This window comes from Macaca mulatta, chromosome 7, assembly GCF_049350105.2.
Source record: "Macaca mulatta isolate MMU2019108-1 chromosome 7, T2T-MMU8v2.0, whole genome shotgun sequence".
Classification (NCBI taxonomy): Eukaryota; Metazoa; Chordata; class Mammalia; order Primates; family Cercopithecidae; genus Macaca; species Macaca mulatta.
Window position 1 is genome coordinate 129,212,930 of NC_133412.1, and position 288,358 is coordinate 129,501,287.

Below are 288,358 nucleotides of genomic sequence, written 5' to 3' on the forward strand. Positions count from 1 at the left end.
AAGATGTCTGCAATAACTGAAAGGTGATAAGAATACATCTGTCATTTCTACGGATGACAAAGTCAAAGGTACTGCTAATACCACTGTGGTCTGTTGCCTACTCTCATAAGGGAAATGCTGAATTTTAGTTAGAGGTTAATGAAAAGAAAAATGCAATTTTTTTCCCACCCAAGATCACGGACCCTAAACTCTTTAATGTAAGAATCCCTATATTATCTTGCCTGCTGGACCTCTCACCCTGATGTCCTACAGGCAACTCCAATTTAAACAAGTGGAATGGACCCATCATCTCATCTACTCCTCCACTCCCGATCTCCGTGGATGCTCCACCTAAGCCCACAGCCTGGGTTGGCTCTGAGGCTGCATTCTCTCTCACTCCCACAGCCACTCCCCTCCTTGGCTTCCCTCCTGTACGTCTCTTCACCCTCCACTGCTATTGCCTTGGCCTAGTCTCAACTGGCTGGACCTTGCCATGGCCTGGTCAGCCTCAGCCCCCGCCCCTCCAGTCTCTCCTCTGCATTGCTGGGGGAGGGATTGTTCCAAAACAGCAATAGTTTACAGTTTTAATATGATTCAAACCTTCTGTGACTGCAGGGCAGAGCCCAGTCTTTTTAATGCGGTATAGAAGGCCTTCTGAAATCTTGCCCCTACCGTGTTTGTGTCCCGGTCACTTGATGCCCTCACCAACACTCCAGATTCCAACCGTCAAGACCACGGCACGCTGCCTCCTTCACCCTGCTCTCCCAGTCAGTGCTGACTCATCTTGCAAGACTCCATTCAAGGGCCTCGCTTTCGCTGAACCCTTTCTTATTGATCTACATCCCCACCCCTATCTTGCATGTGTGAGAGCACACGTGCACGTATGCACACACACACACACAGACACACACAAACACACAGTTAATTGACCACTTTCTCCTTTTTTTCACCACATCCAGTAAATATAAGTATTTCCAGCAGTAGCAATTGCATGTCTTTATTTGGCTTGTTAATGTGACAATCTTTTTCTACTAGACACTAAGAGTCCTTCAAGGGCTGGTACCATGTTTTTGTTTTTGTTTATTTTCCTTTGATTCTCTAACATCTAGCACAGTATCTAACACACAGAAAGTGCTTCTTATATGTATAGGTTTTTAAAAAACAACAAACAGCCAAAGAATAAATACATTAATGAGGAGAAAGAAGTGCACCTATAATTTATTTAAATAAAGTTTCGATTGTAGCCCAGAATCATATTAAAGAGTATTGTGGAGCTAAAAACACAGCCCCTCTGCAATGTCATTTATTCTTCAACCATTCTGTTGGGCATGCTCCTCAGAGATGAAAGAACTAAGCGATGGAGGGGGTCTATATCCTGCTTTGTGTCTGAAGTTTGTTAGAGAGAATCTAGAACTCCATTCTCAGTACAGCTGCTGACTTGCTGTGGAGTATGTTCTGCGAAGTATAAGGCATTGCTGACCCCAGGAACAAATGCTTTTCTGCCAATGAGTAAGAATTCCGATTCCTATTTGAAACCAGTTCCAGGTTTGGAGAGTCAAGGAGGTCATTGAGTCAAAGTCTCATTATGTCTAATAGAACAAAATCATATTTTCAACCTTCTACTTCATCACATCTGTGTTTTCGTCTTCTGACATTCTTACTTCACTTCTAGTCTTTCTTCTTGGCTCAATATTTCCTCTTAAAGAAATATTCTTCCCACTCACCACATTAATTTGTAAGCAGCCGCTGGACAGGACTAAGTTATCCATGCAATTATCCACTGGTACGGCAGAACTTCTACGCAAATGAAACATGGTAGGAGTGGAATAATGACCGTTCTCATTTTCTAGAATTCTTGCAAATGAGGAGGAAAATTTGATATTTTTTCTTTAGTCAGTTCCATGCTCAGTATAGTATTAGGTTGGTGCAAAAGTAATTGCCATTTTTGCCACTACTTTTGATGGCAAAAACTGCAATTTCATTTGTACCAATGTAATATTATTCTGTGGGCTGACAGTGTGTGTGTGTGTTTATGATCACTATTTGGGGACTGCTATCTTCAGAAATGTTATCCTTTTGCTGTGTGCCTCTGGCCGGCAGGACTTTCCTTTGGCTGTGAACTGTATGTGAAGTAGTTGGGCAGATGCAATGGCTTCCACTAACTCTCTACAGCATTTGACTTCCTTGTTACGAAGACCCTCATTATCACTAACTTGAGAATTGCTGCCAGATACAAGACAAATGTGGTGGTGCCATAGTCATTCATCAAATGAAGGGAAAGAGTGACCTTTGCCATCTATTAGGATGAGATGGAACGCTTTGGTGTCAGCTCAGTTAGAGTGGTATATGTGCTTGAACCTATCCATTCAAACCCAGAGTCAAGGAATTGTTAGGAGTCATTTCACTGAGCTTTCTGCTCCTGCAAAGATGAATGTTTTATACAATTCAGACCCTAGTTCTAATCATTGAAAGCCTTTCATTATTGCCCGGCCTGAGAGAGACTTCTCATTCAGTGCCTTCCATTCTTTTAAGGACAGGGGACATCTTTTGCTAAATGTTGTTGGAATACATAGACATTTAGTTGCAGCTCCTCAAAGAAAAAGCATCTCTCACCAGAGCTAGCTATCTTCAGCGAGGTCTTCCCTATTTCTTTTTTTGGAAACATGAAGCATATATTTCTCTGACTAATTGGTATTTCAAAAGCAAGCTCAGAAACAAGTCAAGGACTCCAGAAAGTTTTTAATTTGTAGAAATGTTTTATTTTTGATGTAGCCAAGGCAATTTAAACACACACTTAATCAGAAGCAGGGATAGGTTGGAAAATAGATCTGAGGTCTCAAGAATTCTTGGACGAGAAGACTACAGAGGACCTAGGAATATTTTCTGGACATGGGATTGTGGGCTAAGCAAGTGAATTCAGCAAAGGAGGTCACAGGAGTGGATCCTGTCAACTCAACTTCCTGCACCTTCACCACCACGTTTACCTGCTTTGTTCCTTTCCTACCAACCACCCCATTAATCCTGAACCCCCCCCCATTGCAGGAGCTGGTTTCCTTACAGACAAAACTAGGGTCAGAGAAAGTAAGCGTGCTGACCGGGCCAGGGTGTTGGATGCTCCGAAGGAAGTAAGAAATGGTGCTGAGCCATAGGCTGAGGCTCCATGGGGCAAAGCCACTACCAGAGCCTTGTGCCAGGGAGAAAGTCAAGGAGTACCAGGTTCCAGGAGCCAGAGCCAAGCACAAAGACCTGTGCCCAGAGATGCCAGGCCAAAGAAGTAAGGGAGAGGAGATTCCAGGTCACTAGCTCCAAAGTCCATGGATGCAGCAGCTTATTCAAGGAAGGCTCAGCACTCATAGAGCATGGGCTAAGATGAAATTGGAAGCACTTACTATTTTTCAGCTGTGCGTTTCATATATCAGTCAAAGAAATTCATGAGTAGACACTAATTCCCTTCCTTGTATTAGGCATCTCTCGATCCTCTATTTCAAAGCTGAGGCCTCCCTCAGCATGCTGGATTCAATGTCCCTCTGCCTTCCCTATTACCGTGCACTAAATCTCTCTCTCTGGCTCTGTTGTCCTCAATCTTTCTCCCTTGGATCTTTCATATCATCCTATAAACTTATCCCATTTTCCCCACACCAGGAAAACCAATGATTTCCTAAATGCTGCCTTCTCCCTTAAGTGACTTAGAGAGAGAGAGAGAGAGAGAGAGAGAGGAGAGAGAGCTCTGCAATTATGAATGTATACATAGGTCATAAAATTGATTTTTCTAATCCAGAAAATTATGACAAAGGTCAAGATGAAGAGGAGTGAGGTAGTATGCAGTTGGCTTCTGGGCAATTGATAATATTCTATATCTTAACCTGAGCAGTGAGCATTCAGTATTTATTTTTTAATTTGTTAACTGAACACCTAGGTTATATGGAATTTTCTATGAGTAGGTGCCTTTTTGAAATGTAGGAAGTTTTTGAAAATTGAAAAAACAAAACAGCAACAAATCCTGTGCTGGGGGTTCTGTCTCTTCTCCCTCTGGCAACCTTCCCTCTGTATTGTCTGTTCTTTCTCAGGCAGGTTTTCTACACAGCAAGGAAGTTTGCCATGAGCACACCTCACAGTTTGCAATCAGAGTGAAAAGGGGCACCTTTTCTCTGAGATTTGTATATCAGATCTCTGGGAAGACAGTCATTGGTCTGCATGTGTTTATGCCCCCATTCAGTAGTTTGCCAGTAACCTGGCTCTCAGCAAGGAGGGAGGGACTGATTTTTAGTGTTTGCTAATTTCTGTGGTGTAAATACCTCCACCATGGCTAATTTCAAGCTATTGATGTAATGCCACTTGTGAAGTGGAAGGAGCCCATTCTAGCATGTCACTGCCACATAGCTGATCAAGTCAATGTGGCCAGGGTGATGAGACACATACTCTGTCCATCCTGGAGCAGAAAGCATTGCATAATTTGGACAAGACAACATGAAAGTTTACTCCAACAGAATTACATGCAGCAGGGAGGTGTGGCTGGCCAAAGGGAATAAAGAACTAGCACCAGAAAAAAGGAATGAATGCTGAGCAGCTGAAAAAGCACATGCCCGTTGGACTTTAACTTTTTCCTTTTCCCTTCCCTCTTCCCATTCTCTGTGTTTGGTCTGCATGATCTCATCCATCTCCACGGCATCAGTCTCATGAAGTAATGATATCCAAAATCTTCAGTCCTCTCCTGGCTTCTGAGCTCCACCTTCACATTTCACCTGTCAATTGGATATCTCCATCTGCATGGTCCCAGTAACCACAAACCATGCATATCGTTAAGTGAATTCATTCTTCCTTCCCACAAGCATGTTGCTCTGGTTCACTAAAGACTTCAGAGTCATCTCTGACTCATTTCACTCTCCCTGGCTACCATCTCTCCATGAACAGCCCAAGTCCTGTTGATTTGTGCCTCTACAATATCTGTGAGTTATATCCTTCTTCTCTCCTTTCTAGTGCTGTTGTCCTAATTTAGACCTGCACTGTCTTGCACCTTGACTTTTAGAGTGATCCCCTTCCTGCTTTCCAAGCCTCCTCCCATCCATCCAAACTTTAAACAACACAACTTTTAAAAAATACAAGTGTGAGTATGCCCTATGCCTGGGTCAATATTTTAAAGCCTCCCTGTGTCCATAGGATGAAATTCAGACCCTAACTCAGCACACCAGGCCTTTGACACCTGGCTCAATCTTCATCACCTGGTCACACCAGGCATTCTCATGCTCCTTGGCTTTTACACATGCTGTTCTTTCTGCCCAGAATTCCTTCCCCATCCATTGTTTTGACTAGACTCTTGCTCATCTTTCAAGTCCCAACATAAAATGGAATCCCCCCTCATTTCCCACCCTCAACTATAGAACTATCTAGGCTCCCACATCTTGTGATCCAAACCTTAATAATAATACTTACATTGTATTACAGTTAGCCATTTATTAATAAATGTTTTGGATGAATGGAATGAATGGATGGATGGATGGATGGATGAATAAATGAATGAATTCTGGATGACTAATGGATGGGAAAGGCAGATGGATAATACCCACCAAGCTCTGCAGTCCTGGAAGGTTTCTGTTCAGTGATCAAAACCCCTTTTCTCCCTTATAAGCAGTAAAAGTTTTATTTAAGTGTTAAAAGTAAAAATAATAATAACAGCAAATTAGGCAGAGTCTTGACAGGACCATAAGCTCATCAAACAATTAGGTGAAAGATGCTGACAGTTCAAGAAGAACACATTTCCTTTTGAAAAAGCATCTGCATTTACACCTTATGTTCAGATAAACACGTTTTCTCCATTTCATTTATAATCAAATATGTTTTAATATTAAATAATTATTTTTGAGATATACCTTCTGCTGCATCCGTCTGCTAGGAGGTACAGTGCTGCATGATGTAACAATAAAGCCTTTTTGTAGTAAAGCTGGAATCACCATGAATCCTGAGGCATTGTCAGCTTTTCGTGTGACTCAGTCTACTAAAGTGTAGGGGTATTAACTTTCATTTTCTCTCACTTTGCCAAAAGACAAATTTAGGCACAAGAAAAGGCAAGTTTGACTCAAAGGAACATAATTTGATCAGCGTGCTCCTATTTCTTACTCTAGTTTCTAGGACACGTTTGCCTTCTTAAGAAGGATTAAATAACTTCAAGTGGAAAATTAAGTAAAGAGAACTGATTACTATAGAAATAAGGATCTTGTTATTATATAAATGGTAAGACTGAAGGAGAAAAACTAAAACACAAAACCAAGGACAGACTGTGGAAGGAAAATTGAATCCAACTGCAGTGTTTTTCAAAATTTCATCTGCCAGTTTTAAATTCTACAGGATAATATGGTTTAAAATTTTCAGGTCATCCTTGGCCAGGTGCAATGGCTCACGCCTGTAATCCCAGCACTTTGGGAGGCCGAGGCAGGCAGATCATGAGGTCAGGAGATCGAGACCATCCTGGCTAACACGGTGAAACCTCGTCTCTACTAAAAATACAAAAAATGAGCTGGGTGTGGTGGTGGGTGCCTGTAGTCCCAGTTACTTGGGAGGCTGAGGCAGGAGAATAGCATGAACCTGGTAGGCGGAGCTTGTAGTGAGCCGAGATCTCACCACTGCACTCCAGCCTGGGTGACAGAGCGAGACTCTGTTTCGAAAAAAATTTCAGGTCATCCTGTGGTTATAATTTCCTTCTTCATATTCATATTAACATTTGGGTATCTTCAACATGTAAATGAAAATTATCAATAAACCTCAACTAAATTATAAGAGTAAATACTTGATCCTAGATTGAAGTTCCTTATGGCCCAATCTTTATCTACAATGATAAAGGTTTGTGGCAGGAATAGGAAATATATGGGATTTTTGCCATTTTTCTCTTTCTCCCATGCCCAAGGTTAACAACAAAGGATCATAGCAGCACTTTGAGAGGCTGAGGTGGGTGGATCACCTGAGGTCAGGAGTTCGAGACTGGTCTGGCCAACATAGTGAAACCCCATCTCTACTAAAAATACAAAAATTAGCTGGCTGTGGGGCACATGCCTGTAATCCCAGCTTCTAGGGAGGCTGAGGCAGGAGAATTGCTTGAACCCGGGAGATGGAGGTTGCAGTGAGCTGATGTCACACCACTGCACTCCAGCCTGGGTGACAGAGCAAGACACTGTCTCAAAAAACAAAAAACCAAAAAACAATCATAGCGTTTGTTATTGTGATCTGTGTGCTAGTCTTCAAATCTTCAATACATTATTGGGGGCAGTCACCAGTAATGTTATCACTGTTAGCCCACATTTCAGTCAGGGATGAGCAGGAAGCAGCTGGTAGATTCAACCTAATAATTTTAAGGGTGCTTAATTAGGGACTATTGTTAACCTTTATCACTTTTAGGCCTGAAGGGACAAGTAGTTACAAGAATCTAGAAGTAGTGGCTACATGAAGAAGGCATTTGACAGGAGCCTTTGGTGGAACGAAGCAGTCTTTGCAATCAGGAGGGAGCTGGGGAATCCATACCCAGACCTCACTCTCCTCCCTCCTCCAGTCTCCTGCCAGAGTGTTCCATTAACCAAGCCCAGTTGGTAGTGTACGGGTCAGCCTTCTGTTGCATGAAGCAGAGTGGAGAGTAGATTTGGACAGGACAGTGGAAGACATCTGATTGAGATAAGGTTGAAAATATGCTGCCATTTATAATTTCCCTCATTGTGCTGTATTTGCATGTGAGCGCAAAGACAAAACAGATGCCGATGCTAGGATGTCATTGACTTTTCGTGTCTTCATTTCCCAGTGGTTAGGCAGGAGGGAGCCTGCAGACCTCTGAGACAGATGATGAAATTCTCCAAGCTTAGCATTCTAAACCAATTGAATTGTTGGCAAAAGACTACCAGCTGATGCTTTTAGAAAGATGTGATAGACTATTTTGTTTCTAACACGTCTCAAGCAAAGCACCCAAGAAAAATTTCCTCCTCTTTTTCATCTGTCTGCAGATGGGATCCTTGTTTCTCCGGAGTCATCCGCAAGTGTTACTGATCTCCCCATCTGAAACCCCAGTCAGTGGAAGAGAGTGAGATTTCAGGGGAGTTTATTCATATCCAGTCTATATCGTTTTGATTGAAACCTGATATCTTAACTCCAAGTGTCTCGTGATCTGCCATCACCCAAATGTGTTTTTGAGGCTTCATCCCAGTGGTGTTTTCTTGTGCTGCAAATAGAAAGCTGATGCTTTCTTTCCTGTTGTGGAAAATGTTTGTATGTCAGTTTTCAGAAATAAATATTCTAAAACTGTCCATGGAACATTCTAGGGTGAATCTTAAGAGTGGAGAAGGTCTTGTTTAAGTAGGGTTTGGTTAGCATCTGGCCTGTATTTAAATGATCACATTAGGAGAGCAGCCTGTGAAATTTTAGCTTAATTAACTACAATATATACTATTAGTGCAAAGAAAAATGGGAGAAAGAGAGGAAAACTAAAATTAAAAATGTATTTACTGCATTGCTTCTTTCCCCCTTTTGGTAAAAGGGTAAGTAAAACAAGGAGGTGCAAATAGGCATTTTATATATAATCAATTACTATTTCTCATCTGGTCATTAAAAATTCATTCAATAGATACTTACAGTCAGTGTGGTCAATGTATCTTATTTTTAGTGTTTCAACAGAAAAATGAAGGGAAAGTCTTTTGGCGTATTTTCCGGTTGTATTTAAAGACATTTATCTCACTTTAAAATCAAAGACTACTTACAAAACAATAAAATCTCTCTCTCTTATGCTGTATGTTTGAAGATCTTCCAAAACTTTATAAATAATAAGCTTCCAAATATCCTTGTGAAAATTTGGTTTTATTTTCCCTGGGCCAGAGAAATTACATGTGAGAAATAAAGGTCGAAAGTTACAGAGAAAATGGGATTCTCCTGTTTGTTTCCCCTTCACCCCTGCCTTCATGCCCCCTGTTTCCCAAGCTCTCCTTGACCTTTCCTTTTGCTCTCCTCTCTCCATTCTCTGCTATGGTTCTGTCATCCCCAAGTCCTTTCATTTAGTTCATTTTTATGCTTTCCTCCTTTGATTTCTCTTTAACACCTGGGTTTCCTGGCTTTTGTGAGCTTCTCATAACTTGGGGTCAAGTATTGGAGGTGCCTGGGTTTCTGAATATTCGCCAAACCCCACTTGTCCTTCCTGTGTCCTACTTAACTCAGTTCAAATTAGTTCGGCCTACCATAAGAAAAGCAGCACACTCAGCATAGGGGTGTGGGGAGTAAAAAGTCAACTTAGATATGGCGCCTGCCCTATGGAGCTTACAGTCAAATGAAGGAACCAACAGTAATTCAAAGTAATAACAAAACACATTATAATAAGTACAAAAATATATATCAGGTTCTGGATAGTGAAAACTTCCCAAGGAAGAGCTGATTCTAACCAAGCATAGATGAGCCTGGAAGGCTTTGTGAAGGAAGAAACATTGAGGATGGGCTCCACCAGAGAAGAGGGAGCAGGGAGATCTCTAGCCAATTAGAGGAGTCATGGCCTGGCATTGGCCAGAGAGTACCAGCTCACCCCAGGGGAGAGGGAGCTGTGGAGTGAGTCATATCACTGAGCGGGAGAACACAGGGGGGAAAGGAAAAGGAAGAGGCAGAAGCTGGGAGACTGACAGATTCGAGGGAGAGAAGAGGAAAAGCTCAATGCAGGCGCTTAGAGAAAACCATGAGATTGGAGGAGAACTAAGAGTTCAGTGACAGGGAGGCTAAGGGATGAAAAAATTCCCAAAGGAAGGCATCCAAAGTGAGAGATTTCAATAGAATAATTAGGGTAGATTGCCATAAAAAGACACAAAGGTATTGAGTTTTAGCATCTCGTCCAAAAAGTTTGACACAGTGAAACTTAAGAAATGCAGCAGTGGCTTAACAGGATAGCAGGCCTTTTAAAAAATTTTAGGCATGAGGCTACATATGAGCTTGAACATGTGAGAAGAGGTTCCCATTAAAGACATGGGAGGAAGTGGCATCGTGGACACACACAGAAAGGTTATCTTGGAAAGATAAGGGACACAGCTTCCTGCCTCTGAGACTAGAGGAAGGAGGGTAGAATAAACATGAAGCAAATCTGATGCAAAGGGTAGAGGAGTTGAGGAAGTTTACCTAGGATGGCCTCCCTCTTCTCACTAAAGATTGCTAATGAAAGGAGCTAGGAGCTCTGAAAATAGAGGAGTGCCACTTTAGATCATGTGCTTGGAAAAGGTGATCTGTAAAAAGTTGTAAATGTCCACTTGGAATGCCTAAGAAGTATATTTGGGACACAGAATGAAGAGCAAGAAAACAACGCTGTCATAGAGATGGGGGGAAATGGAAGCTTGTTTTGAAAGCAAGCAATGCCAAAGACCAAAAAAAAAAAAAAAAAAAAAAAAAAAAGGCAGCTTCACATTCTAGTTGTGTGCCTAAACCTCCCTCTTTACTGAGACATATGTATACCAAAGAGAACCCCACGGAACAAGGGTGTGAGGTAGGAGTTTCTGAGTTATCTAGAGAGCTAGGCTATGGACAGGGCAGGAAATTCCTTCATAAATTACTGACATAATACTTGCCTTTTCTAAATGATCATAGAGCAAAGTACAATGAAAAGAGCACAGTGCTGGGCTCTGAGAGTCCAGCGTTCAAGTCTGGGACCCCTACTTACTATTTGGGCAAGTTACTTAATCTCTCTGAATTTGTTCTATAAAATCGAGATAATCATACCTACCTCATAGAACTGCCAGAGTTGGATGACATAAGCAATCCCCCTTCTTTTTTCCCTACCTGCCTAAACACTTTGAAAATCTCAAATTCTAAGTTGTGGAAAAGAGTGCATTTATTATATCCATCATGGTTCTATAAACATCTCTCTTAAAGATTTAAGGATGAGTTTTTAAAAGTCATGAAAGTAGAGAAAGGAATTATGAGGGATAATCTCAATGTAAATCTGGAAAAACCAGTAAGATACAGGACCTCCCTGAAGTTTCCCTGGGGTTTCCTCTGGTCTACTGTTTGCTGCGACTACCTCCAGAGCATGCTCTTCTGAATGCCTGAAAAGAGATTTGACAGGCAAGGGGGAACTTTGTGAAAGAGAAAAAAGGCAGGCACTCATAAAATCAAGATAATGGAAGGTTTATGTCTCTTCCCCTAGGAATGACAGAATCAGGTATCTGAGACTTCCTCAGAACCATCTAATCTGGGTGTCAGGAATTTGTTTCTAGAAAGACAGGCCCAGTCCTAGGATAGCAGAGCCATCTATTCTGAAGAGTATGATAAGTTAGGCACAAAACTAACAATAGCTGCACAACTCTTATTAGGTTTCCTAGTCACAAAATTCTCAACATAGACATTCCTTAGCTTCGGAAAAATATTGAAAGCAACCTCTTTGCATGAAAAGCACAGTACTTCAGCAAGAAAATGGAAGTGATGAGAGAAGAACTGTCAAGAGGTTTCTACCTTGCATCTGCCAGCCTATGTGCCACTGGCCTGGCCTCTACCTTCCCCTATCACTGTGATGACCTAGCCTTGCTCCTGCCCACGGCCAAAGTCTCCACCTGGGTGCTGGTCCCACTGTCCATCGTACCCAAGGACATTTGCTCCAGCAATTCCCTGCCGCCTCCACCCCCGACACTGCACCTTCAAGTTTTTCTCTAGAATGGCAGTCCTATCAACTTACAAACATGCTGTTATTTCTTACAAATAATTCTCGTCTTTCCCTATTTCCTCTTCCAGTTATATCCCATTTCCTCCTCTCTTTAAGAAGAAAACCCCTTGAAGGAAGCATCTGTTCTTGCAACCTCCAGTTGCTTCTCTCTTTCTGTCTCTCGTGAACCCAGTTTGGGCCCCCCACCTCTCCACTCACACTGCTCAAGGTCACCGGTGGTCAAGAACACTGCTAATTCTAATGTAATTTCTCAGACCTCCTCTTAATTGACCTATGGGCAGCATTTGGCAAAGTTGAATGCTTTCCTCCTTGAAACACTTCTCTCTCTTGCCTCCCGGGTTCTCCTGGTGTTCCCCCAACTTCACTGGCAGTGTCTTCCTCATCCCTCCAAACTCTAAATGTTGGACTTGCCCAGGGCTCATCTCTTGATACTTCGCTTTTGTAACTGCATTTACTGTCTTGGCAAACATTTCCAGTCTTACAACTTTAACACCACCTCTGTGCTGATGACTCCCAAAATTGTGTCTTCACTCTGGACCTCTCCATTAAACTCACAACCATCTACCCACTTGATTCGCCAATTGGATATCGAATTGACGTCTCAAACTTAACATGTCCAAAAACGAGTTCCTCGCATTCTTCTGGAAACTAGCTTTGCCTGCAGTCTCCAGTTGTTGGCTAACTCCATTCTTCCAGTTGTTTCAGCCCAAAGATCCTAAGGGCATCCTTGACTCTTTCCTCTCTCATACTCTCTATATATGATCTGTCAGCAAATAGTGTTGGATAATATATGTATATTATATATATATGTACACAGATATTAGATATATATCCGTCATTCCTAGGGGAAGAGACACCAGGGTCTTTGCACTTGCTGGTCCCTCTGGATTGCTCCTCTGCCAGGTATTCTTACGGCAAGATCCCTCTCTTCCTTAGTTACTCCATCTTGGTTCCTAGTTTTATATATTTTATATATATATGTATAAAAAATTAAAAAATTATATATAATGTTTATAAATTATACGTTATATAATATATAAATTATATATATATTTAAATTATAAAGTATATAAAATATATAAATATATATATATATGTCCTTCACATTCTTCACATCACCCTCTTGCTACCATTCTGGTTCATCTCTCCATCATCTCTCACTGCTGTGGCAGTCTCAGTCTTTCTGCTTCTATCCTTGCCCTCTGAGGTTTCTTCTCAACCTGGCAGCCAGGGCCATTCTGTTAAAAAAACATAAAGTTCAATCATGACACTCCTCTGCTCAAAACCTTCCAAGGATTCCCATCTCATCCAGAATAAAAGTCAAGTTCACATGATGATGCCCTCTTATCCCTTGACCCCATTTCCTACTGCTTTTCCCTCAATCATGTGTATGCAACCACACTGGCCTCTCTCCTGTTCTTCAAACAACTGAGGTGTGTGCTTCTGCCCCAGCGTCTTTGCGCTTGCTGGTCCCTCTGGATTCCTCCCTCTGCCAGGTATTCTTATGACAAGATCCCTCACTTCCTTAGTTACTCCATCTTAGTTCCTAGTTACTTCCAAGGGCTTGATTAGGCTTGGACATCACCAGATGCTAGTTGCTCTTCTTTCATCAGAGCAGCTTCCTTCACATCAGTTCTGTTCTCATGCCTTTTGTAGTCATTAGGATGTTTGCCAGCAGCTTCCAAGATTGTATCCTTCCAAGCTTGAAGACAACAGGAATTAGCAAAGCCTTTGTCCCTTCATTATTAGCAAGCATCTAGCAATTTAGAAGCACACCTCCTTTCCATCTTAGGAAAGCCTATCCTGCTTTTCTGCTTAATTTTTTCCTCTCCTTATCGTTTATTGCTACATCATTATACATTTTACTTACCTTGTTTGTTGGCTTCCTCACTAGAGCATACGTCCCACAGGGTCAAACATTTTTCTCTGCTTTGTTCACAAGTTTATTTCAGCACCTAGAACAGGACTACTCACGCAGTGTTTGTCGAAAATTTGAATAAATGGATTTTATTAACTGAATATATTTGAGTAACCAAATATATTGCCATCCAGTATTTTTTAAAGGTATTTGGGGAGAAATATGGCAGAAATCTAGTTTAAACTTATGCCAGACCTGGGAAGGATACTATGCAGTAGTAACCTTACCCATTATAATCAAGAATGAGATCTCCAAGAATAGCGTTTTCTTCATTGCAGGCCGACAGCCAGCATCCAGCCAGACGCCTCATTGCCAGTGAAGAGCCAGCTTCACCACCCTAAGAATAAGAAAACCAGTGCTCACAACTACCAAGCGAGGCATCACAGACAGGGTGGAATCACTTCTTACCGATTTACAACATCACGGTGATGGGATAATATCTCAGGGCAGTGAGGAAAGGTGCTGTGTTATGGTCTTGGTTATAGTTCTGGTTATGGAGGGGAAAATTGGCTCTGTCCAGTTTGTGACCCAGTGACATTTCAAGGGCTCAGGTACCTTACTTGAATTAGATTTAATGTTCCTTTTGTATGAGTGAAACATGTTCTCTTTGTCGTTTTTGTTTTGTTTGTTTAAAGAAGGAAGCTGTACTTCAAACACCCAGGTATAACAGATTAGTGGATAATAAATATGTGGTAGCATTTGAACTTACAAAGAAATTCAAAAAAGGGTTTTCCCCTAAAATATTAATTAAAAGACTAGTTGTGCGATGTTAGGTAAGTCTCCTGATTTTTCGGAACTGTAACGTCCTCATCTGTAATATAGTAGGGCAGGACATATGATCACTAAGGTCAATTTCTGCCCTTTTGTTCTTTTGTTGTGACACCAATTAACCCTTACAAGAATAAAATAATAATCTTTGTCTTATATATATTATGTTTGCTAATGAGGATCAAAGGAAATAATGTTTCTGAAAGCTTTTGGCAAACTAAACACTTTGCCTATGCAAAACATTTATTATCACTCTTCTCTATAACTTTGGTAAGATATGTTTACTGTCCCTAAAATATTTTTGGAAAAATATACAACTCTAATGAAGAGCAATTGTGACAATCCTAATACATAAAGTACTTGGATAACTGTCATTTAAATTTCTTAAACGCTTCAGGTGTGGCTTGATCAGCTTTAAAGAACATCACCAGAAACATTGGTCTCCTTTCTCCGGGTCAGCTTCCTCCATATCAGTTCTATTCCCATACCTTTTGTAGTCCTAAGATGTCTGCCAGCAGCTTCTAAGGCTACAGCCTTTCAAGTTTGAATACAACAAGAACTAGCAGAGCCTCTGTCCCTTCTGTATTAGCAAACATCTAGCAATTTAGATGCAAACCTCCTGCAGTGTCTGTGACCTAGAGAAATGCGATGCATTTATTGGCTGGGCATGAGCGCTATCTGAAAGCTGGGCAGATCCCCGTCCAGCCCCCCTGGATGAGGAGAGAGTAAGGAGTGGATCCCCCAACAAAAAAATTGGTCCATGAAGAGCGTCATTGCTGAAGAGGTAGGCCACATGTACACATTTCATAAGAAAAATGTGAGCATTAACTTTTGTCATAGCTGCTGGATAACCCCTCCAATTGGCAAGAAATCTGCACGTCGTTTTTACTGTGCAAACGAGCAGGCTGTTGGGAGACTTTTGTTAGTAGAAAGCTCTGAGTTTGCAGAGTGGAGCCAAATCTCCCTCAAGAGCCCATGCAGTCTGCTGTGTTGATTTTGTTCTTGCTTTCAGGTAAGGCTGGCTGGAACAGATCAGCCATGCCATTAACAGCCATGAGAAGTGCTGTATCATTCACAAGCTTTGGTACAGACAATTTCTGGGCACCACATTTTCCAGGGCACCTCAGTGAGGCATCACTCTCGCACAGTTCAGGGAGGAGAACTCAGTCTATCCTCCAAGAGCACATTAAACACAACTTTGTGGGTTTGGTGGTTAGCTGCCAACAAGAAGACTGATCTCTGAATAAATAGTTCATGACAGGAGGACTCCAGAGTTCTTGGCAGAAAGAGGTGTTTCCAATACTAATGCTCCTTATGGCCAGCAAGGCGCATATGCTAAGTGGCCCATGTTTACTGGTAGTATTTGCATAAAGGATCAGCTCTCTTATTTTACTCAATGCCAAGATTTCCCAAGATGAAGGAGATGGTGGATCCTCAGCACGAATATGGTAATGTGGCTGGTGCCACTACAAGCCCTGTAAACAGTGTAACTGTGGAGGCTGTACCATCAACGTGACAGATTTTCACATGAGATTACACTACTATGAATATGAATTTTCCTCTGTGGCATATGAGAACTGAATCTTACAATGAAAGCTCTGCTACAAGGAGATTTGGTTAAGCTGTCAGACTGTTAAATAAATGGTCTCTTACAATTTGTTTATACCTCTACTGAGCACAACGTTTCAATAAAGAAGGAGAATTGTAACTGCCTGAAGGGAGATGGGAAAGCGATTACAGAGTCTCTGTTGGTGGCTGACCTTTATCTCATTTCAGGGACTTTATTTTTCTAAGCATTGAGGAGCAAACAGTAAGAAAGTTCCTTCTAAAGATGCTGAGGAAAACCCCACATCTGTTAAAATAACTAAACTAGTCCCTGTTAGCCAAATCAGGGGCTTTCTCACGCTAATTTGTAATGGGAAATAGGAATCAAGGTCCACAGTGGCAAAACGATTTTGCCTTTTTCCTACTTTCACTGTGATGCCATTCCTACTTTCACTGTGATTTGATACGACTCTAAACTAGTCCCTCGTGTGAAGGCAAGGTTAAAGAACAGGAAAGAATGAAAACTCCTAAGGTCTGGGGTTCACATGATGTCCCTTGCAAATTATTTCCCTGCCTAAATATTTTGGGTCTTTTGGTTTTTGTGATTGCTAAATTCTGTCCCAGAGTATTTGTCACCAGAATGACTACAGAAAAATTTGGTTAACAATGAAGTGCCAAAAGCAACTGCTGCAGTTAATTCTGATGCTCCCAACAGTCAGAACCGACTGCTCTCCATAAGGGATTCATCTGTGGCCATGTCTAAACTCCTGTTTACAAAATGGTGGGAAGGGATTCGCTGAAGCATGCCAATGTAGCCTATATTTATTCATGATGGGATTGGAAAAAACACATCGAAGGCAAGTTTTTTCTCAAAAAGTTTTAGAGAGACAATTATTTCCCACTTGGCAAAGGCAGGTAGGCAAGTGTCATGGTTAAGTGTTCAGTGGACCTACTCGAGTCACCTAGCTGTGTGACCTTAGGCAAATTACTCAGTCTCTCTGGTACCTGGTTTTGTCACCTCTGACGTGAGGATAATACTAGTTTCTAATGCAGTTTTTTCTTGAGAATTAAATGAGATAATGGGCATAAAGTTCTCAGCATAGTTTCAGGCCCATTTGACGTGCTAGATAAATGTTAGCTATTATTATTATTACCTGATTTACCTTAAATATTAGCTCTTACTCCTGCTAATTGAAGACTATAAAGGCAGAAAAAAACTACAATAATGTTGGAAGATGCTTGCTTTCATGTTTGCAGAGATGAAGATCCAATATGTTCTACCTAAAATATAAGATATTAGGAATCCAAAGTTTCCGTTTCAAAAGCCAACTAGAAGTGGTAAGAGATTTTAATTTGGGAGGTAACATAAGGCTCCTTCTAGGATTACCCTAATGAACATATCGTTACTTATTTACTTTTGCTTTGAATGTGCCGTTGCAGAAAGAGTTTGGAGAAAGTGCTGGACAAGCTGGGAAGATAAAGTATAAGTATAAAAATTTTCCAACCATCACACATCACACACACACACACACAGAATCTGAAGAAGAATTGAATTTTCTGTCTGCTGAGAACAGCTACCTCTTTGTGCTACCCCTAAATTTGCTGAAATGTTTCCCTTTATGGTGGTGCATTTGAAAAGGGGATTACAAAACATGTAATTTTTGTTTTTATGAACATTACAGAGCCAGTCATATACTGGAGGCCACAGGGAAAGTCCAGGGGCCTTTGCGGCTGGAATGAAATCCTGAAGGCCCTAATTCCTGCTGAGAATCCATCAGTGCCAAAGGCCCATGGAGAAGGCGAGGAGAGAAAAAGCATAGGGCAGCTGCTGCCATCTACACGTTCATTTTGCCTGGCAGAAGGCTTGACCATTTCCTCCAAATGATATAAAGCAAGTGAAAAGCAAGTTACAAATACATGCACTTTTGAAAATTACCACATGGACACAGAAAAGAAAAAGATTCTCCTTGCTTTTATTTTAAGAGAAAGATACTCTTCACATTTCCTTTCTTTGAGAAAGATAAATAAGAAATACAAAGTAGGGAAAATAGGTGGTGAGACAAAAATTATTATTTTTTCCTTAGCCAATGACCTTTGAGAAATTGAAATTTCCTTTGAAGGAATTAAAAAGGAAAAATAAGCAAAAACTAAAGCCGCCTTCTGGCTTTCTTTGTTACCCTACCCATTGAGCACGACTGACAGGGTGGCCGCTGTAGGACGATTCACAGGCCTTCATTGTTGAGTCGTGGTCTCAGGTGGTGCATTGGAGGTCGCCAAGGCTTTGGCCTGCAAATGGACTGAGAAGGCCATTGAACAGTGTGGCGCTTGCTAATTAGTTGCAAATTTGGCCAGTTTCTGCATGTGAGGAAGCTTGAGCTGAATATGGCCCCATCTGCTCTGAAAATAATGATAACCAAATTTTAAGCAAAGGCTTTTCTTTAACAGGGAACTCCTACCTACAATAATTTTTATTTTTGTCATTGCATTTTTTTTTTTTTTTTTTTGGTTTAATGCACGAAGACTGTTTTTTCAGGATGTTGTTGTCATGGGACGGGCTAACAGGCCTCCTAAATTTAAGGAGGTATTCTTCATTTCTTTTGTTGCTTTCATTGAGCTAATTCTCCCTCAACTTCTGAACCCTGCAGAAGACATTTTAGAAAACTGGATTTAAACTTAGCTCTGCAAAGTCAAGTAGCTTCCCTTCATTCCATCTACCTCTGTTCATTTTTCACTGCTGTGCAAAGGCCATGTCTCCAAAAGGTGATTTACTGGAGGCTGACTTTTCCTGGAAAAAAAAGTCAGAAGACTCTTCCTATTCCTATAATGGTTTCTAAACTGGGAAACTCATTTCTTCTTGTTTCTATGTGTGCTTATTTATTTTTTAGTCAGGCAATAATTGCTCATTTTTTTTCCTAATTTACTCATAGTTACCTGGGGTTTAAAACCAGAAAAAAAAAAAAAAAAAAAAAAAAAAAAGGAAATAAAAAGAAAACAAGTACCAAGAAAAACACCAAAACAGAGTATGACTTTTCTCAGATCCCATGTCTGGATTCCAAAAATAAGTAAGTAAGCAAAGGTACAGAACTTTTGCATTTTTCCTCCCTCTCCTAAAGGCCTGACCAGAGAAGGGTCCCCTACCTTGTTGTTGTCACATCTCATCTTCCTGCGTTTTCTTTTTGTTTGTTTGTTTGTTTTTTTGAGATGAAGTCTTGCATTGTCACCCAGGCTGGAGTGCAGTGGTGCTATCTTGACTCACTACATCCTCCGCCTCCCGGGTTCAAGCGATTCTCTTTGCCTCAACCTCCCAAGTAGCTGGGATTACAGCACCCGCCACCACACCCAGCTAATTTTTTTGTGTTTTTAGTAGAGACGGGGCTTTCACCATGTTGGCCAGGCTGGTCTCAAGCTCCAGACCTTGTGATCCACCTGCCTCGGCTTCCCAAAGTGTTGGGATTACAGGTGTGAGCCACCTTCTTCCTGCATTTCCTAGGAGCTTGCACAAATAACCCTCATTAGCTGGATGGTCCTAATAACACCCCAAAACTAATTTTCAGCAACTTAAAAAAAATTCACTAAGAATGCAAGTCTTATACCACTTGCAGCAGATAACCATTTCTTGGTTAAGTCATTATAATCTTATTGCTATGAGAGGGACTTTGCCTGTATATCCATCCACTCTGTAGCCCAGAATAATTAAAATTCTGCAAGAACCTTTGCTGATGGGTGCACCTTTGAGTTTACAAAGACAAATGATTTTAAAATTGACTCTATAGACCACTAGTAAGGAAATTGACCATATCCAATTTTGAAAGCCCTAAGACCTAAGAGAAACTGCAAATTAGCGGAAGGTAGTATGTTTCTGGTAATGTGAAGCCAAAGCTGATATTGGTCCAGCGAAGTGTTGCAGGATTTGGTAGAGTGGGTTAATATTGTCCCAGCAGGTTAAAGGTCAACCCAGACATGAAATGTGTAGGCAGCTTTAGGCCTAGTACATTTGCAGTTTCTGAAGAACTGAAGTAGTAACAGGAGAGTGGCTGGTATGATTATACTGGTGCTCTACGAGCATGCGATACAAATTAAAAGATGTAGCTTAGGCTATTATCTTGCTTCTGTAGAAGTAGTAACGACGGTAGCAGCAATAGGAGTTAATATTTATTGAATATCTGCTGTGTTCTAGACATGAGGCTTAGCAATTAGTATTCATTACTCCACTTAGTTCTCACTGGAGCCCAAGTGGGAAACCCTTATTGTCCCCCATTGTATAATTGAAGAAACTAAAACACAGAGAGGCTAAATAACTTGCTTGGCTTAATCAGCGGTCAAGTAGTTGAGCTGAGACTTGAACCTCCATTTGATTCCAGAGGGAAATCACTTAGTCACTATCCTCCATTGCCTTTCTGCTACATTACTCTGCCACTATAGTTTATAGAATTATGTGCCTGGGCAGGGGTTGCCAGGATGGTGCCTATAGCCAAGACTTTCATCATCTGAAAGTCTTTTAAATAACATTTCTAGTTTCTTGTGAAACCTTCTCATTGTTTAACAATCAACTTAAATTCCCCCACTTGCCTTTCAAACTGTTAGCTGTCACTTTCTCTTGTGTCATTAGAAGATCAATCAATATGATCGTCTTTTTTCTCCAAAGAACATGAAAGCAAAGATAAATGTTATGGTCTCTATACCTCCTTAGTTAACATCTCCAGGCCCCAAACTCTCAAGAGAGTCCCTGCACGTTGTAATATTTGGGCACTGTCCTTGCTGAGGTAGGTTACCTTGGGTATCTAAATCCTGGACTTATACACCTAAGGTGCAAATGCTAAGGTGCAAATCACTGAGAGGTAATGTGATGTATAAGTCCTGTTTTACTGTTCTCATGTAAATCAATTTCCCCTTCAAACATTGCAACACAGCATTTGAAATTCAGCTGAAAAAAGATTTATTCAAGTGTTTTCTTAAGTGCAGGTTTTCTTAGTTGTTTTGGTGTAAAGGGAAAATGCCATTTTAAAGACTTACTTTTATGAGAACTAAAACTTTTTATGTTCTCCTGTTTTTTTTTCTCTTCCCTCTCCTCTCCTCATCCTATTTAGCCTTTCTCAATGGCTTTATTTTCACCAATACCACTTTTAAATTGAACATATGCTTTAGAGTAACAAAAGCTAAAGAGTAGTGTGTGTACTGGATTGATTTTCAATTTCTTTTCAAGAAAGGCTAAAAAAGCTTGGCTCAAAAGAAGGGCAATCAGAAATAGAGCATTTTGCGTCTTTCTTTCACAATACTCAGTGCTTGGTTTTGGTTCCTTATTTTTTTCTTCTTCGAATCTTGGTCCACATTTTGCACTACCCTCACCTGTACTATCTTGCAGACTCCGCAGTCTCGGTCTTGGCCAGTCTGCAAGTGAATTCTCTTTATGTGATATGATTTTTAAAAACAGAAGCAGTTTGTCATCTCAAACACTAGAAGAATGTGCCATGTCACTCTGCTGTAACTCCCTCTCTTCCGTCTTTCTCTCCCATTCCATTAAGTTTCAAGGGAGCAAAAGCACCCAGGAAGTTTTTGCTATAAACGAAGCTCCCTTGAGGTGGACGATAATAAAATGGAACAGATAAATGACCTCCTTTGTCTTTCCATGACTGCTTTATCAGTTTAAGGAGCCAAATGACATGGCAGGTTTGCATTTCTATCTCATGGAAGTTGGCATATTTTTTTTTTGTAGCCACATCATAGTTCATCTAAATTTGAATACATGAGACACAGGAATCCAGAGTTAGATGCTCTAACTTATTTCTATAGCAACTGGAGTACAGTGCTCTATAGAGGGGAGCCACTCAATACGTATGTGCCAACTTCAGCACCTCTCAGCCTTACAAAGATGCTGGAACGCTTGAGCAATTCCCAAGACAGGAAGCAAAAAAGTGATAGGTTGTTGCTGATAGCTTAGCTGCCTGGAGCCTCAATAAATTATTAATATGAGGGGATGAGCTGATGAGCTTCCGATTTCTATGGAAAAATGTAAGGGGGAACTCCCCCCAGTGAATCAACCAGAAAGAAAACGTTTCTGAAACATATTGAAATATATAACCAGAAGGATAATTGCTCTTGAAAATTAGAGGATGGGGAGCTGTGACCAAAATTTGATGATATCATTTAATTAAAAATATCTGTAAGCACAGATGATGATGAGAGAATTAACAGTGCTGCCAAAGTGTTTGTTCACAAATTAGAGAAGGGCTGGGACATGGTATCAGTTGAGCCCTCACAAAGGGGCATGGAAAAAGAAGTAGAAAAACTGCAAATATTTATGTTTTCCTATTTGATATTACTTCATGCAGCCTTGCCTCCTTCCCCCTCCTCTCTGAAGTCAGCAAAGTGGAAAAGCTGAGACTTTAGGGCCTCCAGCTCTGGAAACAAACTAACAGAGTAAGGGAAGTAGGAGGAATGAGAAAAAAGTTCTTTACCAGTTAAATATGCATTTGGGACCATAGGATCCTCTTTAAAAAGAAAAGCAACAGCAATAATTCCTTAGAGAAACTGGCAGAAGAGAAAGGCGGAGAAATGTTTGAGTCTTAGCCCTGTGTCAGGGGCCAGTTAGTGAACCTTTCTGAACTTCAGGCTCTCCATCGGTAAAGGTGAGATCCGGAATCTACTTCCGCCCTTCTTGGAAAGTGGCATTGAAATAATGTAGGGGAAAGTCCATTTTGGAGTCGGGGGGCTGGGATTGTGGTCATTGGGATTTCTGAGTTTATTTATGTCCTGTGGCTGCCCTGACAAATTATCACAAACTGGGTGGCTTTGAACAACAGAAATGTATTATCTCACAGTTCTAGAGGCCAGATGTCCAAAATCAAGATGTTGGTGGGGCCATGCTCTCTCCAAAGGCTCTAGGGGAGAATCCTTCCTTGCCTCTTCCAGCCTCTGGTGGCTCCAGCATTTCCTTAGCTTGTGGCTGCATCACTCCAATCCCTATCTTCTCCTGTTCTTATAAGGACACTTGTCATTTGATTTAGGGCTCACCCAACTAATCCAGAATGATCTCAAGATCCTTCACTTAATTATATCTGCAGAAACTCTTTCCCAATAAGATCACATGCACAGGTACTGAAGGCTAGAATCACATGCATAGGTACTGAAGGCTAGAATCACATGCATAGGTACTGAATGCTAGAACTTTAACACATTTTGCGAGAGGGAGGCACAACCAAACCACTGCACTGGATTTCTAAGCCTCAAGACATATGGGTCATCATAGCTTACTATGAATTAGTCTAACCTGATAACAAATTTGTACAAAGCATAGCGAGAGTGGTGCTCTGCTAACTAAAGGAGAGCTATCTTGGAGCTTATGATATTTGGAGGAGGGGAGATGAAAGTGGAGTACCCCTGGTGATACATTCAGGATCCTGAGAGAAGTTGGAACCACTGTCCTGGCACTGAAAGAGAGGTTGGAGGGGGTGAATGAAAAGTTAAAAACAAACTTCACCTTCCTTACCTTCATGTCCAGGGATCTGACAGTTGCTCCTGTCATGGCCACAGAAGGTCACTTGAGTGCCTCTTTGTCACATTTCTGCCACCTGTACCATAAGATTGATCTGTTACATAAATGTAAAACGAGAGACACTGGTCTCCCTGAAGAACAAGCGTACATTTGAATCAGGTAGCCAACCCCTGTGGCAGGTGGGACTGCATCTTCATATAATTTATATATATACTGTCAGGGGAGTTCCTCACTGCAATGAACAGAAAGCAAGGGTGTGTCTGATTCTTGAGCCTGTAGGAGGATGCTCCCTAACAGACCACCCATTCTCATGCCATAATCCTGTTAGGAACTGCGATGAACACAAAGCACTATTAAACCAGGAATGCATGATCCCATTAGGAGCCTGCCCTCTGCAGAGTTCGTCAGCAGAGCCTTAGGTGCCCTCTGGAGCTGTTTTTATTGGCTTTGACACCTCTGCCTATTTGTAACACTCCTAGAATAACTTTGAAGTCCAAAGGGCATTTTATTGATTGATTGATTGCGAGACAGGGTCTCACTCTGTCACCTGGGCTGGAGTGCAGTGGCGCAATCTTGGCTCACTGCCGCCTCAGCAGCCTGGGCTCAAGCAGATCCTGATCCTCCCACCTCAGCTTCCCGAGTAGCTGGGGTTACAGGCATGCTCCACTACGACTGGCTAATTTTTATTTTTATTTTTTGTAGAGATGGGGTTTCACCATATTGCTCAGGCTGGTCTTGAACTCCTGGCCTCAAGTGATCTGTCTGCCTTGGCCTCCCAAAATGCTGGGATTACAGGAGTGAGTCACTGCGCCTGGCCCCAGAGGTCATTTTAGAAAGTGGGGCCTGGACTCTAAAGCTCTTCCGTGTTCTAAGATCTATGCTATACATTCATTTATTCTAAAGAATAGCTAATGGGCAGTGAACATTCTAAGCACTATTCTAGTGCTGAGGAGGCATTATTTCTTTAATTCTCACAAGAATCTTGCAAGATAGGGAGATTATTGCCTCCTCCGTTAAGGTTAAGAAATGATGATTAGAGAATTTAGGTAATTTGCCCAAAGGCATATTGCTGGTAGGTAGAGAATCCAAGAATTAAATCCAGGTATCTCTAACGGCAAAGCCCATGCTATAGAAGGCCTGGAGGGTGACAGGGACAAGCTGCTTGCACAGGAGAGAGAAGTGGGGAGGGAACCTGGCAAAAAGAAGTTTTTTCTAAGGAAGAAGGGCTCAAAAACCTAAAAACTAAGACCAGGGAATTTTCAGACCATGTGACAGGGACAATCTGTCACTGCTTACCACCCTTGCCCGTGTCCTTTCAAACAAACACTGATCAGACAGACTAGATCTGCCCGCGAGAAGGTAGTGAAAGCTGACATATGGAAATGTTTCAGGTCAGCTTTTACTAGAACTTCTGGTTTGAAATCAGGATCGCTTAAAACACACACACACACACACACACACACACACACACACAAGACAGATGGTTGTTTTCAGGAAAGCTTCCCTTAAGAAATGGAATTCCGTGTTCTTAATTAACACAGAACAAACCCTATTTTGGGTGTCTTGCCTACCTAGCCACAATTTTTCCAATTTTATAAACATAAGATGGGCCTCTCCACAGTGATACTGTGAAGAGAGTGGCCCAGCTTACTAAGAGGGATTCGAATATGTACAGAAATACAAATCAGTAGAGACCCTTTTACCACTTTAATAAGCTGGTGTGAATAATTTTGAATCTGAGACCACTAGGTATTTAACATGCCCAGCAATAATGGAATATGGCTGTCTGAATACTTCTAAATGATTTCTATTTCAGAGTTGGGAAACACCAGAGAGACTTTTGTTACTCCAGTTACAAAAAAAAGAATTTCTTCTTGGGAACTCTAATTCTAGAAAAGTAATGGATAACTGTATACATGTTGGAAGAGGAGAACCATGCGAGCCTTTTTGACATATCATATATAAACACCAGTTCCAGGCCCTGGCCATCAACTCATATAAGAAAAATATAATTTAAAATGGCTACTTTTTCAAGTTATTCCCATGAATAATTATGAAGGGAGCCATATTTCTTGTTCATCAAAAAATATTTTTTTTCACATGTTAACTCCAGGAAAGTTCAAATAATGTACCTTTGTGCTTAAAAAAAAGTGTTCCAGATATTACTGCCACATAACAAACTCTCCCAAGATATAGCAACTTAAAACAACCACCATTTTAATAAGCTCATAGATTCTGTGGGTCAGGAATTTGGATAGGGCACAAAAAGGATATGTTCCTTCTGCTCTGTGACATCTGAGTTCTCAGATGGAAAGGCTCAAAAGCTGAGAGTGACTCAGTGGCTGGGGGCTGGAATTCTCATACCTGGGATAAAAAGGTGGCTTGTGGAGTAGGGCTGCTGACCAGAGCACCTCCATGTGGCCTCCCCATGTGGCTCAGCCTCCTCACATGCATGGTGGCCTCAGGACTCTAAACGAACGTGTTTGGTAGACAAGGTAGAAGCTGAATGTCATGTTGTGACTCATATAATGATTTCCACCATGCTGTATTGAACAAAGGTGTGAAAAGCCCACCCAGATTCAAGGTGAGGGGACACCACCTGTTGATGGAGAAGCAACAGGTCACACTGTAAAAGATAAATGTGAGATGGAAGTTATTGCTTCAGTTGAGATATATATATATTTTTTACCCAGGAGGCAGGTAACAACAATAGTAATAATGATAGTAACTAAATCTTACAGCGCTCACTATGTGCTGGACACTGTTCCACACCATTCACCTATATTCATTCAGTTCAGCCTCAGTGGAAATTGGGATACAAAGAAGCTAAGAAACTAGCCCAGTTACACAGCTAGAGAACAGTGAAACCAGGCTTCAAGCACAGGCAATTCAGTTCCATTTGCTGTGTGCTTTAACTCCTCCTCCATAGTGCCTCTCCAGTCCAGTGAAGAAACATAAAGTATAAGGAAACACAAACTATAAAGTGACATTTACTTCTAGGCTAGACTAGGGAAAGGGGACAGACCTTTATTGATTATCCACCACACGCCAGGTATTATGCATCACACATTACCTTTCTTAATTCTCCTAATAACCCTGTAAGGTAGGTATTATTACTGTCGTTTTACAGAAGACAGACTTGAGGCTCAGAGGTGTTAAGTAACTTGAGCAAAGAACAGAGCTGTCAAATGTTGGCCCTGAGATCTAAAGTCAGATCCATCTTACTTCAATTTACCTGCTCTTTCCCCTTTCCATAGCTGCAGTCTGCCTCCTCTTGAGGGTCTTTGTGTCAGGGTCCACTTGAATCCTAGCTCACATAATTCACTATGGAATCTTTCAAGTCTTGATAACATGGCATTTTAGGCATGTAGCTGAATAATTCAGAGCAGCTAAAATCCCTTGTTTGATTATGGAGCTTTGGTGACTAATAGTGCAACATTTGTGTTTGTCTTTGTAAATTCCTGCTGGACATGAACTGTGACTTTTATCTTAGGTAATAAGCCTGAATTCTGGAAAGACTGTTTTTTTCTCTTTCTAAGACTATGACTTACAGAATACCTGACATTTCCAAGAATTTATCCTTTGCCCTATCAGACCATTAAGTAAGCAGTAACTGCTCTGAAAAGGTCTGTGCTTTGCTTTGTCTTCAGCTATAATTTGATAGGCACTCAACCATAACATTATGATTATGAAGCACTTAGGCAGGACTGTGCATCTGCAAGATGCTGTCTAAATATTTTCTGATCTTGTGCTTCTTCCTCTAAGTCTCTAATCCCAGCTGTGCTAGGTCCTTAACTGATTCTGAGAAAGTTCCTTGATCTGTCATGGAAGAAAGAGACAATTTGATTTGGGAATCCAGAGATATTTGTACACACATTTTTATTCCATTAATGTGACTGACAGCTTCAGCTCTTGCGCCAGAGAGCTCTCTTTCAACTTGCTTCCTGGGCTGACAACTGATGTTTTAACTTGCTCATGACCTGTGGACTCAGAGGGTTATACTGCTTGCCCTTTGCTTCAGTAACAAAAATGGCACCAAATCTATCATTGCGTAAAGTCTGACACTGTGCTTTCCAAGGCTAAGACTCAGTGGACTTTCCTAGACTTTGTCCAGAGAGAAAGTTGAGGGTTTTCAGTTATTTATACTCTTATGATGCTATAATGACATTATTTGGAATCACATCTGTTCCTAATGGGATAGAATTTAAACTAATGATGGGAGATCAGGTAGAGTCACAAAGGTTTTAGATAGCTACAGAATTCACCAACACAATATTCAGGCATCAGTGCAAATAGGAAGCTAGTGAGTGAATGATATCTCTTATCGGGATACAAAAGCCATTTGGATGTGTTTATCTTAGTTTGCTTTCTAACACAAAAACTCCTTGACAAGGTGCCAAGCCCTTTTCATCTTAGTGTAGGCTCACTGCCTAGCACATGGTAAGTTTTTAGTAAATCTTTGTCGACTTGTTCAGAATTGTCTCAGAAACTTGCTTACAGGAATTTGTTTAAACTTGGAATGCATTGTCAGAGAAATTTAAGGAAGAAAGGCCTCAATTTTTTATGTGTGGCTCAAACCCTTCAATTCTCCGGCCCAGTGCTTTCCTTTTGAAATCATCCTTAGCATTCAGTGGGCTGGAGTGTATTACACAGTAGCTGTGATTTACTCATTGTCCTACTGGGGACCTTACTTATAACTTACCTAATCTCCTTGAGGGCCGCAGAGCTGCTCACGCAGTGCCTAGTACATGCAGTGGACACTTACTATAATTTGCTGAGTGACTGCAGTTACTGAACCATCCATCTTATGAGGAAAAGCTTTTCTATTAAGTTCCATCTTGGTCACAGAAGTTACTCATCAAATCCCATTCTGGATGAAACTGCTGTTCTTTGCAAATACTTAAGATATGCATGCTTTGGTGCTTGCCTTCAATTTCCTTCAGAGAGCACCAGAGTGGGTGGAGGCCATTCCTTTCTATTTTTTGAGGCATTACTAAATGCAGTATTCATCCAGATGAAAAATATGCACATAAAAACAGAATTATCTTAATCTCATTATAAGAAAAAGAAACACACTCAAGCTAGTTGAAGTAAAGAGAAATTTATTGTAACCATCTGAAAAAATCCTATGAATCTAATGATACAGCTGGGGACATGTGGGAACTTAAATTTCTTCAAGCGGATAATTCGTCTTGGTCTTTTTCACTTTACTTCTCTCTGCAGGTCAGCTCCATCTTCCCTATGGAAACAAACTTCTATAGGTCTTTTAGGGTCTGTTCCCCTGTAGCTTCAGCTACATCTAACTTTGGGATGCTATAAAACCAATCCTAATATTAATTCTATTCGATCTTATGGCGCTTAAGCCTAAAATGTCAATTTATCCAGTCTCTATGTTTCAATTTTGAAATTTCTGAAAGAGGATTTGAATGGTCCAAACTGGATCATTTGCCCACTCTCGGTCCATTTACCAAGGGCATGAGTCATATTCCTTCAGGGTCCTTAGCAGGAAAAGTCATCTAAGAAGAGAGTTTGGACAAGGGAAAATGATGGACATATCTAGAACAAGAATCTCCCAAAATTATCATGGAAATCTGACTTTGGGGGAGATACTTCTGATTAGATTACTTGTCATGAGAATATTTACAATAAAAATGATAAAAATTAGCTTCATAGACTTTGTACCTAATACTTTACTTTTTATTGCTAAAATACATCTTTATCTCCAAATCTGCTATTTCCTTTCCAAAAATTATCTTTAGAGGATAATTTTGTAAACTTTGACCTTGTAGGTTCTATGTGAGAAGCCAAACAACAAGGGTAAATGCTTTGAACATTTCTGGTTGCTTCTGGTAGTTTCATTTGTAATGACTATCTGGCCTAAATTAAAGTGAGGTGTGGGCAAGTGGAAATCAAACTCCAGGAAAAAGATTGGAAAAGCTTGGGATACTTTTGAAGTTTCTGAAGATGAAAGAGATTATAAGTAGTCTCAAACCTTTCTTTGATAATTTACTCATTTAAAATCTGCTTTCTTCAAAGGCAATACATAAACTTACTGAAGAATTAACTTTGGAAAATATGGGTAGGCTTACATCTTAAAGATTAAGATATTGATTGATTGCCTAGAAATGACTGTATTTGATTATTTAAATTTTTTTTTAAATGATCCCATTGTAATTTAATGTAACTATGTAAAATAATTACATTAAGTTAATTAATTACATTAATTACAATCAAGTTCTCAGTTCTGCCCCAAATATCCCACTTAAACTAGACATGTTTACAGTGCCTGCTAGCCCAGAGTAGCTTCTAGTGAGGCAGTCTCCACTTGAGAGAAGAGAGAGACAGAGACAGAGAGTGCACACAAGAGTGCATCATTGGCGGCCAGGCATGGTGGCTAATGCCTGTAATCCCAGCACTTTGGGAGGCCGAGGTGGGCAGATCACCTGAGGTTGGGAGTTCGAGAACAGCTTTACCAACATGGAGAAATCCTGTCTCTACTAAAAATTCAAAAGTAGCCTGGTGTGGTGGCACATGCCTGTAATCCCAGCTACTCTGGAGGCTGAGGCAGGAGGATTGCTTGAACCCAGGAGGCAGAGGTTGCAGTGAGCCAAGATTGCACATTGCACTCCAGCCTGGGCAACAAGAGAGAAACTCCATCTCAAAAAAAGTAGAAAGAAAAAGGAAAAGGAAAAAAAAAGAGTGCATCATTGACAGCCATTTTTTCTTTTCTTTTCTTTTCTTTTGAGACAGAGTTCTGCTCCTCACCCAGGCTGGAGTGCAATGGCATGATCTCTGCTCACTGCAACCTCCACCTCCTGGGTTCAAGCAATTCTCCTACTTCAGCCTCCCGAGTAGATGGGATTACAGGTGCCTGCCACCATGCCCAGCTAATTTTTGTATTTTTAGTAGAGATGGGGTTTCACCATGTTGGCCAGGCTAGTCTTGAACTCCTGACCTCAGGTTATCTGCCTGCCTCGGCCTCCCAAAGTGCTGGGATTACAGGTGTGAGCCACCGCACCCGGCCGACAGCCATTTTTTTCTACCACTTGACTCTTCCTCACCATTATAGCTGATTGAATCAGGAGAGACATCCCAGTTCAAGGCTGGCCTATAACCTCTGACTTGATGTTCAAAAAAACGTGTTGAGCCAATCAGATTCCTTCTCTCAGGAATGTGAACTTAGAAATGTCAAGAAAAGGAATTCAGAGAGCATTATTAGGAGCAGAAGAAGAACCATTCATTACAACATAGAGGAATTTAATTTCCAGTGTGCTCTGCAACTATGAGCCAATAAAGGAAGTCTAACTATAGAGCGGAGGTGGAAAGCAGGAACGTATTAGAAATCAAGCATCTGCTGATAACTGGACAGCCCATTGGCCCCTAGAGCTGCCCCAGTTTCTTTTTCTTTCTTTTTTTTTTTTGAGATGGAGTCTCGCTCTGTTGCCAGGCTGGAGTGCAGTGGTGTGATCTTGGCTCACTGCAACCTCCGCCTCCCTGGTTCAAGCAATTCTCCTGCCTCAGCCTCCGAGTAGCTGGGACTACCATGCCACCATGCCCATAAATTTTTGTATTTTTAGTGAAGACAGGGTTTCACCATGTTGGCCAGGATGGTCTCAATCTCTTGACCTTATGATCCGCCTGCCTCGACCTCCCAAAGTGCTGGGATTACAGGTGTGAGCCACTGCCCCGGCCTCTTTTCGATCCAGGTGGAGACTTACAGCAAAATCTCCCTTTTCTTGAAGTGTCACGAGTGACTCTCTGTTTCTTGTGATTCAAAAGACCTCACACCTCAACATCATCTTATCCAGAGTTCATGTAAAAAGGTTAAGGACTGCCAACTTACATTAGGCAATGGAACTTGATAATTTGATATTCAGGTTACTGACATTGATCCTTTCAATAATGAAATTTAAGCAGATTTGGAGTTAGCAGCATTGTAAAGCATTATTTGCAGGTTGGCCTGCTTTTGTGGAGCCAGAAGTTTGTATCTCTCCCTCAACCATGCTGATGTAGGCACTCTCGGCAGCTGGCTATGGACTCAGCTACAGAGGACACACCCACCAACAGACAACAGACAAACCTGTGTTGCTCAGAGGTGCCTGGACCATTCCAGTCTCGGGTCTCTTACGAACAGCTAGGGTGATGATTAGAAGGCCTTCCCAGTTACTGAACGAGCAGCATGGTTCTTTGGCAAGGCCATAAACTCTTGCTCAGTGTACAGTCAGAAGAGCCCCGAAGTTAAAGTTTTTAGTCACCCTACATAGGGTGTAGGGTCTATTATACATATAATAGAATTACTCTGTAGCTAGGCCAGAAGTGATCTGGTGGGGGAGTTGGATGTGCCAGTGAGGACACAGAATGCCTTTTCCACCGAGAGTGAGTATGCGTCTGTGTGTGTGCGTGTGTGCACACATGCACATAGTGCTGAGGCAGCAGAGCAGGGAGCAGAGATTGAGCCTTTAAACACTGGCCCCCACCCAGAGAGAAACAGCTCTCTTGTTTGCTCAGGGAGCGCACTGGGTACATCAACTGGCCTCAAGAACTTGAAGTTAGCCCGGCGCAGTGGCCCATGCCTGTAATCCCAGCAGTTTGGGAGGCCAAGGGCGGATCCCTTGAGTCCAGGAGTTTGAGACCAGCCTGAGCGACACGGCAAAATCCTATCTCTATAAAATATGCAAATATCAGCCATGCCAATAGCCGCAGTTACTTGGGAGGCTGAGGCAGGAGGACTGCTTGAGCCCACAAGGTCGAGGCTGCAGTGAGGTGAGATCGTGCCACTGTACTCCAGTGCTTGGGCAACAGAGTGAGACCCTGTCTCAAAAAACAAAACAAAACAAAAACCCAAAACACAAAAAAGGAGCTTGGAGCTTTTATTGGAGAGTTGACTAGCACAGACTGTGTGATTCCTGATTCCTGTTTATAATACCGTGCGAATAGATATCTCTGGCCCTGTGCTTTTAGTCACTTTGGGACAGGGAGGTACATCTAGTTAGCTAAATGGTCCTCCATGCTAGAAGTGTATGTGTGACAAAAACGGATGAGCATGATAGGCATATAAAAGGACATTAAGATAATATCACCAATAGGTGTAAAGTAAAATTTTAAAAAGTAAGAGGCATCATAGCATATTGTTAAAAGGTGTGGATTCTGGAACTAGACATTTTGAGTCTAAAGCCCAGCTCCTACGACTTACTAGTTGGAGAGCTCTGAACAAGGCACTTAAATTCTCTATGCTTCAATTTCTTTATCTAGGTAATGAGGATAATGGTGCTAATAGGTCCTACCTCATTCAGTTCTTGTGAGGATTACATATATTATTTGTGTAAAGTCTGTACGGTAGCGCCTGGTACATAATAAACATTCAGTCAGTGTTAATGATGCTACTATTACCTACTGAACTTCAGGAATAAGGCACAGAGAACTGAAAACCTGTTGAAGACCCTACGGTGATGAGCTGCAAAGTTAAAAGGAACACAAGTTCCTGTTTGACACTGGTTCTTTTATAGCACTCTGCAATAAAACCAAACTTTGCATTTCTCATGCCTCTGGGAAGGAAGTATAATGTTACACATACTTTATTCTCAATTACAGGTGGAAAAAACTAGAGAATAAAAAATGAAATTTACACTCAAGGTGATGTCCTCTCTGGTTTGCCTTTTTTTGGTCACTATATTGTTCTGACTCTGTTGCCATTCTCCCTCAATAGCACCCAGGAGTAGAGTCCTTTAGCAGCCCTCCCAGGCAGTGAAGACCCTTGAGAGGCTCGGCTCTAGGGTATACAACTAAACTACTCCCAGGGCCCAGCACCAGGCCTGGCACAGAGGAGACACTCACTGAAAAATTATTTTAAATGCATGAATGTCGATTTTGTTCCTGTGGTTTTGACCTCATCACCTCCCATCTCAAAATCTTCAACAAGACCTCTCTCCTTCCAATTCAAATTACTCATTCTATATTTTAATCTTCTTGGTGATCTAATCCTTCACCATTCTTTACTTTCATTAATGTGTCTGTTTTGGCTATGCTTTCCCATTTTTATCCCAAACATAGTGCTAAATATAGCTCTATAACATTTTTTGTTTACACTCCATTTTTCCCACTTTCTCTCCATTGGAATGATAGTTGTAGTAGACAGTTACAAGGTGTTTCCCAGCCCACATCCTTTCTTCTCTAAAAATTGCTCCCATAGTAGCTATGTTTGAACTCCATGCCCCTGACTGACCCTTAGCCTTAGCTGATGGGACCAGGACTGGTCACCTGGCCCAAGGTAAGCCAATCAAATTCTTTGCCCTTAGAACTGGAATTGGGATTTCAAGTAGCTAAGTACTTTTTGTTAGTCACGTGAGCTAAGGACATGTAACTGCGGAAGCCATAGGGTGGCTCCCCTCTGACAGGTTTATAATGAAACAAAGATGACTGCACAGAGAGAAGATAAAAGTGAAAACAGAGGAAGAAGGAGAAGGAGAAGGAGGAGAAGAAGAAGAAACAGAGAGAATCCATGCAGTCTCAGAAGAAAACAGAGATCAACTGCCTTAGTTCTTGGTCAGATTTTCCATTTTCTGGTTCTGTCCCTGATGAAGCCCAATTGTACTTCCTGCCCTTGTTTTCCATAAACTACCTACATAACTTTGTTACAAATTCCTCATCTTTAAGATAGGTTAAATGGGTTTCTGATACTTGCAACCAAAAATGCTTAATAAGACTATATTAAATAGGCCGGGCATGGTGGCTCATGCCTGTAATCCCAGCACTTTGGGAGGCTGAGGCAGGCAGATCACCTGAGGTCAGTTCAAGACTAGCCTGGCCAACATGGTGAACCTCCGTCTCTACTAAAAATACAAAAACTAGCCAGGCGTGGTGCTGTGCATCTGTAATCCCAGTTACCTGGGAGGCTGAGGCAGGAGAATTGCTTGAACCCGGGAGGTGGAGGTTGCAGTGAGCCGAGATCACTCCATTAAACTCCAGCCTGGGCGACGGAGTGAGACTGTCTGGAAAAAAAAAAAAAAAAAGACTCTGTTAAATAAAGGGATAGTGTAGTTTATCTTATTTAATCTATGACTGGGTTACAAACCAACCCAAAAGTATTTTGTTTTGTAGTAACAGATAACTGATACAATCATTATCCTCAAAAGCTGCTTAATAAAATCTCTAATTGTGAATGAAAAAGTATGCTTAGAACTATAGACATTTCAACTTAATATCCGTACTTTTTATTACAAAAGATGACTGCCAGAAAGATTATAAATGTTAAAATGCCTAGAGGAGTGACAGGGCAAGGGATTTAATATTTTAAGACTAAGAAAAAAAGAAAACAACTAGCTTGTAGCATCTATTGGTCTAGACATAGAAGAGGACACTTTATGTAATAAAATGTTCATTTCATAGAGGAAATAAATTTGGTTATTTTCTCTCATAAATGAATATCTCTTTAAATGTCAAGTGTTGGAGCTTCGTTAAGATTTTTGACTTTTCTGTTGTGTATTTGTGGCTTGCTTTTGGTCAGCAGATCTTTCTGGCATATTGACTTTAGCCAGTCATAACACAAGAATTGAACACAAGAGGGAAGACCTCTTTGTGTAATTGACCAGTGACCGAGCAAAGAAAAAGGTTAATAGAAACTTACATTTACCAGGCAGGTGAATGTTTTATAAATCAACAGTTTTGATTTTGTGGGTCTTAAGGTGTTTAATTCTCCCATTACTATGATTAAGCTGCAACCTTGGCTTTAATGCTTTTGAAATAAGTGAAAAATGTCATTTTATCTTATTATTTATCTTAAGGGAATAGTTACAACTTCTGCCTCTTAGCTGGTGCACATTCCTACTTTAATTGTTGACTATGGGGGTCAGTTCCATCTGGACAGAGCTGTGTGTCTACATGCCCTTGGATTTTTCATGTGAACTAGCACGTGTTAATGGAGATTAGGTGGCTCTGCTTCATGTGTTTATTTTGCAGCTAAACACACCCGATCGCTTCACATGTGCAATGATAATGGCGACATTTAAAAGATAATAAAAAGGTAAGAATAAAATGAGTGCCTTTATTGTGCCCAAGTTAAGGTCAAATGGATACTCACGGAATAGTTGAAGATGATTGAAACAGTAGATCAAAATTTTAGAGGCAGCTTCCTGACATAAGCTGATCTTAATTTAGTATTCTATCACAATCATGCTACTGTATAGTACTCTATAGTTTAGAAAGCATTCTCATTTGGATCCATTTCTTATTTCAATTCTGTGGTTCTAGTTGTCACAACTAGAACATTTCACAACTAGCAGGAAAGCTACAGATTATGTGGCCTTTACCAGCCAGATTTCCACACCCTCCCCATTGCATAGCTTTGCACTGTCCCTCATTCTGGGATCAGGATTTTACCTCCAGAGTGTGACCACTGGGAATTCTGGTTTCCTGCTGTCTTACTTGCTGCTGTGTCACTTGCTGTATCTACCACCAGGATTTCAAAATAATAGATACTAAATAAACATTTATCACATTTGCTTATTATTACAGGGCTGAACCTAAGAAGTACAGGAAGCTTTCAACACATATTTACTGATATGTTATTTAATATTTCTATATTCTCCCTCACACAATATTCTTCACGTAAATAATAATAATGTAGACATTTTAATACTATGCAGTCTTCAAGTAACCATCACATGCATTACCTCATTTGATTTTCTGAAAAACATTGTGAGGTACATAGCCAGGAAGTGTTATCTCACAGATGGGAAAACTGAGGCAGGCAAAAGGAAATTTAGTAATGTCGAACTGAGGTCTCTGACTTCTATACCAGGCCTCTCTCCACTCTATTAGAATCCCTTTCTCAGGCTTCAGGTTAACCTCTTACTTGAGTCCCTGTCTCATTATTAAACAAGTGTAGGGAGGCCCTCTTTCAGAACCATCTCACTGTTACAAGTTTGGCTCTTTGTTTGCAATAATTCTGGCTTTGGGCTAAGAGTGTAAAAATGAATCCCTTTATTAAAAAAATCATTTATTACGCAACTTTTAAAATGCATATCTTGACTTTAGCCAAGCATTTTATGGTCTCATGATATGTATGGGAGGTAAAATTGTTAGATGACTTTATTTTTTATTGTTTCAACAACTATACCCAAATTGTCAGAGAATTCCAATATCAAAGAGAAACAAATCACATTTTCCCATCATTACCCAAAAGCCCAGTATAATCTGACTCCTATCTACGTCTCCAACTTTATCTCATACGCCTTTCCTGCTCATTCAGTAAGCTCCAGTAGCATGGGTTTCTTTCTGTTCCTAACATATGCCAAGCTTATTCCCACCTGAGGACATTTGTACTTGCTGTACCTTCTGTATGGAATATCATTGTTCGTTAAGATATTGCACAGGTGACACTGTCATCATTCATTCACCTGCTCAAAGGCCTCCTTTAAGAGTCTTCCTGGTCTCTGTGTTACGTGAAAAAAGTTAGCAGAGTAGTATATATAGTGTGCTGCCATTTCTGTATATTTTCTTAAATATTATTTGCACAATCATATGCACACACAGAGGATAATGCTGGAAAAATACACAAGAAACTGGGAATGGTGCTTTCTACTAGGGAGGAGAATAGTAGGTTTAAGACATTTTTTACCCTTTGGTATTATTGTCATTGCTTACCATCTGTATGTATTACTTATTGAAATAATTAAAATCTCTTTTAACGGAATGAGAGAAAAATTCATTGCATTGTCTGAAACCTAACAAATTGGAAATAAGAAATAAATATTTAATATTTTACTTAGATTCAGTAATTTAGTTGCACAGGTTCTGATAAGGTAGACCCTTCTTAAAAGCAATTCATCTGACAAAAATCCAAGATTAGATCAACTACCAGCTCAACCATTTTTGTTTTAAAAAGTGAATGCGGGCTGGGTGTGGTGGCTCACGCCTGTAATCCTAGCACTTTGGAAGGCTGAGGTAGGCGGATCACCTGAGGTCAGGAGTTCAAGACCATCCTGGCCAACATGGGGTGAAACTCCAGCTCTACTAAAAATAGAAAAATTAGCCAGGTGTTGTGGTGTGTGCTTGTAATCCCAGCTACATAGGGAGGCTGAGGTCGGAGAATCGCTTGAATCAGGGAGGCAGAGGTTGCAGTGAGCCGAGATTGTGCCACTGCACTCCCGCCTGGATAAAAGAGCGAGACTCCATCTCAAAAAAAAAAAAAAAGAAAAGAAAAGAAAAGGAAAAAAAAGTAAATGCATCCACCGAAAAGCAGCAGAATACACCTTCTTTTCATGGATACACAGAACATTCTTCAGGATAAATCACCTGTTAGGTCACAAAATAAGTCTTAACACATTTAAGAAGATTGAAATAATACCAAGAATCTTTTTGGACCACATTGGGATGAAACTACAAGTCAATAGCAGAAGGCAAGTTGGAAAATTCAAAAATATGTGGAAATCAAACAACATGCTCTGGAACAACCAATTGGTCAAGAAAAAATAAGGAAAATTAGAAAATATTTTGAAACAAACAGAAATGAAAACATACCATACTAAAACTTGTTGGATTTAGCAAATGCAGTACTAGGCGGGAAGTTTATAGCAATACATACCTACATTAAAAAAGAAGAAGGGGCCGGGTGAGGTGGGTCATACCTGTAGACCCAGCACTTTGGGAGGATCCACCAGGTGGGTGGATCTCTTGAGCTCAGGAGTTGGAGACCAGCCTGGTCAACATGGTAAAACCCTGTCTCTATAAAAAAATTAGCTAGGTGTGGTGGCACAGGCCTGTGGTCCTAGCTACTCAGGAGGCTGAGGTGGGAGGATTGCTTGAGCCTGGGAGACGAAGTTGCAGTGAGCCAAGACTGTGCCACTGCAGTCCAGTCTGGGTAACAGAGTGAAACCCTGTCTCAAAAAAAGAAAGACCTCAAATAAGCAACCTGATTCTATACCTCAAGGAATTAGAAAAAGAAAAACAAACTAAGCCCAAACTTGGGAAGAGGAAGAAAATAATTAAGTCAGAACAGAAATAAATGAAACAGATAATAGGAAAACAACAGAAAAAAAAAATCAAAACTAAGAGTTGGTTTTTTGAAAAGAACAAATGAAAAAAGATTCAGATAAAATCAGAAATAAAAGAGCAGACATTGCAACTGGCACCACAGAAATAAAGAGGATTGTAAGGGACAACTATGAACAATTATACACCAACAAAGTGGGTAACCTAGAAGAAATAGATACATTTCTAGAAATGTAACCTACCAAGACTGAATCAAGAAGAAACAGAAAATCTGAACAGACCTGTCACTAGTAAGGAGATACAATTGGTAATCAAAAAATTCCCAGCAAAGAAAAGTCCAGGATCAGATAGCTCCAGGACACATGAATTCTTGCAAACATTTACAAAATAATTAATGGCAGTTCTTCTCAAACCCTTCCAAAAACAATTGAAGAGAAGGGAACATTCGCAAACTCACTTTGTGAGGCCAGTGTGTACCCTATGAGATAGTTTGGATATTTGTCCCAGCCCAAATCTCATGGTGAATTGTAATCCCCAATGCTGAGGGTGGGACCTGGTGGAGGTGTTTGGATCATGGGGGGCAGAGCCCTTATGGCTTGGTGCTGTCTTCCTGATAGTGAATTCTCGTGAGATCTGCTCATTTGAAAGTGTGTGGCCGGGTGCAGTGGCTCATGTCTGTAATCCTAGCACTTTGGGAGGCCGAGGCAGGTGTATCACTTGAGGTCAGGAGTACAAGAACAGCCTGGCCAACATGGTGAAACCCCATCTCTACTAAAAATATAAAAATTAGTTGGGCACAGTGGTGGGCGCCTGTAGTCCTGCTACTTGGGAGGCAGAGGCAGGAGAGTCTCTTGAACCCGGGAGGTGGAGGTTGCAGTGAGCCGAGATTGTGCCACTGCACTCCAGCTTGTGTGTGCTGCCTCCTGCTCCCCCAACTGTCTCTCTCTCTCTTTCCTTTCTTTCTTTTTTTTTTTTTTGAAACAGGGTCTCACTTAGTCACCCAAGCTGGAGTACAGTGGTGTGTGATGAAGTATGATTTATCCTTGAGATGCAAGGATGGTTCAACATATGAAAATCAGTCAATGTAATATTAACAGAACAAAGGATGAAAATCACATGATCATCTTAATAGACGCAGAACAAGCATCTGAAAAAATTCAGCACCCTTTCATAGTAAATACACTCAACAAAATAGGAATAAAAGGAAATTCTCTTAACATATTAAAGGCAGCATATGGAAAGTCCACAGCTAACATAATACTCAATGATGAAAAACTACAAGCTTTTCCTCTAATGTCAGAAACAAGGCAAGGATGCCCACTCTTGCTATTTCTATTAACATAGTACTGAAATTCTTAGCCAGAACACTTATGCAAGAAAAAGAAATAAAAGGTCTCTGTTAATAAATTAGCTCTTTTCTCAGGTAACATGATTTTATACATGGCAAACCCTAAAGACTTCAGAAAATAACTGTTACAACTAATAAATGAATTCAGTAAAGTTGCAAGACACAAAAATCCACACACAAAAATCATTTGCATTTCTCTACACTAACAACAAACAATCCAAAAAAGAAAATAGAAAATCAATCCCATTTACAATAGCATCAAAAAGGATAAAGTACTTAGGAATGAACCCAGGAGGTAAAAGACTTCTACACTAAAAACCACAAAACGTTGCTGAAGGGAATTGAAGATACATAAATAAATGGAAAAATATCCAATGTTCATGAATTGGAAGGCTTAATATTGTTAACATGTACATACTAAACAAAGCTACATATTCAATGCTTTCCCTACCAGAATCCCAATGGCAATTTTTACAGAAATAGAAAAAGTGAATCCAAAATTCATATAGAACCACAAAGAAGTTAAAACAATCTTGAGAAAGATAAACAAACCTGGAGGCCTCACACTCCCTGATTTCAAAACATATTCAAAGCTACAGTAACCAAAACAATATGGTAATGGCATAAAGACAGACATGTAGATCAATGGAACAAAATAGAGAGCCCAGAAATAAACCCATTCATGTATGGTCAACTGATCTTCCACAAGAGTGCCAAAATTACAAAATGGGGAAAGGGTAGTCTCTTCAACAAATGGTATTGGGAAAACTGAAGATCCACACAAAATTGGACCCCTATTTTATACCATATGCAGAAATAAACTCAATGAAGACTTGAACATAAAACCTAAAATATAAATCTCTGAGAAGAAAACATAGGGGGAAGTCTTCATGCACAGGTCTTGGCAATGACTCCTTGATATGACACCAAAAGCACAGTGAAAAAAAGCAAAAATAGCCAAGTGGGACTGCATAAAACTAAAAAGCTTCTGTACAACAAAGGAAACCAGCAAGAGAGGGGAAAAGCATACCAAACATAGGTATGGGATGGGAGAAAATATCTGCAAGACATATATCTGATAAGAGGTTACTACCCAAAATATATAAGAAACTCCTATAACTCAATAGCAAAACAAACAAAAACACAAATGACCCAATTAAAACATGGACAAAGGACTTAAATAGACACTTCATTAAAGAAGATATAGAAATCGCCAACAGATATAGCAAAAGATACTCAGTGTCACTAATCATCAGGAAATGAAAAACAAAATCACAATGAGATATCGTCTCATATCTATTAGGATGGCCGCTATAACAAAACAAAACAGAAAATAACAAGCATTGGCAAGCATGTGGAGAAACTGGAACCTTTGTGTATTGTGGATGGGAATGTAAAATGGTGTGGCTGCTATGGAAAACAGTATAGAGATTCCTAAAAAAATTAAAAATAGAGCTAACATATCATCCAGCAATTCTAATTCAATGTATTTATCCAAAACTATTAAAATCAGGATCTCAAAGAGATGTTGTACTCTCATGTTCATTGCAGCATTATTTACAATCTAAATGTCTATTAACAGATGACATTAACAGATTAATGGATAAGGAAAATGTATATACTTACAATGAAATATTGTTCAGTCATTAAAAGAAGAAAATCCTGTCATATGCTATCATATGGATAAATCTGGAGGCCATTATGCTATGTAAAATAAACTAGTCACGGAAGGACAAATGACTACACGATTTACATATACGAAGTATCTCAAAAAATCAAACTCATCAAAGCAGGAAGTAGAATGGTGGTTGCCAGGGGCAAGGGGAGGGAGAAATGGTGAGTTGCTGTTCAATGGGTGTAAAGATTCAGTCACGTAAGATGAAAAAGTTCTAGAGATGTGCTGTAGAACAATGTTCTTATAATTAACAAGCTGTACTGTGCACTTAATAAACTGTTAATGGGGTAGTTCTCATGTTATGTGGGGTTTTTCCCCACAATAGGAAAAAGTCAATGTATCTTACAATAGCAAATCATGACAATGCAAATAAAAAATTATCACCCATTAAATTAGTAAGGATTTTTAAATGCTGGTGGGAGTCTCCTGAGGCAGCCTCTCACATACCACTCATTACAGTATAAACTGGCAGTTACAACCTTCTGAAAAATGGTTTGGAAATATGCATGAAAGGGTCTTACAGATATTTGTACCCTTTAATATAATAATTTTACCTATAGAAATATGTCTTCATGAAGTAATAACAAATACAAACATGTTTATTATTTATAAGAGCAAAAATTAGAAACCTTGCACATATTCCATAGGAGGGGAACGGTTAATAAATGTTGATACTTATGATGAAACAAGAAAAATATTTTGAAGTTTTAGTTACAAGAGAAAACGTCTAACAAAATAACATTAAATTAAAAAGGCAGGATACACTTTAGAGAGGGTGATTATACATATGTCAAAAATTAAATATAAAAAATGAAGGAAAAACACAAAAATGATAAATGTTTTTTTTCTGGGTAATGAGATGACAGATGATTTAAGACAATTTTTAAATCTTTTTTTTATATTTCTAAAACTTTTGACAAAGAGCTTATATTACTCTCAGACAACTACAAAAAGATAGTTTAAAAATGAAATGTAATCTAAAGTTCCATGAAAAAATATACTGTATCCTGCTCAGTTTGTCCAAACATATTTTTGAAAGTGTCTACTTGCTCTTTAGTCTTTCCAAATATAAACATGTAAGGTAGAATGTAGAATGACCAAAAATTAGATGCTTCATTCTAGAAATACTGGAAGGTATTTGACTGACTTTAAGGTATGTTTAAAACAAACAAACACTTTTTCACTAAATCTTTTGATTTTAACAAAACAGGAAGATGTTCGGGGGAAAAGTCAAGAGAAAGCCTTACATTATTTATTTGTATGGTAAGCATATGGCCTCTGGTAGCCCAAGAAATAGCACGGACTCCCTCTGGGATGCTGTGGGTGGCTCATCCTCTTCAAGAGAGTGGTCTGGGGTGAGGGACATAAATGGAAAGGCAAGCAGAGAGGGCAGGGAAGGGTCTGCTTTGGCAATCAAGCCAGCCAAGCCCACCCTGGCTCTTAGTGGGTTGGCAGATGGCACAGCCAGATTGTCCCACCAGCCTGGAGCAACTCACTAAAACAATTACATTCAAGAGGGGATAAATCCATGCTACAATCAGATTCTTAGTATTAACTGAGGATGGTGGGGGTCATGTCCTAATTGGGTTAAGTTGTGAGCAAATAACTCTGATAAGAGATGCACGGAGAAAGTCACACGCTGGCTTCTTTAAGAACACAAGCCATCAACGCTCTGAGAAAATCAAGTTAACACCCCTCACCACTCTGCCATTCCCCCATCCCTACCATTTGATACCATTTGAGAAATGTTCTTTTTACCTTTACTCATGTCTGTTTCCTTGAAATCACAGAAAGCAACTGCGGGGACCTTGGGTACATAGAGTCTAGAAAAACAGACATAGTTTTGATGGGCTCATGCTGTGTTTCAAGAAAACTGAAAGTGTGAATGAGTTGCCAACAGTTAAAAATTGAGAGGTTTGGTATAATCAGGATTTGAGGCTTTTAGAAAAATTAAATCTAGCAAGAGTGAACTGTCATTGTCACATGGCAACAATCAGCTAGAGATGAGTGACAGATAAGCCCTGTAGACGGCACAGACCCTACCAATGTGCCACAGTCCTCACTCAGCCCATTTGCTCATTTGGATTTCCATGCCTGGTCCCTGTATGTATTCTTGACTGCGATCAATAGAATTGCTCTTACCAGTCAGAAGCTTTCAGGGCTCAGAGTGATTCACAGAGCTGATCTAGCCTTGAGCTGCCTAGGATAAAAAGCCTCCATTGATACAAAAACTCATTCACAGCAACACTTCCTGTCAGTCAGTCTGATAAAGACAGACCTGATTAAGTACTATAAACATTCTCAAAGACATGTTAGGAGAGTAGAAAGAGAGACATATCTCTCTGAAAGTCAGGGGTGCCATAGGCAGATAGCTAGACTGGGGGGCCTTGGAAGATTGGGATATCCTATGGGAAACTCTCAGCCTAGTGCTGGGAACTTAGTAGGAGGTCAATACATATTTCTATCTTCCTAAGAGCAGATGCGAAGCACAGCAAGGAAGAAATGCAGCTACAACAGTGTAATGCAATGCACACAGGCACAAAAGGCCAAATTGCAGGAGCAGCAATAGAGCAGGCCTAGAGAAGCTAGGGTGACAGAGGCAGGCACCATCGTAAACAGGACCGTGCAACTGCAGAATGATTCTGACATCTTTGATAGTTATACAATCTATGTGGTAAGTAGATGCACAGAGTAGATGAAGACAACATTAATCCAGCAGAAATTTGAAAGAAATTTACATCAACACTGGGGAGGAGAAATGATTTATCCTTCTAGAAGGAGTGCTGGTTAAAACTGTAACAGATTTTTTATTACATATAAAAATATAGAGAATATGTAATATATGCAGAATAATATTCATTTGAAATATAGAATTTCTATAGTTAGCTGAAATAAGTTAACTGTTTAATAAAGTTTATTTTTGGCTTACCAATGGTGTGACTTTAGTTACTTTGGAATAATTTATTTCTAAAGCCTCAATTAAAAAAAAATCAGTTCCTAACTGAAGTAAAATTACCAGAAACATCATGTCACTACCGTAATAACCTGTCAGAGAAGGTTACACAAGGGGTGCAGCACAGCGGAATGGAAGGTTACAGATGCAATTATTATTTTCTCTAGCCCTTTGCTTCGGGTCATAGCCAACCAGTCACTATACACAGGGCAGCTTTTGCAGCATTTATTTCTTTAAATATTTAACAGTGTTGAGAGGCAGTGACTGGCAATAATATGTAGAGTTTCTAGCACATTATGAGTGCTTAATAAATGTTAGAACAATAAAATCCTGTATGATGAAAAACAGCAATCAGTAAAACTATTACAGTCTACAATATTTTAAAGCTGTAGCAATGACTAGTTTAAAAAGAATAGAAAGCAAACAGTGCACTGATTAAATCATGGTCATAAAGGAACATTTACATTCACTAAAAAATCCACCCAGGTAATTTCTCCTTATATGTATTAGGGGATGGAAAGAAGGCACGGGAAAAGTGGATAAAGTATGGATTAAAAAACAACTCTTCCCCCAACCCTCTGTCACCCCCCAAAAGCCAGTTGGAGTTCTGTTGACGACACGCCGGGGTAGCTACATCCAGTACAACGGTGGGGGTGCTCCAAGCGCCTTCGAAACGTCCTCTACTCCAGCACCAACTGGCAAAACCTTCTAATTGTCTAGACGCCTTTCTGCTTGGTTTTGGAAGGGGAGGCACCCAAGTGGGTGTGTGAGACACCTCCAGATGTAAGCCGGGACACAGTGACACCGAGAGAGCGCTCTTCTACTTGGAGAGGAAGTTAATCCCATCGAACTCCAGTCAGGAAAACGTAGGCTTGGCATCCGCGGCCGCTCGCTTCCAGGATCTCCCGCGGGCCTTCGCGGCTAAAGAACCAGGCGGCGAGGGCTGAGAACCCCGCGCTCTAAGTTTGGGGAAGGAAGTGAGGAAAAAAAATAGAGCTGCTCCTTTAAGAACTTCCTTTCCCTTTTACTCTATGTTTACATAACACAGGGGCTGAGCCTCCGCCGGGCCGAGGGGGGCGGGCGGCCCCACGCGCAGGGGGAGGGGGCGCCCCGCGGGCCGGGGGCGGGCGGCTCGCTCCACGTGGGGCGGGGCGGCTCCCACCTGCCCGCGCGCCGGCCCCCACCTCCCCCGCGCGGCCCCCGCCTCTCTTGCGCCCGCTCCCTCCTCCCTCTCTCCCTCCCGCTCCCTCCTCCCTCTCTCCCTCCCGCGGGGCTTCGGCGGCGGCGCTCAGCGCAGGCAGGTCCCCCTACTGCCCGGTCCCATTTGTTGCCGGCTCTGACTCGGGGCGGCCGCGGCGCGCGGAGCTCCGGGGAGTCAGGCGGAACAGCCGCGCAGCCACGACGGAGCAGCAGCGGGACTGGCCGCCCCGCGCCCCCTTCGCCGCCGTGCCCTTCCCCGGCGCGCTCACCCCGTTCTCGGGATGGGATTGTAGCGGCGGCGCGGACTCAGCGGGGATCGCGGCGGAGGCGGCGGCGGCGTCGGCTGCCGAGCGGGGCTCCATGTTTTCCCCTGGCCAGGAGGAGCACTGCGCCCCCAATAAGGAGCCAGTGAAATACGGGGAGCTGGTGGTGCTCGGGTGAGTCCTGGGGTCCCTGGTCCCGGGCAGCGGCGCGGGCGGGGAGCGTCCGCATCCTCGAGTGGGGCAGGCGGGGTGGCTCGGCGCTCTCTGGGGACTGCCGGGGCGCTCGGGGCGGCAGGAGAGGCTCGCAGGGCCGGGACGCCCCCCATGGGCGCGCGCTCCAGGCGCTGCGGCGGGCGCCGGGCTGCGCTGTCCCCGCGGAGGAGGCGGCGGAGGAAGTGGCGGCCGGGACTCGGGCGACCCCGCGGGGGCAGCGCCGGGCACCGGGTCCGTGGCCGTATCGTGAGGGCGGGGGCAGGGGCTCCACTTCCCGCGCGCCGCGTCCGCCCGGGGAGGGCGGGCAGGAACTCGGGGTGAGGCGCCGCCGTCGCGGGCACTTCGCGGGGTCGCTTCCCGAAGCTGAGAGCCCGGCCGGCCCGGAGTCCCGTCTTCCCACCTCCCGGACGGACCGTGGTTCCCGCGCCCCCGAACTCCGAGCGCGGCGCCGTGAGCTCGGGCCGCCGCGGGCTGTGGGATCCCCGGCTGCGCTTTGGAAATTGTTCCGATGACCGCCGCGGGCCGCCGCAGCCCGAGGGCAGTGAACGGTGTGTGACCCGGGCCGGCCGGTCCTCCGCTTCTCCTTGGAATGCCCTGGTGGGGAGGGGCAGGATGCGGCTGCTCGGGGCCTGGCACTGGGGCGCGGGCCGCATCCCCCTGGTCCCCGCCTCGCCAGTGTCCTCCCGGCGGCGGGGAGCTCGCCAGCCTCGCCCGCCTCGGCTCCCTCTCTGCTGGTGAAAGCCGCATTTTGTAGATAGTAATTATGTACAATCGTTAAACGGCAGCAATTAGAGACTTCATCTACTTCCTGAGTTTCCTTGTGACATTTCTATTGTTTACCCTTAATAAGCCGGGAGAGAGGCTTCGCGGGATTATAGCTGGATATAGTGGGCAGTGAAAGGGGAGGGGGAGGGGGGAAGTGCAGGAAACTGGGGAGAAGGAACAACTTGGGTTTAGTGTTGAAGAAAGGATTATTTTTTCCTTTGGCCAAATGTGTCGCTCCTGGGAACCCGCGCTTTTGTCCTTCTGCGTTGAAAGACCTGTATTCAGAACATCCTTGGCGCTGATAGGTAGGCTTAGCACACATATGAGGAGTCATGGCTGTGGGAAGACTCAGGGAACTTTGCAAAACGTGTTTTGATACTTGAGTACCTTGAAGTAAGTGCTGACTTAAAAATAATTTAAGAGGAGTTTTTTAAGGGAAGCTTCCAGACACCGCACAACTCAAAGCTTCCCAGTCTTCCTGACTTTGTTGCTAGTGCATTAAGTGGGGGTAGTATTGGAAATCTCATTACCTATTTTGAAGCTGTTTGCAGGTAAGTGTTTTTCTCACCTGCATCTTAATTGCACTTCAAAGACAAATATCAGGGTTCACAGGAAGGCGGGAGGAATGACAGGAGAAAAACCACAGTATAGTCTGTCTTATGTAACTTCAGCCCAACCTAATTTTGTGGAGTTTGGTTTTGTGTGGCTGGCTTCAAAGTATGTTTAACACTGGGAATTTGACGTGGAAGATTAACGTATGCCAGGACATTATTTTCATTATTTCCTTTTGAGGAAATAATTGTTGAGATGTTTCAGAAAAGCAGCGAGTGGGCCTGGAGAGGTTTTGTGTTCATAGCTGGCAGTGCAGGGCATTCCGAAGCCACGGAAAGGATTGAAACCCTGGATTGTCCTAGTATCATACATGGTCTTACTGCACAGGAGCCTGTGGATATAACGTTGCAGTTGCATACGCTCTGCCCTTTGCTAATGCTTTTCCAGGAGACCAAGGTATGACATAGTTGGCCCTTAGTGGGCGAGACACTCAATCGTCATTTGTGTACCTACTCTGTGCTTGTGCTGTTTAGGCATTGCTGATGTAGTGAGAACAGGGAACTTTCATTTTAGTGTGGAGTGACAGGCATAAACAGAAAGAAACATTCAAATAGGTGAGTAATAAGTGACCATTTCAGGTGTAACCAAGTTCTAAAGAGGAGCTGATAAACTTGGAGAGTGACTGCTTAGGTGGGTATTGCTTTCTTCGACTGGAAGATCAGGGAAGTTCTCTCTCAGGAGGTGAAATGTGAATAGAGGATGCTAGTCTGGTTTTTGAATACTTGAATTGTGGTATTTTTCTTTTTTTGAGAGTAGGTTTCTGACTGTTTACCAGTGTTGAACACATTGAAGAGTGCAGGTGAAAGAGTGACTAGGTAGGTAGATTTTTAAAGAGAACCTTATTGATATTCCACCCTTAGGGTTTCAGACAGTGTACTTCATCTTAAAACAACAATAACATTCACACAGAATTACTATCTTTATGATATTATCTTTATGTCCTCTGGGACATAAATATTGGAAAACAAAATTTCAAGTAGATTTTCTGAATAATGAGATGATTCCTGAGATCTAAAAATGGCTAATATTTGATATTGATAGAAGCTTTGCTTGTCAAATTCAGTGCTGTTTTGTTTTTTAATGGTTATGTGACTGTCCTTTTTGCTCACTTTTGAATGTCCTAGTAGAACATTACTAGGAAATCCTGGAGAGCGGAATGAAGAGCTGATAGATGTCTATATCCATATACAAATACTTCTGTATCTTTTCATGTGTTACACAGTATTATTAAGAGGTTCCACATAGCTAGGATTTTAGTGAGCTCATCACTTTCTGGGCAGATTAGTGGAATTTAATTATTTCATGATTCCAGCCAGTTATTGTATCATAGCCGCGACTCTATTGTGTCCACTGCTTAACTGAAGGTAGAGAAAAATGAGTGATCTAACTAGCAGGGCTTTTTGCTATAGTTTTAAACTTACTAATGTTTTAAGGTTAGGGAAGTGGATCAGGATTTGAGAGGCAGTTTGATATAGTGGGAAGAACATGCATTTACAGGTGGGTGACCTGGATAAGCCCTGCTCTCTTGCTGACTGGCTCTGTGACTTTGGTTTAGTTCCTCCTCTTCCTCTCTGTTTCTTTATCCATTTGCAAGATATGATTGGATTAGGTCGCCTTCAAGAGCCCTTCCTGGTCTATGCTCAGTAATTCTGTTCATTGGCGCAAATGTGGAAAATATTTAGTTACATATTCTAAGTTCCCTGACAGTTGTTTTAATAGCTGAAAAGACCAATGCGGTGGTTGTTTTTTATGAAGGAGATGTGCTTAAAAACAGAACGTTTAAAAAAGTTGTAATGATATACATCTATTTGACTCACTGATGTTAGATTACCCATGAGAGCATTTAAATTGGGTAAAACTTTATGTTCCAAGTTTAAGAAAGGCAGTGATGTTTTGAAGTTTAGGTAAATAGACGGAAATAACCAGCATAAAGATGAGATGATCTCATGATAAAAATTTAGGACTGGACAGCATTAGGAGAAATACCTAATGTAGATGATGGGTTGATGGGTGCAGCAAACCACCATGGCACATATATACCTATGTAACAAACCACATTCTGCACATGTATCCCAGACTTAAAGTATAATAAAAAAAAATTAGGACTGGAAGGAAGCCTCTTGGTCATGGCATATGTTTAGCCCTTGTATTTTATTCATGAGGAAACTGAGGCTCCCAGAACGAGAGAGGTTCAAGTTCATAGTTGGTTTGTGCTGAACTGGGTGGCTGTAGTACCCCACTCTACCCTTTCCCCGCTTTAAGACAGATTCCAGCAGCGCTGCCAGTTCCTCAAAGCATCCTTTCTGGATTCAATTTGAAGCATGTGGCTCTCTTGCTGACTAATGGCCCATCGTGGTTTTTGGAAAAATATTGCTTACTCTCTTAGTTCTTCTCACCTCACAGTTGAATGGATAATGCATTTTGCAAGCCTTTTTTTTTTTCTTTTCTTTTGTTGCTTCACAAAATGTATTTTTATTGGCTCTCTCAACCAAGGGTTCTTAACCTAGGGTCCACAGATGGAGTTTGCTAAGTTCTTGAACTTAGATGGGGGAAAAATATGTCTTTATTTTCATGATATTCAAACTGCAGTTTAGCATTTTCATTCACTTATGAGTGTAGGCAACAAAAAGATTTGCTGCTAGATTTTGTTATTTAATGCATTATTACAGAAGTGCACTTATGTATTACAATTTAAGACTTTTGAGAATGAAGCATAACTGATACCAATCGTAATCCTTTGTATTTTAGTTTATATGTTTAAAAACATAGTCTGAGAAGGGCTCAGTACATGTCATCAAACTGCCAAAGGGATTCTTGGCACAAAAAGAGGGTAAGAACCTCTACAAATGAAAATATATAAATATGACTGAAAAATGAAGTATTTTGGTACAAATTGATTAGGCTCTACAGAAGGAGGTAGATACCTGCCTCATTTCCTTTGGATGATGCAGTGTTCTGTCAGATAAGACAAAGAGGATTATAGTAGCTTGTAGAGTTCATGGTCTTTTTTTTTTTTTTTTTTAAAAAGCAGATCCCAATTTCTATATGCTTTTTGTTGTTGCTGTAACCTCAACACTTTGCCTTGACTACTCCACCCTTTGGTGGCAATGAGAAACCTTCAAATATACCCTAACACTTTCCCTTTTCTTATCCTCCACTCTAATTTGGGCCCAAAGACATCAAACTTAATATCTTTTATAGACTAAAAGGTCTTTGAACTTAAAAAAAATTCATAAAACAAAATCTTTGCTGTCACTCAGCATGTGGGGTGATCTGAAGAGCTCAGACCTGTTTGTGTGGATGGAGTGTCTAATTCTGTAGGCTATTAAGGGTTATGGTGTTACTGGCTTTGAGTTGCTATATTTTCCTTTACTAACTTTAGCCTTGTTTGGAATATGTGGCTGTCTGTGTTGCTGTGTGGTTTCTGGTCTGGCATTCTCAGATTTATTTGTTTCTCTCTTTAACACACCAAGACTGAAACCTTCATTAGGGCTTTTCATTTCTGGTTGTGTTTCATCCTGCGATCAATATTTGGGGATGCTGTATATAAAGGAAAGTAAAACAGGCTTGATTCAGGTTCAGTAATTTTACCAAATATTTTATCGAAAAGATAAAATATTTATGCACAAAGGACCAAAACAAACAAAATAGCTGTTGCTATATTTGAGGGAGATGAGTATTGTCACATTGGAGCACTGGTTTTATTTCTGCTGTGCAGGGCTTGCAGTGTGGCTTTCCTGAAAGTATGTATATGGGGTTGTAGGTTGGCTTTTGAATGGAGACAACAGCAACTTGGTAGACCTCATTGGTATGGGAGAAAAATAACTGAAAAGTAATTTATAATGTCTTTTGATTTAATTAAACGTTTCTCCTGGGGTGTGCAGAAATCTGTTTTATAAAAAGAAAAGTAAAGGTTAGAATAATTCATTTATTAGTTCTTACTGAGCTTATTGTCACTTTATCTTCTGGAAAATAAAATAACAAGAGCAGAAAGTGCTTCGTATTTCTTAGCTTTGTCTAAATCAGCTGTTCTCAGCCACTGTCTCAACTACCTCATATGTGATGATCAGTCTTGAGGGTATGTGGCCAGTAATTTATGACAAGTAATAAAATGTGGATCTTTCAAATGATTCGGAGATGTCCTGTTAATAATGCCATTTTTCACCCTCTTGCATTCTGATGTGTTTTCTCAAGTGGGAGAAAAGGGGGTGGAGTTATATCAGGCAATCCAGGAATGTATTCATTCAGCAAATATTTATTGGCTGTCGACTCTTCCAGGCATGAGGAATACAGCTAGGACAAGGCAGACACATTCGTTTTCCTGGTGAACAGCTCTCTTATTTTTGTCCCAGCCTCTTTGTGGATAACCATTACTGATACATGGTTCATTGATGTATTCCCCAAATATTTGAGCATCTGCCACTTGTCAGATGCTGTGGATTGCACTAAGGGATGCGCAGGTGAACAAGACAGTCATGGTCCCTGCTGCTGCAGAGCTGACAGCCTATCTGGGAGACCAGAAGGCTGGGATGGTGGATGTGTTAGCGAGTCCCCTAGCCGTGTGCCAGGATGAGATGGGGATGACCAGGTTGGGGATAAGAGGGAAAGAGTGCTTTCTGAAGTAGATTTGGAGTGTTCTGCAACCTGGAGATGAGCACATGTGGCTACTTTGAGGAACAGACTAAACTGTGGTTTTTCTCCTGTCATTCTTCCCTTTATGGCTAGAAAAGAATGATTGAATGAAATAATGTGAGGGATGATGATGGTGGGGAGATCGTGAAGGGCTTTTAAGATATTGGAAGGGATTTGGACTTTACCCTGAGGGCACAGGACACTGTCGCAGAGTTTTCCAGTATGAGATGGGAGTGAAGAAAGCCCTCTGCTCTTTGCAGAATGGAATTGGAAGGCACAGTGGAGTTGGAAGGCACAGTGGAGTTGGAAGGAGAAACTGAGGCTGCAGCCCAACAAAGCAAAGAGAGAATGGAGTGTGAGCTAGAGGGCAGCCGTCTTGCTTCTAGTTTGTGGTTTGGGTGCCTCCTGAGACCTAGTTTTGTGTGATTGACCATTCATTCCATGACTCAATATATTGACTGAGGACCAGTACTGCTCCCAGCCCTGGGCTACACCAGCGAACAAGACAGACAGCTTCCCTTCCTGCCCGCTTGGAGCTTACCTTTTACTGGGAGAGGTGAGCAAGGAAATGAGTAGATAAAAAAGGGAACTTCAGAGACTGCTGGTAGGAAACTAAAGCAGGATAAGGAGGAAGAGAGTGATTGGGTGGGCAGGGGTGGGTGAATTGGCAGGGTAAAATGCTAGGGATAAGGTAGCAGGGGATCCTTTCGGGCAGAATAATCAGGAAAAGCTTTTCTGAGAAAATTATCCTGTGTCCTTTGAGAGTCCCCACTTCTTTCAGTTATTTACTTTTTTTTCTGTTTAAGCCACCTTGAGTGGGTTCTGCTCTTACAATCAGAAGATTCCAAGCATTCCGTTGTTAAGAGGCAAAGTATATAAGCAATTTACTGAAGGGAAAATAGAAGTGTAAACAAATATAAGGGCAGATAGTTAAGCATCCCTGGGCAAAAACGTGGTTCTGCCCTCTGTGCTGCTTGCCATGTGCCCAGAGTGGCCATTGCATTCCACTAGAGCGTATTGCTCCTTGAGGGTAGGAACCCTGGCTTCCACCCCACTTGGAGTGCTGGGCTTACCTTTCTGGTGCATGTTAGGTACTCGCTGAGCCTCTTGGAGAAATGGATTTCTGTGACACACCCTAGTTTACCACCCCACATGGAGATGTGGCCAGGGCTCAGTGAATGTTTCTGGACTTGGAAGAACAAGCACAACTGCAGTTTTGTAAACAATCCTGCCAACCTTTAGGGCCCAAGTCGCAGTTTCCCTGAGAAACTAAACATGTGCTTTACTGACATCAGATATTCTAGTTTCAACTTTTGTTTGTTTTTCTTTTTGTCAGTCACCTAGCAGTCATGTTGTCACCTGCAGAAAGTCCTGCCTTGAAGGGAAGCCGGCCATCTGTTCTGATTCCACCAGCTGCTCAGAGCTGCATTGCAGTGCGCCACAGTGGCGTTGAAAGGCTGTGGTCATTAATGCCTGTTAATGATGGCTGGAAATACTGTGGCATACAAGCCTCTTGGATGACAGACCTAATAAATATGCATCAGGGGGCATTTTCAGCAGCAGGTTTAAGGCTATTGAGAGTCATTCTTGATTGAGGTTTTCTTTCTAGCCATCCACATAATGCTTCTCACTCTCAAAACACTTAACTCTGCTTATCCCTGCTTTTCTGCTCATGCAGAATGTGTTTTTAGGATGAGAAATCATTTTTTCAAGCTTTGTACTTCCATTCTTATTAGTACTGGTTTAACAGAATTTAACCAGAGCGAGCAGTTGTGTGTTTGGCTTCTAGGCTATTGGTATAAAACGGCTGATCATGATTACCAAGTACTTCGGAGGACCTCGGTGGCCCCCTTCCTTTCCCATTTTGTGCTTCCTGCTCCATGATTATAGAACACTAATTATAATCAGAACGGGTGATGGGTGAGCAATTAGGCTTTTCTGGACTGATGATTGATTGATTGATTGTGTTGGGGAAAGGCCCTTCCTGCGGAAGGATTGTAAACACAAAGGAGTGTGCTTTCAAACCAGATCCCAGAAGATTGTGGGGACTAGATCCTTGATGGAGTACATGAGATTACATTATGGTTTGGGTACTTCCATCACATGCTCTGGATATAACTCAAAATGCAACCTGACAAGACTGATATGAAATAAATTCATTCAGTTTTTGTTGAGTTGTTTTTTGCCTCCTCGGGTTATTGATCATTCTGGTGAGCACAATTTCAGCCTTTTGGATGAGTTATTCCAAACATTAAGTACGTACGGTTTGAAAATCTTAGCTAACAAAAGCATTTTTAGAGTGACTTTATAATTTATAAGTCATCTCCCAGTCTTTTTGCATTTGTGAATCTCCAGTATTATCTCCTGAAATTTGTTGAGAGCACGGCAGTTGAAGAATAGCCTAGCTTACTGAGAACTATGCTTCTGGTAGACTGGAACATAAGCAGGTTTCACCTAGGAGAGCTAATGCATGACACAGATTTTCAAGCTTTTGAAGGTCACCTGACATGAAATAACAGAACTAAGAGATTAGAGTAGGTGAGGTAATCTATAGAAGCATCCTGCAGGTACAGGTTGGCGGAAGGACCAGAAGAATGTTAACGCTGCATTCGGGTGGTTAGAGGACAGGATGAAGAGCTCATTTATATTGGTTGTACCTGTCTGTGACTGTTGACAGTAAGAAGGTAGTGCAGTTCCTGAAGTACTTTATGTCTCCTCCACACCATGGAGAACAGTTCCGTGTTGGTGAGAAGCAAGCCAAGGCAGAAGATTGCTCTTGGCTGATGCAGTTTAGACAGCAGCCACTGCTGCCAGCCACCTGCATAGCACTCAGGGTGGGGAGAGCTGCAGGCCTAGCATCCACTGGTTACTGCCTCCAGATTGAACACTTGGCCATAGAAAGAAAATGAAAACATTCTTCTAGTAGCTAAAGTGAATGTAACTTCTGAAATTTCCCCAAATTCTGTTTGGGGAATTTTAGCATTTTTCATTTCTAATGAGAGGGAATGAAAAATGTAAAATAAAAACTTTTGCATTCAAAATTGATCAACTGAGTGTAAAAGAAATTTAAATAATTGAACTTCCAAATGATGTTAAGTTTCTAGCTTTCATAATTTTGTCATTTTTAAAGCTTAAAATTATAATAAGAATTTTGAGATGCATGCGCATATGTATATATTTTATTGCATGTGTGTTCTGTGTGAGTATATTAAAAATGAGATTCATAGATCCTTCACATGGACCCCTGAACCTTAAGTTGAAGAAAAAAAATGGGATTCCCTCTACATACTAGGAATTAAGCACTATCTCAGCATACACACTAAACACTGATCACTCAGTTTATGTTAGGTGATGCTGTTGTTGTTGCTATTTTATGAGGCTAATTTCTCTTCAGAGGACTAGGGGTGCTACATAAGGAAATGTCCCCGCAGGGGTATACAGTCTAAGGGCAAGACAGATGACTTAGCAACAAATCATTAATTAGGATGTAGAGGGGTGGTGGGCGAGAGCTGTGGGCATATGATATGCCGAATTCCATTAGGTGGTTTATATTATCCTTTCCAGGAGTTCAAATTTGTTATCTGGGCAGTGAGGCTCCAGCTTAGTGACTTGTCCGAGGCTCACTCCCTAGTTAGTGGGAATCTGGTTAGAAGGTAGGTCCTTATGGCTCTCATGCTTGATTATTTCCACCAGGGTGACGGTGAGAGGCATGTGTATTGCTGGGAGATTGGGAAAGATTTCGTGGGGCAGGTGGCCTTTAGCAGAGCCTTGAGAGGTGACCTGGGTTTTTATAGAGCAGTAGTAATAAATGCATGGCGATTATGGAACCTTGAGGGGTTTGGCTGGAGGCTGAAGTACTTGGTGAGGGAGGTGAAGTTGGCAAGTCAGGTTGGGGTATTGTCGGGGTATTGAAATACTTGGGCTAGGGTTATAATAGGTAATCTCAGAGTGGTCCCTGCCTTCATGGAGCTTATAGTCCATCAAGAAGGAAGCCCTTTTAGCAAACCTGGCAAGGTGCTGCCAAGGAGTACAGGGTTTCATGTACAGCAGGGGACAAAATTTGTGCTGGGGGGAGGGCAGATTTTTGTGGGGAGGGAGGGAATTCCATGTCAGCAGAAGTAGAAAGGGTTCGCAGGGGGAAAGCAGAGTAGGCACATCGAGAGGCTGAGGGACAGAGGCTGAGAGATATCCAGCGCCTTTGGAATTGAAGGGGTGAGAGGGCCTTTGTGATGAGAGAGACTTGAAAGGAAGGACCTGGGCCCAATAAAGTCTGTGGCCTCCGGGAGGGGAAAGCCCTGCTAATAAGGGCTTTATTCCAGACTCCAGGTAGCAGGCAGTGTCAGCCTTCTGAGTAGGTTAGTGAACTAATCCTTAAGACCCGGTCTTGCTTGAAATCTCCAAATAGGCTTGTTTTCCCTTTTGTAGTTAGTTTCCCTCCTACCTTTGTCTCACTTCCCCTGCCAAAGAACAGTTGCTCACAATGGGTGTAGCCCCCTTCTGTGCGATGGTGACAGTGAGATGGGGTGACATGATCCGTTTAGTCATTTGGGCACTCAGTGGTTTGATTTTGAAACTTGTGCTGGAACTAGTGAATGTTTTGGGGTTAAACTCCACTGGCCAAGCAGTTAGTGATCTAAGAACTCTTTCCTGTTAACCATTCAGACAACTGTCCTCCGGAGCCTTGCTTTCCCTGGAGGCCCAAGGGATGAGGTCCTGAGTGCTTTGTCCGCCAAGAAGGGAGGAGAAGGACCTATAGCCCTGTGCTCTTTCCTGCATCGGAGGAGGCAGAGTGTGCCGACCAACTGGGGAATCGCCCTCAGGAGGCAAAATGGGCTTTTTCCTCCAGGGTGTTGTGTCAAGCAGTGGTGGGCTTGTCCCTCTGCCTTGGGGTCTTGGCTGTCTCTTGCTGAGCTGTGGCAGCGATAGTGTGGAGCAGGTGGGACTGGCATTTTGCCCCCAGATGAGCCCCTCTGAGGCTCTGAGGGTGTAATTGATCCCATTGCTGGAGAAAAGAGCAGAGCAGATTTCTGGCCTTGCAGTGTTTGCTGCAGGCGGCGGCCTTGGATTGCTGAGGGGCTGCCCTGCTTGGCCTGGTCGTGTTCCCATCTTGACCTCTGCCATTTCTTCAGGTTGCTCCTTTTGAATTGAAGTGGAGGTCCCTGGCCAGAACCTGCAGTTAAAAATTATCCTTAAAGAGGAAGCATCGAGATCTGAGTCTTTTTTTCTTTTCCTGCGGAGATGAGGAAATTCTGGCTAGACTCTTGCTGCATAGTGGGTTGGTTCTTCCTGCTCCTTGGGGGAGGTGCCCAGAGGGGTGGCTCCTGAACCCTGATGGTATCTGTCCTTTATTGAGTGCTGATTCTTAGCTGGGTCCTTTGTAAAGTGCTGTTCCTTGTGTGGCCTCTTGAAGTGTTCACCAAGGGAGGTGGGTACCATCACTCACCATTTTATGCATGAAACTGAGTCATGATGCTTGAGAAGCCTGTGTGGGGCCACGTGTGACAGAGTGCTAATTCGAACCTAGGCCTTTCGGACTCCAGGTTGTTCAGTCCTGCCTTTAAGTATGTGTTCCAAAGCAGTTTTGTATGTTTTTATTTTGTTTTTTAACCAAATCCTTGCCATACTGGGTATTCTCATTAAACATAGTGTAAAACTTCACTCATTCAAAGAAGTTACCAGTAAGGTGAATTTTTTTTTCTTGGGTTTACAACTTTTATTAACTTTTTTGAGAAGTTGCCCACATACGTGCTTTGCCCATGTAAGTATTGTGCTCCTAGTATGTTTTCAGAAAATTAAATATATGTTTTTGAGGAAATAAAAATGAATCCTCATATCTGCGCTATTTGCCTGAATATATTATAATGTATATAATTATATTTCATATTGAATTGATGCATCAATGTGAATTGGATATTGGTTAAAGGCAGGAAAAGCTGCCTTTATAATCCATAATAGTAAGTTCATTTCTCTAGTTTTCAAGATGATCCATTTTCTTTCTCCTTCCAGAAAAGCTGTCTAACCTTATTAGCTATGGCATATACCCTTGAAATCTTTCTTCTTGCTTTTGTTGCTGTTGTTGGTAATTTAGGCTAGAATTCGTATTTTGTTTATAGTTTGGAAAAGGGGCTTCAAGTACTTTCCCTCTCTAATAAAGATCTGTCTTTGCCTGCGACTAACGTCACTGTTATGTTGATTTTTCCTTACTTGTCTTTTGATCTTCCTGTTAGTATTGATTAAGGGAAAAGACCATATAGCTCCTATCTCCTCACTAACAGTACTTGGTATAACTTGTTCCAGCAGTGGCACTTGGTTTAGTTAATCCAAAAAGCAGAGTCCAGCAGCAGTCCAGGAAAAGTGCCTTTTATTTGCTTATTGTGTTAGCTTAGACCAGATGCCAGCTCTAAGGCTTTGATGAGACTCAGTTGATTTAGACCCTTCTGAGAGCTGGCATAGCTTTACACTGTATAGGTTGAACCTTCCTGTGAGAGCAGTTAAGCCTTTTTGGTTACATAGGTGGTGAGGTACATATGACCCAGAGTTTCTGAAAAACATTCTGAGCAGGCAGGCATCTTGAGAGATCAGTTAGTAAAATACCAAAGGACAAATACAGCATCTTCATAAGCAGTATTAGATGTTATATGGGAAAAACTAGAGACTTGGAAGCACTGCAGGGAAGTAATTCAATCAGCAGGTTCTGCTAATGTAATAAGCGACACAAGGGTGAAACCTGAGTAGTTTACACGTACCAGAATGCCCTTCAGTTGAATTATTGTCTTATCATAGTTGCCTGCCTGTGCCCTACTGTTTTGAATATTAAAAGGTAGCACAGCTCACTTTTTCCCCAGATGAAAAAGGCCCAAATCTTCAACACCTTAGTAATTTGTTTCCTCTTTTTCCCACTCCTTACCGCCTTTAGTCAAAGCTCATGTTTTGGGTTTATTACTTGGAAATCTTGTCTGGGATAACAAAGCATACAGACTTGGTGTTGTATAAAAACCACTGCACTCCAGCCTGGCTGACACAGTGAAACCCTGTCTCAAAAAAATGAAGTAAAACTGCTCTTTAATTGTGCCGAGTTCGGGAGAGAGTTGCTTCTCTCTCTGCAGGTAGTGCGGAGGTCTGAGCAGAGGGATTTCCCGCTCACTGAATTTTCCTTTCTCCTGTGCAATTTACTAATTATAAATTATAAATTATAAATTAGTAAATTGAACTGCCAGTCTCTTGCCCAGTGTGAGAGGCTTATAAAGGGGCCCAGGCTCCTGCCACATGCCATGTGCTCCTTTATAGCAGCCCTGGAGGAGGCGATGCCATCCCATTGAACAAGTGAGGAAATGCTGATGTCCAGACACTCAGTGACTTGTGTGACTCTGCACAGTCAGTAAAGGATTTTGAAGTTCAGGAATTTGAATCCAGGTCTGAGATTCTAAAGCTCAAGTGTATTCCACTTCTCAAAGCCTATGTATACATCTTATGCTTGTATCAGGACTTTACCAAGACTGGAGGCACTGCCCAAAGGCTGTATCATTGTCCGTAATAACTTCTGATAGAGATCAGGAGGATGTAACTTAATGTTTTACATTAAGGTCCGAAGTTGTAATGATGACAGTGGAAATGCTGGAGACTTCCCCGTGGGACTCCTGTCGTGGGGTGGACAGCTGTGTAGGCGGACAGCCCTGCTGGAGCCACCCCCGCCCCGCTGCTTGATGGCTTGGCCTGCTTGTGTTCCTGTTCTGTTCTTCCCTTCCAGGCCCACGGAAAGGGTCAGAGGGTGCCTGCCCCTGTTTTTCCTGTTACCTCCATTCAGATCAAATCCAGACAATAGAGCTCAGCTCCCTCAGGAGAAGGGCTTTCTGTAGCCCTTTCAGCTCAGTTTAAGTGACTGTTTCTCTGATCTAATTGGGTCTTTTTATCTACTTGAACACTCACCATGTTGGTTACCATAAATCATGCCCTCTTCAATTTTGCTTGTGAAATTAATTCACCCCAGTTTTCGCTAGGTTAAGCCAGTTTTAAGTTATCTCTCATTGATTCCTACAACTTTTAGATGTGAACACTAACCATTAACACAAATCATTTAGCTTTCTTCACTAAAAAATTTGTAAATGGGATTTTTTTCTTAAGGCAGGCCATTTATATTTAGGTAGTATTGTATTAATTTAAAAGACTGTATACTAAATGGTATGTTAATGAAAATTTTGGAAAAATACTCATTTTTCTTTAATCCATAATGCTAATGTTATTTTCATTTTTTTACATTCACTTCTAATTATTGTCCATATACATATGTATTTTCATACACCTCATTTTGAACATAGTATATGTGCTTCTTTTTAAAGCTTTAGCCAACTGACTTTCATTTTTAGAGAATTTGATTGATGCTAAAAATCATTTAAAATAAGCCAAACATATTTTTTCTTCATCAGAGTGAGGTATATGTTAATAGGTGAATACAAGTCTGCTTTTTTTGGGCGGGTTGAGGGGGCAGCATCAGGAATTGCCATGTGATTTCTAAAGTCTCTGTATGTTTTAACAGGATATATGGGAGGAGGAGAAACAGTGTTCTGTCCTCTGAGATCTTTGGAAGATCTCTGGAAGACCCAGAATGTATGCCCAGGGCATGGCTTCTGAAAATAAGTCTGTTAGGTACTTAGAGGAAAGGACACTACATTTTACACGTCCTGCCCAGGCAAGCTTGGGATCCAATTTTCTGCCCTTGGGGCCTTTCCCCCACCCCCATTACATGTTCATATGACTTTCTTCTTTTTCTTCATCTTTTGTGCTTTGGCACATGCAACTCCCTCTGCCTGCTACAACCTGCTAAACTGATAGGATTTAGCCCAGGTGTCATTTCTAGCATGATGCCTTTCCTGAATCCTCCCCCTTTTCCCTCCAGTCAGGAGCAAGGATTTCTAGTGACCTTTCTGTGCCTTGTAAATGTCCCCTCCTTTAAGCGCCATGACAGAGCAGGGTCTGGGGCTCATTCAGCTGTCATCTGTCCCAGTACCTGGTGTACTTGGCACTACGTGGAGCGTCAGAATGGATTGGAAATATAAACATTCTCATAAGGATATCTTCTTCCTCCTTTTTTCTGTACCCTGATGTAGTTTGTAAGAATGTATTATTTACTTTAAAATAGGTACTTAGTTTATCTATATTTCGTTAGTTTCCTAAAAGCATTCTCCTGTTTGTGTCTTCCAAGGTAAGGTAGATTGTAAAATTATTCAACATGTAACTATTATAAGTACTCATTGACAATTGACTGTCTGGTTCTCAAGTGAGACGGTGATAAATTTTAAAGTTTCCTTCTAAACTTTAAGAAAGAGAAGGGGTTACAGTCATGAGTACAGAGATGTGGCCTGAAGCTGACAGTGATTTCAGCTTTTTGCCTGAAATGATCTTTCTTAGTGTGTAGTGTTAAAGTCTCCCCAGAAAAATCAACAAACCGAAACATGTTTTGACAGTAGTGATAAAGCTTTATTTTTACTCAAAATTAGTTGCTCTGGTTTCTTTTCACTCTAAAGTCACAGATAAATATTCTATTATTTTTTCTGATAGTTATCACATCTGGCTTTTGCATTTGTATGCTTGTATTTGTGTATCTCTGGATCTTTTACTTTTCAACTCCTTTCCTTTGAATCTTAGAGAACTTTGTACTTGTAATCTATATGTGATATTTGCTGTTCAGCCAATTTTGGTGTATTCTTTTTTCATATCCCTACAAAAATACTTGCTGTTTGTTGACTTTTTTTCCTCCACCCTGCTCCTATGTTGAGTGCAGCTTATTGTATTTGAAGCAAGACTGCTGGAGTGATACCATGAAAGCCAACTTCAGTTTATTTTTTTCTTCCTTTTTGTCTTTCTTTTTTAAAAAAATCATTATGAGGAACCAGTAATCTTGTCAGTAAACTATTTCTTTTTGCTAGAGAGAGTTGAGTATAGCAGGAAAATATAAGCCATCTTTTTTTCTGTTTTTCTTTTATTACACCATCCCCCAATCCAATTTCCCAACCCGCCCTCCATTCGTAGAATTCTCAAATGAATATTCAGCTCCTTTCTCCATTTCTAATCTAGTTTTTATAGGGACCATAATGGATAATGAAATTTCTAAAATTCAACTTACTGATAGGATTTGTAACACATAAAAAGGGAAATGTAATATTTTTTAAAATTACGTGTACAGTGGAGAGCAGTGTGGTGGCATAAATTATTCTGAATTAAAGTTCTGGGTCTTAGTGGTGTCTCTGCAACCCCAGAGCTGTAGTGTAAGTGTGAAAGATACACAGACACAAATCTGGTTCTGTGAGCCTGTGTGCTGCTGCGTGAGGGGCCAGCGAGTAGAAGGGTGAGGCCTGCTGCCCAGTGTGTGCACACACCTTGGGAGTAAGTCGCAGTCCAAATGATTTGTGAATTGTGGCTTTGTGAAGTGGCTTAATGAATTTGTTCATTTAGTTTTGGTTGGATTGTAATAAGAGACTGTCTTATGGTGAGTATCTGGCCAATTATATTTTGCCTTGTAGATTTTCTTTCTGGTGTGTAATGGGTACATGATCTCAATAAAAAATGATCCAGAAATTGCAGATATTTTCTCTTGATAAGTAATCCTCAAGGATGGTAGCTCAGAGATTTTGAGGGCATGTTGGTGGTTGATGAGTCAATTTATTATTGAAGATCTCTCTAAAGTGAGATTTCTTCAAGAGCTGACGTCTTTTGGCTTTCTGTTACAAATGTATCAGCTACGCGTGGTGACTATTATTAAATTGAAAACAGCTTTTATTTTTCTGATAGACTATTTTTCAAAATCTGGAACTGTTGTTTCTTCTGGACCAAAAGTAACTGGGTGAAAAAATGGATCAAGACTAAGAGAATAATATGCTGTATGTTTTGCTTGCTAAGAAAACTTAAGTGAGTGGCTGACAACCTTGGCTTTATGTAGTAAAGACCTCTGTTAACTGGAATGCTTCAGAAGAGGCATCCTTATGGACTGTGGAAGTTTTAGGTTAACTGATAATTAAGCAGAAATCTTTGTAGAGGAATTTTTTTTTTTTTAATTAGAGTTTGTGATTCTGCTTTTTCTAATATAACATATGGAATCTGCTTGCATCTTTCTTTGGTGGATGAGGCTTACCTTGTTGATCTTTCTGAACATTAGTAATCATTGCGTAACACTGTAAATTTAAAAGACGTAGAAAACTGGGACCCAGTGGAATTCTCCGAAAATCCCATTTATACATTTTATTCTTATAGATAAAATTAAAACTTAAAAACCAAGTTTAAAGGATGTTTTAAAGGACAGAAGGTATTTCTGTCATCCAGGGTTCCACGGGTTCACTTAGATTCTGCATATTTGAGTTTTTGAGTATTTTCAAGGGGGTGTGGTGGAATGTTGAGGTCCACAGTGTCTCTGGTCACACCCAGAGGTTCTGGATTTAGATAGCATGGCAACAAAATAAACATGTTTACTTGGTGCATCTGCAGTGTCTATAATTTAGAAGCATCACTGCTGTCAGATTATATTTTTAACCTTTTAAACTGGCACTTTCTTGTAATACATTGGGCTGTTGAAAATCAGATTAAATCAGGGTTTCAACTGAGGAGAATTGGGACTGGAAAGCAAAGCTGGAGATGTCATATGTGATATATCATTCTCTAGAGCTGTTTAGTTAGAGGGATGCCTTTTGTTTAAATAAGAATAAAAATAATAATTGGCTACTTCAGCCCACTGATCTTGGAAATTGTTACATCCTCTGATGTAATTTATTAGTGTAACTTACTGAGTGCTAGGGGTTTTAATTGGTGCATAAAGCACAGAATTTATATGGGACTCCTGCCAAGGGTTTCACTCTAAAGTTGAATGTGTCTTTCTTTTTCTCTTTCTTTTTCTCCTCTTTCTCCTTCCCTTCCACCATCCCTCCTCTTCCTCTCCCTTCTCCACTTCTTCTCTTTGTAATTGTGCACTCTGAGATCATTACTTTCCAGGTAGACCTTGGCAGTTTGTCTTTGGCAGTTTCTTCTAGGATACATGTGGAGAAAAACCCACCAATATGAATTAGTCTGTTTTCTCAGCTTCTTGAAAAACTACTTCACACTTCCTTGCCTTCTAGTTAGAGGTGACAGTGTTATGCCTGGCTAGTGTCTAGTCTTACGTTGACTGGACAGGTTTGCTTGGGTGTTACTGAAACAAAATGAGTTTTCACCTACCCAGTAGAAACCTGTACTGCATAAGAGGTAACAGTGTCAAGTTTATAGCTAGGAGTTAAAGATGGGATTTGTAACCTCTTTCAGAAAGTTTTATGTCTCATTATTAACACAAGCCCATAGTAACTGTTTTTTTTTTTCTTCTTAGAAGAGAAAGGCTGTTGAGTATGTGTAGTAAGATGAATTTTTCACGTGAAATTTGAGAAGTGTCTTTCTCAGTCACTGGAGTGGGTAACAGAGAAAAAATGGACCACATAGCATGTCATTGCTCTGCCTCTGGATTAAAGTGGAGGAAAAGAATGAAACCCTATACTACCTAGAGCTTAGCGGGTCATTGGAACCTGTCCCGTTGCCAGAACAGCAGACTTCTTTTTCCAGGTTCCCTAGAGGGTACTCTGACCCTGGTTCCTTATCACCTCCAGAATGTTGCTGATTTGAATGTCTTAAGTTTGATTCTTCTGCTGAAGATCAGGCTCATGCATCTAGAAAGGAGCAGTGTAGAAAAGTGCATGGTTTCCCCTTCTAGGGTATTGAGCAATATAGTTATGAAAAAGACCACTCTTTTGGTGTGTGGAGCTCTAATTTGACCATCGGTTGTTTAAAAAGCAAGGTTGTGCGATCACATTTGAGGCTGATGGATTTAAGATATTAAACTGTTCTGAGTTTATTTAAATTGCTGATGTTCTTTAGGGAGTTGAAAACATTGATCGTTGCAGAGAATTCAGAAACCTTTAAGAGTAGTGCTTGGATCATTCTCAGAACTATTAGTTGATGTCAGATATTTCAGTTTGAGGTTGGAATGAGCTCGCTCGCTCTGGGCTGCGGTTCCTTGCCTGACATCACTTCTTTACCTACGAAGTTATGGGAAGCTCCCAGTTGCACATTTCCCTTGGGCAGTCTTGTGACTGCTGCCTTTGCTGCTTCTGTATCCGTGGAGGAGGCTGCTTTGTGTGCTCAGATACTCTGCGATGTGGGTCAGCCAGGCCACATGCCTTACCTCTCCCCAGCCCGCTCTCCCTGCACCAGCTTGCCACTGATGCCTGTGTCTATTAGGTGCTCACCAGAGCGTTGCAGGGCTCAGAAAATTGCTTTCTCTAAGAACTGGCTGTTTTTGTTTAAATTAGTCATTTTCCATGAGGAGGTACAAGTAACTTCAGGAATATTCTTTGAAAATTGTACATGTGTTTGGCAAAAAGGGCCACATTTCAAAACAGATAGTGCATTTCTACATAGATTTTGACACAAAGTTCCATACATTTGGAGTTAGAGTCTGATTGTGGAATTAGAAAAGGCATTTTCCAGGATTTGAGCGTTTCCTGTCTTGGGGGTCCCCTGCAACTTTTTAATCCAAGTACAGGTGATTCTGTGGTTCTTTCTTTCAGAGACTGAAAAGTATTCGTGAATTATGTTCTGCAATATCTACCTTTTATTAGACTGTGAAATGACAGCTGCTTAACAGGAATATTATAGTTTTGACTTTAGTAACTTCATAAAATGTCCTGCTTAGTACACTTAAGAAAAAGTCAGATCTACTATCAGTAATGTGTGAATAATAATGGAATATTAAAATTTTAAAGGTTTGATCCAGCAAGCCTGTCTTAGCATTTATTCCGTTTCAGACTATAACTGACTTATGGCATAACTAAAATATATAGTGAGCACGTTGTTTTCGCATATTGTTAGTCTAGTAGTATCTGTCATTCATTCACTCAGCTTGTGTGAAGTCTCAATCGTGTGGTTATGGAAACGCTGAGTTCAGGTTGAAACAATGATTTCTCCTGTGTTGTTGGTTTGCCTGTTTTCTCAGGTGCCTTTTCACAGCCTGACTTTTACTTCTTTCCTGCGGACAAAGTTGATGAACATGTGGGAAGGCAATGGGAAAAAATGGGGGTTACGTGTGATTCAAGCTGGTCCAGCCCAACGGGACTGGAGGGATTTTCAGAATTGCAGGGACAGCTGGGTAGAGGGGGACTTACTAGATAAACCACAGAATCCTTAATTCTCTAACAATGTGCCTTGCTTCTCGCACACCCCAGATGATAGGGCATTGCCTACCCAATCACTTTCCTTGGTGTGGTGCTCGCTGGGGGTGGAGATAGAAGGGGAGGAAGGAAAGGAAGACAGATGGGCCAAGGAAGGTGGAGGAGGAGGGAGAGGATGGGGGAGGAGAGAGACCTTGTGGGCTGCTGAATACAGTGGGATTGAAAAATGGTGGGTTTTCTTTGTGCTTGGTAGTTTCATGATTTAATTGTCTTAGACTAGTTATGAAACTATGAAAATTGATTGATTTTTATATATTTGCTATGAGATTGCTTATTTTCTAAGGAAAGGACCCTGTAGTTTTTGTTGTGCTGTGACAGTTCGTTATCCAACTGACTTCTTACCCCCGATTTGTTGCTCCTTATTATTGTTTACCTTTCCTTTTCGTTCTTCTTCTTTGGGTACATTTTACATTTTGGTTCATTAAAAAAAATTTAGATTTACTTTTGTAACGTACCTGAAGGTCTTTTAAAAAAATTCTTACTGCCTTCTATGTTTTCAGCTTGTCCCCCCACCACACACACCTTTTTTTGTTTTTCTATATTGCAAACTTTATTTTTTTAAAGGTAATTTTCTAAAAATATGATTCTGCTATCCAGTGAGACTCTACTAGCACAGATGAAAGAAAAACTGACCCAGGAGAAGTCCTCAACAATAATCATGTCACACACCACTCCCAATTCGGCAGTCTTTATAGTTGGTAAAATTCAGCTCCTTTCTTTGGAAGGGGTGGTGCAAACTAGCTTCTTTACTAAAAAAAAAAGGAGGTGAGATTTTAGTATTTGAGGTTTGTCATTTGTAGGGCAGCTCATTGCTGTTCAAACTGGCTTTCATCAGAAATGAATGATTAATTTATTCTGAAAATGGACCTTTCCTCTTTCCCCCTTCTCTTTTTCCTCCCTTGTTAACGTCTGAGCACATGTCTGAATGAAATGGAAATATAGCTCTGTTGATTATAGCTAAATCATGCATCATGCCTCAAACATGTATAATTTAGAGCTGGGTGCTTCAGTTGAGTGCTCTTACATCTGAAAGGTTTGTAATTTTACAGAACTGATGCATGCTTCTCATTAATGTCGTCAGGACTTGTAAAGAATAGTTAATAACAGCCTCCTCCTCCCAAAGCACAAGCACATTCCTTCTACCCCATTGTACTTATTCATTTAAAATGAGTTAAAACCATATCAATGGTTACTTGAAATGAAAGCCATTTGAATATATTCTTGTTAGGTGCAAATTAATTTAATTCTTCAAAAGTAGTCAAAGCAACAGTAGATACAACAGAGTCTCCTTAAGTTCTATTTTGCCGTCACAGTGAGGTCTAAAAAGAAAAGGACATGAAATTTAATCAAACCTTGGAAAACAACTTCTGTTTTGAAAACAAGTTTTTGAAAGTTTCTAGGTCAAGACTACCTACATTAAAGAGTTATATGCAGATGCAATGCAGTCCTCAGGATCATATGCCTCTTTAAGAGGATGTTTGTCAACTTCTCCTGATGGAATAATGGCAGGGAAGAAGAATATTGGAGACTTAAAAGTGTTTTAGTTTTTAACTTTATCCCAAGGACTTAATAGTGTTTTCAGTTTGAAATTTTGGTTTAACCGCAAGATGGAAAAATTGACGATGCAAGAACTAGTGCACACGGGATCTAATGGGCAAGTTGGGTGGTGACTTGGTATCATGGGAGCATCACTGTTCATCCCGAGGTACAGGAGGGAAGGCCAAGAGAATGGCAAAGATGCATGAAGCTGGCGGGTTTGCTGGCCTGGGCATGGGGATGCTGACATAGCAGCTGACCATTGATTTCTGTCCTTTTTCCCTGACTACTGTATTGTTTAGTTGTGCTGTCAGCTGAGGAGAGCATTAGTTCAGGAGTATAAAAATAGTCGTTTTGTCTGGTTTGGTGAGAACCCAAAGGCTATGGCAAGGCTTGGACCATCAGGGAGGGATGGCTGTTCATAGTACTGAACAGTTTCCTGGGAAGTCTGGGATTCCCTTGCATAGATGAAAGTAAAACTTGTTTCAGTCAACTTAAGAGAAAGTTTCTGTTTGATTCATAATGAAAATGCTTAACATTTTCCAGGCATTACTCTGTTTACTGTGTGTATGGGTCCGGGAAAATTAAATGTAGGAAGAGATGTCATCAGACCAGAATCTTGTATGTGCTCTCCTGTGCCCTCAGGGCTTTTGTCAGGAAGGACGTTAGGACTGGCAAGGCAAGACTGGCTGGCACAAGAATGGCCAGTTAGGCAACTAAACATCTTTTCCTCTTTGGCCTGTTAGGTTTTTTTCTGAGGTGGAATTTGCCTCACAGTTTTTAGGAGATAATTTATTTCATAGACCATGTAGTCTGTTCTTACGTGGCTATGAAGAAATGTCCGAGACTGGGCAATTTATAAACAAAAGAGGTTCAATTGACTTACAGTTCGGGATGGTTGGGGAGGCCTCAGGAAACTAACAATCGTGGCACCTGATTGTAAGGCGCCTCTTCACGGCAGCAGGAGAGAGAGTGAGGCAAGCAGGGAAAATGCCAAATGCTTATAAAACCATCAGATCTCATGATACTACCATGAGGACAGCGTGGGGGGAACCACCCCCCTGATTCTGTTACCTCCACCTGGCCCAGCCCTTGACACGTGGGGATTATTACAGTTCAAGGTGAGATTTGGGTGGGGACACTGAGCCAAACCATATCAGACCCTATTCCTGGATTTGAATTATTAGTATTTCATGACAAGGAAAATTCCTTGTAGCGTTGTACAAAGGCCTTCATAAGCTTAAACAAATGCAAAGGGTGTTACTTGTGGCTATTCAGTACCACATCAGTGTAGTTCTGATCTTTTCCAGCTCTAGAGAGTTCTTGTATTAGCAGTCGTCTCTTAAGTTACTGTGATTTGAGTCTACCTGTCCCCCTTGGAAATAAGAGGTCACCGTGGCTCTTAGATAGCGACACTGATCTCTGCTTCACCTGTAAAATTTTGGCTTACCCTTTAAAGTTAAAACAAACTCAGGGTTTCAAGTAAATAGGCAACAAATACATTACTCATTTAGAAATCTGTTGGACGGAATCAAGACATGCCACTTCTTGAATGCTATTATCTCTAACTGGAGGCTTGCTCTTACCCACTGCACCGTCTGAGAATATAGTGGGCTTGTGAGAGGAAACTCCCACTGAGCCATTAGGCTCCCATTTACCTAGTAACTCGCCCCTGGATGCCTCACAGTCGCTAAGTTGTCAGAGTTAGGAATTTAATACTTAGAAGTGGTGGTGAGCTCCATGCGTGGGGATGACATCATGGTAGTATCTGTAACCTAGAACCTGGCAGAGGCCTAGAATATTGTGGGGGCTTAGTAGAAATGTATTAAACAAGGAATGAATGAATCAATCTTCCACACCCTGCTCTTTGCATACACATTTACACATAATTACATATATATTTGTCCTTTACAAAATTCTCAGTTTGATTTTTTTCCTTCCAGGCCAGTTCAGTTCCTTTTCATTGTAAATGAAGAGGATGAGGTTATGGCATACTTTTTTTTTTTTTTAAAGCACTAAAGATTGCTATTTATAATACTTATTTTTAATAAAAATAGGAGCACATAGCCTTCATGTTTCAAATAAAAAAGATGAAAAAAACTACTGCCCTATTTTTTTAAGTTTAAAAAATTATAGGACCAGATTTAGATCTTTTTAAACTACAGCTTTTTTTGTTTGCTTTTCATTTTGATCTTGTGTAAAAATGGTTCAACTAGTACAGAGTGTTCCCGTATATCCTTCATGCTTCTTCTAGTATCAGTTTTCATATTTATGGAAAAATTATGGAGCCTGGAAATCAACAATGGTACAATATTATTACTGAAACTACAGATCTTCTATGAATTTCACCAGTTTTTCCCCAATCCCTTTTTTTCGGTTCCACAATCCAGTCCAGTATCTCACATTGCATTGGTTGTCATGTCTCCTTATTCCCTTCTTTCTAATCTGTGACAGTTCCTCAGTCTTTCATGACCATGACTCTTTTGTTGAGCACTGGTCGGTTATTTTGTAGACTGCCTCTCAATTTGGGTTAGTCAAGGCTATCCAGTTTTGTCTAGAAGTCCATTGAAGTAATGTGTTCTTAGTGTATCACAGCTGGATACATTGTATACAAATGATGATGAAATTTGTCTTACCTTGATCACTTAGTGAAGGTGATGTCTGCTTAATTCTCCTCTGTAGTTAGTATTATTCCTTTGTAATTGATAAATATCTTGGGGGAGACACGTTGAGATGAATTTTCAGGTTTTCCCTTAGACTTTCACCCACTGATTTTAGCATCCATCACTAAATCTTGCCTGCAAGTCATTTCTGTGATGTTTGCCTAATGGTGATTTTGTATTTCCTTTATTTCTTTTATGTTTATTGGAATTCTTCCATAAGGAAGCTCTGTCCCTTCTCCTTTATTTAAATATTTATTCAGTTTTTTATATCAAAATGGAGTTTCAGATATTTATTTTGTCCTATGATTATAATCCAAAGGAGTAAATTATTACTTACTTTTTTGCTCAAACTGTTTCAGCTTTGGCCATTGTGAGTTCCAGCAGGTTGGCTCCTGTGTCCTTTTGACCTGCCCCATTGGGCACTTGCTTGATTTTTGGTAGCATATGGTGTTTTAGGTGCACCTTGTATGTTCCCTGTCTCAGCCTGCAATCAACCACTTTTTCACAGAGCCTTATTTCCTTTTATTAGCGGATGATATTTAGAAGCCAGGATCTGGGTGCTAATTGAACTCACTGCTTCTGGATTATCATTGCTTCCAGACCCTCTCAGTGGAGAGCTAGGAAGAACATGCGTGTATACTAGCCTATGCTTGTATATACATCTATATTTATTTCTGTATACATGTATTTGTGTGTGTGCATGTGTATACTCATACTGTACTACCGCTGATTCCAGTCTAACACCCTAAGAATCATTCTAGCCTTCTCTCTTCCCTTGTAACTTCTTTCATAGACAGTGAGAAACTTAGTTCTCATTACTACAGCATATTTACCTCTTTGTTCAATCCTATTGTATCATTGAGGATTCAATCAGAGAAACAGAACTAGCAAGAGATACATTAAAAAGATTTCTTGCAAAGAATTGGCTTGTGTGATTGTGGGGCTGGCTTGGTCAGTCCAAAATCCATAGAGCAGGCTGCCAGGAAAGACAGACTAGAACTCTTGGGCATGAGCCAAAGCTGCTGTCCACAGGGGGGATTCTTCAGGGAAACCAGAGTTCTGCTCCTAAGCCTTTTCATCTGATTCAATCCCCAGGCTATCTAGGAGAATCTCCTTTATGTAAATATAACTGATTATGGACTTTAAAAACATCTACAAGATATCTTCATAGCAGCATGTAGATTAGTGTTTGAATAACTAGGGACAATAATCTGGTTGAATTGACACATAAAACTGGCCATCACACCTAATATATGCATAATATAGTTACAAAATTGCTAATATGATACACACGATTATAACATTTGTGAAATTATAAAGAATTGTAAAATTTACAGACATGATGAATGTAAAATAGCACTGTTCAGAATCTCTAATTATACCTTTTATTTATAATCTTGTTGGGCCTCTTGCCCTGTAACTCCAGCCCTGTCTTGCCCTGTAACCTCAGCACTTAGTATGGGGCCTGGTACAGGAATAAAAGGAATAAGGATTTCTATCCTCATATTTCTTTATTACTGACTTTACTCTTTGCCAGTATTTCCATTACAGGAGAAGAGGGATGTGGAAGACCCAGTTTGGAAGGGGTTAGAAAAAGACCAAAAAGTGGGTGTTAGGTTAAGTCCTGGATTCTAGGTGTATTGCTATGAAGAACTTCCTGAGACTATGTTCTTTATAAAGAAAAGAGGTTTAATTGGCTAACAGTTCTGCAGGCTGTGCGGGTAGCGTGGCTGGGGAGTCCTCAGGAAACTTTCAATCATGGAGGAAGGCAAAAGGCAGGCACATCCTCACATGGCAGAGCAGGAGAGAGAGAGTGAAGGGGAAGGTGCCATATACTTTTAAACAACCACATCTCATGAGAACTCTTATCAATCATGAAACAGCGCTAGGGGGATGGTGCTAAACCATTAGAAACCACCTCCATGATCCAGTCACCTCCCACTAGGCCCCATCTCCAACACTGGGGATTACAATTCAGCATGAGATTTGGGTTGGGTCACAGCCAGATCATATCTCTAGGAAGATGTTTCATAAATGTTCTTTTTGCCTCTGGTTAATCTTGAAATAGTTCAGTGAATGACAGATCTGTTTCATTCACAGAATGCCTGCTTTGCCTCCCTTCCCCACACCTTTCCACTCCTTCTACAAGTTCTGCTTAGTTAAGTTTTATACCTTTGAGAGCAGGATAACTCCCCATGGTTTAAAGTTCCAGAATAGATTAGCTGAGGGCATTATCAGACAGTAACAGTTCACATTTTTGTTGTTTGGAGTAGCAGCAGAATGCAAACTATCATTTATTCAACCATATTTTATGAGGATTTTTCCTATGCCATGCATTTGGGCTACAGAAAGGAAAAGATATGGCCTTTGCTATGAAAGGGTATATATTCTAGTGTACTGTTTCTCTGATTTGAGTAACATATGGTTCTGTTTCAAATGGAAAAGAACTATCTGAACTCCCAATGTGGACTTACGTTACTTTTGTTATAATATTACATAAGTGTGTAAAAACCTGTAACTAGGAATAAGCACCTTATGCTTATATATTTTTTACAGCTATAAACCACAGCCAGTTTGTAATGAAATATAAAACTATAAAGCCATTGAAATCCAAACTGACCGTATTAATTTAATGTGACAGATGACACTGTTTTGCTGAAACAAAAGGACTATTTGCAATACAAAATATTGTATTGACTCATCCAGGCAGAGGTTTTTGAGTTCAGACTACCTCTCCTGTGTGGGGTGACTCAGTGTTCCCTGTTCTGTGTCGGAAATGCTGACGTCCTGGTTCTTGTGGAGTGCAGTATGATTTCATTTGGTCTTCTCTTGCCCCAAATGCATCATCTGTGTAGTAGGTCTGCCTCTTGGTTTTTTGTTAGTGACAGACAATGGAAAGGGTAACAGTTTGCCCCATCATGACTCTGAATGCAGTACAAACTGGCCCTGAGAAAGAAGATTTAAAAATAGGCTTCTTTACATATTGTGGACCCCTAAGAATAGGTCCATGAATCTCCCTTCGAGACACATTGGTTCCGTGGAGAGAGAGGTGCAAACATACTTTCACCATATGATGTGCTCATTGCTGTACTGGAAGTTCGTATAAGGTACCATCTGATGGTAGGAGAAGTTGTGAGCATTAGGTTGAAACTTGAAGAATGAGAAGGATTTTGCCAGACTGACATGTAAAGGAGGGCATTTCCAGCCGGACTAACAGCATGTACACAGTCATAGGGTCTTGGAAGAATGGGTGGTTCTGTGCTACTGGAATACAGTACAAACTTGTGAAGTTGAAAGTAGCATTCTAGCACAGTCTTTATTAGGGAATTCTTATGTTTGCATGATGAGAGATAAATTTTACTCGTGTAATAACATTATAAGATAAAGGTCTTCTTTTTTTTCTTCTTCTTTACTGAGGTGTTCTTTATATGCCACACCTTACCTACTTCAGCATAGTTCAGTGGTTTAGTAAATTTACATATTACTTTACGTATTCATCACCACAGTCCAGTTCAGAATACTTTCATCACCGTACAGTGTTCCCTCCTGCCAGTCTGTGGTTAATTCCTGTGCTCGTCTCAGCTCTAGGCAACTACTGATCTGCTCTTTGTCTCTATAATTTTGCCTTTTCTAGAAATTTTGTAACGTAGGATCACACAGGATTTAGTCTTTTGTGTCTGGTGTCTTCCACTTAACATCATGTTTTCAATAGTCATCCATGTTGTAGCATGTATAAGCACTTATTCCTTTTTATGACCAAGTGATATTCCATTGTATATCAATGGCCATGCCACATTTTGTTTATGTGTTGATAAGTTAATGTACAGTTGGATTGTCTTCAAGTTTTGGCTATTATGAATAGTGCTGTTATGGACATTTGCTTGCAACTCTTTGCGTGGATGTATGTTTTTCTTTGGTAGATACTTAGTAGTGGATTTGCTAGGTCTTGTGATGAGATGCTGTACCATCTTACTGAGTTTATTGTATTACTGGCAACAAGCCATAGTGTTGTCATTTGCATTTATGGTGAACAGCAGCACATGTACGTGGGGCAGAGGGAATGAGAAGATATGAAAATCACTGGTGGGATGGCTTCTTTCTTTGTCTCTCACTTAACATTCTGAATTCCTACACCAGCACCAAATTGCATAGAATGGCATTCTGAGGATATAACTTTCTTCTTCCTGAAGTTTAACGTTTATATTAATTCTTTTTCTCTTTATGAGCTCTGGTTTTATGTGAACTATTTGTCGATCTGTGGAATCTAGAAAAATATAGTGATCCCCAACTGGGCTAAAACAACACTGTTATAATTCTCTGTCTTGTGATGGAATTCGCTGGCCCTAGCCTTTTAGAAAGTTAGGCAAAAGCTATAAATATGTAGGAGGAAGAGCAGATATTTTGAGGTGTGTGGTTTGGGTATGTGTTAAAAAGGAAAACTAGAGTACTGTTATGTTATTACCCATGTGGCATTTTGACCACAGCCTTATTAGTCTGACAGATTGTCTTGGAATCAGATTTGGTACAAGACTTCATGGTCTGTGTAACTGAACCTGGGAACAGTTCAGTTTAGGTTTGGTGTTTTAATAGCATTAGATGAGAAATACAGATTACTGAATACCTTTGGGTCATAATATAAAGTTCAGCACCAGATCGTTGTCTTTCCCTGGTAAATCCACTTCCTTATGCTGGATTCTGTCTCTGGGCAGCTGGCACTATGAGCTGTGCAAACCGGAACCTGGAGGTCAGCCCGGATCCTTCCCTCACCCCTCATGTCATATAAATCCCTGAGCTTTTTTTACTTCCTTATGTCCAATCTGACTTCTCTTTTCTATCCCAGACTTGCCTGTAGCCTCCTTATTCCTTTTCATCTTTTCTCCATTCCAGTCCATCCTTCACAGTGCTAACCAGAGAGATCTATTAAAAATGAAAAGAGCTGTGACCCAGTTAAGATTTATGTAAAAATGTGTATGTGTATGTGTGTTGACTCTAGGATAAGGTGTAAATGTTCTGTGGTGTAAAAGGGCCTTCACAGTACGGGCCCTGCTCACATCAGCCCCCTCTGTGTCCTCATGTACAGGCTGCAACCTATTCTTGGAGCTTCTCAGGTGGTCCATGTGCTCTTGCTTCCAGGCCTTCGCAGATCCTGCTCTGGCTGTCCGGGACACCCTGTCCTCCCCAGCCCTTGTCTGCTCTGAACATATAAATTTAAGGCTCAGTGTAGGGACCTCTGCTGCCCGAAACCTTCCCACACATCTTTTCCCACCTCTCTTCCTCTCTTCTGTGTTGTTCTGCGAGCACTTTTGCAAACCTTCCTGTTGTCCTTTGTCCCCAGGGACTGTAGCAGTGTGTTCTGCTCCTCTGCTGTACTGTGCGCTCCTGGTAGCAGGGACTTTTCTTACATGTTTGTGACCCTGGCGTCTGGTCCTATGCTTGGCACAAGTGAATACTCCACAAGGCTTTTTCAGATTAAGAGGGAAGGAGGAGTGAGGGAAAATGGGGGATGGGAGCAGCAGATACTTGTGAGAAGTGAGAGGCAGCCCATGAATATCGGAGGAGGAGGTGTGTGGGTAACCATGTCTTTCAGAAAGGCTGAGACCCAAACCCATTCACTGATGGGAAAGAGCTTCATGAGAGAGGCCACCCCCTTAGCTTGTTTCGGTCATCAAAGACCTTGTGCTAAGAAAATGTAGACTGACATTTCACCCAAATTCTTTAAACTAGGGTTTAAATATTTTTGGCCTTAGTATGTATGGATCCTTCTGTGAAGGCAGATAAAACATTCTAACCAGGGTTGTAATAAAATTGAAACAAGAGTTGTTAGATGACAAAATGGGTGAACCGACTAGGTAAGTGTTAAATTACACATCCATGGTTATTGAAAAGTGAGGGCTTTGCAAACAACGTACTTTTCCCTGTTTAACTTTCTTCTTATGCATAGTTCTGCTTTATGTATTCTGGTAAGATGTTCTGCACACTGCAGCTTGTTCTTTGTCCTTTTTTATTTCTACAACTTGCCAAGTGTAATCACATGTGGAATTATGCCTTACAAAATAAGAATGCCTGCCTCAAGGAGCATGGGCGTCTAGGACGAAAATGCTATGAGAGAAGAAATGTAAGAATATGTCTTATCAGCAGGTATTTCTCCATTTGGCTCATGGTTCAGTTTGCATGGAGATTGGAGCCCACCTTTTACTTTTTTTTTCATTTTTAAAACTACATCACATTGTGAAATCTTTTTTGTTATTTTGGTAGATTAATTTTTACCTGACCTTCAGAAGTCATGTTGCCTCAGTTCATTTCCAGATTATCTCACTTTGCAGTATCTCTGAAAAAATCTTAAAATCTCTAAAATATTGTATATGTTGTGTTTTGTTTCTTGGTCTAAAAGCTCAAGTATCTTTTAGGGATTAATACAAATATTTTGTGTTTTACTTTCATTAAGGATGTTTAATGTCTTTCCTCCCATGTATATAAAACATGCATTTTCCTGCCTTCTTCCTTTTTTGGTGCTGGTCGGAGATTTAACAAGTCTTGCTTCCCTGTAACTCTCTATGCTGCTCCAGCTACCTAGTGGATGGGATTAATAGTTTTCCTAGAAATCTATGTTACAGACATTAGTAATATTGTTATTAAGAGGAAAACGTTAATAACTTTAGTTATGCTTGCTACCTTCCCTCTCAAGTGCTTGAGATGTAAGGATAAATAAGGTAAAGTGCTTTGATCTCTTCAAAAGCAAAGTAGTTTGAGGAGGAAATACTGTGGGGATTAAGTCCCTGGCAGAAAGCATGGCGTAACTGTCAAGTGTGTCTGGTGGTTAACATTAAGATGCAGTGTTAACTGCCAATATGCCAGCTTGAAGGAAACCATTTCCCCATGTATAAGCCAAAATAAAGAAATTCATTTAGATAGAGTTTAAGAATGAAGATGTATTTTAATGAATGCTATGTATGTTAATTAATCCAATGTAATCTCATAATTGATCCCATTTTCTATTACCCATATGTTTAGTTTTTTGAAAAATTATTTTAAGTGTACTCAGTAGTCACTCTAAGATAAGTGATTTTTTTGTCAGGCTAGCCTATATCTGACATACTACTCAGTACTAGAGTATTTATTAATGAGTTTTGGGAGTAGGTAATTAACATAACTAAGAATGTTTAAGTATCTGTTTATATATTTTGAGGTATTTATAGTACTTGGAAAATATCTTACAACCTTTTATTTCCAAGATTCTAAATATTTGAAGGACTGTCAGGTAGAAAAGTGGCAGACTTACTTGCATTGGTTAAGAGGGCTTGATACGGACATTGAGTAAAAACGACAGAGAAGCCAAGTTTAACATAATATACAGAAAACCTTTACTAGGGATGTGAGCTGGCCTTCTGTGGCTGTGCTCCATCCAGTTGGGACAGCTGGTCGGCCAACCCTCTGTCTCAGAGCTCGCAGAGTGGATTCTGGGCAGCACTGGAGTGGCTGGACCAGGTGATGCACAGGATTCCTTCACCCTTGACCCTGAGAAATCTGATGTAACTTTATGGATAAGAAGATTGAAGTTTAAGGAGATGAAATGGTTTTGTCTTTTGCATGTTAAGAACTATGAAAATGAAAGATTCAGGCACCCTTGCCGTCTTTGTGGCTGGAACTTAGAAATAAACAGTGAAAAATGAGATTGAAGTAGGTGCTTCTGACAGTGTTGCCTGCCTGCCCATACCCGCCCACAGCACCCCGTGTGGCCTCTTTGCAGCATCTTTGGTGACTTGGAGCAGTTGCAGGGTTTAACGCCACGTGGCCTTTGCCTGTGTCATTCTCCTGTTGCTCCCTCCCTCGTCCTCCATTTACCTCATGAATTTTTACTTCTATCCATTGCATTGTTCTGCAGTTACCACCTCTGTGAACTCACTTTTGATCCTCACTTATCTTTACCCCATGGTTACTGCTCATCCTTGCTGGCCCCAGGTACTTCAACTGTGATGCTTCCTTGCTATTTTACACAGACCTGTTCTAGAACAACATTACATACTGTGTTTCACATTTCTCAAGGGGCTGAACTTCCTCAGTGCATTGTGTGACCTTAATAATACCTCAACCGTTAGAATGTAGTTGTTCAGCTAGGACCTGAAGTCACAGTGTTTGTTCATCCCAGTTCTGCTGCTTCTTAGATCCATGATGATGAACAAATTACTTAACCAGCACCCCAGTTTCTCTTCTCTTAGATGAGGATATTAACAGGGCCTCCCCCATAAGTTTAAGATTAACTGAGTTAATATATGTAAAGTGCTTAGAACAATATCAGGTAAGCATTTAGTAAGTTATCGTTACTATCTGGACTAAAGCTGAGAAACAAGTTTTATTAAGAAACAAATTATTAGTAGTTTATTTAAGAAGACAAAGTTCTGGGCCAAAAGAAAATGAGATTAAGCTGCTCTTAACAAAGATAACCCAAAGACACCTAAGTCATATAGTTGAAATTTAGTAGATGTTTCCTCTCTCATCAAATAGCCCAAAGTTGAGTAGCCCAAGGCTGCTGTAGTCCACAGGATCGTTCAGGGACCCAGCTTCCATTCATGCCGTTACTCCCAGGTAGCTGGTCCCACTCACATAGTAGAAGCTGCCCTGTCTCCAGTCTGTGTTCCAGCATTCAGGGAGGAGAAAGGCCAGGGAATGTGGTTTCAACTTTAAGGAGAAGAGCCAAAAGTTGTACTTACGGTCACATCCCTTTGTCCCAAACAATTATGTGGCCACACCTAGCTGCAAGGGAAACTGAGGGAGTGGTTAGATTCCCACTTCTGCCACTTAAGGCTGTAAGACTTTGGGAAAGCCTTTTAACTAAACTCTCTGTATCTGCTTTCTTATCCATAAAATGGGGGGTAATACGAGTACCTACTTCATGGGGTTTTGGTGGGAATTACATCATCTTAATACACATGAAGGATTCTGGACAGGGCTTGACACAAAAGAAGCATTATATAGATGTTAGAAGTTGTAATTATTCTTTTACTAAAAGGAAGACGGGAAGATGAGTATTGAGGGACAGTTAACAGTCTGTGTATGAGAGGAAAACCAGAGACTGGAGCTCTGCAGCCTGCCTCATTATTTGAGGTTTCTGGGTGGCCACCAACTTACTATAATTATTCAAGGTCCCAGGGACTTCTCAGCTCTATCTAAGTCTGTCCTGCCCAGGTCTTGTTTAGACCTCCCTTGGGTCAGTCTGAGAAAGGTTTATTATCTTGTGTTTATGGCTTTTATCTCTTAATTTTTCATATATATTTCTTCCTTCACTATAGCTTGTCATTAATATACCAAGGAAGTAAAGAAAACATTCTGTGTATAACCATATTAGTTTATAATTAGAATGTTAATTCTTTCTTACAGTAGATAAATTTGTAAAAAGATGGCTGTAAGATGAAGTTTTCACATATTGAAATTCATTTCCAGTTGATGTCAGTTAGAAAATGTGGATTAGTGGGAACATAGGCAATATGCATTCTAATTATTTCTGACTCCTTTTTCTCCAAGACATCATCCCATGTCTTCATCTAGTGAGGTGGGCTTTGTGGTACTGTATGTCTACACACCTACCTCTGCGGTTCCAAAAGGAGCTGCTTAGAGCACTATTCCAGAAATGATTATGTGTGCCATGATAGTAGGAGAGTGGGTCAAGTATACTCGGGAAATATTGCATGTTGTTTTTTCCACCTGGAGATTCATAACTCTTTGAATCTTATTATATTAGCATTTTTTAAAAGCATGAGAAAGATGATAAAACCCTGTTTAATTTTGTTTAGATCTCTTCACAAACTCATTTGCAGATGAATTTTTTTGGCTTATTGGTTTGTTATTGGCTATAGCCATTTGGGAAAATGGGGTTTTTGTATATAATGATTTTGGCAGTATGAGAGAGCCTAATCTATCCGAGTTGCTTGTGGTTTCTGCTCTTAATTGTCATTAGTGTCAAGCTTAAAGATACAGCTTACTACCCTGTTCAGCTAGAGAGAAAGTAGCAAGAAGATGGTCACTGGTGAGAGAAAAGGGTTAGGCACTGCCTGATTCATGGTGCTGACAACTCTCTTCTTTTAGGAATTGATCCAATACAAACTTTTCAGACTGAAATGTTTTCAAAAGTGTGTCCTTAGGCCCTAGAAACCAATTTTGTATGCTAATGATAAATTACATGAGTTAAAAATTTGACTAACATTCTATATAAAAGAATTAAATATACCTATGTGAGGAATATCTGTAGTAAAAGCAGAAACTTGAGATTTAATTTAAAAAATAAAGTATAAGAATGATAGGTACATAAAGTTTTTTGTAAACAGCTTCCCCAACTGTTTTATGTATTTAAAATGGAGGTCATCACCCTGCATCCTGAAAAACCGAGTTCTTTTCTTGTGTTAGAAATAATCTGTGCATTGGTGTTTGTGAATGTAGCTGTTTAATGCTTTAGGTACATGGTGGCCTTCTACTGAGTATAAATTTAAACCCTCTTCTTATGGTAAGGGTTGATTTTGTTTCTGGCTTCTGTTTCAAATGTAAATTGAGTAATACTGTACCATTATAAATTAAAACAATGAAGACACCTTATTTAACAAAGTATACACTTTTAACAATGTTTAATTCTGGTTTAAATATGCTCAATATAGACATTTAGAAGATATAGAAAAATATAAATAATTAAATTACCCATATCTAATGGCTGTCATCCACTGTTAGTATTTTGGTGTGTTTATTTTAGTTTTTCTTATGCATATTAAAAAGTTTCAACATGTTTAAGGGTTGATGCTGGCCGGGCGCAGTGGCTCAAGCCTGTAATCCCAGCAATTTGGGAGGCCGAGGTGGGTGGATCACGAGGTCAGGAGATCGAGACCATCCTGGCTAACACGGTGAAACCTCATCTCTACTAAAAAATACAAAAACGTTAGCCGGGCGAGGTGGCGGGTGCCTGTAGTCCCAGCTACTCAGGAGGCTGAGGCAGGAGAATGGCAGGAACCCGGGAGGCGGAGCTTGCAGTGAGCCGAGATCGCACCACTGCACTCCAGCCTGGGCGACAGAGCGAGACTCCGTCTCAAAAAAAAAAAAGAGTTGATGCTATATGTACATTTGTATATTTTGGTTTACACAATTTTTTTCATTGCTATTAATTTGTAGTAAACATAATTTCATCATGTAGAATTACACAGTCTACTTGATTCATTGTTATTGAACACTGATACGGTTTGGCTCTGTGTCCCCACCCAAATCTCATCTGAAATTGTAATCTCCAGGTGTCTAGGGAGGGACCTGGTGGGAGGTGATTGTATCATGGAGTGATTTCCCCCATGCCTTTCCCATGATAGTGAGTGAGCTCTCACGAGATCTGTTGGTTTTTAAGTGGCAGTTCCCTCCATTCTCTCTCCTGCTGCCTTGTGAAGAAGGTCCTTGCTTCCCCTTTGCTTTCAGCCATGATTGTTAATTTCCTGAGGCCTCCCAGCCATGCTGAACTGAGTCAATTAAACATTTTTCCCTTATAAATTACCCAGTCTCAGGGAAGTTCTTTATAGCAGTAGGAAAATGGACTAATACAGACATTCATGTTTACATTTTTTCCCCTTATAAACAGTGACATAATTAACATCTTTGTACATAAAACTTGGCTTACATTTCAAATTTATGTCCTTAGGGTAGATCCCTCAAATTGGAATTACTAGCTCAAAGTTCATGAGTACTTTTACAAGGGTGTTGATGAATGTTGTTAAATTCCTTTGTGGAGAGATTGTATTAATTAACATTCTTACCTGTAGTCTGTTAGAGCACTGTGTCATTTGATCAGAGTTTGGTGATTTGATTGGCAAATAATGAAACCTTGCTTTAATTTGTGTTTTTTGATTAGTGATAGGAATTTTATGTTAAAAACTGTTCGTTAGCCATTGTTATGTTTTATCTGTGAATTGTCTACTCATGTTCTTTGCCAATTTTTTGATTGTGTGTCTATGAAGATGTCTGTGTTTTGCCTTTATTTGTAAAAATGTTTATTAAAGTCACGAGGCTTTTGTCATGTTATTGCCAGTGTTTTTTCTAGTTTTGTTGGTTGTGTAATTTTATAATTTTTGATATGCAGAAGTTTCAGGTTTTTACGTATTCAAGCATACCAATCTGTTGGGGTTTTTTTTTTTTGTTTTTTTTTTTTGGTTAATTTTTCATTGCTTTTATGTTAGGAACATTATTCCTGATTCAGGGATAAGATGAATAGTTAACTTTGTTTCTTCTTTTATTTTATGACTGTTCACATCGATCTTTTGAGTACTTTAGAATTTATTCTGTGGTGGAATGTAAGATACAGCTCGAAACAATTCTTTTCTTTCAAAGTAGCCTCAGTTTCCCCGGCACAATCGATTGGATAATCCAGCTTCTTTCTCATTGACTGGTGGTCCTTTCTTCATCGTACATTACTTTTAATATATCAAGGGTCTATTTCTGAAGTGTTTCTTCTGTTCTACTGGCTTTTGGTTTTTGTTCTCAAGTAATACATTTTATTTTTATTTTTATTTTATTTTATTTTTGAGACGGAGTCTTGCTCTGTCGCCCAGGCTGGAGTGCAGTGGCACGATCTCAGCTCACTGCAGCCTCCGCCTCCCAGGTTCACGCCTTTCTCCTGCCTCAGCCTCCTGAGTAGCTGGGACTACAGGCGCCGGCACCATGCGTGGCTAATTTCTTTGTATTTTTAGTAGAGACAGGGTTTCAGCGTGTTAGCCAGAATGGTCTTGATCCCCTGACCTCGTGATCTGCCCGCCTCAGCCTCCCAAAGTGCTATTACAGGCGTGAACACCCAGGTTCAAGTAATACATAGTTTTAATTATTGTACCAACAATGCTAGTTTTCTGCCTTGTTTTTCAGCAATTAGTACCCCTTATTTCCATTTCAATTTTATTGATTAGGCTAGAACTTTTATTTATAACAGTATTTAGGAAAATGGTAATAGTGGACATCGTGTTTTGTTTCTGATTTTTAATATAAGTACTTTTACTGTTTTATCTTTAATTATGTGAAGGAAATATTTTATTCTTGGTTCTTAAAAACACTAATCTGGAATAATAAAGAATTTATCAAATGTCTTCTCAGTATCTGTAGTAAGTCTGAATTTGGAAGCTGTTTATAGATTGAGTTTTTACAGGTGAATCATACTTTGTGAGTAACTTATATTGCAAATTCCAAAATGCGTCCCTAGAGAAAATGCTTCAACCCCAAGCAAAATATATTTTTTGATGCCGAAATGTTTCCTTTCCCTTAAAAGGCAGTAGGACATTTTCTTAATTACCAGTTAGAGAGAAAAACATTTTCAAGCAGAGAGAGAGAGAGTTTGAGAATGTCTTCCAGCCCTCCTGGCATTATTCCAACAAACTATTTTAGAAACATAATGTCCAAAAACTGGTAAATTCTAGAAATCCTGAGGACTGAATTGAACTAGCATTCATGGTTCTTCTGCTGATTGGCTGTGTGACCTTGAGGATGCTTCATCACTTGACATGATTGAAAATCTATACCAGCACTGTCCAGTAGAACTTTCTGCAATGTTGGAAGTATTACATGGCTCAGCTGTCCAGTATGGTAGCCACTGGCCACACTTGAGCACTTGAAGTATGGCTAGTATGGAGAACTAGATTTTAAATTTTATTTAACTTTAATTAATTCAAATTAAAATTTAAATGACTGCATATGGCTAGTGGCTACTATATTGAACAATATAGATCTATACAATGAATCAGTATACCTATAAGGTCATTTGTAGCTCTCAAACTGTGCCTCTCTAGTAAGGCTGCAAATTACCCAAGAATCTTCTTATATTTCAAGAATTTGTAAACTGGGAGATTTTGGGGAAAGCTGCTGTTGTGTTCTGATTCTTGAATTTTTGATAATGTATTCCCTGTATTCAGATTATGTACATGGCTGTTGACTGACTCCTAGCATCCATGTAAAATATAACATGCTATTTGTGATAATTGCCAAGTTAGTATATTCATGTATTTTCATGACGTATGAGGGGCTTCCCTCTTTGCAGCCAGTGGGTTAATGTGTCAAACTAAAATTAACTTCTAGGTAATATACTTTCATAGCACTGGAGAGTTGGTTGTGGCAAACATCGTTTACTACTGAGAGGCCCAAAGGCACTTTTGAGTAATTGACCTGATTCACTTACTCCTTTGCAGTTAGAAAATGCAGCTCTAGAGAGTGCTTCCATTTCTTAAAATAAGCTTGAATTTGTATACATTTTATTTCTAATATTTTCTCATCTCGTGGTTCAGCTATTAGTTATATGTAGATATTCTAGAAATAGAAGAATTTTCTTTAGAAAAGTCATATGAAGGGCATGAATCCATGTAGCATCAATATACACCATGTAAAGCTGTGAATGGCTTTATGCTTTGTAGCTCATTAAAAAGTGTTTATATTTCATATAAAATCACTTCCCCCACCAAAAAAAATCTGTCAGGGGTAATTGAACAAAGCCAAAATAATTTGTAAAAATTATCATCTTGAGAATTTGTTTTTCTGTACAATAGCAATGAAGTATCTCCTTAGTAAGTAATTTGGATGTTGTCCATTAATGTTCACAGTTGGATTTGCTCAATCTGGCATGTCTATATTTCCAGGAATTTCGAAAAATTCTCTAAACATACTCAAAAAGTTTAAAGTAAATATACATTAGTGTGATTCTTAGAAGTAGTAAGAAAGGCATGCCATGAAATGTTAAAAAAAAGGAAGAGAGATCAGAAGTAATTATTTTAGTAGTTAGGTATGATACAGAGGAGATTCCAGTGCTAGTTTCAATTTCCAGCTTTAATACCTAGTCTCAAACTTAGGGCAATAATCAGATTTCTGTGTACCATCAAGTTTCTTTATTTGAAATGTTAGATGATAGGGTCAATGTTACTGTGTTACTGTTTCCTTTATAGGTTGCCTTTGAGATTCTTATTTGAATTTAATTTTTTTTTTTTTTTTTGAGATGCAATCTCACTCTTTTGCCCAGGCTGGAGTATAGTGGTGCAATCTTGGCTCACTGCAACCTCCACCTCCCAGTTTTAAGCGATTCTCCTGCCTCAGCTGCCTTCCAAGTAGGGATTATAGATGTGCATCACCACGCCTGGCTAATTTTTGTATTTTTAGTAGAGACGGGGTTTCATGGTGTTGGCCAGGCTGGTCTCAAACGCCTGACCTCAGGTGATTCGCCTGCTTCAGCCTTCCAAAGTGCTGGGATTACAGACGTGAGCCTCCGTGCCCAGCCAAGATTCTTGTTTTAATTTAATTTCGTTTTTCAAGACAGGGTCTCACTGTGTCACCTAGGCTGGAGTGCAGTGGTGAGATCTTGGCTCACTGCAACCTTGACCTTCCAGGCTTGAGTGATCCTCTCACCTCAGCCTCCTGAGTAGCTGGTACTACAAGTGCATGCCACCACACCTGGCTAATTTTATATTTTGTTAATTTACTTTTTGTAGAGATGGGGTTTCACCATGTTGCCCAGGCTGGTCTTGAACTCCTGGGCTCAAGCTGTCCACCTGCCTTGACCTCCCAATGTGCTGGGACTACAGGTGTGAGCCACCACATCTGACCAAGATTATTTTTTAAGAGGCTTCTTACTATAGTAGAAGTTGTATATAAACAGATTTAAAAGAGTCAATGTTTTGCCAAATAATTAGTAATTTGTCCTAATTCTTTTGTATCTAAAATTGATTATTACAGATTGAGATCTTTGTGCACACACATTATTTGGCTTATTTGAGGGACCACAGATTTTAATAGACATAGTGATTTATTAGAAAGAAAAATAAGGGACACACAATTTAATATTATCAGCTGTCCTTTCTTTAATATGTATTCATTTTTAAAAAGAATCTGATTTTCTTAGGGAGACATTTGAAGTTATCCCTAATTTTAGACTTCTTTCTGAAAGAGTATTCTTTATATATAAAACGTTCAGAGGGTATGTATTTGGTGTTTTATGTGTATTTAGCTCACAGTCTTTAGATACAGAGGAAGCTGCTTAAGTTAATTTGCATTTGAAACACAGAGTGTCAGCTAATTATTGCCATATGATGCTGTGTAACAAATCATCCCAAAACTCAGTGACTTAAAACAATTGTTTGTTCTCTTGAATCTGTGGGCTGACTGAGGAGGCATTGCTTTAGGCTGTGGTGGAGTGGCTTTGCGCCTGCTGTGTGGATGTGGCCTGGGTCTTCTCCAAGTGTCTCTCAGTCTCCTTGGCACGGCAGGCTAGCTGGACATGTTCTTCCTGTGGCCATGGCAGAGATGCCAGAGTATAATACCAACTGCCAAGTACATTTCATGCCAAAGCAAGTCACATGGCCTAACCCCAAAATTATTAATTGGTAAAATATATAAAGTATGGAGTATAAAAATGGCCCTCATTCAGGAATAAGATTTAATAACAAACCTTTACCTGGTGGTTCTTGCATTATACAAATATGCACTATACTGATCTATTTGTTGCTACACTTTTTTTTTTCTTGGTGTGATATTTTCTCTTCTTTTGGGAATCAAAAATTACTGCAGGGCAATACTTTAAAAATAATTTTTACCCATAGGGTAAAAAAATTCTTTGATAATATAACTAATGTTATATTAATATATACTTAAGTGACGATATTTTGGATGGTTAGAGCCAACAGCAGCATACAAAAAACAGTCTTTAAGGATAACATAAATAGCCTTCCTGATTCCTGGTACTTTGCCCACTTTCAAGTGGTCAGTAAAAAGTACTCTGCTGTTGACCCTCCAGAATGCTCAGAAGTCAGATTCAGTACAATAAAAAATCTTGTATGATTCAATGACGGCACCTATTTGAGATGAAAAAGGAGAGGAGAAAGACTTCAAAAAGGCAAGCAGCTAAATATTAGATAATACAGTTCTTTTCATAAACAGTTTCTTTGTTTTTTTTAGGTAGACTGGATTTGCTTTGCATGTTCTTTTTGTGTGTGGCCTGGTTGGAGGAAGAAGTAGGGAAATTTGACTTTCAAGAATTAATGGGGATTGGAATAAATGCAGGAAGGAACAGTGCTTGCCCAGGGATCCATGTAAGTGTGGTACTAATGAGGCTGGGGTTGGGAGTCAGTCGAGGCCTCCCGTGAGCTAGTTAACTCTGCCCTTACCTCCCCACACCACACTGTCCCAGAACCCAAACCATGTGGTGTTATGCTTTTCTACTTTATGAGGAAGGAAACAGACTCTGAGAAGTTAAGGGACTTGTGCAAAGTCACATTTGGCGTTGGAGGTAGAGCCAGGACGCAGTCTTCCTCTTCCCTTTGCACCAGGTCTTTTATTTGGGGTGAGAGTGGGGGGCTGATGAATGATGGTGTGTGGGTATATAAATACAGGAAGAACAGGTTAAAACTTAATGAACATGGGTGTGGTACTGTGTTTCTGACACTAAAATCTTTTTTGTAGTTTGCCTTGGGAAGCATTTCGGCATGAGGAAGCTAGAAAACTTCAAGATAAGAAAAAGGTTACCTGAAAGTTAACTCCCACATTTCAATTGCTATAAAAATTTGAGGTCTTCTGTAAACGGCAACATATCAAAGCCAGTAATTAACCTAGCAATGACAACCTCCACCTTTCTTAGACTGGATGCCAGTATTTTAATTGGATGAAATGCCTTCTATATCTATACTGAATTGAAATGTTTGAAAGATTCTTGGGAATCTTTTAAAAACTGAATTTGTAACTTTGTGTTACTATCTCTGTAGCTGAGGAAACTGAGACCCATCTTAGTTATGAGTTAGGTAAGTTTCCAGCATCAGCTAGGAAAGAGCTAGAGCTGGAATCCCTCTCTCGTGATCCTTAGACCACTGCCATTATTTTCACACAAATATGGTGACTTTTATTGGGCCCCTCCTCTGTTTTAAGGTACCCTGTAGAGGTAAAGGGGAGTATGCAAAGAAATACGAAACCTCTCAACATCCAGTACAGATGTGTGAGATAATGGAAGATGAACTTATGTTGTCACATGGGTCTGGTATAGAAGACTGTTATTAAGGTTCCTTGACTGGAATCACACGTGTCAGACATGCCAGGAAATAGCCCTTCAAAGACAACAGAGCAGCATCCCAATTCAGAGCTTACTGTTCTGCTTTCATTTACTTCTTTTTTTCCTGTTGTGCTTTCTGAGTCACTTTCGTTAGTGTTTGTCAGGAGTCTTTCATCTGGTTTGTTGTTGTTGTTGTTGTTTTTGAAACAGAGTCTCGCTCTGTTGCCAGGCTGCAGTGCAGTTGCACGATCTCAGCTTACTGCAACCTCCACCTCCCGAGTAGCTGGGACGACAGGCGCGTGCCACCACAACCAGCTAAGTGTTGTATTTTTAGTAGAGACGGGGTTTCACTATGTTGGCCAGGATGGTCTCGATCTCTTGACCTCGTGATCCACCCGCCTTGGCATCCCAAAGTGCTGGGATTACAGGCGTGAGCCACTGTGCCTGGCTGAGTCTTTCATATCTGTTACCTTGACTGTCTTGTCTACCTGGCTGAGTCTGTCAAAAGACAGGGTGTCTTCTTGTTTCCTAAGCCCCTTAACATCCAGCCCTGGGACTAACATGCCCCATCCACATCACTTGATGCATTTTGAATGAATACATATATATTTTTTTCAATTATATCTTAAGCAGCTACTTGAAGCAAAGACCATTTCCAGCTAGGAATGGGGACTTGAATCTATTTTAAGGCCAAGCCAGGGAACATATTCTGAATGAACTGATGTTTACAAAGCTGCTGCAGTTTATCTCTAAAGAGAAAATATGTTATGGCACTACCATATTAGTTCTCTGGCTAGAAATCAAAGCCTACCTACTTTATAAGACTCTCCCATATGCAACATTTCTTTTTTTTTCCCCTTTTTAAAAACATTTTGGTGGGTACACAGTAGGTGTGTATATTTAGGGGTACATGAGATGTTTTGATACAGGCATGCAATGTGAAATAACCACATTATGGAGAACGGGTTATCCATCCCCTCAAGCATTTATTTTGAGTTACACACAATCCAATTACATTCTGTAAGTTATTTTAAAATGTACCACTGAGTTATTATTGACTGTAGCCACCTTACTACACTATCAAATAGTAGGTCTTATTCATTTTTCTATTTTTTTTTTTTAAATACGTGTTAACCATCCCTACCTTCCCCTCGGCCTTCCTAGCCACTGGTGACCATCTTTCTGCTCTCTGTGTCCATGAGTTTGGTTGTCTTGGTTTTTAGATCCCACAAATAAGTAAGAGCATGTGATACTTGTTTTTCTGTGCCTGGCTCATTTCACTTAACATAATGGCTTCCAGTTCCATCCACGTTGTTGCAAATAGCTGGATTTTACTTCCTTTTATGGCTGAATAGTAATCCATTGCGTATATGTACCACATTTTCTTTATCCATTCATCTGTTGATGGATACCTAAGTTGCTTCCAAATCTTAGCTCTTGTAAACAGTGCTGCAACAAACATAGGAGTGCAGATATCTCTTTGTTATACTGATTTCCTTTCTTTTTGGTATATACCTAGCAGTGAGATTGCTGAGTCATATGGTAGCTCAATTTTTAGTTTTTTGAGGAACCTCCACATTGTTCTTATAGTGGTTGTACTAATTTACATTCCCAACAGCAGTGTACAAGGGTTCCCTTTTCTCCATGTCCTTGCCAGCATTTATTATTGCCTCTCATAAAAGCCTTTTGAACTGGAATGAGATGATATCTCATTGTAGTTTTTATTTGCATATCTCTGATGATCAGTTATGTTGAGCACCTGTTTGTCATTTGTATGTCTTTCTTTGAGAAATGTCTATTTAAATCTTTAGCCCATGTTTTGATTGGATTATTATATTTTCTGTAGAGCTGTTTGAGCTCCTTATATATTCTGGTTATTAATCCCTTGTCAAATGAGTAGTTTTAAAATATTTCGTCACATTCTGTGGGTTTTCTCTTTATTGATTATATCCTTTGCTGTGCAGAAACTTTTTAACTTGGTGTGACAAATGGTTGTCCATTTTTGCTTTGGTAGCCTGTGCTTGTGGGATATTATTCAGGAAATATTTCACTAGGCCAGTGTCCCAAAGATTTTCCCAAGTGTTTGCTTGTAGTAATTTCATAGTTTGAGGTCTTAGATTTAAGTCTTTAACGCATTTTGATTTGATTTTTGTATATGGTGAGAGATAGTGATCTAGTTTCATTCTTCTGCATATGGATATCCAGTTTTCCCAGCACCATTTATTGAAGAGACTTTTTCCCATGGTATGTTCTTAGCACATTTGTCAAAAATGAGTTTATTGTAGGTGTGTGGATTTGTTTCTGGGTTCTCTATTCTGTTCCATTGGTCTATGTGTCTATTTTTATACCAGTATCATGCTGTTTTGGTTAGTGTAGCTCTGTAGTGTAAATTTAAGTCAGGTAATGTGATTCCTCCAATTTCATTCTTTTTACTTAGGACAGCTTTGGCTATTCTGGGTCTTTTGTTGCTCTGTATACTTTTTCGGATTTTTTTTTTTTCTATTTCTGTGTAGGATGTTACTGGTATTTTGATAGGGATTTCATTAAATCTGTAGATTGCTTTGGGTAGTATGGACATTTTAATAATATTTATTTTTCCAATCCATGAACATGGGATGTCTTTTCATTTTTTTGGTGTCCTCTTCAGTGTTACGTAGTTTTCATTATAGAGATCTTTCACTTCACTGGTTAATTCCTAGGTATTTAATTTTATATATGGCTATTGTAAATGGGATTAATTTTAAAATTTCTTTTTCATGTTGTTCAGTATTGGCACATAGAAATGCTACTGACTTTTGTATGTTGGTTTTGTATTCTGCAACTTTACTGAATTTGTTGATCAATTCTAATAGCTTTTTGGAGTCTTTACATCTTTCCAAATATAAGATTATATTATCTGCAAACAAGGATAATTTGACTTCTTACTTTCCGGGTTGGATGCCCTTTATATCTTATCTGATTACTCTAGCTAGGACCTCCTGTACTATGTTGTGTAATGGTGGTGACAGTGGGCATCCTTGTTGTGTTCCAGGTCTTAGAGGAAACGCTTTCAGCTTCCCCATTCAGTATGATACTAGCTGTGGGTCTGTCATATATGGCTCTTATTATGTTGAAGTATGTTCCTTCTATTGCTTTTATCACGAAGGGATGTTGAATTTTCTCAAATGCTTTTTAAGCATCAGTTGAAGTAAAAATCAAATTTATCCTTCATTGTGTTGATACAATGTATCACACTGATTGATTTGCATATGTTGAAGCATCCTTGCATCCCAGGAATAAATCCCACTTTGTCATGATGAATCACGAAGGGATGTTGAATTTTCTCAAATGCTTTTTAAGCATCAGTTGAAGTAAAAATCAAATTTATCCTTCATTGTGTTGATACAATGTATCACACTGATTGATTTGCATATGTTGAAGCATCCTTGCATCTCAGGAATAAATCCCACTTTGTCATGATGAATAATCTTTCTAATGTATTGTTGAATTAGGTTTGCTAGTATTTCATTATGGATTTTTGCATCATTATTCACCAGAGATATTGGCCTGTAGTTTTCTTTTTTTGATGTATCTTCATGTGGTTTTGGTATCAGGGTAATACTTGCCTCATAGAGTAAGTTTGGAAAGTATTCCCTCCTCTATTTTTCGGAATAATTTGAGTAGGATTGGTATTAGATCTTCTTTAAATGCTTAGTAGAATTCAGCAGTGAAGTCACCAGGTTCTGGGCTTTTCTTTACTGGGAGACTTCTTACTACAGCTTTGATCTTATTTGTTATTGGTCTGTTCAGGTTTTGGATTTCTTCCTGGTTCAATCTTTGTATGTTGTATCTAGGAATTTTTCCATTTCTTCTAGATTTTCTAACTTATTGGCATATAGTTGCTCATAGAAGCCACTAATGATCCTTTGGATTTCTGCAGTAGTATCAGTTGTAATGTCTTCTTTTTCATTTCTGGTTTTATTTATTTCAGTCTTGTCTCTTTTTTCTTAGTGTGGCTAAAGGTTTGTCAGTTTTGTTGGTATTTTTTCAAAAAACCGACTTTTTGTTTTATTGATCTTTTGTATTGTTTCTTTCATTTAAATTTCTGCTCTGATCTTTATTATTTCTTCTACTAATTTTGGGTTTGGTTTGCTCTTGCTTTTCTAGTCCTTTTAAGATACACCATTAGATTGTTCATTTGAAGTTTTTTCTCTTTTGATGTGGGCCCTTAACAGCTGTAAGCTTCCCTGTTGTACTACTTGAGCTGTATCTGATAGGTTTTGATATGTTGTGTTTCCATCATTTGTTTCAAGATACTTTTCAGTTTCTTTCTTAAGTTTTTCATTGACCCACACTGGTCATTCAGTAGCATATTGTTTAATTTACATGTATTCGTATAGTTTCCAAAATTTCTCCTGTTATTAATTTCTGGTTTTATTCCATTGTGATCAGAGAAGATGCTTGATATTTCACATTTTTTGAACGTTTTAAGACTTGTTTAACGCTTGTTTTCAAATACTCTGTCTTGAAGCTCCTATGTGACCTAACACATATGACCTTGGACAGACCATATAATGTGGTCTATCCTTGAGAAGATCCATGTGCTGAGGAAAAGAATGTGTATTCTGCGGCTCTTGGATGAAATATTTTGTAAATACCTATTAGATTCATTTTTTTTCCATAGTGTAGAGGAAGTGCAGGGTTTCTTTGCTGATCTTCTGTTTGGAAGATCTGTTCAGTGTTGAAAGTGGGGTGTGAAGTCTCCAGTTATTGTTGTATTAGGGCTTATCTCTCTATTTAAAGGGGCTGAATTGGCCCCTTCATCATTATATAGTGACTGTCTTTGTCTCTTCTTATAGTTTTTTTCTTGAAATCAATTTTGTCTGATATAAGTATAGCGACTCCTGCTCTTTTTTGGTTTCTGTTAGCTGGAATATCTTTTTCCATCTCTTTATTTTCAGTCCATATGTGTCTTTGTAGGTGTTTCTTGTAGGTCACAGATCAGTGGGTCAAATTAATGGGTCTTTACATTAAATGTAAATAGACTGAACTCTCATTATTAATAAGGGTTTCTGCCATTTTGTTATTTATTTTCTGGTTGTTACATGGTCTTCTCTTCCTTCTCTTCTTGTCTTCCTCTAGCAAAGGTAATTTTCTCTGGTGATATGACTTAGTTTCTTGCTTTTTGTGTATCCACTGTATGTTTTTTTGATTTGAGGATAACATGAGGCTTTGCAGATACTATCTTATAACCCCTTATTTTAACCCAGTAACAACTTAACACTATTTGCATAAACAAACAAAAAGAAAACTAAGAAAAATGCTGTCCCTTAACTTTGCCACCCCTCCACCTGCTTTTTAACTTTTTGTTGTTCTGTTTATATCTTATTTTACTATGTCCTGAAACATTGATATAGGTATATTTTTGATTGGTTCATCTTTCTACTTAGGATAAGAGTAGTTTACACACCATAGTTACAGTGTTATAATATTCTGTGTTTTTCTGTGTATTTACTATTAGTTGTGAGTTTTGTACCTTCAGCTGATTATCTATTGCTCATTAATATCCTTTTCTTTCTGATTGAAATACTCCATTTAGCATTTCTTGTAGGAAGGGTCTGGTATTGATGAAATTTCTCAGCTTTTGTTTGTCTGGGAAAGTCTTTCTTCTTCATGTTTGAAGGATTTTTTTTCTAAATATACTATTCTAGGGTGAAAGTTTTTTCTTCAGCACTTTAACTCTGTCATGCCACTCTCCTGGCCTCTAAGGTTTCCACTGAAAAGTCTGCTGCCAGACATATTGGAGTTCCATTGTATGTGATTTGTTCCTTTCTTTATTTTTTTTTTTGAGACGGAGTCTGTCTCTGTCATCCTGGATGGAGTGCAGTGGTGTGATCTCAGCTTTGCAAGCTCTGCCTCCCAGGTTCACACCATTCTCCTGCCTCAACCTCCTGAGTAGCTGAGACTACAGGTGCCCACCACCACGACTGGCTATTGTTTTGTGCGTGTTTTTAGTAGAGACAGGGTTTCACTATGTTAGCCAGGAGGGTCTCGATCTCCTGACCTTGTGATCTGCCCACCTAGGTCTCCCAAAGTGCTGGGATTACAGGCGTGAGCCACAGTGCCCGGCCAAGGATCCTTTCTTTGTTTTTGACCTTTGGGAGTTTAATTATTAAATACCTTGAGGTATTCTTCTTTGTGTTAAATCTGCTTAGTGTTCTATAATCTTCTTGTAGTTGGATATTGATATCTTTCTTTAGATTTGGGAAGTACTCTGTTATTATTCCTGTGTATAAATTTTCTATTCCCATCTCTCTCTCTACCTTCTCTTGACCAGTAATTCTTAGATGTGCCACTTTGAGGCTCTTTCCAAGATCTTGTAGGCATGCTTTTTTGTTCTTCATTCTTTTTTCTTTTGTCTCCTCTGATTGTATATTTTCAAATACCCTGTCTTCAGGCTAACAAATTCTTCTGCTTGATGCATATTGCTATAAAAGGACTCTCATGCATTCTTCAGTACACCAATTGCACTTTTTTTTTATTATTATACTTTAAGTTCTAGGGTACATGTGCATAACCTGCAGGTTTGTTACACATATATACTTGTGCCATGTTGGTGTGCTGCACCATTCAACTCGTCAGCACCCATCAACTCGTCATTTACATCAGGTATAACTCCCAATGCAATCCATCCCCCCTGCCCCCTCCCCGTGATAGGCCCCGGTGTGTGATGTTCCCCTTCCCGAGTCCAAGTGATCTCATTGTTCAGTTCCCACCTGTGAGTGAGAACATGCAGTGTTTGGTTTTCTGTTCTTGCAATAGTTTGCTGAGAATGATGGTTTCCAGCTGCATCCATGTCCCTACAAAGGACACAAACTCATCCTTTTTTATGGCTGCATAGTATTCCATGGTGTATATGTGCCACATTTTCTTAATCCAGTCTGTCACTGATGGACATTTGGGTTGATTCCAAGTCTTTGCTATTGTGAATAGGGCTGCAATGAACATATGTGTGCATGTGTCTTTATAGCAGCATGATTTATAATCCTTTGGGTATATACCCAGTAATGGGATGGCTGGGTCATATGGTACTTCTAGTGCTAGATCCTTGAGGAATCGCCATACTGTTTTCCATAAGGGTTGAAATAGTTTACAATCCCACCAACAGTGTAAAAGTGTTCCTATTTCTCTACATCCTCTCTAGCACCTGTTGTTTCCTGACTTTTTAATGATTGCCATTCTAACTGGTGTGAGATGGTATCTCATTGTGGTTTTGATTTGCATTTCTCTGATGGCTGGTGATGACGAACATTTTTCATGTGTCTGTTGGCTGTATGCATGTCTTCTTTTGAGAACTGTCTGTTCATATCCTTTGCCCACTTTTTGAAGGGGTTGTTTGTTTTCTTGTAAATTTGTTTGAGTTCTTTGTAGGTTCTGGATATTAGCCCTTTGTCAGATGAGTAGATTGCAAAAATTTTCTCCCATTCTGTAGGTTGCCTGTTCACTCTGATGGTAGTTTCTTTTGCTGTGCAGAAGCTCTTTAGTTGAATTAGATCCCGTTTGTCAATTTTGGCTTTTGTTGCCATTGCTTTTGGTGTTTTAGACATGAAGTCCTTGTCCATGCCAATGGCCTGAATGGTATTACCTAGGGTTTTTATGGTATTTCTTCTAGGGTTTTTATGGTATTAGGTCTAACATTTAAGTCTCTAATCCATCTTGAATTAATTTTCATATAAGGAGTAAGGAAAGATCCAGTTGCAGCTTTCTACTTATGGCTAGCTAATTTTCCTAGCACCATTTATTAAATAGGGAATCCTTTCCCCATTTCTTGTTTTTGTCAGGTTTGTCAAAGATCAGATGGCTGTAGATGTGTGGTATTATTTCCGAGGGCTCTGTTCTGTTCCATTGGTCTATATCTCTGTTTTGGTACCAGTACCATGCTGTTTTGGTTAGTGTAGCCTTGTAGTATAGTTTGAAGTCAGGTAGCGTGATGCCTCCAGCTTTGTTCTTTTGACTTAGGATTGTCTTGGCAATGTGGGGTCTTTTTTGGTTCCATATGAACTTTAAAGCAGTTTTCTCCAATTCTGTGAAGAAACTCATTGGTAGCTTGATGGGGATGGCATTGAATCTATAAATTACCTTGGGCAGTATGGCCATTTTCATGATATTGATTCTTCCTATCCATGAGCATGGTATGTTCTTCCATTTGTTTGTGTCCTCTTTTATTTCACTGAGCAGTGGTTTGTAGTTCTCCTTGAAGAAGTCCTTTACATCCCTTGTAAGTTGGATTCCTAGGTATTTTATTCTCTTTGAAGCAATTGTGAATGGAAGTTCATTCCTGATTTGGCTCTCTGTTTGTCTGTTACTGGTGTATAAGAATGCTTGTGATTTTTGCACATTAATTTTGTATCCTGAGACTTTGCTGAAGTTGCTTATCAGCCTAAGGAGATTTTGGGCTGAGATGATGGGGTTTTCTAAATATACAATCATGTCATCGGCAAACAGGGACAATTTGACTTCTTCTTTTGCTAACTGAATACCCTTGATTTCTTTCTCCTGCCTGATTGCCCTAGCCAGAACTTCCAACATTATGTTGAATAGGAGTGGTGAGAGAGGGCATCCCTGTCTTGTGCCAGTTTTCAAAGGGAATTTTTCCAGTTTTTGCCCATTCAGTATGATATTGGCTGTGGGTTTGTCATAAATAGCTCTTATTATTTTGAGGTACGTTCCATCAATACCGAATTTATTGAGCGTTTTTAGCATGAAGGGCTGTTGAATTTTGTCAAAGGCCTTTTCTGCATCTATTGAGATAATCATGTGGTTTTTGTCTTTGGTTCTGTTTATATGCTGGATTACGTTTATTGATTTGCGAATGTTGAACCAGCCTTGCATCCTAGCGATGAAGCCCACTTGATCATGGTGGATAAGCTTTTTGATGTGCTGCTGGATCCGGTTTGCCAGTATTTTATTGAGGATTTTTGCATCGATGTTCATCAGGGATATTGGTCTAAAATTCTCTTTTTTGTTGTGTCTGTGCCAGGCTTTGGTATCAGGATGATGTTGGCCTCATAAAATGAGTTAGGGAGGATTCCCTCTTTTTCTATTGATTGGAATAGTTTCAGAAGGAATGGTACCAGCTCCTCCTTGTACCTCTGGTAGAATTCAGCTGTGAATCCATCTGGTCCTGGACTTTTTTTGGTTGGTAGGCTATTAATTATTGCCTCTATTTCAGAGCCTGCTATTGGTCTATTCAGGGATTCAGCTTCTTCCTGGTTTAGTCTTGGGAGAGTGTAAGTGTCCAGGAAATTATCCATTTCTTCTAGGTTTTCTAGTTTATTTGCATAGAGGTGTTTATAGTATTCTCTGATGGTAGTTTGTATTTCTGTGGGGTCGGTGGTGATATCCTCTTTATCATTTTTTATTGCATCTATTTGATTCCTCTCTCTTTTCTTCTTTATTAGTCTTGCCAGCAGTCTATCAATTTTGTTGATCTTTTCAAAAAACCAACTCCTGAATTCATTGATATTTTGGAGGGTTTTTTGTGTGTCTATCTCCCTCAGTTCTGCTCTGATCTTAGTTATTTCTTGCCTTCTGCTAGCTTTTGAATGTGTTTGCTCTTGCTTCTCTAGTTCTTTTAGTTGTGATGTTAAGGTGTCAATTTTAGATCTTTCCTGCTTTGTCATGTGGGCATTTAGTCCTATAAATTTCCCTCTACACACTGCTTTAAATGTGTCCCAGAGATTCTGGTACGTTGTATCTTTGTTCTCTTTGGTTTCAAAGAACATCTTTATTTTTACCTTCATTCGTTATGTACCCAGTAGTCATTCAGGAGCAGGTTGTTCAGTTTCCATGTAGTTGAGCGGTTTTGATTGAGTTTCTTAGTCCTGAGTTCTAGTTTGATTGCACTGTGGTCTGAGAGACGGTTTGTTATAATTTCTGTTCTTTTGCATTTGCTGAGGAGTGCTTTACTTCCAATTATGTGGTCAATTTTGGAATAAGTGTGATGTGGTGCTGAGAAGAATGTATATTCTGTTGATTTGGGTTGGAGAGTTTTGTAGATGTCTATTAGGTCTGCTTGCTGCAGAGATGAGTTCAATTCCTGGATATCCTTGTTAACTTTCTGTCTCGTTGATCTGTCTAATGTTGACAGTGGGGTGTTGAAGTCTCCCATTATTATTGTATGGGAGTCTAAGTGTCTTTGTAAGTCTCTAAGGACTTGCTTTATGAATCTGGGTGCTCCTGTATTGGGTGCATATATATTTAGGATAGTTAGCTCTTCCTGTTGAATTGATCCCTTTACCATTATGTAATGGCCTTCTTTGTCTCTTTTGATCTTTGATGGTTTAAAGTCTGTTTTGTCAGAGACTACTATTGCACCCCCTGCTGTTTTTTTTGTTCTCCATTTGCTTGGTAGATCTTCCTCCATCCCTTTATTTTGAGCCTATGTATGTCTCTGCATGTGATATGAGTCTCCTGTATACAGCAGACTGATGGGTCTTGTGTCTTTTAATTGGAACATTTAGTCCATTTACATTTAAGGTTAATATTGTTATGTGTGAACTTGATCCTGTCATTATGATATTAACTGGTTATTTTGCTCGTTAGTTGATGCATTTTCTTCCTAGCCTTGATGGTCTTTACATTTTGGCATGTTTTTGCAATGGCTGGTACCGGTTGTTCCTTTCCATGTTTAGTGCTTCCTTCAGGGTCTCTTGTAAGGCGGGCCTGGTGGTGACAAAATCTCTAAGCATTTGCTTATCTGTAAAGGGTTTTATTTCTCCTTCACTTATGAAACTTAGTTTGGCTGGATATGAAATTCTGGGTTTAAAATTCTTTTCTTTAGGAATGTTGAATATTGGCCCCCACTCTCTTCTGGCTTGTAGAGTTTCTGCCGATCGATCTGCTGTTAGTCTGATGGGCTTCCCTTTGTGGGTAACCCGACCTTTCTCTCTGGCTGCTCTTAAGATTTTTTCCTTCATTTCAACTTTGGTGAATCTGGCAGTTATGTGTCTTGGAGTTGCTCTTCTCAAGGAGTATCTTTGTGGCATTCTCTGTATTTCCTGAATTTGAATGTTGGCCTGCCCTACTAGGTTGGGGAAGTTCTCCTGGATGATATCCTGAAGAGTGTTTTCCAACTTGGTTCCATTTTCCCCCTCACTTTCAGGCACCCCAATCAGATGTAGATTTGGTCTCTTTACATAATCCCATACTTCTTGCAGGCTTTGTTCATTTCTTTTTCTTCTTTTTTCTTTAGATTTCTCTTCTCGTTTCATTTCATTCATTTGATCCTCAATCGCTGATACTCTTTCTTCCAGTTGATCGAGTCGGTTACTGAAGCTTGTGCATTTGTCACGTATTTCTCGTGTCATGGTTTTCATCTCTGTCCGTTCGTTTATGGCCTTCTCTGCATTAATTATTCTGGTTATCTATTCTTCCAGTCTTTTTTCAAGATTTTTAGTTTCTTTGCGCTGGGTAGGTAATTCCTCCTTTAGCTCTGAGAAGTTTGATGGACTGAAGCCTTCTTCTCTCAACTCGTCAAAGTCATTCTCCGTCCAGCTTTGATCCGTTGCTGGCGATGAGCTGCATTCCTTTGGAGGGGGAGATGCGCTCTTATTTTTTGAATTTCCAGGTTTTCTGCCCTGCTTTTTCCCCATCTTTGTGGTTTTATCTGCCTCTGGTCTTTGATGATGGTGACGTACTGATGGGGTTTTCATGTGGGTGTCCTTCCTGTTTGTTAGTTTTCCTTCTGACAGTCAGGACCCTCAGCTGTAGGTCTGTTGGAGATTGCTTGAGGTCCACTCCAGACCCTGTTTGCCTGGGTGTCAGCAGCAGAGGCTGCAGAAGATAGAATACTGCTGAACAGTGAGTGTACCTGTCTGATTCTTGCTTTGGAAGCTTCCTCTCAGGGGTGTACTCCACCGTGTGAGGTGTGGGGTGTCGATCTGCCCCTAGTGGAGGATGTCTCCCAGTTAGGCTACTCGGGTCAGGGACCCACTTGAGCAGGCAGTCTGTCCGTTCTCAGATCTCAACCTCCATGTTGGGAGATCCACCGCTCTTTTCAAAGCTGTCTTAGACAGAGTTGCTTGCATCTGCAGAGGTTTCTGCTGCTTTGTTGTTGTTGTTGTTGTTTAGCTGTGCCCTGTCCCCAGAGGTGGAGTCTACAGAGACTGGCAGGCCTCCTTGAGCTGCTGTGAGCTCCACCCAGTTGGATCTTCCCAGGGCTTTGTTTACCTACTTAAGCCTCAGCAATGGCGGGCGCCCCTCCCCCAGCCTCGCTGCTGCCTTGCGGTTAGATCGCAGACTGCTGTGCTAGCAATGAGGAAGGCTCCGTGGGCGTTGGACCCTCCCGGCCAGGTGTGGGATATAATCTCCAGGTGTGGCTGTTTGCTTAAAGCGCAGTATTGGGGTGGGAGTTACCCGATTTTCCAGGTGTTGTGTGTCTCAGTTTCCCTGGCTAGGAAAGGGATTCCCTTCCCCCTTGCGCTTCCCAGGTGAGGCGATGCCTAGCCCTGCTTCAGCTCTTGCTGGTCGGGCTGCAACAGCTGACCAGCACTGATTGTCCGGCACTCCCCAGTGAGATGAACCCAGTACCTCAGTTGATAATGCAGAAATCACCGGTCTTCTGTGTCGCTCGCGCTGGTAGCTGCAGACTGGAGCTGTTCCTATTGCGGCCATCTTGCTCCGCCCCCAATTGCACTTTTTCGGCTCCAGAATTTCTGCTAGATTTTTAATTATTTCAGTCTGTTTGTTAAATTTATCTGGTAGAATTCTGAATTCCTTCTCTGTTTTATCTTGAATTTCTTTGAGTTTACTCAAAAACAGCTGTTTTGAATTCTCTGTGTGAAAGGTCACATATATTTGTTTCTCTAAGTTTGGTCCCTGGTGCCTTACTTAGTTCATTTGGTGAGGTCATGTTTTCCTGGATGGTGTTGATGCTAGTAGATGTTCTTCAGTGTCTGGGCATTCAAAAGTTAGGTACTTATTGTAGTCTTCACTTTCTGGGCTTATTTGTGGCCCTCCTTTTTGGGATGGCTTGCTGGATATTTAAAAGGACTTAGGTGTTGTGATCTAAACTATATCGGCTTTAGGGGGCACTTCAAGCCTAGTAACACTGTGGTTCTTGGAGACTCATGGAGATACTGCCTTGATAGTGTTGAACAAAATCCGGGAGAATTCTCTGGATTGTCAGGCAGAGACTCTTTTTCTCTTCCCTTACTTTCTCCCAGACATACAGAGTCTCTTTCTCTGTTGTGAGTCACCTAATGCTGGGGATGGAGTGACACAAGCACCCCTGTCGCCACCACCACTGTGACTGCACTGGGTCAGACCTGGAGCCAGCACAGCATTGGTTCTTGCCCAAGGCCTGCCGTAATTATTCCCTGCCTACTGCCTATGTTCACTCAAGGCTCTGGGGATCTGTAATCAGCAGGTGGCAAAACCAGCCAGGCTTGTGTCCTTCCCTTCTGAGCAGTGAGGTCCCCCAGGCCTTGGGTGGGTCCAAAAGTACCATCCTGAAAGTAGGGACTAGAGTCAAAAACCTTAGGAGTCTACTTGGTGTTATAGTTTATTGTGGCTGAGCTGGCCCTCGAACTAGCAGATGCAAGTCTTCCTGTTCTTGCCTTCCCTTTCCAAAGGTAGAGGAGCCTTACCCGGTAGCCACTGCCACCCTAGGCCGTGAGGAGTGCTGCCAATGTTCCCTTATGGCCTAGAGTCTCTTAAGTCAACTTGTTGTGAATGCTACCTGGCCAGGGACTCACCCTCAGGGCAGTGGGGTCCTCTCTGGTCCAGGGAAGGTCCAGAAATGCCATCCAAGAGTCAAGTCCTAGAATGTAGTACCTGGGTATCACTGCTGGTTATTCAGGGTTCGAGGGCTCTTCATTTAGCAGGTGATGAATGCTGGCAGTACTGGGTCCTTCCCTTCAAGGCAGTGGATTCCCTTCTTGCTCAGGTTGTATCTAGAAATGTCATCTGGGAGTTAGGGCCTGGAATGGGGACCTCACGACTCTGACTGGTGCCCTATCCTGCTGTGGCTCAACTGGTATCCAAGATGCAAGACAAAGTCCTCCGCACTCTACCCTCTCCTCTCTTCAGTCAGACAGAAGGAAAGGGTCTCTTTTGGAGCGGCAAGCTGTGCAGCCTGGGGTTGGGGGAGGGGTGATGCCAACACTCCCTGGGCTGTTCCAGCTGGTGTCTAAGTATGTCATGTGTCCCTCCTCTCCCTGCCATCAAGCCCACGGTCTCTGGGCCTAGCTCATCACTAGGACTCACCTAAGAGTTGCATTCCTTCTGGCCTTAACTGCCCTTCAAGTTCACATGGAGACACAGAGCACCGTATCTCTTGGTGGTGAGGTTTGCGGAGACTCAAGTTCAGACCACCGAGATAGGCAATTGGCCAGGGCTGGTTTAAATGCTCCCTCCGTGGGCGGGCATCAGCTGAGTGTGGTCTGGTTTTCCTTTTGCTCTAACAGAACAGCATTGAGTTCAGTGCCTCACCATTACTGTACTCTCCTTCCTCAGCTCCCAGAGAAGCTCTTAGCACTAGGCTTGCTGCTGCATGGGGTGTAGAAGGGATTGTGTCGGTGGTTCAGGACTGTTTCTTCTGTCTCTTCTAGAGCCTCTTTCAGTGATAATGAAGTTAAAACCAGGTATTATGAGTGCTCACCTGATTTTTGGTTCTCTTGAAGAACCTGTTTTTTTCTGTGTAGATAGTTGTTAACTTGATGTCCTTGTGAGGTGGGACAATGGGTAGAGCCTTTTATTCTGCCATCTTGCTCTCCCTCCTCCTATATGCAGCATTTCTGAAGCGTAGAGAAATAAATGTGTTGCGTTTCTGGCTTTATTGGGTCAGGGGAAGTCTATGCGTATATGATAGGTTAAATAATAAGGGGGTTGGGACTATAATTTCATAAAACCAATGTTAGGCACTTATTGGCATATGGGCAATTACTTAAACGCGGTTGGAATAGTGCATTTATACAGTGAGTTAGGGTGAGCTACCTCAAGAATGGTACCAGATTGCAGGGTTTTATCAGAGACTGTGTGCCCTGCCTTTGAGTCTGTCTGTCTCTGGTGTCACATCCTGTTCATCTGCAGTGCACTGTCTACTTCGATTATAGTAGTTGCTTGTGATTTGTTGGTGCAAGTGACAGAGCAGTTGCTTTGGAAGGAAGGCAGAGCCTTCAGCCTGTAATGGAGAGCTGACCACCTCTGGAATGTGATCCTGTGATGCCGATGTAGCCTCCACTTCTGGAGCACACATCGCTTCCCTTCCATGTGGATGTTGCTCTAAGAGTTCAGGCTAGTTAAGATAAACTGTGACGTCTCAAAAATGTGACTGGGAGCACCTGGAACCCCCACTTCTTGCTCTGGTTTCCCATAGAAAGTTGTTATTGACAAATACATTTGTAGGTGGCAGACATCTTTTTAAGACTCCATCTTTGCACTGTATGGCAAAAAATGTCTTGAATTTGAAAACTGTCAGTGTTGTCTACTGGAAAGAGTATGCAACTTGGAGTCAGACAGAACTGATGTAGCTTTAGGTTCTGCCTGACCTTTCCTAACTGTGTAAGTTTGTGTGTGATCAGCCATTCTGAGTCTTTTATCTGTCCACTAGGAGTAATAATGTCTCCTTCACAGGGTTTCTTGGCACATAGTAAGTACACAGCAAATGTTATTAATTCCCATTAATATGTGTACTCTAAACTATAAAACAGAAAAACGCTTTTTTACTTGGTAAAGTTTCTTACACAGAATTTTCATTATTCTTTGCAGCTCCCAAATACCCTTACCATAAAGACCAGCTGTTTGCTCTGCATATATGAGGAGTTAAATTTTCATCACACATTTATTAAATAAATGTTTTTAAGTCTCCAGAATAAAAAAGAAAGTTAAGCTTGAAAGGCTCTTACGGGTTCGAATTGAAATACCCCTGTTGCAGCAGCTGAAACAGGTGTGGCAGCAGTACTCAGACATTTTATTTCTGCAAACTTACTGGCTGAAAAGTGTACCAGCCCAGGGAACGTTCTGACCTTCTTTCATGGGGCAGTAACTTTTTGCCTTTGTAAGCAGGATTTCGTCTCTATGTCTGGACTCTATTCTATTATACAAAAGATGGGTGCTGTGGTTTGAATGTGCCCCCCAAAGTTCATGTGTTGGAGACTTAATCCCCAATGCAGCAGTGTTGAGAGGCAGGGCCTGTAAGAGGTGATTAGGGAATGAGGGCTCTCCCCTTATAAATGGATTAATGCTGTTATCTCAGGAGTGGGTTCCTGATAAAAGGATGAGTTCAGTTGCTTGCATTCTCTCATATACATGCCCTCTTGCCCTTCCACCGTGGGATGGAACATCTGGGGAGGCCAAGCAGGCCTCTCCAGATGCAGGCCCTCTGACCTTGGACTTCCCAGTCTTTAGAACTGTAAGAAAAGAAATCTCTGTTCTTTATAAATTACCGAGTCTCAGATATTCTGTTATAGCAGCACAAAACATACTAAGATAATGGTCCTCTCATCAGCCAGCCAACTTGTAGGTTTTCAGTGCCCACCATGTGTCCCTGGTACACTGTGCCAGGTGCCAGATATATAGAAGACCTCACTTTTTTAGAACTCACGTTCCAGATGGGCCAGATGGGGGGTAGGAATGGGCAGGGGAAGATTTGGTGATAGTTTTCAGGAGGAGGTGACAGTGCTCCACTTAAAATAGACTGGGGACCAGCTGGGCACAGTGGCTCATGCCTGTAATCCCAGCACTTTGGGAGGCTGAGGCAGGCAGATCACCTGAGGTCAGGAGTTTGAAACCAGCTTAGCCAATATGCTGAAACCCTGTCTCTACTAAAAATACCCAAAATAGCTGGGCATGGTGGTGCACACCTGTAGTCCCTGTTACTCGGGAGGCTGAGGCATGAGAATCACTTGAACTTGGGAAGTGGAGGTTGTAGTGAGCCAAGATCATGCCATTGCACTCCAGCCTGCGTGACAGGAGACTCCGTCTCAAAAAAAAAAAAAAAAAAAAAAAAAAGAAAAAGTTTGGCAGGGAGAGGATGACTGTGACTGTGGGAAGAGTTTGGGGCTTCCTGTTCCAGGAATCTATTACTGTGTAACCAACTACCCCAAACTTAGTGGCTTAAAACATGTTACTTAAGGTGCAATTCTGTGGGTCAGCAGTTTGGGCAGTTCTGCCCCATGTGGTATCAACTGAGGTTACCTGGTGGTTATCAGCTGGTCCGGAGTGTCCATGATGGCTTCACTCATGTCTGCTGCCTTAGCGGGGTGGCTGGAAGGATGGGCTCTGCTAGGACTGCTAAGCAGAGTGCCTCCGTGTGGCCTTCCCAGCACGGTGGTCCCAGGGTAGTCGGCTTTTCACACTGGCCTTTGGAAGTCTCAGAACATCACTTCCTTTGCATGTTGCTGGTAAGCAAGCCACTAGAGCCAGCCCATATTTAGGGAGAGGGGAATTAAACTCCACCTCTTAGTGGGAGAAGAAGTCCTCTTTAGTCTACCACACTGGATTCCTTGATAGGAGAGCGGCTGGGAGACTTTAAGGAGGGGAAGTTGGTTGGTGTGCTGGGTGTATGATGAATGATCAAATGTACTTTTGGATCTGGGGGCAAAGATTGAATGATAGTGGACTGAAAAGCCAGCAGGCATTGGAAGCAGAATAATGGGTGTGGGTACTTTTCAAGATTCTTGGCTTTGTGAGGAGAAAATGGAAATCAGAGTGGAGGCTCACAGTGAAGCTTAGGGTTGGAGGCATTTGCTTGTTTTTGCTTTGTTTTGAAGATGGGTGAGATCACCAATGACTCATTCTTTTCCAAATCGTGGTTGTGCATTTTCTTTCTCTTAACTGATCTCTTAACTGATTAAACACTGTTGAAATTTTTTGGTGATATAACTTTCTCCTGGTCCTGGTCCTTCTGCCTGTGACAAAGAAGGGGCTGTTTCCTTAAATAGTTGTATTTCCCAGGCTCTGTCCCAGCCTTCCTTGCGTCCTTATTCTGCACCTTTTTCTTGAGTAGCCTCATTTATTCTCATGACTTTGACTGCCGCTGCATGGTGAAGGCCCCAGGGTTATTTCTCTGGAGCTCCAGACCTAACTTCAGTTGCCTCCTCCATGCCTCCCCCGATGTCCCTGTAATTCCTGTTCCTATTTCTAACAATGCTGTCACTCTGGCCAGGCCAGAAGGCTATATGATGTTCCCATTATCCCTCACCCTGTGCATTCAAACAGGTTACCAGTTACTGTGAATTTTGTCTTTAAAACCAGGGTTCTTACGTGTGGCTGTATCACTTGGGAGCTTTGCAAAAAGGCAGACCTGGAGCTTCATCTCAGGCTTATTGAACCAGAATCTCTTGGGTTTTAGGTGTTCATATTTTTGTAAGGTTTTTTCCAGGTAATTCTGATGTTCACTTTGTATTGAAAACAACTCTAAAATTTTTCTCTAATCCTCCAGTTCATCTGCACCATCTCTGCTTTGGTTCAGGCTTTTATAGTTTCCTGTGGCTGCCATAACAGATTAGCACAAACTTGGTAACAACAACAGATGTTTATTCTCTTACAGTTCTAGAGGCCAGAAGTCTGAAATCAAAGTGTCAGCAGGACCCTGCTGCCCCTGAAGGCTCTTAAGGGGAGAATCTTTCCTTGCCTCTTCCAGCTTCTGGGGCTCCAAATGTTCCTTGGCTTGTGGTTGCATCGCCCCAGTCTCTGCCTCCATCCCATGGTCATCTCCTCTCTATCCCTTTGTATCTCTTACAAAATCACTTGCCATGGGACTTAGGACCTATCAGTAATCGAGTATGATCTCATCTTGAGATTCTGGACTTAATTACATCTGCAAACACCCTTTTTCCAAAAAGCCATATTCACAGGTGACGTGAATGTATCTTTTTTTTTCTTTTAGAGACGGAGTCTTGCTCTGTCGCCCAGGCTGGAGCACAATGGTACAATCTCAGCCCACTGCAACCCTCCTGGGTTCAAGCGATTCTCCTGTCTCAACCTGTTGAATAGCTGGAATTACAGGCACGTGCTATCATGCCCAGCTAATTTTTTGTATTTTTAGTAGAGACAAAGTTTCACCATGTTGGCCAGGCTGGTTTCGAACTCCTGACCTCAAGTGATCCACCTGCCTCGGCCTCCCAAAGTGCGGGGATTACAGGCATGAGCCACTGTGCCCAGCCTTGGATGTATCTTTTTAAGGCCACCATTCAACCCACCGCACATAGCTTCCCATGGCTGTGGTGGTGCTGCTATCTGATCATCTTGCCTCTAGTCTGGTCTGGTCTTGCCTCTAATCTCTTCCAGTTCCTCCTGCGCTGTGCCACCCTATGTGATTACTTTATATTTCCAATCATGTTCGCCATTTGCTTAAATCTTACCAGACTTTCCATTCCCCTTAGGATAAAAAGCCATAACTCTTAGGGAGTACCAGTGATAGAGTTTAGCTCTGTGTCCTCCCCCAAATCTCATCTTGAATTGTAATTCCCGTGTGTCAGAGGAGGGGCTTGGTGGGAGATGATTGGATGATGGGGTGGGGGTTGGATTTCCCCCTTGCTGTTCTCGTGATAGTGAATGAGTTCTCACAAGATCTGATGGTTTAAAACTGTGTGGCACTTTCCCCTTCTCGAGCTTTCTTTCTCTGGCTGCCATGAGAAGAGGCTGCTTGTTTCTCCTTTGGCTTCTTCCGTGATTGTAAGTTTCCTGAGGCTTCCCAGTCGAGCGTCCTGTTAAGCCTGTGGAACTGTGAGTCAATTAAACCTCTTTTCTTCACAGGTAGTTCTTTATAGCAGTGTGATAATGGACTAATAGAAGCAGGATGTTACAATCAGGCTCCTGCCTACCTTTTACCCTCCTTTCCCACTACTCTCTCCACTTGAACTTCATACTCTCCACAGTGCTGACCTATGGATTCCTCCTTGCCTTGCATGTTATATCACCCCTTCATTCTCCGTTTAGACTTCTTACCTAGATTTCTTTTTCTCTCTTTTCTTTTTGGACAGTCTTGCTCTGTCACCCAGGCTGGAGTGCAGTGGCATGGTCTTGACTCATTGCGGTCTCCACTTTCCTGGCTCAAGTGATCTTCCCACCTCAGCCGCCCGAGATAGCCGTGACTACAGGTGCATACCACCACGCCAGGCTAATTTTCATATTTTTTGTAGAGGTGGGGTTTCAACATGTTCTCCAGGCTGGTCTCGAACTCCTGGGCTCAAGCTATCTACCTGCCTTGGCCTCCCAAAGTGCTGGGATTACAGGCATGAGCCAACGTGCCTGGCCAAGATTTTGACAGTTCAAGCAGTGCTTCCACCATGAAGCCTCTCTAATGCATCCTCCCATGTGCCTTATGCTGTAAGTGCATCTTGTTACATGTATATTTATCATATTTGTTATTGTGCCTTTCTCTCCTTCTGAGCAGAGAGCTCTGTGAAGGCAGGGAAGCTGATATTCATCATTGTAGCTCTAGTATTTGGCATAAATATCGAATGAATGACCATGTAGCTTAACCTAATTAGAAACTTGTCTCAGGGTGACACTGGTTTTTCCACTGCTACTTTGATTGTTTCCAATAGGATTTTTCATCTAGATGTATTAAGTAAGTAGGCAGTCTGTAAGTAGGCTGGCTTATTATTTGCTTAACCTGCAATATCTGTGCCTCTATGCTTAGGCAATTTAAATTAAAATGTTTCTGCATGTGTTAAGGTTGACACTTCTGGTTTTTTACCTCCCTTTATATTAGATGTGGCTTTTGGGTTGTAACTAGTGGAAATCAAATTGAGTTAGCTGAAGCTAAAGGAATTTTGTCAAGAAGGGCTGGAGTACATCTGGGCCAGTAGAAACCCTTAAGGATCCTCTTTCCATTGCTTTTTGCTGCTTGTCTCTGTTCATCTGCTTCCTTCTTCACTTTGTCTGCTTTTTCAGCCATATAACACTTTGTGACATCCCCACAGCTCCTGGGTTTACATTTTTTACAGCTCTAGCCAACAACTGAGAATGGATGACTATCTCTCTGTCCCCATTTTGTATTTTCCAAAGTTAGAATGTTGTTGGCCAGGTTGGGCCAGATGTCAGCCTCTGGCCAGTCAGCCCCAGAGTGGTGGGGAAGATGTTGGCATGGCCAGTTCATTCAGACATGGTGCTGGGGTTCAACTTTTGGAGTTAAGGAATAGATTCCAGAGAAGGAAGTATAGTTGTGATCAGATGGCCAAACAAGCGTCTGCTGCACTCTTACAAGGCTAAGGCCTATTGACCTGGAGTCTATAGTTGAGGCAAGAGAGATGCAGCGCAGAGTTGTGCCAAACCCCTATCAACTCCGGTGGGGATGGCACCAGATTCAAGAGGCTGAAAGAAGAGACTCAGAGCCAGCAGATGAGACATGGGGTTTTGTTGGTGGCTTACATACAGGGGAGAGAGTCCAGTGGCGGTGGGTTGAGCAGGAGAACCACAACTGCATATAAAAAGCATGCAGTTAACCTAGCATTTTCACTTAACATGCTCCCCCTAACAACTGCCACCTGCCAGGCTTCACTTAACCAAAGCAAAGGGCCTTGATATCCTGAAGAGCCTGCGTTCCATGGGACTGGGTGGGCACTCAGATGTTCCTCATAGGTAAGGAATGACTCTCTGGGTTGGCCACTCTTGGATACTGTAGCTTGGAACTCTGAACACACATTCAGGTGCATCTACCATACAGGGTCATTCTGAATCACATCACTGCTGTCAAATGCACCTGCTATACACACAGAGCTGGGTAGAAGTGAAGGGCGTAGCAAGCCTTGCCAGATCTTGTACTAATTGTGTGTAGGCCACAGTAGTGAAAATGTTCCTTTGAGTTGTTTATAGTCCTGGCTTTAATTGGTTCACATATGCTTCCTTTAATATAGAATGTTCATGTTGATTTGAGTGACATGGAAATATATTAAAACAAAGCAGATTTGTAATGGTTGTTGACTTATGGATACTTTATAGTAGTCATCACAAATACGTTTAAGAAGATATTGTACACGATTCTGATCTTGCCTGAGAAAAACTAGAGGAATAAGACTTGAAATAAATTATCTTTTTATTCATGAGACATTTTTATATAGCTGACATTCCTTTGTGCTGGAAATGGAAACATTAAAAAGACAGTGGGAATAACTTACAGTGATAATTTAAAACCATTGTCAGACTGTAGTGATGACTTGACTGGTGAAACAAACACACAAAGCCCATTTCTTCCAACTTCTGTTCCCCAGTGGACTTCACAAGTTCCTGCTTCCCCCATCTGGCCACTCCGTTCTGGATGTAGCTGGAACGTGGAGAAGGCCCAGGAATCTGTGGGACAGGAACAAACCACCAGACCTGCTGTCTCCTAACCTTGGTGTTCTGGGGGATCCTTGGATCTGTCATATAAATCTGTGTAAATTTTAAATGTTCCTTCTTTTAGTTTTTTTTCTTGAAAAGAGCTTCCACCAAGGTGGAAGCAGAGAGTAGTTGTGTTAATGTAGCAATACGGGCCGTCAGTAAGAACATACAGGGGCCGATTAATACAGAGTTAGAAAATACAACTAAAAATTGAAATGCTAACTGTGATCCTGCATTTCTTTTAAGCACTAGTATTAGCTAAATACAGGAAACCTGCTTAAGGACATTATATGTTTTCCAGATGACTTCTAAGTTATTTGACAGTTTGTGGACTAAAACTCGTGTGTATATTTTTGCAAGCTAATTTTTGCTAACAAAAATATGTTTAATTTCTGCAAGCTGTTTTTTTGCTAATCTGTCAGCGTAGGGTTCAAACAGAAATGGGAGTGAATGTGGAGGATTCAGAACTTTTAAGAAAGCAAGTAACTAAATTCGTTGTCTTACAAATAAAGATCCTGCAGACAACATTAACGTGGTTTGAAAGTGAGAGATGAGGTTTAATTAGTATGCTATTTTCTAACTAGTTCATTTAAAAATATTCTCAAGTGTATCTCTGGGGTCTATTAGAATGGTGCTAGTTGAATTGAGCCAGCCCTAATATGGCCTCTGCAGAATACTCATTTCCTTATTTATACTCTGCCACTTTCCAAAAAGATTTGAAGAGTCTGACTTTATAAAATAGGAAACCTATAATTACTTGTACATCACTCTTAAATTAAGTTCCTAGAAGTGATTTGAATTTCATTACAGCTGAAGTCTGTGTTACAACCCTTTCTTTTTGTGGAGTGTTTAGTGGGCAATTATTTTATGACCATTCCTGTCTTTTCCCTTATTCAGTACCTCTAACTTTTGTGTTTAAAACTTGAAAAATCTGCAGATAGATGAACTCTTTCCTCCCTGTTTCTAGGTACAATGGTGCTTTACCCAATGGAGATAGAGGACGGAGGAAAAGCAGATTTGCCCTCTACAAGCGGCCCAAGGCAAATGGTGTCAAACCCAGCACAGTCCATGTGATATCCACGCCCCAGGCATCTAAGGTAGGTGGGTCTGCCAAAAGTTGGGAGGGTGCTGGCAAACAGTGACTCACAGATACTTCTTGTCTGTCACTCTCTTTCCTTTAGTCTTGTTTTCATGTAGGACAGTCTCTCAGACCATTTGAGGCTGGATAATGCTTTATTGTGAGGGGCTGGGCTGTGCATTGTAGGGTGTTTAGCAGCTTCCCTGTCCTTGACCTGCTAAATGCCAGTAGCACCCCACCCATTCTTGCTCCCCACAGTTGTTAACCACCATAAATGTCTCAAGACATTGCAGCTTGTCTCCTGGGGAGGACTGAGCAGGTAAAATCTGTCCTGTTAAGAAGCACTGCTTTAGGATACCAAAGCAGCTAGCATTTATTATTTTGGAATAGATGTAGTTGAAACATGATGTTCTTTATCCTAAAGAATTTTTGTTTTAAGTCTGGGTATAAACCTCATGATTTATTTTCCTTCTGTTAATTGAATGTAGTAGGTGGTTTTATATAATCTGTATGTACGTGGAATTGAATTTGTGTGGCTCGTAGAAAGATGAAAAGTGTACACAACCAAGTGATAAAAGAGGCCAACTATACATATTTTTCTCATAATTTTGAAGTGAATAAAATGCTAATTTAAGAAAAACTGGTTATTTGTTTTCTGATCTATAAGTCAAGGGAAAAAATCTGAGTTTTTATTCCAGTTGATTTATGTTACATAGTAGATTTATTACAGTGTTTCTTTAATTAAATTCTTTAATATATAGTCTTATTTTCTATAAAATATATTTACATGAAGCATTTCATACGGGACTGTTGGCTGTACCTGTTGATCATGAGTTTGGGCCACCTGGCATATAAATGAGAGTCTTGATTTTCGTTTTTCCTGAAAACCTACTTTTGGAAGAAAAAGGAATGGCTTCATGGAAGCACGTGTGATATTTATATGCAATGTAAACATAGATCACCTTTGTTAATGTTTTTGTTTTTAAAAAGCTCCTATTTCTGAAGCAGTGCCATTGAAAGAATTTGTTAGAAGATGCCAATTGAAATGATCTTGTATTAATGAGGGGGTGAGTAGATAAGAAAATATCAAACACCAAGGAAACAAGAAAGATTAATATTTAGTAGATAAGCCAAAGCTAGAAAAACAGAAATAAACTAAACATTTGTAGGCAGAAAGGACATTTTATAAGGAAAACAAAGGAAATCCAGCTCTACGAAGATTCTCAGGAAAGGAAGAGGTAAAATAGCAACAGAATCTTAAGAGGTCAAGGAAATAGGAGATACATTTTGTACTCCAAAAATATGTGGTGAAGAAGGATACCAAAACAGATGTTTTTAAGCATGTGATAAGTGCCAGAAATGTTCTGGTATTTAGATGTGGTCCTTATAATTTTGTCTGTTTGTTGACATTTCTTTCTTTTCCTTCCTCTTTTTAAAAATCTTGGGTTCAGATTAATACAGTGGCTGACATTTTAAAAAAATGTATAGAAATCTTGCTTTGATTACTCATGCTTCATGTTGTGATAGAATATGAAAATTTGTAGCTATTGAGAAAAAAGTATCTCTTCTTTATTCTTCAGCCATTGCCATCTCCTCCCATTTTAGCCTTTTATGTTTTACTTTTGTATCTAGATTTTACTTCAAGTTATTTAGATTATTAATCTTTTGATAATTGTCATCTAAGTCTGTGTTTAAAAATATTACCCGCAGTACTAAAAGTAAGGCAGATTGGGTTTTGGTCTTGACCCTCTATATTTTATAATCTGGGAAAAATATATTCTCAGGGCCTCAGTTTACTCATTAGAAACTGAGTAAATTGGCTTCAAGCAGGAGCTCTGTTGAATTAGAAAATATACTTTGGTTATAACAATAGCAGTTATTCTGGCTAAGATAAAACAGACGAAAGTTAGAGAAATTATTATAGGCTAGCCCTCAAAATCAGGGAAAAGTTGAGTAACCAGGTTTTGAGAGAGAGTAGAACTGGAGTGTCAACAGGAGTGCATGTGGATATTTTTTCAAGAGTGTTAGATAGTGACTTTACTCCAGCCAGCTTCTATCTCTCTTAAAGGTTTTACATTTTCAAGAGAGAGAATCTGATAGGTCTACCCTGAGTCACTGAACTATGACCAAGGGAGATGGGCAAACTAAGACCAGACATATTTATTGTGAGTAGATCAGCCACCCCATGTTGCCTTTCAGACTCTCACACTCTCATCCTGGCCAGCTGTGCCCGGCCACTGCTGCTGCTAGGTCTGCTCTGTTGGCACCTTCTACCTTGGAGCGCCAGCCAGTTGTAAACTCAGCCCTTTACTTGTTTAACCTTTTCTTCAGATACCCCTCCCACTTCCTGGTTTTAACTGAATCTGATTTTCAATGAATGTACTCTTTTATTATTTTTTCCATCTTACGTTTGTGGAACATACTTCAGTGACTCAGTGCCTACCCCCGAGTCTCTTTCTCCTTGACCCTGTAGCATCTATGGTTCGTAGTACCTTAACTCTTTCAGTTTCTTTTCCACTGTTCCCACTGATGTGGTGCCCCTTACAGCCTGTTGTCCCTTGCAAATGAGAATTATCTCCAGTTCATTCTATTTTTGGATATACTTCCTTATCTGTTATCATCAAGACATCCAGCCCATTAGCCTATCTCTGTTTGCCACAGTTATTGGCCCACTTGGCCTCTCCAGGTATGTCTTAATTCCACTCCAGATTCTCTTTCTCCGGGCTCTTTGGGTATCTGTCTTCCCATGTGTCTGACTCTGGGCCCTTACTGACGCTGCTGGACTGTTTTTTTCTTTTTGTCTTTATTGCTCACCCCATGCCCCCTAAGAATGCCAGTAAATGTCATGGTACCTGGCAGACACTGGCCTGAAATGACAGTGGTTTGTGTACCCTGACATTTTTGATGCTGCAGTATTGGTAATGAAAGTTCATCTTTGATTGGAGTTGGGAACGTGGGACCTAGAAGAGTAGGTGTGGTTATCCATTACTAGGATTTAAGTTCTTTGGCTTTTGGCTGTATTGTTTCTTCCCTTTGCCACAATCATTCCCTCTGCCCACATTCTGGGGGCAGAACAGGGATATCCCTTTGCTGGTGGTCGTGGCAGCTGGGAAACAGGACCTCTTAGTTTTCCGTGCATGTCTATATCCAGGCTAAGTCAGATGAGGATGGCAAGTGTGTGCTACTGTTGTGTAATCTCTATTTGTGTAATGTTTATTGATGTATATGTTTGTACTTAGAATAATACTCAGAGGTATTTCTCTGATTATGTAATGTGTGTGTGTGTGAGATTTGTTTTTTTTTTAATCAAAAGTCCTGTTTTACTTCTGGCCATTCTGTTGCATAGGCATAGGGCTTTTAGCAATTTATTCACCCATCCATTGATTCAACAAATATTTATTCAGCACCTTCCGTGGCCAGGCATCATGCCAGGTATTGGATATTCTGCTGCAAACAAACACATCCACATGGAGCTAAATTTCTAGTGAGTAGGCAAACGAGAAAGAATCGTAGGATACACATTTGACTGCACACTGGGGAAAGCGCTAAGAGGAAGGGGTCACAGAGTGTAGACAAGGTGTAAGGAAGGACCTCTAAAAAAGTGGTGCGAGCACTGTGAGCTGGAGAGGAGAGAGGAGTTGACCAAAAGAGCAGAGATCAGGGGTCTTGTGGGTTTGGCTGGAAAAGTTGGATTTTTATGTAAGGGGAAATATTGAAGGGTATGAAGCAGAGGGAGCGACATGATATGACTGAGAATTTAAGTCAGTTTATGTGTTCATTTACTTTTTTATGATGGGGACAACTATTTTGCTCTTACTTAACTAGTAAATAGTATGATGGTGGTGGTGGTGACGGTGTGGATACTGGTGCCTGATCGGAAATATTTTGTTAGCTGCATGTTTTAAATTTAGCAACATTACTATGGAAAACTCTTCATAATGGTTTTCCCTTCTTAGATTATGCTTTATTGAAATGTCCTTTTTTGGATATTTTTACTTTTAAAAAGTAACTGAAAATCACTTTATTCCAGCTGGCCTATTTCCAAATGGAAAATATTAGTGGTCTTTGATAGTTTAGAGAAACATGAGGGCCATTTAATGTCATTGTTACAACCAGGCTGCTCTTTAGCCTGTTTGGACTGCTGTGGCTCTACTGGTTGATAAAATATTGAAACACTTTCTTATCAGTTGATGAATAATACAACAGTAACCATGAGAAGTGGCAAAACGAATAACGATATAATTTTTGACATAAACTCATTCACCCCAGCTGATTTTGTAGGATGTGCTGGGGTCCACTTTGGAAGCGCTCGCTGTCTGTCTGCCGAACCTCTGTCTCATGGCAGTGAGTGGTGTTGATCTCCTGCACATTCATGATGGAGCTGGGGCCTCTGTGCTTTGGGAGAGTCATCGGCTTATCATCAGCCTCAGACTTTCTCATCGCTCCTGTTTTTAAATAACTGAGTTTTAAATAGGTCTTTCTTTGGTTTATTTCACTGTTACTGCATTATAACTCTTGGATTAGTCGTGTGTGGTGTTTCGTACTTAGAAGTTCAAGAATTAATTTGTTGAGTATTTTTATTTTAAATAAAGAGGCAATGAAGTTTGGGTAAATTTTCTTCTCTTAGATGTCATAAACGTGAGTATTCTGAATCTCTGAGAGAAGAAAAAAAGAAATAACAGTAATAAAACACAGCTAAGAATATCTTTAGTACTATGCAGGAATATAAACCTGAAACAAATGATTTGTAGGTCTAGAATAAAAAACAATTTGATTATTTCAACAAAAAATAATAGACATAAATCAGTTTCCAAAAATTGAAATAACAACATCCAAAAACATTTTATCTGAGAGTTTTGACAAGGCAAGGGAAAACCAGTTTATGAAGTATCAATATAATATGCTGTATAGTTTAAAATAATTTTCTGACATAAAGTATTTATTAGGACTTCAAGAATTGTTTTTATGTGAATGTAGCATGGACGTTTAGGTTTATGGTCCTAATTGTTGCAAAACATATATCTACTGAGATGTAAAAATGCATTTTGGAGAACTTATAAATCAGGACAGTAAAATTTCAGTCATTATTGACAGAGCTCCAACAATTTCACATAGAATTGTTTTAATAATTTACTTAAAATGCAATATTCAAGACTTCAAAGATAGTGTGATGGTTTTTATTGATTTCATGGAGCTGGAAGGAAGAACATCTGAAATATATTAAACTTTATTAGTCATACTCAAGAAAAATGGTTTCAATGAGAAATATTTACATGAAAACATTATGAATGTTTTACAGATGGTGCAAGTATAGTGTTAGGGAGAAAAAGTTGTCTCAGCTGAAATTCTAGAAAAACTTTTAGATGTTTTAATTTGATGCTGTCTCACTTATATTTGGTTATCTCTGGATGTTGCAGTAGGAAGATAAGCCAAGTAAACCACTTAACTTTTTTTTGGAAATTTTATATTTATCTTATATCAAGTAATAGAGAATTAAATAATGTATTTGAGACCTTGGAATTGAGGTAGCTGTTTGGACTTTTAATGGGCAACCAAAGATGGGAATATTTGTGTTACTGGACATTGTTAAAATAGCATTTGGACAATTTTTTTTAGCAGTTTAGCTCTATTACATCATATACTAAGCAATGTGAATTTTTTCCATGGTTGTAGAAAAAAGAAAAATTTTAATTATTGAAATGGACAGATTTATTTGACAAATACTAAGTGATAGAACATATAAACCAAATACAGGAAACTGTGATGGAGAAGAAGGTATTAGAGGAACAAACAAATTTGAAATGAAACAAAATGTTAATTCCAAGGGAAAAACTATTACATTGCCTGGCAAATTAAAAGGAAATACACTTATTTGGTGACAAATCTGAGGAATACAATTAAATTTTAATTACATCCTTTTAATTTATTGATTTTGAGAACTTGGCTAATTGTTGTTTTCAAAGCACCATAGATTGAAGGCAAGCAAAATTTTGTATAATTAAGCCAGAAATTAAGCAAAATGATCCAGTAAATAAGGGATTTTCATAAGGCTTGGATGGTAATAGAAATAGTGAATATAAAATCTCAGTATTATTAGGGCTGAAAAAAAGAGAATTTAACTAATATTAGTTCAGTAGAAGATAATGGAAGATTTACTATGAGCAGTATTATGTGGTGGAAAAATCTGTGTATATTAAGACTTGGTTTGCCCATTTTCCTTAATTAAATGGGGGAAATTTTTGAAAGAATTTGGTTTCTTATATCAATCACAGCTCATACATTGCTTAAATTGTGACAGACACATCAAATAAAAAAATCATACCAGTAATTTGTAACAATTAACAGATGACTTGGAAATGATTCACATGATTTGATAAACGGTTGCTGTTGTAACTTACTTCACCTGGGATACGGTTTCATAAAATGTGTAATTCATATTATTTAGAGAATAAATGGAATATTTTAAAATATTTATATACCTAATTTTTTATTAAAAGGCTGATTGTTAAATAATATCGCTCCTGACATGAATAACTTTAATAAATATATCTGTGATTAGGTGATTATCCTATTTTATGTTTTACATAGAATGAGTTTTAGATCAAGAATTGGCTGTTATGAATCCTCTATTACATTTCCATAAACTTTGATTAATCAGTACTTTTCTGTAAAATGTGACTAATCAATACTTTTATGTTTTTCTGTAGTTCTTTTGGTAGTTCTGTCGTTGCAAATAATGTAAGTACAGCAATTTGTGAGCTGTTATTTTCCTTTCTTATTTTTGGTTTAGTTTTTTACTTCTGTTACTCACAAAGCAAACGTTAGGCTGTCTTATTTGAATACATTTTCTTTCAAATCACCTAAGTAAAATGTTGAGCTTTTTGCCACTGTATTTAAGCCAGGCAGTGTTCCTTTCACTGATTTAAGATCTGAAGCAGCATACTTATCATCATTTCTTTATACAGATTTGTGTAAGAGTGTTTAAAGTAGGTTTTAAGATATAGTATGTTTAAAATTAAAATTTCAGGTATGATTTGCAATGTCCACTGTGAATACTTCAAGAAAGTAGAAGAGTTGATTCATTATATCACATTTTTGTTAGTTTCAGCAATTAATATAGTTTGACACTAACATTTTTGTTTTTCTGTAATCTTTTTTGCTAGCATATTTCATCTTGTCAGGCACCAACAACTAATTTTGTGTGTATGTATTGATATTTAACATAAATTGCTGCTTTGCTGTGTGGTCTGGGTAGAATTATTCATTGTTTCCTAGCAGAAAGGGACATTTGTCTCTTTTTTTCCTGCATGTATTATATGGTTGGCAGAATAATTTCTGTCCCCATTCTCCCAAGATGCTGATATATTAATCACTGGAACCTGTGAATATATTACCTTACATGGCAAAAGGGCTTTTGCAGGTGGAATTAAGGTCATGAGACTTAAAATAGGGAGATTATCCGGGATTATCTGGGTGGGCCTATTGTAATCACAAGGGTCTTTAATAGTGAAAGGGGAATGGAGAAGACTCATGAGGTGTGAGGGAAGAAGGAGCAAGAGAGATTTGGAGCATGAGAGGGACTCCACCTGCTGCTTCTGGATCTGAAGATGGAGAGGATACTATGAGCCAAGGAGTGCAGGTGTCTTCTAGAAGCTGAGAACAGCTCTGGCTGCTGGCCAGCAAGGAAACCAGGGCTTCAGTCCTATAATCATATGGAACTCAATCCTGCCAGGTCCCTGAATGTCCCTGAAAACAGATTCTTCCCTAGAACCTCCACAAAGAGATGCTGCCCTGTCAGCCCCTTGATTTTGGCCTTGTGAGACTCAGGCAGAGAAATCAGCTAAGCCTGCTGGACTTCTGGCAAACAGATGTGTAAGATAATAAATTAGTGTTGTTTTTAACTGCTAAGTTTTGTGATAATTTGTTATAACTGCAAGAGAAAACTTATACATACTATTTTATGGAAAATTAAATACAAAATACCTCACATTACTGAGCAGCTCTTAATCTCCTGGTGGGGGAAATGAAAGGCTGGGGAAGAGATGAAACAATTGAGAGGCAGGGAATGAGGTTTTTCGTTTCTTTTAAAATTTGTTTGGATGGAGAGCATTAGAGCAGGAAAGCTTGACTCTAGCACTCAGTAACTTAATTATCTGTGTAATTATCTGCATTACTGATATACAGTAATTATAATTTTGACTGATGCATGTATTAGTTGGAAAAATAATTTGTGTTGTCCTTAGTGCATAATTTTATTAGAGTTGCTTTTAACATGTCAGTGTGGAAGGATAGTTGTATCTGCATTTATAATTATGCGTCTACTCAAACTTATTTGAATTATGACCCTGATTCAGGCACTTGCAACCCATCTTTTCATGGAGGAAGAGAATCTTACTGCAACTTAAAAAAACAAACATGGAACATTAAAGTCGGAAGGAACTTTATTCAAACTGGCTGCTCATTTTACAATGAAGGACAAAAAGTTCGGGGAAGCTCAGTATGTTGACCTAAGTGACTAAGCCAGGTGCGCTACCCAGGACCCAAGAATATTGGTCTGTTGCTGCAGATGGCAGGTAGAAAATATTCTGAAGGATAAGACCAAAGCTGGGTTCTGCTTCTCATTTTTCCACATTTCTGTAGTGTGAATTGGGAAATTTATTCATTTGCAAACTAGAATGCTGCAACCCTAAAATAAGTGAACATGATAGTAGTTGCCAGTAAAAATGGAAGTTGCTTTGTAGACCTGCAAGGTACAAGTTTGTACTTTATGTAAGTATCAGTGTTAGGATAAGCTGTCTAAAATCAGGTGCTCTGTAGAAAGAGCCTTTTCTACAAAAGTGAAAATGATGGAGGCTTGACTTTTAAGTAGTTTGGTTGTAGGGGTAGTTATGACCACTTGTAGTAGAGAATATATCAGGATAACTTCTGTATAGCTGAAAAGAAGTCACAGACTGCAAGGGAGGGTCATTGAGGTACCATTGGCTGACTTGGAATGGTTACGGCCTGTTTTGTTACACCTTTTGCTTTTCACATTAAAGTGCATGATTGGCCTTAACTTTTCTGAAAAAGTACTTTAGCCTCTTTGAAGTCCTCCCACTGCTGACTGATTCACAGAGATACCTGTTTATAAGCTCTTTATTGATCATACCCATGTTCCAGGGAAGCATGAATGAGTGGCTTCAGGAAGCTTTGGTTTTGTTTTACTGAAGTTAAAGGTGATGGAGGGTAGCCTAGGTTTGGGAGCTCTCAGATAGGCAGCTCCGTTCTGGTTCCTGCTGTGCTCATTCTGCTGCCAGGTGAGCCCTTGCAGGACCGCCATGCCCTTCTCCTCTGTGCTTCTCAAGTGGCCACGTTTTCTCTTGCCTCTGGACCTTTGCAGGGGACGTTGTCATTGCCTAGGATGTTCTTCAGCCTGGTGTACTAGCCCTCAATATCAGTATTCTGAAAAGTTGGCCCAGCTGCATCTCCTCCTTGGACATCTCCCCTCACTCCCAGTCTCAGTGAGAAGTGTTTTTGTGAACTCCCGGAGTGCCTCTTGTAAATCCCCACAAGTGCTCTGATGCTGTGTTGAAGTTGGCTGACTTCTCATGTCTTCCTGGACGGCAGGCTCCTTGAAGGCAGATACTGTCTTTCATTTCTGTACTCCCATTGCCAAGCACACTTTGTTGAATGAGTAACCAAATAGTGTGACCTGCTTTGGGACAGCCACCGGTTCTAATGGGTCAATAACTAATGGATTGGTATTCTGCAAACCCACAGGCACATGCATAGATCGGTTTATGTATCAGGTATGTTTGGTAAATTTTGTTCAGATTAGTTCTGGAATCTTGGGATTATACTATGAATATTGATTTCTATCCTTTTTTCCATCTCTTATGACATTTCCCTGTATCATTAAATGACTGTTGAAAACTTGGTTTTTAGCCACTGAATAGTATTTCATTATGTTAATGTATTCAGTGTATTAACATTAAAATTTAACCCTTCTATTGTTGTTTCTAAATTTTTATATTATAAAAAACATCATGATAAGCAGCTTTGCATAAAAACTTGTGTGTATCTCCGGTCTTTTTTCCTTCTGATTTCAGGCATAGCATTTGTTTTTGAGAGTTTTAATATGTAATAGTTGATTATATATTGTTTAAATTATGAAAAGCAGAACTGAGTGAAAGTGTGGGCTTGCAAATGTAGATTTTTTGAATGTTTAGTTCCCCCTGTTTAATAATCTGTAGGCTCTTAGGTAAAAAATGCCCTTTCATGGCTCACCTTTCACTTTATAAAATAGGTATTTTAGGCCAGGCACGGTGGCTCATGCCTGTAATCTCAGCATATTAGAAGGCTGAGGCAGGTGGATCACCTGAGGTCAGGAGTTCGAGACCAGCCCAACCAACATGGTGGAACCCTGTCTCTACTAAAAATACAAAAATTAGCCAGGCATGGTGGCCTGTGCCTGTAGTCCCAGCTACTGGGGAGGCTGAGACAGAAGACAGCTTGATCCCGGGTGGTAGAGGATGCAGTGAGTCGAGATCGTGCCACTGCACTCCAGCCTGGGCAATGGAGCAAAACTCTGTCTCAAAGAAAATAAGACAAAAATAAAATAGGGATTTCTATCAGTCAGTTGAGGCCAGGTTATTGTACAGTAACAACTCTCAAATCTCAGTGGGTTGACAGCAACAAAGCATATTTACTCCTCAGGTTTTGTCCATCATGGGTTAACTTGGGGGCTGTGTTCCTTGTGAAAATTCAGGAACCTTTGCTAATGGAGGTTCCATCTTGATGTATACTTCAGAGATGATGTAGGACGAGGTAAGAGAGAGAACATAGCTCTTCAAGCTTCCGCCTGGAAGTGACGTGCTTTCGTTGCAGTGGCTAAAGCAAGTTTCATGGCTGTCTGCCTGAGTTCACAGGTTGGGAATATGTAATCCTTAAATCCCTGCTGGTGGTAATACAGTCTGCCTCCAGCTAGTGACTCAGGATGGGAAACACCTGGATCACATTGTATGCCTACTACATGGTAGCAGTTGATTAATGTTAGCTAATATTAGCGCTGGTTTCTCTGGGAAGTATTAATGACCTGTTATAAGAAGTTATACATAGGTGTAGGATATGATGAAACCTAACATTTGTACTTACTTATTGGTAGTTTAATTATATAAAAACTTAGCTAAAATGCATTGATAGATTAAAAATTAAAACTGCATCATCATAATTTGAATATAGATTTCCTCTATAAACTTTACAATTTAAATGTGTCCTTTTTTGTTGTTGTTTTTAAATCACAGCAATGAAGGTTTAACAATGAACAGTTTCTAAATTAGTTGAATATACTAACTTTGAAAGCCAGTGCCTTTCCTCACAGGAGAATGTACTTACCAATTACAACATTTTGATAAGGCATTCTTACGTGAAAATGCATCTGACCTAAATCAGTTTTGCATTCTCGAGTCTGCTAACATTAGTTTCATTTCCTGCGTTTTGAAAAAAGGAGTTGTGCATTTTTTTCAAATTAGAGTTGGACCTCTAAATTGAAGTTTCATATGAATAGTTAGATTTTAAAAAATCTCTTCAAGTCATTCTGTGGTACTTGATTGAAATCGTGAACATGACATACCAGTTCATCAGCAATTTTTTCCAACATTAAATTATTTTATTTATTCTAGTGTCACAAATCTAAGAATGTCATTTCTAAAAATTTCTAAAATAGTATTGATAAGTATTAAAGGTTAGGTAGAATGAATGTTAAATTCGGTTCCCTTAAAATGCAGGAGAATGAGAATTCTGATAAATAGATCTTACCCAGCATTTTTAAGAAGATTTTCTTTACACAAATCATATGTGTAGAGTTTGATGAATTTTCTTAAAGTGAACACACCTACGTCTACAGTACCCAAATCAAGTAACAGGACATTATCAATACCCTCAAAGACCGCCTTGCTCTCGGTTACTCCCCCACCCCTAAGCAGTAACAGATAATCCCTATCCTGACCAAACACCACAGATTAGTTTTGGTACTTTATACAATGGGATCTATCGTATAGACTTTTTGTTGCTGACTACTTTCATATATTATTATATTTGTAAATGAAGTAACCTTTGCTGGATATCATAATTGTTCATTGCTATGTAATATTCCATTGTGTGAATATTCATTCTGTTAGCCAGTATGCTTTAACATTTTGATAACACTAAGACCTGTTAAGTTTTTGTAAATTATTAAAAGTACTTTAAAAAGTCAGCTATCTTACTTTAGGATGTAAAGTCAAAAAATATGGAAGTCAATAAAAGCTACCAGTGGTCACATTTATAACTTGCAGCAATTTGAACTCTAGTTATTTGTTGCATGAGTGAAAATGTATCCTCACTTAGAAAATTGGTTAGTCTGCTAAAACAATAATGATTTTACAGCCTTGAATATTTGGAGGATGAACACTAATTTTATGGTAAACTTTGGATTTTATGGTGTATTGCTTTTCTTTTGCAGGGAACATACATCTTTGTTAAAGCTGGGGGCCTGCACACAAATTTCCCTCAGTTTTTCCATTTGTGAGATACGGAGGCAGCCTGATGTGGGAGATAGAAAGAATCTCATTGGAATTTTGGCTCTTCTCTTTGCGAGCCATGTGACCAGGACAAGCGCTCTGAGTGAAATAGCTTTTCAGAGTGGTTGGTGAAGATTAGACAGAATGAACAGAACATACACCTCCTGGCCAGAACAGGGGATTTAGTGAATGACCTTTTAGTTTCCTTGCAGGGAAGTTGTAAAGACATGATGGAATCATACGATATTTTGAAAGTCCCTCTGTATGTCTACATTATGTACCGAACCACCAACATAAACATAATTAGTAAATTGAGAAGACTTTAGACTCATTCCTCTTTTTAAGTGCACAGGCTGAAAGGCAGTGGTATGATCTCGGCTTACTGCAACTCTGTCTCCCAGGGTCAAGCGATTCTCTTCCCTCAGCCTCCTAAGTAGCTGGAATTACAGTCACATGCCACCACACCCAGCTACTTTTTGTATTTTCAGTTGAGACCGGGTTTTGCCATGTTGGCCAGGTTGGTCTCGAACTCCTGACCACAAGTGATCCACCTGCTTCGATCTCCCAAAGTGCTGGGATTACAATCGTGAGCCATCGAACTTGGCTTATTTTTGATTAATGAGAAGGTACTGTTGTTTTTGAAAAATGGAATAAAGTTTTTAGCACCAGTTTACTGAAATTTCTTACATTTTGTCTTTTGTTACAGTGATACCTTTCTAGTGTACATTCCCTGTTCATCATTTTCTAAACCGAGTCATGTTGAACTGGGATAAAGGAGGGAAACATGAAAAGGTTTAGGAATATTATTTCTAATTAAAGGTTGAGAGTTTCTCAACCTCAGCACCATTGGCAATTTGGGCTGGATAATCTTTGTTGTGGGACCTGTGCTGTGCCTTTTAGGATGTTTAGCAGCATCTATGGCCTCTACCCACTCTACACCAGTAGCATCTCCTGTGCCCTCATACGATTACCAAAAGATGTCTTCAGGCGTTACTGGATGTGCCCTGGAGGGCTACTGATTTAGACTCTTAAGCTCTAGTTAGTATGAGATCCGGTTAACAGTACAGGCTCTGAAGTCAACTTCCCTAGATTGAAATTCTAACTCTTCTTTGGCCAAGTGACAACCACTCTGACCCTCAGTTTTCTCATCTCTCACGTTGGGGACTATATTATTACTCAACTCATAGGTTAGAATGAATGAGTTAATACATTAAATCTTTAAGAATGGCACCTGGTGTGTTGTAAATGCTTGACAAATGTTAACCAACATTACTGTTTTTATTTGTAAGAACGTTGGGTATTATAGTACATCTTTTCCTCTTATTTTTCACTATGTCACAGAATGGAGACCTAAGGGGAAATAATAAGTGAGAAAATTTCTTAGCAAATTATTCTTCATTTTAAAAAGCTGCATTGCTGTATCCTCTGGCAGGTAGTGTGGCACAGTGAATGCATATCTGACTTTTCTGACAAGTTCTTTTTCCTTCAGTAATTCTGTGCTGCTTAGCAGAAACCATTGCTTTAAATCAGGCTTTGTGGAGATAGAGGGGGATGACTTACAAATTGACTTTCGATATGGGGTTAATCTGTCTTTGTCCTGGATTAAGAAAGGCTGGTCTCAGTCCTCTGAGCCTCTGTCTTCCCACAGTTGGAGGCACATTTCGAGACCTTCTATCCCTAGCCCAAGACAGAGGGTAGTGGGATGTCCCCAGATGGGAGTATGGGCTGAAAGAAATGCTGATTTTCTCCATTACCTCAATCAGTTGAAGCTACCTCCTCCTTGAATTTAACCCATTATCTGATTTGACAAGAATGAATTTATTTTGCTGAAACCCTGATTGTGGCCATGATTGCTAATTTCATAGAATTAAAAAAAAAAAAAAAAAAAGGCAGGGGTTGGGGGGAGGGAAGGGCGTGCAGAAGGAATAGCAGCGATTGAACAGAAGGGAAATATTGTTTCCTAAAACCTGACAATGGGAAAGGAAAAAGAGAAGAAACTGCAAGCAAATATGTAGTCATACATACCAAAATAGACTTGAAATAATTTAAATCAGCCAAATATCTCCACTAGTGATACTTGCAACTGAATTACATTGACCAGTTTATAGGTTTAAAAAATCCATATGAGTTAATCTCAAATATGTTAATGACCAGTATTTTAAAATTTTATCAAGTTTCTGATTTTTAAAACACGCTTTTGATAAGGAATTGGAATTTTTAACGTAGAAAAAGTGTTTTAAGTTAATGTGAGATTTTTTTAAAGGGAAGTTGGCCTCGTTTTTTGCCGAAGTAAAGAAGTATATAATTTGCCCTAGTTAGGATGCCATTTTCCTAGAACGTTAGGAAGATTCTGATTCCTCCTGTTCATTTTTCCCAATGTGAAAACTGAGGCCTAGAGTTACAGGACTTTTCTAGGATTGCTTAGCTAGCTTGAGCCTTGAGCTCTTGTTAATTTTTTCCTTGTTGGGGGAGTCTTAATTTGGCTTAAGAAGTTGATACGAGTCTTTTACAACTTTGTTCTTTTTTTTAAATCGAGTAATTGTTTCTGAACTTTGTGGACTTGTACGTCGTAGGAAGCACTGATAAAAACGCAGCTGAGTGTAAGATGCTTTTATTACCTGGAAGCTGGGGCCCTGACTATGAATACACAGTTTACTTCCCACTTGGCCAGCACGTTTCCCCACATGTTTCTGCCTCTCTCACTGCAGGCTCAGGTGCCCCTGTTCCTGTCCTCAGCATCCAGCCCTGCACTGCTGTTGCCCTCTCAGTCTCCACTGTCTTGCCTGTCTTTGGCTGTGGTCTCTTCACTACCTACCCTGTCCAATCTACGTGAGAAACCTGTATCATGCTTAAGGTTTTCTTTCCTTAGTACCAGGCCCCACTGCCCCAGTAAGTGCCCAGATCCTGCAGAATCTGCTTCTTCACCAGTCGTGTTCCCTAGCATGGACCTTTGCAGTGGACATTTGTGAATGGACTGATGGATGAGCCCCTGATAGTGTTCCCTTCACTGCAGGGCTTAGTGTATCCATGCCTGTTAGATGTGACACTCGAGTGCTAAATAACTTCGAAGGTAACGTGGAACCCTCTCTCCTTCACATGAAGCATGTCTGCTCAGGGGCATCATTTCACCCCATTGAAAAGCTTGAAAAATTCTCCATGGTAACTGGATAAGGCAGCCCCACGTCCAGAGAATGGCACATGAAGTCTTTCACAGAATGGCCCCCCCATACCCTTCAGGCCTCCTTCAGGCCACCAGTGCCCATTCCTCTGCCTCAAAATTCAGTCAGTGGGGAATTGTAAAAGATTAGTACATTTAGGATCTCGTCTTTTATGTAAGTGATTATAAGGACCGCGTATTGGTGCCTTGGATTCGAGAGCCAGCTGTGCAAAATTAAAATAACCTATTATTCACTGCGTGCAATGATGACCCTAATGAATGTGGGATAATTCACTTCCCATTGATGAGAATTCAGTGTAAAACTGTAAACTAGATGCTCATTAATTTAATGCTTTTCCTTGACACATGTTTTGTTTCTACAGCTGTCAGTGAAATGTTTTCAGGCATCTGTGCAGGTGGAAGGATGCATGCAAGACTGAGATAAATAAGTCTAGAGAATGAAGAGAATCTCTCTTTGGTATTCCTTATAACCATCCTTCTAAAAGGGAATCCCCACCCCCCTTCAAAAGCAAGCATGCTTCTGGAAGTCTCTCGTGGCTCAGTCTCCACCCTGTTTACTTGTCATGTTGTGTCTTTATGTCTGCTTCTCGCTGTTTTGCCATTCTCTCATTTTCTAGCAGGGACGTGGGCATGGAGAGACAAACACCGGAACTGCCAGGAGAGAGCGGAGCTTCCCCTTCCCTCCAGCAGTCCTGGGCGGTCCTACCCGCTCCCCTCACAGCTGGTTTGAGGCTGAAGCAGCTTTCCACAGCATCTGTTGACCGAGGCAGTTCTGAAGCTAGTTGGGCCTTTTAATGGCCGTAAAACAGAATTGCTGTGTGGAAGGCCTTTCAGCAATTTAGCTAAAGGCTTTAGAAGCAGTGGAGATCTTTTCACTTACGAATAGTGGCACTAATGAAACAGGTGGGGATACCTTTTCTCTAAATGCTGCCATCCTCTGTGTTCAAATACCGCAAACCCCTCATCTGGAGAAACTTTCCCACCTTGGCTGTGTTAGTCCATATTAAACCGTTTCTTGGGTTTCGGAGCGGTTCTACGGATATCTTCTGGTTGTTTAAATGTGAATCAGATGTCAAAAAGCCTAATCTGCCCAGCTGGCAGTTTGGGCCCCATTCTCAGAGGCTGCACATGTGCGCAAGCCGTGGTTGGCAGGTGTGGTGTCAGGCAGCATGCGATGGTGCTCCGGACAGGAGAGCGTGGCCTCTGCAAGTGTATTCCCAGCTGGCAGGATGTGGCTTTTATTTAACTGCAAAATGTGAGTTTATCATTACTCAGGATGGGGTGAAGGAGGGACTCTGTACAGTTAAGTGTTTACTCAACAGATGAGTAAGATAAGTACAGAAATTGTTAAAATGTTATGACTGTGATTTTAAGTACAATTTTTAGGATTGTGGAGGTTACATTGTATAAATGGAATTAATACCAAATGAATTTAAAGGCTAGAGAGAAGAGTTTCCTTAGGAGTAACTCCCCCGCTTAAAATAATGATGTCAGTTTCCTTCCAAAGCATGTTTTCATTTTGTTTTTGTTTTGAGGAGTTTTTCAGTGAAATTGTGAACCCTGAAACTAGTGTGTCTGGCATTTATTTCTGGAGAAGGCCCTTCTGAGTCTATGTTTACTAAGCAATTTGAACCACAGAAAACTTTTAGTCTCTGATATTTTGATATCTGGTGATGAGACAGTAATTACATCACTATTTCTGGGTTGGTAATCTTCGCTTTGGAAAATGTGTAATCCTCTGCTTCAGACATACTCTGTGTGGATCCATCACAGATGTGGCTGAGAGAAAAAAATCTGCAACCTCTTGCTTTTGTACATTGTTTTCTCTTGCCAAAGCTGTCTTGCCCTCTGCACTGTGATTATAATATACTGCCCGTTTGAAAAATGGCCAGGAGGATCATTTTAAAATCATAGTCTTTAAAAAATATTTTTACTTTAGGCACATTCGTCTTAATTTTTGCCAATGTGATGTGTTAAGATTGGAATCTCTTAATTTCCTGACATGTATTTACTACCTGATATTTGAATTCCTTGCCTATTTTTGAATTGCATTATTTGACTTTTTTTTTTAATTTGTAGAATCTGTTATATGTGTTGTATATATTTTCTTTATCTTTCAACTTTGTTCGTGGTGTCTCATCTTGTACTTGAGTTTTTTGACTTGGGTGTAATCAAATCTGGAATTTTCTCACTTAAGATTTATAAGTCTCTTGTTTTGCATAAGAAGTACTTATCTATCTCAAGGTTTATATAACATTTTTCAGATATTTTAAGTATTCTGTGTGTTTAGATTTTTCTTCCGTTATAATTTTTTGTTTATTTAATTAATATTGATTGAGCATCTGCTGTGTGCCAGGCCCTGGGCTCTGCACAGGATGAGTTAGAACAAACATGGTTCCTGCACAGGTTATAGGGGCAGAGGTAGGCAATAAATAAGAAATCAGATGAATAAATACATAATATTCATCGGTGCTCAGCACTGTCAAGGAAACAAACGGTGGAGAATAGTATGAGGGCCAGGGACACATATTTAAGTTTTGATGAGTTATGAAGGCTTACATAGAATTTAGCTTTGCAAACAGAGAGAGGCAGAAGTGTGACTGTCAGCATATTCTACGACTCTGAGGCAGGCTTGAGGGCTGGTTAGTGGGAAGTTGGAGCCTGGGATGAGATGAGGGTCCAGTCAAGTCTTGTTCATGGATGTTGGCTTTAATCTGGGTGCAATAGGAAGCTGTTGGGTGTTTGGGGAGAGATTTATGCATGAAGAAGGTGTTCTGGCTTTGATATGGAAGGAAAGGATGGAAGCAGAGAGACCAGTTAGGGCCTGTTGCATTGGCTTAGAACAGAGATGAAGTGGCTTAGACTAGTGTAATGGTTAATTGTATGTGTTAACTTGGCTGGGCCATCGTGCCTAGATATATGGTCAGGTGTTATTCTCAATGTTTCTGTGAAGGTGTTTTTGGATGAGATTAACATTTAAATCTCTAGACTTTGAGTAAAGCACATCAGGTGAAAGCTTGCATAGAACAAAAAGACTAACCCAATGCAAGCAAGAGGGAATTAGCAGCAGATGGCCTTCAGACTTGAACTGCAGCCTTGGTTCTTTCCGGGGTCTCCAGCCTGCATGTGCACACACACACACACACATACACACACCAGGGATTGTGACTGGTGAAGACAGACACACAGACACATACACACACACACCAGGGATCGTGACTGGTGAAGACACACACACACACACACACACACACACACACACACACACACACACATACCATTGGTCCACTTCTCTAGAGAACCCTGACGAATACAACTAGGATGGAGGGAGTAGAAGTACAGAGAAGTGAATATATCTTTGAGGAAGAAGCAACAGGACTCTCTCAGAGGAATAATTAATTGGTTGTAATGTATGGATGATGATGCCATTCAAGGCAAAAGAGAGGAGCCGGTTTAGGGAGAAACTCAAAAGAGTTTGGTTTGGGCCTTGTGTAGTCTGAGATGCCAGTGAGATACAGGGGAAGAGTTGAGTGCACAAATTGGATACATGAATCTGGAATTCAACCATGTAGAGAGGGGCAGAAGATTTAGGACTGAGCATTGGCGAATTCATCCTGTAGACAAAGGCTGAAAAGGAGTGACCAGGAAATAGGGAGGAGAACCCAGAGAGCTTGGCATCATGGAACATGAGAGGAGTGTGCCTAAGGCAGACGGGTGTAGCTGACAGCATCACATGCTGCTGAGTGGTCCAGTGAGATGTGAGTTAAAGGAAGGGACTAGATTTGACCACTTGCAGGTTGGTGGCTATGTTGGCTAAGGCAAATCTGATGGAGCAGCGGGAACAGTGTCCAGCATGGAGTGGCTGAACAGTGAGCAGGAGACGAGCAGGTGCAGAGCCCATGTGTGGCAACTCTTTGGAACAGATGTGCAGTGATGGGGAGTAGCAAAACTAGGGAGGCCTTGGGGGTCATAACTTTTTAATGATGGATGATGGGAGAGCATGCTTACATGCTGATGGAGCTGACCCAGTATGGTGGGATATTGATGACAAGGAGAGAGGGTATAAATGGTTCTTGTTTTCTATCTATTCATTGGTCAATTTTGGTACTTTTATATTTTGTTAGAAAATCTTCCGTCTACTCTGGATTTATTGACAAAGTTTACATAATAGTCACTTTATTTGAATCATTAGTGTCTGTAATTATATCACCTTGTCTGTTCTAATTTTGTATATTTTTTGTTTTTTTCCTTCTTTTCTTGCTTAAATAGCTTTTGTTTTAGTCATATTCTCAAAGAGCCAGCTTATGACTTCACTTACTTTTTCTGCTCTTATTTTCTTAAATTTCATTAATTTTAGCTCATATCTTTCCCCCCTCTTCCTACAAGAATTCTGTAAACAAAAACAATATTATTAGTGTCATGTGTGAGCCAAAAGTTTCTTGCTGCCCAAGGTCTTGCCTGTGAGAGTCATCCTGTGATGCTTCTGGGTCGTCCTTAGTGATTGTCCTGAGTGTCTCCACATGCGCCCATATTTGGACACTGAATGTTGCAGTTCTGCCTGGGCTCTAATCTCCATTTACTTCTGTTCTGTTTTTGTTTATACAAGAGACGGTCTGGCCTAGTCATTTCTCTTCTTGGTATGTTGCCGCTGAGTCACAGTTGAGTTAACCAAGAACCGTGAGAATGAAAGTGCTCAACTAATCGCAGACAGTAGATTCCCCAACGCGATGAAAAACTCTTTTTTATGTCAGGAATATTAAAATGGAAGATTACATTTGAAATAATACATTAATGAAATCTATCCAGTGCTTCATGGTTCTTCTTGTTGATTTCTTGGGGTGTGGTTAGCAATGAACTGAGGTTTATAACTAGCAAGTATGAGTGAAAACCCCCTGATAATTAAGTTTAATGGCTCCTTTGACACATCCTGATTTAAACACACACCCTACAGGTTATATAAACGGATGAGATAAAAGTTGTTTTGGTATATTAAAATCTGTAAACATGTATGATAAACCAGCCAGCCATTTCTTAAGTATTTACATACAGTTTCGCTCAGCTTACCAGGGCCCAGGGATTTAATTAAGCTGTACTGCAAGTTCTGTTTATGGTTGTACCACATACACAGGTGGTGCTCAATAAATCTTTGTTGACTTGATGTTGATTGAGTGTATCTGGGGTTTACCTTCACTGTAGAAATTACCTTACATGGATGGCAACGCTAGGTGTATTCACCTGGTAGACAGTGGGTCTGTATGAAGCTCAGGTCTTGCTGGCAGTCAGCAGTTTAAGTGATTAATGAAGAGTTCTTACAATACAGGGAGCAATAATTTAAAGCCAGAATTCAAGGCCTCAATATAACTGTTTACATTCTTTCTAATCTGTCTCATAATTCATTTTCAAATATTTGTAGTTGCTATTGTAACAGAAGGTATTTCTTCTTTCTTTTACTACTACTGCACCACCTTGCCCTAATAATAATGAGAGTTCAAATACAGAGCGCTGCTTCTGTGTCATAGAGGTAATATCTTTGGCCACCAGATACTGTGCTAAGCACTTTGCATATTTTCTTATTTTCCCTTACAAGAGTTTCATGAAGTAGGGCTTTTATCATGTCCATTTTCAGATGAGGAGTGTGAGGCACAGAGTGTTGAGTAACCTCCCCAAGGTCACACAGCTGGTGAGAAGTGGAGTGAAGACATGTCTGGGTCTGTCTAATGCCAGAGCTTCCTTTCATAACTACCACACTCTACTGCCTTCTGTTACCGTATAGGGTACCATCTAGAACTGGAAATGACGACCAAGAAGGAAGGAAATCTCACTAAAAGCTGGTAAAATAATCAATATAACCACCATTCAGCCAAAAATACATACACAGGTGTTGAAATATTGGCTTTTTGATTTCTGAAATGCTGATGGCTGTAAGTGAACAGCCTGTAGTTCAGGCAGAAGTGATTCTTTTTTAAGTAACTGAATTCCTGACTCAGGTCTCTCCTTATTAAAGTTCCTGTTAGATTGTTTTTAATATCACAGCAGGCCTTAGCAGAAGAACTGTTGGCGTTTTCATTAGTTGTCTTACATTTGCATTTCAAACAAACATTCTGATTGTTTGCCTCATAGATTTTGGCTGGTCTAATGGCCATTAGTGATCATTATTAAATGGAAGTGTCTAAAGATTTCACAAGTTTGTTTGGATTTCATAGGCCTTCTTTTTAAATCAGAAAGGCATATAGTCATCTTGAATATTAAAATACGTTTAATCGAGGTATAAAACACCAATTAAAAAAACATTAAACTTGGTCTTTAAATGTGAACCCAAGGAAGAGCCCTGGCCTATGCATGTGGAACATGCTCCCTGCAATGTGGCTCCAGATAAATGATTCACTGTCTCTGAGCTTTAGGGAGAAACCTGCAAAATCCAACTGTAGATAAGTACCGTTTCCATGCAGTTCTTCAAATTCACTATTCTGTCAAAGGATGATCCTGGATTCACTGGTGGTTTTTCCATGAGAGTGTTACTTAGGAGAAATGCAAAAGATAAAGATAAGCTAGGACCAGTGACAGATTTTTTCGCTTAAGTAGGCCTACAGGCCACCTTCCACATGATGTGAAATAGTCACTCATCCTGGAATCTTGGACAGTAGTGTACCCAGTAGTGACAAGTATCCAGGAAAGAGCTGGGGATTTAAAAAATTGTAGTAGTGGTACTCTATTTTTAAGTTCGTGTTTCTGTGTACAGAGAATTTCACATGCATTCATCCATCGTTTTTAAGGGCCTACCACATAGATGTTATTTTTGAGGAATTATTTTTCCCTGTATACCGTGGATGAATTGTATTGTCAAACTCCACCTGAAACCATTTTATTCTCATAGGCTCTCATCTAGTTAATAGCAAAATATGGTGAACTGCTAAATGTCTTTTGCTTTTAGGGGGTGGCTCAGTTGCACAATAGTTTACCAAGATACAGTTAGTAGTGCTTAACCAAGAATTCAGCAAGCTAACTATATACAATAATTCCATCCATAGTCAATTAGTTCATAATCTTTATGTACAAAAGCTGAATTCTAGTGGCTCAAATCATTTTAAAGTTAAAATAGACTTCTTAACCACAGGCTTACAATAATGTTAATAGTAACTCACTATGATTACAAAAATCTACTGAATGTTAACTATGTATTAGATACTATTCTAGCACTTAACGTGTGTTAACTTGTCTATTCTCACAACCCGATGAGGTAAATTCGATTGCCCTATTTGATAGATGAAGAAACTGAGGCACAGAGATACACGAGATAACCTGGCAGTGTCCCACAACTACTAAGTGATGTGTCAGGTCTCCAAAGCCCACATCCTTAACCAACTTAAAATTATCCATCGGGGGCCATAGAAGGTATTTGTTGTTGTTGTTAAAAAATACTTCATTGTTTTCACCAAATAACAGTGGGGTTGATTGTACCATGTTTGTAAAAATGGAAGGAAAAAGCAGATAGCATCACCCCTTTAGTAAAAAAATATTTGAGGGAATATTGTCTTAAATATCAAAATAAGCCTGCCTTTAAGAGTTGCTTTTTTTTTATTTTGGCTTCATTTTCAGTTTTTCTCTAATGGCTTTGTACCTCCTCTGTCCCACAGAAGTAAAAGCCTTCCTTGGCCCATTCTGACTCATAGTTACCTGTCACTTCTGTTCTCAGTGGAGACAGCTTTCCTGGAACCCTCCCCTCCTTCGCTACCCTTGGAGCCTGCTCTCCAGGTCTGCTCATAGCCAGCGTCCTGCTGGCTCTGTGTCTGTCTTTTTCATTAGAGGCTTTCTTGAGTGTCTGATGATACTTGGATGTCTGTTCACAGGGAGGGCCAGCTGGAGTCTGGGAATGGGGAAGGGTGGGACTCATGAAGCCTGGGCCTAGGTGTAGGATTACTGAATTGGGAGAAGGCGGGGTCTTCTGGGGATGTCTCCTGATGTTCTGTAGTGGTGGGAAGTACACAGCATATCATCTGTGAAGTCTTCTTGACAACATCTTTAACCAGAATCTGATTATTGAGAAACAGCTAGACAAGTCCAGATCATGGAGCATTTTGCAAGATACCTGTCCTGGTCTATTCAAAAAATATTTATCACGAAAAACCAAAATTAAATAAAAGTAAAAGGCAGGGAAGTTATCCTTTATTAGAGGAGATTAAAGACGTAGAACAACCAAATGCAATGTGCCATCATCCCTTGGATCCTGAATTTTTTAAAAAATTAAAATGCATTTTTTAAAGAATTTGGGAAGTTGAAGTATGGAGTAATTATTGCACAAAAATTAATTTATTGCATGTGATAGTAGTATTGTGATTACGTAGGAAATTGCTGAAAGATCTAGGGGTGACCAGCCTGGCCAACATGCTGAAACCCTGTCTCTACTAAAAATGCAAAAATTAGCCAGGCATCATGGTGGCACATGCCAGTAATCCCACCTACTTGGGAGGCTGAGGCATGAGAATTGCTTGAACCCAGGTTGCAGTGAGCCAAAATCGCACCACCACACTCCAACCTGGGTGATAGAGTGAGACTCTGTCAAAATAAATAAATAAATAAATCTAGGGGTGAGGTATCATAATGTCTGCAACTTAGTATGAATTAGTTCAGCCAATAAAGGTATGTTTTTTGCAAATGTACGTGTCTTTTTCTCTCTCCACACACATACTTGTGTGTGTGTGTGTGTGTGTGTGTGTGTGATGTATGTGTATAGATGTCCTCTATATCTGTAGACTTTTTTTCTGGAAACTGTTTGATTTATTATGGAAACATTAACTTCTCAGAGTTGGACAGTGAAGGACAAAGCAGTGATTAAAAATGCAGTGAAACAATGAAAACATGTTGTTTATGAGGCCATTTATTAGCCTGCTAATTCATTAAGCAAAGATTTATTGAGTACCTGCTAAGTCTGCCCTTACTGTGCCAGGTGCTCCTAAGCAAGATAGATCCCAGTCCTCATCTTGGTCTACTCTGCAGCCCGATACAAGTACAAGTAATTAGGGTTGTTGTTTTGGAAAGGGATTATGGCTATATATACAGGAGGTCCCACCCTACTCTAAATTGGAGTAGAGAAAATCAGTGACTTTTCAGCTGAGTCTCTCCCCCATAGAAAGATTAGGATTTAACTGTTAAAGGGTGAGTGGGTAGAAGGGGAATAGGGAAAATGACAAATGAAGGAAAAATAGCCAGTACAAAGGCCCTGCTTTAGCAAGAAAAAATAATGGCAGTTCCCTGCCTCTGGGAGGGGTAAGGAAGGGAGATCTGAGCAGTAAGCAGGGCTGAGCTTCTGGCAGGACCTGCCATCCCAAATGTCAGGCAGGCGTTAGAGGGCTTGTTCAACAGGGGCCGATTGATGGGAACGAATATTCATTTTTGAACAGTCACATTGGTGATTGCTTTGATGTTCTAGAGATGATTAAAGATCTCAAAGTTGGTGAATACTTGGAGATCAGTTAGAAGCTATTGTCCAGGCAAGGTGATGTGATTTAGACTGAATTGTTTTAGACTGAATTGGTGGCAGCAAAACTAAAGAGCAGGTGACAACTTAGAGCGATATTCACATAGTAGGTTAATTTGGATGCTTGGATCAGTCCTTAGGTTGTCTTGACGTGGCAGCTAAGAGCGGGAAAAGGCGGGGGCCACTCTGAGCTTCTGACTTGAAGAAATGGAAGGATAATGTGAATTTGGAGGAGGACCATGGTCTTTTCTTGGAGGCAGTAGAGCGGGGGAGAAGATGACTGTGGTTTGGGCTATGATGAATTTGAGGCATCTGTAAGACCTAAAGTGCTGGCATTCAGAAGGCTGTAAAATGTATGGGTCTGGAGCTCAGAAGTGGGGTTTGGGTAAGATTAGGGAGTTTTTCATAAAGATGGTGTTTGGAGAAAGAGGGAATGACTCCCCTGGAAAGGACTTTTAAACTGTTAAGAAGAGAAGAGGGCTTGGGAAAGAGGTGGGAGTCTATGAGTTAGGGTATGGAGGGTGGGAAGAGAATCTGAAAGTGCTTTAGTAATCCCAGCACTTTGAGACGCCGAGGTGGGCAAATCATGAGGTTAGGAGATCAAGACCATCCTGGCTAACATGGTGAAACCCCATCTCTACTAAAAATACAAAAAATTAGCCTCAGTCCAGTCCTAGCTAAGCTCAGATCACTCCCGCCTTCTCTAGGATCCGGCTCAATCAACTCTTCCCTGCTGAATTTTCCATCTCCCCCTCCCCATAGGCTCATGACCCCACAGGCTCACTTAAGCAAGACTCGTCTACATTAAAAAATATATACTGACTATATATTTAATATATACATTTATTAATATATACTGACTATATATTTAATATATACAAATATAATGTATATATTTAATATATACATTTAAAAAATAGAGTACTGAAGCGACACACTTCATTTACTAGAGTATTTGCAGTAGGAAGGTGACCTAATTAGAACAAATGGTAACTTCAGGAGCTTTCTCATCTTCTGATTACAAGGTGGGGCTTCAGATTACTTCCCTGTACTTCTACAGGGCGTGGTGGCACACGCCTGTAGTCCCAGCTACTCGGGTGGCTGAGGCAGGAGAACTGCTTGACCTGGGAGGCAGAGGTTGCAGTGAGCTGAGACCATGCCACTGCACCCCAGCCTGGGCGACACAATGAGACTCCTTCTCAAAAAAAAAAAAAAAAAAAAAAGAAAGTGCTTTAAAACCAGGGAGTGGGTAGCAGATTCAGGCTGTGAGAGGTCAGGAAGAGAGGACTGAGAAACCCTGCTAGCTTTGCCAGTGCAAGGGTCGTGGGGACCCTGTGGGTGCTCTTTGACTAGAACATGGAGCGCTGGAGAAGTTACAGGTCCGTGCTACCGTGAGTGGACTGTGAGGTGGGAGGCAGTGAAGATGTGGAGATGGCAAGCCAGGAACGCATGCAATTTGTGAATAGAAGTTGAAAGAGTGATACTGGTAGTGTAGTGGAGTCAAGGAAGGATTTACTCATATATATTTTTTAATGTGGACGAGTCTTGCTTAAGTGAGCCTGTGGGGTCATGAGCCTGTAGGGGAAGGGGGAGATGGAAAATTCAGCAGGGAAGAGTTGATTGAGCTGGATCCTTGAGAAGGCGGGAGTGACCTGAGCTTAGCTAGGACTGGACTGAGGAAGCATGAGATCCTCTTTTGTTGAAATGAGGTTGTGGGGGTTGTGGGGTTAAGGGGAAGCTTGGAAGCATAGATAAAGGCAGTGATTCTATAGAAAGTTAAAATGAATGTTTCAAAAGCAAAAATATTCAGTGGTTTTGAAAGTAAGTAAAATGTTTTGCTGTCAGATGGTGTTTCTGTGGAGCTGAAGCGAGAGGTCAGGAAGAGAGGACTGAGAAACCCTACTAGCTTTGCCAGTGCAAGGGTCGTGGGGACCCTGTGGGGTGCTCTTTGACTTTCAAGGGCACAGCACCGTTCCAAGGGGCTGCTGCAAGGACCTCTGATCGCTTCGAGGGCCCTTGTGCTCAGGGTTGCCTCCGTCACACACACCTGACCCTGCACTGGGTGCTGGATCTTGGAGTTAAGAAGTAATTGGGAGAAGGAGGGGAGCAATTAACTAAATACAGCTGAAATAAAAGGCTACTCTAAGTATCATGGGTATCTAAGAGGGTAATTGGAGAGTTGGATTTTTTTTTTTCCTGTGGACTAATCAGTAACCATTATTTTGATGCATGAAAAGAACTACAGATAACCTACCAAATAGCAGTTAGCTTTCAAACTGGTGCTCCCAGCAGGAAGTGTGGCAACTATTCAGAAGTTTACTGTCTTTTGCAAAGGTTGAGTACTGAAGCGACACACTTCATTTACTAGAGTATTTGCAGCAGGAAGGTGACCTAATTAGAACAAATGGTAACTTCAGAAGCTTTCTCATCTTCTGATTACAGGGTGGTGCTTCAGATTACTTCCCTGTACTTGATCAGAAGAGATGTGTTGTAACTTGTTACTAGAATTAGTCAGAAAAACACAAAAGTTATATTAGAATGTGGGTCTGTATATCACTCTTCCATTTCCCTTTCAAGAAAAGCAAATTTTAACTTATTCTTAATTGACAAAAGTATCTGTTCTATCTGTCCCAACCTTACAACATTCTCCTTCACCAAAGGGATTATACTTTGTAAACGTTTTAAGAGGTTCTTTCCAGTTTAACTTTAGTGTTTTGGTCATACCAAACGCTCCAGTAAGCTGTCATTTCAGAGTTCAGTCAATGACTCTTTTAATGTGCTGTTTCTATTTCCTGTATTCCATTAAAAGACACTTTGTTTTTCTGATGGTTCTACATTCCTAGAATACACAATCAGAGTGGTTTCCCTTCAGATGTTTTAAAATAACATAAAAATCCTGGACTTTATCAGCAGCCCGTGCAGTATTCTATGGCTTTTTTCTTTCCTCTTGATCATTTCTTTTTGTTTCCTGCTGCTGAGTGTTTTATCAGTCTAATACCAATTTTCCTCTCGGTTTATGGCTCTCATACACTGACTGTTAACCTTTGATACGGAACTCTGTCAAGTATTTTCTGAATTCCAAGATCGCTGCCACTTCTTTGATTAAACTTGTGGGTATTATCCTCAGAGGGATTTGCTGCATGTTATGTGAGAATGACTTGCCATCCCTGAAAGCATGTTGGCTATGCCTAATCAAAATGTGCTCAACAAGTTATCAAATAAGGGTTCTTAGTTTTCAGTGATTACATGGGTATTCAGTTGTAATTCTGCAGAGAAATATGGGAGAGACGGTATAAATTAATAACAAAAATTACCACCCCAGAGCAGAGTGAACATATGGCTTTAGGATTCACGAATGATGTCATTTCTCCTTGCCCTTAGACATATGCTAAGATTACTAGATTACTAGTGTTTAATAAATACTGTACTTTGCACATTGACCACAAAGCCGAGAGAGGAAAAAAAATTACTGAATAATCTCTATATAAACCTTAATGATCCTGTCATTGTCATCATATCAAAATCAGAACAGCTTCTGCTATTGACTGCTGTGTTCTAGTCACTGTGCTAAGAATTTTATATATATTATTTAATTGTTCCAACAGATACATATATTTTTATTATACTTTAAGTTCTAGGGTACATGTGCACAACATGCAGATTTGTTACATATGTATAAATGTGCCATGTTGGTGTGCTGCACCCATTAACTCATCATTTACATTAGGTATATCTCCTAATAGTATCCCCCCCACACCCCACCCTACAACAGGCCGCGGTGTTTGATGTTCCCCACCCTGTGTCCAGGTGTTCTCATTGTTCAATTCCCATCTATTAGTGAGAATAGATGTGGTGTTTTGTTTTCTGTCCTTGCGATAGTTTGCTGAGAATGATGGTTTCCAGCTTCATCCATGTCCCTACAAAGGACATGAACGCATCCTTTTTATGGCTGCACAGTATTCCATGGTGTATATGTGCCACATTTTTTTAATCCAGTCTATCATTGATGGACATTTGGGTTGGTTCCAGGTCTTTGCTATTGTGAATAGTGCCACAATAAACATATGTGTGCATGTGTCTTTATAGGAGCACCAACAGATATTTTTTGATCACCTACTATATACCAGATACTATGGTAGCTACTGGGGGTATTATACTCACTACCCACAAGGGATTTGTAATTTAATAGGAGACTCCAGGAAGAAAATTTGAAGTCCCACTAGAACATGATATTATTGGGGTATATTAGGAACAGGGGCCAACTTTCTAGCATGTTGATTTTCCTTTAGCAAATTGTATTTATATAGAAATGAGACTTACATAGTATGGATAAAGCACAATTCAGCTTTAACATCCCCTAGACCTACTCAGGGGAAACAGATAGGGAGATTGCTAGGAAAAGAGAGCTGGTAAGGGCTACAGAGCCCCTCTCTTTAGGTAGGATTCCGCATCAGCTAACGGCCAAAAGGGGTAGAAACTGTACAGACAACCGAGGCTTTTCTTGTCTGGCCAGAAGGTAAAGAGTACCTGCATCCACAGGGTTCACCAGTAGAGAGCAGGAACTCTGACCAGGACGGTACCTCATTATCTTTGGCCGTCCTAGGAACATGGCCATTATGCCTTCTCTCAGCACAGACTCTGGACCTTTATCCAAATGACAGGCAGATTGGAGGTTATCAGGTATTCAGGCTGGGACTCAGAAGACAAACATAAAACTCTAATCTTTTCCAGACATATAGGCTATGAAAGCCAGACATCTCTTGCATGTCAGACACGGCATTGGTGCCTGCATTCAAAGTACTGTGTTATCAAGGTGCATCAGCCAGCTTTATAGCGAGAGCTTTAACAGCTTAGGAGTCGTCTGGTGAGCAAAGAATGGTCATTCTTGAGTGCTTGCGGTAATGAGGGCAGGCGCTAGTGGGGAAGAAATTGTCTCAGGAGCTCCTACTAAAGTCATTGACCATAGCATGCAGGTGCTATGGAAGTGCCCAGGGTGGCAATCTAACTAGTTTCAGGTCAACAAAGAAGACTTGCCAGAAGAGGTGAAATCTAAGACCTGAAAAATAAATTTGGTTGGAGGGGTGTGAGGAGGAGATGGGAAATGACTGTTCAGACAGGCACAGCAGAATCTGCTCTAAGAACTAAAAGTATTTCTCTTTCACTGGAAGGTGTAGGAGAATGGAGGCTACTACAATACGGTTGCATTTGCCTTTTTCCTTGTGTTGACATTTACACTAATGATGCAAAAGCATTGGTGGGTAAAACTGCTGGCACTTTAGCATGAGTCAATGCAGTGGCTCCAAACCGTAGTCATTTTATTCTTCATTGCCACAAAGTATCTGCAGTGAAAACAATGCAGTCTCATTTGTAGAAGCAATAACATTATTTTTATTAAATCTCCACCCTTGAGTACTCACGAGTTTTTATTATGCATGATGAAATGGGAAGTACATAGATAGAACTTTTGTCACATACCGAAGTATGATGGTTATCTCTAAGAAAAGCACTTGTGCAGTTGTTTTACTTGCAAGCTGAACTCACCACTTTCATAGAAGACCATTTTTACCTAAAAGAATGACATATAAATATGGTTATTCAGACTTGGGTATTTGGCAACCATTTCCTATAGGGAAATTACAGAAAAATTTTGTTACCAGCATTAAAATGTAAGCTTTCAAGCAAAAATTAGGATTTTGGAAAACTTGTATCTGCTACCAAGACTTGACAGTTCCCAATACTTAATATTTTTCTGATGAAGTTGGTGGTGATGTTAATAAATGTGATTTTTTGATGAGTATAATGAAATATGTCAACATTTGGAAGACCTACATAACTCAATGAATTAATATTTCCCAGATGATCAATGCATGATGTTACAGAGTCGTACATAGTTGAAAGATTAGTTCAAAGTATAAATGACACCAACGAATTTTAATACCACAGAGTAAGAAAAGCTCATTGATGTAGTTTCAGACTCCATATTCCAATTGACCTTTAAGAAGTGACCCCCACTTGCTGAGTTTGGTGTAGTACCACAGCAGCGTCTGCTGTTTTCTGAAAAGGCTATTAAAAATTACCCCTTTTTCCAATTACATATCTACATAAAGGAAGATTTTCTTCATATACTTTCAACCAAATCGATGTATTGCAACAGACTCAGTGCAGAAGCAGATATGAGAATTGAGCCAGACATGAGAGAGATTTGTAAAAATGGAAAACAGCATCACTCTTCCAGTAAATTGTTTTCATTTTGGAAATTAGGTTTTTTCATAAAATATTTTGTAGTATGTATTGTGTTTACTGTTGTTTTTTGTAAGCGAATTAATGAATAAAAAATTTTAATTTTAATTTATATGGTAAATGCCTACAGATATATGAACAAAAAGCTTTTGGGGATTTTTCAGTAATTTTTAGACAGTGTAAAGAAGCCTTGAGACTAAAGCGTTTGAGAACCAATGATTTGAATACTTGAAACTGAAAAGCATTTAATAAGGGAATTAGATGCTTGCCAAGCCATTTGAAGGGCTGGAGGACCAATACCTGGGAAGGCCCTCACTAACTCTTTGGTTTACCACTAGTTTTCAAAGAACTGGGAAATTGCTACTGTAGCAGGGTCAGGAACTACAGGAAATCCTGGGTGATTTGTACCAGGTGAAAGGAGATAAAGAGTTGAAGTTAAACCCAGGGTTCATGATTGGATCTTGGATTGGAGGAAATGCAAATGATATAAGACATTACTGGGGAAATCAGGGAAATTTGAATGTGGGCGTGTATTAGACATTGTTATATTAATGTTAAATTTCTTTAGTGTGATAATGGTACTGTGGTTATGTAGGGTAAATTTGCCTGGTTCTTAGAAGCATACCAAAGTATTTAGGAGTGAAATGTCACATTTCAAATTGGAAAAATGAAAAAAAAAATGTATGTTGATGGGGAGAGGGGTGCGGAAGAGGAAGAAGAGGGAAAGAGATCAATCAGTGGATACTGTCTGCAATTGGAACTTGTGCTGTTAAGTATTAATAGTAATTAACAAAAGAACTGCCACAAGAGTTGAAAGTGGTTTTCTTTGGGATGAGGACTGGGAAGTCAGTATTGAAGAAGGGGCAGGTCAGTCAGTGGCTTCTGTGTTTTATTGTAAACCTTTTAGAATGATTTTTTTTAAATCAACGATGTACTTGTATTTCTTAAGTTAAAAATTTAAAAATCAGAGGGAAAATCCTGGAGACCAATTGGGAGGGCTTGATGAATTGCAGAAACAAATATCATGGAATTACCAAGTGAACAGGAGTTTATGATCCCGTTAGTTCACGTTTAAGATTTCCAGACATAAAGATGTGATGAGACCTAGAAAATGCCCTTGGGAATAGGTGAATAGATTGAAAGTCTATGTAGTTAAGGAAGTCAGAGGACCAAAAGGCTAAGGTTCCATTTGGCCACCAAATGTGCTGAAGTTTCCCACAGTCATGGCATGATTTGAAGTGCTAGGCAGGCAGTGCTTGTGGTCAGCCTTCAGTCTGCAGTCCCTGTGGTCAGTAAGTTGAGGGGGATGAGACTCAGCTATTTCTGTCTGACCTGTGGCTGAATGTCCTCAGAGTTTTCCCTTGACATAAATGAAAAGAGAATCCTTTTTTCTCTAAATAACTAAAAATAACTATTGAGTAACTTTTGCTGTTCCTTTTGGTGGTAGGTATTGCTCACATCCTTGGTCTTAAGTAAATACCAAGAGCATTTGGGTGCAGCTCACACATTCTGAGTATATTGCATATGCGAGATTTCTAAGCCATCCCAAAGCTGTTTTAGCCCACTGGTGGTTCTTTGTCTTGCTACACTGCCAACTGAGAAGCGCCCATAAGAACAGATAAAAATCTCATCTGTGGACATTTGCTCCATCACCTCTGTCGAGTGCTTTGATCCCTTGAGGCAATGCTGCCAGTGCTGAAGCAACTTTAGTCGGTTACTGTGAATGCCCCAATTGCACAGTTGCTGGTTGGCTGGCTCAGGCCACGCTGAAGGTCATTATGGGGTCACGAGATGATTGTTTTCTTCTGGCTGGTGGACAGACCTCTGAGTTGAGATGTCACAGAATTGTTGTGGCCTGTCACCTCCTGTGAAGCTGCCCTGGGTTGCCCCCTCTACTCCCCTCTCCCATCATGTACTAGCTGAGTCAGTGCTAACAGGGTACTCAGTGTGCACCTCTTACGCAGTATCTCACGTGTTGTATAGTTATGTATTTTCAGGTATGTTTTTCAACCTTGTTGGGATAGAGAATGTGAATGATGCCTGTATCTTCATCTCTAGTCATAGTGCTTGTCCTTAAGTGAAAATATGTATTTTTGGGGTAGATAGATGGGTTAATATAAATAAGATGGACGTTAGACTTACATCAAAGTTTTAGAGAAATTTCATTATAAAAGTATTAAACAAATGTGTGTTATTTTTGTATTTGTTATTTACAGCTGATAAAGTTGCCAGATGGCTGAATTCCAAGTCGCGGGTGGTGTGGAGATGCTATTTAAAAGGCTCTTTATTTATTTATTTATTTTTTGTATATCTAGGTAATTCATCCGTTCTTTTTTTAAGAGGAAAAATATGTGTGACCAAAACTCAAGATCCATACAAACACATACGTGCTGACTTTCCCCCAGGAATAGAAGTGTGATTTTGTGGACCAGTGAAATAGAAGACTCAAAGTCAAATAGCTGACTGGGACCTTCATTTAGTCAGCACATTGTATCAAGAGCCTATTATGTGCTTGGAATAGCCCTGGTGGTTAGTGTTTGGGGCAGAAAAAATTAGAGAACCAGTTGGGATAGATGTCACCAAAGAAGAGCAAGACAGTGAAAATAGCTGGGGGAAAAATGGGACAGAGACCCCATTTTCTTAGAACATTAATATGTCTCCAAAGCCAGCTTGGGGAACTGTGTCTGAAGTCTACAACACAATCCATTCTCTTATTTCATTAGGTACTGAGCATAGCTGATTTTTCACATTCTACCCTACGTTGCTTTGCTTTTCACAGATACTACTGTGCTGTGGTTTTATTTTATTATTTTGGAAAGTGTCACTATTTCCCCCTGAACTCTCCTGCCAGGGCTGACTTTCAGTCGATCACTGAGCCTTAGCCTCTACTCCTTAAGAAGCCCTGATGTCATTGCCATGTGTCTTAGGCATCCCTCTTCTCTTCCCTGCCTCCCTGGGATGGAGGGAGAGAGGATCTGTGCCAGGGAGCATGGCCTGGCCTGGCCCGGCTCCTGCAGTGGAGTTGAAGACACAGTATGAGGCTTTCTGAGGACAACTGAAGCTCCTCAATGCTGTCATCTTGTTCTTCTGGGGCATGAGGATTCTGACTTTGAGATCTTTGATCACAGTCCTGCCTGTGGCAGCTGCACTGCCAAGCTCGTGTAGCAATTGTCTGAGTCAGTCGTGCAGGGCATTAAGACTCTTCATAACTCTTCAGTCTTCTGTCAGCAGCTCCTTTCCTGCAAGTGTCCTGGAGGCTGGACCAGGACAGGGGATGTGTACCAGTGGCCAGTCTGGGCATGGACCAGAGGCTGAACACGCACCTTACCCACAGGAGAGGGGAAGCTTGAGCCATGGCTGAGACATCAAGCCAAGGCCAATGGCTAGACTCTTCAGAGTTGCAGGGATGAAAAGTCAGGCTGTAGAGTGGGGTCATGAGAAGGGTCTTAGTCCACACGTGCAGTGCATGTGCCCTTTTCAGGAGCCCTGGCTCGGAAGTGGATGGCAGGGGCCCTTTCCTAGACCTGCAGCTTGGCCGTCATTGCCCTTCAATCTTCTTATTGAAGATCTTTAAAATTATTCCTAAAACTAGAAAGTGACTGCAGGTAAACTGGAGTATCACGTTCTGAAGAATAGGAACTCTGGCACTGGGAGACACCCTTTCCCTATCACTTCTGATGGTTACCTGGATGGAAGTGGAAACTGTCAGGGTAATGATGTCTTTTCCCCTCCAACATGTGTGGATGAAGTTACAGTTTTTATTATCATGAATTACTTTTATTTCTGTTTTGCCTGTTACTTTTTGGGCCCAGGCAGAAGCTTTGCACAGTAGAGGAAAAAAGAGATCCAGAAGGGAATTAGCTGATTGGATACCCTGAAAGGAGTACACTTTAAAAGCAGAGTCTGAGTTAGCAGGTGAGAGGAGCGACTAGCTCACAGGGCAGCTTAGGGCAGTTCCTGGAGACAGAAAGAGAGAGAGGCACAAAGGCCGGATTGCTGAGAATAAGGATTAAAAGAGCAAAGCCTGAAGCAGCATATGGACTGTTGTCATTCAGCAGTTTGACAGTTTCATTGTAATGAGAAGAATGGTGGTGGTGGTGTTTTAGGATGGAGGAAGCAAAAATGTGTTTGGGGGTGAAGTTAATAAGCCAGTGGTAGGGAGGCAGGCATTGAAGTAGCAAGAGAGGGGCTCAGAGTGAGCAGTATTGGTGAGGGGTGGGAAGATGCCAGTAAAAAACTTAGGATTATTTATTTAGTTGGATTTCTCCTGAAGGATATATCAGTTTTCTGAATGACAGATATGTGCCTTGAATAGTGGTTTTATTTTGGTTTTGGGTTTTGGGTTTTTTTGAGACAGGGTCTCACTCTGTCGCCCGGGCTGGAGTGCAGTGGCGTGATCTCAGCTTGCTGCAACCTCCACCTCCCAGGTCCACCTCCCACCTCAGCCTCTCAAGTAGCTGGAACTATAGGCATGCAACACTATGCCCATCTGATTTTTTTATTTTTTGGTAGGGACAGGGTTTCACCACGTTGGCCAGACTGGTCTCGAACTCTAGACCTCAACGGATCCGCCCACCTCGGCCTCCCAACGTGCTGGGATTACAGATGTGAGCCACTGCACCTGGCCACAGTGGTTGTTTTTAAAGACTCATTTACAAGATTTGTCCTAATGTCACTACAGTATAATTCCCATCTTGGAGGGTTGAGCATCTGTAGTTGTGAGGCACAGAGGGAAGGTTGAGGGGGAAGGGGGAGAGGGGCTAGAGGCCCTGGAAGCTATGCAGTGGCCTTACAGGATGGTTTGGGATAGGAAATGATGCTACTTTTTTCCTCTGAATCCATTTTTGGATGTTGGTGGTATTCACAGTTTGGATTGATCAGGTTTAGGAAGTATTGTTTAGACTATCTGCAAATGATAATGTGTATGATCATTGCTTTGGTAGAACATCCTTAATTTTAATCTCTCTTCCTCTCCCAGCCCTTCTCCTGAGTGTGTCCAGAATTTTATCAAGTGGTTTCTTCTCGGTTCTCTTAGTAGGAAGAGGACACGGAGCCCTGTGTCTTGGAGGGAAGCCAGCTTGGAGTCAGCTGCTGCTGTGTGTCAGGGGCAGCCTTGGAGCAGGCTGGAGGGCCCGGCAATCTCTAGAGTTTGGAAGCTGGATGTTCAACTCTTTTGGGTGGAATACTGTATAGATGTTTTTCATTTGTAAGATATACATACACTGAGGGACACAGGGTAGCATTTTGAAGTTTGGTTAGTGGGGAAAGGCTGATTGGAAGGGTAGATTTGGGGAGACATTGACATGTCTTGAATGCCACACAGAGGACGTCCCTTCAGATTTCCTGGGTAACATGCTGGGATAGATAGGCTAAGACAGCTCATAGCCTCCAGGATTCCGCAGCCTCAGGAGAAATGACCAAGGAGATAAACAGTACAGTGCAGCATTGCTAGTGTTGACAGAGGAGCATTGCGGACCAGCAGGTGACTGCATGGGCTTCATACTCTCCTGAATAGCCTTTTAAATTTTAATTTAGATATTCTGGACATCTTACCAACTTTAGCTTAATAGTCACACATATAGTTGGTCAGTAAGAGGATGTATCAATAATTAATAACTGCTTTTTTTTGCTTAGCTCTAAGATGCTGGCATATGTCATTCATGAATCACACAATTGTGCTTCTCTTATCTGTGTGACAGTCTCACTTCTAATATAGATAACATCAGAATCGATTTCTATCAGCCTTATTTGAGACTCAGCAATTGAAACTCCTCTTTCCTATCTTCAGAAGTATATTTGCTCTCTAGGAAATAATTCTGTAGTGAGGGGTTTTAATGTGTCTTGGAGGCTACACCCTTTTCGTGGGCACCAGGGGATTTGGACATTTGAGGATAGACAACCCTATACTGTTGCTGTAGTGAAGCATAGCACACAGGAGAGCCCGCAGTGGGGAGCATGCTGCTGACTGCATTGTGAGGGAATAGACTTTGATGTTCTTTTCACATGATTTTGGGTTTCCTCAATAGGTAGGTAGAAGGAAATAATACTTGTCTTCTAAATTTAAGACTTAATTACAGCTTTTTAAAAACATCATTAGTTCATGAACCAAGACTCAAAAGACATGATTAAAAGCAAAATAAATCAGTTGTTGGAAATTCATTTTTGGTGTTAAACTGTAATAATATTTTAATTTAACTCTACATTTTGGTAGCCAAACACATGAGTTAAGGAGCATTTTAATTTCAAAATTAACTGAGTCTTGAGAATCAGAATCAGAGTCTTGAAGTATAGCCAAGTTTTGCAAATCAGATTTTTAATTGAACTCACTATTGTTTAATTATGCCTGTCAGGTCTCGTCATTATCACCAGCGGTGTGGAATTTAGGTACCTAAGGCTGCGAGCTTTAGTCAGTAGCTTAAAACAGTGTGGCTGCAAAGTAACGACACAACAGTGGGTTATAGAAATTATGAAGTTTTATTTTGTAGTCACATTTCAGGTTGTTATGATGCAGTGGAATATATATCACATTTATGCTAATATTATAATTTTATTTTTATGTGGGAAATACATGCCAGTACTACTCAGGAATTTGCTTAATCTGGCTTATATTTTGCAGAGATGTCATCTCTAAGCTTTCAAGGTAGCATTTAATATTGCTTTATTTTTTAGTCAGCATTATAGAAAAGTAAATACAAAAAAACTTCATGCAGTTGTTTATGTATTTGCTTTTTGTGTACCCATGGAATCATCTTTTATTTGGTTCAGATTTTACATGTGTGGGGCTTCTTGGCTAGAGAGTCAGGCAGAGGCTGTTCAAGGTCAAGGGGAAAATACATGTGTGATTGTAGTGTTATTTGTTAAGGTTCTTTTCTGTTTTCTGTTTTCTAAGCCAGTCATGAAGTTACACTGTGTTCAATCTTGTTCTCTAGGTTCATTTCCAGGTTTATTATTAAAGTATATTAAACTACTTGTTCAGCGAAGTGTGAGCTCATGTTGTGGGATACTTGAGCAGCACTGTTATTTTGTAAAATACACGTACTCATACCCAATAAGACATAGGCTGTTTTGTGCTGCAAGCACAGACACTCCTAAAGGCAGATATTTCACAGCATTTGTGTCATTTTTGTCAAATTCTGACTCTCTAATTTGCGGTGACTGAGTTTTCATACATTTGATGATAGTTTTTGAATGAACATTGCTACGTGGTTATAAACTGATGGCAATGGCATTCATTTTAACTTAATTCAGAGACAAGAAAAGAGCAAAACTCTGTAGGCAAAGGCTGTGTTCAGAGTTCCATTGCTTTCAGGATTCATGTCATCAGGGCTCAGTGTTCTGGCTCCCCTGAAAAAGCTAATTCAGTTTCTTTACTTACCCGGCAGACAGTTGGCTGTGTGCCATGAGCTGTTGACAGTTACTGCTTCTCTTGAGGCTGATTAGCATGCAATGTTACAATGTCCCTAAGAGTAATTTTGCTTACCTATATAATCCAAGAATTTAATCATTTCCAAACATGCTCTAAATTATTTAGTCCTCTGTCAGCATCTCAATTCAGTTCTAGAAGTTATTATTTTTTTAAAGCATTCACTGTGAGTGTAATAGTGTGTTAAATACATTAAGGAAAGTGTTTCCAAACAGACGGTTGTTTCTAATAATATATTTCCTTGCATTCTTTTGCTACATTATAGTTGCATCTCTCATTTGAGGATAACAACAGTTCTGTGAGGCCAAAATATTAGCTGTGTCTCCGCTTTTCATAGAGGAGGAAACGGAAACTGAGGCCAAGGTAGGGTAAGGACTTTGCCCAGATTCACGTAGCTGCCTGTGGTCTGCAGCCCAGTGCCCCTGCCCCCTCCACCTCCTGGCAGGCCGGGCACATCCTGTCTTCTGGGAGGGGAATGGGCATATAACAAGAACACAGAAGAGGATTATAGTATCTAACCAATCATCATCAGGTGGTGCAGAGACTTAACCTCATAGATGAGATTCGTATTCTGCTGTCGTAAGAGGAGGACTCCTGGCAGTGAGGGGAGGGCTGCGTCCGACTTGGCCACAGGTCCACCAGGGGTCCCCTGCCTGCCACTTTCTGAGTGACAGCCAAGGCTGGGTCATTCTTTTCACCCCCCTCACTGCATCAGGAAACTGTAGTTTTTGAGGTTTGCATTAAACAAACATTCAATACCCTTTCATTCTGCTCCGCACTAAAAGCTAGACATATATTTCATTATAGGAAAAGCAAAAACATGTGTAATAGAAAAAGACAGTTTATTTCTTATTTTCTCACCTTTGGGATTTTAAAAATTTGACAGTCATCTCTCTTCTCTCCTCTCTTGGCTCAGCGTGGTGTCACTTCTCCTTGGTAGGATTGCTTTTCCCTTCTGCCTGCTCCATACAGTGTTACACTCACCAGCTCGAGGATCTGTTTGCAAATACTGTTTAGTCAGGCTCTTGCTCAGCCAGCTAATACAGAGCTGCTACTTAGGAAGGGTCGTTCACCAGGCAAGCACTCTGCTAACTACTTTTCACATAGGACCTCCTGTAATTCCTCCAGCCACCCTATTAGTTGGATATTCTAACTATTCCTATTTTATATATGAAAAAATTGAGGCATAGTGAGGACACCTGCTCAACATCATGTAGCTAATTGTGATAAAGCTGGGGTTTGAGCCCTGTTTTGCCGGACTCCATAGCCAGTGGTCTAACAAAGAACAGACTGATTTTGTCCCTTCCTTGGCCAGATTAAGTAGTTGTGATCTATCACTGTTTTCTGGCACATCTCCCTTCAAATATCGTAAACCTTTTCTAAAAAGTAGCTAGCAGCTTTTGCACCTAGAGAATTTTTTTTTGTCTGTTCTGATGTTCAATTAAGCAAACTAGTCTAGTGTTCAACATATAAGCCAAGAATTGCACTTTCTTCTTATTTATGCCTCATGGCACTAGAGCAAAGAAGTAGTTCCAGGTGGATCTTTTGATAATAAAAATGATTGGTGTTGAGACCAACATTGTTACTTCTTTACTTGTTGCCAGTTTTTACACATTTGACAACTCTGTAGTTGACTGTGTAGTCCGTTGTATACAAGTTAATATTTTGTGCAAAATTTTAAGGTTAATTTCTTCCTGCCTACTCTTCCACCTCCCAGATGTTTTCCTTTATTTTCCCTAGGAGATGGAAATGGAAATATTCTTCCTTTTTATTGTTGTGGGTAATGCCTTAAGAAAAATCAGATCCAAGACTGTGTGCATGCATGCATGCGTGCGTGTGTGTGTGTGTGTGTGTGTGTGTGTGTGTGTGAGAGAGAGAGAGAGAGAGAGAGAGAAGGAGGATGATGGGGAATGAAGAGAGATGATTTAATTGCCAAGATGATTACAGATGAAGCTACACAAAGGAAGAGAGCTATTGGTCTGAAACTGTGTTGTGTCTGTGGAGTGCGCTCTGATTCACAGAAAATTTTGTCAGCATTAAATGTGATGGGAGTTGAGTTTTCAGAGGTGGTAAATATGGAGGGGTTGGTCATGTAATGCTGTGCACATATTAAATCAGCACACAGTGCTCTCGCGCTGCTTTTACCTGGATTTATAAAATGCCCAGTCCTTATACTTTCTTGAGCATGACCAGATCCATTTCCTGTTTTCTTTTACATTTCTTTTTCTAAGAATAAACAGTATCCTAGAAAGGGAAGGTAGCTTCAAATACAAGCCATTTTAAGTATCCTGGTCTCTTAATTCCTTTTTTATTTATTTATTTTTTGGATGACTTTAGGACAATAAAGTGTGTGTGTGTTTATTTTGGTTTTAAGGAGTAGAGAGTTTAATAGGCAAGAAGGAAGGGAGAAGACAGAAGGAGGAAGCTCCCCTATACAGACACAGAGGGAGGCGGGCTCCAAAGCTGAAAGAGGAGGTCCCCCTCTTAATTCTTAAAATATTTTTAAAATGAATGTTGATTTTCCTGAAGTTATAAACTGTTTTTAACTCTTACCAGTCCTCCTTGATTTTCATTGTTCAGGTTCCATCTTTTTATCATCCTTTCCTGTCACAGTAACTACAGATGTGTTTTACCCCTCAGCTATCATAGTCATCGCTCTCTCATCTGAGCAACCTCTGCCTCAGTCGTATAAAGACAAACAGTAGGCATCCACAAGGAAGTCAAAGAAAGGGTCTCTGAGCTGCCACACACTCATAAGAGGCCTCCTTAGTCCTACTCCCAGGACGCATTTGTTCTTGTTTATGGATGATTCTTAACTGGCTGATTATCCCATTTCTATTTCAGTAGCCAATTTAAAAGCAGAAAATTAGATGGGGAAAATTATACTTAGGTTGGTAAACTGAAAAATGACATGACATGCCTTGACTCTATTCAGTTAGAGTCATTTATGTATTTATTTTTACATGTTTGTAACTTGCCCCATTCCACAGCGGACTTGAGGCAGCTGACATCCTTATAGAAAGAGCCCCTTGTTATGTCTGTAATGGATACAGGCTCCTTAAAACAGCTCAGGATTGAAAAAACTCTTGTGCAGAACAGTTAATTGAAGTGTTCTGCTAACATTTTTTATTGCTTTATGAATGCTTGCCCTGGGAATCATATCATAAACAGTTTAGGTAAGCAATAAGTTGACAAACACTGAGAATTTTCCTGTTTTACCAAACATGTGTCTTATCTATAGGCTGCAGACATTTAGCATTACCTTGCCCCTTGCTTCTGTTCTCTTTATAAGGCTCTGGACAAGAGGCACACAACAGACGTGTCCCAGCTGCTGACTCAGTGTGACAGAGCACTGCTGCCAGTGCCCAGGTGACCGCAGCGGGCCACGCTGCGGGAATGATGGTTTAACTCTCTGTAGCTTCCAAATCATTATTTTCATTTGTGCAAAGGCACACCGCAGGGGTGTATTTTACTGTTTGACACACAGATGACAATCTGGCTGGAAGCTAGTATTTGGGGAAAAAATAAGAGAAAGGAAAATAATAGTTTTGAAACAACATAGTTATAAGGCACAGCATGTATCTATATTTTTCTTCTGAAAAAAAAATCAAAATTTTCACCCTGGAAAAATACCCAGACACCAAGCAATAGCTTCCCTGTGTTTTGGCATTTATATAACAGTTTGTATAAAAGGACAACACTGATTCCAATACTGCATGTGATTGTGCCAAAAAACCGTGAGATGAAACAATCAGTATGTTTGCACGTTTGGTTTGAAATTTTTTAAGAGTATAACAATTAAAAGCAAAAAAGGAGGGAGCAAAAGAAGAATCTGCCCTACAGTTGAAAAGCACAGGGCGGTGGCATAGATTGAAAAGGCAGGTGTCTGCATAACTGATGGATAGAGAACCCGCACCAAGATGAGGAGCAGGTAAAGGAGATGAACATGAAAATGGGGAGTAGGAAGGAAAAAATGACACAAAATTGTGCCGACTTGTTGACTAAAATTCAGAATCCTACACGGACTTCCAGAAAATATAAACAGCTGCACAATTTGAATTATATACTTCTTACATTTCTTCAGTTTTCAGAAGCACATGATTCTGTCCTTTCAGCAGTGCTGTGAAGGAGAAGAGGCACATAGCCCTCGTTTATAAGCCAGGTGACAGGCCTCATGACATTCTGTGCCATGGACAGCTGTAACAGACTGAAGACAAAGCCATGCCTCCACCTGCAAAACTGGCCATGCTTTCTAGGAAGCCAAAGTTACATTTCATAGACTGCACCAGAGGCTGTAATACCGAATTCTAAAAAGAACAAACATTTTGTGAGGCACTGAATTTAGGCCATTGGGAAGGAGAGGAAGGACCTACCTAAGAAGGATCTGTGCCCAGAAAGTGTTACTTAGTCCCTGAGACATTAATAGGAGGGGATTCAGATGAGGCAGCCAGTGGTCACTTGGAGAACGGAGGATAAGGGGGTTTGAGGCATCAGCTTGCCCTGGACCTGCAGTGTTGGCAGCAGGTTCCAAGGATTTGCCTGCCAACTGTTGAGGCTGAAAATCTAGGAATAGGCACATGGTTTTCCAATTCCCTATACTCCACCTAACACAGTGCTCAGGAATAATTATTTCATTTTATAAAACAAACTGCAGAAGACTTGTATTTGCCAGATCCCAAATTGGAAATAAGTGTCTTCTCTAAACCTCTTTTGTCTGACTGCCAAGATAACTAGACCTGTGACTATGAGAGACTAGGCCAAAACGCAAACCCACAGGGGCCCAGCATACTGTTTTAAGAGTTCTCCCTTTTTGTGTAGATGCTCAAAGGGAAATTGTACTGATGGAAACCTTCAACTCTGTCTGAAACTATTGGTGAATGGGTGATTCTGTAGAGAAGAGTTTTCTAAATAGTTGATGATTTAAATGTTCAAATTTTATTTTAACCTTTTGCATGGCTATGTCCCCCCTTGAGACTAATTGCCTGGTTCCTTTTGTATGAAAGAGGGATAACAACCCTCAGCTAGTAGAATACTGATGAGCTTAGCATATGTATCTTGATAACATGTGTATCCTGATAATGTGGGACAACCACAGGAGGAACTCCATGAAGTTTAGCTTCCTGCCTCTTACCAGCGTGGAAGAGACTACACCGCAAGAAGTCCTTGACTTGAATAACAATTATTTTGTGTTAAGGTAGATTTCCTCTATGCACAATGGCTCTAGGCTGCTATTCTGTTTTAGCTTTGTACTGTTTTCTTAAATAGTTTTTCCACCTCCTTTTCTTAGTTTTGAAAAAAAGTGTACTGATAAAAAACTTTACCAACTTCCTGTTGTATTATGTTGAAAGCTTTATCTGTGTCACCTCATTTAATCTTCATGGCAAGATGTCTTTTTCATTGGTTTGCATATGTGTGGCTTAATTAAATCATTCTGTAGCTGTGATTCTTTTTTTTCAAATTCCAGAAGTCATTTTGCTGGATGTAGATCAGAAGCGGGAACAACTTAGTTCCCTTAATTTGCCTAAGGCAGATTTTCCTTAAGTCACTATTAGAAGTGCTCGCATTGTTAGGTGAACCAAGCATTGAATGGTACTTTACAAAGGTAGGAACATTAACATCTAACACTTAGTTGAAGCTCACCAGGTGACTGTGCCAGACACTGTCTGAAACCCTTCATTTATTTCCATTAAAACAGCTCTGTTTGACTTAGAGGAACTGATATCATGCCTTAAACTGAAAAAAGTGTTTTATCAAAGGCAATATGAAAATACTTTGTTTTGATGGAAAAACTGTCTTTTTAGTTTACAGTGAAATCTTAAGAGGATAGGGAGCAGAGCCAGCCCTAGTTCATACGTATTAGAAAAGGATGCCCTCTCTGGGCAGACACTGCGCAGGCTTGGTGAATGGATGGTGCTTTTGTGCTTCTGTTTCTCTGACACTAGACTGTGAGGTGCAGGGAGCTCAGTGCAGGGTAGATTCCAGCTTCTTGTGCACTGTTGTGCATTGCACAGACTGGCCTAACTACATGGCAGCTGAAGTGTATGTTTGCATGTTGTGGGTGGGGTGGAGTGGGTCAAGGTGTTGATGCAGAAAGGGCAAAGGATGATGGAGAAGGGAACAGTTGTACAGTACAAAATGATACCTTGGCAAACGGTGAACAATCGAGAACATTATTTGATAATTGGGGAGGAGAGGAAGGGGGAAATGACTGCAGCCGACCCTTGTTCAAGGCCTGTAAGGCAGTTTGGTCCTCCCAGTGACCCCTGATGCTCGTGCCTGCATCCACCTGTACAGCCTGTGGCCAAAACCCAAAGGAATAAAGAGGGCTCTGGAAAACCCAAGCAAATTGCACTACTCTCACCACCACTGCTGCTGCCAAGGAAGTCTCTCTTTCCTTAACCGTAACTCCCTCTCTGGTCTTAATTTCTAACTTCAGAGCTTAATAGTGCTTCTTCTTATGGGGCAGAGGGAATTCTTAGGCTCCCAGTGCTCTCTGGGAGAAGGACTTAGAGACACTGTGGGATGGTGTGAAATACTTCAGAGCTTTGACATTCTCCCCCTTGACTCATATGGGGGTTCCCAGTCACTGAGTAGTCTTCAGCCCATAGGTGGTGAGACCCACCTCTTGGTCTCGGAAGAGCATCCTGGTCTCTAATCCCATGTTATCCTGTTCCCCTATGGCTTGCAGATGTGCAGAAAAAGGCCACAATTATGGATTGGGTGTAGTCATAATAGGAAAGCAAAATATGAAAGCAGATGTAGAGAGAGGAAAATCTAATTGTAAAAGAGTCTGTTTATAAGTTGCATATATATCTTGATTATTTTTCTTCTTTTCATACTGTAAAATATTTGATCCTTTATTATTATTAACTTCATTGAGGACCAAATGCAGATTTCAATACCATGTTTAGTAACTCTCTGAAGTTGCAGAAGGGCAAAATAAGTCACAGTAGGTGTTTTGTTCATTTTTCTAATTTAGACATCATTCACTCTGATTTCATAAGATTTGAATGCAGTTTGCTAAAATTCCAGGAGACTAATTTACCAGTTTGTATCATATAATACTTGTTTTCGTGTACCATCCAGCCCCCATTTTGGCAAATAGAAATATACAAGGATGGTGGAGGTCGATGTACTTTACAGTGTATTTCTGAGAGCAAATGACTTCATAGTCTACAAAATAATGGGGCAATATAAATTGATCTGATGTGAAAATATGGACGAACATGGCTTTTAAAAGGAGAAAAGAGAAGAGACTGATGAATGTGTATATATACTTTTAAAAGCTCTGGTTTAGAAATCAGAACAGGTTCAGAAATATCCAGAATAATGCCTAGATGGCTTTCAATATTCATTTGAATGGGCTGATTTTGGGTGTCCATCTTCAGTTATAGGAATACTCGCTTCCATACAATGATTTAATACTGCTTGCAGACCTCATAGAGACTTGTGATGTAGACTCAGGGAAAAGCAGATTCTGGCACTGTTTACTAAATCTGTCTTGAATATCCCACCTGGTGGTGACTGTGACCTAGTGTGGTCTGCACAGTTAATAAGTTGGAATCTTCTCACTTGGAAAGTCCATTGTGATTTGCCCTCTGGTGGCTTTTTAAAAACTCATTAATAGCTTACCCAGAAGCTTAGCTGGTAAAATTGTTGCACTTGAGAAAAGGGCCATCTGTTCAAAGTTCAGTAGGGACAGAATTCTTACAGTATAATGTAAAGTGTTATGTGTCTTTCTCTCCTTTTAGAAACTGAGCTCACAGACCAGTTCTACCCACTGCATTTTGTCAGGACTTTTTAAATTATTAGCTCACAAAAGCAAATCAGAATTTAATACATTTTTTCTATAATAGTTTGATTTCCATATGTACACATGGAAGGAAATGTTTTGCTGTATTTTTGCAGGACTTGTTGTATTTTAACAACGTAATTTTTTTTTTTACTGGACTTGTGAGACTCATAAAAATGTCAACACGTGAAGTACAGTTGAATTAAAATGCAGAATCCTGGTCCCCATACCCACTTCCTGTCTGCCTTGGCTCTCTTCTCTGTGTCCCCTCCTATTTGGTACATAATCCTGCCATAGCACCAGCCACATTGCCCTGTAATTGCTGATAGTAATTACTAAGTGGTTTCTCCCCCAGTGCTCTGCCTCATTTGAAGTTCTTGGTGTGTGCACATAACCGTATGTTCAGTGGATGTCCCATAGCCTACCGTAATGCTGGGTGCTTAGTACGCGGAGAGTGAGTAAATACATGTGCGTGTGCATATGTAATCAGTGTTTGGTAAGGATGAACAATGAGAATGGAGGTCTGACCCTGGTAAACAGGGAAAGGATGGGGCCTGTCCAGGAATTCCGAGCAGCAGCTGTATGAACTTGGGACTTCAGAGGCACGGGCTGAGGTGGGGCATCAGGCTGCTGTTAGGAGAGCAGTGTTGGAGTGAGGCAGAGGCTGACTTCTCCAGGAAGATTCCTGAGGAATCAGGAAGGTTTCTGAGAGCTCCGACTGAGTACAGCGTGTGAAGACTACCAGGAGCGATGTGACCACAAAGCTGTCAGATGTGGAGGATGAGGAGCCCATGATTAAAGGGAGCTGGGGATGAGGCTGGTACCACACCAAGTCCCTCCAGGAGCTCCCAGAGTAATGGGAGATGGGGCCCACGTTGGGCTGAATGGAGCACATTTTCAAGTGAGGTCCTGTGCTAGCTGTGGGGGTGACACAGCCTGGGCCATTCTCCTGGGGACACACCAAGAAGGCTGCAGTGAGGGAAGGGGCAGGGGCAGCGCTCACAACACCCAACAGCATCACCTTTTCAGGAGCGGTGGTGCCCACTTTGGTACTTCTCCCTCGGTTTTTCTTGTTCTAGAGGAGGCAAAAGCCACCAAAGGAGAGCCTGGAGAAAACCTATCCAGAGAAGCCTCTGACTTGGGGCAGCCCACAAACCACTTCACAGCTGCCCTTCCATAGTCTAGCACGTCACTAGCAGGGGGCCTCTTGCTCCACTAGTCCCCATTCTGGTGTTTGGGGATATGTATGTCATGTGGAAACGAAGGCACAGAGAGGTTGCAAATCTTGTGATAAATATACTGTGAAGCCTGGATTTGAACTCAGTCTGGTTTCAGAATCTGTGTTTTTAACACTAGTCTGTACTCCCTTTCCCAGTGTGGAAACCAACTGCCAGGGTCAAGGTTGCCAAAGGAAGACCCAGCATACCAAACAGGGGGGAAAAAAAAAAAAAGAGAAGTCAGGTCAAATGAGCCTGACTCACTCTCATAGTTGATTGATACCCCAGTCTCACTTTGCTTATCTGACATAGGTCTGACCCACCTGTCTCGTTAGCCCACCACCACCACCTGACCCAGTGAAGGATTTCGCTCCCAGGTTCTAGCACATGCATGGCTAACCCAGGCCCAGGCTGCTTCTCCATTCCTTCCGTTTGCTTTTCACCCCTGCCCACCTCACTGATCAGCCTCACTGGCCAGTCCACCAGTGCTGCCGTCTGCCTCTTGGAGGCGTTCCTTGCTGCCGGGCAAACCTTGCTTCCTGGATTATTTGGAGGCAGAGAGGTGCTTTGTCCTTTACTGGTAACAATTAATGACACAAAGGCAAGGTGAAAAGGTGCTGTGCTTTTTTTCTAATCCACTTGTATGGATTTCACACCAAATTTTTAAATAAATGTACAGGTAATTAAGTATCCCTCAAATTGTATTAATGGGCATATGTTTGCACAACAATTACTTTATGAATTCCTAGGTTACCTTCCCCTTCCAGACGTAGATGCATTGGCACTTGTGTTAAGATTAGTAATATTCTGTGAGCTGTTAGAAACTTCTCGAATGTGCCCTTTAATTTATTTTACTGAAAAAGAAGTTTATGCCCTGGGATGTCTCCATTACAATGAAATGGTATTTTGTTTGTTCAGGCATAAGTTTTGAAATTCTGGAGTACCTTGACTGATTATTTAGTGAACTTTATATCTTACTTCAGATAGTAGCACTTTAAAAACTCATATTTGGTGATAATCAAATTTTACAGAACATATACCTTAGTAGAAATTATTCACATTACAAAATGACTTTTTACTTTATGAAATACCACAGCATTTCTTTAAGTAGAAGGTCCCCAGGGCTCTAAAATTTGATTCCTCTATAAAAGTTTAAATGTCTGTGGCAATTTTCAGGAATGTATCTGTTATATAAAATGGAAACAAGTTATCTAATAAAATATTAGTTATATTTTATTTTAAAGATAGTTACCAATTTCTTCCTCTTCCACTTCCTCAACATTTCAGCCCAGAAGTCATTAGGTGGGCCTGGGCAAGGTAACTGTGTGGGGAGTGGGGCACTGAGCCAGGGCAGGCCAGCTGGGATGACAAGGGCATCTTCTTGGGAAGGCATTTGGGTGCAGAGCTTGAGAGGAATGAGATGGCGTGTGGGGAGTGGCAGTAGCTGCCCAACTCAGGTTGTTTGAGCCCACTTAGAGTGAAGAGAGTGCCCCCACTGGGGCTAGGCCCAGTGATGGCAGTGAATGAGTGGTTAATTACATACAGGAAAATAGATCAAATACATAAGTATATCAAGGATAACTGGAGCCAGATTTCTCACTTCAGAGAAAAGAATTACAAAAATGGAGAGGAGAAAACAAGAATGAATGCTGTGGTGGTAGTTTTGAATTAGAGTTATTGGTACAAGCTAATGGATTTCAATACATGCAGAAATAGAAATAAGTATATATGCAAATATGAATATATGTGTACATATCTATAGACTTACATGTAGTCTCTAGCTCTGTTTGCTGGCAGAGCCTGGGAGCAGCAGCACTCCAGTAGCAATAAGTATAGGGGACATCCAGATCTCAGTTTCTAGATACCATTCTCCCCTGAAAGGAACCAGGGCTCCTTGGAGAACTGACCAATTCCAGGGCCTAGGGAGGGAAAGTACAAAATAGGCCTGAACGTTGTGTTGTGCCAAAAAGTAAGAGAGTGCTCAAAAATTATAGAGGCTAACTTTTAGAAGGGCTCACAAGCCAGATTGAGGGAGTTCCACCAGCAAATCTGGAGAGTATCAGCACCGAAGTAAATTTTAAAGTTCCCCACCAAAAAAAAAAAAAAAAATGCAAATTCAAACTGAGGAGTGAATCTGTGCCACTACTAGGAGTGGAACTAAAAAGCCAAGGGTTACCCCTTTGTTGCTTCTAGGCATCGAAAATAATGTATCACTCCTAATATACATAGTACAATTTAGTAATAATTTTATCTGAATAGAAGGCCATGAGTTCAAAGAAGGCTCCTGCCCTATAAAACTTTCATTTCAGGAGATAATAGAACAATAACCATGTATAAAATACAGCACTTTTATTTCAAATGGATATTAAGCATTTCTAGTGTGTGACAGGGAAATTATTATTTGAAGTCAGTCATACTGACCTGACTCGCTGTGGTTCATCTTTCCCTTTTTCAGCATGATGCAGCCACCCATCAGGGCCACTCTGGGAACCTATATGTAGATCCATAGCTATTGGAAGGAAAAAGAAACAATTTTTAAAACCCTGGAGAATTAGACTTCTGATCTAGCCTATATATCTATAAAGGCCTACTTTTTTTTCAAGGATACCTAAGTTGAATATCTTTTATGTATGTATGTATTTATTTTTATTTTTATTTTTATTTTATTTTTTGAGGCGGAGTCTCGCTCTGTCGCCCAGGCTGTAGTGCAGTGGCGCGATCTTGGCTCACTGCAAGCTCTGACTCCCGGGTTCACACCATTCTCCTGCCTCAGTCTCCCGAGTAGCTGGGACTACAGGCACCCGCCACCATGCCTGGCTAATTTTTTTTTGTATTTTTAGTAGAGACGGGGTTTCACCATGTTAGCCAGGATGGCCTCAATCTGCTGACCTCGTGATCCACCCGCCTCGGCCTCCCAAAGTGCTGGGATTACAGGTGTGAGCCACCGCGCCCGGCCCTTTTATTTATTTTTATTTTGTTCACAGTTAATCATGTTTTTTATACTTAGGTGACGAAAATATTCAGTAACTTTATTATGGGAAAATACACGATTATAAACTTACGTTTTTAAAAAACTGGATTAAGAAATTCACCTGCTCAATTTGCATTAAGATTTAAAAAATGGCTAGGTGGGTTCCAAGATGGCCAAATAGGAACAGCTCCAGTCTACAGCTCCCAGCAGAAGGATGGGTGATTTCTGCATTTCCAACTGAGGTACCGGGTTCATCTCATTGGAGCTTGTTGGACAGTGGGTGCAGCACATGGAGTGTGAGCCGAAGCAGGGCAGGGCATCACCTCACCTGGGAAGCACAAGGGGTCAGGGAATTCCCTTTCCTAGCCAAGGAAAGCCGTCACAGACGGTACCTAGAAAATCGGGATACTCCCACCCTAATACTGCGCTTTTCCAATGGTCTTAGCAAATGGCACACCAGGAGATTATATCCCAGGAGATTATATCCCATTCCTGGCTCAGAAGTTCCCATGCCCACAGAGCCTCACTCACTGCTAGCACAGCAGTCTGAGATCAAACTGCAAGGCAGCAGCAAGGCTGGGGGAGGGGCGTCCACCATTGCTGAGGCTTGAGTAGGTAAAGAAAGCAGCTGGGAAGCTCGAACTGGGAGGAGCCCATCACAGCTCAAGGAGGCCTGCCTTTGTAGACTCCACCTCTAGGGGCAGGGCATAGCTGAACAAAAGACAGCAGAAACTTCTGCAAACTTAAATGTCCCTGTCTGACAGCTTTGAAGAGAGTAGTGGTTCTCCCAGCATGGAGTTTGAGATCTGAGAACAGACAGACTGCCTCTTCAAGTGGGTCCCTGACTCCTGAGTAGCCCAACTGGGAGACACCTACCAATAGGGGCTGACTGACACCTCATACAGTCGGGTGCCCCTCTGAGATGAAGCTTCCAGAGGAATGATCAGGCAGCAACATCTGCCATTCTGCAATAGACTCCCACACAATAATAATGGGAGACTTTAACACCCCACTGTCAACATGAGACAGATCAACGAGACAGAAAGTTAACAAGGATAACCAGGACTTTAACTCAGCTCTGCACCAAGCAGACCTAATAGACATCTACAGAACTCTCCACCCCAAATCAATAGTGTGTACATTCTTCCCAGCAGCACATCACACTTATTCCAAAATGACCACATAGTTGGAAGTAAAGCACTCCTCAGCAAATGTAAAAGAACAGAAATTATAACAAACTGTCTCAGACCACAGTGCAATCAAATTAGAACTCAGGATTAAGAAACTCACTCAGAACTGCCCAACTACCTGGAAACTGAACAACCTGCTCCTGAATGACTACTGGGTACATAACGAAATGAAGACAGAAATAAAGATGTTCTTTGAAACCAATGAGAACAAAGACACAACATACCAGAATCTCTGGGACACATTTAAAGCAGTGTGTAAAGGGACGTTTATAGCACTAAATGCCCACAAGAGAAAGCAGGAAAGATCTAAAATTGACATAACAAAAGAACTAGAGAAGCAAGAGCAAACACATCAAAAGCTAGCAGACAGCAAGAAATAACTAAGATCAGAGCAGAACTGAAGGAGATAGAGACACAAAAATCCCTTCAAAAAATCAATGAATTCAGGAGCTGGTTTTTTGAAAAGATCAACAAAATTGATAGACCACTAGCAAGACTAATAAAGAAGAAAAGAGAGAAGAATCAAATAGACAGAGTAAAGAACGATAAAGGGGATAACACCACCGATCCCACAGAAATATAAACCACTATCAGAGAATACTATAAACATTTCTACGCAAATAAAGTAGAAAATCAAGAAGAAATTGATAAATTTCTGGACACATACATCTTCTCAAGACTAAACCAGGAAGAAGTTGAATCCCTGAATAGACCAATAGCAGGCTCCAAAATTGAGACAACAATTAATGGCCGACCAACCAAAAAAAGTCCAGGACCAGAAGGATTCACAACTAGATTCTACTAGAGGTATAAGGAGGAGCTGGTACCATTCCTTCGGAAACCATTCCAATCAATAGAAAAAGAGGGATTCCTTGCTAACTCATTTTATGAGGCCAACATCATCCTGATACCAAAGGCTGGCAGAAACACACACAAAAAAGAGAATTTTAGACCAATGTCCCTGATGAACATCGATGCAAAAATCCTCAATAAAATACTGGCAAACCAAATGCAGCAGCACATCAAAAAGCTAATCCACCATGATCAAGTTGACTTCATCCCTGGGATGCAAGGCTGGTTCAACATACGTAAATCAATAAATGTAATCTATCATGTCAACAGAACCAAAGACAAAAACCACATGATTATCTCACTAGATGCAGAAAAGACCTTTGACAAAATTCAACAGCCCTTCATGCTAAAAACTCTCAATAAACTAGGTATTGATGGGTTGTATCTCAAAATAATAAGAGCTATTTATGATAAACCCACAGCCAATATCATACTGAATGGGCAAAAACTGGAAGCATTCCCTTTGAAAACTGGCACAAGACAGGGATGGCCTCTCTCACCACTCCTATTCATCATAGTGTTGGAAGTTCTGGCCAGGGCAATCAGGCAGGAGAAAGAAATAAAGGGTATTCAGTTAGGAAAAGAGGAAGTCAAATTGTGCCTGTTTGCAGATGACATGATTGTATATTTAGAAAACCCCATCATCTCAGCCCAAAATCTCTTTAAGCTGATAAGCAACTTCAGCAAAGTCTCAGGATACAAAATCAATGTGCAAAAATCACAAGCATTCATATACACCAATAGCTGACAAACAAAGTACCAAATCATGAGTGAACTCCCATTCACAATTGCTTCAAAGAGAATAAAATATCTAGGAATCCAACTTACAAGGGATGTGAAGGACCTCTTCAAGGAGAACTACAAACCACTGCTCAGTGAAATCAAAGAGGACACAAACAAATGGAAGAACCTTCCATGCTCACGGATAGGAAGAATCAATATCGTGAAAATGGCCATACTGCCCAAGGTAATTTATAGATTCAGTGCCATCCCCATCAAGCTGCCAGTGACTTTCTTCACAGAATTGGAAAAAACTACTTTATAGTTCATATGGAACCAAAAAAGAACCCACATTGCCAAGACAATCCTAAGCCAAAAGAACAAAGCTGGAGGCATGACACTGCCTGTCTTCAAACTATACTACAAGGCTACAGTAACCAAAACAGCATGGTACTGGTACCAAAACAGAGATATAGACCTATGGAACAGAGCTGAGCCCTCAGAAATGATACCACACATCTACAACCATCTGATCTTTGAAAAACCTGGTAAAAACAAGAAATGGGTAAAGTATTCCCTATTTAATAAATGGTGCTGGGAAAACTGGCTAGCCACATGTAGAAAGCTGAAACTGGATCCCTTCCTTATACCTTATACAAAAATTAATTCAAGATGGATTAAAGACTTAAATGTTAGACCTAAAACCATAAAATCCCTAGAAGAATACCTAGGTAATACCATTCAGAACATAGGCATGGGCAAGGACTTCATGACTAAAACACCAAAAGCAATGGCAACAAAAGCCACAATTGACAAATGAGATCTAATTAAACTGAAGAGCTTCTGCACAGCAAAAGAAACCACCATCAGAGTGAACACGCAACCTATAGAATGGGAGAAAATGTTTGCAATCTACCCATATGACAAAGGGCTAATATCCAGAATCTACAATGAATTTAAACAAATTTATAAGGAAATATTAACCCCATCAAAAGTAGGCGAAGGACATGAACAGACACTTCTCAAAAGAAGACATTTATGCAGCCAACAGACACATGAAAAATGCTCATCATCAATGGCCATCAGAGAAATGGAAACCACAACCTCAGTGAGATGCCATCTCACACCAGTTAGAATGACGGTCATTAAAAAGTCAGGAAACAACAGGTGCTGGAGAGGATGTGGAGAAATAGAAACACTTTTACACTTTTGATGGGACTGTAAACTAGTTCAACCATTGTGGAATATAGTGTGGCGATTCCTCAAGGATCTAGAACTAGAAATACCATTTGACCCAGCCATCCTATTACTGGGTATATACCCAAAGGATTATAAATCACGCTGTTATAAAGACACATACACGTGTATGTTTATTGCTGCACTATTCACAATAGCAAAGACTTGGAAGTCCATCAATGATAGACTGGATTAAGAAAATGTGGTACATATACACCTTGAAATACTATGCAGCCATAAAATAAGATGAGTTCGTGTCCTTTGTAGGGACATGGGTGAAGCTGGAAACCATCATTCTTAGCAAACTATCGTAAGGACAGAAAACAAAACACCGCATGTTCTCACTCATAGGTGGGAATTGAACAATGAGAACACTTGGACACAGGGTGGGGAATATTACACACTGGGGCCTGTCGTGGGGGCAGGGGGCAAGGGATAGCATTAGGAGATATACCTAATGTAAATGACGAGTTAACACCAACATGGCACATGTGTACATGTGTAACAAACCTGCATGTTCTGCACATGTACCCTAGAACTTAAAGTATTTTAAAGAAATAAAAAGATTTAAAAAGTGAAACCTGGTGAGGCCTGTGAGTGTTTTTGCGCTGATTTGTAGGAAAACTGGAAATGAAGGTGAAGAAGGCAATGGAGCATGGAGCTAGTTCAGTGTGTGCATAGCATGGGCATGGAGGGCTGGTTGCAGATGTTGGCAGGGGCTTGAATTGCCCAAACCTGATAACAGAGACTAGGAATTTTGATCTTCCCAGAAGAGCTTAGCATGGAAGCCTTTTCCTTCCTACTACTTCACTTTCTTTTCTGAGGGTGTTATGTTTGTTTCACATCTAAGAAAACTGAAATAGGGTTAGGAAGTATATCGGGAAAAAACTATCATCTCTACCTCAAAGTTTAGTATTAGCGTGGTGCAAAAGTAATTGTGTTTTTGGTAATTACTTTTAATGGCAAAAACCACAATTTCTTTTGCACCAACCTAATAGTTAATATTCCTTTACTATAACCACCTAAAAAAAATAATAAAGTTAATGTGGTGGTGAATAAAATGTTACCTGCTAGAGAAGTAAATAATACAAAGACCTAAAGAAAAAATATTATTATAGCTACAGTGTCAAAATATATCCCCCAAATATTTGGGGACTTTCACAGAAATCTTTGAAAATGTACATTGTTCTTAAAGGGAAACTGCGAAACTCAGTCTCAGAACTCTGGCTCACTCCTGTGACATCTTGAGCTTTCATCTTTTTTTCTTCACTAAGGGATGGCGTCTTTCTTTGTTGCTCAGGTCACCTTGTAGAGCCAGGACTAGAACTGCTGGCCTAACTGCCCTCGCCTCAAACTGCCAGTGCTCCTGTGGTCACCTGTATGCAGGGACTGGCCCTGCCAGAGTTGTGCAGTCCAAGCCTGGCTATCCAGGGCTGTAGTGGTACAAGCAATATGCAATACTTGTTTGTAGAACATGGTGTTTATGGCAAATCTGTATCTTTCAATTTATAGAAGAATGGAAGATGGATGTTTTCATTTCCTTATACCATTTCTAATACATAAGCCTCTATCCTGCAGAAGGGCTGTCTGCCCAGTTTTCTTGTTGCTCATCCCTGCTTGTAAACCATGGGGAAGACGGAAGGGAAGGGCATTTCTGCATACATTTAGGTGCAAAGGCATAACCTGTTTCTAGATGGTGAGGTTAGATTTCTACTGTGCTTTTTTATTCAATTTCATTATCTATGTAATTACAAGGACTCAAATTCAGAAAATAATTTAACTGTTGGTCCTTGACATTTTCTTTTGTTTCTGTTTCGGTGCTAGTGGGATTTCACCTCCCTCCCCACTATTACTTTAAAAAAATTATCACTTTAAAAATATGTCACTTAAAAAATTTTGTTTTGATTTTTTAAAGTTAACTCTTGTGAAACTAATAGAATTTTTAATTCTGTTTTTTAATTTCTAAACTGACCACTCTTAATTACTCTAGTATGTTTCAAAGTAAACATACTTGGAGTTGATTTAAAGCACATATTCAGAGGCGTATATATACTGGTACCCATATAGCATTATTCTAGCTACGGCTCTTTGTACGGAGATAAGCTGTCATGTCATGAATACCTGGAGGAGGCTTTTATTCTCGGGTTTCAACAATGCTTTATGTAATAACTTTTACAGCAGCTCTAAAGCTCTGATCTTAAGATGCTTCTGAAGGATGAATGAGATTCCAGCATATCCAGACTTCTAGCTGGCTTTGAGTTTTGTGTGTGTGATGCATGCATATGCATGCCTTCAGTCTCAGTCCTGTTTTTGATAAATTCAGTAGCTAAAGCGTTTACAGTTCTGATTCTATTCCCTGTTGTTTTTGCTGACTTTTACTCATGGTGCATTGGTTTTTGTATTTTTTTTTTTTTAACTATGAGTTCATATTTCTTGGAAGCCTATCTGGGGTAATTCTCTGAGACAGGAGTTAAGGGCAGGTTCCTCCAGAGAGGATCTGCCTTTGCTTTTCCCAGTGACTGGAGCCACCACCCTCCCCTTCCCTGGGGGGCACTGGAAAGTCAACTTTCAACTTGGGGTTTTTTGGACCTCAAGTTATTTCTGGCCACAAACTTATAGAAGGGCTGGCTTGTGATTATGAATTCTTGAAGGTGCATGGATCTCTCCCTGTTCTATTTGTACCAAGATTTGAGACAGGCAACTTTCTTTGTACTCTGGAGGTGTCAGTTTAATTGTTTCCTTCCAAATACTGAGGCTGTGGTCCTTTGGGATACCCTATTAGATACTCCATCTTGGGCAACCCCTGGACTTTTCCCCCTGCTCCTAGCACTTTCGCAAGACTGTGAAAATCAAAGGAAAAGTCTGTCCCCCTTTAGCAAATGTCCCCTCCTTGCCTCTTGAGATCCCTGCCCTCACTTAAGCTTTGACTTCTAATATTCCTTACTCACCAGCCAGGTCCTATTTATTATTGACCTGTTTTTAATGTTGTATACATCATTTTTAGTTTTCAGTATGAAAATTGGTCAGAGTGCCTACTTAGAGAAACCCCCAGAAATGGAAATCCTCAATTAATTCCTAAGAAATCGATTATTTATTTAGCCTGTCTGCTTTCCACTGCAGAGGCTAGGAAAATTCACAGAATCCATGGCAGAGAAGCATCCAGACCCTGCTTAATATTCAGTACTCACTTGTTCAGCATCCCATTGTACTCAGACAACTCTAATTTTTAGATCCTTCTTTCTTAGGCGAAACTAAATTCTCTCTTCCATTAATTTCTCCCTGTTGTTTAATATTCTGTTCTTTGAAGCAACACAGATGAATCTCCCTTTCCCACGTGGCTTCATGTATTTTGGGCCTCTTCCTTCCTCCACCACTGAGCTTCCTCTTCCCTCAATGTCTCTAGCTGCTTCTTGGGCAGCATGGTTTGAGGTAGATCTCCATCCCCAAGCATCATAATTGCTGATTATTTCCCTCTATTTGATACCTAGTTTGTACAAACCGTTCCTCAGACACTACGTGTTCATAGTTAGACATACTATTCCAGACATGACTTGACCATGTCAGAGCATATGGACTGACCAGATACTTCTTTTCATGTTGTCCGTGTCTTTCTGTGTAGCACTGTGGCACCGTTCATTACAGTTGATAGAACTAATAGTCAATCAATTCTTATTTCCCCACTCCCTACTCCTCCTACCCCCAACCCTGAGCTTTCACATATGTACTGTTTTAACTCAGATCTTATTCATCCTCGAATTATGGACAGCATGTCTTTAAAAAAAGATAAATGATGTTGCTGTTATATGATTCTTTTTTGAATGGGCATATTAAGGCCCCAATGTAATTCTATTTATCTTTGCTTAAGAATAATTTTCTTGAATAGAAAATTATCTGGAATCTGAAAATCTCCTAAGTTGTTTAGAAGCCTATCACTTTGACTTTACCTGTTGTCAGTCAGTTCTGTCTGCAGAAGTTGGTAGGTGTTCAGTTATAATTAATAATAACCAACTCTGCTGAGTTAATATGCCTCTTGCCGTTCTATTGACTTTTAAAATATTATATTTTACAGAGGAATTTCATTTACTGTCTTTAAGGGAAGAGATTAAAGTTCTTAAAATCTCATTTTACCCAACACTTGATGTCAATTGCTGTTTTATATTAACTGCATTAATTAGAATTCCTGCTGATTTCAGTCTTCTAGTACATAATACATCCAAAAAATCTATTAGGTGTATTTTAGGTTCTTGTCATAAATATTTTTAGGAGGCAGTTCTAGCAGTGGTAATAGCAGTTGAAGATGCTTAGGGTCCTTAATCCATCTCTCTAATGATTTTGCCGCTGTCGTAATAAAACCCTTATCCCTCCGTGCTCTTAGTACTTTTGCTGGGTTTCCTGACTTTTGATGGAAGGGCTCACTAGGTTGTGTAGACTTAGTGTTATTGTATTTGTGATAAGGTTTTTTCTAAATTTCAGACACTGAATTTGGAGTAAAATTAATTCATTACTAAGAGTTCATGAAACTAATTGTACAGAGACACAAAGCTTGTATCTAAAAGCCAGGTGAGTGGCAGATTCCAGGCCCGTGAACATATTTGACAGAGATGTTTAACCAGGAGGATTTGTGGGTTAAAGTTATCTTAAGGTTCACATGAAAGGATTTGTTCAGTGAACTAGAAAAACAATGCTTTTCTAGAGATAAAAGAGGTTAGAAGAGTAACAGGTAGGAAGGTAGCTGAAAACTTCCTTGATGTGATTAAACCAACTCAAGCAGTAAATTAAACATACTTTATTGTTAATGGTGAAAAATGTTTATTTCATTGGGTTTGATTAGAAGCATGAATTAACTCTAAATGTTATCACATTTTTCAGAGAGGCCTTTTTATGCTAATTATGTGTTAGTGAACTGGAGATCTTAAAGTATAAATTCATCTTTGTAAAAGGGCTAAAATAATGAAAAACATTAATTATTAAACCACAAATGATATTTATTGCCTGTCTTGCTCTTTACAGTTTCAAAAGTGCAAAACAGTTGCCTTTGTGAGCCTTAAATAGTCTAGAAAGTCTAGAAAGATGAATATGTGTTCATTCTTTGGAATGGAAAATGGGGAAATAGTCCTCAAAAAGAGGATATCTTAGAATATCTGCTTTTAAAAATTCCTGGACTTCCCAAGAGAGTATCTCCTAACTTTGACTTGCTTTCAGTTGAGTTTGATAGTCCTACCAACATATGAGAACTGACTTTTTAGAGAAAATAGGTATGTTGTAATGCACTATTTGGTTAAGCATGCTCTTCTAGACCTTTATTTTTAAACCTGCCCTTATTAGTAGTAATTATAACATATTTATAAGGTATTTTCCTGTTTCTATTCTTGTTTGATTTCCACAAGAGCTCTGAGTGGCAAATAGAGTAAGCCTCGTGTTTATCCTGTTTGTGGATATGCATACAGACTAGACTAGAGCCCAGGTCTTCTGAGTTCAGTGCCCTGTGGTCCTTCCCCAACCCCCATGCACTTGTGGAGGGACCCGACCCCTCAAAGCACCAGTGATTTGGGAAGTCCTGTAGAGAAGCAGTGAGAGCACAGAGCTCAGGGGGAGTCATGGCTGTTGTGTGACTTTCAGCAAATTCCCCGAGTCTACATTTCTTCATCCATGATCAACTCTTAGTTATGTTTATTGACAGAAATGACAAGGAAGATGGATAATATAAAGTAGACAATAAAAGAAATAATCTAACAGCAGAAAAGAGTAGGATTTGGAGATGAAGACCCAGGTTCAAACTCAGTCTCCCCTGCTGGTGAGCAAACAATGGCAACAAGTCACTGACCCCTCTGGGAACTTCCAGTCTCTTATTCATTAAGATATTTGGGCCAGATCATGAAGGCCTGATAAGCTGTGTTGCGTTTGAAATGTTGTTTCAAGGGCAGTGAGACAACACAGAAGTAGTTTCAGCAGGGATGTGTGACACGATCAGATTTGTGTTTTAGCACTGCCACTCGGGTGCAGTGTGGCGGGCAAGACTGGAGGGCAGGAGACCTGTTAGGATGGGAGGCTGTTAGGGTATCCTGGGGCGAGATGATTGGGGGCATGACAGTGGAGCAGGAGAGAAGGGGATGAACTCCAGAGATGTGTAAGAGGTAGAAATGACCAGTTGGGTAAATGATCGGATGTGGGGCTTAAGGAAAGGAGGCAACAAGGATGATGCCAGAAGTGAAAGTGTGAACTGAATTATAGACAAGGTTGTTAGTGATGTTAGCAAGAATAGTTTCACTGGAGTTATGGGGGTGAATTGCCACATTTTAGACGGTTGATGAGTGAGGGGGTAACGAAATGGAGACAGTATAGGAAGACTACTTTTTCAAGGAGTTTGACTGTGTTCATCTGTAGTGGTAAATGGATGGAGATGAGGAGCAAGAGGGGATCTTTAAGATAGGCCATGTTTGAATGCCAACCTAAGAAGCCAGTAAAGAGGAAATGGAGTAGCTGTAGAAGAGGGGACTAGGGGGTAAAGAGATGCTGATACTCAGGCTCAGGTAGAATGCTAGCTTTGGGTGGATGTGGGTCCCTACAGTGGAGTAGCTGTGGGAAGGAGCTTGAGGCTGAAGTCTGGATACATGGATTTGGATCCTGCCCCCATCTGATTAAACCCAGTTGCCTTCTCTGTAAAGTGGGTCACTAAGAACAATACGACATTATGGCCATGTCTGTTTTTCCCTATATTCCACTGCATTATCTTTATACATATTTCCTTAAAATAATGAGAAAGCAAGAACCCATGGGGATTTTTCAAAGTGAAAATCCCTGTACTGAGTAGTGAGATCTTGGCAGTCTCCCCTTGCTTGGCTCCTGGAACACTGGAAAGTGGACCAGTATCATCCCTGGGAAGTTTGAGGATTCTTCTCTGAGGAAATCAACCATATGGAGAGAAAAAGACTTGCAGATAGCAGAGTGTGAGGATTCTGCTCCCTCCAGTAAAATGATTGGGACTCCCAATAACCCACTGTTAGGCCTACAAGAAAGAACTCCTGAAAACTAAAATTTAGTAACAAAAGATTAAAGCAACTTTTAATAATAAAAAATCTCTCAGAAAGTAGAACAGTGAGGGGGGAAAAGAATATTTGGGAAATTCTGGAATCAATTCAGGAAGTCTGACACCCAACTAATATGAGTTACAAAGGTAGTAGTGGGCAGAAAGTTACAGAGAAGTAATTCATGAAATTGATGTACCTCCAGATAGAAAGGGCGCAGCAAGTACAGGCATGTTTTGCGTTTTATTCTACCTGTATTGCCAAGGCCTACCAGAGGACAGGCTGTGTCCAGTGCACTAGAGACACAGGAGTTGGGAGGAAGCAGACAAAAACCTATGCTATTGTGGAGTATATATTCTGTTGGAATTACATTAACAATTTTTTAAAATGACTCACACTGGGACACTTTATTGTGAAATTTCAGAACACCAGGGATAAAGGGTAAATAGTAAAAATATCCAGAGAGGGGAAAATGAGGTTTGATTTTAAACGATCGAGAATCAAATAGCATTGGAATTCCCAATGATAAAGCTGCACACTACTTTTGAGGGGAAATGAGTAAATGAGTTCCAGCGTATGGTTCCGTGCTTAGCCAGACAGTCAAATACAAGAGTAGAGCTAAGACATTTTAGATCCGTAAGGACTAAAATAAACTATTTAGCTGCTGTAAGGATACACTCCACTAAAATGAAGGAGTAAAATAAAGAGGAAGACAAGTGATGCAGGAAACGAGATCCAGCACAAGAAGCCGGCAAAGGGAATTCCCAGGATGGTGAGAGGCACAGAGCTTTACCATGGCCTAGCAATCAGCCGCCAGGCAGGCAGAGGCCCGTGGAAGGAATGGCTGTGTGCAAGGCAACCAGGGAACAGGAGGACCCACCGAGGAGCCACCTCATGGGTTCTGTACAGAGGATTTTATAGTTGTGTCAGAAGGTTTGGGGATGAATTAGTAATAGGAAAGTAGAAAACCAGGAGACCGTGAACAAAGTTATAATTCCAAAAGAAACAGAGTTATTAAGAAAGGAAATACGCTCATAGTGCACTACAGACTCTCCTGTGAACATTATATACCATAGTCATAGCCATGAAAACGGTGACTATCAATTGAATACAAAATTATTTTATATTAGCAGCATGGGGGAGGAGAGTCTGTGTGAGGAAGTTAAAGTCTTATCATGTAAAATAGGAGGTCAAAAGTAACATGTAATCAAAAAGAACTAAAAGTAGAACTGCCATTTGATCCAGCAACCCCATTACTGGGTATCTACCCAAAGGAAAAGAAGTCATTCTATGAAAAAAACACTTGCACATGCATGTTTAGAGCAGCACAACTTGCAATTGCAAAAATGTGGAATGAGCCTCACTGCCCATCAATCAGTGAGTGGATAAAGAAAATGTGGTATATATACACACCGTGGAATACTACTCAACCATAAGAAAGAAGAAAATAAAGACATTTGCAACAACTTGGATGGAGCTGGAGACCATTATTCTAAGTGAAGTAACTCAGGAATGGAAAACCAATTATAGTATGTTCTCAGTTATAAGTGGGAGCTAAGCTATGAGGACCCAAATGCATATGAAGAATGTAAAGCACTTTGGGGATTCAGGGGAGAAGGGAGAGAGGGGGCGAGGGATAAAAGACTACACATTGGGTACAGTATACACTGCCCAGGTGATGGGTGCACCACAATCTCAGAAATCACTACTAAAGAGCTTATCCATGTAACCAAACACCACCCGTTCCCCAAAAACTATTGAAGTTGAATAAATATATTTCTAATTTCCTTTTTATGTCTCCTTTCATCCGTGGCTTAAAGTATCTTGTTTGATTTCCAGATATTTGCGAGTTTTCTAGATGTCTGTCTGTTGATTTCTAATCTAAACGAGAACAACAGAAAAAAGAAAATAAAGGGAGTAACTTGGTAGGTCATGTAACACAGAACCAGCCTGCCAGGGGAATGTGTGATTCTCCCTTGACGTAAGATGCAGGATGGCAGCCATCACTTGGGAGTGTGTCCTTTGAGAGCCTCCAGCTGTTGACGTCTCTAAGCAGATTCCAGCTGTGAGGGGGTTGGGATGACGTTATTGCAGTGAGGCCCCTGACGGAGCTAACAGGCACTGATCTCTGCAGGCTTTCTTGTTTGAGAGGGTTTAGAGCACGGGAAGAGCCTGGCCCCAGTTTCTAGCACTTTGTGATCTTGGGCAAGTGAAGTCACAACTCAGTTTCTCTATCTATAAAGTGGGGTAATGCTGCCTCCTTCCTAAGGTTGTTGTGAAGAGTAAATCAGTTAAGGTAATTAAAATCTTTCAAATAGTGCATGGCACATAGTAAGCATACTGGGGTTTGTTATTTGTTTACTTTTGTTAACCTTTGCATTTCTGGGTCATTATTGTGTTGTTTTCTTTATCCAGTTCACAAGAATGGATCAGTACTTCAAAGTGGTTCTTTGAAGTATAAAAGGAGTGACAAAAATAAGAAAAACTACAGCTCAAAATAACATAAGCGTAAATAGTGAATGGAAACCCAGTGTCATTATAAAATGTGAATCTTAATGTCCAGGGACCAGTTAATCTGCCAGGTTGATAATTTTACTCAAGTCACAGAAAAAGAAAAATTGTAAATAGAAGGTATCATAATGACTCTGAAAATTGAATTTTACTTGGCAGGTGATTTATTTGTCCATGGTCTCCAGTGCTTTCTCTGTTATGAAACTTTGTCAAATAGTGGCATAAAACCCCCAATGCTTTTGAGTCATTTTCAGACAGAGTACAGTGGCCTCTCCAGTAAACCAGTTGAGTCTTCCCAGATCAAGTACAAAACAGTGTTTTCCAGGGTGAAATTGATGAATTTTATTACTGAGGGCCCAGAATATAGAACAAAACCTCAGAGGCATCATTCATAGTTATATTCATCATAACAAAAGTAGGTTTGCTGAGAAGTTTGCAACATCAACCTCAACACTGATGACAAACATATTCAAAAGAAAAGAGGAACAAGCTTTTGGCAAAGTCCTTGATCAAATACTGCTGTTGCGTGTGACATAATATCAGGGGTATGCAATGTGGAAGAGCAGTCGTGCGTGCTAAATATTTTGCTTTATAGCTTGTTGAATTCACTGTGTAGAATATGAATCAGTCCTTAGAATATGTCCAACACATGAGGGAGAAATGTTCAGTGACTTTCTGTAATTTTTGTCGTTGAAACCCTTTGCTTCAGGAGAGATTCTTTGAGTTGTTCATTTGGAAGTCACTGATAATGAACAAAAGGTTCCCAGACATTCTTAATGACAGGGCACCAGCTGAATAGGCAGCAAGGAAGATGCCAGTGTGCTAATGCTCGTCCTCCCTCGACTTCTTCCACCAAGAGCAGGATGAAAGCTCCGTCACTGAATGTGTATTTCCCCTGGGCTGTGTAAAGAGATTCTCAGCAAGTAAATAGCTCAGCTTTTCTCCATTGAGTTGTGCTAGCTGTTGAGGAGATCTTTTTGGACTAATATATGAAATAAAATATTTCTTCATGGTCTTGATGTGAGTAAAGACCATGTCTGTGGTATCAGTTGGCTTAGTCAGATGGCATATTGCTTAGGCTTTTCTCTTTTCAGACTGAATCTGTCTCTTCCTGGTCAATAACAGAAATAAGAAATAGAATTTTTTAAAACTGGATAATACCGCTGAGACTGGATCACTAAGATCTGTTCACTAGCACGTGTGATTTTCATCAAGAAAGCATAAATGTTGGGAATATGTAAAAACCAGAAGTAAATATAAGCAATAAATGAATGAAGAATCTATTTCCCACTTCTCTTAATTTTAAACGTTGCATCTCCCAGCCTTAAAGGATAACAGGTTTCCAATAAATTCCAAGCGAGGCCTTTGGTAAATTTTTCCATAATATCTGGGCTCATCCTTGGTGGGAATATCTGTACTCCTTTCTAGAACAAAACACTGCAACAGTTACCAACAGTCTGTACAGTACATGAGTTGTGATTTTCTAATTGGTGTAAATGAAAATCTATTAAGTAATTAGCTTAGATGTGGAACCAGAATATTACTCAAGCTAAATATGTCATTGAACCCCAGTGAAAGATTGTGCTGATATGGAATACTTAAAATTAATTTAAAAATATATTTTATCAATATTTTTCTAAAACATGTAAAACTATGTATGATAAACATGTAAAAATTATTTTATAACAAATTATTTTTCTGCATGTCTACCATGTGTCCATTAAGTGAATTCCTAGTTGGCAGAAGTTTGGAATATACTGCCGTAAGGGTTGGAGAGTTGTTATTCTGGCCTGGTGTTTATGTGACTCTATACAGGCAAATTTTCTTTCTTTGGGAACTATTTCTTCATCTATAAAAATGAGAATAGCCAGATAGTTTTACTAGTCAAAATAGCAATACTACAACTCTCTGTCCACGGATTCTACATCTGCAGATCTAGCAAACTGAGGATCACAGATATTTGGGAAAAATAACAATACAACAAAAAAAATACAAATTTTATACTGTATATCAATAAGCATAACAGCTATTTACATAGCATTGGCATTGTTTTAGATGTTATAAGAAATCTAGAGATGATTCAAAGTATATAGGAGGATGTATTAATACATGTTATATGCAAATACTATACCTATATATATAAGTGACTTGAACATCCTCAGATTTTGGTATCTGCAGGAGTCCTGGAACCAGTCCACCTGGACACTGAAAGATGACTGTAGCTACTAAACTGATAGACTTTTTGAACTGCAGAGTGCCTTTGAATGCCATAGATCGTATAAATCTTAAAGTTACAGGAGACTTCAGGAGTAATCTACTTTATCCTTCCTCTGCAAGCATGAATCTCCTCTGCAGCGCACCTGGTGCGTTCTCCATGAACTTTCTCTCATGGGGCAAACAGAGGTTGTAAAGCTTGCTGTGACTTGGCAAGAATAACAGTTCCATTACTGGGCAACTTGGTACCATTTTCAACAGCTGTAACTGTTACAAGGTTTATATATTTACACTCAAATCTAATCCCCCTTCCCTTTAACCATAACTTTTATACCTTGGTTTTGATTCTGTCCATCACAGCCAAGCAGAAAATGTCAACATTTTCACTAATGTTAGTAACCACTTAAGCTGCTAATCTTCCCCTAAGACATCACTTCCAAGGGCAAGTTGCACTAATTCTTTCAACCCTTCCTCCTGTGTTTCCTATGTCCTTCTCCTTTCTGGCCTCTCTGAGCCTCCGCATTTGAGTGCTCTTCAGGACAAGTGTGGTATTCCTGTATTGCCTGGAGTGATTTTTTGTTGTTTCTCTGTTAAAAGCAGTGTTTGCGGACGTAGGCCAACTGTGTACCAGGAAGTATGGGCTTGACGTGGTCATGCATTACTTTATTTAACCCATATTACTTTGCAAATAGTTTTGGTTATCTGTAGTACACAGGGAAACTGACACTCAAAAGTTAAGGAAATTGTTCAAGGTAATTTACCTAGGAAGTAGCAGAGCTGTGTCTCCTATCCTATTTAATTATTTCATCATACATTGACTTACATTGTGCAGTTTTTCTCATACTTATTATCTTAGCCACGTTTCCTTTTTCGAATTTAAGAAATATTACATTCTTCTGAAGAACCTTTAAACTATACAGAAATATATAAGAAAAACCTTCACCCCAATAACCATGTGGCAGTGTGATATGAGAGTACCTTTTTACATTGTTGGTCCACCGATTACTTTCTGTACCTAAATAAAATACAGACATATGAATCTGTACCTGTGTCTCTGAAAAGACTGAGTTAATAAATATAATGTACCTGTAGAATTGTGTCTGGTATACAGCAAGGGCTCAAATGTTGCTATTATATGTACAAACACATACATAATGTGTGTATGAAAATCAACATACACACACATGGAATTCTTTCAAAACCAAAACAAAAATGGTAACAGTCTGTGTGTAAAATGCTTAAATGACTTTTTTTTTTCTTTTTTTTTTTTTTTTTTGAGATGGAGTCTAGCTCTGTTACCCAGGCTGGAATGCAATGGCACGATCTCGGCTCACTGCAAGCTCCACCTCCCGTGTTCATGCCATTCTCCTGCCTCAGCCTCCCAAGTAGCTGGGACTACAGGCGCCCGCCAACGTGCCTGGCTAACTTTTTGCATTTTTAGTAGAGACGGGGTTTCACCGTGTTAGCCAGGATGGTCTCGATCTCCTGACCTCGTGATCCGCCCGCTCGGCCTCCCAAAGTGCTGGGATTACAGGCATGAGACACCGCGCCCGGCGCTTAACTACTTTTATCACCCAAGATTGATCGTGTATATTCTTCCAATCATTATTTCAGTCCACTGTAGTTTTTCTTTTTGTTGCTACAAAGTATACTCTATCCCCTTGAATTATTTAGCTGTCCCCTTACGGATGGATGTTTAGGTTGTCATCATGCTGTTAGAAACAGTGGTGCTTGGGACGGCTTGAGCATAGATCTTTATTCATGAGAGTTGTCTGAACCTACACATATAAATATACACTTATCACTTTAAAAATGCCTTATCTTGTTATATTTGGCCTGTTTTTATAATGTAGTCATTGGGTAGATTTTGACCCTGTCATCAGTGGATTCACTGTCTTTGGTATTGCTTCGTTTTAAAAATTGTGATCAACCTACTTCATTAACATCTTGAAAATCATGGATTAACATAAGACAAAATTCTGTAGTTACCACCAGAGGGCTCCTGTTATGTTGAAACTGATTTTATAGGTATAATCATTCCCCCAGGTATAAATCTACTTTGGGTATTATCTTCTAACTATATTTCTCCATTGTATGTATAGAAATGTCAAGACAGACCTTGTCAGATGCCTTCATGGAATCTTGTTAAGAAAGTAGTCTTTTAGTGAGTAATCTTTGCTACCCAGTCTGGAAGGATGACACTATATTCTATATTTGGAGAAACTTGAAATATAAACGACAGATGTCTATACTTTGGAAAACGTCTGAAAAATGTCTAAAAATGCCCACTGTTTTATCGCCAAGAGAAGGAAAAGTGTCAGTGCTATTTTGATTTCGTTAGGCTAGCTGCCACATAACTGGCTCCAGTGTTGATGCTCCATTTGGCAATTTTTTAGCAAGATCAGATTTAATATAATCAGTTAAACTATATTTTCAGAATATTTGGGTTGATTTAAACCATTAAAAGTAGTTGCCTAAATGTGAAATACAGTCCAAAAATAATTTTCAGTGTCTACCATGCTGTTATTATGCAACGAACATGTCATATGAGCCGACCAAATATGTGGCTTCTTTGAACATAGTAAATAATGAGAACATTAAGTTTCGCGCACATTTTAATTTATTCTTTAACTTTTTAAGATCAAGAACTCTGAAGTGAAAGAATACAGATCATTATTCCCATTTTTTTTTTTTAACTGAAGGAATTGAAGCACAGAGAATTAAAACAGCCCAGAAAAAGGAGCGATTCATCCTGATCAGCAGGAGAGTCAGGGAAAGCTTCACACAAGAGGTGGCTTACCATTCTGCTGAGGGTGACTATGAGAAGGATCATCCAGGCTGGCAGGGAGCCTTGGTGGAGAGGCACGGGAGAACCTGGAGGGTTGGCAAGCGGAAGGAAGGCATGCAGGGGCATGGATGGGGAGGCTGACCCACAGGGTGCTGTGAGGAGACCGAATCCTGGAGTCTTGAATTCCAGGCCCAGGAATTTGGCCTTGAATCTGCAACATGAGAAGCCGGTTGGGAGGTATAGAGAAAGGGGGTGACTCTAATCAGGCTCAGGCGCAGAGAAGACACCGAGAGGGCTGTTGCTGCTCCTTAGTATTCTGGGACTTAGCTGTTGGAAACCCCCCGGAGGTTACTGAATGCCATGAGAAGGGCAGTCCGTGTGCTGCGGCTGTGCCTACCATGCCGCTTGGAGAGGATATCACGTTTCTTCTTAGCAGGTCTCAGGGAAGCAGGGTTAATGGTCATTTCAAAAAGTAAAATGCACAGTCTTCTCTCCCAGTTTGTGCCCAGTTTTGGTGTTTGTGTTTCTGTTGGGCCTTTCCCACAATGGTTTGAGTACTTTTAACAGGTAATCCCTGTCATAGTGGTGCCATGAATTGGCCATGGGAGATAGATTATGTGATGCTCAGAAGTGTGTATTGGCTTCAAAAGATTGATATGGGTATCTTTTAGTTTCCAAAAATTCACATATGAGAATTCTAGGCTTAAGGAATTAACGTCCACTAAAATTCAAGCGGTTTTGAGCATTTACTGTGTGCCAGGCAGGCATAGGAGTGGGAGAGAAGAAAAAGTAAGGCCCCATGCCCTGGGCATTAATGGTTCCCTGCTTCAACATCCTTTACATATATCATGCATTTGCCCATCCACCCTCATCACATTGTTGGTTATTCTTATTTACATATTTGTCGCCATCAGTGCGAAAGCCTCTCCTCCCCCAGATACCTTTTCCCTCCTGTCTAAATCTTGTAGCCTCAGCATCCCGGCCAAAGACCACTTCGTCCTCCATTCAGCTCTTCCAAGGTGCAGTCAGTTTAATTCAGTGGGTATTTCTGAAACTATTAGGTGCAGAGTCCCATGTGAGTATCTAAGGGACAAGAACTGTCCTTTGTAACCCCAGTACTGAGCATGATGCTGAGGCTCCAGGTGTGTCTCATGAACAAGGAAGGGCTTGTGTTCCCCTGAGGAGGCAGTGTGAGAATACACACAAGAAGTTACAGCATTTGGGGCAGCAAGTGGCTGACAACATGTGTGGCTCATGTGTTCAGCTCTGTGGGAACTCAGAGAGGTTAGAGATTTGAGAGCGACTGACAACAGGAATGTGTCTCTCACTGCTCTGTCCCATCGATGTGTGCCCTGACTCAGTCACTGAACAGAGGATCACACGTGCCTAGCATGCTTCGTGCGAATCTCGATGTCATTGAAATATTTTTGAGGTGGGGAGAGCATTTCTGGGAGATCTGTTTGACTTCTGTGCACAGACTAGATCAGAGAAGTGTTTCACACAGGGAACAAGATCGGTGCTCTCTCACGTTCTCCAAGGGACAGAAGTCCCCTTGGCCTGTAGGTTTTGGAACGCCCTATCGTCCTTACTGAGGATGCTTCAAGCGGGGCTGTATCCTCTCCCTCTGGTAATGCCATGTTTTCTGCCCAAACTTTGGCTTCAAGCTTATTTCCAAAAGCCATCAGCACTGGCTGGACCTGTGGAGCACTGCCTGATGCACTGACAGTTCCTACTGAGAGCTTGAGCCACACTGGAAACATTTCCATTTGTTGATGGATGTGAAATTTCAGCCAGATAAGTCAATACTAGAAGATATTGGTGGTGGCTTAGATGAGGTTTTCTAGAAGCAAAGTGTATTAGCCAGGGTTCTCTAATGGGACAGAATTAATAGGATAGATGAATAGATGAAAGGGAGTTTATTAGGGGAATTGACTCACATCATCACAAGGTGAAGTCCAGCAATAGGCCATCTGCAAACTGAGGGGCAAGGAAGCCAGTCCAAGTCCCAGAACCTCAAAAGTAGGGAAGTCGACAGTGCATCCTTCAGTCTGTGGCCAAATGCCCTAGAGCCCCTGGCAAACCACTGATGTTAAGTCCAAGAGTCCAAAAGCTGAACAACTCCTAGTCTGATGTTCGAGGGCAGGAAGCATGCGGCATGGTAGAAGGACGAAGTCCACAAGACTCAACAAGTCTCCTCATTCCACTTTCTTCTACCTGCTTTATTCTAGCTGCACTGGCAGCTGATTAGATGGGCCCATCCAGATTGAGAGTGGGTCTGCCTCTCTCAGTCCACTGACTCAAATGTTAATCTCCTTTGGCAACACCCTCACAGGCACCCACCGAACAATACTTTGCGTCCTTCAGTCAAGTTCACATTCAGTATTAACCAACACACAAAGCCTGTGCAAGTGATTTACTGAAGAAGTACTATCAGGAGAAACCAGGAAAGAAGTGAGGGAAGCAAGTGAGAGCAAGGGAAGAAGCTGGGAAAAAGTGCTCTCAGCCCAAGTCTAGTGTCAACTTGACTCCCTGGGGAGCTCTGAGGCCACATAGCCACCCTACCTTGAGCAGGGGCTCAGCCTTCTTTCCTTGGTTCTGAGCTACAGGCCGCCCCTGGGGGCACCATCTCCCAGGCATTTCTGGACTGAGTGGGCCAAGGAAAGTTCTCTGGAGGAGGACTTGACTGTGAGCTATTAGTAGCCAGCACTCAGCTGCTCACAAAGGGCAGCAGGAGCGCAGCCTGGGAGGGCCATTGACAGAGGCTCCTTCAGAGACAAGTTGACATTGTTACTTCTTCTGCCTCCTTCCGTTCACAGATGCAGTTATCCTCCTAGGAAGATAGTAGCATAATATTTGTGTAGCACTTTGAATTTTTAAAACCAAGCTTATTTTCTTATTTTGTTTTATCCCTGCAACAATCCTGTAAGGCGAGGAGGGTAATTACTGAGCCTTTACAGTCAAGTGTTCTAGTACATGAAGCTTAAATGACTTAAGATCAAGCAGCCGTGGTTTCTGCCGAGTTTTCTGTTTGATCCTTGCAGCAGTTCATTATTGTTACCCTGTTGGTTGATTGTTGTGGCGCAGGGAGGTGAAGTGACACACCTGTGTCCTCATGGTTGGTATGCAGTGCGCTTGTAATTGTGAGCCCCTGTTTGATTCCACACTCTGTTTCAGTCTCATCATACCCTGCAGCCTCTGCAGTCGGTAAGCAACATCAAGTCCAAAACCCAAGTTTTTGACACAAACTACTCTCAGAAAGAGGCTGCTAAGCATAAATGTTGGGGAACATTAGATCTAAAATGTTAGCTGTGCTAATTGTTTAAAGCTAGCATAGCATAGCGTATCAGGACAAGTTGTTAACGCTTCACATCAAGAGTAGTCACTTGGGATGTTTTAGCTATTCAATTTGTACTCATCTTGGATTCTTATCTAGATTGACATGACAGCTTGAGGTGGCAAGTGTATACACCATAATTCTTAATAGTGAAGCATAAATGGATTATGATGTAGGACTTTGAGAATTGTTGTCAGGTGAGTTTGACAATAACACAGGGTAATAATGTCTCAGGCACCTAGGATACTTGGGAGAATAGGGTATTCTGCTTCAATAATTTGTTTGTCCAGGAAACACTGAGTGCTCTCTGTACCAGATATTGTGCAGTAAGGAGGTAACAATTCATAAACAAGTAAATAGTTGTCATAGTGTAGGGTAAGTGTGCTATAACAGTAGCCAGACTTGGAAAAAAAGGAGTTTAGGTCTTTAAAATTATTTTCATAGTTAATGGTGGCACACTCCTGTTTTAGAGTAAGATTTCCCAAAGCGAGGGTGTTCCTATACCTTGTTCATTAATATCACAATGTCTTTACTGGGACACCTGTTGTATGTAAACTACTGTAACCCATTCTGTTACTTGCCAAATCAAGCAGCTTTGGAAGAAGTCTTAGAAAATATAGTTGTAAAGTTACTTATATAAAATCATATTTAAACTGTAACATACTGTAAGATGAGTGTCAGTGAAACACCTTCTTTGTCTGGGGAATAACCTGTGGTTTGTTGCCTTGCGCTGGGAAAGAATTCAGAACATGGACACATGGGTGGGTTAAGCAGCAGAAAGTTTAATAGTGGAAAGGAGTGAGAAAGAAAAGAGCAGCTTCTTGCTAGAGAGAGGAGAGAGAGGGAAAGAGAGACATCTGGAAAAAAGGAGGATCAATAACAAGTTCTGAAATTGAGGCAGTAATTAATAGCCTACCAACCAAAAAAAGCCCAGGACCAGATGGATTCACAGCCAAATTCTAACAGAGGTGCAAAGAGGAGCTGGTACCATTCCTTCTGAAAGTTTTCCAAGCAATAGAAAAAGAGGGACTCCTCCCCAACTCATTTTATGAGGCCGGCATTATCCTGATACCAAAACCTGGCAGAGATACAACAAAAAAGGAAAGTTTCAGGCCAATATCGCTGGTGAACATTGATGTGAAAATCTTCAATAAAATACTGGCAAACAGAATCCAGCAGCACATCAAAAAGCTTATCCACCATGATCAAGTCGGCTTCATCCCTGGGATGCAAGGCTGGTTCAACATATGCAAATCAATAAACATAATCCATCACATAAACAGAACCAAAGACAAAAACCACATGATTATCTCAATAGATGCAGAAAAGGGCCATCGATAAAATTCAACACCCCTTCGTGCTAAAAACGCTCAATAAACTAGGTATCGATGGAACGTATCTCAAAGTAATAAGAGTTGTTTATGACAAACCCACAACCAATATCACACTGAGTGGGCCAAAGCTGGAAGCATTCCCTTTGTAAACTGGGACAAGACAAGGATGGCCTCTTTCACCAGACCTATTCAATATAGTATTGGAAGTTCTGGCCAGGGAAATCAGGCAAGATAAAGAAATAAAGGATATTCAAATAGGAAGAGAGGAAGTCAAATTGTCTCTGTTTGCAGAAGACGTGATTGTATATTTAGAAAACCCCATCGTCTCAGACCCAAATCTCCTTAAGCTGATAAGCAACTTCAGCAAAGTCTCAGGACACAAAGTCAATGTGCAAAAATCCCAGGCATTCCTATACACCAATAACAGACAAACAGAGAGTCAAATCATGAGTGAACTCCCATTCACAATTGCTACTAAGAGAATAAAATACCTAGGAATACAACTTCTAAGGGATGTGAAGGACCTCTTCAAGGAGAACTAAAAACCACTGCTCAAGGAAACAAGAGAGGACACAAACAATTGGAAAAACATTCCATGTTCATGGATAGGAAGACTCAATATCGTGAAAATGGCCATACTGCCCAAAAGATTCAGTGCTGTCCCCATCAAGCTGCCAGTGACTTTCTTCACAGAATTAGGAAAAAAAAAACTACTTTAAATTTCATATGGACCAACAAAAGAGCCTGGATAGCCAAGATAATCCTAAGCAAAAAGAACAAAGCTGGAGGCATCCCGCTACCTGACTTCAAACTATACTACAAGGCTACAATAACCAAAACAGGATGGCACTGGTACCAAAACAGATATATAGACCAATGAAACAGAACAGAAACCCCAGAAATAATGCCACACATCTACAATCATCTGATCTTTGACAAACCTGACAAAAACTAGCAATGGGGAAAGGATTTGCTATTTATTAAATGATGTTGGCCAGGCATGGTGGCTCATGCCTGTAATCCCAACACTTTAGGAGGCCAAGGCAGGCAGATCATGAGGTCAAGATATCGAGACCATCCTGGCCAACATGGCAAAACCCCATCTCTACCAAATATACAAAAATTAGCTGGGTGTGGTGGCGCGCACCTGTAGTCCCAGCTATTCACAAGACTGAGACAGGAGAATTGCTTGAACCTGGGAGGCGGAGGTTGTAGTGAGCCAAGATGCACCACTGCACTCCAGGCTGGTGACAGGCCAAGACTCCGTCTCAAAAAAAAAAAAAAAATGGTGTTGGGAAAACTGGCTAGCTATATGCAGAAAACTGAAACTGGACCCCTTCCTTACACCTTATACAAACATTAACTGAAGATGGATTAAAGACTTAAACATAAGACCTAAAACCATAAAAACCCTAGAAGAAAACCTAAGCAATATCATTCAGCACATAGGCACGGGCAAAGACTTCGTAACTAAAACACCAAAAGCAATGGCAACAAAAGCCAAAATTGGCAGATGGGATCTAATTAAACTAAAGAGTTTCTGCACAGCAAAGGAACTCCAGAATCTACAAGGAACTTAAATAAATTTACAAGAAAAAAACAACCCTATCAAAGAGTGGGCACAGGATATGAACAGACACTTGTCAAAAGAAGACATTTATGCAGCCAGCAAATGTGAAAAAATGCTCATCATCACTGGTCATTAGAGAAATGCAAATCAAAACCACAATGAGATACCATCTCACACCAGTTAGAATGGCGATCATTACAAAGTTCAGGAAACAACAGATGCTGGAGAGGATGTGGAGAAACGGGAACACTTTTACACTGTTAGTGGGAGTGTAAATTAGTTCAGTCATTGTGAAAGACAGTGTGGCGATTCCTCAAGGATCTAGAATCAGAAATACCATTTGACCCAGCAATCCCATTACTGGGTATATACCCAAAGGATTATAAATCATTCTACTATAAAGACACATGCACACATTTGTTTATTGTGGCACTGTTCACAATAGCAAAGACTTGGAGCCAACCCAAATGTCCATCAGTGATAGGCTATATAAAGAAAATGTGGCACATATACACCATGGAATACTATGTAGCCATAGAAAAGGATGAATTCATGTCTTTTGCAGGGACATGGATGAAGCTGGAAACCATCATTCTCAGCAGACTAACACAGGAACAGAAAACCAAACACCACATATTCTTACTCATAAGTGGGAGTTGAACAATGAGAACACATGGACACAGGGAGGGAAACATCACACACCAGGACCTGTCAGGGGGTGGGGGTCTAGGGGAGGTATAGCATTAGGAGAAATTCCTAATGTAGATGAGGGATTGATGGGTGCAACAAACCACCATGGTACGTGCATGCCTATGTAACAAACCTGCACGTTCTGCACATGTATCCCAGAACTTAAAGTATAATTTTTTTAAAAGTGGGGTTGGGGGAAGATGGCAGACCACAGCAGATTGCATAGGCAGGATGGAGGAGGTAGTGTTTGATTTACGTAGGGCCCACAGATTGGTGTGATCAGGTGTGTCATTTACATAATGTATGGGGAAGGCTGGCTGCCCCACCCTAATCTTATTATGCAAATGAATTATCCTTGACTGGCACCATCTTGTCTGCTCCTTACTCTACATGTGGCTGGCAGAGAAGGGAAAATGGAGCCACCACCTTGAACATGGCTAGTCCCTAGTTCCTGCTGGCATTCACCCGTGCAAGCTCCCAGCTTGCTTGTCTGTGTCTGCAGCTCAACTTTACAGGGTGCTCTTTGTTAGAAAATGATTTTGGGCTGCTTTTCATTAAAAAGAAAAGCCTTACCGAGGACTCCAATACCCTTTCTTACTATCTGTCTAAGTAATTTCATCTTAACTCCTGTATCATCAGTGCTCATGATGGAGTCAGTTTTGGTTAGGCAAGACAAAAAATACCATTTACACTCAGGAGCGGTGGCTCATGCCTGTAACCCTAGCACTTTGGGAGGCTGAGACAGGAGGATCATTTGAGCCCAGGAGTTCGAGACCAGCCTGGACAATATAGTGAGACCCATCTCTCCAAAACACAAATTTAAAAAAAAAATTAGCTGGACATGGTGGTGCACACTTGTAGTCCCAGCTACTCTACTCTGAAGGCTGAGGTGGGAGAAGGCAGAGGTGGGAGAATCTCTTGAACCTAAAAAGATTGAGGCAACAGTAAGCTCTGATGGCACCACTGCATGCTAGCCTGGGCAAAGAGTGAGACCGTGTCTCAAAAAAGGAAAAAAAAATACCATTAACTTCAAAGTGAAAATTAATTATAAATGTAAGAAGCCAGGTGTGATTCTGAAGAAAGCATATATCCGGAAAATACTTATTGAATTCTGATTAAATAAACTTTTTTTATTTTGGAATTTTTTGCCAAGATTTTTTGTGGAGATTAAGTCAGCTTTTCTTATTTAAGATAAAATGTAATAAGAAAATGCAAAACTTCAGTTTTCTTGGGAAGTAACTAATATGTAGAATACGTAAAATTCTGAGTTAACCTAGTGTAGATCCTCTTAAATAACAGAGGATTTTATTTGCAGGTAGATTTCAGACAGGTTTCCTCTCCTGTACCCTGCATGCTCTGATTAATGTAGGTTACACATTTTAAAGTGGCAGCTTTTTAGAATGTATGTAGGCTTCAGCGTGTAGGCTTCTGTATTCAAATTCATATTAGCGTATGCTACTGGAAGGTGCCGGCTGTCTAAATACGTAGGTCGGATACCCTGACTTATTGCATATTATTTGCTTTGATAAACATTAAAGTTTAGGCCGGGCGCGGTGGCTCATGCCTGTAATCCCAGCACTTTGGGAGGCTGAGGCGGGCGGATCACAAGGTCAGGAGATCGAGACCACGTTGAAACCCCGTCTCTACTAAAAATACAAAAAAAAAATTAGCCGGGCGCGGTTGTGGGCGCCTGTAGTCCCAGCTACTCGGGAGGCTGAGGCAGGAGAATGGCGTGAACCCGGGAGGCGGAGCTTGCAGTGAGCCGAGATCGCGCCACTGCACTCCAGCCTGGGCGACAGAGCGAGACTCCGTCTCAAAAAACAAAAAAAAAAAAACAAAAAAAAAAACAAACAAACATTAAAGTTTATACTGTTAATTTTTCCTTTCAATATGAATTTTAATGTTCACCTTTATTCTTAATGTTTGCCTGCTCACATATGAGGCTTTGTATTAATAGTATATAGTGGGCATCAAGGACAAGTGGGATATTATTTAATCAAAACCACCTTTATAATAATTAAGTATATTTTCTACTAAGTACCACCAAATCAGAGAAGAGTTAATCGTGTATGCATGTGCTAGGAAATGTTATAGGTATTGGAAATAAAAGCGGTGAACAACAAAGAAAATGATCCTACCCCCTCAGAGCTTACAGTGTAATATGGGCTGGCAGGAAGAAGTAAATAAGTACAATGAACAACTAGCTTCTTGTAAATGCTCTGAAGAAAATAAAATTAGAGACAACTGGATCGGGGTGTTACTTAGTATTTGATGTTATTAGAAGCATAATTTGATGGTGAATTATTTCAGTTTAAAATTTTTTAAATTATTAAAGTTATTTAAGTTTAAAAATTGTCATTGCTTCAGGTGTATCGGACTTTCTCTCTCCCTCTCTCTCTCTCTCTCTCTCTCTCTATATATATATATATATATATATATATGAAGACTTTCTCTTTATATATATATAAAAATATATATATGAATGAATATATGAAACACACACAGAGGAACAGAGAAGAGATTCTAAAATGTATGCCAAACAGAATTCCACTTCCATGCATGAAGAATTAGCTGTCACAGAATTCACTGCCTCTCCCTACTGTAAGCAACTGGACAAAATATATTAAATGATTGGTTGCAGACAACAGGCAGCTCAGGGCTGTGATCCCTGAGAGAAGGGAAATAAGCGAGGTGAGCCCCAGCTTACTGCCTAAGGCGGTTTTCACAGGCCCAAGAACAAGGAATACGAAACCAAACAGCCCTATGATCTGCGTTGAAGAGACAAATATTACAGTCTGAGGAGGTGAGACAGCTGGAATTTGTAAAGGAGACTACCAGAGATGAGGGGGCTTCATAGGAGTGTAGAACTTTGTATAGCTACAGAGGATACTCTCTGAGCCCTTGGCCAGGTACTGCTTTGCTTGTGTGCGTGGTGAAGCTCCACAGAATGGGGAAAGAACTACTGGAAAGCAATAGGCTGAACAACTTCTGTAGCTCACAGAGGGCTGAGTTTAGTTATGTTCCCACCTGCAGAGTGAAAAGACCTCAAAATACAAGGGAAATAGGATCGAGTCTGCAGAAGAGTATCACCTTAGTAATGAGGATAAATTATCCCTGGATCAAAGTCTGCTCTGGACTTGCCCAAACAAAGCTTAAAAGCAAGCCGTGGGAGATAAAACTGATCTAAAGTTAACTGCCTGCCAGAACAAGTCTAACACTCTTAACAAAATCAAGAACCACCCCCCCAAAAAAATTAATGACCAGCATCCAATCAAAAATTACCAGAAATGTATGGAAGTAGTAAAATAAGACCTATACCCAGGAGGAAAATCAATCAATAGAAACAAACCTAGAAATTACAGATGGAATTAAACACAGAAAAGAAAAGAAGGTTAAAATAACTGTTACAGATATATTCTCTATGACCTGGAATGTAAAGGGGAAACGTGCATGTTGAGAAGAGCAATGTCAGAAAAAAGGTTCAAGTGAAACTTCTGAAGGTGAAAAATGAAATGTCTGAAGTGGGGGAAAAAAACAAAAACAAAAAAACCGCTGGATTGAGGTAGCAGTACATTAGAAACTGAAGAAGAAAAGATCAGTGAACTTGAAGGTATTGCAATAGGAATTTCCAATATGGGGCAAGAGATGAAAAACTGAAAAAAATAAAGACAGCCGTAGTAAATTGTGGGTATATATCAAGTGGTCTCAAATATGTGTAAATGGTGTCCTAGAAAGATAAGTGGAGGTAAAGGTAGCAATTTTAAAAGACCAAACTTCTTCAAATATGATGAAAATGATAAAATCTAAGAACCAAGAAGCTCAGTGAGCTCTAAAAAGAAATAAAGAAAACTGTAGTAAGACACATGACAGTCAAATTGTTGAAAAGCAATAATAAATAGAAAATCTCAAAATCATCCAAAGAAAAAAGGCAATATGCACAGAGGAACAAAAAGTAAGAATGAAATAATTAAACAGAAACACTGCAAGTTGGAAGACCATGGACCAACATCTTTAAAGTACTGAAGGGGAGGGACAGAAGTAGGGGGAAACAAAGGAAGACTATCACCCTAGAATTTAGCATAAATTTCTTCAGAAGTGAAAGAGAAATAAAGACTTTATTTCAGAAAAACAAAAGCTAAAACTAGTTACCACCAGCACACCTGCACAACAAAAAATGTTAAACTTTTCCAGGCTGAAGGAAAAAACAACAGATGGAAATTTAGATTTAAATGAGGGGAAATATGGAAGACATTTCTTTTTTATTTTTGATCTCTTTAAAAGAACATTGACTTTTAAGCCAAATTAATAATAATGTATGGGGTTTATAACATACATAGAAATAAAATGATAGCAGCATCAAGGATAGGAGAGAGGAGACCATAAGATTCTTGCATTGTTTAACCCAGGAATACAAGGTTGGTTAATCATTCAAAAGTTAGTCAATGTAATTCTACAGACTAAAAAGAAAATGATATAATCATCTCCATATGCATGCACAGAAAGCACTGGATAAGTTAAACATTCATTATAAAATCTCTTGGGAAACTAGGAATAGATGAAACTTCCTGACTTGATAAAGGATGTTTTTGAAAAACTTAACAGGTAACCACACTTACTTGTTTTGTTTCACAACAGTATGATTATGCACATAGAAAAATCCTACAGTAGAAACAAAACAAGAGAAGCTATTCACACTAGTAAGTCTGTTTAGTGGACTTGTAGGATACAAGACCAATATACAAAAAAAGTTTTTCTATACTAGCAATAAGTAATAGAGAATGGAAAATTTGAAGGCAAAGCATTTAAGATATCATATGAAATACTTGTGGATAAATTTAACAAAATGCTTGCAATATTGTATACTCTATAAACTGCAAAACATTGTTGAGGTAAGGAAGACCTAAATAAAATGGAGATACAAACCATATTTATGGCTATTATTGACATACCATATTCACTTGCTATTATTTAGATACCAATTTTTCCAAAATTGGTATACATTCAGCACTATTCCAACAAAAATCCCAGATTGCCTGTTTTGTGACAAAAAATTTAAATGTATGTTTGCTGTATCATCCAGCAATCCCCTTCCAGATATTTACCCAGTAGAAATGTATGTATCTGGGGATATGCACCCCAGCTATATTTGTGAAAGCCAAAAACTGGAAATAGTATAAATATCCTTCAAATGTCCATACAATGGAATAACTACTAATAGAGAAAAAGGAACAAACTACCAAGACACATAATAACATACATAAATCACAAAAGGTTTTGGTAAAGACGCTGAGTATGTAAGACTACATATTAAGTTTGTTTGTATGGAATTCCAGAAAAGATGTAGCTCTAGTGACAGAAAGCCCATCAGTGGTTGCTGGGAAAGGCAGGCAGTTTCAGGGACTGGCTGCAGAGAGTCATGAAGGAACTGTTTGGGGTGACGGGACGGTTCTATATCTTGACTAAAGTGGCGGTTACATGACTCTTTTCATTGGCAAAACTCCTCAAATTGTGCACTTAAAACTGGTGAATGTTAGTAAATGTAAACTATACTTCGATGAAGCTGATTTTTCAAGTATGGAAAAGTTTTTCATAAAGTACGTTTGACAATTTGGTAATCCTTGTGTGAGTAAACAGTATGATGGATTCCTCAAGAAGCGAACACACTCTTTTTCTGAAGTGACAAAAGTAGAACTGTTTACTTTGCCTGGGATCAGCCCATGTGCAGGTTATGAAGTTCTGTTAACGTGACTTCCTAATGAATGAATATGGACACATCTGTGTTCAGCTTAAATAACCGGGAGAGTAAAGAGATTTGAAGCCATGTATTTTGAAGAAAATGAGAAGGAATGAGAGGTGTTTCACCAAGGGAAGGAATCACTGGAGGTGAAATGAGGTACAGTGAGGCTGTCTCTAGATATTTGAAGTACTCTAGAATGTGGAGGGATTGGGGCATTTTTTTTTTTTTTCTTAAATGTTCTGGCTACAGGGAGATAGCTGTCTACCCACCACAAAGCTTCCCGGTTATTCGAGTTTGGTAACTTTTTAGACTGGATGCCGTTGACAAAGGCAGTATGCTGTAAAGGAGATTCTAAACACTTCTGAAGAATAGGCTCGTTTTCAGCTTGTGTTAATACATGGTAACTGTGTTAATACATGGCAACTGATGCCGCAGATGACTCAGATTCAACAGCCACTCATTTCTATTGCTTGATCTCTCTGCCCCAGCTGACTGTTTTGCTTACTGCTTGTTTCTGTTCATTCGTTCATAAGTTCATTCTTACAAATTTGATTTGCACAGTGCCATTCTTTGCTGGTTCTTCTGTTACTTCTCTTAATGTTGTTGTTTTCTAATGATGGAAACGGGATTTGATGGATGACTGAACTACATCGCTTTCAACTACATCGCTTTTCAAAGTGATTTCCAATCCTATGGTCTCTTAAATTACAAACGATTACAGAATTCATATAAATCCTCTCCCCTAAAATTGGAAATTATTTTGTAAAGAAACAAAGAAAAGAGTATGCAATGCAGTATAGACTTGCCCATCCACTTAGGAAATGTCTTACCCTCTCCAAGTCAGTTTCCTTATTTTGCAAAATGGAGATAACAATATTCACCTCACGGTGATTGTGTGGATCAGATGACTGCAGTAAAACAATAAATGCAAAAATACTGTGCCTTGAAAAAGCACTAGCTACCCAGAATTTTCACTGATTTGGTTATTAAGGTGTATATGTTTATATTATAAATCTGTGTGGGTTTCTTATTTGTTAGTTGGAGTTGTATCCATGCAGGAGATTTTATACTTGTAGATGGCTAATCTGATTAAACTTCACACATAAATATATTGACTGAAGAGTGCTGACTTTCCGTCCCCCATAAATAAGACTTGTCTGCTCTGGTTATCACATAGTTTGACTCTCGAAAAGTTGCTTTGGTGGGTGATGTCTTTAGGGTTTAATCATTCAGCATAGGCTTTATCTATAAGAGGGCAACATATTATTTGTTGAATTTATTTACATTCTGTCTCTTTCCAAAAGTACTAGAGGCAGGACAAGTTTATTTTAAGCAGTGATTTACAGGCAAAATCCTAAGGCAAATCTATCCTTTCATTTATTTGTCTTGCTTTAGCTGGACAGCGAGTATAATAACCTAATGTTGACCCTGGTATTTTTAGCTGCAGTTCTAGGAGTTTTGTTCCACAGTAACACCCAAGGAATAAACATTTTATCTACTACATGGATAGACTTTTTAATCAATAATAATAGTCATATTGATTTAATAATGAATTAGATCTGAATCCCCAGTGTATTCAATATCAAGCCATTTAACTTTTCTTGTTGATTTTTTTTATTATATGCAAAAGGATCATCACAGATTTTTTTTTCATATCAGAGTATTTTCCCTCAGATGTTCCTCACAACCAATTCTTTTCACCATTAATTTCTAAAGAAATGTAAATTTTAATTTTAATATAGCTGAGACTGGAGAGGGGATGATAAAAATAATTCTTCACCATAGATAGAATGTATTCTCACAATGTGAAGTAACATTTAAAATCTGTGCCACGGCTTTCCTCTTTGGCCGATTTGTAAGGTTTTAGTCACATGCTAAAGGACTCATGGTTAGTTGACGTTAGGGCTGAGCCTCAAGCTGAGTGCCTTGTTTCTGATCTAACTCTGTGTCCCCTGGCACAGGATGTCCTAGTGCTGTTGCTGTCCCTGCATTGATTCTTGTGTTATATAATATCCCTGACTTTTTTGGATCATATTCTCAACCAAATATAGCCAGAATGTAAAAGTTTTAATATAGAATATGCTCAAGGGTAACCATTTTTGTGTATAATAACTTTTACCCATTTTTTTTAAGTGAGTCCTGTTTTATCTGGGGGGTTGTTTATAGATTTTCTACACTCTGATGTTAAATGCCTTGATTCTTTTGCTCAAGGATGTACAGAGACATGATCTTGGCTCATTGCAACCTCTGCCTCCCAGGTTCAAGCAATTCTCCTGCCTCAGCCTCCTGAGAAGCTGGGATTATGGGTGCCCACCACCATGCCTGGCTAATTTTTTTGTACTTTTAGTAGAGACAGGGTTTCACCATGTTGGCCAGGCTGGTGTTGAATTGCTGACCTCAGGTGATCCTCCCACCTTGGCCTCCCAAAGTGCTGGGATTACAGGTGTGAGCCACCACGCCCAGCCTAGTGACCCAAGATTTCTTTACCCCACATTTCTTTTAAATATTCAGCCAATTGACAAATACTGATAAACATACAAGAATGCAGGATATAGAATTTTTATGAGCCCTTATTGAAAAAATTACCAGAAGACAAATTTCAGCCAAAAAAAGAGGTGGATGGAAAGCTATCATCTAAACATTGAATTACACTCTATCTGAAGGACTAAAACAAATGAGGAAATGATTGCCACAGAATAGAATGTAAATGATATTATTCCGACAGTGTAGAAATAATAGAACTTATAAAAGGTGGGCGAGGAAGGAAAGAAAAGGAGAGAGGTTCTGTAAGCATGCTAATATCCTCAGATTTTATAGCTGGGAGACAAAAATTATCACTTAAAACAGGAAGATATACGTAAAGGTTAAAAAAGCAAACAGCAATAAACAGTTTAAAAATAATTGAAAGTGTGCACAGAAGGATGACAGAAAATGAAAATAGTCTTACTCATCATTGTTCTTATTAGAGAGTTAATGGGCACAAACATTTTTATAGTTGGATGCATAAAAGTAACTGTAGGAATAGGAATATGCCCCTTCTCAGTGATCATATAAAATACAGGTAAGGCAAAGAAAGCACAGATTACAATGCAGAAGATTTTTTTTAAAAGCAACAGAAGCTCAGAAATTGAAAACGTTTTTAAAAATACTATTTGCAAAATAGCATAAAAAATGTAAAACACAGTTGATGCTCATTATTCACAGATTCCATGTTTACAAAGTTACCTACTGACTAAAATTTACTTGTAACTCCCAAATTAATACTCAGGGTCCTTTTGCAATTATTTGTGGATGTATGCACAGTGGTAAGATATGTGAGTAGCCTCCCCAGGGCACACGTTCCCAGGTGAGGCCCAACTAGGCAAAGCTCTGCCTTCTTGCTTCACTTCTCATACTGTCAACAAGTGTTCTTTGCATGGTCTATTCAGGGCTAAGTTTTTCTCACTTTTGTGCTTTTCTTGGTGATTTCACTGTTTGAAATGTCGCCCAAGCGTGGTGTTGAAGTGTTCTCTAGTGTTCCTAGGTGCAAGAAGACTGATGTACCTTACAGAGAAAATGCATGTTAGATTATCATTGTTCAGTTAAAGTGCTCTTGACTGTGAGTTCGATGGAAATGAATTAACAATACAGTACACCAGAAAAAGAAGGAGGAGATTTGTTAATACGTACATGAAGGCCACACTGGAAAGTGCTACAGTAACATGTACAGTGTATTACGAAGCTATGGGAAAAATGGGAAAATGGCTAAATGATGGGAAAGTGACTAAATGTGGAAGTTCATGATATGACAGCCAGTTTAAAAAGCATAGTGGACAATATTGTTCTGAAACTGAAAGCCAAAGAAATTTATGGTCACATTACCCAGGGGCGGGAAAATGGTAAACCCTTCTTGGTTAGTGTTTCGTTATAAAGATTATTATGTGATTATTTGTAAGAAATATATATTAAGTGAGGTATTTTTAAACAGAAAAACAGAAAACAAGTATTTGATCATTTGACAAAAGCGTTGCAACAAGAGCCTCCTAGGAACTGAATCCTGTATTTTCCTTAGGAGCAGTGGCTCAGTATTCAGTAAATCAATGTTTGTGACTACTTGATAGAATATAACTGTGAATAATGAGAATTGACTGCACTTAGGGATAAATCTAACAAAAGATGTGGAAGACCTTTATGCAGAAACCTATAAAAACATTGCTGAGAGAAGTTGAGGACCTAAATATATGGAGAGATACGCCGTGTTCATGGATCAGAAAACTCAACAGTGATGTGAATTCTACCAAAATCTGTAAATTCAGTACAATACCAATCAAAATCCCAGCAGACTTTTTAATAGAAATTAATAAGCTGATTCTAAATTTCATTTGAAAATGTGAAAAACCTAAAATTGCCAAAACTACTTTGAAACATAAGAACAGAGTTGGAGTATTCACAGTGACTTCAAGACTTTATTTTAAAGCTACAGTAATTAAGATAGTGTGGTATTGGTGTAAAGATAGATAAATAATTCATCACAGTGGAGCCCAGAAATAGACCCATATATATGGACATGGTTTTTGACAAAGATGCGAAGGCAATTCTGTTGAAAAAGGATAGTCTTTTAAACAGACGGTGCTGTTTCATTTATACATGCAGAAATATGAATTTGATTTATAATCTTCACTGTGTACAAAACTTAGTTCATCATGGATCATAAAACTAAATATAAAACTTCTAAAAGAAAACATAGAAGAAAAATCTTCACAACTTTGAGTTAGGCAAAAATTTCTTAGATATAAAACCAAAAATGTGATTTATAAAAGAACAAATTGATAAGTAGACATCAAAGTTAAGAACTTATACCCTTTGGAATAAACTCTTCAGAGAATGCAAAGACAAGGTACACAGACTGGTAGAAAATATTTGCAAATCATTTATCTGATAAAGAATATGTATTCAGAATGTATAAACTCTCAAAACAACAATAAGAAAATCCAATTTGTGAAAATAGGCAAAAGAATTGAACAGAGACTTCCCCAAAGAAGATATATAGATGTCATATTTATATATGAAAATATTATCAGCCTCATTAATCATTAGGGAAATACAAATTAAAACCACAATGAGATATCACTACACACTCATATGGATGGCTAACATTAAAAGACTGACAATCCCAAAAGTTGGCAGGATTGGATCTAACCCAATGTTCATCAACAGACGAATGAATGAACAAATTGTGGTATATCATTAAAACTGAATACTCTGCAATAAAAAAGTAAAAAAAAAAAAAAAAGATAATGAACTGTTGATACATGCATATGCTGAAAACAAACTATAGCTTTTATAAGCACTGTGACTGTTGAAATGGTTAGCTAATATTTCTAAACATAAAGCCAAAATCCTAGAAATATTAAAGAAAGATGGAGAATTCTTCACTTAATCTAGGAGTGAGGAAAGCTTTTCTAATTATAAAGTAAAATCCAGAAATCATAAAGAAAATACTGATGAGTTTGACTATAGAAACTTTTTAAAAAATCTGCATGACAAAAAATAAACACACAACACTTTAAGTAAAGTCAAAACACAAATGAGTGGGAAGATTTGCAACTCATATCACAGACAATAGAAATCTTTTTTAGTATATAAAGACTGCCTGTGTCAATAAGAGACAAGCAACCCAAAAAATAATTAGCAAAGGATATAAACTGTTCATAGTAAATAAAAAAAGAGATAACTCTTAAACATTCTTAAAAGCCTTATTCATAATAGTAGAAATGCTAATTAAAAGCACTATGAGATGATTCTTTTCACATATCAGAAGGTAAAGATACCTGCCATTTTACACTTTACTCCCTATAGTGGTGACAGTGGGGAAAACATACTCTCATATAGTTCTGGTGAGAATGCAAGTTGGTGTAACTTCTATGAAAAGTAGTTTGACAATAACTATCAATATCAGAAGTGGACATACCGTGTACCATTTGATCGAGCAATTTTGTTTCTAGCAATTTGTCCTATAGATATATTTCCCTATATGCAAAACGAATACCTGCATATTTATTACAGTACTGCTTGAAAATATACTTTAAATAATTTAATGTCTGCTAAAAAATGCATTAAATAAGCCATGCTGCATGTATACATCAGAAAGAATGAGACAGCACTGTAACTACATTATATAGATAATTCTATAAGTTATTGTGTTAAAGAAGCAGGGAACAGAACACTGTAAGCAGTATGCTATCATTTCTGATGTGTATACTATGCTAGTGTAGGCATAGACTTTTCTCTGGAAGGATATATAAGAAACTAGTAGTAGTGGCTTTCTTAGTGATAGAAGATTGGAATTGGAAGGGAGATACTATTCACTGGTAACATTTAGTAACTTGTGTACATATTACCTTACTTAAAATATCTTTTGCTCTACAAATCAGTCAAGAACCCGAGGGACCCCATAAAATTAAGTGTTATAGAGATTATAAATGTTATAGTAATCAAAACAATTGACTAATAGTAATTATGTGTTGTGTACTGTTCTTTGGGTACTTTGCAAACATCATCTGAGTTTTTCCAGCAAAACCCTTCAAGGTAGTTGTACTTTTCGGATTAAGAAATAGATTCAGGGTATGGCCTAAGAATACACAGCTAATAAGGAGCCTTTTAAGAAGTTCAGTTTAATGATGCTTGAGGAGTAACATCCGGATATATCCAGGCTTTGAAGAAAAACATTTGTGAATGGCATTGCGTGATGGCAGATACTTCCGAGGAAGGCATTCATTATTTTACTCAAAATCGTGTATACTAAGGTTGTAATTTGCATGTTTCCAGCAGACTCAACATCTTGAAAATACCAACTGTCAAAATATATTTTGCTTTTTGAGAATAAATATTTTCATGATTCTGTATAACTAGAATGTGGCCTTATTGATCTGGTTTTATTCCATAAAGAAAATGAGCTTATTCAGCAGATGAACAAATTTTAAATTTAGGCCAAGTCTTAAAAAATTCAAGTAAAATAAGGGAAAAATTTGAATCTTCCCCTTTTTGTTTACATCTTTTCAATGGGGACTTTGGCTTCTATCGCTATAAATAATCAATAGGATGTTGTATTTTGTTTTCTTTGGAGCTTATCCTCGTAAGTTTCAATCTTTGTATTCCTCAGTACTCAAGAGTTCATTTTGACAGCTGATAAACTGGGTTACATATTAAAACAATTACATGGTAAGTCATTGGGTATCTTAGTATAAAATCGATTTATGTCAGATTCAATTTACAGCATCTGGAAGTTTGCCTGCTCATGCCAACAAACTAGGACTTGCATTTACTACTGACTCACTATAACACACAGTATATTGTGGATGCCTATATACTTTTTCTCCAGTGCTCTTTAGAAACAAGTTATGTACCTTGTTTTACCTAGTAAGTGCATTTTTTAAAGAGCAATAGGCAAATCGAATTATTGAACAAGGAATTTTGCTTTTTCAACTTAGTCATTTGCAGGATGCTTTATTTTTGCTTATGATTCGTTTTTGTTAGGTTTACTTGTTCAAAGTTTTGCTTCCCATGGCGAGTAGCTCATATATATGTCAATACTTAAATATTTAGAGAAGTAAATGTAGGATGTCACAGCAGATAGATTCATATGCATCCTTTAAAGCATTATCTGTTGACTAAATAGATGTCTTCTCACAAAATTTACCAACTCCTGTTCTTACATGAGACTGCAGTTAGATTTTCTCTCTCTCTTAGTCTTAATATGTACAATAAGAAATCTTATTATTTTAATTTTTACTATAGCACTTGGCATTTCACAAGAATGTTGCACCTTCATTTCTTCCTCTGCGGCATTTTGCTCACATCTGGAAATGTAAAATGTTCAAAAGCAAACGCAATGCTGTTTTAAAGAATGGGGTTGTTCAGGGTCACTTTCTCCATCTCTTATCAGGTAAGTGTGGCCCTCCCTAACTTTCTTCTCTAGGTGACCTTGGGTGGTCCTTACTACAGGATCAGTCCTTGAAGTGACCAGCAGTTATGACGCCTGCTGTGTGTATGTTGAGATGGGTGTGATTTCAGAGCATTGCCTCACACTGTGGTATGTGACGCTTTCAGGTCTGTACCCCTGCTGCCTCCTCTCATGCTTTGTAGGGAGTTGCTACACCGAGTCGGTGTGAGATATCGTCAGAGTCTGCATTAAAGTGTGCACTTTCTCAACTGAGACCAAAAGGCAGAACTTTGAAAGTCCTGATTGGCTTTCATTTATGGTAACTAGTGTACAGTGCATGGTTGATAATGTAAACATGTCTATATAGATATGTGACTGAATCACAGCATTCCTATGTGGGAAGGCTAGACTTTGCCCCTATTTTCCAAAAGATATGGGACGAATAAAGCAATAAAAAGAATTGATTGGGTTGGGTGCAATGGCTCACAGCCATAGCCCCAGCACTTTAGGAGGCCAAGGCAGATAGACTGCTTGAGCCCAGTAGTTCAAAACCATCCTAGCCAACATGGATAAAACCCATCTTTACAAAAAAATACGAAAAATTAGGTGGGTGTGGTGGTGTGTGCCTGTGGTCCCAGCTACTCGAGAGGCTAAGTCAGGAGAATTGCTTGCGCCTGGGAGATTGAGGCTGCAGTGAGCCATGACCATGCCACTGTATTCCAGCCACGGTGACAAAGTGAGACCCTGTCTCAAAAAAAATAAAAATAAAAATAAATAAAAATAAAAAAGTTTGCACATTAGGTTGACTTGATACGTTCTAAAACACAATGAAAAAATCCATACAAACTTGAATATGAACCTTTCACTTGTTTAGCAATTTGTCATAAACTGGGTAGATACAGGAGCTGAAATATCTCAGCTGTTAGCAATGACCTTTCTGGGGACAAGGTCAGCACTTGTACAGGTGACAAAAATGAGGCCAGAGGCCTAACTTGCCCAGAGTCCCACAGGCAGCCCGTGTTGGATTGGAGATTGAGCCCAATCTGTACTATTAGCCAAATAATACACTGCTGGAATTGAAGGCTGGTTTAAAAAGACTGGAGTTCTTACCCTCAAGGAGCTTTTCATCTGATTGGAAGTGGTAGGATTCCTGGGAACAGATGTCCACAAAGCATGTGAATGTCACCTGCCCAGCTCTCTGGCTGCAACCCTTGGTGTTCATGTTTTCCCAACTATGTTCAAGTCAGATCATCTTCTGAAACTAGTACCACCAGCCAGATCTAGCTTCTTTGTACTTGGGAGTCATCCCAAATTAGAAACAGGCTCTCCTCACACATTCTTACTCTCTCTGGTGTCTGTGCTTGCTGATAGATTGAGCGTGTCTGCCCCAGCCCTGTCCAGCACTCTGTGTGCCATAGATTCTGTGCCAGGGTTTATCGAATAGCTCAGTAAACCAATCCAGGATGGGCTCAGGAGTGGCCCAGGGCCAAGTTCAAAGCTATTGCCTCTAACAAATAGGCCTATCATTTTGATTTACTAGAAAATGATGTTGATTCTGATGAAATCCAAGTTAGCACTTTTTGACTTTCTTATCGTAGCCATGGTTCAGGCACTTGTTTGAAATGTGGTTCCTTGAAAAGATAGAATATTTTAAAGAGTGTGTTTCATGCAACATAAATTGTGAATTCCTTTAGCCACCTCCTCTCTTTAGAAATAGTACTCATACATATTTTAAACATAAATTGACAAAGATGGCAGAGACCTCATCTTCCCTGTAGCAAATTGAACCAGACTGATTGAGGATTTATTGCCTAATTATACTTGTCAGCCTGACATAAAAGTCATTAGTTCTAGAAAAATATGTTTGTCATACCAGGATTATCTCTAATTAATACAGTCAATATCTAGCATATACTTAAAGCCAAACGCTATAGTGGTTTCCAAAGTATGTGTTATGGACTGCAGGGAACTGCTGTAAATACAGGTTCATATTTGAAGAGAGAAAATGCCATGTTTTATATACATCATTTCCTCTGCTTTGAATCCAGTGAAATCAGTGCTACTGATATTGACTCCCTTTGTTAATGAATTATAAAGGTAGTAGCTGAAAGATCAGAGAGGTTATGGTTGGTGAGGATCTGAACTCGGATTCAAACCTGGTCCAGTGTGTTGTTTTTCTAGCATCAGAGTCCACTAGCCAAGTTAATCTCTGTAGTATCTACCTGTGGTTATTCCATTTTTCTAAAGTACATGTAAAGTTTGAGCTCAGCAGAATAAAACCATTGAGAGAGCTAGTTTGATATAAATGTTTTTTTCTGTCCGATGTTTAAGCATTTGCTGGATTATCAGTGGCTACTGCGTGAGGTGATGAAATTTTAGATGCAATTGGTATCATGCCTCACGGGACAATTAGTGCATGCCCATATATGTTTGATACCCTCTAGTCCTCACCTTGCTCTGCCTCTACATCGCAGTGTGCACAGTGCTCGAGATGGTAAAATCGTTCAGCAGTTATTTCCAGGCTGCTGCACGCTCACTGTAAACTCATTCATTTGCTCATAAATGTGCAGCTTTCTGCCATAAACATCAGAAGTTATTTCTGAACAACCAAGGTTTGACTCATTGGCCCCACTCAGACCTACCCCCAAACAGTTTTATTACTCTGTTTTCCCATACCAATTAAAATGTTTCTACAGCAATACACCTTGTCATAGAAAGCTTGTATTTCATAACCAGAGCCACTGTGAGAGGTCTGTGTCATTTTTCCAATTTCATTCGGTCCTTTCTGTAGTAGTCGTTTTGTGTAGTTACTTATTTAGATTTTATGATGGACTGAAATATTAAATTACAAACTAGATTTAACAGTTAAAGTGGCTGAAAATAAACTTGTCTAAAACACACATCATCGGCAGGGGAGCCGATACTTAGGCTATGATGTCGTATTAAATAGTGCCATGTTGTGGCCATTATTCAGAAGGCTGTTGAGAACACAAGCTTACATTATGCTTCTTAGTAGAACCCCAAAGACAAAGAGGTCACTAGCTGTCCCAATAGAGCGTTCAGGACGTTTCCTAGCCCTGCCCCCATCAGGCAAACTGTTAGAGAACCTCTGACTTCTTCACAGAGAGCAGATCGCGTGAGCACAGGCAGTGAGGAGATGCGTGCTCAGCCCAGAGCACATCCAGCCCCAGAGACTCTTTCTTCCTAGGTGTTTTGCGGGGACCTGAAAGGCAGGAACAGTGAGCAGCCTTAGAGAAGAGCACCACGTTCAGATATGTGGTGCAGAGCTCTTCAGAACAGCTTGGTATCTAGAAAAGGTTGCTTCAGTATATAAGCCACACCAGGTCTCTGGCCCTCTACTTTTGAGAGGCAAAAACAACCCTAATTATATCTACACACAAAGAAGAATATGCAGGGTGTGCTCATATCAAAAACATTCATTTGATTTAGCCAGACTATTGTGTGGCCCAGGAACAATAATTGCAGTTCTATAATAGTCAACTTCCAGGATGTCTAGACAAGAGGGATATTAAACTCCTGAGTCATTTGGTACTAAGAAAGACTTCATAATAAAAAAATTAGGTGTCCTTTGAAGAAAAAGAATTTCATTGTATTTGAAGTGCAGATGCAAGCATGCTCATGTATGTGCACACATGCATACACACACACATGCACACTGTATTCCCTTAAATGATGCAGACTCTAATAAGGCATACTTTTTTGGTATACGTCATACATGTAGTTTGAAAAGTGGATTCATAGTTTCTAACATACGTGGTGATTTTCTTCTTCTGCCTTCCTAGTGTCCCTTCTATTCTTGCTCTAAATGTATTAAGGACTACAAAAGTCTCCATGTGACACACTTGGTGGCCTTTGTCTTCTCTGGCAATACTTTAATGATTCACAGATACTTTTTATAGTCTATAATCATTTTAAATATTAATACAAAATTTTCTTCACATCTCAGTCTTCTAATCGGAGATTATAACAATAAAAATGCATATGTGCTTTAAACACAAACAACCTCTTAACATACATTCAGGAGGACATAACACTTCCATTAGAAACATAGACCCTGCTCTGTGTGGAGTCGCTGCTGCCTGCCATGGTAGACATATCTATCCCATGCTCTTGGGTGCAGGTAAGACGTATGCACAGATAACCATAGTGTCTTGGGTGATGAGTCACATAAGTGCTCTGGTACCAGTAGGCCTTGTAAGCTGATCGTTTCAGTTATCTTTTGTTGTGTAGAAAACTACCACAGAATTTAGTGACTTCACAAAAACCATTCTGTTTTATTCATTATTTTGTGGGTTAGGAATCTGGGAAGGGCACTGCTGAGTAGTCAGTCTCTGGTCCACATCTGGGGCAACTGGAGCTGGAGGATCCACTCTCACGGAGGCTTCTCCACGCACCTGTCTGCATCTTGGTGCTCCCAGGCCTCCCTCTCCCCATGTGGCATTGCATTCTCCAGGCCCTCTCCCTGTTGCTTTGGCTTCTTGGAGCCTAGTGGCATGTGTGTAGTCAGGCTTCTTGCCCACAGCTGGGAACCCCCAGAGCAGCAAACAGAAGCTGCAGGCCTTCCCTGAGCTAGTATCAGAAGTCCCATGTGTCACATCCACGGCATTCTCTTGGTCAATGAACAAGCTACTGAAGCCAGCCCAGATGCCAGATGATACATGAAGATTGCACAAAAGCATCGTCAGAACAGAAAGTTAAGGGCTGTAAAAAAGCTGATTATAAAATTCCTTTGAGGAATAAATCAGATTTGTAGCTACTGGTTGCCCAACAACTACTTTGTTTTTGAGGAGAAAAAGTGAAATGTTACACATTGTTTTGTATTTGATTTTTGCCTTAACACAGTGAAATCAGCCATCTTTGACTCCCTGTTGGATTAATTATGATGGTAATAATGCTTAACTGTATGTGAGCAACAGTGGCAAGAGAGGGCTCAGGGGTGACATGAAGCTTTTAAGTGTGAGTGACTGTTGTGCTATTGACTGAAATAGGAAACCCAGAAGGAGAAAATGTTTGAACCAAACCATATAATGATGCTGTACACTGCAAGTGACAAAATGCCTAACCTACAGAAGCCTAAAACCCTGATTTTTATTCCAGAGGTCTGGGGACAGGTAGTTCCACGTTTGATTCAGCATCTCAAAGATGTCAGGGCTCTGAGCCAACTTCTGTGAGAGTCTTTTGACCTTCCTCTCATGTTGCAAGGTGGTCTGCTTCCGCTGCAAACATCATGTCGTATTTTAGTGACAGAGAAGGGAAGGAGTCTCTCTCAGTGTCTCTCATCCCCAGGAGCTCCACACCAGATCTCTCCTAAGTCCCATTGGCTGACAGTGGATCACATTTCCACACGCTAGCCTCAGAGGAGAGTGGGAGAGCTAGCGTTGATGTTGTGAGGCTTTTTCACAGGCAGCCAGCTCAGCCAGCAGAGAGAAGGACATTAGGCAGGCAACCAACGGTGTCTGCCACAGTGATGAATCCCATTTTCTCTCTCCACACAGTTGATAAAGGCTCACTTAGCAGCCTTATAGAGCTTGAATTAAATGGGCTAAATCATAACTATAATAAATTAATATTTTCTGGATGCGTGTGAGTTTCTCTATTGGCTTTCACTTTGTGGTTGAGAGCTACCACTGCTTCTTAACAAATAAAAGATTTAATTGTTTCCCTCATACTTTAAAATTTAGATGAAAATTCTTCAGTAACATGTCCATTAAGACATGTTACCCGTTGTTTATTCTGCAAGATTGCTTTCTGTTCTTTCTGTTACCATAACATATTATATAAGTGCTTTTATGTGTGTATATGGGTTTATAAGAGGAAGAAAATTCTCTAGACATATGAACCATGTTTGTTTTAGAATCTGGAGACTCACAGAACTCCCTGACATTAGTTTTTAGTTGTAAGTTGAAGCAGGACAGCCAGTTCTAACTGTTCTCATCCCTGAATGGCAAAGTCTGGCAGAACTGAGCCTGTGACACAAGCAGCATAGCAGTAAGAAAATACATAACCTCAGCTGAGAAAAAAATACTTTGACTCATCTGGTCTGGGCATCTGGGATTGCAAAGTAAGGCTTAATTTCTTCAGCTGGATAAAGCTGAAATTCTTTAATATGTTTATCTGTAATTGTCCAATTATATTTCAACCTAATAACATTTAAACTGTAATAAAGTAGTTTTTATAGACTCAAAACATTTGAGCTGAGAGTATCACTACCGGTACCTTTGCTAGTGAGAAGTAGGAAAGGTGAGGGGAAGACCTGAAGAAAGAAACTCTAAATATCATCTTGTATCTGTAGCAGTTCGTTTGTTCGTTCATTCATTCATTCATTTGACATTAATTGAATGCCTGCCACACTCTTGGTGCTAGGGGTGGAAAAAAAATAAGACTGAACGTGCCTTCGAGGCACAAAGCAGTGTTATGAGAACAGAGATGGCAACCTGCCTTCTCATCACAGCTGTACAATAGAGAAGTGGATATAGGAAATCATTATTGTCTACACCAGCAGTCCCCAACCATTTTGGCACCAGGGACCAGTTTTGTGGAAAACAATTTCTCCACAGACCAGGGAGGCACATGGTTTTGGGATGATTCAAGCACGTTACATTTGTTGTGTACTTTATTTCTATTATTATTACATTGTAATACATAATTAAATAATTATATAACTCACCATAATGTAGAATCAGTGGGAACCCTGAGTTTGTTTTCCAGTAACTAGACAGTCCCATCTGGGGGTGATGGGAGACAGTAACAGATCATCAGGCATTAGATTCTCATAAGGAGCACACAATCTAGATCCCTCACATGCACAGTTCACAACAGGGTTCATACTCCTATGAGAACCTAATGCCACCACTGATCTGACAGGAGGAGCTCGGGTGGTAATGATAGCGATGGGGAGCAGCTGTAAATACAAATGAAACTTCGCTTGTTCCCTCGTGACTCACCTCCTGCTGTGTGCCCTGGTTCCTAACAGGCCACAGACTGATAGCACTCTGTGGCCCAGGGGTTGGGGACCTCTGGTCTACACAACAAGCTGCTTGAGCTGGTTTTCTTTACAATGTTAAAGAGCTTTCTAAATTTGTGTTGGTGTAGTAAGATCACGGCATTATGTTACAGTAATTGTGTTTGAACTAAGTTATAGTGAATGCCAAGAAAAGGCCCTACCTGCTCTCCTTTCTGATATTCTGGAAATAGATTCCAAAACAACTTAGGGCCTTGGAGAAACTTTTATTTCCAAAATACTGGAAATACTCAAGTCAGTGATTTACTAGAAGCTCTATTTTTGAACCTCGTATTTTAAATGTTAAAAGCTATTTTGAACAATTGATACTTGTAACAAAAAGTTCAATGCCATATGTACTTGGCAAACTTTTCTGTAAGACATGACCCAAGAAGGAAAGTGAAAATTGATCTCAGGCTTAAACTCTTCTTTAACTTCCCCTAACCACCTAAATCTGACTCTATTTTAGACTTTAATACATGAAAACGAGGTCATGTGAGCCCTAATTCATGTAACTGAAGGAAGTCCACACTTCCCCATTTATTGGCGATGATTCTGATGGTGGCCTTAGGCTTGCTGGTTTTTACTGCCACCAAATCCCAGTGCTGGCTTCAGTCTCATCTTTTCAGGCCAGCTCAGCCCACGTTTCTGCTTTCCATAGGTGGCAGCCTGTTGGACCCCAGGGCACCAGTACTCTGGGCCCTTGTAGGGGCAGGACCCTTCTCCTGGCTTAGCATTACCAGAGGGAAATCCTTACCAGAACTGGAAGTGACTTCGAGGTGACGATCACACTGGTTCTGAAGTTCCTCAGCCGCCCGTGCTACAGGGTGTGCCTCACCTGCTGCCCCAGAGCCACTCCCTACCTTCATGGGATTTGTTTCTGCCTGCGGTCTCTTTTCCCACTTTCCTACCTTCCCCAAATTCCAAGGCCTCCAAATCACAGCCCGTGGCTAGTACTTTTTTAATCTAAAAGACACAGAAAAGGCATTTTCCTAACCTAAGAGTATTCCCCTTTCCTAACCCTGGCCATTTGCCTTAAACAACATACAAAAATGGCAGAAGTCTGAAATCATAAATTTTCTTTAAATTGGCTCAACATTCAGGGCATCCTACATCAGTGTTTTCTTTCTGTTTTGGGAGCTTGGGTAAGACTCCCCTTTGCTGTGGGCATTTTCCAGATAAGGTGATGCTTTCGCTAGAAATACCCTTTTTTCATGTGCTACATAGTCTTACAGTTTTGGTCACAAGAATATTTTTATAATGAAACACCTTATAAGTATTTGTGTCCAATAACAACTTGCAGCCTATAAAATGGCTGTTTCTGGTGTTTTCTAAAGTGTTGAGGAAGTGTCTCTAGGGCAGAAATCTCCAAACCCCAAGGTAGTGGTCTGTGGCCTCTTTGGAACTGGACCACACAGCAGGAGGTGAGTGGCGGGTGAGCAGGGGAACAAGGTAGTAGTCTGTGGCCTCTTTGGAACTGGGCCGCATAGCAGGAGGTGAGTGGCGGGTGAGCAAGGGAACAAGGTAGTGGTCTGTGGCCTCTTTGGAACTGGGCCGCACAGCAGGAGGTGAGCGTCAGGGAAGCAAGGGAAGCTTCATGTGTATTTATGGCTGCTCCCCATTGCTTACATTACGGGTTGAACTCCGCCTCCTGTCAGATCAGCAGTGGCATTAGATTCTCATAGGAGCACGAACCCTATTGTGAACTGTGTGTGCGAGGGATCTAGGTTGCGTGTTCCTTATGAGAATCTAAGGCCTGATGATCCGTTAGTATCTCCATCACCCTCAGATGGGACCATCTAGTTGCTGGAAAACAAGCTCAGGGCTCCCACTGATTCTACATTATGGTGATTTGTATAATTATTTAATTACATATTACAATGTAATAATAATAGAAATAAAGTATACAATAAATGTAATATGCTTGAATCATCCCCCAACCATCCCCCCCATCCAGTCCACAGAATAATTATCTTCCACAAAACCAGTCCCTGGTGCAAAAAAGGTTGGGCACCACTACTCCGGAGCACCCTGTCCATGGCTGTGCTAGGCCTCAGGTGAGCAGAGCGAGTCTTCGTGAGACAATGTTAAATGTTAAAACTAGCAAATGTGTTAGGGAATAAAAAAAATTTATAATGTAAGGTAAGCTGTTGTAAGCCTGAGAAACTCCATTTGAGAGCTGCTCCCCAGACATCTCCAGGTTCAGGTGACCCTTCCAATTCAGGCAAATGGAGTGGAAGTTTGAGAAACACCATACTTAAGCAGGTGCCATTGTACAAAAATGTATAACCTTTAAAAGTATTTCCCATTATTGCACTTACTAACTCCTTGTTTTGCAAATCATTTATACACCATAGACATTTTATGCAATATGTATATGCCATGAAAGTTGTGTTGGAGTTGATATATTTGTAAATTGAATCCATTTAAAATGCAATAGATACTTTATAGGAAACCCTAAAATAAATTATTTTATAATCACGTCCTGATTGTTAATTTTATAAGTTTGAGTTTAATCAATTATTTTTCTTAAAGTAGGTTTTTCACTGACTATTAAGATAAACATCTACTTTTTACAAGTTGTTTTTCAGGTTTATTGAGGTATAATTGACAGATAAAAATTGTATATATTTAAGGTGTACAACACGATGATATATATACACATTGTGAAATGATTACCACAAAAGTTAATTAACACAAAGATTACATCCACTTAAATTGAAAATAGTTCTTTATAAATTTGGCTTTCAAAAACAGTCACTGTCAGTGAATTTATCTGACTCAGATCAATGAAAATTTAAGACGATGTCTGTTAGTAGTGTTGAGTACTTGAAGAAGTATTTTTTAGTTTCCTGACCATGTTAAAGAAGTATTATCTTAACGAAGCACATAAAATAAAACATCAGCTCAATCGTGAAATTCCTCAGGGCAGATTATTAAATAACCATGAGATTAACCAGGCTAACTTCAAAGTTGATTTGGCATGTTTTACTGTTTATTGCTGTAAGGAATTACATTAGTCAAATATAGATGTTCAGTACATTTTCATTAACATGCTGTGCGTGTCCAGTTTCTTCTAGATGCTTTCTTGGTCTTCATACAGTGTCATCATTCAATAAATGTGTAATAGAAAAGCTTATTAAAATTTTGTAATACTTAATGTAAAAGATTAAAAATAAAGATAAAGTAGAATGAATAGAATATAATTGAAATAATTTGGAGTCCACTTTGTAACGATTTATTTGTTAATTTAGAAACATTAAAAGTATGTGACCACAACTTTTTGTTCAAACATATCACTATGGACAAAATAAGAATGATGTCGTATTATTCGTAGGCTATTTGAAAAAGAATATTAGCCTTTTCTAGCCTAAAATTTGAAAAAAATAAAATTGCTAGTTACCTTATTTATTAGTAAAGTAAATATCTGAGATAACTAGTTGCTTATACAAGATTTAAGTGAGATGTAGAACACAATACAAATATGGTTATCATTGACTAGGATAACCATATGTTATTGTATTGAAATAATTCAATAATTATGTATTACTATATTGAAATCTCAATTAGAACATTATTTATTATTATATTGAAATCTCAATTAGAACATTGACAGATTTTCCAGTGATTCTTTTGTTATGTTGATAATCTCTATCACCTAGGAAAAATAATGTGACTTATCTGTTGTGTGAAATCTTAAAATTTGAAATAAATGACTATATTAGTCTAAAAATTCTATTACTGAATTTAGGTAACATGGAGAAAGTATGTGTTTTTCTAAGAATCTGATTGAATCAAGTCTTGCAAACTAGTAAATAAACTTTGATTTGATTTAAGTACAATATTGTTCACTTTAAGACAGAATATTTGCTAAAACCAGAATTGTAACTCTCGGCTTGTCTGTGATTGAGGGAATAGAGCATAGGGAAAAACCCTGACTGTGTGGAAAACGCTGGCTTGTGCTGGGCTTTGCTGGTAGAGTGATGGCTCATAACTACAAGCAGAATTGATAAGTTGTTGAAATGTGATTCTAATGGATTTTTTAAAATTTTATTATTAGGCTATCAGCTGCAAAGGTCAACACAGTATATCCTACACTTTGTCAAGGAATCAGACTGTGGTGGTGGAGTACACACATGATAAAGATACGGATATGTTTCAGGTAATATTTTTCTTTTTTAATAGAAATTTTAGCACATTTTCCTTTAATTCTGTATTTTTTATATGTAGTCAGATCTTCCAGCCCAGTGTCCAGGGGAAAAAAGTTGAAGATAATATAAAAATTATTCCTGTTTGGTTGTTGAAAGATTAAGAAAAAAACTTAATTAATTAATTGTAAAAGGAAATTATAAAGGCTACATTCTCAGACCTCAGTGCAATAAAAATAGACATTAATAGCAAGAATAAAAATTTTAAAAGCTAACCACTTTTAAAACCAACATTTTCAGAATACTTTCTGAACAACACTTGAATGAAAGGGATATCCAAACTACATTTATAGACCTTTTCAGAAATATCTGTGAGAATATCATGTAGCAAAACTGACAAGATGAGGCCAACATCTTACTCAGAAGAAAATGTCTTAAGTGCTTCCATTACTAAGAGGAGGCAAAGAGAGAGAGAGAAAGAAAATCAAAGGACTAAACATTTATCTCAAAAGTTCTTTTTTGACAAAGGACAGCAATTAAGAAAGTATAGGATGGGTTTGGGCATAGTTTTAGTGGTATATAATATAAAGTCCAGAAGTACATCAAAAGAAAGCAGAAGGAAGGAAAAAAAATATTCGTCAGTTAATGAATTTAAAAAGTAGAAAATAAATATATTCCAGATGTAGTACTTTAAAATAGCAAACAATTAAAATTTGGACTAATAACAGAAAAAAGCAAGCTTAAGTTGGAATTGGTGAGGCTTTGCATTTCCATATGGAGAGTTAAATTATTACATAAATGATGTCAAAACAAACATCAAAAAAGTATGATAAATACTAACATTATACTCTGCTAAAGTAAATTCTAGAGAATAAACATTTACATGTAAAACCGAAGGAACAAAAAGTTCTAGAAAAAAACTTAGGAGAATTCATATTCTTGGAATAGGGAAGGATCAATAGTAAATGAAGAAATAGATTTTACTGTACACATTTTCACTTATTTTTAAATGTCACAAAAATTAGAAGTCAAACTAGAGACAATTAGGGCAACAAATCAAGTAGACAAAGGATTGACACCTGCTATACAGTAATCACTTTTCCCATGCTTTCAAAAATGGACAAAGAACAAAACATACAATTCTCAGAAGAAGAAATATAAATGGCCAATAAATATATAAAAATAATTTTAAAATACCAAATGAATTAATAAAATACTCTTTATTACCTATTAATTGGAAAATATTAAATAATACAGCACTGTAAAGCATTGTATGGAATTGGTCCCCCTGGTGGGACTGTGAATTGGTGTAGCATTTCTATAGGGCAACATTGCAATACTACCATGAATTTCAACACTCAGACCAATTGACCCAGTAATTCTAACTTCAGTCATTTTTATACATAAATAATTAAGGAATATGAACAAAGATTTGACCAAAAGGTTGTTCATTGTAGTGTTGTATATGCTAGTAAAAAAGTAGAAATAAATGTACACTTCCAGGAGTAGGTAAGAATGATTACAGTATGGTGCATTTAAATGCAAAATACCGTGCAGCCATTACATGACTATTAAATGGGAAATACAATAAAATAAGTGAAAAAAGGCATATGTCCATCCACTTCATGCTTTATTTTTATATGCACACACATAAACATAGGTATGGAAGACAGATGGAACTAGAAAGAAATGCCCCAGCTCTTTTTCCATTTTCTATAACATTGTGAAGTGCAGGCCTAATCTGGATCACCTAAGTCAGTACTTTTGATTGAGAAAGAAAGAAAATTTTATGTGGTTTTTAAATGTATTTGTAGTAGTCCTGAACTTCAACACCTCAGACTGATAAGAAGAGCCAAAGACAAATTACAAATGGGGGAAATATTTACAATTTGTATCACAAAAGGTTAATGTCACAAATATATAAGATACTCCTAGAAATCTCTTTTTAAAAGTCCTACAATCAGATAGACAAATGAGCAAAGGATTTGACAGATAGTTCACCAAAAAAGGAAACGAAGTAGCTCTTAAAAATAAGAAAATATGCTCAACCTCATTTACAAAAAGAAAAATGTGAATTAAAACCACATAGAGATACCACTTTTTACTTGTCAGATTGGCAGAAATCCAAAAGGTTTTGTCAAAGATGTGGGGAAAACAGACACTATCCTACATTCTGTAAATTGGTATAGCATTTATGGGGTAGCAATTTGAAAATACCTATGAAAAATACAAAATGTTTACATAGTTTGACTCAGCTCTTCTCTTTGTAAAGCTCTTCTTTCTAGAGACTTACCCCAGAGATATCCTTACCTACATGCAAAATGCCATTTGTACAGAGTTATTGCTCAAAGCATTGCTTAATAGGAAAAGATTGGAAACAAGCTAAATGTTCTTCAGTAGTGGACCAGTTTAGTAAATTTGGGCACAGCTGTACAGTGGAGCCCTCCAAGAGTATAAAACCGAACAAAGAAGAGCTATATGTATAGCCACAGAAAGAGCTCCAAACATATTAAATGAGTTAAATATTAATATTATTGAATATATTGGGTCATATTGGTAATATATATTCAATTAAAATGTTACTAAATTAAATGTTAAATAATATTAAATATTACATTATTATTTTTATATTGTAAAGTATTACATTATTAATTTAATATTGTAAAATGGTTTAAATAATGCTTATATGCATTTAAAAATCTCCAAAATGATTAACAAGACATTAACGTAGCAGTTGCCTTTGTGGGGAAGGGGACTGAGCAGGTGGTATACAGGGAGATATTTTACACTTTTCGAGTTTGGAACTATGTGTATGTATTAGATATTTTAAAACTAAATAATCTTAGATAAAATATATAGTCATAGTTATAAACATAGTTATTAAAGTGCCAGTTTGAACTCAAAAATAAAATTTATCATGTTTGGGCAAAATCTCCATGCCATTCTGTTATATAATCTTATAAATGTCTTTTCTTCTTCTTTTGTTAAGGAAAATATTTTCCTACATAAGTATATGCATATTCTTCCCTGTTGATATTTTTATGAAACTTCATTATTATATCTTTTTCATACTCATTACAATTATTTATTTTCAATTTATAAATTTTTTCCCTACTTATAGTAGCAGTAAAGATTTTAAAGATTTTTTTTACAGAGAGTTCTTAATCCTAAAAAAAGTGGATCAAGCCTATTTCACTATTGTCCATGATACTTTTTTACCACTTAAATTCAAAAACTTACTGTGATGGTACCTGTTATAGGTAAGTCAGGTACTCTCAAAGTGTGAGACATTAAATTCCTTTAAGAAGAATCTTGTTTCTTCGGAATTTTTCAGAGTTTCATAGATATTCTTTAGCGACATATGTGTCACATAGTGTATTCCGCACTATTGAACAGTCACATTTGACTCACATGCTCACTTTCTTCCCTCACATCTCTGCAGAATGAATTAAAGATTTAGCTGGACTTTTTCAGCTTCCTATTACTAACTTCTAAGTACATTATGCATACTTCCTATTTTGTCATACAGAATATTAAAAGACTCAAGATTTAATAAAACTCCTAATTTTTAAACTGGAGATTCACAGCAATGAAAAATACAATGACTGTTAATACAGTTTGGTGCCACTGCTTTGAATCGTGCCAAAGCACCAGCAGCTTTACCCACCAGTGTTCTAGCACCATCAGTGTAGAGACCAGCACAGTGGAAAAGGCAGTTAATGTCTTTGTATTATTATGAAGGTAGTTTTGGCCTCATGTACCTAGACCCCATGGCAGGGTCTCAAGGACCCTCTGGGGCTCATGAACCACATTCTGAGAATACCAATTTGTACCAACCTCTTAATTTCATAGCTGAGAAATCTGGGTCTTTGAAAGGAAAAGTAATGTAAACTAAGGTCAGAGGAGGCTTTAGGGGCAGAGCTAAGATTTAGGTCACTGGGCTCTTCATTCTCTGAATAGTACCAGCTCAGCCTCTTTAAATAAAGTATGGTAAGCCAAGCAAGAATTCACATGTTTCTTAAGGAAACATAACACATTATACACACAGACTAACTGGACCTATTAGAAGGATCCATGGCAGATCATTTTAAGCAGAGAACTAAGCAACTCTCAGAAGACCTTGAAAAGATAGATTTGTTTCCACGTTTTCCTCCTTTTAACAAGTTTATATTTCCAAAACCTACTACTGACAAAAATCACCGAGCAAAAAGCACTACAGCACTCACAGTTCTCAAGTATGGACCTCAGTGTGGAGAGTTTGTTTTAGTCATTCCCATTAAAATGATTTCTAGGGTTAATTGAGTATCTAAAGGCAGAATATCAGAATGAACCAAGAAAGGGCTTTATGCTGCATTTCCCACTGTGAAGTCAAGTTAGTAGACTCAGAACTCAGAAATATTATGGCCTGAGGGGAAAAATCAAAGCTAGATCTGAATTTAAGGTATGAGAAAGAGTAAGATCTTGGTCATTATTGTCTGGAGTAGGGGTAAAGAAAGAAAGAAACTCTAACAGGAAAGTGAAACATAAAGGAGAAAATAGTTCATGGAAGGAATTAGAGGAAGTGGTGCATTGTCTTGACTGTGCCTAAAGTGCAGTGCCAAGTGCCTTCTGACCAGAGGGGCTAGGAGACTGACTGGGTCCTGCAGCCAGTGCTCAGGGGTCCTTTCTCTCCGATTTCACACTTTCACAGGCTTCGAACCTGGTACTACAAGGCCTAACATTTTTGGGTTTTTGTTTTTTTGTTTTTTTGTTTTTTTTTTTTTGGTTTTCAATTTAGTTGATTTACTGTAGTTTTAGATGGTAACATTTAATTAGTATCTATTAAGAGGAAAATGTTAAAGAATGTCTACATTTTCTAGTGGGTATTTCTACAACCGTTGCACATGAGCAGGCTTGTGCAGGTATGTGCGTATCTCATAGGATTCGGCCTCCCTGTCATTATCTTCCAATTATTATTTTCATCTCTTGACCATCTGCTGTGTCAGAAACTCCTTTGGTGGCTGGGGAGAGAGAACTAAGGCTCTCCTCTCAAGCAGCCTACATCTGGAGGAGGCAGCAGACCAGAAATAAGCAAGCCCTTCAGGCAGAGGAAACAGTGAGTGCAAAGGCTTCAAGTCAAGATCACAGTGGAGAAGGATGGCAGTGAACTTCGTTGGACTTGGAAGGGCAGGTAGAGGCTGAGAGAGGTAGGACCTTCAGGCCAGGTAGAGTTTGGGATTTATTCCAGGAGTTTTGGGAAGCTGTTGGAGGATTTTAAGCGGGAGAGAGGTATAATCTGATTTACGTTTTTGTACGATTTCTCAAACTACTGTATGGAAAAGAATCTAGGTGGCAAGTATGAAAACAGGGAAACCAGTTTGGAGGCTAAGGTGATAGAACCCAAGTAAGAGATAATGGTAACCAAAACCAAAATGGGAAAAGTGGAAGGATTGAGGATGTGTTTGGAGGTTCAGCTGACAGTGTTTACACAGGGCTGATGTGGGCATGGAGGAACGTGAAGAACTGGGTTATTCTTGGGTTTTGACTTTTGGCTTGAGCAAATTGGATGTCAGTCAGTCATTGATATAGGGAAGCCCCAGGGGGAAGGGGGATCCAAGTTCTGTTTGGCACATATTACATTCGAGATATTTATCACGCATACAAGTGGAGATTGGGTATGCTGGTCTGAAGCTCAGGGGAGAGATCAAGACTTTCAGCTGATAGGTGGGATTTGGTGATACTATCTAGGGAGAGAACAGAAAGAAAAGGGAACGGGGAACTATTTACCAACTAGCCTGAAAGTTTCATTATCTTAGTACCAGGTAGAGATGGACCAGGATATGCTGGTTCAGCGTAAGCCCTGGATTTAGCAATATATTGATTGTTGGAATCAGCGTGAATGGTTTCAGTAGAGTTGTGGGGAAGGAAGCTCAGTTGGAGTGGGTTGAGGAAGAAGGAAGTTAAAGATATGGGTGAGGAAATGGAGGAAATAACTAATGACAGGTTTTCTAAGAAGTCTTGCTGTTAAGTGAATCAGAGAAGCAGGGCTGGAGCCTGAGGGTTGCTTGCAGGTGAATGAAAGCATTTTTAAAAATGGGAGACTAGTCCAGAGCAGTGCTACTCAAACTGCACTCCCTCTGCCCAGCAGTGAAATGTTTGTTAAAATACAGAATGAGATGAGCATACAAGTTGAGAGGAAACCTTCATGACAGTTTGGCATTGCCGAAACATCCAAGCAGATGATCATTTCTCAAGTACTCATTTTTATTGTATGTTTAAAAGGCATCAGTGACTAGTTAAAATTTAAAACAACAACAGCAACAATACTGGTCCTTTAACCACAGAGTTTGAGAAGCTCTAGAATGTGTGTGAGAGCTGATGGCACCATCCAGTATAAAAGGAGAAATTGGTGACTCAGGAAAGAGAGGAGATAGTATTAGGAGCAAAATCCTTGGGAAAGGGAGAATATTAGAATATCAAGTGTCGATGGAAAGATTGCTTTTAGATGGGAGCAACAACTTTTCATCCTTATCCCAGGAGGGAAGTCAGAAAATAAAGTGATTGATGCAGGGAGATGGGTAGGAATTGGTTGAGGGAGGTGAGAAAAACGGGAGGCCCTTCTAGATGCTTTGATACCATCTTACCTATCCTGGCTTCAGCTAACATCCAGGCAAACCCAAACTTTTCTTATATGTATAAAATTTAACATACTGAATGGAGCAAGTTCTCACTGTAGCTGGTTATATGACTATCAGCACTCTGTGACTATCACATGAAATTCAGAAGCATCCTGGCTTGCGTGCTATATGAATATCAGATGAAATTCAAAAGCATCTTGGCTTGTGTGCATGACTGCCTTTAATGTAGAGTTGATCCAGTAGTCAAAAGAAGGGGCAAGCTGCAGGTGTTCCACATTTGAGTGATTTTTCAGGAGGAAAGTTACTTAGTTTTATTTTTTGTTTTGTTTTGTTTTCGTGGAAAAAGCAACATGAGGCTTGCGTCATAAAGTATAAAATTTTACCAGCACTCTAGAGGTTAGATTTAAGTGGAAGCAAACTGATAAATCATACGTATGACCAATCAAGGTAAGTGTCATGACTTAAAATCATTGATCCTACCAGTCTGTTCCAGTTAGAATAAAATTTCCTGTTTTACAGTCAATTTCAATGACTTCATCAAGACATTAATTTAATACATTTGGATGAACTCAGAATGTGGCCCTTCTAGAAAAGAGTTATTTCTGTACACAAGAAGGAATAGTTACAAAACATTCAAACCAGCAGAGTGATTTTGACTTTGAACTTATAACAGAGCTTGAAAAGGCATTGCCCTCTTCCATGGAGATTAACAAATCTTGGGACAGTGACTGTTGCTGTGAGGCTCCAGGTTTGGTGAGATGACTGGAAAATTCTAGAATTTATCATGTTTTACTCCTAAACTTCATTGAAATAGAGGCTCAGGACGGGTTTGCACCTAAGTTTGAAGTTGGCTTTGTTTTCACCTTTATACTTTTCTCTATTTGTTAAGTATTTTGCAGTAAGTCTTCATTACTTTTCTAATTTTCTTTTTAAAAAATGTTTAACAAAATTAAAGCAGTCTGAATCAGTAGAGCTTCCAAGTTACCCGGTTTTTAAATGAATCTAGCAGAGAGGAGATTTTGCAGCTTTAGAAGGATGAATTATATGATTTTATAATACATCTAATTTAGATTTTACATTGCATTTTTTAACAAGTTATGTGTTTTCTAAACCTGAAATGCATATATCTAGGCAATATGCATCTGTTCAAATTGTTAAGTGTCAATGAAACCAGCAGTTTAGTTCATTCCAGGCATATTTCATTAGGACAAGAAATTAAGGGTTATAAAAAACAAGAGAAAATAGGTATCTGTGGTCATTGGTTTTAGAAAGATAGTCTGTGCATGAGAATGTATATATGAGATTTACAAAAGAAATTTGATATTGTTCTAGGAAGCAAGCTGAGCTAAGTGATACAAGATTTTTTTCTACTTTATTCATTTGGATGAAAAATGTATTACATTGCCTAGTTTGTAGACAGAACTTTGAGACCAGAGTAAAAATATCTTGGAAATTGACTTTTGGGAGCTTTATGTGCATACGTCTCAGGTCTCTGCATTCCTCCCATTGGCAACTTCAGAATCAGAGTTACGGTTGTTGGGAGAGAACAATATCATATTTAGTGAGAAAGTGTTAATTTACGTATAAGTGATTTTAACCTAAGAAGTCCTTTTGGCACATAAAACACTTAGCACTGTTTTCCAGTTAGAGATTCATAAAGCAGAATTACATAACTTTTCAAATATTCCATATTGAGGATTTTCATATTTGTAAACAAATATTTTTCCTAGTTCACAGGAGAGAGTAATACCTGTCTTACTTGAATTGATTGAATAGGACAAGCTTCATTAAGCCTTTATTGGATGCTTTGTTAGAAGCTTTGTTAGAACTTTGTCACATCTTCCTAATGAAATACATTCTTTCTGGCAGCATTTAAATCTTTACAAAGAAAGGTTAGCCAATATAGTATTATTGACAGTCTTTTAGACTTCCACAAGAGAGGTTTTAAAAATTTAAACTTGAAATGCCAAGACCAGCTTTTGAAATCTTTCATTTGACTACATCCCAAATTTTGGGCTGGCTTCACATCCTTCTCTTTCATGCTGAGTAGTGTTAATGGACATTTATCTCTATGTCTGGATTAGGGCTGTTCTTGCTCAGTGCTGGGAGTCACTGTTGGATTTACCTAACAAGGAAAACCATTCTGTGGAGCTGGACAAGAAAGTAGGAAGCAAGAGTTCCTTTATTTAAAATCTTGCTTTTTTTAACCCCAGAAATAGAAAAAAAATAATTGTCGTGAAAGTAATATTGCTTCCCGGATCCAAGAGATGAAATCTGATGAGTGGCCAAAGATCTACTGTTGTCCTCTTAATTGAGCTTTTTCTCAGTACTTAAAATCTAATGAACTAATGAGTGGCATAAAGTGAGTGAAGCACGATGAGTAAGTTCTAGAGATCTGCTGTGCACCACTGTGTCTGTAGTCAACAATGACTGTATTATGTGCTCACATATTTCAGAGGATACATCTCGTATTGTGTTCTTACCACAGTACAATACAATTAAAAATAGATATCTCTAATATTTGGTTACCCTAATATTTTCCCTAGTCAAATAGGAAAAGGAACATGAATGAAAATCTTGCATTAAATTCTAACCCTCAGAACAAAGATAGTGAGTGTTAAAGGGATCCTGAATGCTTTTTCCATGTGAATAAAATACAGCACCCTGCTATTTTCCGAGTGAATCACGAGTACACTTGATTTATTTAGGTGGGCAGATCAACAGAAAGCCCTATCGACTTCGTTGTCACAGACACGATTTCTGGCAGCCAGAACACGGACGAAGCCCAGATCACACAGAGCACCATATCCAGGTTTGCCTGCAGGATCGTGTGCGACAGGAATGAGCCTTACACAGCACGGATATTTGCCGCCGGATTTGACTCTTCCAAAAATATATTTCTTGGAGTAAGTACTGTCAAGAAGTACATGATTTCTAGAAAAACGCTTGTGATTATGACATGGAACATTCAATTGGAGCAAAAAAAATACTGGCTTTGTATGTTGCCTCTGGTGAGATTTTGAGATTTTAGTTTTCAGGTGGCCAGTTAAAATCTGAACGTTAGTAAGCATTACTTGCTATTCATTATATTTTTTATATTGTAATATTTACAATATAAAAAGTACTTTTTTAAAAATATGCCTGTAACATTGTCCATAATGTATTTATGGCAGTTAAGAGGCTTATTTCAGAGAGAAAAATAAATGGCCAAATTTAGATCATTAGGGCTTAGAGGAAAATGTTAGTGATTCATTCCTTCAAAAATGTTTTATTGAGTGTTTGCTATGTTCCATACTGGGCGTTTTAGATGTGGGATTACAGAGATCAAAACAGACTTGAATCCCAACCCTTATAGGGTTTCCTTGTAAGTGAAGCCCAGAAGTTTTCGTGAATATCCAGGTTTAACATAGTTTCCTTTTGAATTAGGATATTTTTGCAGGAAAAAAAGAACCCACTTAAAATGGTCTAAAATCAATGCAAATGTACTGTTCCCACATAAGAAGTGCTGAAGAAGGCCAGCTCCCGGGTTGGTGGTTCAGTGGTTCTGTGACATCCAGGGCACCGGGTTGTATCTGTCTTGCCTTCTGCCTCCCATGGTGCACCAGCCTCTTCATGGGAGGTCTTCTTGTGGGTGAGAGCTGGCTCCTGCACTTTCATATGTCCCCTGCCACATGACAGCTTCCAGCCAGAGAAGAGGGTGGCAGAAGCACTGTTTCCTCCTTGTCTCTTCTTAGAGCACAGACACCTTTCTCAGAAGCCTCCGAGAAGATATCCTGTGTCATCAGTCAGAGCCCAGTCATGTGCTGTGCCCACCTGTAAACCAGCCATTGGGAAGATGGCTGGGAGTGTCGTGTTGGATTAATCAGGATTCCCCCCACCAGCCCCAGCCATGTGAACAGTAGCTGAGCTCTATCACCAAGAAAGCTGAAGGGAAGAGCTGTGGCACAAGCACCCAAGAGTGTCTGTCCTATCATCATGTCAAGCTACATGTGCCATCTACCTTTGAGAATTTAAACACTGATTGTTGTGTAAACATAATGACCCTGACTTGTTGGCTTAACATTTTTTGAATTTTCTAGCTTTAATAGAAAGTCTTTCTTTATGGCTATCCTTTTTTCTCTATCCTGACAGTGAGTACATAGAAAGCACTTTTAGATATCAGGATAAGGACATGGCACAAGTATAACTGAAAAGAGAAAACACATCAGATTCCTGGAATCTCATGGGGTTGTGGGGAGGGTAAAAAGAATCTTAGAGGGAGAAGTCCAGGCATCCATTTTTTGCAAATTCTTGAGAACTATAATATGTGTCCAGTGATAAGTCATTCATCCATTCAACACTTCTTTTATAGTGTCGAAATAATTGTGTATTTTATCCTTGTGATTATTAGCTTTAAATAGAAAATGAAAATGCATCACCCTCCTCCCCTCTGCCTCTACACAGTGTATTAAAGAAATTCCAGAATCCTTTCCATTTCAACATCATCTTAACCTACTTTTTCTGTTCTGCCATGTGCTCTCCAGGAAAAGGCAGCAAAGTGGAAAAACCCTGATGGCCACATGGATGGGCTTACTACTAATGGTGTCCTGGTGATGCATCCTCGAGGGGGTTTCACCGAGGAGTCCCAGCCTGGGGTCTGGCGCGAGATCTCTGTCTGTGGAGATGTGTATACCTTGCGAGAAACCAGGTCGGCCCAGCAACGAGGAAAGCTGGTGAGTGCGCTTCACTCTGCAAGACGTTCCAGACTACACAAGCCTAACTCCAAGGCTGTCGTTTTTCCCTCCCCTGACGTTTGGAACCTTTGTGCAGGTCTAAGCGCCGTGTACCATAACTCAGCAGAAGCAGAATTCCACAAGCCCCAGAAAGCAAGAGGGAAATGGCCTTATCTCCTTCAGTGGTTCAACTTTTTGGGAGTAAATTGTGTTTTGCTCCTTACCACCTGAAGAATATTATCTTTTATTGTATACCTCACCACAAAAATCTGTTTTAATTCACTTTAAGAAGAATAAACTTACTTTTAGTGTAAAACTTTATTGATTTGGAAAACATTTGAGCAGTCCAAAAACAATTAGTAAAAATTATGAATTAAGGAATTATTTACTAGACTTTCTGGAACTAAAAAATAAGTCAGCTGGTTTTCCCCTTGAATTCCTATATATTAAGGCAGAATTCTCTATACTGTCCACCAAAATCATAGTTAGAACTTTTTACTTGAGATGATTTATATATTGCATTGACCTGGCATGTTAATATTTTCCTATAAATATCACCACTTATACCCATGCCCTAAAGCAGTTTTTTAAACCCATTCTTTCTTGGAGAATAATTATAATACCTTAAATGTGTAACTCTGAGTTTCTGATCTTGCCATAGCCATATAGCACAGCCACTGATTTTTAGTAAACTCTCCATTCCTGTACTTTTGCTTAATTTGCTAGGTAGAAGCTAGAACGAGAGAGAACAAATGTCTTTTTCTAGAAGCTAGAAGAGGAGTTCTTCAAAACTCCCACAGAATAAAATGTATGCGGAATAGAGGATTTGACCTGGCACTTGTTAGAAAGATCATCATCAAAAATGTCTAAGATGGAAAAAGAAGCTGGGGGCTGTTTCGCTAACCTCATTTGCTGTTCTCTACTGGATGTTTGTGTTTAGGGAATGGTTATTTTTATTTCTATTTTACACCGTTTTTCAGCTACAGGCACAGCTTATGCATCTTACAGTGTATTATGGCTGAATAAAAGAAGCATTTTCTAAAAAAAAAAAAAAAAAAAAAAGCAAATTCAATAAATTTTGTATAAATGTTTTCAAGAAATTGTAAACAAAGAAGGAAATGTGAAAGCAGTTTTTCTAAATAATCTTTTGTTTCTGATCACTGGATAGTTTTATGCAAAACCGACCTAGATTGGCCAAACTGGTTATTCATCATTATAACAGCAAGAGTAAGAAGTCAGTAAATGGTTGCTGGGTGCAGGCTCTGCGTTAACATTTTTGACATTAGCTCACTTCATCTGCACAGCAGCCCTCTTAGGGAAGTAGAGTCATCCCCATTTCATGGATGAGGAAGATGTGGCATAAAATTAAAGGTTGTCCAGTGTCACAGAGTTAGAAGGTGGCAGCCGATGAGATTCAAATTCAGGTCTCCCTGATGGAGAGCCTGGACACCTAATACTACTCACTCAGTACCATGTTGTGGGGAGCTGGGGATGGTTTACACCTGAGCATTTGCCTCCCTGGGTGAGTATAAAGCATACACTAGAGTCCGTGGGGAGCACCTTTGTCCAGGAGGGCAAATCACAGGATGAGTTTCTCGTCCACTCTGGTTGTTGTGTAGCGACTCTTCTTAGGCTGCTACATGTGCCAGAGAATTTTACAGTGTGACTGAAAAGAAAGAACTCCAAAAATGGCTTCTATTAATGGGTTGTATTAAATATACAGGCTATTTTTGAAGTTAGTCCCTATAAGCGACACTTAAAACTATGTAAAATTGTGCCGTCCCATTTGATAGCATCCGATTAACCTGACCAGTTACAAAGGCTTCCATCAGCCTGACCTTGGGCTTATGGTACACTGAACAGATAATCCTTCCTGCAATCTCCTCTTGTTAACCTCTGGAGAACATTTTTTTGGTCTGTCTTCGAGGAAAGTTTACTGACTCTTTGAGCTTCTGTTTTAATTCATGACTCATTGGTCCTGTACATGTTGCTGGTAGCATTCGATATAAATTATGTTTATCTGGAGATTAGATTTTGGGGACAGTCTCTGGCAGTACTTGTCATTTGCAGTCTAATACAGCAATTTGGGAAATAAAGTGAGCTGCTAAAAGTCTAAAATATTTGTTAAAACAGTAGTAGTCACATTGTGGAGCTAGTGCTGGTGGAAGATTATGTATTCATGTCATACTCAGCATTTGATATGAATCAATATACTAATGTATGTGTAACCAGAAATCACCATTGTTTTTCATTATTACAGCAAATGATGGAACCTCAGAAAGGTATACTAATCAACAAAATTAATTAAATGTGGGGGAAATGTCTTTTCAGGCCTTTAAACCCTGAATAAATAGGTGAATGGAATTTGAATTGTGCCCTACTTTTTTAGCTAGTTAATGATAACATATGGTAACATTTATAATATTAGTCTAGGGGGCCCTTGAGTATTTAATTAAATTATATATGAAATATTTTATTAAACTAAACTGGCTTTGTATAAAATTAAGTAAATTCAGTTAAGTTGATTGCATACCTAATTTTAGGTGAAATTATAAAAATAACCATAGAGTAACTATGTTCAGGCTCTAGCAGGTGCTTTACATTAATTGTCTTTCCAGTGTTGCTTAAAATAACCCGTGAAGTCAGTGTTGTTAATTGTGTCCATCTATAGATGAGGAAACCTGGGCTTTAAAAGGTTAAGTCACTTGCTAATAAGAAGTGGTGGATGGGGGTTGACTTCACTACCCTGTGCTTAGATAGTTGCTATGTAGGGGCCATTAGTTGCCATGGTAGAGGCCAAATGTCTCTTGCTTCCATAGTACTGTCAATTCCTGTGCCTGCTCATAGCTTTTCTTTTGTGGTAGAATTTAAAAAATAAAATCTGAGTTCATGCCTACTAATGATTGCTAAATCAGACCACCAGGTTCCAGTCCTGGTTTCGCCACTTAGTTCTGTGGTCTTGAATCGATGATTTAACCTCTCTGTGCCTGGCTTCCACATCTCCTAAATTGGAATAATAATAGTACATGTCTAATAGGATTGTTGTGAGAACTAAATAAATACAGTAGCTGGAAAGGATTGGAACAGTGCTGGACACAGTAATGCCCCATAACTGGCTGGTTGTTATTACTAAGTAGGGGATGCAAACTGGGGATATGGCAGAAAACACCATGTCCACACTCTGCCCTCGAATTGCATGGTCTGGAGGAGGTCACAGACCAGGCAGCAGATCAGCAGATACTGTATGATGAGCACAGTCATGAGAAGGCACCGAAGGTACTTTCCCTCCGCAGGACACCTACCCCAGATGTGGGAGTCAAGGGTATGTGGAAAGTAAAAGGCCATACCCCCCAGATTTATGATAAGACTTTATTGTTTACTAAGAAGTGCCCTGCAGGAGGAAAAGGGGGTTGTTCCACAGCCAGAGGCTAGGCCACCACCACACCTCAGCTTCTTACCACATCAGTATGATCCTTTAGACACAGTTTTATCCTGCAATGAGGCCTCCCCTGAGAATTGCCTGTGGTCAGCAAGGGCAGGAGCCTCATGACACCAGTTAGGGGAGAGGAGAACATGGGATGCTCGGTTTCGTGGTGGGGCGGGGAAGGAGCATCAGCAAACTTCAGGCTGTTTGAAAGGAGTCACAGTGTGTGTCCTATACAGTATTAAGATTTATCATTTTCTTGGGACCTTAACTTTTTCTAACAACTAATACTTGGGAAGGGCTGATTTCCTCATGACAAGGAAAATGTCCAGGGCAAAGTGACATCCAGGTGAGACCTGGATAGAAAGTAGGAGTTTGCCAGCCCAGGGCTCAGCTGGAGCAGGGTGTGCTGGGGTGGAGTATTCTAGGCAGAGGTTGCTCTTGCACCTGCCTGTGGGCAGTCTGAGGTAGTGCCTTCTTGGACTCTAGGTCCTTGCAGCTCATCGCAGGGCAGTCCTGGTTTCCAGTTAGGAAGAGAAGAGCTACAGCAGGAGAAGTCAAGTGACTGCATTGGGAGTGACCTTTTAAGTGTGTTAAGAAGCTTGGGCTGTACCCCAAGGGCAGCAGAGAGCCGCAAAGTTCTTTGGACCAAAGATTAACAAAATTTCTAGTGCTTCCCATTCCTCTCTCTTTCCCTTACATGGTTCTTTTCCTCCACTTCAGCCCCTGGCTCTGTCCTCAGTCCCCACTGGGACCCTGCCTGGGCAGTGGCATCCATTCCCACAGCTTCACCTAGGTGCTGGTAATATCCCAGATATGTTTCTGCGAGCCTGATCTGTCTCCCACGCTGCATCACACGTGCCTTGTATGCATTACCACCACCAATACTCTGCACACTCCTCACATTCAGCACACCCAGAACTGAACTGGCCTGGCTTTTGCTGTTGAACTTATTTAGTTCTCACAACAATCCTATAAGACATGTATTAGCATTATTCCAGTTAAATGGATGTGGAAGCCAGGCCCAGAGAGGTTGGTCATTGACTCAAGACCACAGAGCTCCTCAGTGGTGAAATCAGGATTTGCTCTCATCTGCCATTTCTCCTGTGTTTCTCTGTCTGTGGAAAGCCCTGTTCTACCCAGACAACCAGGCACGTAACGGGCTCTTGCTCAGATCAAGAGCTGAGTGCCATCGAGTCTAATTTCTTTCTCTCTACTCCCTGTGCCTCTGTCTCTTGCCACTGAGACTGTCTTTGTTGAGGTGTACTCATCCTCTCTACCCAGAGAGAGCACCAGGTGCCTCCTTCACCACTCATCTTCTACCCCTCCAACCCACCCTCCAAAGTTCCAGAAGTGACCTTTTTGAAAGGCAAACCAGTTCTTGTGTAGTTACCTAAACCCCCCACCAACTCCCTCTGGGCATGGACACCAGCCTCCCTCTCTCTCCCGCCTGGGTCTCTCGCCCCACCCACCCAGTGCCCTGAACTGCGTCCATCCTTGTTCAGCCTGGCTGCACAGCCTCGTCGAACTCCCTGTTGCTCCCTCGGCGCATATGCCATTTGGCCTCTCCTCCCTCTCCCTGCTGTGCCTTCCTGCTATCCTCCCTACTGAGGCCTGACATCTTTCTCAAATCTCTGTTAAAGAAAAACCTTTTAGAAACCATTTCTGACCATCTGTCATCATCAGAGTAATAGTAGCAGGTATTTACATAGTGTTTACTGCGTACCAGACAGTGTTCTCTAAGAACTCTTTGCATTTACTTATCTAACACAACCACCTTTTTTAACGTTTACACAAGGGGAAACTGAGGCACGGGGAGCTTAAGTAATCTGCCCAGTGTCATACAGCTAATAAGTGGGAGAGCCAGCGTTCAAACCCAGAGTCCACACTCCTGGCTGCTATAGATTTGTGGCCTTGCACAACGCTTTACTGGCCTTCATGCACTCTGAGCTCTGGGCATGTCTGCCTTCCACTACTGAAGAGCAGGATGGCGAAGAGGTTTTATTGGCCTTTGGTAGCCCCAAGGCTTAGCATGCGTCTGGCATGTGGAGGCAGTGGTCAGATTCTTGCTGACCATGCCTAGCTGCTGCTTGTCAGCTGTTAATCAGTCTTGTAAACACTTAGTGCATAGTACAGGCCTCCTTCTAAAAATGAAGGCTCATGTTGAACTGTTCAGCTTCAAGCCTTACAAATGAACAAAGAAAGATAGATTCAAGGTGGAGGAAGCTAAGGGTCACCAGGGGTGCTTTGGACCCTGCTGTAATGACTACAGGCCCCCAGCAAGGCCTTCTGGATTGGCTGTGGTCAAGATGAGGATGAGTCTCCACTGGATGAACTGGTAGGACATCTCTCGTCCTATGGGATCAGTGAGTCATTGTGTTACTGACTTAAGGAGTTAAAAAGAAAATCTTAGGAGATTTGTGAAGTTCATTAAAATAACCACTATAGTAATTGAACATGTAAAACTAGGTATACATACTGTGCTCAGGGCTTTGTATATAAGGCATATATGTATTATATCCAGTGATCAGATGAGGAAACTGAGGTTTGGGGAGGATAAGTTACTCCCCCAGTTCTGTTTTTGTGGGATAAATTGCCTCCCTGTGTTACCTTCAAAGATTTTTTTTTTTCTTGTTTTGAGAGGAAAGAATCTTGGAGTGATTTGCTTGATTTTGCTTTTAAAAGGCATGTGTCTCAAACTTGTTGTAGGTGGAAAGTGAGACCAACGTCCTGCAGGACGGCTCTCTCATTGACCTGTGTGGGGCCACTCTCCTCTGGAGAACAGCAGATGGGCTTTTTCATACTCCAACTCAGAAGCACATAGAAGCCCTCCGGCAGGAGATTAACGCCGCCCGGCCGCAGTGTCCCGTGGGGCTCAACACCCTGGCCTTCCCCAGCATCAACAGGAAAGAGGTGGTGGAGGAGAAGCAGCCCTGGGCATATCTCAGTTGTGGCCATGTGCATGGGTACCACAACTGGGGCCATCGGAGTGACACGGAGGCCAACGAGAGGGAGTGTCCCATGTGCAGGACTGTGGGCCCCTATGTGCCTCTCTGGCTTGGCTGTGAGGCAGGATTTTATGTAGACGCAGGACCGCCAACTCATGCTTTCACTCCCTGTGGACACGTGTGCTCGGAGAAGTCTGCAAAATATTGGTCTCAGATCCCATTGCCTCATGGAACTCATGCATTTCACGCTGCTTGCCCTTTCTGTGCTACGCAGCTGGTTGGGGAGCAAAACTGCATCAAATTAATTTTCCAAGGTCCAATTGACTGACACCCTTGACAGCCAACTACGACTTTATTAACAGGTTACTGTGAAGATTTTGCCACTAACTCTAGATTTTACCTTTTTGTAATGCTGTTTATTAGGGGAGGGTGACGGGGCTGGAAATAAAGAGAGGGGACACACAGTGATGAAACATGGCAGGAGTGTAACAGATACCAGTGGTGTGTTGCATGCCCAGAACAGCAGCATCGTCATTGAAGTCTGCTTGATTAAACCATAATATCTTTGTAATAATTGGATTTAAAATGCCATGCTTCTATTTTTAACCTTGGGTTTTTAACCAAGTTTTGTTTTTGTTTTTGTTTTTGTTTTGTAATCTTGGACAAGACTTTAAATCATATTTTACAGATGTAGAAGAAAATGTATTCAAAAGTGTGGGCTCATGAAGTTCCCTTCAGTGCAGTGTGGTGTAGGTGTGACGCGAAGGGCACACAGTGTCTAGAAATACTTGATCATGGCTCCAACCTGACCAGACAGCAGAGGGGCGGCTCTGTACAGTGTGACTGGTGGACAGATGGCCTTAGACACAGGTGGTTTTGAAATCTGGGGCTTCTTTCTGATTTATTTTTCTGACTTGTTGGGGGAGAGAATATTCATATCTCATGGGCTTTTTTTTTTTTTTAACTTCAGTGGAATTTACTTTAGATACTCATTCATCAAATACATGGCACTTCACAGACAATTTTCCGTAACTTTTTAGCCTGTCTTTTGTTATTTCTGCCTAATATGATTTGCCCCTGATACTCATCTTGCATGGCCAGAACTGTTCGGTTGATTACAATACATCAGCTCTTAAAAACTCACTAACTGAGGATAATTACAGTAGTAGACATGGTCTGGGTGCTATACTACCATGTTTGTTTGCTGACTGAATTAAGATTTAAGAATGATTAAAAATAAGCTTTTACTTTTTAAAACCACTTGGGGTTTCATAAAGCTTGTGGGGTTTTTTTGTGGTTTCTTTTTCCCTTTGTTAAGAAAGCCAAATTCTATGAGTCTGAAAGCAAACCAATCACAATGATACAGGCATCTTTGCGCACTCCCTTTTTGCCATCTGTCACCTTCCCTTGCAGCTTAAGGAGCCCAATAAGTTTTGGAAATGTTTGCAAATCAAATTAAATTTAAGTGGGATCATTAGATATACACAACACCAAGTGGTACGTCTGCAGAGATAATTCAAAATTCCTGATTTTGAGAGAACAAATGAGTGTTTGCTGAGGATTAATTAAATCAGAATTTCATATGAGCTCCACCATTCCTGTTACTTTCATTTCATTTTGGTTAATAATTCTTGGATGCTTAGCACCAGTCGTATCACTGCTCCCAGAAGGCAAAGATCCTTTAGGACATGAGACTAGTAGAAGCTGGCTGAGATAAAATAAAACCCTGCCACATGGAGTAAGTATTTATTTAAACTAATGTTCTCTTAATTTGACCATTGCAGATTTGGGTGACTTTTTTTAACCTTTGTACATATACGTAATTTATATGATTCTAATGTACTATATCCATACTTGAATTGGTTTTTTCGTATTTTGCCTACTGGCAAATATTTTGCCTATTTTCAGCCATTCTAACCTATTTTGAGTACCCTTTTCCTTAAAGTGATATGATATATTACTCTTGATTGCTGCTGCTTAATTTGACATAATATGTTTAAAGTTCAGCCTCTCAGTTTTAATATAGCTTTATTTTTCAATGGAGATCGTTGTTTAGGATGAGACATTTTTGGTTTTGGTTTTTTTGGATAAATTTTAAGTGATGTGAAAATCTGACAACAGTCCTCTTATGGATAGCTTGCTCTATTCTGTATAGCTTACTCTACCTGCAGACAGAAAATGAAAGAAAAAATGGACTTGCCTAGAATAATATATTTAATGCCTTTTGATTTAGCCAGAGCCTCTGATGATTAGCTTTCGCTGATAGAGTTTGTCTTTTCAGCCTATAATTCTTTGGGCCCCAAAGAATGATAAAGGAGGCACTCTTTCTCTTTTCTTGCTGTACGCCTAGAAAGTGGTTGAAGGATTCTTGATGCCCTAAAACCATCTTGTAAGCTAAATGGTCTTGCATCCAGAAAGGCCAGATTTTACCTACCAAGAAAAAATATATTTTTCCAGAGAGTTAGGTATATCATAATTTTCCATTTCAAGTCCTGTTTATGAATCTAGTCATTCTGCAACGTGACATATCCCCCAAGTTGGACACATCCCATAGTTGGGCATATGTCTAACTAAAAGTTTCTGACTTTTAGTAAATTCAGCTTAAATGTAAGTTGAAATTTGGGTAATAATTTCCAAGCTCTTGGAAGGGGTAACAGTGAACCACCCTCCATGGGCTCCACATCTTTTCCTTTGGCTTCCAAAGTGAGGTCCCGTCCACCCTGCCTAAGGAACTGCAGAGAGGTGGCAAGTCAGCAAAAAGGACACCAGGCTGTTCTTGGCCACTTGTGGGAAGATCCGTTTATAATTTTGACTAAGGAGATTCTTTTTTCACAGTTGAGTTAGTTTGTGAGAATAAAGAACTCTATAGCTCACCAAGGTAGAGAAATACAGTTCAGAAAAGTAATTTCTCCAAGGTCACTTCTTTTTTTATGTCTTGCTTGCCATCACTTTAAAGGACTAGCCCCACTCCCTCATGTGCATACACAAGGAAATTGCAGACCAATTAGTTGTTTTGGCCTGACTCTAATGCCTTTTGCAAGTAGCTTTCCAGAAGTAAAAGCCCCAGTGATGTATTCCCATAGAAATATTTTTCAGTTGTTTATGTCGTTTACTACAAAAAAAAAAATGATTCAGAGTGGATGGAGTACAACTCTGAGTATTTTTCTAGTCCGGAATTTTTTATTAATAATCGGTGCTGCCGGGTCATGCATGCTGCAACTCTCAACATTTCCCTTATTTGGTTCAGCTTTTAGCAAAAAGGGCTACAGTTTACCCTGCAGAGTAAGTATTAAGGTTTCTGGATTTTTTTCCCCCAACTGTGGCCCGAAATAATTAAAATCTGTTAATATAAATAGAGAGCATATTTATCATTCCTCGATAGTTAATTATAGACTTTGGTACCTTTGTGCCTCAGGGAAGCCACGTGATATAACTGGTTATAGAATTTCAGGGTTAGGGTTTAAAGAAAGGAGAAAGCCATTGGAAAAATGATGGGCTCCATTAAGGAGACTAATGAATCTGGATGCAGAAATATGCCAGAAACTGGCATAAACATGATTGTAGTAGAATTTATTTCCCAGTACCAATAGGGAAATTATTTTAAGTTATTACATATACTGTATTGGGAAAGTTGAGGAGAACTGTTTTCTTCATAAAGCTTCAATGTCTTTTTTTTTTCATGGAAAAACTCAAACCTCTGTTATTTGGGAGCTCCGTATTGTGTGGGCACTTATGAGAGTTTTCCGCTTAATTGAAGTGTAATGTAGGTTATGGAATCGTTATCCGCAGTTCTATGGTTTTGTTCCACTTCTTTTCTTTTTTAAAGTCATTCTATTCTTTGGATGTGCTTGAAAGGGTGTGTGATGACACCATTGTTAATGCTGGGTAAAAACTATCTTCTTGCAGCCTTGCCTCATCACAGTAGAATTTCTGATAGACAAACCACAGGACTTTGATTTTAAGCCAAATCCAGCTCCATCCCTTTACTGTCCATCTTTGCGGCTTAGGGTGTGATGCTCCTCCTCCTGTGCGGCCAATGAGACAACTTCAGCACCTTTTTAAAAGAATCTAAGCATCACTGAAGCAGTAACGCAAAAAAAGGTTCAGTATTTTCTTTTTAGTAAAACTTACATCCTTTCAAATAAGTTTTTGCCCTCATGAAGAATCCCTAGAGGAAGATAAGGAAAATAAGTATTTTCCAGTTTTACTTGACAGTTTCTAAACATGTTTCTAAACAAATAAAAATAAACTCAATGAAAGATGTTTCTTTTTAGCTGAGATGACAGATTGCTTCTCTGTATTAAATAGTCTAGACGTTAAGGGGATGGTCACATTTACCATGTATTGTGTTATGAGCAGTTAAATTTTATGAATATATTTGTAAAATTGTTGTTTTATATTTCATGTCAAATTGAAAAGCTTATTTCTTCACTCTTGTACCTGTGGAAATACAAGCCATTTTACAGGAAAAATATCTTCAAAAACTATTAAATGGATATCAGTCTGTTTGTGAGCCATTGTCTTCAGATTCTGTGGTTGTCACTGAGTTCATCAGGACATTTAGTAGAAAGTTGATACGAGTAGAATTGATTTTTTTCACTTCTCTAACTTCCAAGGTAATCTCAAACTGTTGAGTTTATTAATTGTTTTATATTCTGCACAATACATATTTAAACCTGGATTATGAAAATCCCCTACGTTTTTTAATTAAAGAAATTTCCTTGGTGCCTGTGTTACTATTTCTTGTGACATTACATCACTGTCAAATAAATTTAACTTCCAGGGGAATTTAACCTGACTTGTAGAATTAAAAGTTCCAGCTACTCCGGAGGCTGAGGCAGGAGAATCACTTGAACCCGGGAGGCGGATGTTGCAGTGAGCCAGGATTGCGCCACTGTACTCCAGCCTGGTGACAGAGCGAGATCCATCTCAAAAAAAAAACAATAGCCGAGTGTGGTGACGGGCACCTGTAATCCCAGCTACTCAGGGGGCTGAGGCAGGAGAATGGCTTGAACCTGGGAGGTGGAGGCTGCAGTGAGTTGAGATCGTGCCATTGCACTCCAGCCTGGGCAACAAGAGGCTCCGTCTCAAAAAAAACAAAAACAAAAACAAAACAAAACAAAACAAAACCACACATGCACACAGTATAAAAGATTTAAAATGGCACACCTGTATAGGACATTTACCAAGAATGGAGCTTCAGGATTAGAATTTTGCTCTGGCGGAGTGAGTGAGTGAGTGAAGACCGAATGTGAAGACCTAGGACATTACACTACACACTAGAAACACTGTGCACTTAGGCTACACTAAATTTATAGAAAAAAGCATGAGCCAAGTAACCTTAGCATACTGTAACTATTTTACCTTCTAAACCTTAATTTTTAACTTTTGACTCCTGTAATAACACTTTCCTTAAAACACAAACACATTGTACAGCTTACAAAAATATATTTTCTTTCTCTATATTCTTATTCTCTCAACCTTTTTATATTTAAAATTTTGTTTTTAAACTTTTTTATTAAAATCTGAGATGCAAATACATACATTAGCCTAGGCCTACACAGGGTCAGGATCATCAATATCACTGTCTTCCACCTCCACATCTTGTCCCACTGAAAGGTCTTCAGGGGCAGTAACATGCGTGGAGCTGTCATCTCCTACGATAACAATGCCGCCTTCTGGAATCCCTCCTGAAGGACCTGCCTCAGGGTGTTTTACAGCTAACCTCTTATACAGTAGGACTATATTCTAAAATAACTATGAAAAGTACAATAACATAGTTGCTTATTATCAAATATGTACTGTACTAATTGCATGTGCTATACTTTTATATCACAGTGCAGTGGGCTTGTGTACAGTAGCATCACCACAAATACATGAGTAATGCACCATGGTAAGACGTTACAATGGCTACCACATTACTAGGCAATAGGAGTTCTTCAGCTCCATCAGGATCTTATGGGCCCACCATCATAGATGCAGTCCATTATTGACTGAGGCATTGTTATGTGGTGCATGACTGTCTATCTTTCTAAACTTAAGAATTTTAAATTGGATGTCGGTAACAGGAACGTGTCTGAGGCTTGCAAAATGAGGCCACGCTTCTTATGGCTGCAGAGCTGTAAGCCTGAACAAACTGTTTTCAAGCTGTTGTGCCACCCAGAACACCCACTGCTAATTATGGGACATGCATTGGAGTGCCCAAATGGACTGTTCTTAAGCATCACTTCCTTCTTTTGTCTTCTAAACAGGTTCTAGTTGAAGAATACCAAGGTTATTCTTGTGAGTTAAAAGAAGTATAATGAATTCTTTCTTGCCTAATTTCAGGTTTGAACTTGAGCTTACGTCAGAATTTCCTGAGGTTTGCTTAAAATGCAGATTCCTTAGCTGTGTCTACAGGGGCTGATGTAGTTTTCTAGGTTTCTCTCCATGAATTTTCACTTTGGACAGACAACCTAGATGATGTTACAGGCGATCCACGTTCTATACTTTGATAAATTCTTCTTCAGCTACATGATTGTATTGACTATATGCCTCTGCTGTGCAAGTTACTAAATTCCCATTGTGCTCATTGGTTTTGGCACAGCCAATGGGCATGTGCCATTGGGAACTTGAGGCATGTGGCCCCACATGGAGATAGGAATGGATGGCCTAGCCAAACAAGGCCCCTTCCTGCCCCGTGAGTCTAGCTGCTGTTTTCTCTTCGGTGAATGGATCTGACTCTCTTAACTCCTTTGCCTCTTTTCTAAACTTGCATTCCCCATCCTTTGCCATTGGTTTTTAGTTCATGCCTTTAACCATTTCCACTCTACAGGAAAACAACCTCCAGAAGTTTTCAAACTGATTTGAAAGAGTTCAGTGTTAAGGATGAGATTTTTTTGTACATAGTGTGGGAAGCTTGCTGAATTCTCAAAATTGTCATTAACCTGACAGAAACTTGCTGTGGGTAAGCAAACTGGGTGTCATCAGAGCATATTTCACAGGCTTTGGGTTCCTATCTTCTGGTGATGTATTTATAATAAAACTGGGAAAGGGACTTTTTTTAATTTCAGAGTTTTATTTCTGTATACATTCTGGAAATGTTCTGCTGTTTGGATTCATTGAGTTCAAGTATTTCCTTATCTGTAAAATAGAGGTGATGATAGTGTTTCTACCCTTTAGAGATGTGGTCAAATCAACATAATACAGGCACTATGGTATATAGTAAGTGCTCGCTAAATGATAGTTGCTTATATTATTCCCTTGCAGTAATATTACCCTAAGTGTTTTCTTTAAAATTTTGAGTCCCAGAAATTATCTGCAAAAAAGGTCATATAGTGTTATAACTGAGAAATAATCTACTATATCTCAAATTCATTTAACCACAGACTTTCTTTTTTCTCCCCATATAAGGTATTTTGAGTTCTTGGTGAATGCTAAAATTGATAGAATTTAGCTATTGTGGAACTACTGCCATACATTCTCAAAATTTATTTTAAATGAAAACAGATAAGCATGAACCCAATGTTAGTTATTGCTATTCATGAGGTAGTAAACCCTTATCTTTAAAGAAAAATACTGTTACTGCTTATGCAAAACTGTATCACAGCCTCTATGACTTAAAACAGTTTAATATGGTATTACTGATGACCATGGAATAACTTTATTTTAGGAGAAGAAAGACATAGCAAATATACTTGTGACTACATATTTGAAAACGCAGTATAAGACTATTGACAATTAATGCACCACCCTTTCAGTTGGTAGATGTTTCTCAATTTTAAATATATTTATTTTCATAATATCGAAGCCTTATTCTGTTATTAGAATTAGTTCATTCATTTGGAATGATTCACCTATTGGATTGGATGGATGCCAAACTGGATTATTATCCCAGGCTGCTGATGGAAAGCATCCAAAAGTTTTACCAGTTCTTTTGTTAGTTTCTTGTATAGGGTAAGAATAAAAACTAATTTAAATTGCCATAATTTATGTTATGAAACCCAATAAACTAGCCAAATTTTAAGTTCCTGCCTTCCATCAACATTTCCATTAGAGGAAAACTCCTCATTTATCTGAACCAATTGAAGGTAGTTAAATCTTTTAATGGATTTGATTCTCTACTTAACATTCATGAGTCTTTAGGATGAAAACTGCTTCAGAAAATGAAGATTTCAACGACTAGGTTAGTCTGAATCAACATGGCTGAAATTAGAAAACACAAAGCCAGTGTGATCAATGGGAAGATCATTGACATATGTGTTAGTTTATGTTAATTGTGTGGCCTTTAATTAATTGTGTGATCTTTTGCAAGTTACTTAATCCCTGCCTGTTATTTACTCTGGGGGATGAAAAAATTGGACCAAATCAATGGTTTGCAAATCGTTATATATGTGCACAACACTTTTGGAAAAAATCAAATAAAATCTCTTGGATTCCTAACACACAAGTAGAGAAAAGCAATATTGCAGCAATATTTAAGCTTTGTAAGCTTAAATTGGCAAAATTGTGTTATGAGAAAAAAAATGTCTAGTGTTAGAGGAAATAATTATAATCTTATATCAGTCTCATCTGTTTTTGTTTGTGTGTATGTTTGTTGGAGAAAATGATTTGTAGCTCACTTGCAATCTTAATACTCTTTAGTCCAAGCAAGAAGCTTGAAAGAGAAGTAATAGAAAATGTTTTCAAAGTTGAATTATTTGCAATACCTAACAAGTATATCCATTCTCATTAATATCTATGTCAGGCAAAAAATACCTAATAGAGGAAGTGCAAAAATATCTGTAATATGATACCTTGGCACAGCATATAAGTGTAGGTGGATAGACCTGAGCTGCATTCTTATTACAGGTCTGAATTTTTAGAAAGAAAAGAAAAAACAAGATTTAGGGAGAACTCATGTTGGTAGAGTCTTGTGTACAGCATATTCGTTGAGTGCTAGGTCTATTCTTCAGAAGCCTGCTGTCTAAAAGTGGCCTGCTGTACCATCTATTACACATGCAATTTATAATCCATTAATTTGGAGCTTCTGATAATTCAAACAGGATTAGCTATCTATCAGACATGCTTTTTCATCCTAAATTGATAGCAGATGGCAAAGGAAAACTTAAAATATTTCAAAAAGACTGTTTTGAATAGGATATAAATATAATTTATGTTAAATATATTAATTTAAAAGGAATTAAATATTTGACTATATATGTTACTATATTTGCACATGTAATGGTGATGTATGTATTATGTTATCCATTCTTTACTATAAAATGTTAATATGTTAAGGCAGTTTAACTTAATTAATAGTTAAACTGTCATATAGTTAAATACTCTGGAATACTTACTCTTTGCTAATGGAAGCTGCTTCTTGTCCTGAATAACACTTTCTCTATAAGCTCTCTTATATGACCTCTACTTTGCCTTCTTACGGGATTGACAGCTCCTCTATGAAACATACTAATGAATGCCCATGGCATGCCCATGCTCCCACCTAGTAATTTGCTACCCTCTCCTAACCCACATACTTCTGCACCTGCAAGTTGAATTGTATGCTTACCGGGATTCAGTTATAGTTGTTCCCAAACTTATTATATCAGTCATACTGTTAATATTAGGTACTTAAATGTCACATAATCTCATAAATATGAGTATCAAAGAATTGTTTTGCGTTTGAAAATTAAGCTGAATACTTTGAGAGGACTTTAAGCAACTTGCTTTTAAAAAAAAAAAAAAAAGGTTTAAAGTATGGGAAAGAAAACTGGAAATTACTGGGAAGTGTATGGGCTTTGTGAAGTTTTTGCTCAGATTGTCCCTAGTGCCTTTTGGTTCTCACTCCACTTTTTCAAAGCTTAAATTGGAAATGATTCATTGTGAATGTGGTTCATTCAAGAAAGATCATTAAGAAGGATCAGTAGGCTCTTTTGTAAACAGACCTATACTCAAAAGGCTTTGGCACACTGTCAAGATATTAGTATACAAATGTGCATTTGTGTTTAGGTTAAAATGAGGTGTGAAGGGTAAAATGCAAAATAAGTATGTATTTTTTTGTAAATTCCCAGCTATAAATTACCTTCAATGAACTGAATAACTACCTTTCTTTCCTTTTTTTAAAATTTTTTTTGGTTTTGTTTTCTGAGACATGGTCTCCCTCTGTTACCCAGGCTACAGTACAGTGGCATGATCATAGCTCACTGCAGCCTCAAATTCCTGAGCTTACATGATCCTCCCAGCTCAGCCTCCTGAGTACTTAGGTCTATGAGTGTACACCACCATACCCAGCTGACTTTTTTTTTTAAGAGATGGGGTCTCACTATGTTGCCCAGGCTGGACTTGAACTGCTGGTCCCAAGGGATCCTCAGCCTCCCAAACTACTGGGATGACAGGTGTGAGCCACTGTTCCTGGCCTGAATAACTACCTTTCTAACTACATCAGATAAGAGACTTTCTGCTATAGTTCACAGTGGGCTTTTGTGCACCCAACTGCCGATCACAACTGTATTGTGACTGTTTTCCCAAAGTAAGTTTGACATTCGGTTTGCTTTTATTTATTTCCTTCATTAATTCTATTTAAAAAACTTCATTAAGCCCCCATTGTGCTCCAGGCACTGCACCAGCCACTGGAGGAGACTTGTGTGACTAAGGTAGATATAGTTTGCGGCCCTAGATTAAATGTGCAGCTGGGGAAGAATACAGATAAGTAAAATGAAACACCATGCTACGAGAGTACACGGAAGGAATACTGACTTGTATTTGGAGGATGAGAGAAGGCTTCTTTGTTCTTTTTTGTTGTTCTTTTTGTTTTTGTGGGGTTTTCACAGTTAAAAAAAAAAAATCTTCCTCACTCCTTGGTATGAAACTGAATGAGAATTATCTTTGACAAATGACAGGCTTGCCGCTTATCCCTGTGAATTGTGGCCATGTTGATTTAATGAGCAGCTCCTGCATGAAAGCCAGTGTCATACACACAGACACAGACTCACACACCTTGGCACTGTTTCCCAGACTGCCTATGGTAACCATGCTTCCAGGAAGCCCAAGTCCTGTGAATTAGATATGCACTTAATGTCAAATTAAATACTAGAAAACTGTCATCACAGCCATTACCAGGCATGCTGCTGGGGGACCCCCAAAAGTTTTGATTGAATGCTGCGCGTTATCCATTAAAAGGAAAAGTGTGGAGGCTCCAGATGTTATTCTTCACCAAAGGGGAGTCACACCTTCGTTTGCTAGGCAAGCTGAGAAGGGGATAATCAACTTTCACTGAGCTGAGTGAAGTCTAGGCTCCTAAGGCCTCAGCCAAGACCCTGGTTTATTCCCCAGGGCCCTTCCCCTTGTGGGTCCTGAACCATAATTCTTGTTCCCTAGGCATGGTGACCCTGCCAAAAACTTCACTCTCTTCTCAGTCTTTCCACTTAGCCTTTTGCTCTGTTAATCTTTTAGCCTTTTACTCTCTTAACCTCTTGAAGAGAAAACCAGGGTCAGTTTTCTGCCCCTCACCAAGATCTTGGCCTCTTACATTTTTCAGCTTTGTCTTTTGAACCCTCCAAGGCTGTCTAGAGCTCTGATGATTTCTCTGCTCCAGTAGTGGATTCTTACTCTACATCTAGACTCTGCAAATGTCCTGGAATAAAAGAAGTTGCAGATCAACAGCTCACCCCTCTGTGATTCTGTCCTCTTCAAACTGTGGCCTTGATAGTCACCTATGCATCAGCAGTTCTCTTATGTCTTTTAACGGAGTTTTAAATTTTATTTTATTTTATGTGGCCTTTCTAGTTATTTTTGGTGAGAGCATCAGTGTGCTGCCTGACATCCTATTCAGAGGCAGAAGTCCTAAGCCTGTATATGAAACCATAGGGCAGGAGCTGTGTTCAAGCATGTAGCTTTTCATAAGTCTAAAGGACTTTATCCAGTTTCCATTTGGGGGCTCTAAAAAGGTCTTCTCTTCTCAAAGTTAATGTTCCTCAAGATTTGATAAATGCGTGTCAAAATTCATTTTGTTCCTCCTTTTAATTTCAAATGGTGAGATTTTCTTACAAACACATTAAAGCATAGCATTTAGTGATTCCAAGTGTTAAGCCATTATTTGTTAAATCAGCTTTATTTTAGTAAGGCTTATAGACTCACTTGGAGTTGACCGGGATTGATTTTGGCAGGGAGGTACATCCTCTCTGTGCTTTCTGAAGACGCCATTGTGTGTGGAAACAGAGAGATGGTCTGGGCTTTGGCGGTGCAGGCACCCAGAAAGATGCTCAGTTTCACTCTGAGAAGCTTCGATTGGTGCTGGCCACGTGTGCATAAAGAGCCAGGGAACTCAACTGTGGGGAATATCAAGGTCCCAAATATCTGACTCTCCAGAAGCATCTTACTGTCCTTAGTGAACATGCAGGAATCAGCCTTTCTCTGAGGCCATGGCAGGGCACAGATCAATCATGAAGAATAATTGATCCCAGACCAAAACCCACATAGAACTGAGGATGTGTAAAGGGTTTATGACTGGCTCACTCCTTGGTTTAAAGCCACTTTAATCTAGGACATTGCGGAAACCAGAGTGCAAGTCGATTCCATTAAGGAAAGAAGAGAAATGTTTATGGAAACAGTACCACCTCCATATCCATTGGCCTCCCCTTCCCGACCTCCACCCTGCTGTTACCCATCAGTCATCTGAAAGGAAGATCCCACAGAGTTGACAGAGTCCTTTACAGAGAAGATCGTCATATGCTCTCCGTAGGTTACCTGTCTATTTAAGAAGCAAACCTCTCGTCACCTGCTGCGGAGCATCCCGATGTTAGAAACCACACCACTATTTTTAGTGTGTCCTTGTGCTTCTGCACGATGAGTCAGGGTTCTCTTTTTAAAAATACTTGGCATTCCTCAGAAGAAAGATAAACACATTTAATGTTCTCAGTTGCTACTATTCTAATCGCAAAGTCAAGAGTTGCTTCTTTTCTTAGCTGCCTTCAGTGCCACAGAACTATCTGGGCCTCTTCCTCTACCCCTCCTTGTGTGATCACTCCTTTCAAAAGCAACAGCCAAAGCAGATGCGAGGGAGATGCACTGGTGCTCATAAATTCAAGGAGCTAAAATGGCAACAGCTGTGGCAATTTCAGGATTTCAGCAGGTAATCAAGTAACTAAGTGCAAAAGCGGGATTTGACAATTCTACAGGGGACTGGGACAGAGGGCAGCGAGAACTTGAGCTTCAAGGAGAATCTTCAGTAGCTATCAACAAGAAATGTAAATGCTGTGACTTTATCCAGTTAAGCACAGCAGATTTTCCTGCTTTCAACTCTAATCCCTGAGCAGCAGAAATGCCCTTTCTCATCTCACAACACTTGACTTTCTCAGATATATTTATTGTTATATACTGCAGTTCACCTATATATTTTGGGGTTAGTTTATCACTGGTTGAAAAACATCATTCAATAGACTTATGAAAAGAGGAGCATTTTCAGGGAGGAGAATTGTGCCAATGTAGGTGAGGCTTATGGACAGTGTTTCTTCCAAAATGCTCCCAAGTCTGAAGGACCATGAATCTCAAATTCTCTATAAAGTATAACTAGGCCTCTTTCTCACCTTGAAAGAACAGCAGCTAGAGGCCAGCATTCAAAGCATGGAAAGGAGAAGGGATACGGTGCCTTGTTCTCTTTTGTTAGTTGATGTAATTATGAAATCTAAAACTAGGACAAAAGCAAGTTGTAAGTATCAGCATAGTGGCTAAGAGCATAGACTCAAGCCAGTCTGCCTAGGTTCAAATCCCAGCTCTGCCACTTGCTGGCTTTGTGACCTTGGACAAAATTCTTTACTATTTTACTGCCCCAGCTTCTGCATCTGTATAACAGTGCTAGTAATACCCACTGCAAATGATTTTATGAGAATTAATTTATTCACTGTTTGGAAAGTACTTAGAATAATGCCTAGCAGTAATAAGCACTCAGTAAATGTTATCTTTTATATAGAGCATGTATCTCTTCAATAACAAGCACCTGTGCAACAGTCAGAACACCACAAAATAGCACTATAAAGACAGTAAAAAAAATCCCTTTTTATCTTTAGCATGTCTTTGTATTAATTAGAACTCTGCCAGCTGCAAATTCAGAAATCCAATTTCTGAACTAACCTAATGGGACAGACACAAAAGGAACTTATTGCCTCTTGGGTCTGGGAAGTTTAGTGTGCCTTTGATTTCAGGAACAGCTGAATCCAAGGGCTCAGGCTCTGTCCCCATCACTGTCGCTGTCTATCTCCCTGTGTCTCTTGACTGTGCTCACGTAATTATACCCGCAGTCTTTCACATGACAGGAAAGGTGACCACCACCAGCCCCTTGCTTATACCCAACTAATACCTATGTATTAGTTGGTCTTACACTGCTATAAAGACATACCTGAGACTGGGTAATTTTTAAAGAGGTTTAATTAGCTCACGGTTCTGCAGGCTGTACAGGCTTCTGCTTATGGGGAGGCCTCAGGAAACTTATAATCACGGCAGAAGGGGAAGGGAAAGCAGGCATGGTCTTCACATGGCCAGAGCAGGAGGGAGGCGGAGGGGGAGTTGCTACCCACTTTCAAACAACCAGATCTCAGGAGAACTCTGTCACGGGACAGCACTAGGGGGATGGTGCTAAACCATCAGAAACCACCCCCATGATCCAATCACCTCCCACCAGGCCCCACCTCCAACCTTAGAGATTACAATTCAACATGAGATTTGAGTGGGGACACAGAGCCAAACCGTGTCACCCTCCTAGCCTAGCATCTCCCGCAGAAATGGTCTCTGCTGATGCTCCAGCAGAGGAGTTCCAGGACGAGCTGTGACTGGCTCAGCCTACAAGCAGTCACTATGGATGAAGGGATATTGTTATGTAGCTGGACCAGGTGCCTACCCCTGTACAGCTTGGGGTTGGGGGGAGGGTGGGGATGTTGGAGGGAGGCAAGGTTGGCAATAGCAGTTCCAATCAAACCACACCACAGTTATGGAATTTTGTCCCCATGAGAATGAGTGGTCCTGGTATCAGAGGAAAGTGGCACTAGGGGATGATGTTGCACAGTCCAAAGCAATAGATGCTCATCTGAAGCTAACTGGGAAAAGGCCTGAGTTCATCAGCAGGAGTGTACATTTCATGAGACATTTCATTTTTGGATGTCTCATTTCATATTTGTCCCATTTCATGAGACAGATATCCATTATAAACATATAAGCATCAAATTATGTCTGATTTTCTTTAGTCAGTGAACAATAACTGATTATCTTTTGATCAGCAACACTCTAAAAAGTAGTTGTAATTATGTATAGAGATAGAATCTTCATTCTTCTGTATGGAGATGGTGTATTAGTTCATTCTCAGGCTGCTAAGACATACCTGAGACTGAGTAATTTATAAAGAAAAAAGAGGTTTAATAGACTCACAGTTCCACATTTCAGGGGAAGCCTCACAATCGTGGTGGAAGGCAAAGGAGGAGCAAGGGCACGTCTTCATTGCAGCAGACAGGAGAGCAGGTGCAGGGGAACTCCCCTTTACAAAACCATCAGATCTCGTGAGACTTATTCACTATCACAAGAACAGCATGGGAAAGATCTGTCAATGTGTTTCAATTACCTCCCACCAGGCCCCTCCCACGACATGTGAGAATTATGGGAGCTACAATTCAAGATGAGATTTGGGTGGGGAGACAGCAAAACCACATCAGATGGCAAATAAATATGTTTCATCTATTATGCCAACCTATGAAAATTGGGTGTGAATTTCCTAGAACACTCTGTTGAGCGTTTCTGAGGTTGCTCAGACAAAATGGTACCTGTCATCGATATGGTTTGGGATGCGGTGGTACATATGCCAGGTAGTAACTGACTGCATAGTGCCAGTTTAAGAACCCTTACCCACAAACTGAGGATATATATGGAGGGATTTTCAGTTAGAGTCACTGTCAGAGCTGAGCTGCCAAACAATGCCAGAACTCATTCAAATTGGCCAATTAACTGCCCAATGTGGCAGGTTATGCTCCTAACTGAGCAGCCTCACAACACCACGTGAGTGCTGGGAGGCTGACTCAGCTCTGTCTAGAAAGAAGAAAATGCTGATTTACCTCTCTCCAAGCCCCCTGGATCTGCCTCTTGCAAACAACAAATAAATAAGGGCAAGAGGTAATTTAAGCTTTTCTTTCTCATTTAGCTTTCCTTTGTAGTTTAATACTTCAATTGAGGTCATATATGTAGTGTTTCATCAATTGCTAGGTGTAGTAAGTATTCATCAATGGTAGCAATTTTCATGATTCTTTTCACAATTTTTTTCCTTATAAAGCATATGTTTTATCACTAAATAAAAAGAGAGAATTATATAGCCAAACTTATTTTAAAGATTTGCTTGGAAGTTTCAGAGAAGATCCCCCTGTATTAATCATGTTCCTTTTTTTTTGTATTTTATGATGCTTTGACACTGTGGGGGCTGTGTGGACCTGGGGAGGGACTGCCCCTCTAGGGGTTAGCTAATTCATAGAGATAGCAGACAACTTGCCTGTGAGCACACCTTTTGTATACAACCCACCAATCCAAAGCCCATATCCCCAACCACCACCTTTATCTCGCTCTAATACACCAAGCCAGTATTTCCACTGCCTAAATCACCCCAAGGCCGGGCATCAGACAACTAGAGACCACCCCTATGGCCAGAGCCTGCCCACATTATTCAAACTATCCAATTCTAAGCTTGCTCAAACTTGCCTTCCCTGCCTCACCCTTTCTCTCGCATGGAAACCACAGTAAGGCTCTGGACCAGGCTTTTCCCTCATTGCTTCTGCCTCCTGATTGACCTGGGTACTTCCCCTGAGGCCTGACGTAATATGGCATGCCCCTCCTCTTGGAACCTGTAAGTAATAAACTCTCCTTTCAAAGAGAGTTGTCTCTGTGTCTGTCATGAAACTGTCCGCAAAATTATGGCAGTGAGAGAAATCTAACATAACTGACTTCATCTTGCTTCTAACTTCACAAGCTAACTGCCTTTGCTCATTCTAAGCTAACTATGGGAGGGATTTTGTTTATAGTTTAACTTTAAGACAAATATGATAGCAGTTCCTTCCTAAAACTAAGCCCCACCTTACTTGGGGACTAAAATCACCTTTTTAAAACTAATGAAAGTCCACAAGGTTACAATTGTGATAGGAGCCTGAATTCTGCAAAGATGTAGGTAGAAACCCTAACCAGTCATTGTTTTATAACTTGCTTTTTAAAAACTACTTACTACTCAAGAGTCATGTAGCCACGAAATTTATAACTTCACCAATTGCCCCTATGGAGAACATTGCTATTGTAAAACCAAAGACTGGGGTTTGAGATATATTTGAGATCTTGAATTCTGTATGAACCAACTGGCACCACGTGAACCAGTAACCCACACCCAGGAACTAACTCAGCACAAGACAGTGTCGACCCTCTATGATTTCATCTCCCACCCAGCCAACCAATATTCCTCATTCCCTAGTCCCCTGCTTGCTAAACTAGCCTTGAAAAACCCTAGTCCCCAAATTCTTAGGGAGGCAGATTTGAGAATTATCTCCCATCATGCCATTTGGCTGGCCTGCAATAATTAAATCTTTCCTTGCTGTGAACACTCTTGCTGTGCTCAATGCATTGGCTTTTCTGGGCAGTGGGCAAGAAGAACCTGCCTGGGCAATTACAACCATACCTGATTAAGACAAATCCCAGGGCTGGGTGCAGTGGCTTACACCTATAATACCAAAACTTTGGGAGGCCAAGAAGGAAGGATTGCTTGAGCCCAGGAGGTTGAGGCTGCAAGCAAACCATGTTTATGCCACTGCACTCCAGCCTGGGCAACAGAGTGAGACCCCGTCTCTCAATCATTATCAGTCAAATCCCAGGTACGTTTTAAGATAACCCCATAACCACAAACAGTAGGGTTGAAGAATAATATGCAAATAAAAAAAAATCTCAAAACTGAAGTGAAAGTAAAAATGTGGAAAGAAGAAAGCCTTTGAATACAATATGTTGGTATAATTTATTATTTTCTCTCTCTAATCGTGTTTGGAAAATAAGTTATCCAAATCCCAGGCAAATAAATATTGGAACTCTGGAATTTCTATATAAATAAATACCCATTTGCTATAGAGTTCTTTAATAAAGAACCTACTTTTAACAAAATTATGGACAAGATTAACATTACCAGAAATAATCTTCAATACAATCTTTAGCAATTTAGCAGTTAATTTCATCTCATCAAAACATGTTCAGACTTGGACCTTATATTTTGAATTGTCTTATTTTATTTTCCAGAAAATTCTTAAGTGATTTCTTTTGTTTTTAGTGCCTAATTTTAAAACATCATGCTCTCGGGTGAGACATAACATGTCCATGTATGAAACTAAGCATGTAAAGAAGAGTTAAATTATAATAGCTTCTTGGAGTAAAGAATGAAGAGGGCAAACGTGAGGAGGAAAAGGAGACTGTCAGTAATTGCGATGCACACACAAGGGAGAGCATCCACGGTGAACACTTCATGGACAAGATGGAAAGTGTGCTCTGCACAGAGACTCTATGCTGTGAAAGGAGGGAGAATCAATTTATGGGCCAAGAAAGACCTGGACAAAATTATCCATTTCGAAGGAAATCATTTGTGCTGAAGCAATGAAAACTTTCTGGAGAGCTATTTGAGGAGGCACATGTTTAGGTAATATATTGCTGCTTTGCATTTCTATAACACCTTCCATGTAAGAGCTGCAGAGTGTAACACAAACATTAACTAATAAATTAAGCCTCGTGGCACCTCTGCATGATCGATAGACATAACAGCCATTTTTATAGTGTAGGAAAGGCAGCACCCTGCTCAAAAGTGCTGAAGTCATTTACCCAAGGTCATGAAGTGGGGGAAATTGGCAAAGTGTTCCAAAATGAAGCGTTGAGTCTCACCACACTCACACAACCTGCCTCCTTCGATGGGGTCATAGAGGGAATGAAGGGGGTGCCATGTATGCCCTGGTTTCCAATGATTCACTTCAGGAGATATCTCTGTAATTTAACTTGAAGATGGTTTGGAAATAGTAAGTCTTAGATCAAAGCCTTAACTCCTTTCTCTCTGGTTTACTCAGGAATTAATTTGTTTGCTAATGCTGGTCTTTCCTGGGACCACACTGGCCTTTAGCTATGGAGTTCTGTGTTCATGTTACTTAATCTGATTATGCAAAGGACTTAAAATATTTCAAGAATATCAAACCACACAAACATGTCTATGTAGGCACTAATGTAATTATTTTAATTGTTATTTTAGTTTCTAAAAAACTCATAAAATCGCAATTGAAAAAGTGTGCCGTCTCTCCAAAAGATAGTGCCAAGTCCATAACAGAATCTGTTTATTTTTTTCACTTTGGTAAGACATCACTATATATCTTCCTAAATGTTATTTCTCTCCATTATCATAACCTTGGCTTAGTAATAGCCTGTTCCATAGTAACATTGTCTTTTATTCCTCTTTCTCTCTGATAACCACGTATTTTCTCCACTAGAAGGATCGGCAGAGAGAAAACAAAGCAAGGAAGTCAAATATAAATCCCCAGTGCTCCTAATACCTCTTGGAAAGAAAACGGACATCTCTGTTAACAAAGTTATGATGATTTCTACTTTGGTACACACTTCCGAACTTCTCAGAGAGGAACCAGCTCACCTCTAAGTCACTCATGTTCTCAATTTACGTTTTTTTTCTATAGAAAGAAAAAGACTTTTTTTTAAATTGAAGCAAAGCATAATGCACTTGTCACTGTTTAACATTCAGCCCCGTTTCTTTTCCAGAGCGGTCCTTTGAGAGCATTAACACTCACACCCCATACAACTAGAATTCATGACACTGGCAAATGATGTTTCTAGACTGTTTGCATTGGCCGACATGTCCTCACCCTGTTTTCTCCCCAATCCTTACAATTCTCCAACTGCAGGTGCAAACTGGGGTGCTGTCAAGCAACCTGGTGCTGAGGGGGCAGAGCCAGGATGGACCCAGATTCTGGATTCCACCATGTGCCTGGTGGATACCATGCGGATGTGGAGCAGGCAATGCTGGGTGCAAATCCCCGCCAGGAACTGTTCATCCTGAAAAAAACCTGCTGCACATTGCCCTGGTCACCTCAACGAAAAGTGAATGCTTATCCTAATAGGGGTGTGTGCACATCTGAGGACAAGGGTGGTGAATGTTCATCATTTAGGAGAAAATAAACCCACCCCAAATGATTCCAATACAGGCTTCTGGGATTCCGATTTCAACCTTTTGGTTGAAATCCTCAGAGATAATGTAGCTTTTTAAAAAGCACAGTTTGTCTTAGAGTTAGGATGTAAATAAGCTTTGGTGCACAGCTCATTTCTGACACCTGTGGGCAAATCATCAGGGAGAAAGGAGAGGAGGTGAAGAAGAAGTCAACAGAAACACCCCTTGGTCAACCCACAGTCAGAGATGCTGCTGCTACACAGACATTTTAGGTTTGGGTGCTTCTGGGCTTGTGTTAGTCCATTTTCATGTTGCTGATAAAGACATATCCGAGACTGGGAAGAAAAATAAGTTTAAGGGACTTACAGTTCCATATGGCTGGGGAAGCCTCACAATCATGGCAGAAGGCAAGGAGGAGCAAGTCACATCTTACGTGGATGGCAGCCGGCAAAGAGACAGAGAGCTTGCGCAGGGAAACTCCATCTTATAAAGCCATCAGATCTCTTGAGACTTATTCACTGTCACGAGAACAGCGCAGGAAAGACCTACCCCCATAATTCAGTTACCTCCCACCAGGTCCCTCCCACATGTGGGAATTCAAGATGAGATTTGGGTGGGGACACAACCAAACCATACCAGGGCTCCACAATTTCTTCAGAACTGTCTTGGGTATCAAGGTTGATAAACTCAAAGAAAGAGATGAAGACTTTATGCTAGGAGAGAAACCATCCCCTCACCTGCCCTGGGAATGAGGTTGCTTCTCAGCATGGGGCTCTGTGATTTGGAGCCTGGGTCCTAGTCAGCCCTTTTTTGTCTCACTCTGGAGACAAAATAGATAATGTCCAGTAGATAATGTCCCTGCTGCTGGCATCTCATTAGTAATGCTGTTAGGGGAAAGACAGCCTCTTCTTTGGGAATTCCTACTGCAACTTTGAAGAAGCTGTAACAAAAAGAGAGAGAGCATGAAATCAGTCCTTCTGATCTTCCAGGGAATCTGGATTTTGTGATAGAATAGAAAACTATTTCCTAATTACTCAAGCCCTTGTTTGACTGAAAATGGGCAAGATCAAATGGTTTTGCCACAGCAGAGGAAGATTTGTGGCTACCAATTCAGTTAAGATTCTCATTCTGTTAAAAAAAAAAAAAAAAGCTGAAATTTTATTTTCAACTTGATTTCATGTATAATTTGACAATATGGGAGTAATTATTTGTTTTCTGTTTGTATTAATATTGCAAACCACAGAAACTAACATAGAGTAACTTAGGCTGAAAAAAAGTTACCAGAAGGATTTTATTGCAGATTTAACACGAGGGCTGGAAATAAAACAGGAAAATGGGCAAGAACCAGAGGAAATGACACAACAGAGCCATCCACAGCTGGCTTACCTGCATCTTAGTCCCTCCCTCAAGATGTAGCATCCTAGGCATATGCATTCTCTTAGATCTGCCTGAGTCAGTTTATTCCCCAAATGCCACCCTCAGCTTCATCTTGAGATTCCTCCAGAGTAGAAAGGGTGTTCAGATGCTAGGCAGCCAAGCACCACAAATGTCTACTGCAACTCCTCACATTTTTGTCTACCTAAAAATCTTCTTCCATACTCTTAAACTCATTCTCATCAGTTAATCTCTTTTTTCCTCTCTCCCTCACTTACTCACTCCCCCTGTCTCTCTCCCTTCCTCTCTCTTTCCCTCCTATGCTCCCTTTCAGTGCTCTCTTACCCTTCTTTCCCACTTCCCCTCCCTAGCACCCTGATATAGTTTGGGTGTGTGTCCTTGCCCAAATCTCATGTTGAATTGTAATCCCCAGTATTGGAGGTGGGTCCTGGTGGGAGGTGATTGGATCATGGGGGTGGGTTTCTTATGGATGGTTTAGAACCATCCCCTTGGTGCTGTCCTTGCAGTAGTAAGTGAGTCCTCATGAGATGTGATGGTTGAAAAGTGTGTGGCACCTCCCCCCTCCCTCTCTTGCTCCTTCCCTGACCATGTGACATGCCTGCTCCCCCTTCACCTTCTGCCATGATTGTAAGTATCCTGAGGCTTCCCCAGAAGCCAAGCAGATGCCAGCATCATGCTTCCTGTGTAGCCTGCAGAACTGGGAGCCAATTAAACCTGTTTTCTTTATAAATTACCCAGTCTCAGGTATTTCTTTATAGCAATGCGAGAACAGCCTAACACCCACTACCATATCACTCTTATGAAAAACCTTGATAATAGCATTTTTATTATGATAAGATACACATAACATGCAGTTTATGATTACTGCCTTTTTTAAGTGTAGAATTCAGTGCCAATAAGTACATTCACAATGTTGTGTAGCCATTAACACTTTCTATAGCAAGCTAATTTCAGTGAAGGCTTTCCTCTGATTAATGTGGTCTGAGGGGACTAGAGGTAATTTTGTAGAAACTAAGATGGAAAGTGATCCATTATCAGGGAAGGTGCCTGGCATGAAAAGGCACATTTTCATGCCTTGCCATAGAAGGCAACATTTGCCATTTATAGAATAGAACCACTTTTCTTACCGCTGTGGCTTATCAGCATGTAGCTGCTGGTTTGTGTTGAAAAGTAGACTGCTCCCAGGTAGAACGCTTTGGTTCAAGCATGGCCAGTTAATTTAGCATTGATGTCTCTATCCAGGTCTCATTAGTTGCTTCATAAATAATTCTCCAGTGCAAAGTTAGGAAGTTAAGTAAATTCCCAATAAATGAAATAGAATCCAGTGTAACTCCAATAAACACTGGAATTGTCTAGATAACTAAAACATTAATTATTTACTTAATTATTTACTTTGTTTGCTAATGTGTTATCTGTATCTACATTCTGAACATATCTATCATGCTTACACATCATCTAAAAAGAAAATACTTCTCTGGCCCTCACTTTATCACAACTCTGCCATCACTGACTTTACATAAGACCCCCAACCACCGATGTTCCTGGGCAGGGGAAAAGTCGCCTCCACTAAAACATAACTCAGCACCGTTGACAACACCCATGCAATTGATTCTATTATTCTTCATCTTTTGGAATTTTAAAAGCTAAGTGACATAAATCCCTGCCATTAATAATGTCCTCACAATTATTATAGTTCTTCGCATTTCCTGACCACATTAGGCAACTTACCTGCTTAGGAAGTAGATTTTATAATCTATCAGTTTTCATACAAATATTTTAAACAGAGAAACCGGGACAGGTGTGAGAGTGGGGAAAACAGTCTTAGAGAACCTGGGTTCAATGCCTTCTAAATAAGGTGAGAGAGAAAGCAAAGAGTTACAAAACAGCCTAAAAAGTCATCAATTGTGTCGTTGTTGACAAATGGGTCAGAATCAAAGTTGATGGTCAGCCATATGATCTCCAGCAGCCTTGGAAGGGTGTGAGTTATCGGCATCCCATGCAGGACCTCTGAATGTACAGAAGTGCTGAGGAGGGAGCATACACCCGTGCGTGAGTATGGTTCATGTCGCCCCTCGGTTGGAGGGTGGTAATTGACCTGTGACACTGAGTTGAACCTGGGCTCTAACCTAAGGATTCAACAGCATCCTTCCGCTGGGGGAAGCACCTGCCTCCTACCATTGAGAAGTAACAATTATGCTTCTCCTTCGAGCTCACTGTTTGATGACAGTGTCATCTCCCAGCATTCTAGTCCCATTTCCTCCTGTGCTGAGAATCAACTATAGAGTGGAATTGGCAATTTTAGGGAGCCTTGAAATGTGAATCTTTTTTGTCTTTTTACTATTTTTTATCCACATGATGAATAGCTGGTAAACAAAATCACAGAGAGCTTAAGTCACAGATGAACTCAATTTCTGGTGCTGGTATCTCCCGAAATTGCTTGTCTTCTCCTTTCTAGGTTTTCACTCAGAAAGGTACAGAATTACAAGTTGATGAGTTACCATGGCAACCCCTATACATTGTCTTTTAAATGTCCCAGACATTCAGAGTCTAATTTGATTGTAGGGATTTTAATTCATGACTTCTATGTTTTGTATAATATCATGTTTTTAAAGTTAATGAATTGTAAACAGAAAAATGTAGTTAAATTGGTTTTGATTGAAAGATAGCTTATTTAGCAATGCTGCTCCCATTTATGTTGCTCAAACAACAGAACATTATTTCAACCTATTTCAAATCTATACCACTGAGAGACTGCTAGTCACTTCTGCAATAGGCTGTGATCCTGGGAACCTGGGATGGGAGCCTCATTATTAGTAGAATCTAGTAGATTTGGTCTTGCTACGTTGGTGTCTGAGGCTGGGTCTTTCTGGTTGTCTCATGATGCCATCAGAGATTAGTAAATAATAAATTATACCAAGGAAGAAGCTCATTTGATTATTTAGTATGACTTGCGAGGGAAATTAGGGACAATGAATAGACCTATTCTCTTTGCACTTGATTTGCAAAAATATTTGTTTATTAAATGAGTTATTACATGGACAGCAGTTAGAACAGTGCCTGGCACTTTGTAACCACTCCGTGAGTTTCATCATCATTGTTTGCATTTTTACAATGATTCCCAATACAAAAGCCTTCAGCATCTTGGGCTCCTCAACATGCTGGGCTTGCGTGATCCGCATCACACTGTTTATCTTACTCTTAACTACTTCTGCTGTGAGCCCTGGATTCAAGTGTTCCACATGCCCTCTCACCGTTATGTTTGGACAATTTTAAAGAGATTTCTGTTTTAAAGAAATGTAGGAAGAAGAACTTCGCAGCCTCTTCGGTTGCAATCTTATTTGGTGGTTAAGGTGAATATAACTTAGATTGTGCATATCATTATTAGGGGAATCTTCACTAACCTACAGAAGCAATAAAGAAGTTGTATCACACGGTCTTGAGCTTCTCAAGTTTATTTCTGGTGCTCTCCAGAGCCACTGGCATCTGTTTCAATGCCCTTTACCCGAAAATGGTTGGGAATGGACACGCACATTATGGACAGTGTAGATGGCATGGTGGGAAGAAAGGGCTTTTCACTGAAAGATCAGGTGATTCTGAGAGGGGACATTAGAGTCTGGGAGAAATAAAAGCTGAAACAACCAACAATAGCAATTCCCTTAGCCGTCCTCCTGCAGCATAAATAGGAAGAACCAGCTAAACACAGTTACCTATGACACCTGTTTTCCTGGGGTATGTCCCACCCTCCCTCTCTGCTCACTGGCTTCTAGCACCTCCTCCACCCCTAATGCCTCACAAACAGCCTAGCCCCTTCCCTCGGAAAGCTCCTAGCACCTCCTCTACCCCTGATGCCTCACAAAGAGCCTAGCCCCTTCCCTCAGAAAGCTCTACACCTCCCCAAAAGAAGAGAAGAGTAACCTCAACATTTTCCTCCACCTTGCAATTTGAGTAATGCCTCAGCGCTTCAACCAGTCTTTGCAGATATTTTCCTCGTCTTGAGTATCATAATCTCTGGAGGAAGATAATGACGGGTCCAGAGAATTAGATAAATTGGGGCGTCCCAATCTCAGACCATTCTCTACTCCTAAGAGAGCTTGCAGCTGAGGTAAACCTTAATATTTTTTTAGAGTCATTAACCCAGTTTCATCTCAAAGAAAGAATATCTATTCCATTGTCATGACTTTGGTCTTTTTCTTCTGATAAAACAGGCCCCGCCACCTGACCGTTTTCTGCCCCTGAGCCCTGCTGCCTCTTTAGAGAAACACTTAGTTGTCAATGGTTGTTCTCCTTGTTTTCTGTGTGGGATGAGGCTTGTAGTTATGTGCCACTTTTTTCAAGGATTGTGTCACGTAGTGGGACATGGTGTTGGGGAGGGGTGGTGGAAGGATTCAAGAAGGGGATTGCCAATTCCATCACAGGGCTAGAAAGAACAGTAATTCTCCTGGTCTCTAGTTGAGAGCAAGGGGAGGTTTGTGGACTCTGTGAGAGAGACAATGGGGCACTCTGCGCATGAAGGACTGTGTGCACCGCATGACAGGTGCTCAACGAATCTTTCCTCTTGAAATTTAACTACCTTCTTGATATTACATTGCTCCTTAGCTCACCCAGAAAAGAGAGTAAGAAAAGACAAAAGGGAGGATAATATGATTTTTCACTGACTTTTTAAAGCAATGGGATGTTTATTTTATTAAAGACTTTTGATACATACTAATGGCTTTAAGCATGGTAATGAATATAATGCATTTTACATCTTCCCTACTCTTATGCCCGCCTTCATCTTGGACAGAATGATTTTTACCATAATTAGGGAACATGAGCTGACAGAGAAAGCTACAGAGTGTCACTTGCTCATATGTAAAGGCTGGATGTATAAGAAGCCCCCCATTTTTTATAAAACATATTCAGTCTGTGGTCTAATCTATGTCTCAGCAGTTAGCAGAAAGTGACTCTGATTTGGGCCCTAAGAAAGACACCAAATAAAAACCCCAAACTCCACTCTTCTAAGATCTTGCAACCAAAGCTGACTATTGGTGGCTACACTGTGTACTACATGGGATTAGTGCTACATGCAAATTATGTGGAAAAATAAAGCAAGATGACTCCACAGATTTTTACCCACAACCACAGCTGCATCTGTGTGGGGGAAGGCAATCCTGCCATGCCACCCACCCCCATCTCAGGCCTAAGAGTGCTGGAGATGTGTTCAAATGAGAGTCTGTGACTCAGCCTGCCAGACCTTCCTCTCCAAGTTCTACTCAACGTGGAAACCAACTGAGGCCAGAGACTCAGGTGTCGGCTCCCTAGCTCAGTGTCAACTTAGAACCAAGCAGCAAAAAAGGGTTGGTAGCTCAGTGGAGAGATGGAGTAGCAGATGGAGCCATTTTATCCTTAATTAACATAACAGCTGTAAACAATCTCTCCCCACCCCCATAATCTTACCAACAACACTGAGGGGTTTTACCTGTGTTTATTGGCTGTTTGTGCTGTGTGTTTCAAATAATTGATAACATATGTGATTTTGTTAGTCCATACTGAGCCTGCTTAATCTGCAGGCTCAGATTTTTTAAATCTTTGTCAGATGTTCTACATCTGAATCATCTTCTAGTATTAAACCACAGCCAAGAACTTTTATGTCTTTTATCACATTAATATAAAGATTCGTGGAAATTTGGGGACTTGGTGGTTGAGAATTTTTCTAGTTTCTCCAATTCGTTTACTTTTTAAAGGCAAGCTGTAAATATTGGTGGTAATGATGTGCTGAATGGAATTATATTTCTATATCCACTTCAGAAAGATTAGACTAATCCAGGGGTCAGAAATCAGTGCAATTACAAACTATCCAATGCTTGGTTGGAGTTTTGAAGGAAAGTTTTTTAAGAGTAGTTTGTGGTTTAAATTGCATATTCCCTCTGTAGTTTACTCTGAGCTATTTGAAATGCAGTACATATGTGTAAGATCATCCGTTATATCATGCATAATATATAAAATGCAGATAACTGTGTAAGGCAGCTCACCAAATGGTACCTGGCATGTAACAGGCATTAAATGAATATGAATGAATAAACTAAAGAAAACGTGCTGTCCCTAATAGGGTCCACATCTGATTCCTGTGGCCAAGGAAGTGCAGGAGTCTGTAGGAGGTAATACCAAACATCCCCAAGTATGGCCTGGGGAAACACATCACCACGATGGACAGTGCTCTTTGATATGGTGAAAATGGTGAAAATATGCTTTATTTACTTGAAAAATTCTTATAAATCAGCCACAGAAGTATTTCTTGTGTGGATTTTAGCTTTTCCTCTACAAACTCTAAGTTATAGAATTGAGCCCCTCCGGTCTCTGTTGGAGATAGTCAGAGAGGCTGACTAGCTGGTGTTGAATTTGGTCTCAAGAGCCTCTTCATCATCCTCTTCATCATCCTCCTTCAGCTTGAATATCAGTAAGGCAAAAATAAGCTACATGTAATGTGGGCATCAGGAAGGTGAAAGAGTGGTTTACAATTAAGACAGCAGCCTCCAGACATTAAAAGATGAGGGAAGGGTGTAGGGATGGTGGACTCCCAAATAAAATTTTAAAAATCTCCCCCTGCAAGGAACCATGTAAGGCAATCAAAAGATATAATAATAAGCAACATCCATGCAACTCCTGCCAGGTGCCAAAAGCTGGATGACCTCACTATGCTCATGGAAAAGGAGGTGGTAAGTACTGCTCATATCTTTTTCATTTTCCTTTTGAGGGAACCAAGAAACAGAACGATAAAGTAACTTGCTTAGGTTACACCATTAGTGAGAGGCAGAGCTCGGTTTCAAACCCAAACTGAGCTATTAATATTTCAGTAAAGCACCTTTGTATAAATAAGGAGGTAGTTCCTAAGATCTTATCATGGTTGTGCTGCTGCAGACCTCTTCACCACTCCTAGCACTTTCTTTCTTTCTTTTTTTTTTTTTTTTTTGTGAGACAGGGTCTTGCTCTGTTGCCCAGGCTGGAGTGAGTGGTGTGATCTCAGCTCACTGCAAACTCCGCCTCCCGGGTTCACACCATTCTCCTGCCTCAGCCTCCCGAGTAGCTGGGACTACAGGTGCCCGCCACCACACCTGGCTAATTTTTTTGTATTTTTAGTAGAGACGGGGTTTCACCGAGTTAGCCAGGATGGTCTCGATCTCCTGACCTCATGATCTGACCGCCTTGGCCTCCCAAAGTGCTGGGATTACAGGCGTGAGCCACCGCGCCCGGCCCACTCCAAACACTTCTAAACATAGCATGGTGTTCCCCTACAACTAATCATGCTGGTGACCTTGAGAAAATCCCAGACCCTTGAAAATCCAGGGCAGCCACTCCATGGTCCCTGCTCTCCCTGCATGAACCATTTGCATCTCCAGACCATATTCCTCTCTGACCCCTAATGTTTGTCAGCCTCTCACCCCTGCACACACCAGGGTGCCCATTCCTTCCTGCACTGCCTTCTTCCTTATTCTTCAGCTGTCAGATTGACTCCTCCTTTAAGACTCATAAAGTTTTTCGTGGCCAGTCCAATGCCAGGGATTATAATGCTGTACTCATTCATCCACTCAGTCAACAAACATTTATCAATATGCTTTCAGCATCCAGTTACAGAAAATCCATCTTAAACTGGATTTAGCAGCAATGAAATAGTTGGTTCGCATTCCTGGAAGTCACGGCAGGAGACCAGTGTTTAGGTTGCCTGGTCTGGAAGCTTTAGTTCTATTTTTCCACAAATTCTTTTAATAAGTGTGTGTGTGTGTGTGTGTGTGTGTGTCAATGAATTTGTGACTCTACCCTCCTCTGCATGTTGGCTTCATCCTCACTTTGTAGAAAGATGGAATAAAGAGAGTCGGTTCTGGAAGCAGAAGACAGACCTTTCTCAGGAGTCCCTAGCAAGCTTCTCACTGGTGTAATTGAGTGGCATGCTTCTCCTGAACTAATCACCAGCAAGTGGGATGAAATGACCCCAGTGCTATCATTCCCACACTTGGAGCCAGGGTTGTGGTTGGCATGTATAAGGGAACTTAATTCCTATGTGAATCTGTGAAATAAAATAATTCATAGTTTGTAGCTCATACATGCACAAGTATTTCATCCTTACCAAGCAGGGAAATATTGCACAAAACTAATTCAACTATTTTTGTTTCATTTCTTGATATGTGCACATTCTGCTAACACTCTCTACATTGCTACTCATTGTGAGTAAGGAAGGACCTAAAGAAATAAAAGAACCATGGATTGCCTTATCTTTCCCTTCCATCATTTTCAGCATAAGTATTTGACTAACACAAAGATGTAACATGAGTAAGAAAGGCTATGAAAAGCTTCCTTGATCATTTGTGTTTCTTAGAATGCCACTGCCTTCTTTCTGTGTCTAAGCAAGTTACGATTGGAATGGAAAGTATAGCCACCCAGGGCTGTCAGTACTCCTGCCTATTCAACTGCAGACATGTTGATACAGAACATGATCATCGAATTCTAGTGAAGCCACAGTGATGGCCGTCCAGCAAGAGTGAAAGCAAGCAAAAGGTAAGTATGTTACAAAGGTAGCAAATGGGATGGCTAAGATAGCAGATGTGCATATTATGTTTATCTTCTCGGCTCCCTGTGTGCTGTGTTGTCCCATCAGACTTACTTGCAAACCAGAATTTCTAAGATAAAATTATTAAGCATTTCAAGATGGTGATAGCAGAGCATTTCCCCAAACACAGGGCCCTTCTGAGCATGAGGCCCGGTCACATGTCCATGAAGTAGACCCCGGATGAGTAGTTACCTAAACAAAATTAGGGTTCTGCTAGAAAGGAGGGGATGGAGGTTGAATTCCCAGTCAACCTTGTCCTGCATTGGCATTGACTTCATTTTTTAAGTGAGGGATCAGGGACTCAAAACTGTCTGTCTAGTTGTTGTAAAGCTGATATTCAAACCTAGATCAGTCTATGAAACAAGTACATGTCTGCTACACTCTTCCTATTCTCGTATTGATAACCTATAAAATGGTATATTAGTCTGTTCTTCTGTTCTGCATTGCTATAAAGAAATACCTGAGACTGGGTAATTTATTTTAAAAAGAGGTTGAATTGGCTCACGGTTCAGCAGGCTTACAGGAAGCATGATGCCTGTATCTGCTCAGCTTCTGGGGAGGCCTTAGGAAACTTAAAATCATGGTGAAGGTGAAGGGGCAGGTGGCATGTCACATAGCTGGAGCAGCAAGAGAGAGAAGTGGGGAGGTGCCACACACTTTTAAACTACCAGATCTCGCCGGGCGTGGTGGCTCAAGCCTGTAATCCCAGCACTTTGGGAGGCCGAGACAGGCGGATCACGAGGTCAGGAGATCGAGACCATCCTGGTTAACACGGTGAAACCCCGTCTCTACTAAAAAATACAAAAAACTAGCCGGCCGAGGTGGCGGACGCCTGTAGTCCCAGCTACTCGGGAGGCAGAGGCAGGAGAATGGCGTGAACCCGGGAGGCGGAGCTTGCAGTGAGCTGAGATCCGGCCACTGCACTCCAGCCTGGGTGACAGCGCGAGACTCCGTCTCAAAAAAAAAAAACTACCAGATCTCACAAGAATTCACTCACTGTCGCAAGGACAAGACCAAGGGGCATGGTGCTAAACCATTCATGAGAAACCACCCCCAAGATCCAGTTACCTTCCACCAGGTCCCACCTCCAACACTGGGGATTACAATTCAACATGAGATTTGGGCGGGGACACAGATCCAAACTATATCACATGGGAATCAGTTTTACGTCTGGATTTGTGTGTTCCAGTGGATTGTCACTAAGTAGAAATCTATGCTGCTGGATCCCTCACAGAAATCAATTGGAATTCTGTAAACAAGAACACTTCCTAATGAATTCTAGGGAGAATCATTTATGTGGGTTTATATATTCAATTTGTTATCACTGCTCCTATTGCTAGGAGGTGTGCATAAAAGGAAGGATTCCAGTATTACATTAAGGGAATCCAGTAAAAGTCCCTTAAAAGGAAGCCAGATACCAACTGTTTGAATTGCTTAGTCTCATTTTGGAACAGCCTTTTTAAATGTCTGGGCCTTGAAGCTGGAGATTCTGCTTCCCCCTCTCTGGGCTGGTGTTTCACAGGGCACGGCTGTAGGGGTGTATTTCAGAGAATGACACTCAGATATTGGGAAGAAAATGATGAATGAGCAGACATTATTTGAGCAATGCAGTTTTCAGACAGGGACTGCAATGGAATATATTTTCAATGCTTCTGTTGGTATTTAACTCGCAGACTGTATATACAGTAAATCAGAAAGGCCAATAATACAGTACATAGGGGGATGTTTTATGTAGGGTTGTGACAATGTACAACAGCTGCCCTAGCAGAAGGGGTGTGGATTTATGGTCACTCGCTTGCAGGTGGTGACAGCCAATATGTAGCATGGTTCTCTATCTATACCTGGAAGTATTTATTTTTTTGGTTCATCCTGAGGTAAAGGAAAAATGTAAGGCAACTATGGACCTTTTGACACAGATATGCAACCTGTGTAGCAATTGCAGAGCTTTTAAAGGATGGAGAAAGAGCTTAATATAACATACTCACTCAAAGTTCTTTTTAAGACTCAGTTTCTTGGTGGCAGTACCACCCAGCAAAGGTCTTCCTTTTTTTTTTTTTTTCTTTTTTTGCTTGCATCCCTGATGGTTCTCTCATTTTATCTGTGGGGCGGGGCCAACTTATCCCGTAGGCACAATAGGTGCAGCGGCTGAACCCACACCAGTTTCGGGGTACACAAAAAAATGTTTCAGTTTTAGTTTCTTTTAAAATCAGAAGAAAAATGAATATAATAATAACAAATATATAGTCATTGATCCAGCATAGATTATACTTGTCTTTACACCAACGAAGTCATAAAATATTTTAACTATTTTTTTAAATGCAGGAAGAAGCCCAGAAAAACCAAAGTGCCTGAGGTCCATCAAAGCTGTAATGACTCCCTACCATGAAGGTGACGCTAGGCTTAAAATCTCACTTTTTCCCATGTCCCCAGGCAGGCACAAGAGACTGCCCGTGGCCTTGGGCATTTGATGAGGGTGAGCTGTTTCTGGTCTCGAACTCTCTCTGAAGAACCCCAGCTAGGGTTTGGGGCCTGTCCATGAACCAGGCTCCCTCAGCCCGTCCAGAAGGCACTCCCACAACCTTGAGTCGATTTTCTCCCTACCTCACCCCAGAGCTGAGACACTTTCATGACTCCTTTGAGCGTCTCTCCAGCTTAGCAGTTTCCTAGGGCTGCTGTAACAAATACCACAAACTGGGTGGCTCACACAACTGAAAGCTATTCTCTCCCAGTTCTGCAGGCTAGAAGTTCAACTCGAGGCGTTAATAGAGTTGGCTCCTTCTGAGGGCTGTGAGGAGGCATCTGTCCTGTGCCCTCCCCTAGCTTCTGGTGGCTTGCTGGCAGTCAGATATCCCTCGGCTTGTAGACGCATCATCCAGATCTTTCATCTTCACATGAAGGCATTCTGTGAGCATGTCTGTGTCATTCTGTGAGCATATCTGTGTCTATTTGCCGTTTTTTGTTTTGTTTTGTTTTTATTTTTTGAGATGGAGTCTCGCTCTGTCACCCAGGCTGGAGTGCAGTGTCGCGATCTCAGCCAACTGCAAGCTCCGCCTCCCGGGTTCACGCCATTCTCCTGCCTCAGCCTCCCGAGTAGCTGGGACTACAGGCGCCCGCCACCTCGCCCGGCTAATTTTTTGTATTTTTAGTACAGACAGGGTTTCACTGTGTTAGCCAGGACAGTCTCGATCTCCTGACCTCATGATCTGCCCACCTCAGCCTCCCAAAGTGCTGGGATTACAGGCGTGAGCCACCGCGCCCGGCCCATTTGCCCTTTTTTATAAGGACACAAGTCATATTGAATTAAAGGCCACTCCACTACGACCTCGTCTTAACCAATTACCTCTGTCCTGTTCCCAAATAAGGTCACATTCTGATGTACGAGGAGATAGGGTTGCAACATCTGAACCTTTGGGGGCCAGGGAGGTGTGGGGTAATAGAACTCCTAACATCAGTTCATGATGACGCTTGGATCTCAGTGTGGGCTTGGAGCGTGAGCCCCTTCTGCCTGATGTTCCAAAAAGCAGCTCAGTGCGAGTGAGGCCTCTGCACCTCTCTCAGTTCACTCTTCTCCATCCCGAGGGAGGTGTGCGCCCCCTCACTTCCAGGAGTGTAATCAGGGATTCTCATGCCCGGTGCCAGGTAGAGGGGAAGGGAAAAGAGACGGGGTTCTCCATCATCTCCTGTATAACCTCAACGCCTACTCAGCAGGAAGCGGGTAAAGAGTGGTTGGAGGAGTTGAGGTGAAACAGAAGGTCGCCAGACATGGGAACAGAGGAGGAGGTAGCCGACAGGTAGGACCAGAACCCGCCAGCTTTATCTGATTGTCTCGATGTCAAATTCACACTACTCTTTTCATGAGCAGGTTGGAGGATCCAATCCAGGCCAGGGTCAGGAGCATAGATGCTGAGTCTGAAGAGCGAGTGTGGGTGTCGGGAGGCAGGGGAGTTTTTAGGGCTGGCATGGAGCCCAGGACACGTGTGGGAAGCACTGAACTGTTCAGCACAGCAGCTGTAGGCATTAGCCAGTTTACTTAATCAGCAGTGCAAGCCCCGAAGGCTCAAGCCCTCTTTATACAAAGATCACAGTAAACAGGAGTGGGCGCAGTGGGAAAAGAATAGACTTGAGAGTTAACCAGATCTGAATTTAAATTCTAATTCTGAGTCCACTTGGCCTTAGGCAAATCACTTTATCTTTCTGGCCGCAAGTTCTCACATCTATTAAATATAAAATGGGAATAATAATAACAACAATACCTACCTTATAAGGTTGTTGTGAGGGCTAGGTGTACTTACATGAAAGAGAGAGTCCTGGCAGGTGGTAGGTGATGAATGAATTGTAGCCAGTAATGGTGGTGAGAGAATTTTGTACTAACTAAATAGTATCACTCACACTATGTGCTTGAAGTCGGAACCAAGGCTTAAACTTCCAGGAGTGGTTCTTTAGTTGTGGGCTTAAAATGTACACACAGCGTCTCAAGTATTGTCCCTGGGTTAAAATTCTTGTAAAATAAGTGTCATTTTTCTCCCTATGGGGTACAGATAGAAGTGGTCAGGATGGCACACGGAAGTTTATTCTTTCCTATTATCAAAGGGGTGGTAATGCCCAGTTATTGTCCTGGCAGTTGGACCTCTGCTCTGTTGTCCTTAAAAGTGAGTGGAGGCCAAGTGCAGTGGCTCACGCCTGTAATCCCAGTGTTTTGGGAGGCTGAGGCGAGTGGATCACTTGAGGTCAGGAGTTCGAGACCAGCCTGGCCAACATGGTGAAACCCCATCTCTACTAAAAATACAAAAATTAGCTGGGCGTGGTGGCGCATGCCTGTAGTCCAAGCTATTTGAGAGACTGAGGCAGAAGAATTGCTTGAACCCAGTAGGTGGAGGTTGCAGTGAGTTAACATCACACCACTGTACTCAAGCCTGGGTGACAGGGCGAGACTCTGTCTCAAGAAAAAAAAAAAAGGAGTGGCAAGATAATATAATAAGCACTGATGTGGCATTTACCATGTGCTAAATCCTGTTCTTTACATTTATAGATATTACCTTATTAAATCCCCACCATAACCCTATGGAGTAAGCATTATCCTCACTCCATAGGGTGAGGATATTATTATCCTCTTTTTAAAACCACTTTTTATGTGCAATATCTACCTTTAAAAAGATCTATTAGTAAACAGAGCTGAATTACAAAAAATCAATTTCACTCCAGCAAACCTCGAGTGCCCAAAGCCGACAACAAATGACTCAGTGAGTAAAATAAAGGTAGAACAAAGCAACAAGGACAAGTAAGACTTTAAGTGATTATTATCACCTCATTTTTACAGATGCTAAAGACTAAGGTGCAAGAACATGAGTATCAAGGTCTGGTTCCAGTATCAATGCTCGTGGCCACTATACTCTGCTGCTGCCTCATATTCTATATGCCTTGTACACTGTAACTCCACTGAAGTGCTGGTGGTGGTGTGTGTCTATGAGAGAGAGAGAGAACTGGGGCATCGGGAGGCCCCCAGCCCTCACACCTACCAGCCCAGCCACTGTGCAGAACGCAGGGGTGAGTTGCTTCATTTCAGGTGTTCACTCTGCTTTTTGCAGAACGTGTTGTCCTTTGAAGGATATTAATACAGGAAATGAATAAAGAGCGGCTTCAAAACAAATGTGAGACCAGGACAGCTTCCATCTTATGCATTTCAGATAAATAAGCCCTCACAGTAATCAGCTCTTCGGGGCCAGATCTCTCTCCTGGAATATGAAGTGCCACAGCACACTGTAAACAACAGCGACGTGACTCATTTCCTGAACTGTGTCGTGGCCATCTGCTCAAATATCTCCCTTCCTTTTCCTGTATTCTAATGATACAGCAACTCTATGGACAATTATGTAGCCATTAAAAATGGCAATTTAAATTTTCAAAGTTAAAATGCATAACAATGTGGGCAAAATGCCTCCAATACAATGTCGAGTGAAGCAATTGCACACGAGAGGTGCATGTATGGAAAATGTGTATGCACGAGGCCAAGGCCTAGAAGGACATGGAAAAGGAAACTTGTTTTCAAAAGCTGGAGACTTCTTTTTCAAAGTTTCCCATTTACTTTTAAAAATAGAAATAAAGCAAGATGCTTCGTTGTGCAATTTCACTGCCGTCAACTACGAACATAATGTTTACATACAGACCCAGTTTATTTGGAGCTGGGAGGATCTCTAAGATTGATAAAAAAAAAAAGTTATTAAAATGGCAGATTTTTCTGGATATGGGAAAATTTATCATAAGAGAAGTAACGTCCTTTCCTTATCCTGTTTGAAATTTTTTAACGGTTGGAGAACTTGTGAGGAAGGAGATGAAGAATGAAACGGTGATCTTTTCTTTATCTCATGTTAAATGTTATCTCACACCAGATACAGAAAATAAATAAGCAGCTTCCAATCCTTTTTAGGAAGGAGGCAGGACATAAATAAACAAAATATGGACTAAATGAAATATAACTTAAGCAATCTCCCTAGATACATTTTTCAATAAACCTGAAGTCTATTCGGCATTTTTGTAGTTCTTCATTTCCTTCACTCACTTAAAGTCTTACTTGCCCTTGTTGCCTTGTCCTACCTTTATTTTACTCACTGAGTCATCTGTTGTCAGCTTCGGGCACTTGAGGTTTGCTGGAGTGAAAAGAATTTTTATAATTCAGTTCTGTTTACTAATACATCTTTTTCAAGGTAGATATTGCACGTAAAAAGTGTTTTTTTTTTTAAAAGAAAATAATAAGCCAATGCCCTTGTGAAGCTATACTTCATATGCTCTATTGGTCCAGGTCAGCTAAATTTCCAACACATATCTTCAGTACTGATGCATCAAAGGACTTAGTGAAATTAATCAACTACATTTTAGGATGAAGCCTTCATTCCACAGGATGTGTGGGCCATTAACAGAAGTGAATTTTTCCCAGCTCAAAATGGTATAGAAAGGAAAATGTAAATGAAATGACTTGGAGTAAGTTCAGTATAAGGCTAATTTTCCTTAAGGGTAAGCTCGTGGTTTAGGTTAGAACTCATCAAGTTAATTGTCTTCTGATCCTTGAAAGTCAAATCCAGACATCTTCTTGATGATTCCCATTACCAAAGTCTCTGGAACAAGTGATGTTTCCTGAGCCTCCTTAAAGACTCTGATACTAAGGAGGTCCTGTGGGAACCCAGTGCTAATAATGTGTGATACTGGAATGAAAAAGCAAGGGAGTAAATGAACTTGCTGAGGAGGACCCGAATGAACCATTGTTCCTGAATGTAAAAACTGATTCCTGAAGATTATGGCCAAGAAGTAGGTCCCAGTGGAAAAGAAGGAGAATCAGAGTTTGGAAATGTGATGAAGTTTCCATTGGCATAGCAGAGGGTAGATCTTGTCACTAGTTGACATGTGCTACTGCCAAGGTGTGGCCCTTGGGAGAGTATAGCTAATGGCCTCAGCGTCACCTGGAGGTCTGTTACAAATGCAGATAGACCATTAAAGGATTTTTGTCTCTTTGTTCACTTCCATCACCCTAGTGCCTTTAACAATGTCTGCACGTAGTTGCTGGATTTCTTGAGCCCAATTCAAAATCATTGAACTAAGATCTCTGCGGGCAGGTCCCAGGAATCTGTATTTTAACAGGATCCCCAGTTGGTCCTCAGGTATAGTTTAGTGTGAGAACCATTGCCCTACTGTACATGGATACTGGCCAGTGTACTACAGTGTTGATTCCCCTGAATGCACCACAAACTCTAGAAACCTAAAAATGAAGGAACAGCCACACCTTGGTTTCTACTATGATGATGATGATGATTCTCTGGTATTGCATAAAACATTTACACCCAATATATCCAGGGGTTAGGTAAGGCAGTTACACTTATTCCCGTTTCACAGTAGAAAAACTTGGACATATGCAAGGTCAGATAATTAACAAAAAAGGAATCAAAACCTCCCCCGCTAAACAAAGTTTAGGAGATGATGTGCTAAGCCTGAATTGGACAACGTGACATAATTAGCGAAGAGTGAAGGACAGCACTCCACTTGGGTCTACTATTGTTATGACCAAGGTCATTTTAAAGTGTCAGGGCCACTCTCCAGGTGAGTTATAGGAAGAGTCCACAAAGAACCCAGAGAGATGAGGTCTTTCAACCACCTCTGCTACTCTACCAGTGATCTGAGAACAAAAGGCCCTCTTGGGCTAAAAGGAACAAGTTATGAAGTCAGAAGGGGGTAATAGGGAAGGGAAAGTGAGCCAATCCCTGGGGCTCACCAGGAGCAATTGACTTGTTTAGTACTAACTAACCCATGAGTTTACCTTGAAAGAAAGCTTTATATTGAATTTACTCTGAGTCGTTTCATTTACATTTTCCTTTCTATATCATTTTGAACTGGAAAAAATAGGTTTTGTTAATTTTAGCTCCTTGGGCAAAAGGCACCGCATGCATTCCCAGCATTATCATGCCCAACGCTTCGCATAGTATTAGATCACTTTCCTATAATCACTTCATTCTCTTTTATGAGACTTGAGGTTTAATTGGAGTTTCCAATAAGGGACTTTATGTGTTTAATGGATTTCGGTATAATAATCAGAGTCTGAAATGCTAGTCAGAAGGCCGGTTGACTTCTAATGAGGCTGCACTTGGGAGAAAAGTGTTTTAAAGATACTACAAATCTATGCTATAGAAGTAGACATGCAAATATTTAGGGAAAGATGTAAAGTGTCTGGTTACTTCGAAATCACAAGCTTGTATACTCCAAAACCAATTGTTAGACTGGGTTAACTGGTGAAAAACATTCAAACTGATGAGTGGGCAGTTCAGTTTTTGAGAGGGACTCAGTGAGAACAGTAACAGGACGCTTGGGCATGTTCTCCTGTTGGACACTTCTGGAGGCCTCAGGGATTGGGCTCACCCTCCTTTCCCTGGTAACCCCTCCTGACCCCTCAGCCTGGGCTTCTCTTCCTCCTGCACGCTCCTCTGCAGAATGGAACGCAGACTTTCCAGCCTTCCTAACTGCACCCCTTCCTCACCGTCTCCAAAACATGCACCTGCTCACTTCTTTTTAATTATTATTTAAGGAATTTTTCAACTGGACATTCTAAGGAAAATGGGATTAACAAAAAAGAAAAAGAAATGAGGAAATTAAATATTATGGGAAATCTTATAGCTATATCAAAGCAATTTCCCTAAGAAATTTTACGGTATATTGCTGGCAAGGCATTTTCTTACTTTCCCATCACTCTTGGGAATATTTTAAATACAAGACAAGCACTCTTACCATGGTGCTATATTATACTTAATATATTTAAATACTACATAGTGCATATCTCAAGTATTATGTGCTTTGCCTACACATGGAAACTCATTTTTAAGTGGCCTCACCCACAACCAAGGACCCTCTGCCCTTCCCAAGGTGGAAATGTGAGAGATGGATCTTCCTTGCTTCTCCCTCCAGGTGACAAGTTTTTTTTTTGTTTTTTTTTTTTTTTTTTTTGCTGTTGCCGAGGCTGGAGTGCAGTGGCACAATCTTGGCTCACTGCAACCTCCGCCTCCTGGGTTCAAGTGAGTCTCCTGCCTTGATCTCCTGAGTAGCTGGGATTACAAGCACACACCACCACACCCAGCTAATTTTTGTATTTTTAGTAGAGACAGGGTTTTACCATGTTGGTCAGGCTGGTCTCAAGCTCCTGACCTCATGATCCACCTGCCTCGGCCTCCCAAAGTGCTGGGATTACAGCCGTGAGCCACTGCGCCTGGCCCATAAGCTTTTGACCCTGGAACTGCATGGACAGTCCTTGCCTTTCACCAAAGTGTAAGTGATGCTAACCACACTCGGTGATCAATGATTCTGAAATTGGAACGTGTATGACAGACAGCTAAGGCACACAGTAGGAATTTAGATGCTTGGTCACCGATCCTGCAAATGGATTCAGCAGGCCTGAGAGGGACTCAGGAAACTGAATCTGCATTTGTGCCAACCTCATAACTCCTGGGTGATTCTAAGGACTTCTCTTGAACTCTAGATCCTGCCTGGAGAAGCAGGGTGCCCTGCCCCATCTGCACTGGACACTTAGGACCACAGCCGCTGCCCTGTGAGGTATGAATTAGGCTCTGGGTCACTCCCTGGGGCCCCATTTATTCCATAACTACTTGAATTCTCTGGGGTCAAGCTTTGAGCTTAAAGATGAAGAATTCTTCCCTGGGTGTAATCTCCAAAGCTTCCTCTCCATGAGCTGCAGGACACCCTGTATTAATTGGGAACATTAATTAAGCTCCTTTACTTATCCTGGAAGGTCTCTATTGTTTCAATAAGTGGTTTAATTTGTCAGCCACACTGGCTCATAATTTCAGGCTATGGACTCAGTTTCTTCTTAATCTGTTGCTCTAGTGGTTCCCAAACTTAGACGGGAATAAGAATTACTGCAGAGCTTATTAAACAAAGGGTGCCAAGCTCACCCCAGGCTTACACAGTCAAAATCTCTGATGTCTGTGCCAGAGATTTTGGGACTCTGTGTTTGACAAGCCCTACTGAGGGTTCAGATACCAAACATTGAGAATTGTTGCATAATCCAGTTATTCTCAAATGGCAGGATGTATCAGGATCAGCAAGGGGACTTGTTTAACAATGTCACTGGGCCCTACCTCTCAAATGTCTGGTTTGGCACATTTGGTTGGCATCTGAGAGTTGACATTTCTCTCAAGTTCCCAAGTGACATCGTTGTTTATGGACCAGGGCCCACACATACAGAACCACTGACTAAGGTAGTATCTGGGCCCAGGTTGCACTTACAGCCATGTGTCACCATCAGACCACACATATGGTGACTTTAAAATAGCTTCTTATCAAAACAAACACTTCCACTGAGCCCCACTCAATTCCTGCTTTTAGGCTGGGAGGGCCTTTTGTTCTCAGATCACTAGCAGAGTAGCAGAGGTGGATGAAAGATGCTCTCTCTCCAGGTTCTTTGTGGTCTCTCCCCATAACTCGCCTGGAGAGTGGCCCTGACACTCTAAAATGACCTTGGCCATAACAATAGTAGAGCCAAGTGGGGTGCTGTCCTTCACTCTTCACTAATCGTATCACGTTGACCAGTGCAGGCTTAGCACACCGGGCAGTTCTTGCTCCTGCCTTTTGATCCTGCACAAACACTTCCCCAAGACTGAACCCCTCCTCAAATTTCATTTCCCCCTACCTCAATAGAACTTCTAAAGCACTATTTGGTAATGTTGGTTTTCCAGGCCGTTTCTGGAAAGATGGAGAAGAAAATATATCAAACACTGCACTACACAGCACTTCATCAACATCTCCACCTTGGTTGTCTCCTTCTCTCCTGTCCTCCCTGCTTCCCACCAGTTTTTCTCTTGATCTCTTTCCTCCTCTGATTATGTAGAATAATTTCGGTGTCCTCCCCCTTCTCATTTGCATCCACCCACCTGAATCAATTGAACACCCCCATCTTCCTTCAGCAACTAGGGGATCTTCTTTGGGATTCTTCCTCCTTAGAAATTAGGAGAGGATTGTAAAAATATATCGTTTCCCATCCCCACTCCACCTTGACACCAACTCCAACAGTGGGAGCAAAGAGGTTCTCTTTAGGGGAGAACATTTGCCTTTAGGGAGCATGTGATCCACCTCTCTCTGATCCCCTTCTTTCTGCATGCAAAGTGAGGGAGGCACAGCTGGGACATAGAAAGCTCCCTTCTATGTGGGGCTTATGAGGTTGACATGCATCTAGAGCCTTTCCTGTGGGAGAATCTATCTGACCGTGCAGTATGGATACTTGGAGACTTTGGGTCAGGGCAGGGGAGTGAGAGAGAGAGAGGTGGGGACGGGGAGGGTTCACTTAGAGTGGAGTCTTCAAATGCTTTGAGAGGCTTACAGCCACCCAAAGCTATGTCTCCCTCATCACCCTCGGGTTCGCCCTACCCCTGTAAATAGACCCTCTCCTCAGCCACACTCACTGGGGTTCATGGCATGGCAGTCTGCCCACCATGTTGAGTTATCCCGACAGCCACAAAGGGTTTAGAGCTTCTTTTGAGTCTGCTGCGGCAGCACGGAGTTTCATGACACAGCATGGGATGACTCAGCAAAGTCAAATGAGGGCAGAGAAGACAATCAGAGGGAATTACAACACTTTGAGTAGAATGATGAGAAAAGGCCCTTATTAAAGAGCACCCACGAAGTTCAGATTGCCAAACACTGCAGTGCCATCTGCCGGCTGAGGGCCCGCTTGCATAGGCCCCCATTCTGGAAGCTATTCTCCAGGCCCCAAGCCATGGCCAGGATCTCTGAGATCACTGGAGATACTTTTGCTATCTGTGTGACCTAGACTTCAAAAGAGGTCATTCTGTGAGTCTCTCATGCTCAAATGGAACCTCTCTCTGTCCTTGAGGAACTTGGATGATCTAAAACTCAGAGGGATCTAAAACTGTTGAAAGGCATTGAAGGTGTTGAAAGGAAAGAAAGAAAATATACTAAACCTAGCAGCTAAAATATGTCCTTTGGATGTTTTGTATGTGCCTAAAATTCTTCAAGATACCATAAAATGTTCACCAACTACACTATTAATGTCACTGTGTAAATGATCATTGTACTTCTCATGCTCCTAATTGTTAAAGACCACCAGCTGCAATCCAGCTCCTTGGTGGACAGGCATAACTATGGACTTTGGATTACATCCCCTCTATTTCTTCTGCCTTATATTTATGGACATAAGTGATCCTTAAATTTGCTAATGAAGGTGGATCCTAGTTTCAGTGAGATCAACATTGCTGGCTGACTATTTATCAATGTATTTTAACCAGGAATTGCTTCCAGAATCATAAAGGCAGCAGAAATCCAGGCATGTATTTGGAATTTGTCTTTAAATTCTAATACCTTTGTCTAAAGACTTTACTGCTACATCCATTTCTCTACTGGATGAGCAAAATACTTTTCCCTGGACACTAAGGTTAACTTCTTCTTTTTCATCTCCTAGAAGTGTTAGCCATTTGGACCTTTGTTTAACAGCTTCTGTGAAGCGTTGCACTCTGACAACTTGCCTGATGGATGGAGCTGTCAGCGTATCCCCAATCCAGAGATGAGGAGGACATTGCCTCACCTACCCACTCTATAAATCACATGAATAAAAATTAGTACCAACCTAAGCCCAGGGATCCTTTCTCATTTCAGTACTCTTTGTAGATTATAATCTTCAGAATGTGCTTTAGGAAAAAAAGAAAAAGAAAAAGACTTTAATGTTGCTTTGCTCTAAAGAATTAGCAGTGATTTACTCTATAAAATAACTCCTCGTGGCTAAGACATTTGAAAAAATTAGTACTATATGCACAAACCTGCCCTCTGTGACCTGGAATAATAACTTCAGGGGTTGGAGGTCTGATCTGAAGTGCAGAGAGGGAGATATTAGTCAAAATGTCAATACCCAAGGGGGATTGAGCAGAGTGGGCAGGGCAGAGATGAGACGCCAAAGTGAGGCAACCAGAAGCACTCGGGAGAGGTATCAAGGAGAAAAGAGAGCCTTTCCTCACCCATCAGAGACAATTACTTCTGTGGTTCCCAGGACATTTCTTTACAGATCTACCTACATTTTTACATGTCGGTGTTCCCTGGTAGCCTCTGAACCCCTTGACTTTAGGAACTGAGACTCATTCATCTTTGTGTCCCCAGGTTCCCGGCCCTAGGTCCCATGGCAGGCATTCAGTGTAAGATCTATGAGTGAATGAATGGGATCAGGTACTTTAGCAAAATAACTAGGGTAACTCTGGATGAGAAAAGAACTACAGAGGTTTGTAGAAAAAAAATATCCAGAGTATAAATATGTAAAAAGAAATTGTGGGAAGTAAACGGCACCAATAAGCATGCGATCTCATACTTCATTCTTAGCTGAGAAAACAGAATCCTTACACTGCAAGCACATGATGCTGTGTTATATTCTCAAGTTCTTCACTGGGGAAGAAACCAGCATTTAGACTCTATGATTTCCCAGGTCACCACTTTGCCCTGCTCCAAGTTCACACAGAACTGGTATTTGTTCCCATTTCCCTGATGACCATTGTGTCTCCCTTGGGACTTGGGGTAGTTTTAAATTAACCATGGAGTGGTTTCCAGTTCTGGCCCCACTGTGTTCATGTTACTGAAGTTTCAGAGTTTCAGCTTTCACCATCTGTAAAATGTAAATGACAACACTATGCCTTGGCTGCTAAGCAGGACTAGAATAAAAAGTAAGATGTTGTCAGGAAAGCCTGTGAGGCGTTTGCATGGCACAGGGGTAAAAATAGCCAAAAGGCAGATAAATGCAGTCAAATATTTTGTCATTTGCTTTGCCTTAAAATGTTCACTACTCTTCATGAAAATGAAAAGATGTCCTTTTGCAGGGTGACAGCTGCTGTTGGTTGCAGGAAGCTGCTGTCTGCTACTGATAAACAAATGACAACTTCCCCTGAATGGGTCCATATATTGCCGGAAGCAAATTTATGATTAAATTTTTGCTGGCTTTTTTTTTTTTTGACCCCAGAAAAAGATTTGGCTGGAGTCAGTATATTTCCCTCTTGACCAAATCCTTTGGTGTTTTGAAAACTTTCCAAGTGAGAAATTGAACCCTTTTACCCAGCTTGAGTCAGATGCTCAAAACACAAGATAAAAATAGCTGCTCGGGAAGCTGTCACACTGCTTTGCTCTGCCCCCAGGATGGTTAACCCATCACAGGGCCTTCAGCGCACTGAGAGAGCTGCCCTGGCTTTGGTTAGAGATGGTCCTTCTCACTTTTCATTTAGGATGTCCTTGTTACAACCCATGTGAAGTCGCCTGTGATTATGAACAGGAAACTTGAGGGTGAGCCAAATGTCAAAGAGCTCTTTCCGAACCATCTGCACTGAGGTGCTTTCCTCATGGAAGGGATCAGTTTTGGGGCTTAACTCTTCCTATTTCTAGTAGTAGTTTATGGTTTTACTTCTCTTTGCTAGACAATTTAATAAATCCGATTAATCGATATGTCAATTTTAATAAGAAAAATGGCATGGTTGATATTAAAAGCTAACAGTCAATGAATATATTTCAGGCACCTTATATGCATATATAAACATCATTTCATTTAGTCCTCATACATGATTCATGAAATAGATGCTATCGGCAGTCTCTCCATTTTACAGATGGGGGAAGTGAGGTTCAGGGAGACTGTGTGACTTGCCCAAAAACTCATAGCTCAAAAACGGCAGCCAAGAAACGAAACTCAGAGCTGTCTGTCCAGAGTCGGAGCACTTAGCCAGTGTGTCCTGCCAAGCGAGTGATGCTGGGCATGGCATCCCTGGCCCATCAGTACTGCAATTCCAGATCTCAGCCTCCCCGAGCAGAACCCTTCAGGGTTTTTTGTTTGTTTGCTTTTTTGAGACAAGGTCTCACTCTGTCACCCAGGCTGGAGTGCAGTGGCACAATCTCAGCTCACTGCAACCTCTGCCTCCTGGGCTCAAGTAATTCTCCCACCTCAGCCCCCCAAGTAACTGGGACTATAGGCACATGCCACCACGCCCAGCTCATTTTTGTATTTTTAGTCGAGATGGGGTTTTGTTATGTTGGCCAGGCTGGTCTCAAACCCCTGACCTCAAGGGATCCACCTGCCTCAGCCTCCCAAAGTGCTGGGATTACAGGTGTAAGCCTCCGTGCCTGGCCCAGGTCTGGATTTCAGACAGATGATTCAGGCCTGGGGCTTGAATGAATGCCGAGGCCTTAACTGCAGGTTGCAAGAGGTATGAAGTTCAGGTGGCCAACAGTCTAGGACCCAGTGGCAAGACGCATTACTGCCTTGAGGAATAACAGTCACTAAGATAAATGTAGGCCTGGGAGTCAGCATTGCTGGGTTGGCATTAATCTTGTTTGTTTGGAAATCTGTAATGCATTTTGGATACCCATACATCTCTGGGGCTTAATTTGTTCTTTTTGAAGTTGAGAATTGGGGTAAATGAGGATTAATCGTGTAACTTAGTGGTCAGGAAGTTTACCATGCGGTAAAGGAATTAAAGTGCCTGAATCTTGTTATGGGCCACAGGGTCATAATGAACTGGGATGCAGGGTAATTTTTCTCAGATATCTCCCAGTCTTATCTCTGAAGTACTTGTTTAAAGTTTTTGAAAAGCAGGGTACAGTGAAACTAAAAGGACAAGTCTACTTCTGGGGGTGTTCAGAAAGGCGAGGAGCCTTTTACACATCAGGCCATCCAAGATTGCAGGCATGAGCTGCCTCACTTGGATGCAGGTGAATGGGTGTATGTGTGAAGGGGCCCTTTCCTTCAGTTTGAGAAGCAAGAGGTCAAATGAACAGGAACTGGTGGTTGGGGCTTCCACTGGGAAAGCAGCAAAAGTGTTGTTATCAGCCCTTGGCGAGTCATTGTTTCAGCCCTTCAGGGTCCTAGGAATAAAATCTCACATCATTGGGTTCATCTCAACTGACTTACTTAAATTTTAAAGTAAAAATTTAAAAACATGTGTTTGTCTGGTTATTATAGAAGTCATAGCATAACAAAATAAATTCACAAGGGACTGAAGTTTACAATATGAAAAACAAGGCTTCCTCCACCTTGTTCTATCCCTAGGCCCGCTAGTGCTGCTGCCCAGGGCAGTTACTTAAAGACTCGATCTTTACCCCACCTCTGCCCAGCCCTGAGCTCCCTCTTTAATATTCCAGATTCTGGTTCTTCAAGTGGTTTCCTCCATGTCTGCAAATATTAAGTTTATTCTGCTGGTATGTTTTCGCTGTGTGTCCCCACCCAAATCTCATCTGGAATTGTAATACCCATATGTTGAGGAAGGGACCTGCAATCCCCATGTGTCAAGGGAGATAGGTGATTGGATCATGGCGGCAGCTTCCCCCATGCTGTTCTTTTGATAGTGCGTTCTCACGAGATCTGATGGTTTTATAAGCGTCTGGCATTTCCCCTGCTTGCAGTGCTCTCTCCTGATACTAGGTGAAGAAGATCCTTACTTCCTCTTCGCCTTCCACCGTGATTGTGAGTTTCCTGAGGCCTTCCCAGCCATGCAGAACTGTGAGTCAATTAAACCTCTTTCCTTTATAAATTACGCAGTCTTGGGTATTTCTTTACAGCAGTGTGAAAACGGACTAATACAGCTGCTGACTCTTCCTCCTATGACAGATGAGTTCTTAGTTCACTTACATTACTCCCTTTCTTTCTCACAACACAGTTACATTGCTCTTGTAAAGTCCTCTCTATGTTACTTTTTTCACTACAAATATGACTAAATTTCTTATTTTTAATCCTATTAGTGATAGGTAAATTATCTTGACTCCTCGCTTTATAATACGAAGATAGAGTGCAGTTGCAATATGTGTGCACTTAGCTCATATGTATTAACTAACTTCATCTGGCCAGAAAAGAAGAGGAAAGTGGGTATGAGGAAGAAGTGAGAGAGAAAATGGGGGCAGGAGGAAGACAGGCCGAGGGTGTGGGGGAGGCAGAACTCTTAAACAGTGTGAATGATGATTTCAGCTGCACCTGCATTTTGCCCAGTAAGTGAGCTGGGATGGGAGGTATGATCAATGCTCATTTGGTCTCATTCACTACCACTGCCCTGCCTCATATTTGTGAGTATCTCCCTGAAATTAGTACAGGTTGAGCATCCCTAATCTGAAAATCCAAAGTCCAAATGCTTCAAAAATCCAAAACTTTTTGAAAATGCTTATTAGTAGCATATAAATTCAGAGTCAGAGATGATGGTGATACTAAATACCAGATTTTCCACATGGGTGGCTGAGATAGTGACACCTTTGCTTTCTGATGGTTCAATGTACACAAACATTGTTTCATGCAAGAAATTATTTAAAATATTATATAAAATTAAATGTAAGCTATGTGTATAAGCTGTGTGTGTGTGCATGTGTGTGTTGTGTATGTGTGTTTAGACTTGGGTCCCATCCCCAAGATATCTTCATTATGTATAGTATATGCAAATATTCCAAATCCCCCCCCAAAAAATCAAAAATCTGAAACACAAGTGTTCCCAAGCTTTTTGGATAAGGGACACTCAACCTGTATCACCTGAAAACTTAAGCAAATTCTTGGGCCCCACCCCAGACCCACTGAACCAGAAACTCTGGGGTGAGACCAGCAATCTGTGATTTAACAAGCCCTCCAGGTGATTCTGATTCAAGCTTAAGTCTGAGAACAACTGTTCTGAATTGAGCGTAATTCTAATGTTTAAAGAAATGTTATTTTTCATACAATATAACCCTGAAACCCAAGCTGATTATGTCCACTGATTACTGATTTCATTTGGTAGGGAGAAAACAGTAATCTTGGTAACACTGATATTTTGTTCTGAAGCACAGTTGTCTTTCACACTTTCTCCATAGGTTCATTTTTAAAAAATGAAAACGAATTAAAAGTATTTACAGTTTATGTTATATACATTTTGCCGTTAGAGCCAAGAAGAAATGATTACATTTTTTTCTCTCTGACTCCAATGTCATGACTTAAAAGGAAAGTGATAAAATTGATTTTTCTTTCTTACAGTTCATCAGTTGGTCACCATCCATCATGTCATAGTAACCTTTGCTTCGTAATTGAACCACACCTTTCTTATAGGTGGCTATTGTCTTGTTCGGGAGTTTCCAATTGCTGTCTTTTTTAGTTGCTGGAAAAAGAATCATATTCACTCATCATTGTATTTCTATTATCTTCCAGCTGCTTCTTTGGGCTCTCTCTTGCTTGTAATCAATTTTATTTTTTTCTGAAGCCCACTGACTTCCAGGTTACTTTGATTTGGGCCATAATTCGTATCACCTTTAATGTATCCTAAAATCTTTAAATGCTTTCTTTTTTTTTGTTTTGGTTTTTTTTTGTTTTTTTTTTTGTTTTTGGTCCTTATCATCCCTATTCTTCCATTCTGTGCCCTTTTCACAGTCTAAGGGACTTCCAATTTCTTTGTAATCATATATAGTTCATAGAATCCCTTCCTCCCCCCAACCCTAGTTCTCTCCCTCTAGAACCTCACCTGTTCTGGCTGCTCTCCGAAGCCACCTGCCCAGCTCTTATCCTGGAACTTCTCTGAGCTACTTTCCTGAATTGAAGCCTCTGTTTTCTGGATCCTATATCTACCTCTTTCTTGCTTTATATCCTTGTGTACTGGAGCATATCCTTAAGTAACTCCCCAAAAAAATGATACAAGAGAGGTATAGGAGGGTAAGTTTTCTGTATCTTTACATGTCCAAAAATATCTTTGTTCTGTCCTCATGGCGAATTAGGAGTTTGACTATGTATAGCATTACAGATTAAAAGCAAAATAAATTTATCTCAGACTTCTGAAGGAATTGCTCCATTGTCTATTAGTATTTAATGTTGCTGAAACTTACTTTTTCCATATTCTTTCCCACTACCCTTTAAGTTTAGGGTCTAGGCCAGGCATGGTGGTTCACCCCTGTAATCCCAGAACTTTGAGAGGCCAAGGTAGGTGGATCACATGAGGTCAGGAGTTTAAGACCAGTCTGGCCAACGTGGTGAAACCCCATCTCTACTAAAAATACAAAAAAAATTAACTAGGCGTGGTGGCACATGCTTGTAGTCCCAGCTACTCAGGAGGCTGAGGTGGGAGCTTGAACCTGGAGGTGGAGGTTGCCATGAGCCAAGATAGTGCCATTGTACTCCAGCCTGGGTGACAGAGTGAGACTGTCTAAAAGAATTTTTTTTCCAAAAAGTTTAGGGTCTAGTCACTCTCCTTAATGTTTTAAAATGTTGCAATTATGTATTTAGGTGATCTCCCTCCTTCTCCCAGCCTTGACTGACCTCGACTTATCTGGCCTGATATTGAATAGGTTATTTTTGAAGATTTTGGTCTCCTTATTAGTTTCCTATTGCTGCCATAACAGCCCCAAATTTAATGGCTTAAGATAACACACATTTATTATCCTGCAGCTGTGGAAGTCAAAAGTCCGAAATGAGTCAACAGGGCTCCATGTCTTCTTAAGGCTTTTTGGAAGAATCCATTTCCTTGCTGTTTCTGGCTTCTAGAGGCTGCTTGCATTTCTTAGCTTGTGGCCCTTTCCTCCACCTTCAAAGCCAGCAGCATAGCCTCTTCAAGTCTCTCTCTTACTGACTCTGTTATCACATTGCCTTTTCTCTCTCACCTTCCTACTTTCTTCTTATAGAGACCCTTGTGATTAGATTACCTGGATAATCCAGGGTAATATCCCCATCTCAAGATCCTTGCTTAATCTTCTAAATCCCTTTACCATGTAAGGTAAATTCCAAGGGTAAGGATGTGAACTTTTTTGGGCAGCCATTGTTCTGTCTAGCACAGTCTGTCCTTGGCCTCCTAAATTCATATCCAACCCACATGAAAAATACATACACCCCATCCTAATATCTTCAAAAGTCTCAACCCATTACAGCATCAACTCAAAGTCTGAAATCAAGTCTCATCAGCCTAAAAGCCCCTCAATTTCATCTAAGTCATCCAAATCAAGTATGAATGAGACTGAGCATGACCCTTCTTGTGGCAAAGTTCATCTCCATCTGTGAACCTGTAAAACTCAAGAAACAAGTTATCTCTTCCCAAAATTCAGTAGTGGGACAAGTATAGAATAACAGTTATAGACATTCTCATTTAAAAAGGGAGAAAGGGGAAGGAAGAAATTACTGGTCCAAGCAATTTCAAAATCCAACAGGGCAAACTCCATTAGGTTTCAAGGCCTGCACATAATCCTATGGGGTTCCAGGTTCCACTTTCTGGACCCTCAGCTCCACCATCTGAGTCATTCTTCCTTTTTCATAAAAGGGTAGTAGAGTTTGCAACTGAGTAGTAATCATCCTGTTCCCTGCCTGTAGAATGCTGAGAATCTGACAACCTTCTTGTGTTTCATCCTCTCTCTTCCCCCTTTCAGTGTAATCTGGCAGTGTTTCAGCTAGTATAAAATCCTCAAAAACCTACAACTTGGGGAAACTTTTTTGCCTTAGTTTTAAAAATAATTATTACTCCTAATTTTTTCTGTAACATTGTTCTTAAACTCTCATTGATAGTGTTGAAGTTCCTAGATTAACATCGTGTTTTCATGTTTTCCCTCATATTTTGCATTTCTTTGTATATTTACTGTGTTCTGGGTGATATCCTTCTAAACTTTCTAATACACTATTTTATTTTGGTAAGATATTCTTAATTTCTAAGAATATTTCTTATTCTGTCATCGTTCCTTTTTCATAGCAGCATGTTCCTGTTCTATGGAGGCAGAATTCTCTCAACAGTAAGAAGCATACTAACTTGAATTTGCAGACTTTTTTCTGTATCTGATAGTATCTCTGTTTTCTTCAGAATAAATGTTCTGCCTTTTACAAATCTTAATATTTCCTGTTAATCCATGCTCTTGGTTTTCCTCAAATGTCTAATAATCTTTGTCAACTGTTCACATTTATGTGTGAAGGGCCATGTTAGGATATAGGGATCCTCTGTTTATCTGTTCTCTGTCTTTTCACGCAAGTCACTGGGCTGACTCTGGCTTCCATGAAAGTGAAATGATTGTGTCAGTGTATGGCCTCCTTTTAGGGGGCATAAGTAGGGAACACCTCTACAATTGCCAAGATAAAGCGTATTTACTCTTGTGTTAGTGGTGTGGGAAGTTCTTGTACTTCGCTGTAGGTAGAGCTTCCTTTCCTTTTCTTTCTCTGGAGTTCCCTCAAGATCTGCTCTGCTCCTTGCCATGATCCCTTTCCAAGCAGAACTCCCATTCTATTTACTATTCCTTCCTGTAGGTCTTAATTTGGCCAGGTAGGGAGGAGGAGGAGGAATAGGAAGAGGACCGATGCCAAGAAGTAGAAAGAACATTCCCTGACTTGGCTCTCCTAGCTCAGAGACTGCAAGGAGAACAACTTCCTTCCCTGCCAAGGCTTCTTTCTGTAAATATTCCAAATTTCTTTTCAGCAGCTCCAGTTTATCCACCCGATTCCTATTTTCTTTCTCCTCAGGAAACTCATCAAAAATGTCTGAGCTGCTAATGGCATGTGTCTTAGTTTGTTCAGGCTACTATAACAGAATACCACGGACTAGGTAATTTATAAACAGAAATTTATTTCTCAGTTTTGGATCCTGAGAAGGCCAAGATCAAGGCACAAGCAGATTCAATATGTGGTGAATAGATGTTCATCAAAGATGCTGCCTTCTGTGTCTTCCCATGGTGGAAGGAGGCAGAAAGCGTGAACAGCTCCCTCATGCCTATTTTATAAGGTCACCAATCCCATTCATGAGGGGTCTGCCCTCATGACTTAATCACCTTCCAAAGGCCCCAACTCTTAATACTATCACATTGGGGATTAAATTTCAACATACGGTTTTTGGGGAGACACATTCAGACCATGGCAGCACTCTGACTGTTTTCAGTACTACCGCAGCTTTTGTTTTCTGTTAAATTTTGCTGACTATTTGATAGAATTTTGTGAAAGAAAGCAGTAAATCTATATGCTTAATTTTCCATCTTGAATTGGGAGATGTTACCTAAACTCTTAATGATCTTGGGGCTTTTAACATCTTAAGTTGGGGGAACATAGTTACACTTCTGACTTCAGAATCTTAGAAATACTTCCTACTTGAGGCCTGACTATAGATAACTACTTACCAGGATGGGACTTTTCAGCCTGCTTCAATTGGAATAAGTATGTTTTTTCCCTTTTATTTCTTTCTTCTTTATTTTTTGAGATAGGGTCTCACTCTATCGCCTAGGCTGGAGTGCAGTGCTGTGATCATCATGACTCACTGCTGCAGCCTCGACTCCTGGGCTCAGGTGATTCTCCCATCTCAGCCTCCCAAGTAGCTGGGACTACAAGCGTGCGTTATCACACCGAGCTAATTTTTTATTTTGTGTAAAGATGGTGTTTCACCATATTGCCCAGGTCTTGAACTCTTGCACAAGCAATCCACCTGCCTTGGCCACCCAAAGTGCTAGGATTACAGGTATGAGCTGCCATGCCCAGCCTTCTCCCTTTTCTTTTCTGCTTTAGGTAGATGGAAGGTAAATACTTCCTCTTGCTCTGGGAATGTTTGCAGATTAAGCCCTCTTTGCCCTCGAAGAAAAAAAAAATATTTTTTGTTTGTTTGTTTGCTTAACTGCTAAGAATTTATAGGAGATACATTTTGCCAGGTAATGTATGTGGAGAGGTAAAGATGGAATAAAACTTGGAATTGAGAACAGCCTGGGGTAGATTGGGAGCAAAAGGAAAATGAGATGGCCTCGATACAGGGCCTTAGACATTTAGAAATTATGTTGAAAAAGTTATTCAAGGAGGGAGAGATCTGGCTGCCCTGGAAGAACGGTGTAAGTTGCATTTAATGCACAAGGGATGCCATAGTTTCAGCAACATAACAACTATGTAAATAACCATATAAATATTGAGAGCTTACTATATTCCAGACATTATGCTAAATGTTTTACCCAAATCTCCTATAATCTTTATAGCAAGTCAATGAGGTAGGTATAATGTGTGATATTGTCTATTGCCATGTAGTATTCAGTCACATCTCTTTCCATGCACATTCCTACATTGCTGATGTTGGAAATCTATTATAAAAACTAGATTCCCTTAAAGTTGGTGTTCTGGATGCTACCTGGGAGAGGCAATGGTCCAAGATTTGGAAGATAAAAGTGAGGTCATGGCTACTTCTTACTAGCAAGTAAGGTCAGAGGAGAGTGTTTGCTACAGAGAATTCCACAATACAGTGTTATCAGCTTTGTGGGAAGAAGAGGCGACTGTGGGCGCAGCAACAGCAGCTTCAGGGCCTATAGAATTCGGTAATGACGATATGCCATTGAAGTATATGACCTATTGATGGGTCCCCTGACTTGCACTACTCCAGTCTTTCTAACAAGTTTTTAAACACCATTTCCCTGTATTAAATCTCTTTCTGCTTAAAATACCTAGAATGCTTATTTAGCCTTAAACTTATGCGCACTATTACCACCTCCCATTTTATAGATGAAGTAAATAAGGCTCAAAGAGACTAAGTACCCTGCCAAAAATGAACCAACTATTTAGTGGTGGGGCTGGATTTGAATCTAGGTTTATTAGATTTTAAGTCCAGTGCACTTAACCACTATGCTTTATTGTCTCTTGTTCTCCATCTAAAGTTGGCTCATGCTAATGTAGACTGGTTAGCCTTTAATATACAAGGGTACTTGTAAGACTGGTCCACCAGCCTTACCTATGTTTTTAGGATGAGTGGGTCAGGACTATGGCCTATGGGTTTCACTGGTGTCGAACTTTTACCTTGAGCTTATTAACCAAGGTACTCTGAATGAGATAACACTAATCCCTCAAACAATTTGACCAGCTCTAATTTTCTGGAAATTTTTACAGCAAATTCAGTTAATTTTTTGTGATATATGAGGAACAGGTAACTGGGAGCCTGCAAATTGTTTTCAAAATGAAAATAATAGGAATATTCCTGATCCTGAAAGCAGAAAACTTTACTATTTCATACTCCTATAACCCACCACCACTGATACTTTATTAAAATGTGAATAAAAGCAGAGTATCCCAGAGGCAAACCAATGATGCAGAAGATATATTTTGAGAATTTTTGTTTTTCCATCTCAGGAACAGTTTGTTGTCCTAAAGGTATTTGTCATTTTAAGAGAAAGAACTTCTGAATAGTGACAATTATACATTTGTTTGACTCAAATAATAATAGCAGCTAGGTTATTCAGATTTTGGTCTCATCAAATCAGCTCAGCTTCCTCTTGCGATTTTCCAGTCTTGTGGAGAGGAGAGAGTGCTGCGAGGATGTGCTAATGGACATTTCATTTTAGATGGAAATGCTTTGTTCCTGCAGTAATGCTCTCATGCTTCTCTCTGCATCTGGGTTGCTGAATCCTCAGAAAAGCCTAGGATTACCTAGCTTGTGCTCTTAAGCCACACATCCATTGCTCTATGCACACACTGAAATCACAGACACGTCACTTCCAATTGCAAGGAGCAAGGTAAGCCCATTGTAATTGCGAAAAGCACTAAACTCTGATATTACAGAAATCACTAGTGGGTATTATGGAGAGGACCTGAAGAGTTCTGATTGTTATCTCCAAGCACTTTTTATCTAATCTGAATAAGCTGAGAATACCCAAGATCTAAATGAAAGAGGTTGGGGCTGGGGACATTATGTGGTGTCATATTAGGAACCTGTGTTGATTCATGCAAAAAGGAAGGGAGAGATTGAAGGGGTGAGGTTCATACAGGTGAGAGGGTTAGAACAATACACTTCGACCAGGCATTTCATAAAAATCACAGGCCTACCCTGTCTCCAAGTATTGCTCCAATTGGGCTGAAAAACAAATTCTCTTTAATCAGAAAATCATTTGTGAGGATTAAATGCTCATAGTACTGCCAGGCATTTGTATGTGAAGGAACTGTACATAGAGTCTTTGTAACCTTCCACTTTCCAGGGGTTTGGTATATACAGTAAATTTATTCAAATAGGATCTGAGGGGGATATTAAATTTGTTATTTTTTCTTTAAAAGGGTAATTTGTAATCAGAGTTTGGGGTCTTAGCATAATGATGGTACAGAGGTTCATTCTGAATTTAAGAAAAGCAAGATTCAGTTTTTCATGGCACTAAATTCTATTTTCCCTAAAAGGAGTTAATGGAAACCTCAACTCAAGTACACTGCAAGGATACATTTTTTATCTTGTATTTCTGAACCATCATTTTTTCAGCAGCCTCATTCACTTATGTGAAACATAACTAAGAACCTGAAAGGCAACAGAAAACACCTCTTAGCAGCAAAATGCTGTTTACAAAGCCCAGGTACTAAAGGTCATGCCCTTTACCCAGAAAAGAATCTTTTGGTGTTCAGCAGAGCCTCTTATTTTGCCCACAAATCAATGAGCTTGATTATCTGGTAATAAAACAGATTGGGAGCAGCAATTAGAAGGGATGGCCATGTAGCTACTGCAGAGGCAAGCTGAAACACAGGAGTAGAAAGAAAAACTGTAAAATGTAGAAATAAAAATTCATAATTTTTGTACCCCAATGTATTATACTCTTTAAATGAATTGATTTAGAGAGTATAAGTGAAATTTTGTTACACGGATATATTTCATAGGGGTGTTTATTCTGCTTTTGATTTTTCAACTGTTTATAAATAGAAAAGCCATTCTGAAGCTCATGAGCCATGCAAAATCAGGCAGTAGTTGTTTGTGACTTGTAGAGGGACAGGCCATCTTTTGCTAACCTCTAGTCTAAAGCAAAAAAATATTAGCAACGAATTGTGTATTTGTAGCATATACAAATTTTTTAAATATTGATAAATGAATTGTGGTATATCCATAGGATGAAATACTACTGAACAATAGAAAAAATAAGCTATTGATTTCATTCAACAACAGCAACAAATGATTCAAAGAACACAGCCACAATCCATTTCATGGATTGGAAAATAGTCAACACCTTAAATACCCTGAATGAACTCCAAAGGCATGTATTACACCCTTGTATTATCATGTTCATAATGGCAAGCCTCAGGTCAAGGAAGTGTTTGGTCTTCTTTTAAGATGCAGAGAAGAGAGAAGCACACTTCAGAAAGCTTACCATCCAGAAAACAAAACCTAAAACTGATCATTGAAAAGGCCAAATTTTGATTTATCTGGGATTCCTCAAGTATTCAGATGAATTTATTTCACATGAGTGTCCAACAGTCAATGTTTTACTTTATAAGATTTAACCTGGGGGAGAGAGAAATTTAAAGGATTGTTATTTATTTGTGGCTACAAGGTACATATGTATACAAACAAATATTAACAAATTTTGTCAATGTATATATGTGCATATAGCAACATTATCATACTGTTTAAAGTAAGTACATGAGTATGTTTAAGTGACCATGCCAAAGCTTTCTGCAATCAGAAGGTTTCTAAAAGGTGTTTGAAGGTTTAAGGATAAGATACTGATGTCTGATTAGACTTTTAGTTTTGCCATTGCTTGATGATTTAGGCTGTTTGTCACAGCTTCCTCCTATTCGTTAGAAAATTGTGTTTTCCTCACATGCTATGTCTACGTTTCTTTAAATGTCCGAGACACAAGGTTTAGAAAATAAAGTGGATAGTTTCTGAAGCTTATCTTAACAATGAATATCCTAGACTTGAGGATCTAGGACTAAGATGTAGAGCAATCGTTATAATAATAATAGCTAATGTTTAACAACGTCGCCATTTACAAAGCACTTTCACCCACGCGTTTCTTTTGGTTGGTGTGATCTTGATTTTTAAAAATATTTATAACAGGTAACTCTTCCTTTCTAAATGCCATTTTTTATTGAATACTGACTTATTTATCCTGTGGCGGAATCTCATGAGCTCTATTTGTCTGAGTCTGCACAATGTCATTTAACATATTCCTCTATCCCCCATAAGTTTGTAAACTATATTTGCATCTGAAGACTTGATTAGATTCAGATTTAATTTTTTAAAAGGTTACCTCATGGCAGGGCTATGAAATTCCCATTGAATCCCTTTAGAAGGCTCATCATATCTGGCTGTCTTTCCATTAATGCCTTTAAGATGGATTAGTCAAATCAGGTTG

At 40.2% G+C, this 288,358-nt stretch overlaps 1 protein-coding gene across 3 annotated transcripts; it reads left to right on the top strand.

Annotated features, from left to right (window-relative positions):
- The first annotated feature begins 45,638 nt into the window (after positions 1-45,638).
- Positions 45,639-235,394, top strand: PELI2 (pellino E3 ubiquitin protein ligase family member 2). 3 transcript variants are annotated; one of them, XM_077938776.1, is made up of 7 exons: positions 46,331-46,543; positions 111,732-111,861; positions 201,655-201,802; positions 212,881-212,982; positions 222,294-222,491; positions 224,109-224,297; positions 230,431-235,394. In XM_077938776.1, exons 3-7 carry the CDS (start codon positions 201,764-201,766, stop codon positions 230,995-230,997), a joined length of 1,095 nt encoding a protein of 364 aa, XP_077794902.1. In that variant the 5' UTR covers positions 46,331-46,543; positions 111,732-111,861; positions 201,655-201,763; the 3' UTR covers positions 230,998-235,394. The 3 variants fall into 3 exon arrangements, with proteins under 3 accessions (XP_014999255.1, XP_077794903.1, XP_077794902.1); XM_015143769.3 differs by lacking the exons at positions 46,331-46,543; positions 201,655-201,802 and adding an exon at positions 45,639-45,956; XM_077938777.1 differs by lacking the exon at positions 201,655-201,802 and having other exon boundaries at positions 46,289-46,543.
- The last annotated feature ends 52,964 nt before the right edge of the window (positions 235,395-288,358 follow it).

Bases quoted from the DNA above. Each gene is read 5' to 3' on its own strand.
- PELI2 (XM_015143769.3), top strand. From the start codon at position 45,880: ATGTTTTCCCCTGGCCAGGAGGAGCACTGCGCCCCCAATAAGGAGCCA. The intron at 111,862-212,880 runs GTAGGTGGGTCT...TTTTATTATTAG, and splicing joins CCACGCCCCAGGCATCTAAG to GCTATCAGCTGCAAAGGTCA. The intron at 222,492-224,108 runs GTAAGTACTGTC...TGTGCTCTCCAG, and splicing joins CCAAAAATATATTTCTTGGA to GAAAAGGCAGCAAAGTGGAA.